The following is a 288,358-nucleotide window of genomic DNA, read 5'->3' on the forward strand; positions in this document are numbered from 1 at the left end:
ATATCTATATATGCGTATCTCTATAAACTTTTCTTTGTGCCGATAAATTCCAAGAAGTGGGACTCTAGTTTAAAAGGTGTATTTTACTCCCAGATTGCTTTCCTAAAATGTTGGCATAATGTATGTTCCCATCAATGACCTTTTGGGAAGTTACATGTCACAATGGCCTCTTTTCAGTGCTGCTCTTGGCAGACTTCACAGTACACCGTATAGTCGGCCCTCAAGGGTGGATTCTAGGATCGCTCAGTTACCAAAATATGGGGATGCTTAAGTCCCTTATATAAAGTGGTGTAGTACTGTCAGCCCTTCGTGACCGTGGGTTCTGCATCCTCCATCGGATCCGGGGTTGGTTGACTCTGTGGATGTGGAACCGCAGATACAGAAGGCCGACTGCATTTTGCTATTATTATTATTACTTTTGATGTGGACCATTTTAAAAGTCTTTATTGAATTTGTTACAATATTGCTTCTGTTCTATGTTTTGGTTTTTTGGCCGAGAGGCATGTGGGATCTTAGCTCTCAGATCGGGGATAGAACCCGCGCCCCCTGCATTGGAAGGTGAAGTCTTAACCACTGGACCACCAGGGAAGTCCCTGTATTTGCCATTATCGACGCACCTTCTCTCCTGGCAGGACTTTCAGCCAGTTTTCCACTCACCTGTTTTTGTCTCTTTCCCTAGCCTCTCTTCTTCTGTTTGTTCCTAGATTCTTGTATACCACATGGTTCTGCCATGGCTCACTTTTCTAGTCACACTAAATGTTTCGTTCTCTCCTTAGGCAGGTTTATGGTTTCAACTATCATCTCTACCCTCAGCCTGCCAATGAGGTGACCCCAAGGTGACTTCACCTGAATTGAAAAAAGGATTTCCTTTCCTGAAGATGCCTTACTATCGTCGTCCAGAAAATTGTGCTAATAACTATTCAATCACTATTTAATATTCTACAGTATGTCCCCTGGATTGTGTGGTGTAGAAGCTCCACAATCATCACTGATGACTGTGTTTTCCATTCCTCTCCTGAGTCCAAACTTCTATGTCAAAATGGTCTCCTGGAGGGTGTGGAGAAAAGGGAACCCTCCTACACTGTTGGTGGGAATGTAAATTGGTGCAGCCACTATGGAGAACAGTATGGAGGTTCCTTATAAAACTAAAAATAGAGCTACTATATGATCCTGCAATGCCATTCCTGGGCATATATCCAGAGAAAACCGTAATTCGAAAACATACACACACCCCAATGTTCACTGCAGTACTATTTACAATAGCCAAGACATGGAAGCAACCTAAATGTCCATTGACAGATGAATGGATAAAGAAGATGTGGCACATATATACAATGGAATATTACTCAGCCGTCAAAAAGAACAAAATAATGCCATTTGCAGCAACATGGATGGACCTAGTAATTGTCATACTGAGTGAAGTAAGTCAGAGAAAGACATATCATATGACATTGCTTATATGTGGAATCTAAAGAAAGGGTACAAATGAACTTATCTACGAAACAGAAATAGAGTCACAGATATAGAAAACAAACTTACGGTTACCAAGGGGAAAGGGGGGGAGGGATAAATTGGGAGATTGGGATTGACATATATACACTCCTATATATAAACTAGATAACTAATAAGGACCTACTGTATAGCACAGGGAACTCTACTCAATACTCTGCAATGGCCTATATGGGAAAAGAATCTAAAAAAGAGTGGATATATGTATAACTGATTCACTTTGCTGTACAGCAGAAACTAACACAACATTGTAAATCAACTATACTCCAATAGAAATTAAAAAAACAAAAAACAAACAATCAAACAAAACGGTCTCCTGGATAGCAGCAGCTTGGTGTTTTACAGACCCCGCCAATACAAAAGACCCATTGTTGAACTTATCATCTGTCCCTCTTGGAATGCTCTTTATGCATTTTTTTCCTTAGTAAATGAGACTCCCATTCACTGGGGTGCATATTTTAGAAACCTGGAAATTCATCATAGACTACTTCTCTCTCTCTCTCCAAATTCACATCTGTTAGGTTACCACATCCTGCTGTTTCTATCTCATATTCCTGAAATCCACCATCTTTTTTCAATCCCCAGTGCTGCTGTCCTGACCATCTCTTTCATAGACTAAAAATAACTTCCTCACTGGTGTTCCTACTTTTTGCTTTGCCTCCATTCTCTCATTCACACTGTTGCCAGAGAAATTATTTAACATGCAAATCAGTTCTCTCCATGAGAAAAATCCTTCAACGTCCATTGTCAAGAGGTGAAAATCTAAACTTCTTAGCATGACTTAAAAAGCTCTTTATTATCCAATACCTACTTAACGGTCTTGCCTCATTTCCCGATATTCTCTGAAAGCGCCCTATGCTTCAGATATATGGATCTACTTTCAAATCCCCAACGTGCCAAGCTCTCTCTCTAATAATTCAGTGCCTTTGCACCTGCTCCCCTTCTGCCTGGAATTCCTTGCCACTCGTGTTGGCCTGACAAACTCTGACTTAAATTTCAAGACTCAGCTGTAGGTTATTTTCCCTTCTTTAAATTCTTCAGGCAGACGTAAGTGCTTCTGTACTTGAATTCCTTGTTGATATGGCACAAACACGCACTACAGCAATTTTAACGTTTTATTTATTTGTTTTATTAATTAGAGTTTCCAAGCCAGGTTGTAAGCTTCTAGAGGGGAGGGATTATATGATTAATCTCATCTTTGCATACTCAGCACTTTACACTGGGACTGGCACTGAGTATTTTTAACAGGCACTCGAATGCACGTGAAACAAATTATTAAGTAGTAAGAACAGCATCCTGGCTGAGCTTAAGCTTAAGCTATAGATTTTCACATAAGTACCTTTAAAGAAATTGCAAAAAATGTATAATACATTAAAGGAAATTTAAGAACAGAAAACTAAAGTAAATCTCATATTATTTCACCATCCTAATCCCGGTTTTAGTGTATTTACTTTCGGTCTTTTCTCAAATATGCGATATTTATATATATATTTGTTTTTGTTTATACATGTATATATATATATTTATATTTTACATAGCTGTAATTAAAATGTACATGCACTTTTATATGTTTTTAAGCTTAATGAACTGTAAGCATTTCCAACAGTGTTTCATAGTCCTCCAAATTATCATTTTTCCAGGATTGCATATCTCATTTCCCTGCTTCGGTTGATAGCCTAAAAGCGGCTTAGGTTATACCCAGTTTTCTATTATAAATAGAAACAGATCCAGGTTTTGTGGAACTTGGAATTTACACAATTTTGAGTCATGTTTTCAGAAAAAGGATACAAAATTATCTTATTTTTGCAAATAGGACCATGTGAACACATTGTTAGGGCCCCTCCCCAGGCTTTGGAAGGGGCCTGTGAAAGTCGGGGTGGGGGGAGTCCTGAAGATTAATTTTTATTGGCTTCACAGTTATCTACCTCCAACTAGAAATAATCCTGGAATAAACATTTTGAGCATGAATTTTTTCCCCCTCTTTTCCATTCTCTTCGAAGGATTCCAAGTTACTATGACACCATTCACCTTGCAGCAGTTGGGAAAGGAAATGGTTATTTATTGAGCACGTATTATATAGTGAGAAGTTTGTATATATTTTAAAATTTAATTCCTACCACAAACCCGAAGGAGGTATTATCCCCATTTTACAGATGAGGAAACTGAGGTGCAGTGCACTTAAACATCACGCTCAAAGTTACACATCTAGTAATTGGCAGGGTTTTGGAGCCTACCGGTCTTATTCCAAAGCTCATGCCTTCCCATTACATCGTGTTGTCTCCACAGCCTCACAGCTTCGAGGTAATATTCTCTAGGCTACTGCTGAAAACCTGGTTCTCAGTTACCTGTTTTGAGGAGGACAGAATACAAAACTTACAGAGTCCTGACATGTTTCTTGGAAGAAGGTAATTTAAATCAATGATGGTCAGACTTTCACAGGTGAGTTTAGGAGAAAGTGATTTGGCTCTTTCTGCCCTTCTGCTTACTGACACCTATCGCCTTGGTTCCGTGTGCATTTCTCGGAAGGAGCAGAGCGTCTGCAGTCGGAAGACCTGGGTTGGGTTCCGACCTGCTATGCTCTACCTGGGTGGCCTTGGGTAAGTCATTGAACTCTTCAGCTTCTCATTTTCCTCTCTGCACTAAGGATACTAAGTGACACAACCTGCCTTACCCCAGCGTAGCTGTGAGTGTCAAATCTGATCATGTGTGCTCAGCACTTGGTGAACTCCAATGTTACTAAGATACCAGTACCAATGCGGGAGTAGCTCCAGCTCCGCACCCATCTGACCCCAGGTAAAGGCATGTGACAGCTGGGCAGATTGCACCTAATGGCTCCTTTACGTTAACTCTTGGTGGCTTGCCCTCCTCCCTCCCCACCTCCCCCTCCACCCCGCACTGAAGCTGCCATGTGATTCCAGGGGCGTGTGGGTTGTTACTCCTGAATGCCCAGTGCACGGAGAGCAGCCAGCAGAGGCTGTACAAAATCAGAGTCTGAGATTCCGATGAATCCTTTCCTCAAGCTGAAAACGGATAGTCAAAACATGCCCAACATTCATCATTAAACGCGGTTTGTAAAATCCCGAAGACAGTTCTGACCGATTGTCCCTTTGCTCTGTCTTAGGTGCTGACGCATTTATCTTGGAATTTTATCTGCCAGTTTAGAAATCTTTAGTCCTTGTTGGACTTAATTGAGGGGGCAGTCTGTAGTTCTGGGAAACCAGGAGAAAAAATTTTAAAATTTCCGTTTTGTGTTGGCGTTTGAACACCCTTCTGGTGTTCAAACCATATCTACGTTGAAAGTCGGTGGACGCAGCATTAATTTTTATTTGCCTTAAAAAAAACCAGATGCTTAAACCAATTTCCAACCCTGGGACTAAGCTCATCACCCGCGTTGGGACCCGCGAGGCTCCCCGAGCGTGGACCTGCGGCTTCGCCGCCCCCCGCCGCCCCCCGCCGCCCCGGCCCAGGTGGCGGCCGGCAAGGCCCGGGAGCGCCACCTGGCTCGGCCGGCAGCGGCCGCACAAAGACCCGCGCAGGCGGCGGCCGGGCCGAGCCGCAGAAAGTAGTCCCGACCACGCCGTCTCCGATGTTGTTCGACGTCGCTTCACGCCCTCCGCGGGGAGGGCCGAAGGGGCCGGCCCGGGAAAGAATCCCATTGGAATGCGCCGCCGGGCGGCCTTTCCCCTCCCGCCCGCCTCTGCTCGCCCCGCAGGTCTCCCGGGGTCTCCCAGCCGAGGCCGTGCGCACGGCCCACTCTCCTTTTCTGGAGTGCCCGGGAGGCGGCGCCGAGGGAGGGGGCTCACCCGCGCGCAGGGAGACCTCGGCGGCGACTCGTGCAGGCGGCGGGAGGTATATCCCTGCGCCGCTGCGTGAGAGGAAGAGGCTGAATGAGGAGCTGCGCGGGGGAAGCGGGGCGCCGGGGGAGGAGGCGGCGGCATGGAAGCAGACGCTGGCGTCGCGCGAGCCCCGGGCGGAGCGGCGCGATAGAGAGGGCGGCAGCGGCGGCGGCGGCGCGCGCGGAGCCTTGACGGGCCCCTTTCTTTCTTCTCTCTTGGGAAAGCTGGGAAGCATGAGCGTGCAGACCTGCCGCTGCGGCGGCCGCCCCGGCTCCTCGCCTCCCCCTCTTCGGGCCGCCCCTCGCCGGTGAGAGAAGCGAACGCGAGAAGGGAAGATGGGGGCCGTCCTGAGGAGCCTCCTGGCCTGCAGTTTCTGCGTGCTCCTGAGAGGTGGGGAGAAGCGGGGGAATGGGGAAGTTGGTGGGCTTTGGGGGGGAGGGGGCCTCGTTCTGCTGTGTCGGGGGGGAGGGGAGGGAGGGAGGCGAAGCAGGGGAAGAGGAGCCGGGAGAGGCCTGGTCGTGGGGAAGGAGGGAGAGAGGGGCCCGGGAGAAGGGGCTGCGTGCTCCGCCCGGCCACGCTGCAGCCCCCGCCTCGCTTTGCCCACCTCGTCGGAGCCTCCGTCCGGCCTCCCTGACCGGGTGACACCCCGATCCCCCGGAGCCCCATTCTGTCCGAGTGACTGAGGGTCGGTGTGTCTCTTTCTGCCTGGAGTCACCGGGGACGAGGGGCTTTGTCTGGATTTTGGCTCTCGGAACGGTGGAGCCCAAGATGCTTCCACGTTGGGCTTTCACCCTCGAAGCCCCCGCCTTTTCCGTGTCGGTCCTGGGAACTTTGAGAGCTCCCTTACTATTTTTCCAGGCCTTGTTGCAACTAATAACTGGTTTCCGTTGGGGATATAATGATCGTGGGTGAGAGCACAGTTGGAAAGTGACTCCGAGGTTAAAGGTCGAGAGGTTCAGCCTTGGGAATCGCCCGGGCTTCAGGCCATAATAAAATAGAAACGTTGCCCTTGCAACTCCTGGCATTCAGGACTTGCCCCTATTTTCGGAGCATGCAAGTGCACAGTTGGCACCAAGTAGGAGAGTCATCCTTGGTGGAGAGGAGCCTGTCCTGGGACCTAAGTTATCATCTCCTGCGCTCGCCTGGAGACTGCTTGGCACTTTGGTAAATAACATAGGGTATTCTAGATAATTTGCCCCCAGAATCGCGTAAATTCGGTGGTCCTATGGGTTTTTGTTTTTGTTTTTGAATTGGCCTGCAAAGCTGTCACATACGCTGTGACTTCTATTTTGTGACAGTTCACTGAGGTTTTTCACTGGCCCGCAAGATTTCAGCAGCTCTTCTCAAACTTACCAGTGGGGAAATGGTGATGACTCTGATGCTATGGGGCATTTACCAGCAGAGGAATTTAAGTACCGATTGATGCAATGACATGTAGCTTTGGTTTTGTTAAAACTCTCGCTTGTGTTCACGGTCAGTTTTTTTTCAGGTACGGAACCTCTTGGGTCTAAGGAGATTTTTAGCTATTAATTTAACAGGCTAAACTTTTGTTAAGTGTGCAAACTTACTGAGGTTTCCAGAACACGATAGAAGCTAATAGTCTTGTGCTATAAATGAGCCAGATATGCCATTTTGGAGTGTATATTTATTTTAGATGAGAGTGATTGGCATTGTTTTGGAGGAGGAATTTTTTTTCTTTAGTTACGCTTCAGGATTATTACGTCTGCCTGTTGTATCTTTTACTTAATTACGACTCACTGTAAGCATATCCTAAACTATTTCCACGTGTAAACTCCAGAAAGCTAGTGCCCATTTCATTTTCATGGCAGAGAATTTAGTGCAGTGTTATGTACTTGAGAGGTTTAATAAGTATATGTTTACTTTGTTATAGTATACGCCCTGTCGAAAGGGGATTTTGCTATAGCTGTGCAAAACAATATTTGACATAAAATATGTATATATTTTAAGACAGGAGATTAATAGAGTTAACAAATAGGAGAGTCAGCTGATGGGTTAAAGTCTTTGAGAAGTTGAAATCCATAAACCGGCATGTTTCTGGTTGCCCAATTGTGTTTCTCGGAAGGGAAGATTATGATGTAAATGCCACTTGTTTAACACCACGTTTGAGCCTATTCATTATTGGAATTAAGAGAAGTTGTACTTGAAGTAATATTGTGAAGTATGGTATTGTGTAAGAAGACCTAAAAGAGTTAATAGTTTAAATTGCCTCGTTTCCACTAGCAAGCAAAGTTTCCAAAAGTGAAGCTTTAATTTTAAATGTAGTCTAATAATGGTATGAGGTGGTCTTTGAATTCAGTGTACTTAACTGTGAGTATATATTTGAACTAAAACTGTCCCTCAGTGTGAAAGATTTTTATTCACAATTTAGATTCTTTTCATTCCATGATAATGTCATCTTCTGTTAAAATGGCAATATTAGATAACCTTGGACTCCAGGGAGAAATGTGATTAAGTTGTTGCATTAAGATAATTTTTCTTCACAGAAGAGTTGGAACTTTTAACTTTGGGAAGATGGGATGATGGGAGAGTTTGGGAGACCTTTTGTCCTCTGGCCCTGTTAAATCAGTAGCTGAAAGGCAGGGAATAATGCTGTCGTTATCTGGGCTGCATCCCTGTCCCTATCATCAGAGGACAAGGTGTAATGGAAAGATTTGGGAATTTCAACACCAAAATCTTGGGTTTAAAGTCCGTGCTTCACTACTTAATAACTTTATGATTCTAGTCTAGTCAGTGAGTTTCTCTGGGCCCCAGTTTCTTTACTTGTAAAATGTGGGTAGTAATACCAAGCTAATTTGCAAATTTGTTGGGTATATTAAATGAAGTACTGAATATCAGGTGATTTGCAAATGTTATTTTTTGTTATAATTTTTGATTGTGGACGTATCCTCAAATGCTGGGGATTTGAGATTTAATGCGTATGAGATTCACAGATTCTTAAAGATAGAAGAGATCTTGATCCTTCTGGTCTAACCATTTCATTGGCAAGTGAGGAAACTCAGATTCAGAGAGATTATAGCATGATCAAGATCCTACAGCTAATTAATGTTAGAGCAGGGATTTATTGTCCATTCTTTCAGCATTTAACTATGGTATACCTACTATATATCAGACTCTGATGGTATATTGGTGAGCAAAATCTCCACGGGCCCTGCTCTCATGGACCTCACGACCTAGGTTGCCATCCTTACTTCCATCCAGGTGCTGGTTAGAAAAGATTATAGCACTGATTTCTTAGAGGAAATATTTTTTATAAGAATATGTTTTGGAATACCATAAGTGTATATAATCTGTAAATACTATGTCTAGCTTATTTTGGGAAGGCTTTGTTGTTTTATAAGAATTCTTTGTTACTTACCTTTTGTTGCTGTTATTTGTTTTGGTGGGGTGTTGGTAAATACTGTCAGCACAAGCCACTAGTGTTTCCCCATCTTAAATTTTTATAGGAGTGGTCCTTGGGAAATTGTTTAGTATCGGGTATAACGAAGTCTTGGGAAGATAGAATGAATTTTGGTGTGGGAATCAGGAGAATTCGGTTCTTTTTCTAAGTTTGTCATTTGCTAGCTGTGTGACCTTGGATAAGTTACCTTATCTCTGTACACCTTCGTTAGGATAATGAATCCTCCTTTTGGAGGTTCTCACTTCATATTAACACACTAAGGGCTCTGAGAGGTTCTGAGGTAGAGACCAGTTTTAACTTTGTTTAATCCACTGTTTCCCAAAGTAGACAATGAATTTTTTTGTAAATCCTTTTAACGTTGTGCTGAACCTTTGTTCCAAGCAACACACGTAGAGAGAACCTGGACCACGTAACCCTTTAAGCGTTAGGTTGAGTCATGTGAATTGATATTTGATGATAATTTCATATAGTTGAATCTGATACTTTAATCCCTTCTTACTTACTTGGCTTTAGATTTGCTCATCTGACTAGGAAATAATTTGACTGGTTATGAAACTTCAGGGTTTCAGCTCCTTGTTATCATCAGGCCTAACAGTGATTTCCCATGGTTAAGTTTTTCAGAGAATTTTTCTTTTCTTTAATTGGAGGTTTTTCCGTTTGCTGAACTGAAATGCTTTTCTGTATAGTTATATACGCTTTGACTATCAGAAAGGTTTGTCTTTTTTGAATATCAAAGAAGATTCTGTGAAGGAGTATATAAATGGAAAATATTTTATGTGAATTTATAAATTGAATATATTGGAAAAACAAGTAATACAGGTTATAGTTCTGCTTAGGCCATGGGTAAATACTCTGAGAAAATTCATTTTCATCATGGAAATTTTATTGCAAGTTGATATTCAGAGAAGATGATAAAGAGGGGCACTGTAGCAGAAAGGTATGGGCTTTGTTGACAAATCAGGTTCGTCTTCCACCACTTTATGTAGCCTTGGACAAGTTACTTAGCTTTAGTTTCTTCTACTATTTCTTCTACTATTAGACGGGTATTATACCTTCCAAGATTTCTGTGAGAACTGATGAAGTGTTTGCAAAGGGATAGCACAGTGCACAGTCTGTGGACTTTGAGTAAATGGTCACTATTGTCAAGATGGCTAATTTAAAAGAAATGTTAATGCACAGGAAAGACGAGTAAAACATATATATTCTGGGCACTGTTTTAGACAGTAGTTTTAAACCAGTGGTTTTTGAACTTGATTCTTTTGCAACTGGAACAAACTCCGTGAAATACTTTTACTTTTGATATTTTCTATTTTGTTTTATATAAACAAGATGGCCACTATCTACTAAATTTATTTTACCTTCTAAAGGATTGCAACTTGAACACTTGTAGGTGATTATTATAAATAAGCTAGAGAATAAATAGTTCGATTGATTATAATACTTATTTAAAAGTTGCCCATACTTATGGGCAAAATAATTTTATCAAAATATTGTCTAATTGAGAATTTTATTGTATTTGTTTATAATAATTAAAATCAGTTGATGGACTTCTCCCTGTAGGATGGGTAAATGCTATACTGAGTTCCTGCATTGTATATTTCAGTCTTTGTATGAGAGTCTTTTACATATCTTCTGTAAAAGGACCTCCTCTTAATGAATAGAACTCTGCTCCATGTGAATAACTTTTAAATTTAGTCAGATACATGGACTAGGCAACCTAAAGCATAGGATATTTGCCCTTGAGATTATTCATTTAAAATATAATTCATCATAAATACAAGGAAAACTGTTATTTGATATTAATAGCACATGCTTTTGTTTCTCAAGCTGTTTGTGTTATTTGTGGCAGTGACTGTCCTCACAAAAAAGTCATGCAGATGTGAGACTGGAAAATACTAAAATGTACCTGGGCTCAGTTTGGTGAACATTACAGGTACTTCAATGCTGTGATCCTATTAGCTATAATGTAACTTGCTAATTTTTGTTTCTGTGATACCTTGCTTGGAAGGGTCAGGAACTTGGGGATGTGAAGTGAAATCATATTTTTAGGCAAAAAAAAAAAAAAAGTGAAAATTTAAATTATTAACTGACATGAGAAAGACGCATGACTGACCTAAGGCCAGATGGCTTGTGCTCCGGACAGTAATTTCACATGCGGTGCTTTCTGTATGCATCTGATTTCATCTGGACCTTAATATGGTTTTGAAAAGGATACCAATCACTTTGGATAGGGGAAAATAAATAACATTGTAATTTTGGAGTTTGCACGTAGGTGGTTTGTCATATTACTGTAAAATTAAAATGAGTCCAGATTTAGGTAAGGAGAGACTTTATTCAAAAGGATTATTGCAAAAGGGAGAATGCTCTTCTGTAGGATCTGCAGGCATCTCAAAATAAAACACAGAAAGGCTCTTCTTTTATGGCGAAGGGTGAGCAGGGCTGGCAGGGCCGAGTGGGTGAGGGTGAGCAGATTGCATGATCCAGATAGTTTAACTGGAGTTTTTTTTATTTACTGCAGTCAGTTGATGGCTTGGAATGAGCTGTTAAGGGAGCCTGAGAGCATCTGCTTGCTTAAATTTAGGGCAAGCCATACTTTAGGGGCTTGTGGGAAAGGAGAAAAGCCCGACTAAAGTTTGGTCAAGCCAAGTCGGTGGATAAGCAAGGGTAGTTGTGAGCCCTTGGTCAATCCTGCTGTTGTTTAAAAGAAAATTTGTCAGTCTTAGGGATATGTTTTAGTCAGCTCAGGCTGCTACAACAAAAATATTATAGACTAGATGGCTTATAAACAACAGAAATTTATTTCTCACAGTTTTGGAGGCTGGTAACCCAACAGCAGGGTGCCAGTATGGTCAGATTCTGTTGAGGACCCTCTTCCAGTTTGCAGACTGCTGACCTCTCTTTGTATCCTCACAGGGCAGAGAGAAGAGAGAGGAAGCAAGCTCTCTCTGGACTTTTATAAGGGTACTGATCCTATTCATGAGGACTCTACCCTTATGACCTCATCTAATCCTAATTACCTCCCAAAGGCCCCACCTCCTAATACATTCACGTGAGGGGGAGTGTAGGGTTTCAACATATGAATTTTGGGGGACACAGACATTCAGTCCACAACAAAGTAGGCTAAAGTCATTGTGAAGTTGGTCTCATTAGATTGGTCTGATTATTTATGTAGGTGTAGGCATTTTAGGTCTGCTTCAATGGGACTTTTTATAAGGAATCTTGGATTGAACTTTCAGAAGCCTCTTGAGGCCAGGAAGCCAAGTCAAGTACTCACCATTGGGTTTCACTTGCAGTACCTATAGATTTGGATAAATTCCTAAGGTCCCCAAAATATCCTAGGGTTCCTGGGCCTGCCTGGAATTGACCTTGCTTACTTTACTTGTAAGTCTGGGAACTGTAAGCCAGGTACCAGTCTAGTTTTCCCAAGGGAACTGTAAGCATTGTTCCATAAAATCAATCACAGCTCCTTAAAAGTAACTGGTGGTATTAGATTAAGTGAACATGACTTTCAAATATGACATCCAGTCAAAGCCTTGGTTGCATTATAATGTTTCCAACCGGGAGGACAGACTTTTATTGAACCTATACAAATAACTATCTTGCCATGAAAATAAGAATACTCATTTAAATAAGAGTTTTGTTTTTGAATTATGGATGAATTAGGGAGAAAAAGATAAATGTTTTTATTTCTGTTTACAAAAGCATAGTCTGCTGAAATTGTAAATGAATTATAGATAGCTTAAGAGAAAAGAGAAACGAATTCCTTATATCCAGAAAATAGGACATTAAAGTATCAGCAGTATTTTAAAACCCATAATCATCCTTCATCAGTTTATTCAGTCCTGTGTGATTAATTCTTGTTCTGCTAGATCTTGGGTTAACAGTCTCATGAATCCATCTGCTTCACTAGTTTTTTTGGGAATCCTGACTCAGTCCACTGGTATAGTCTCAAAGTTATTTAAGTGATGCCATCAGAAGCTTGTGCCCAGGAGTTACCAGTATAGTCCTCTTTCAACAATCCTTTTTTTTGTTGAAGACAAGCACTTGGCCTGTAGCTCATTTGCAGGCACTTTCAGGGAAGCATCGAAGTAAAACAAAAAACACTCTGTAGATGACAAAAGACTTAAAATGGTGGTGATGACTTATACGGGTAGTTTTAAAAGTGAAAGATCTGATGGGAGTTTGTTATAAAAAATAATGCAGTTGGGCTTCCCTGGTGGCGCAGTGGTTAAGAATCTGCCTGCCAATGCAGGGGACACGGGTTCGAGCCCTGTACTGGGAAGATCCCACATGCCATGGGGCAACAAAGCCCGTGTGCCATGACTGCTGAGCCTGCGCTCTAGAGCCTGTGAGCCACAACCACTGAGCCTGTGAGCCACAACTACTGAAGCCCGTGCGCCTAGAGCCTGTGCTCTGCAACAAGGGAAGCCACCGTGATGAGAAGCCCACGAACCACAACGAAGAGCAGCCCCCGCTCACCGCAACTAGAGAAAGCTCGTGCACAGCAACGAAGACCCAACACAGCCAAAAATAAATAAATAAATAAAATTTAAAAATCTAAAAAAAAAAAAATAATGCATTTGATGAATAAGTTTGGTTGTTTTTATGGCATGCAAACCAAAATAAAATCAGTCCAGAAAAGTTTTAGGCAAGATATCTATAAGCATAATGATTAACCTTATTTGAAAAAAGAGTAGCTATTACATCTGATTTATGAGTATAAATGAATATAACTGTTGTACAGAAAAAGACTTAAAGATATAGCGTAATCCTGAGATATAATGTGTCATGAAGCGTATAGTTAGAGCATATCAAGAATATATCAAGATTATCAAGTAAAGATTTTTAGTTAAGTCTGGAATAAGTCCTATCTGTATAATAAAATTCCATAAGTAAGTTAAGTGAATCACTGGTGGAGAACCACTCACTGGCCTACCAATAATATACTGTATTCAAATTAGAGAAATGAAATTGTGACCAAGGTAACATTTAAAAAAATCATAAAAAAGAAAAATCAAAATTGTAATTGATGACTCTCTACTGTTGTCTAATATCAGACAAAGCACCACTGGGACTCAGGAAATGGAAACACATTGTGAACACTGAGGCTAGTGATAAATTTCTAGGAACTTCATCCAGTTTTTGAAATATCATATTAACATTTTACCCATACTGATTTAATCTAGGGAGGGTAAGCCTCTCTTCTGGACAGTGCTTCTCATGCAAATCATAGCATTGATCAAATAAACCAATTATTTTTAGTATCTCTCTTCTTACAAGGTGAAAGAATTAATCCTTTGTGAACTTCCAGGGGCCCTTGGGGAAATTTTAAAGACAGTTGTAGGTGCAAAAGACATCATTTAGTATTTTAATTTGAAAAGGCAGTATGTCAAAAGCTGTCAGGAGGTTTGAACATTCGATTAAATAGGATCATGGATCAGTGAGAAAAAATACCTGGCAACCTATTTAACCAGTGTAAAAAAAATATTTTTTTAAAAGTGAACATAGGAAAGAACTTTAGCTCTTTCAAAAGTGAGAAGACTTTTTAAAATGATAAGACATGATAAAATTAACACCAAGTGCAGGAAATTCCGAAAAGACACCGAATTTTTGGCTTCTAAGGAGATTGATTACTCAGAAAGCAAAGAAAAACCTTTTATAACCTCTTTATTAACAGCGGATCAGAACCCAAGAAGATTTTGTCATTTTAGTAGAAAACCAAATTTTAATTTTATAAGTATAATGTTTGATACTGAAGCACTTTCTGAAAATCTTACAAATAAACCTGTCAAGTCTTAGCTGGCTTTGACCATGACAAATAAAATTCTTTTTATCATCAACTTGTTATAACTTTCTCTGTCCATTCAGGTTGTGTTCTGCATGTTCCTCTTTCTCATTCTGGAGCACTTAGTCATTTTACTTTAGGACCTTTTTTTTTTTTTTTCTCCTTAAAAACACATTTTGCATATAGAGTTGTTCCTTTCTGTCATTATTTCTATTAGAGTCTCATTTACATACAAGGTTATAACTTATAATTACAGTAACTACTATTTTACAGAGAAAACTGTGAGGTGGATAGTTGTGAACTGTCTGTCATACACCAATGTTTTGTAGTAGACTGGCAGAGTTTATGAATATACATCTTACAACTTCTTATAGCCATGCACTTCTGGATAGTACAACTTCTCAATGTGACAAAAATGAATATGTTCATTGATAGACTCAAATACGTGTGGCTTCTTGGTACCATGAAAATAAGAGGCAAAAACTTGTATAAACTTGAAATGCTTATGCTTCAGTGTTCTGTCTTACTTAGAAATGACCTAGGTATTTAATGAATATCCATGGACTAACTTAGCATAAGTCTAAGGTTTTAAGTTACTAAAAGATTTTGGAAACTACAAGTTGGCTTATTACAAGATATAATTACTTTTGAAGTACAGTTTGTCAGAATAATGATTCAACTTGACTAAGTACAAATGTAGATATAATGCTCGTTTATTCTGTCAATAAACCTGTAAAAATTTAGGAAGAACATATTCAAGTAGAATAAAAACCTATTCCTGTGTTATACTTAATGCCCATAACTCAGAAGACATAGGTGTTTTTATTAAACCAACAATATTAAACTGGTTTCATATACCAAAGATTTGCCTAAATGTATGTTAACTTGGATTTTTAAAACATTTGGGTTAGTTTCTAAGAATTTTAATTTCCTTAACTTCTGGAAATCTTAGAAATACTTTTTATATGAGCACTTTTTGTTGTTATTTTAGCAGCTTTATTGAGATATTCACACACCATACAATTCACCCATGTCACGTGTACAGTTCAGTAGTTTTTAGTCTATTCACAGAGTTGTGCCACCATCACCACAATCAGTTTTTTTTTTTTTTTTTTTTTTTTTTTTTTTGCGGTATGCGGGCCTCTCACTGCTGTGACCTCTCCCTTTGCGGAGCACAGGCTCTGGACGCGCAGGCTCAGCGGCCACGGCTCACGGGCCCAGCCGCTTCGCGGCATGTGGGATCTTCCCAGACCGGGGCACGAACCCCTGTCCCCTGCATTGGCAGGTGGACTCTCAACCACTGCGCCACCAGGGAAGCCCCCAATTTGTATTTTTAACTTTAGGTCCCTGAGCCCCTCATGAATCCCTAGGGGGGAAAAGTGCTAGTGACTACAGGGAATTGAGGCGTTGGAGTAAGAAGGGAAAGGTCTGACAGGGTGGATAGAGGGGTGGAGGAGATTGGGGTATTAAAGGAGGATAGATAAAGGATTTAAGGGAAGGTTGAGGTTGGTAAAATGGAGGAAGGAAGAGAGATGGTGATGGGAAAGGAGAGGTTTTAGGGAGATCCCGTTTCCTAAGGAGGACATTGAAGTTCTAAATTGTCTTTAGTAAAATTTTGCCCTTTTTTAAGATACTGGACTGAATTAGGGCTATAATGGTGAAGTGTGTGGTCAGTGGGAGAAGACGGAGGGCGCTCAATAGAGTGACAGTTACTTGTTGGATTAGATAATTAAACAAGACATAAGAATTTTTTTTCCACATCTTTATTAGAGTATAATATCAGCTATACATATATCCCCATATTTCCTCCCTCTTGCGTCTCCCTCCCACCCTCCCTATCCCACCCCTCTAGGTGGTCAAAAGCACCCAGCTGATCTCCCTGTGCTATGCGGCTGCTTCCCACTAGCCATCTGTTTTCCATTTGGTAATATATGTAAGTCCATGCCACTCTCTCACTTTGTCCCAGCTTACCCTTCCCCCTCCCCGTGTCCTCAGGTCCATTTTCCAAGTCTACGTCTTTATTCCTGTCCTCCCCCTAGGTTCTTCATAACCATTTTTTAAAAAAATTCTATATATATGTGATAGCATATGGTATTTGTTTTTCTTTTTCTGACTTACTTCACTCTGTATGACAGACTCTAGGTCCATCCACCTCACTACAAATAACTCAATTTTGTTTCTTTTTATGACTGAGTAATATTCCATGGTATATCTGTGCCACATCTTCTTTATCCATTCATCTGTCTGTGGACACTTAGGTTGCTTCCATGTCCCAGCTATTGTAAATAGAGCTGCAGTGAACATTATGGTACATGACTCTTTTTGAATTATGGTTTTCTCAGGGTATATGCCCAGTAGTGGGATTGCTGGGTCGTATGGTAGTTCTATTTTTAGTTTTTTAAGGACCCTCCATACTGTTCTCCATAGTGGCTGTATCAATTTACATTCCCACCAACAGTGCAAGAGGGTTCCCTTTTCTCCACACTGTCTCCAGCATTTATTGTTTGTAGATTTTTTGATGATGAAGACATAAGAATTTAAAGGAGCTGGGAAGGGGTGTTCCCTTGTGAAGAGCCAAGGAAATTCCCTTGTGTAATCTCCATTATAGGAGTTAGGGATGTTAGAAGAGGCCTCACAGAAGAGCTGGGAATATTCCCCCTCAAGAGTTAGGGTGTGATTGTCTACTCAGAGAGTCAAAGAAAAAAATTCTTTGCTGGAAAATATCAAGGTAACTTCTTACCATGTTGCAACAGATAAGATGTCTGCAGCACTGGTTAAAGAGTTGAACTCAAGGAAAGATCCCTGAGTCTCTGAGCAGGAGAGGAGTTTAAATGACTCACAAAGTGTCATTATTGAGGTGGGGATGGCATGGGTCCGTAGGTGAGGTCAGTACCCATCCAAGTCATGTCACTCACTATACAGATGTCAAATACAAATAAATTCCTGCTTGGTAAGGCGAGTCTTTATTCAGAAAGACTTTTGGCAGTAAGGAGAATGACCACAAGGTATGCAGGTATCTCAGAATCAAACCCAAAAAGACTTTACTCTTATACGTAGAAATGAATAGTGCCAGCAGGATATTTGTGGGAAAGTGGGACAAGTGGGTAGAGGTTAGCAGATGACATGACCAGGGCAGTTTTAACAGGAGTTTTTTTTGTGTGTATGGTCAGCTGATACTTCAAATGAGTCCTTAAGAGAGGATGTTCTGGATTGGCTTGCTTAAGGTTAGAGCTAGCCAGAGTTCAGGGCATAGAAGCCTGACTAATCTGGTCAGGCCAAGTCAGTGTGTAAGTTGGGCATTTGTATGCATTTGGCCAGTACTTAATGTAAAATCCTTTAGGGTTTATGACAAGTATGCTTTTAGATCAGGTTCTAAAAAATTCCTTTTAAATATTAATAAATGTTTTTTATATGACCGTCATACAGTGAACTGTGTTAGGGATTCCCCAAATTATTTAAAAGGTATGGCTCCTGTTCCCAAGTGGCAGAGGTCCTAGTTGAAGAAGGAAATATACCTAAAGAAATGCTAATATCAAATAGGTGGTGAAGACTGTAAGGGTGCAAAGAAGGAAAGCTGAGGCAATTGGAAAGATTCTTGGAATAGATAAGGTTTGAATCTGGCCTTGAAGGATTTGCTTGCTGTATAAGGTTAGAGAAATATGGAGCGTGCAGGAAAATGAATACACTGTGGTGATGGAGTATGATGTGCTCATAGTTGATGTGTTAAAAACTAGTTTGTATGATGCAGAGACTATAAAAGGTAAGTTAGAGTCATAGGTAGAAAGCACCTGGTGGAGGCCTGAGGTATTGAGGCTTTTTAATTTTAGGCACAGGAAATCAGAAACCTTTTTGAGTTGGATAAAGTAAAAGTATTAGAAGTAGAAAAGGGAAGGGAGAGTGTTGAGATCATTTACTATTGAGGTAGTTTAGGCCTGAGGTTATGAAGGTCTAGAGTAGGATAGTGGTTCTAAAAAATGGAAAAGAAGAGGCAGATTTAAGGACATGCTAAAGGAGAATCAACAAGACAGTGAGTGATTGGCAGACGGCGGGAAAAAGGTGGGTGTCAAGGATGGCTCCATGGTACACCAGTAGGGTTAGGAAAATTGTGGTACCATTGACTCTTGAGGGTTTTCTTTGGGGGAAAGGTGATGAATTTAATTTTATGGCAGGAAGAGACGGCCAACTTAGATAATTTTCTCATCTACACTCTGTGTTGTTCCCTAAGTAAGAGAGTGTAGAAGAGAAGATTATCCAAGTTCACCTGGTTAACCAGCAACTTTATTCAGGTAATTTTCAAGTCATCATCTCCAGCCTAAGCTTCAGTTCTACACATATAACTTCTTGTTGGCCGTCTCACTATCCTGTTTCTTGACTCTCCAATGGCTCCTGCCAGGTCTCTGCTCTCAAAAAGCTTTGTTTTAATAAAGCTAACCTTGCTGCCACCAAGAGAATAATTATATTAATCACAAAACCTTACAGTATTGGTATGCACTTCATATAACCACCCATTAGTTATTAACTGCTTTAGTCTAACTTCCCACCTATCACACAACTGAAACTGCTTTCTCCAAGTCTTCATAACCAAATCCAACTGGCCTTTTCTCAGTCCTTATTCTCTGCAGCATTCAAAAATGTTGACCATATCGCCACCTGTGTAGAATGTTCTGCATACTATACTGTTATTCCTCTGATCACGCTTCATCTGCCTTTTAGTTTCAGGTCTTCCCTCCCACTTAGCAAACATAGGTATAGACTAAGAAAGGAGGCAGGGCAACTTGTCATTTGAGACTGAGGACAAAATAGAGGAGGATGGGTGGGATATAAAGAGATTTTTGAGAAGTTTAAAGTAAGATGTTGGGGATGTATGACATTTACCTTGCTTCCTGCTTCACTGAGATTACTTTGTGAGATGATCTGGGATGAAGGATTCAAAGCATGGAATTTGTCTTCAGGAAAGCAGAAAAAGTTCAGAAAGGCACTAGGGAAAGATTGGTAGGAAGTTAATAAAGGAAAATAAGGATTTCTAAGCACCTGTGAAGGTTCACTAAAGCGATATGATGGTGGTTATTTGGGTTATCTGGGTATTAGGAAGTCTGAAGGTAAGTGCTTTGGAGTGGAAGATACTGAGTGCATGGCACATACGCTACAACTAGGGGCAAGTGTGTGTGGATCCAGTGTATTTCTTTAGTAGATTAACACAGTATTACAAATCAAATTATACCTTTCAGATGTCCCATTTAATATATCGCTAAGTAGATATTGGTGACAATATTGTAGAAAGTATTGAAGTATCAGAAAGTTGGTTGGACAGGATGAAATCTGGGATTTCTTTTTAATAGTGTGTATAGGTTTATGTATAGTCCTTTAGAAATCCTCAATTATAACCACCACTGCTAACTTAAATTAACTTGTTCACATCCCCCCCCCCCCTTTTTTTGTACTCTTAAGGCTTGTGAGGCCTTAAATGACCAGAAAGGTTCTTTGGTAGACCACATATTTAGTAGAAATGTTAATGTTTGACTTGAAAGCCATAAAAGACATTTAGCTGGTACTTAATGCCATATACAGATTTGGTATAGTTTTCCAAGGAAAGTGCCATAAAGAAAGGTGCCCAGTAAGTGTCAGATTATCATCACTCTTGGATTTTAAATTGTAAATTCTCTGGGGCTATTTCTTAGCCTTGTGCAGCACTTAACATTGTACCCTTAACTAATATTGACCTTTCTTCTGATTTTTATAATTGGCGCATAATATGAGGGGCTCAGTATAAGACAGTGCAGTGAACACTATGTGGACTGATAAATCAGTGTGATGTATGAAGGCCTGAAATGAGCTAAAAGTGAATCTGTGAGGGAAATTTACTAATTTGCCAGTAGCAGCTGTAGGTACGCAGAATAAGCAGAAAGGGCTCTTAGTCACTTTTTTAAAAAGCTGTCCGCCCATCTGTTTTTGACTAAGAAAGTTGGACTTAAGCTTAGTTAGAAGAGTTCATGTTGTGCTTACTGATGAAAATAGTGGACTTCATAACTCCATTTGGTAGACACAACCCATAAACTGGCTTAAACATCACTTTTTTCTTTACTGTTTTTGAGCACCTTAATTTTTTTTAAAATTACTTTCTTAAGGAGGGAGTGGTTAGTTTTCAGTGGCACTTGGTCTTGGCTTTGGATGACTGTCTTAGACCTTTAGTAAGTAATTGTGAGAGAAGATCATGTAGATTATTGCATCGTAACTCTGGTCTTATTTTTGCTGCCTCGTCTGTGTTCTTCATCTCAGCCTCTACATCTGTGCTATCCATATGACAGCTTGTCTACTTAAATTTAAATGAATTAAGATTAAATAAAATTAAAGATTTATTTTCTTAGTCATACTAGCCATCTTTTAAGTGCTCCATAGCCACATGTGGCCAGTGGCTGTTGTACTGCTGGAGAGAACACTTCTATCATCATAGAAGTTTCTGTTGGATGGTGGTGCTCTAGATCTTTAATTACTGTTGATACCAGGAAAGTAGATGTCAGAAGCTTGGAATAAATGCTTTAAAAAAACCAAAACGCATATTTTGGATTAAAAAAAAAAAAGCATTTATACTACTTCAGTCCTAACAGCTTCAGCTTTCTCAGAGTTAAATCTCTCTTTCGGATAGGCTTTATATTTAGTTTTGGTATTAGGTCTTATTCAAAGATCATTCTAATAGTAATATAAAACAGAATAAAAATAGTTGTATTAAGACCTGTATCTGCCAGACTGTTTTATTAAGGTATAATTGATAATTCAAGAAATTACACATATGTAAAGTTTAAAATTTAATAAGTTTTGACATATCTATGCACTTCTGGAACCATCATCACAGTCAGTATGATATAGCCATCACCTACAAAAGTTTCCTCATGCCCCTTTATCATCCCTCCTTCTTTTCTTTTCCACCGTCTCTCCCCACCTCCAGACAACCACCGATCTGCTTTTTGTTACAATAGATTAATCTGAATTTTCTAAAACTTTATATAAATGGAGTATGCAATATATACAGTCTTTTTCTGACTTATTTTATTCTACCTAATTATTTTGAGATTCACCCAAATTACATAAACAAATAGTTCATTACTTTTTTTTTTTTTTTGGCACGCCGTGTGGCACGCAGGATTTTAGTTTCCTGACTGGGGATCGAATCCGTGCCCCCTGTAGTGGAAGCGCGGAGTCTAAACAACTGCACTGCCAGGGAATTCCCAATAGTTCATTACTTTTTTTTTTTTTTTTTTTTTAATTTGGCTGCATTGGGTCTTCGTTGCTGCGTGCGCGCTTTCTCTAGTTGGGGCGAGCAGGGGCTACTCTTCGTTGTGGTGCGCAGGCTTCTCATTGCGGTGGCTTCTCTTGTTGTGGAGCACTAGCTCTAGGCACGTAGGCTTCAGTAGTTGTGGCATGCGGGCTCAGTAGTTGTGGCTTGTGGGCTCTAGAGCACAGGCTCAGTGGTTGTGGTGCACAGGCTTAGTTGCTCCGCGGCATGTGGGATTTCCCCGGATCAGGGCTCAAAGCTGTGTCCCCTGCATTGGCAGGCAGATTCTTAACCACTGCACCACCAGGGAAGTCCCCATTACTTTTTTTTTTAATTTATTATTTTTTTATACAGATTTTTATTAGTTATGCATTTTACACACATCAGTGTATACATGTCAATCCCAGTCTCCCAGTTAATCACACCACCACCACCACCTCCTGCTGCTTTCCCCCTTTAGTGTTCATATGTTTGTTCTCTACATCTATGTTTCAGTTTCTGTCCTGCAAACCGGTTCATCTGTACCATTTTTCTAGGTTCCACATATATGCATTAATATATGGTATTTGTTTTTCTCTTTCTGACTTACTTCACTCTGTATGACAGTCTCTAGATCCATCCACATCTCTACAAATGACCCGATTTCATTCCTTTTTATGGTTGAGTAATATTCCGTCGTATATATGTACCACATCTTCTTTATCCATTCGTCTGTCGATGGGCATTTAGGTTGTTTCCAGGACATGACTATTGTAAATAGTGCTGCAGTGAACATTGGGGTGCATGTGTCTTTTTGAATTATGGTTTTCTCTGGATATATGCCCAGTAGCAGGATTGCTGGGTCATATGGTAATTCTATTTTTAGTTTTTTAAGGAATCTCCATACTATTCTCCAGAGTGGCTGTATCAATTCACATTCCCACCAACAGTGCAAGAGGGTTCCCTTTTCTCCACACCCTCTCCAGCATTTGTTGTTTGTAGATTTTCTGATGATGCCCATTCTAACTGGTGTGAGGTGATACCTCATTGTAGTTTTGAGTTGCATTTCTCTAATAATTAGTGATGTTGAGCACCTTTTTGTGTGCCTCTTGGCCATCTGTATGTCTTCTTTGGAGAAATGTCTATTTAGGTCTTCTGCCCATTTTTGGATTGGGTTGTTTGTTTCCTAATATTGAGCTGCATGAGCTGTTTATATATTTTGGAGATTAATCCTTTGTCTGTTGATTCGTTTGCAAATATTTTCTCCCATTCTGAGGGTTTTTTTTTTTTTGTCTTTTTTATGGTTTCCTTTGCTGTGCAAAGCTTTTAAGTTTAATTAGGTCCCATTTGTTTATTTTTGTTTTTATTTCCATTACTCTAGAAGGTGGATCAAAAAAGATCTTGCTGTGATTTATGTCAAAGAGTGTTCTTCCTGTGTTTTCCTCTAAGAGTTTTATAGTGTCTGGACTTACATTTAGGTCTCTAATCCATTTTGAGTTTATTTTTGTGTATGGTGTTAGGGAATGTTCTAATTTCATATTTTTACATGCAGCTGTCCAGTTTTCCCAGCACCATTTATTGAAGAGGATGTTTTTTCTCCATTGTATATGCTTGCCTCCTTTGTCATAGATCAGTTGACCATAGGTGTGTGGGTTTATCTCTGGGCTTTCTATCTTGTTCCATTGATCTGTGTTTCTGTTTTTGTGCCAGTACCATATTGTCTTGATTACTGTAGCTTTGTAGTATAGTCTGAAGTCCGGGAGTCTGATTCCTCCAGCTCTTTTTTTTCCCTCAAGACCGCTTTGGCTATTCCGCTTTTGTGTCTCCATACATATTTTAAGATTTTATTTTTATAGTTCCATAATAAATGCCATTGGTAATTTGATAGGGATTGCATTGAATCTGTAGATTGCTTTGGGTAGTATAGTCATTACAGTATTGATTCTTCCAATCCAAGAACATGGTGTATCTCTCCATCTGTTGGTGTCAACTTTAATTTCTTTCATCAGTGTCTTATAGTTTTCTGCATACAGGTCTTTTGTGTCCCTAGGTAGGTTTATTCCTAGGTATTTTATTCTTTTTGTTGCAGTGGTAAATGGGAGTGTTTCCTAAATTTCTCTTTCAGATTTTTCATCATTAGTGTATAGGAATGCCATAGATTTCTGTGCATTAATTTTGTATCCTGCAACTTTACCAAATTGATTGATTAGCTCTAGTAGTTTTCTGGTGGCATCTTTAGGATTCTCTGTGTATAGTATCATGTCATCTGCAAACAGTGACAGTTTTACTTCTTCTTTTCCAATTTGTATTCCTTTTATTTCTTTTTCTTCTCTGATTGCCAAGGCTAGGACTTCCAAAACTATGTTGAATAATAGTGGTGAGAGTGGATATCCTTGTCTTGTTCCTGATCTTAGAGGAAACGTTTTAAGATTTTCGCTATTGAGAATGATGTTTGCTGTGGGTTTGTCGTGTATGGCCTTTATTATGTTGAGGTAGGTTCCCTCTATGCCCACTTTCTGGAGAGTTTTTATCATAAATGGGTGTTGAATTTTGTCAAAAGCTTTTTCTGCATCTATTGAGATGATCATATGGTTTTTATTTTTCAGTTTGTTAATATGGTGTATCACATTGATTGATTTGCGTATATTGAAGAATCCTTGCATCCCTGGGATAAATCCCACTTGATCATGGTGTATGATCCTTTTAATGTGCTGTTGGATTCTGTTTGCTAGTATTTTGTTGAGGATTTTTGCATCCATATTCATCAGTGATATTGGTCTGTAATTTTCTTTTTTTTGTAGTATCTTTGTCTGGTTTTGGTATCAGGGTGATGGTGGCCTCATAGAATGAGTTCAGGAGTGTTCCTTTCTCTGCAATTTTGTGGAAGAGTTTGAGAAGGATGGGTGTTAGCTCTTCTCTAAATGTTTGATAGAATTCACCTGTGAAACCATCTGGTCCTGGACTTTTGTTTGTTGGAAGATTTTTAATCACAGTTTCAATTTCATTACTTGTGTTGGTCTGTTCATGTTTTCTATTTCTTCCTGGTTCAGTCTTGGTCCCCATTACTTTTTATTGTATGGATATATCACTGTTTGTTCATCTATTAGTCTGTTGATGACATTTAGGTTGGTTCCAGTTTGGGTTATTACAGAAAAGCTGCTGTGAGCATCATGCACAGGTCTTTGTATTGACGTATACTTTTATTTCTCTGAAGTAAATATCTAGTCTTTTAAGAAACTTCCAAACTGCTTTCCAAAGATGCTGCACCATTTCACAGGCCCCCAGGAGGGTATGAGTGGTCCACTGGCTCCATATGCTTGCCGGTTCTTGGAATGACCAGGCTTTTAAAAGTTTTATCTGACAGACGATTTAACAAGAAAAGACTGTCCTGGGACAATTAATTTCCCCTCTTGCAACTCTTTTGTATTTAAAATGGTGCAAAAATAATGCTTTGTGAAAAGATTTTGCCAGTTTTCTATACATTGATTTACTCTTTATTTTTGATAGTATTTGCTAACTAACACTGATTTGAAACTCAATTTATAGGAACCAAGACATTTCCTTTGTTTTGACTTACATATTTTTCTTTTTTTGTTCTAGCGGCCCCTTTGTTGCTTTATGCAAACAGACGGGACTTGCGATTGGTTGATGCTGCAAATGGCAAAGAGAATGCTACGATTGTAGTTGGAGGCTTGGAGGATGCAGCTGCGGTGGACTTTGTGTTTGGTCATGGCTTGATATACTGGAGTGATGTCAGCGAAGAAGCCATTAAACGAACAGAGTTCAACAAAACTGAGAGTGTACAGAATGTTGTTGTTTCTGGATTATTGTCCCCTGATGGGCTGGCATGTGATTGGCTTGGAGAAAAATTGTACTGGACAGATTCTGAAACTAATCGTATTGAAGTTTCTAATTTAGATGGATCTTTACGAAAAGTTTTATTTTGGCAAGAGTTGGATCAACCTAGAGCTATTGCCTTAGATCCTTCAAGTGGGTAAGTTTTGCATCATGTACAAAGGTTATTGTATCTCCTTCTCCTGGCTGTTTTCTCTCCATTAGCATAGACACCCCTTACCTCCAAGAGAAAAGAAACATCAGACTCCAGTTTTAGATTCTTTGGGCTTCTTTGTCAAGTAGATTTGAATGTGGGAAGTTAGGTCATGTTCTGAAAGTAAGGTGTGTCTGTAAACAGTTTTGTGTTTCTAGTATCACTTATGGGATACCCATGTTTATAGTTTTTGGTTTTTCTTCATTTATTTTTTATAATTATGAGAGGATAATCAGAAGGCGGAGAAGAAGGAATGATAAATGAGTAGTATTTGATAGCTCAAGATTAAATAAAAAATCTTCTGAATCTTGTACCTTTTATTATATACACAATTGTTTTGTAATGCCTAGTGTTTTTTATATTAAACTGATATTTTAAATATGTCAGTGTTGAATGAAAAATAAAAATTAGGTTGTTAAATAACTCACTTTTAGTTAGCTAGACATGTATTTGCCATAAGAGTTTATTTTCTTCCTAAATATTTGTGTTTCTATTATATATATATTTTTAGTGCAGATATTCTCTACAGAACCACTGATTTTTCAGAAAGCTGTCTCTAATTTGGGCAACACAATGCATAGGGATACCATGGTATCCTATTACTTTTTTTTTTTTTGGCTGCCCGGGGTGTGGCATGTGGAACTTCCCCAACCAGGGATCAAACCCGCGCCCCCTGCAGTGCAAACGCGGAGTCTTAACCACTGGACCACCAGGGAAGTGCACAAGTTTATTTTCTAATAGAAGAGAAACTTAAAGTTATGGGCAGATCTTACTATAAAATGTGAGCTGTGTCCTCAGGTGCTTCTCTTGTTAACTGTGTTTCAGTCCTGCCGTATACAATTCCTTGCTATTTATCTGTTGAATACATTATCATGCCAGAGTCTGTCATGGCTAGGTATAATTAAACATGAACCTGAAATGAGTTACTAGTAATTGTTTAAAATCTAAAGATAAATAACCTGTGAATAACTCTTTTAGTACTTCATTTTCTTTGACTTTCAAGTATATTGGAATGCTTTAAAACGCATTTATAGAAGGCAGTGGATTAATATTATGTAATAAATTAAAATTTGGGAAAAATGAAAGAAAGGTTTATATGTGCTCCTTTCTCTTGATATCAGGCCCTTTTTGGTGACAAAAGTTAAAGAAGGTACAATGTTATAGGAAAATGAAAAGCCTTTTCTGACTATAAAAGATAACATGGGCAATGGTGAGTGAAATTTTAGGGTGAGAGGTTCTAGAAAACACATATTATGTATACTTTATATAATATATAAAAAATATATTTTTAGAGGGACATTAAGAGGTATCTGCTAAAGTCAGATGGTCTTTTAATAGAGCATCAGAAAATATTGTACTGACTCTAGTGGTAGGAAAAAGGTTTGTGTGTCCCAAGGAGGTCACAGGTGTTGAATGTGCGGTGAACTGTATTGATTGAAGAATTTGCTTCTTGAGAACTTGCAAGGTATTTTTGAGAAATGGAATCTGTTTTGCCAGCCAAGTTCGTTAAGTCTCAGGGAGTGTTGAAATGTTTCTGAGGTTACTGCTTCACAGAACACACAGGGTTTTGGTGCTTTCAGTGGTTATTAGGGAGTAATATGTTGATGAAAAGATAAATAGTTCTTTTTTTTTTTTCCCCATTTTTGACAGATTCAATCTTATAACTCTAAGGGTGATGATGGAAATTTCCCCAAATATCTGTTAAATGGTTAGTATGTTCACAGCTCTGCTTTTTGTGTTCTTCTTGGGGAGAGGGAGAATATCTTTAAGGATTTACTATTTTATTTAAGGAGAGAAAACTTAGGAGAGAGAACTTCTCCTTTTTCAAAGCATGTTTATTTGCATTATGTAGTATGTATGTGGAGAGGGAAAGAGTGTTAAAGGAATTACAAGGGCCACAGAACTCTTAAGGAGGATGGGTGGATAAAATAGCTAGATTATCACAATTCTGGAGTAGCATCTTATTTCTATAAGGGATAATGATTATGTGATAGTACATGGTCAAGGGAGATGAATTTATAGGCAACTATTGACTATTCAGGAGCTGATAATTTAATAAGTAAATGAGTCATTCTCATTTTGTCCCCTAAAACTGAGTTTTACTTCTGGGTGGCAGGTCTGATAAGTGTCTTAGGAAGTAAGTTTGCCATGTGATTAAGAAGTATTTACATTAGCGTTTCCGTGGCTTGAATATTTACTAATATTTAAAGTTTGAATTTGCCAAAGACTCAGCTGGTAAAGGATACTGGAAGAATCAATAATAATGTGCTTTGAAGGTAGAAAGTACTGTTATTTAAGCTTCTAAGGGATGTTCAGTGAAGAATATGTATATTTTTCCTGAGGCCTAAATGGGGGTGTGGTCAAACACTCAAAGAAATGTCTTTCATTATTTTTGATGTCTGTAGTTAGTGTTGAGTGTGTTTGTGTGTGTAAATTCACTTTCCCCCCCTTTAACAGTTCTTCTAAAATTTCTTTTACTTTTTTGAAAGTTATTTTGTGGCAGATGGCTAATTTTTAAATTGTGCAACTGGAAGCAAATAGAATGCAGACAAATGGCATCATTTGGTAATTAGCATGATGAAGCGTGTTTAAAATTATATTTTAAACTCATGCATTTAAAAATATATTTTATCAAACAGTTTTTCGGTATTGATCTTAGGTTTTATGTTAATGCTTTTAGTTTTAATGCAGTAGTAATTTTGGATTGAGTATATCACTTATCAAACAGAAGAGATGATTTTCAGATTTATTTTTTAGGGGAAAAATGAAGTTTGCTTTCCAGAGAGAGTACATGAAAACAGAGCTGAGGAAAAAGGTGGCTTTATCAGAGTTCCGGGATCCTGGGTTATGAGGTTCAGAAGAGCTGACTGAGCTCTCTCACAGCAGCTTATGTAAAAGGAAAGCTATTGAATGACTGGTATTGTTTGAACCCTGGGAACTGGTGCAGAAATCTGTGTGCTTTTGGATGTATGGAGTTCTTTGTGCAGTCAGTCCATTTAGCCTAGACTGAAGGAAGATTTTTATTTCCCTCCCTAAATTTGGCCTCTGTTAGTCTGAGATTTTTTTTCTTTTGAGTGACTGGCAGTGTAGAATTCTGAATAAGGAGCAGGAAAACGTGTGTATGGAAATTGTTCCAGAAGTGAACAATCATAGTTATAGAAAGCAGTATCCTTCCTTTATAGTGAGAGGTGGTTCCTATGTGGCTGCTGCTAATGGTGGAGCTCCTTAATATGATCCACAGTGACTGTACTAATCTTAGTGATGCTGAGGACCTGCTGTTTCAGGTACAAATAAAGCAGTTCTAAGGGTTTTTTGTTTGTTACGGATCTGTTCATAATCCACATCATTTTGGATATTTTAAAAAGTTAAATTTTAGTGATTCAGTCTGAAGTGAATTCATACTGAATAGCTTTGAATGATACATATTTTAAAAAGTACATTTTTATCATTGTTAAGAATAATATTAACAACACTAAAAGTTCTGCTTTAAAAATGCTTGCAGAACTAGTTCAGTGGAAAAGGAATGATTTATAATTTCCTCATCAATTATGTACGTATAATTGTCATAACTTGAGTGTGTTTAAAAGTATTTTCTATACTGGTATATCCCAGGTGACTAAAATAGTTCCTGCCACATAGTAAGTATTCAGTAAATATTTCTGAGTGGCTGGACTTTATATTTTCTTTTGTAATTCTATTAATTATCCTTGTTAGGGACATTTGTTTTCTAAGCAAATGTAAATTTTAGTATGGTCCTGTGAATTCTAAATGACTATGGCTTTGATTGCAATTGTTAACTTAAAACATAATTAAGATTTTTAGTCTTTTCATTTGAAGTTTTCAAGATCATATTTTATAAAAATACACTCACTGGAGCATGTTTCATGTCACATCTTGCTCTGTTATTTACCAAGCAAGTTACTTCATTTTCTTGGACCTCAATTTCCTCATCTCTAGAATGATGAGTTCCTTTCAATTTTGACATTATTTAAGTTTTAAAAGTCAGACAGTTAAAGAAAGTACTCTAATTTTTAATTTATTTTTATTTTCGGCTGTGTTGCTGTGCGCAGGCTTCTAGTTGTGGCGAGCGGGGACTACTCTTTGCTCTGGTGTGCAGCCTTCTCATTGCGGTGGCTTCTCTTGTTGCGGAGCATGGGCTCTAGGCGCGCGGGCTTCAGTAGTTGTGGCACGCAGACTCAGTAGTTGTGGCGCAGTGGCTTAGTTGCTCCGTGGCATGTGGGACCTTCCCAGACCAGGGTTCAAACCTGTGTCCCCTGCATTGGCAGGCAGATTCTCAACCACTGTGCCACCAGGGAAGCCCTAAGAAAGTACTCTAATTTTAAAAATCGTATTTTACAATTACATATTCAAGTCTAATTTAGGTATGTTACACTTAGAATTGTGTTTCTGCAGAACAGATTCTTCTTAAAATTTTGTTTCTACTGCCCTTATTGCATATGTCATCACACTTTTTTAGGGTTGTTTCAGCTCTAGTTTAAACCTCTTTTCTAGTTCCACTTGATGTAAACTGAAAAATATTTAAAAATGTCGAAGGATTCTTTTTGTATGAAGAATGGAAAATGTGGCCCATTACTTTTAGGCAGACTACATATATTCAGATACGTATAGGTGTTTTTGAGATTACCTAAAAATTGAGAGAGTGTGTAAGAAAAGCCACTAATCCAGGAAATCTGGTTAATAGGTTTAGCTTTACTAGCCTCTGGGATAGGAATCAAGGCCCTTGGAAGTGAAAACTTTTTTTTTTAAGAATAAATAAATGTGATGAATTGGGTGATTGGGATTGACATGTATACACTGATGTGTATAAAACTGATGACCAATAAGAACCTGCTGTATAAAAAAATAAAATTCAACAATTAAAAAAAAGAATAAATAAATATGTGTGTATATTTATATGTATTCTTAAATGTTAGTGTTGGTCTTTCCTCTTACAAACATCTTAACCCTCATCCAGTTTTTAATTCTTTATATCTAGTGATATACATCACATCTCAAATTGAGTTTTGATTATGTGGTCTGATATTTTTATGTTCTGTATCTCCAAGGCCCACTTTTATTGAAGGAATATTGAAAGGGAGTATTTGCAGTATGACCTAGCCCAGTCTCTTAATAGCTTTCTTTGCTAAAAGCAATCCTTGCTTGCAGCATTGACCTTTTAATTTATCCTTAACAAGGAGAACAATGAACAATGAAATTTTATGAGAGTAAAGAATAGGATACCTTTAACTGAGTTCTTTGCATTTTGGAGATCTTACATACCCTTGCTGTATTCCAGTATGATTGGCTCTTTAGAAATTATAGCAAATTAGTTTGATTGCTCCTGGTATTTCTGTCATTGAACCTTTAAGATTTTGGAAGGAGGAGTCTGTGATAGCTAATTTGTGAAGTAGGAATAAAATGATTGTCTTGAGTAATTTTTTTTTTTGCAGCATTTGATATTGATACCATATTCCTTTTAGAAATTTTCTCAAGACTTTCTCATTTTTATACTGTTGGTTTTCCTACCACTTGGACCACCCTTTTCCTTTCTTTATTAACTCTTTAAGTTTAAAAGGCATCATTTTCTATATTCTTTTCCTAAGATCATATCCATTTCCATAGTTTTTGCACAGAAGCAGATAGCCAGTTATCCATAAAGTTCCATATCCTGAAGCACTGGTTCTGAGTATGAAATATCTTTCTCTGAACTCTCAATAACTTACATTTTTAAACGTGTCCTGGTCAATTGGGGAAGCCTATTTCCTGCCCATTAAATCCTGGGACTGGTAGGGAATTTTAAGGATCTTCTAGCTAAATGCCTTCACTTTTTGGCTGAAGAAACTTAGGCCTTTGGCTAAAATAAGAGAACGTCAGATTCTTGTTTGAGATTTTCCAGTTCCACGTTCGGTGCTTTTTTCATCACGAAAGGTATCTTGCTGAAGCCATGTTTTTTTGCACATTTAATTACTTTAAAAATGCAACATGGTAGCTTTATTTAAAGGAGGATTTCTATAAATTCTCTGTTTTTAGATTTACTCACTGTACTAATTTCTTATTTTACTATATTTTTTTGCATCCCACTTAATCCATTTGTGTTCAGCTTCCTTCTGTTTGCAGTATGTTCTTTAATATTCCTTTCAGCAGAGGTCTGTTGATGGTAAACTCTTGATCTTTGTCGAAAATGTATTTATTTTGTCCTCATTCTTGGAATGATAATTATTTGATTATAGAATTCTTTGTGATAGTTATTTGCACTCAGTCCTTCGAGGGTATTATGACTTTAATTGTTGCTGTGAGAAGTCTGCTGTTTCTAATTATTGTTGCTTGGCAAGTAATTTATTATTATTCTTTCTGGTTGCTTAAAAGCAGCCCTTAAACATCCCTTAATTAAAAAAAATATTTATTTTATTTATTTGCCTTATTTATTTTTTTTGGCTGTGTCGGGTCTTAGCTGTGGCGCATGGGATCTTTGTTGAGGCAAGCCAGATCCTTTTCGTTACAGCACGCAGTCTGCTTGGACTTCTTTCTAGTTGCGGCACGTGGGTTTTCTCTCTCAAGTTGTGGCACGTGGGCTCCAGGGCATGTGGGCTGTGTAGTTGTGGCGCACAGGCTTAGTTGCCCCGCAGCGTGTGGGATATTAGTTCCCTGACCAGGGATTGAACCCATGTCCCCTTTATTGGAAGGTGGATTCCTTACCGCTGGACCACCAGGGGAGTCCCTAAGCATCCCTTAATTTTTTTGTTTTAATTTATTTGTTTTTGGCTGCGTTGGGTCTTCGCTGCTACACGTGGGCCTTCTTTCATTGAGGTGAGCGGGCTCATTGCGGTGGCTCCTCCTGTTGGGGAGCACGGACTCCAGGCAGGCGGGCCTCAGCACTCGTGGCTCACGGGCTCTAGAGCGCAGGCCCAGCAGTCGTGGTGCATGGGCCCAGCCGCTCCGCGGCATGCGGGATCCTCCCGGACCAGGGCCCGAACCCATGTCCCCTGCATTGGCAGGCGGATTCCCAACCACTGCACCACCAGGAAAGCCCAATTTTAAAAAAATTAATTAATTAATTTTTAATTTATTTTATGTTTGGCTGCATTGGGTCTTCGTTGCTGTGCGTGGGCTTTCTCTAGTTGCGGCGAGTGGGGGCTACTCTTTGTTGTGGTGCGCGGGCTTCTCATTGCGGTGGCTTCCCTTGTTGCAGAGCACGGGCTCTAGGCGCACAGGCTTCAGTAGCTGTAGCATGCGCGCTCAGTAGTTGTGGCTCATGGGCTCTAGAGTGCAAGCTCAGTAGTTGTGGTGCACGGGCTTAGTTGCTCCACAGCATGTGGGATCTTCCCGGACCAGGTCTCAAACCCGTGTCCGTCCCCTGCATTGGCAGGCGGATTCTTAACCACTGTGCCACCAAGGAAGCCCCATCCCTTAATTTTTGATATTTTGCAGCTTTGTTCACTTTGTGTCTAGATGTGGCTATGTTTTTATTTATCCTGCTTAGAACTCTTGTTTCTAGAATGTAATCATTATTATTTATTAATTCTAGAGAATTATTATCCATTATTTTCTTACTTACCCTTCATTCTCTTTAGTTGCCTCTGGATCTCCTGTTTGATGTATGTGGACCATGTAATTTTCTGCTTCTTGCCTCTTAATCTTGCTTTCATATCTTCTGTCTATCTCTCGAGGCCACTTTCTGGTTAGTTTTTGCACATGCCTTCCAGATAATTAATTCTTTCTTCAGCTGTGCCTAATTTTACAGTTTGAGTCAGTTGATTTTTTAATATCAGCAATTGTATTTTGCTTTTTTCTAGAAGGTCTTTGTGCCCCTCATTTAAAAGACTTACTATGAGAAAATGTCAGCCTACGTGAAAGTAGAGAAAATAGTGTTATCAGTAATATTAGACTTATAAAAAAGTTACAAAAATAGTGTATAGTTCTTGTATAACCTTTACCTAGCTTCCCCTAATATTATATTTTATGTAATCATAGAATAGTTATACCTTAGATCAGGAAATTAATGTTGATACAATACTGTAGACCATATTTGAATTTCTCCAGTTTTCCCCCTAGAGTCCTTTTTGTGGACTAGGATCCCATGTCGCCTTTAGTTGTTATTTCCTTAGTTTTTTCTAATCTGGACATTTAACCAGTCTTTGTCTTTGTAACCGTGACCTTTTGAAAGATTACTGGCCATTTTGTAGAATGTCCCTCATTTAGGATTTGTTTGATGTTTTCTTGTGATTGGTTATACATTTTTGGCATGGCAGAGGTCATGTTGTGCTCTTTTCTGGGCTTCATATCAGCAGGTGCATGATGTAGATACTGGTGATGTAACATTTGATCACTTGCTTATGGTGTTGTCTGCTAGGTTTATTTATTTATTTATTTATTGTATTTACTTTTTCCCCCCTTGTAATAAATATTTGAAGCTATGCAGTTATCCTGTTTATCATACTTTTCAGCATTTTTTGTTGGTTTTTGCCTGCAACAATTATTACTGTGGTGTTTGCCAAATGGTGATATTTCTAGTCCCATTGTTACATGGGACTAGTCCCATTGTTACACTGTTACATGCATTATCAGTTAGAATTCCATCTTAAGGAAGAGCTTTCCTGTCTTTACTATTTATTCATTTATCCAATTATTTATACTAGTATGGACTTGGGCATTTATTTATTCTGTAGGTTATAATCCATTAGTGTCATTTATTTCTTGCTTAGTGTTGTCCCAGATTTTGCCATTGGGAGTTCCTTCAAGTTTGCTCCTGTGTCCTTTTGACAGGCCCTCATTATTTTTTAAACCCTTTTTTTTTTTTTACTATCTGCATAGCACAAGATGTTCCAGATTCAACTTGTCCTTCTTCTGCTTCACCCTTAGAATCAACCGTTTCTCCAAGGGGCTCTGTTCTCCTTTGATTGGAAAATGGTACTGAGAAATTACAATCTGGAAGCTCGGTGTGTTCATACTGGATTTTCATTGCTTTTAAGTCCTCTCAGTGGACAGAGTTAAATACATGTATGTATATACGTACACCTAGTTCTGTGTGTTTCTATCTGTATCTATATATTTAAAAAAAGGGTTCGTGTTGATATCTCCAATTCCAATCCACTGCTTACAGAATTGTGTTATAGTCTTCTTCCCCCACACCATTTGTTTGGTAGGTTATTTTTCCAGTCTTTGATAGTGAGAAACCTGGTTCTCATTATCCACAATGTATTTTCTTATTTGCTCAATCCTAGTATACAAGAATTTCAGAATTGCTAACCTCTACTCTTGTGAGAAACAAATTTATCTAGAATATACTACTATGAAAATACTGTCAGTAGAGTCAAAATACTGTTTTCCAAATTTATTTAGGTACTTTCTTTTCTTTCCCACCCAGTGCAGTGTGGCATTTGTAATATATTTATTACTGTTTGTGTTCCATTTTGAATCCCCTCCGCAATATCCTGGTTGATTTTAATTATCAATTTATTTTGGGGTTATGTGAAATAATTACCATGTTTCTAAGAGTTAGAAATAACACAAAAAGCTTTACTCAGAGTAGTGTCCGTCCTCCCTGTCCTTCTACCATAGTCCCATTTTCACTTTCTTTCCAATTTGTTCCCATTTGTCCTCTAGGATATCTTATTATCATTTATTTCTTGTTTTATCTTCTTGGAATTCTTTTTTGCACAAATGAGCTGATACATATACATTTTCTTATTATATTCCCTTTTGTTCTTACATGAAAGAAATACTAAAGACTTTTTTTGCACTTTCTTTTTTAACTTAATAATATATCCTGAATATCACTTCATATCATTTCATAGAGCTCTTCCTCATTCTTTTTTTTTGATACTGTCTAGTATTCCATTGTGCAAATATAGCATAGCTTATTCAGCTACTCTCCTGTGTTCAGAAATTTAGGCTGTTTTGTTAGCTGAGGTGTTCTAAAGCAAATCACACAGTGACATCTCACTTTATGTTGCATCTCTGAAAAATAGACATTTTTCTCCATAACCGCAGTACCATTGTCTTCCACACACCCCAAATGCACAAGTCTTTAATATTATAGTTTACTTATTCCATATTCTGATATCTTTCCTAGCCTCAGAAATGCTGTTTTATAGTTGACGTGTTTGAATTAGGATTTAAAACAAGGTTCATAAGTTGCATTTGATTATGTCTCTTTAAGTTTCTCTAGAACAGTCCCCCCCATCTTTTTATTCCTCTCAGTCTCTTGACTTATTGAAATGATTCTACAGTCGTCTTGTAGAATGTTCCAGATTTTGTTTGGTTTGTTTTTTTTTTGCGGTACGCAGGCCTTTCACTGTCGCGGCCTTTCCCGTTGTGGAGCACAGGCTCTGGACGCGCAGGCCCAGTGGCCATGGCTCACGGGCCCAGCCGCTCCGCAGCACGTGGGATCCTCCTGGACCAGGGCACGAACCCGCGTCCCCTGTATTGGCAGGCAGACTCTCAACCACTGTGCCACCAGGGAAGCCCATAGATTTTGGGTTTTTTAAGAGTTATTTGGATGTTTGACTTATTTTTATTCCTTTACTTTTCTTTCTATCTATTTATTTTTGTCTGAGTTGGGTCTTTGTTGCTGTGCGTGGGCTTTCTCTAGTTGCGGCGAGCAGGGGCTACTTTTCGTTGCAGTGCACGGGCTTCTCATTGCAGTGGCTTCTCATGTTGCGGAGCATGGGCTCTAGGTGTGCGGGCTCAGTTGTTGTGGCGCATGGGCTTAGTTGCTCCACGGCATGTGGAGTCTTCCCGGACCAGGGCTTGAACCCGTGTTCCCTGTGTTGGTAGGCAGAATCTTAAGCACTGCGCCACCAGGAAAGCCCTCCTTTACATTTCTTGTAAAATTAAAATTTATGATAGGAGGCATTGTTTGCAAAGAATTCAGTGTTTTGGCATAAATGCTTCATGGGTAGTATTGAGTACTTTGTATTCATCACATCAGAACTGTTTTGTCCTACTTATAGTGATGCTAATATTCAATAGATTCAGATGATGAAAGTTAATATTCGTATTATAATATTGAGCTTTTCCTCTTATATCCTTCATGCAATCTGTGAGATGATCCTTTTGTACCATGCCAATATCCAGTTCCTCATCTGTTGATTGTTTTAACATCCACTGAGTATCAGTTCTTGTATTGTTGTGCTAGGGATGTCTGTTACTGTTTTATGATGTCTCGTCCCATGTATTTTAGTTTATTTTTTATGTGTTTTAATCATTTAAATTACTTATAAATGTCTATCAGATTGTTCACTTGTCTGAAGTTCTTAGAAATCCACTTCTGTTCTTTGCTATATTTGCTGATTCTTAAGGTGAACTGTTTCCTTAGGTGTTTTATAGTTTTGAATTGTGAGTTCATAGGGGTTGTCTATGAGAATTCTGAGTGGCTTCTTGGCGGGGCGGCGGGGGTGCGCATATTACTCCAGAGAGGTTTGTTTTTGCCAAGCACCCTAGAGGTGTTTCCAGGGACCGCTTTATTTTTAAACTGAAGTATAGCTTACATGTACTAAAATGAACAGATTTTCAGTGCAGTTTTGACATGTGTGTATACCTATGTTATCACCGTGTTCAAGCAGAGAACATTTTTTCTATTTAATTTTTGGAATTTGGAGTTCCTGTACAATCTAGATAGAATAAATTCAAACTCTAAACCTATGTGAGGGCATCTTGTGATTACAAAGTCTTTGGTGATTTTTCCCACATTTTCAGAGCCTAGGCCAAGACAGAAAATTTCTTTGCCTCCTTCTACCAATGGCAGATTTTTTTACTTCCTTGTTCCCCAAGGGTCTGTGCTTTGTGCAAAAATCTTCTCAGTGCTTCTTGTGTGTCAAGGCCTTGTCTTTTTCCCTGCTTTGCCACTGAAACAGAAGTTCCTCAGTTTCTGAGATGAGAATAACCTGCAGGGTGGCTGTAGCATCAAGCGTGTACTGCTTTTTATTTCCCTATTAATTTTTGGCTCTGTAAGAGATTTCCCCTACTTTCATACCTTAGTTGTACATTTAAAGGAGTGTTTGTGTATTTTTATTTTGTGTATATATGTGTATCAGTCCGTTTGGGCTGCTATTACAATACGCTGCAGACTGAGTAGTTTATAACGATAGAAATTTTATTGCTTGTCAGCAGCGGTCCCCAACCTTTTTGGCACCAGGGACCGGTTTCTTGGAAGACAGTTTTTCCACAGGGGGTGGGGGGATGGCTCAGGCGGTAATGCGGGTGATGGGGAGCAGCAGATGCAGCTTCGCTCACTCCCCCGCCGCTCGCCTCCTGCTGTGTGGCCGGGTTCCTAACAGGCTGTGGACCGGTAGCGGTCTGTGGCCCAGGGGTTGGGGACCCCTGGTGTACAGTTCCGGAGGCTGGGAGGTCCAAGATCAAGGCACCAGCTTGGTCCACTTCTGGTGGGGGCCCTCTTCCTGGTTCATGCCCCTTCTTTCTGTGTCCTTATGTGGTGGAAGGGCCTAGGGGTCTTTCTGGAGCCTCTTGTATAAGGCACGAATTCCATTCATGACAGCTCTGCCCTTATGCCTAAGCACCTCCCAGAGGCTTTACATTCTAATACTATCATTTTTGAGGATTTCAGTACAGGAATTTTGAGGACCATAGCAATGTATAAATCAAGTAAAAAGATTTACCAGTGGTTCTAGGTGTTCTAGGTGTTTTGTAAAAGGAGGGTTTTCTGGTTATGCTGTTTTCAAATTACTAGAAATAGAAATTCTAACTTTTATGTTTTTAAATATTACCTTTTCTTATTGTGGATATATGTGCATGATAGTTGAGCATTATTCATACTTACTAATATGTGTACTATTGACTTCTTTTAATTATAGGTAGGATTATATAAGTAACTTCAAGGATCATGAAGTGGTTTATGACCTGGTATAGATCTGGTTCAGTTAGATTTTATGACTCAATTCTAAATGTTGTCTTAATTAGTCACCTTTGAATGTAATTACATCTTGTAAAGGGTGAAAATGTATCCTTTTTGTTTAGTTTTATTGAAACTGAACATTTCTGAGTATTTTTGTTAGGGGAAGCTGGATTCAAATTAAGTATACATACTAGATTAGGAGTCTGTAAATATTTTGGAAAATATATTATTTTTTCCTTACCTAATCATAGAAATTATATGCTTGGGATTGTAATAAATTTGTGTAAAATGGCTGATATCTAGTCTGATTGACAGTTGATATATTTTTACTTTATTGGCATAAGAAATTTTGATGTCTTGAAAACTCACTGTTTGCTTATTTTAATTACTTCCTAATTAAAATGAAGCCTATCATCTACCCTTTACTCCATTTAAAAATTATTTTCCAGAAAGCATTGCAAATGGATATCATGCCAGATACAGCAATAAAATTACATTTGTGTGGAAACCAGTGAATAGCATATAGCAGCCTGGCACTGGTTTTCATAATTTTTGATGAATAGCAGATGTGCACACTCTGGCAAAGCGGAGCTGTAACCACATGTATTTAATTCTTCAGTATCAAGTAGATATGTTTATATTCTCTTAATTCAAAGCCCAGATAGAACCCAGAGCCAAAATAAATTAGAGGCCAAACAGACTACATAATTGAAGAGTTAGCAATAATTGTTGCTGAAGAGAGATTTCTCTTATGTGAGCCTGTAACTTGGCTTTTGAGAAGCCATAGGAGGTATTTATCAAACACTCTTGCATTTCCTAAAGGATACTTTAGGTATCCTTTTGGCTTTTAAATATGCTGATAAAAAGTGTTTGTAGAATATATTACACAACTAGTTGAATTTAGCAACTTTATTGTTAAGTGCTTTTAGGTAACCATAGGTTACTAAGCTAGGTTAACTGCCCAAACAAAAACAAAACAACTAAGCCAAACCAAACTGACTCCTTAATATGTGTACCCCAGTTATTTTTTATTTTTGGAAAGAGTCCAGAATAAAATGATGTAGTCAAGGAGTTCACCTCATAGTCTTAATTTTTAGGCAGCTGGGTTAAGGGGGGAGGTTTTCAGGCCTTAGTGTCAAATACTCTTTTCTTCATTTTAATAATAGAAAATGTTTATGTGATATCCTAGCAGATAATCTGGAGAATTTTTTTTCCCTCTTTTTTCTCTGCATTCTGAAGTCTCTATTCTGTTGGTAGTCTTGATGTTCTCCATCCTACTAGTTGATCTTTAAATAAAACGTTTACATCTTTCTCTTATTGGCTGGTGCCTACCCCCCCCCCCTTTAAGGAGTAACCGTCTTAAAAGGAGTAGCCCCTAAATATTGTTGTTTATTAAATCTAACACCTTAGTTTGTCATTCAAGCTTTTAGCAGGTGCCCTTTTCATATTCTCTTATGCAACTTAACAGTGAGAGCCAGAGTCTGTATGTATGCTATATATTTTAGGGCTGGAAATGACCTTCCCTCACCTCCCCAATGCAGATATAACTCTTGATGACTTATTGACATTCATTGCCCCGTGATGCTTCTTGTTGGCAGCTCTACCCCAGCTGTGTAAAGTTTCTGGAAATTTTGAAGTCATAGAATCATCTTGAAAAATGACAAACTTCTAAAGGATTCAGTTTTGCTTTAAATTATGTACTATAATAGATTAATGGGAAAAATGATAAAGTTAAAAAAGTTAACTGTGAATTTTAAAATCTCTTTTGTAAACTTTACTTAGAATTTTTCTCTTTCTGATACATAGACTGAACCTTAACTTTCTTCCAGTACCTAGAGTAGTAGAGTCTCTTGTATTTATAGAGATATTGTGTATTTGTGCCATGTCTGGATTACATATGAGGGCAGAGCATGCTAGTCTTGTCTTGCACTGCACTTTTACTAAGGGATGTAAATTGATATTCATTTGACAGTGTTAAAATGTTGTAATTCAACTTTGTCCCCTCACCTGACCCAAATAAAGCTCTTAGGTAATCAAACTCAAAATACAGAGTAAATCCTCTGTATCTACTTTGGATATGGAGGATACTTTGATTTTGGAGGACAAATACCAGTGGATGTTCTTTTTCTCCTCTGTCCATGGTTTTTCTCCTCCCCTCATGTTGAATGATGATTTTGGGTTTGCAGAAGTGGAATTCCCAGTGATGAGATCAGCTGCCATAGTTGTCCAACATCACACACATATCTGTACAAGGGTCCTGAGTGGGGTTCAGTAGCTTCCATTCCGTTTGAATCAGCTTCAGTGCTTCATCCCCGAGTGCTATGAATGCTTCTCTCCTGGCTCTCTAGGGCCCATTGCCATTTTTTTCCGCACTCTCTAGAAGAGGACAAAGTCTCATAAAGCAGGTTCTGAGCCTGAAACATAGGAAAGACTATAGTGTGACCGTTGTGGAGAAGACCCAAGCAGAGAGCCTCATTCTGCTGAACGGTCATTGCATTGACTGGAGACATTTTAGGAATAACATTTACTGTAATCTCTTTCAGTCTCTCTTACTCCTTCCTTTGGGCATGTAACTTAGCTGCCTTTGGGGAGCCCATGTGCCACAACTGCTGAAGCCTGCGTGCCCTAGAGCCCGTGCTCCTCAACAAGAGAAGCCACTGCAGTGAGAAGCCCACGCACTGCAACGAAGAGTAACCTCCGCTCACCACAGCTAGAGAAAGCCAGCATGCAGCAATGAAGACCCAGCGCAGCCAAAAATAAATAAAATTTTTAAAAAGAATAAGAAAAAGTTTTTTGTTTGACATTCGTTCATTCCTTCTCTAATACTTTTTTTTTTTTTAATGTAGATCTGAGTTTCTTACCCGTATCATTTTCCTTCTCTCTGAACAACTTCGTTTCTTGCAGAGCAGGTCTATAGGCAATAAATCCCCTCAATTTTTGTTTTTCTGAGAAAGTCTTTATTTCCCCTTCACTTTTGAAGGATAATTTTGCAGGTTACAGAATTCTACATTGGCAGGTTTTTCCCTTTCAACTCTTCTAAGTATTTCACTTTTCCTGCTTGCTGTTCTCTGATCTGCTTAGATTTGTGGTTTGGTACCTGAAACTAATTTGGGAAAATTCTAAGTTATTAGAATATTCTTCAAATTAGAATATGCTTCAAATAGTTCTTTCTCTTTTTCTTTGCCTTCTGGGATTCCCGTTATGCATATGATATACCTTTTGTAGTTGTCCCACAGTTCTTTGATATTGTGCTCTTCCCCGCCCCCCCCCCATCTTTTTTCTCTTTGCTGTTTAGTTTGGAAATTTCTGTGGACATTTTATAAATGCAGAGATTCTTTCCTCAGCTGTGTCCAGTCTCCTAATGAGTCCATTAAAGGCATTCATTTCTGTTATAGTGTTTTTGATCTCCAGCACTTCTTTTTGTTTCCTTCTTAGAATCTTTCTGGTTATATTATCCATCTATTCTTGCATGTTGCCTGTTTTTTCCATTTGAGTCCTTAGCATATTAATCATGGTTGTTTTAAGTTCCTGATCTCATAATTCCAACATTCTGGCCATATCTGAGTCTGGTTCTGATGCTTGCTCTGTCTCTTCAAACTTTTTTTCCTTTTAGTAAGCCTTGTATTTTTTTGTTGAAAGCTGAACATTATGTAGTGGGCAAAAGGGACTGCAGTAAATAGGCCTTTAGTAATGTGCTGGAAGAGGGGATATGTTCTGTAGTTCTATGAGTAGGTCTCAGTCTTTTAGTGAGTCTTCTAGTTCCTGGGCTGGGAGCTTCACAAAGGTGCCTTTTTTTCCATCCCCTTAGGTGGGGCAGGATAGCTAGAGGGGACTGGAGTTGGGTATTTCCCTCCCTCAGGTCTGATAAAAGCCCAATAGGTTAGGGTAAAATAGTTTCTCTTGAGGGCAGGGCAGGCCTTGTTAAGAAGAATAGAATACTCTGATTCTATTCAGAGTATTCTATTAGTTCAAACTATTCTATAGTTAAAAAATTATTACTTTTTCCTTCCCATTGCTGGAAGCATGAGGGGATTTTTCTTTGATCTTCACAGTGAGGACCTGGTAGAGTTACTGGAGGAAAAATTCAGGCAAGTGTGAGGGCCACCTCATGACTGGTTCTCTCTGGAGTTTTTAACTTTCAGATTTATCTACACTAAGTCTCTAGCAATTCATCAGTTACAGTTTAGATTTTACTACCCTGCTACTGGTTCCCACATAGTTTTCTGCTCTGGTAAATTATGATTCTCTGTATCTGCCTGTCTGTCTCTCCAATTTTTGGATCAGCAATTTGCTCTGTGACCCAACTCTGATGGATCTAAGAAGAATTGTTGATATTTTTCAGTTCAGGTTTCTGCTTGTTAGGATGGAGTGATGGTTTCTAAGCTTCTTACATGCTGGACTAGAAACTGGAAATCAGGGCTTTTGCTTTTTTTGCATTAAAAATCTAAATACATGAAGCTTAAGTAATGCAATATTTATTAGAAGAATCTTACATAATATAATCTGGAATCTTAATTTCGATAGATGAGTTCCAGACATATTCAGGTTTTGCTTTGGATTGGGGCAGGCATCCAGGGAATAGAACCTGTATGCTCTTATATCTTATTTATATCCTTAGTCTAGTTCCCTAAGCCATTGGTATTGGGTCTAACAATACTTTTATTTATTACCATAAACTGTTTATCTACAGTAAACAGATACTGTTTAGACTGACTTTGTTTAAGAATCCTTACAGTGAGACTGAACTAAGTAAGTGAATCCACATCATCTCAGTTTATATATAAGAAGATGGAAGTGGAAATGAAAGCAGTAAAATGAATTCATAACTGTCTTTTAAAATTTTCACTAATTTTATTAATGATAGAGGTTTAAGTGAAACTCTCAGAACTTGGTTGTAAAATAAGATATGAAATCTGTTTTCTTATAACTCTGTAACATTTTCCTTTGAAGCCTAACCATGAGCAAACAACTGTTAGCAATCTGAAAGTAAATTTTCTCAAATGTCACCTCAGAGATTGAAAATAGTGTTATGTGCATGGAGATAAGCCTACAAACATGTAGACTGTGTACTCTGTTTAGTAGAATTAAAGAGGACTTTGGAAATGTGTATGTTTGCCTGAAGAATGAGTAGTAAAATTGTTTGTAAGCTGTTACATGTATATAGAAGATGAGAAGCATCATAAAAGAGCACACTGTAAATTTGTCAAAGCCCATAGAACTCTGCAAGCAGAAAGTGAACCTTAATGTGTGCAAATTAAAAAAACAAACATGTAGTTGGTTAGAGGATCCCAGGATGAAATGCAGACTGAGCCAAACAAATCTAACTCTATTAGAAATGTATGAAAAAAATCTCACTGAATATAGTGGGGGAGAAAAGGTACTTACTGTCCTAAATAACTTTGGAAATGCATGGAACCTGTAAGACTAAAGGCAAAAGGAACTGCACATAAGTAGTGTACTCAAGTTGATAATGTTGCTTCCCATAGAGGAATGGTTAACAATTCTGATTCTGTACTAGAGTTCAACAAGTAAGATAGGTGGTAGGTGGTGGGAACCAGGTTTCTTACTGTTGGAGTGAGAGGTTACAGACAAGCAAGGGAAGGAGGCTACAGTGATCCATGTGGTAGTGCATTAGAATTGGAGATATTAGTATAAGCTCATATTTAACTTACTATCGATACAAGTATACATCTTAAATGAGTTTAGTTCATTAACCTCAAAGCAATCAAAAATAGAAATTTCAGCCTTGGAATTAATCGTATTTTTAAATTAAAAATTTTTTTTATAATTTATTTTTATTTATTTATTTATTTTGGGCTGTGTTGGGTCGTCGTTGCTGTGCGTGGGCTTTCTTTAGTTGCAGCGAGCAGGGGCTACTCTTCATCGCTGTGCGGTGGCTTCTCTTGTTGCAGAGCACGGGCTCTAGGTGCGCAGGCTTTAGTAGTTGTGGCTCGTGGGCTCTAGGCACGTAGGCTCAGTAGTTGCGGCACACGGGCTTAGTTGCTCTGTGGCATATGGAATCTTCCTGGACCAGGGCTCGAACCCGTGCCCCCTGCATTGGCAGGCTGATTCTTAACCACTGCACCACCAGGGACGTCCCTTAATAGTTTTTTATAATGAAGGTGGGAATAGTTGAAAAGTATATTATAGTTAACATTTTAAGCATTTGCCTTAAGAAGTACTGCAGGATTTGTCAGATCTTACAGAATGGGACAGAGTCCTAAATCCAGACCTAAGTATTGCCAGTCATATTGTTGAATGCCTTCTGTTAGGGAGATTTGTATTGATACAAATACAAATCCCTTGATCATAGAATCATAATTGTATTTTGCAGTATTTGTAATTTTATTTAAATTATTGTTCAGTATACGTGGTATGCTCCTTCCTTCTCTCTCTCTCTCATTCCCAGGGGGAAACACAGCAACGGTGTTTGACTGGAGGTAATACTTGTACCTAATTTTCATTTAAGCAGTTTGTGAAAAGACTTTGTAGAATGGCCATTTCCAAGTCGTTCTGGGAGGCTGAGATAAATGGCTATAACATGCATATAAAGATTTGGGAAAATTCAGATTGTTTTTTCTTTTGATGAAAGGAAGGATTTGAATGAAACAATTGGGGAAATATGTCTTTAAAACCTTGGAGTGTCTTTATAATTTTTATGCTTAGCTAATGGCATGAATACTTACTACTTTTCTGGGGAGAATGATTTTAAAGTATTTTATCTTGGTGTTGGACTGTGTCAGCTATAATTTCGGGTTCAGAAAATAGAGTCACAATATGATTGAGATTTAATTGATGGTTTTTCCAAATTGACCTAGGAGCATTTTGCCAAATGCTTTATAGATTTATCCTAGAAATACTGCTTGGTGTTTTCTAGAGTTGTGTATGCTACGATTACTCTGTATTTAGTGTGTATTTTCTGATGTTACAAAGACATTTATAAGGAAAGATAATACTTGAGTTTTATTCTCTTATTACAACGTGGATTCTGATTTAGTAGTTGTAGTGTGGAGCCTGAGATTTCTCTGAGGCTGTTGGTTCATGGACCACATTTGCAAGGTGTTAGAGCAAGGGGTGGGCAAATGTTTTCTGCAAAGGCCCAGTTAGTAAACATTTTAGTCTTTGTTGGCCACATATGGTCTCTGTTGCATCTTTCTCTTTTCTTTCTTTTTTTTTTTTTTTTTTTTTTTTTTACAACCCTTTAAAAACGTAAAAACCATTCTTAGCTCATGGGCCCATACAAAAGCAAGGCATGATCAGATTTGAACCCCTGGCCATAGTTTGCCTATTCCTGTTTTAGAGAAAGGGCATATGTGTTTAGTTTGATAGAAACAAAAATTCTAGAATTGGTGTTTGTCATGACTTTTCAGCATTTCAGATGATCATGTGATTTTTCTTTGCCCTGTTAATGAGGTGAATTATTGCTGATGGTTCAGAAGTTTTTTGTTGTGGTTTACAAAAGTTTGTTTTTCTTATTTTAATAGGGGTATAATTTTACATACATTAAAATTCGTCCTTTTTATTGTATGGTATTATGAATTTTGACAAATGAATATAGTTGTGTACTGTTAAAGGTGAACAAAGCTGGACCCTAGTTAAAATGTAAGGACAGATTTTAATCAGTAATATATTACTGCAATGCGGAAAAGACTCCAGCGTGAATGGAGCTCGGCTTTCCTTTGTACAGCAGTGACCTGGCGTTTTAAAGGGAGAATGAAGGAATTGAGAAGGGGTGAGAGGGGGTTCAGTGGAGTCAGGGAAGTGATAAATAACAGGAGGCTGGAAGGGGAGCTTTTTGTTATTGGTCCATGTGAAACTATCTGGATTGGTTAATTGCTGCTTATCCAAAGCTCTTACCATCCCACACGTCCTGCCAGACAGAAGCCCTATGTTCAGGTGTTGGCTGGAACACCCAGTAAATTCTTTTGGCAGCTTTGAGGTTTTTTTTGGCAGGTATTTTAAGAGGGACTGGAGTTATCCTAGGGATGCAGCTGTGAAACTATGTGTTTTGTTCAAGTCTTTATAGGCCATGGTTGAGGCATAGTTGAGGAGGGGACTCAGGGGCATGGCTGGAGTTTAGTTAGAGAGTCTCTGTCAGTATCACCACCACAATCAAGATATAGAACTGTTCTATCATCACCTCCCCTTCACCCCCAATTTCCTTGTGCTCTGTTGTACTTACCTTCTTGCCTAACCCTTGGCTCCTGACAATTATTACTGATTTGTTCTCTGTTCCTGTTGTCTTTTCCAGAATGTCATATAAATGGAATCATACATTACATAGCTTTTTGAGACTGGCTTCTTTGGCTCAGCGTAATACATTTGAGATTCATCTGTGTTGTTGTGTGTATCAGTAGTTTTTGTTGTTGTTGTAGCTGAGTGGTATCCCATTGTATTGATGTATTACAGTTTGTCCATTAATCAGTTGTTTCCACTTCTGGCCATTACAAATAAAGCTACTGTAAACATTCGTGGACAGGTTTTTTTGTGAACATAAGTTTTCATTTCTCTTCCTACTCTTGGGCAATACCCAGAAGATAGCTTGTTGGGTTCTGTGGTAACTATAATTAACTTTATACGAAACTGAAAATTTCCTGAAGTGGTTACATAGTATTTTATTCCCACTAGCAGTGTATGAGAGTTCCAGTTGTTCTGCATCATCACTGGCATTTGATAATGTCAGTTTCTGTCAGGTCATTCTTATACGTATGTTGTGATCTCATTGTGGTTTTAATTTGTATTTCTCTAATGGCTGATGATGGTGAGCATCTTTATATACATTTAATGTATTTGTGTATCTTCTTGGGTGAAATATCTGTCAGATGTTTTGCCAAGTTTTATATTGTTTTTCTTAATTATTGTTGAGTTTTGAAAGTTGTTGACATACAGTCTGGATACAAGTCCTTTATCAGGTATGTGTTTGATAAATCTTTTCTCCTAGGCTGTGGCTTGTCTTTTTACGCTCTTAACAGCGTCTTTCAAAGAGCAGACATTTTATGTTTTGATTATCAGTTTTTTTCTTTTAGGGATTGTACTTTGGGCTTTTAGTATCAAATCTTGGAAATCTTTGCCTAATCTAGGGTCACAACGATTTTTCTCCTGTGTTTCCTTCTAGAAATTTTAGGTTTTACATTTAACTCTTTGACCCATTTTGAGTTAATTTTTTTAAAACATTTTTATTGGAGTATAACTGCTTTACAATGGTGTGTTAGTTTCTGCTTATAACAAAGTGAATCAGTTATACATATACCTATATCCCCATACCTCTTCCCTCTTGCGTCTCTTTCCCTCCCACCCCCGCATCCCACCCTTCTAGCTGATCACAGAGCACTGAGCTGATCTCCCTGTGCTTTGCAACTGCTTCCCACTAGCTAGCTATTTTACATTTGGTAGTATATATATGTCCATATATACACTACCACTCTCTCACTTTGTCCCAGCTTACCCTTCCCCTCCCTGTGTCCTCAAGTCTATTCTCTAGTAGGTCTGCGTCTTTATTCCCGTCTTGCTCCTAGGTTCTTCATGACCTTCCCCCCCATCCCCCCAGGTTCCATATATATTGTGTTAGCATACAGTATTTGTTTTTCTCTTTCTGACTTACTTCACTCTGTATGACAGACTCTAGGTCCATCCACCTCACTACAAATAACTTACATTTCGTTTCTTTTTATGGCTAAGTAATATTCCATTGTATATATGTGCCACATCTTCTTTATCCATTCATCTGTCGATGGACAGTTAGGTTGCTTCCATGTCCTGGCTGTTGTAAGTAGAGTGGCAATGAACATTGTGGTATATTACTCTTTTTGAATTATGGTTTTCTCAGGGTATATGCCCAGTAGTGGGATTTCAGGGTCATATGGTAGTTCTATTTTTAGTTTCTTAAGGAACCTCCATACTGTTCTCCATAGTGTCTGTATCAATTTACATTCCCAGCACCAGTGTCTGAGGGTTTCCTTTTCTCCACACCCTCTCCAGCATTTATTGTTTGTAGATTTTTTGATGATGGCCATTCTGACTGGTGTGACATGATATCGGATTGCAGTTTTGATTTAAATTTCTCTACTGATTAAAGATGTTGAGCATTCTTTCATGTGTTTGTTGACAGTCTGTATATCTTCTTTGGAGAAATGTCTGTTTAGGTCTTCTGCCCATTTTTGGATTGGGTTGTTTGTTTTTTGATATTGAGCTGCATGACCTGCTTGTAAATTTTGGAGATTAATCCTTTGTCAGTTGCTTCATTTGTAAATATTTTCTCCCATTCTGAGGGTTGTCTTTTTGTCTTGTTTATGGTTTCCTTTGCTGTGCAAAAGCTTTGAAGTTTCATTAGGTCCCATTTGTTTATTTTTATTTCCATTTTTCTAGGAGGTGGGTCAAAAAGGATCTTGCTGTGATTTTTGTCATAGAGTGTTCTGCCAATGTTTTCCTCTAAGAGTGTGATAGTGTCTGGACTTACATTTAGATCTTTAATCCATTTTGAGTGTATTTTGTGTATGGTGTTAGGGAGTGTTCTAATTTCATTCTTTTATGTGTAGCTGTCCCGTTTTCCCAGCACCACTTATTGAAGCGGCTGTCTTTTCTCCACTGTATATTCTTGCCTCCTTTATCAAGATAAGGTGACCATATGTGCGTGGGTTTATCTCTGGGCTTTCTATCCTGTGCTATTGATGTATCTTTCTGTTTTTGTGCCAGTACCATATTGTCTTGATTACTGTAGCTTTGTAGTATAGTCTGAAGTCAGGGAGTCTAATTCCTCCAGCTCCATTTTTCTTTTTCAAGATTGCTTTGGCTATTTGGGGTCTTTTGTGTTTCCATACAAATTGTGAACTTTTTTGTTCTAGTTCTGTGAAAAATGCCAGTGGTAGTTTGATGGGGATTGCATTGAATCTGTAGATTGCTTTAGGTAGTATAGTCATCTTCACAATGTTGATTCTTCCAATCCAAGAACATGGTATATCTCTCCATCTATTTGTGTCATCTTTAATTTCTTTCATCAGTGTCTTATAATTTTCTACATACACGTCTCTTGTCTCCTTAGGTAGGTTTGTTCCTAGGTATTTTATTCTTTTTGTAGCAGTGATAAATGGGAGTGTTTTCTTAATTTCACGTTCAGATTTTTCATTATTAGTGTATAGGAATGCCAGAGATTTCTGTGCATTAATTTTGTATCCTGCTACTTTACCAAATTCATTGATTAGCACTAGTAATTTTCTGGTAGCATCTTTAGGATTCTCTGTGTGTAGTATCATGCCATCTGCAAACAGTGACAGCTTTACTTCTTTTCTGATTTGGATTCCTTTTATTTCTTTTTCTTCTCTGATTGCTGTGGCTAAAACTTCCAAAACTGTTGAATAAGTGGTGAGAGTGGGCAACCTTGTCTTGTTCCTGATCTTAGTGGAAATGATTTCAGTTTTTCCCCATTGAGGAAGATGTTGGCTGTGGGTTCGTCATATATGGCCTTTATGATGCTGAGGTAAGTTCCTTCTATGCCTACTTTCTGGAGGGTTTTTATCATAAATGGGTGTTGAATTTTGTCGAAAGCTTTCTCTGCATCTATTGAGATGATCATATGGTTTTTCTCCTTCAGTTTGTTAATATGGTGTATCACATTGGTTGATTTGCATATACTGAAGAATTCTTGTATTCCTGGGAAAAACCTCATTTGATCATGGTGTATGAACCTTTCAGTGAGCTTTGGATTCTGTTTGCTAGGATTTTGTTGAGGATTTTTGCATGTATGCTCATCAGTGTTATTGGCCTGTAGTTTTCTTTATTTGTGACATCTTCGTCTGGTTTTGGTATCAGGGTGATGGTGGCCTCATAGAATGAGTTTGGGAGTGTTCCTACCTCTGCCATATTTTGGAAGAGTTTGAGAAGGATAGGTATTAGCTCTTCTCTAAGATAGAATTCGCCTGTGAAGCCATCTGGTCCTGGGCTTTTGTTTGTTGGAAGATTTTTAATCACAGTTTCAATTTCAGTGCTTGTGTTTGGTCTGTTCATATTTGCTATTTCTTCCTGGTTCAGTCTCGGAAGGTTGTGCGTTTCTAAGAATTTGTCCATTTCCTCTAGGCTGTCCATTTTATTGGCATAGAGTTGCTTGTAGTAATCTCTCATGATCCTTTGTATTTCTGCAGTGTCAGTTGTTACTTCTCCTTTATCATTTATAATTCTATTGATTTGAGTCTTCTCCCTTTTTTTCTTGATGAGTCTGGCTAATGGTTTATCAATTTGGTTTATCTTCTCAGAGAAGCAGCTTTTAGTTTTACTGATTTTTGCTATCATTTCCTTTATTTCTTTTTCATTTATTTCTGATCTGATCTTTATGATTTCTTTCCTTCTGCTAACATTGTGGGTTTTTTTGTTCTTTCTCTAATTGCTTTAGGTGTAAGGTTAGGTTGTTTGAGATGTTCCTTGTTTCTTAAGGTAGGATTGTATTGCTCTGAACATCCCCCTTAGAACTGCTTTCACTGCATCCCATAGGTTTTGGGTTGTCGTGTTTTCATTGTCATTTGTTTCTGGGTATATTTTGATTTCCTCTTTGATTTCTTCAGTGAACTCTTGATTATTGAGTAGTGCATTGTTTATCCTACGTGTGTTTGTATTTTTTACAGATTTTTTCCTGTATTGATATCTAGTCTCATAGTGTTGTGGTCAGAAAAGATACTTGATATGATTTCAATTTTCTTACATTTACCAAGGCTTGACTTGTGACCGAAAATATGGTCTGTCCTGGACAGTGTTCCATGAGCACTTGAGAATAAAGTGTATTCTGTTGTTTTTGGATGGAATGTCCTATAAATATCGATTTTCATCTTGTTTAATGTATCATTTAAAGTTTGTGTTTTCTTATTTTCATCTTGGATGATCTGTCCACGGGTGAAAGTGGGGTGTTAAAGTCCCCTACTGTGATTGTGTTACTGTCAATTTCCCCTTTTATGGCTGTTAGTGTTTGCCTTCTATATTGAGGTGTTCTAATGTTGGGTGCATAAATATTTACAATTGTTATATTTTCTTGATCACTTGATCATTATGTAGTGTCCTTCTTTGTCTCTTGTAATAGTCTTTGTTTTAAAGTCTGTTTTGTTTGATATGAGAATTGCTACTCCAGCTTTCTTTTGATTTCCATTTGCGTGGAATATCCTTTTCCATCCCCTCACTTTCAGTCTGTGTGTGTCCCTAGGTCTGAAGTGGGTCTCTTGTAGACAGCATATATATGGGTCTTGTTTCTGTGTCCATTCTGCCAGTCTGTGTCTTTTGGTTGGAGCATTTAATCCATTTACATTTAAGGTAATTATCGATATGTATGTTCCTATTACCATTTTCTTAATTGTTTTGGGTTTATTATTGTAGGTCTTTTCCTTCTCTTGTGTTTCATGCCTAGAGAAGTTCCTTTAGCATTTGTTGTAAAGCTGGTTTGGTGGTGCTGAATTCTCTCAGATTTTGCTTGTCTGTAAAGCTTTTAATTTCTCTGTCAAATCTGAATGAGATCCTTGCTGTGTAGAGTAATCTTGGTTGTAGGTTTTTCCTTTTCATCACTTTAAGTATGTCCTGCCACTCCCTTCTGTCTTGCAGAGTTTCTGCCGAAGGATCACCTGTTAACCTTATGGGGATTCCCTTGTGTGTTATTTGTTGTTTTTCCCTTGCTGCTTTTAATATTTTTTCTTTGTATTTAATTTCTGATAGTTTGCTTAGTATGTGTCTTGGCGTGTTTCTCCTTCGACTTATCCTGTATGGGACTCTGTGCTTCCTGGACTTGATTAACTAATTCCTTTCCCATATTAGGGAAGTTTTCAACTATAATCTCTTCAAATATTTTCTCAGTCCCTTTCTTTTTCTCTTCTTCTTCTTGCACCCCTATAATTCAAATGTTGGTGCATTTAATATTGTCCCAGAGGTGTCTTGAGACTGTCCTCTATTCTTTTTATTCTTTTTTCTTTATTCTGTTCTGCAGTAGTTATTTCCAGTATTTTATCTTCCAGGTCATCTTATCCATTCTTCTGCCTCAGTTATTCTGCTGTTGATCCCTTCTAGAGAATTTTAAATTTCATTTATTGTGTTGTTCATGATTGATTGTTTGCCTTTTAGTTCTTCTAGGTCTTTGTTAAACGTTTCTTGTATTTTCTCCATTCTGTTTCCAAGATTTTGGATCATCTTTACTATCAGTACTCTGAATTCTTTTTCAGGTAGACTGCCTATTTTCTCTTCATGTGTTTGGTCTGGTGGGCTTTTACCTTGCTCCTTCATCTGCTGTGTGTTTCTTTGTCTTCTCATTTTTCTTATGTTACTGTGTTTGGGGTCTCCTTTTCACAGGCTGCAGGTTTGTAGTTTCCGTTGTTTTTGGTGTCTGCCCCCAGTGGCTAAGGTTGGTTCAGTGGGTTGTGTAGGCTTCCTTGTAGAGGGGACTAGTGCCTGTGTTCTGGTGGATGAGGCTGGATCTTGTCTTTTGGTGGGCAGGTCCACATCTGGTGGTGTGTTTTGGGGTGTCTGTGATCTTTTCATGATTTTAGGCAGCCTCTCTGCTAATGGGTGGGGTTGTGTTCCTGTCTTGCTAGTTGTTTGGCATAGGGTTTCCTGCACTGTAGGTTGCTGATCGGTGAGTGGAGCTGGGTGCTGGTGTTGAGATGGAGATCTCTGGGAGATTTTCGCTGTTTGATATTACGTGGAGCTGGGAGGTCTCTGGTGGACCAGTGTCCTGAACTTTGCTCTCCCATCTCAGAGGCACAGCCCTGATGCCTGGCTGGAGAACCAAGAGCCTGTCATCCACATGGCTCAGAATGAAAGGGAGGAAAAAAGAAAGAAAAAGATAAAGTAAAAATAGTTATTACAATAAAAACCAAAAAATATTAAAAAAAATTTTTTTAACTGATTAAAAAGAGAGAACAACTAAACCAAAAAAGAAATCCACCAATGATGAGCACTGAAAACTATACTAAAAAACAAACAAACAATAAAACGGACAGACAGAACCCTAGGACAAATGGTAAAAGCAAAAGCTATACAGACAAAAATCACACACAGAAGCATACATGTACATACACACAAAAAGAGAAAAAGGGAATAAAATATATATCGTTGCTCCCAAAGTCCACCTCCTCAATTTGGGATGTTTCGTTGTCTATTCAGGTATTCCATAGATGCAGGTACATCAAGTTGACTGTGGAGATTTAATCCTCTGCTCCTGAGGCTGGTGGGAGAAATTTTCCTTTCTCTTCTTTGTTCCGCACAGCTCCTGGGATTCACGTTTGGATTTGGCCCCGCCTCTGCGTGTAGGTCACCTGAGGGCGTCTGTTCTTCGCTGAGACAGGATGGGGTTAAAGGAGCCGCTGATTCGGGGGCTCTGGCTCACTCAGGCCGGTGGGAGGGAGGCGTACGGAATGCGGGGCGAGTGTGCGGCGGCAGAGGCCGGCGTGACGTTGCAGCAGCCTGAGGCGTGCCGTGCGTTCTCCTGGGGAAGTTGTCCTTGGATCCCGGGACCCTGGCAGTGGTAGGCTGCACAGGCTCCCTGGAGGGGAGGTGTGGATAGTGACCTGTCCTTGCACACAGGCTTCTTGGTGGCGGCAGCAGGAGCCTTAGCATCTCATGCCCGTCTCTGGGGTCCGCGCTGATAGCCGCGGCTCACGCCCGTCTCTGGAGCTCCTTTAAGCAGCGCTCTTAATCCCCTCTCCTCGCACACCAGGAAGTAAAGAGGCAAGAAAAAGTCTCTTGCCTTTTCGGCAGGTCCAGACTTTTTCCTGGACTCCCTCCCTGCTTGCTGTGGCGCTCTAGTCCCCTTCAGGCTGTGTTTACGCAGCCAACCCCAGTCTTCTTCCTGGAATTCTATGGAAGCCCGAGTCTCAGCTCCCAGCCCTCGCCCGCCCCGGCGGGTGAGCAGACAAGCCTCTCAGGCTGGTGAGTGCCGGTCGGCCCTGATCCTCCATGCGGGAACCTCTCCGCTTTGCCCTCCGCACCCCTGTTGCTGCGCTCTCCTCCGTGGCTCCAAAGCTTCCTCCCTCCGCCACCCGAGGTCTCCGCCCGTGAAGGGGCTTACTAGTGTGTGGAAACCTTTCCGCCTTTACAGCTCCCTCCCACTGGTGCAGGTCCCGTCCCTATTCTTTTGTCTCTGTTTTTCCTTTTTTCTTTTGCCCTGCCCAGGTAGGTGGGGAGTTTCTTGCCTTTTGGGAGTTACGAGGTTTTCTGCCAGCATTCAGTAGGTGTTCTGTAGGAGCTGTTCCACGTGTAGATGTATGTCTCATGTATTTGTGGAGAGGATGGTGAACTCCACGTCTTACTCTTCCGCCATCTTGAAGCTCCTCCTCAATCTTCAGTTAATTTTTGTATGTGATGTGATTGAAGTACATCTTTTGGCATGTGAATATTCAATTGTTCCAGCATCATTTGTTGAACAGACTGCCCTCCATTGACTTGTGTTTGTATCTATTGAAAACCAAATATGTGGGTCTATTTCTGGACTCTGTTCATTTGATCTTTGTGTCCATTGTTTTGTCAATAACATGCTCTCTTGATTACTGTAGTAAAGATAGTAAGTCTTGAAAGCAATTAGTTATGAGTTCTCCAAGGTTGTTTTCCATTTTCAGAATTGTTTTGGCAGCTCTAGTCTTTGATTTTTCAAATGAATATTAATGTCAGCTTGTCAGATTCTAATTAAATCTTGCTGGGATTAAATCAAGCATGTTTGTTCTGTTGAAATCTTCAAATTCCTAGCTGATTTTTGAGTCTCTTTGATTTATCTATTGCTGAGAGAAGTGTGTTAAAAATCTTGACAGTTTCTTTCTATAGATATGCCCATTTTGCTTTTTAAAAATGTGCTTTGAGACTGTTTTGCAGTGTACATAGGTAGAGAATTATCTTCCTGATGTACCTCATACTGTTATTTAGGGACTGAATTTATTACTAATGCACTTTGACTTAAAAGTCTATTTTGTTTGTTATTACTAACTACATGCACTTTCTTTCAGTTAGTTTTTGCCTGATAGTTTTCTGTTTTTAAATTTTCTGTATGTTTGTTTTCTAGGTATTTCTTTTTTAAGTAGCTTGTGGTTTGGTTTTTAAGCCCCCCATTACAGTTTGTCTTCTACTGAAGCTTTTAGTCCATTTGTGCTTATTGTAATTACTCATATATTTCAGTTCATTTCTGACATCTTATTTTGAGCTTTCTGTTTGTCCTTCCCATTTCTGTTTTTCTGTTCTTTCTTGGCTTTTTTCATGTTGATCATATTTTGTCCTTCAGTTTTTCCCCTCTACTAGTGTGTAAATTGTACACATTCTGTTCTTTTTGAAGATACCCTAGGAATTTTTTAACATGTATACTTATGAAATTCTTAGTACACTTGACCTCTGTTTATTACTTTCCTGGCTTATATAAATATCATTATCATGAACTTAAGTTCTACTTTGTTGTTTGTAACTCACTAGAAAAATTTAAAATTTAGATTTATCATGCTATCTTGCATATTAGACCTTCCAGGTGAGATAATTTTTTGGAATCTTTAGAATTTACATTAGTGAAGGTGTGTTGGTAGCTGACTCTCTCAGGCTTTGTCTGATAAGCCTTCATTCTAGGTCAACAGATTTTATCATGTTCATGGTATCATTCTACTGTCCATTGGCATTCTTTGTTGAAATAATTATTCTTATTATCATTCCTGAGCACAGTTTCAGTATAATATGTGTAGATTTTTGTTTTTTATTATGCTACTTGGGATTTGTTGGGTTTCTGGATTCTGTGGGCTGATGTCTTTCATCAGTTGTGGAAAATTCTCTTCAAATATTGCATTTGCCCCATTGTTTTCTTTTAGAACTCTAAGTAGAAATCTGTTTTCCTCAGTATAAGTTCAGTATAATTTGTATAGATTTTTGTTTCTTATTATGCTACTTGGGATTTGTTGGGTTTCTGGATTCTGTGGGCTGATGTCTTTCATCAGTTGTAGAAAATTCTCTTCAAATATTGCATTTGCCCCATTGTTTTCTTTTAGAATTCTAAGTAGAAATCTGTTTTCCTCACTCTTCCATGTTTTTTTATGATAACCTGTCTTTCATGAATCCATTTTTTCCCTTTGTATTTAGCACTAAAGAGATTATCCAGAATTATCTTCATGTTCATTAATTATCTCTTCATACAGTCAGGTATTCCTACCATTTCCTTCTTTCTCTCTTTCTGTGTGTTTGTGTGTGTGTGTGTGTGTGTGTGTGTGTTCGTGTTCCTTTTAGCTAACCCACTGAGAATGTTCAAGTTGGGGTTTCTGGTACTGTGTATAATCCCTCATCTGTGGGTGCTACCTTGTGTAGATTACAGAGACTGTCTCTCTTTCAGTGCTAGATTACTTCTCTGGATTTTTCCTTTCTTTTTGCTGTGCTCAAAATGTTTCCTTAATTTTTTATGGTCGCAGACATGTACTTAAAAAATTATTTTAGGAGTTTATCATTTTTAGGTGTTTTATAATAGAAAACCTTCTCTGGACTTACAGTCTTGCTGTATTGCCAGAGACAGACTTTGTAAGTGTTCCTGCCCACCCCCACCCCAGTATTTAATTTGCTATTTCTTTCTTCTATGATTCTTATATTCCATTCTTTCCAGTACTAAGGAGAGTTAAGTATGTCCAGCTTGCTTTCCTCTCTTCTTTTTTTCTTTATGGTTTAGTTTGCTGTGCATTTTAAACCACTCACATACTTATATTTCATACCTACAAGAAGATAAAAAGAATAACGTAATGAACACTGTGCCTACTATATAAGCTAAGCAGTAGAACATTACCAGTGTGGTTTGCTCCCTGTACTGGTTGCCTCCTCTCTTGTACCATGCTTCATATTTAATTCTTCAGTTGTTTTGGGGGATGTGAAGTAGGGTGAGACTCTAAGTAGCTCCCCCAATGAAGAGTTTTTAAAATATATACTAGAGGGCTTCTCTGGTGGCGCAGTGGTTGAGAGTCGACCTGCCGATGCAGGGGACACGGGTTTGTGCCCCGGTCCGGGAAGATCCCACATGCCGCAGAGCAGCTGGGCCTGTGAGCCACGGCCACTGGGCCTGTGTATCTGGAGCCTGTGCTCCGCAACGGGAGAGGCCCGTGTACCGCAAAAAAAAAAATAAATAAATAAAATAAAATATATACTAGAGTTTTAATTTGATGAAATTTGAGAGTTGGGTTAGAGATTAATTCCTTGTCTAGTGCCATTTTCCCTTATTTCAATTTAAGAAAAAAGTTTATTCTGTAGCTTTCAGGTGATTTTGTCCTTTTTTTCTTTCACCTGCTTTCCACCTGTGGTAGATTAATGAATTGCCTACTCAAACATACTGTTCACTTTTTTAAGTAGTATTTGTTTAGAGTTTATTAACAAATTAATTTTTCACCCATCACTTTAAATTCTTTTGCAACTAAATCCTTGTGAAACAGGCCTACTTAAAATAATAATCCTTTTACTTAGCTCCTTTTCTAACTGGAGAATACATTTAAAGTAGATGTTTATGGTGCCTTTTTTTTTTTTTTTTTTTTTTGCGGTTCGTGGGCCTCTCACTGTTGTGGTCTCTCCCATTGCGGAGCACAGGCTCCGGACGCACAGGCACAGCGGCCATGGCTCCCAGGCACAGCCGCTCCACGGCATGTGGGATCCTTCCGGACTTGGGCACAAACCCATGTCCCCTGCAACGGCAGGCGGACGTGGGAAGCCCTATGGTGCCTTTTTATTTTTAAGTTTTAAATAACTATTTCTGTTTTGGTTTTGGTGGTTATTTTGACGTTTATTCTTTTGACCTGTTTGACCTCAAGGTGAAATTGGAGATAACTTTTAGTGCTAGGTAGTACCCAGGTAACTCTAAATTTAGCACCAGTATCAGAAGACTGTTCATCCCCTAGATGCTATTTCACTCTGACTCTTGGTGTCTTGGGCAGAAACTGAGTTGCTAATTTTGTCAAAGAATCTTAATGATGCCCCCACACATACATAAAAAAAGGGTTGGCTTTGGGGCATGTCTGCCTACTGTGGGTATCTGAGTAAGATTACCAACTTTTTTCTGCTGATTTATATGGATTTGAAAAAGACAGTAATGAGTGATGGCTTTTATTTTCAGGAGTGTTTAAACTCTTAGAAGTGTACCAGTTTTCCCAGGGGAAAGTTCAGAGTTACCAATTGTTTTTTTTTTTTTTTTTTTTTTTTTGCGGTACGCGGGCCTCCCGCTGTTGTGGCCTCTCCCGCTGCGGAGCAACAGGCTCCCGACGCGCAGGCTCAGCGGCCATGGCTCACGGGCGCAGCCGCTCCGCGGCATGTGGGATCTTCCAGAACCGGGGCACGAACCCGTGTCCCCTGCATCGGCAGGCGGACTCTCAACCACTGCGCCACCAGGGAAGCCCACCAATTGTTTTTTGAGTAATGCAGTTTCGTTTAAGGCATGACAGCTTTTTCTTATTTATTTATTTTTTAAAATCTTTATTTTATATTGGAGCCTAGTTGGTTAACAATGTTGTGTTAGTTTCAGGTATACAGCAGTGATTCAGTTATTTGTGTACATGTATCTGTTCTTTTTCAAATTCTTTTCCCATTTAGGTTATTAAAGAATGTTGAACAGAGTTCTCTGTGCTGTACAGTAGGTCTTGTTGGTTATCTATTTTAAACATAGCAGTGTGTACATGTCAGTCCCAAACTCCCAATCTATCCCTCCCTGCTGGTAACTGTCCTCTAAGTCTGTGAGTCCGTTTGTTTTGTAAATAAGTTCATTTGTATCATTTTTTATTTTTAGATTTCACATGTAAGCAATATCATAAGGTACTTGTTTTTCTGTATGTGACTTACTTCACTTAGTATGATAATCTCCAGGTCCACCCATGTTGCTGCAAATGACATTATTTCATTTTTAATGGCCGAGTAATATTCCATTGTATATATGTACCAAATCTTTATCCATTTATCTGTTGATAGACATTTAGGTTGCTTCCATGTCTTGGCTATTGTAAACAGTGCTACAGTGAACACTGGGGTGCATGCATCCTTTTGAACCATGTTTTCCTCTGGATATATGCCTAGGAATGGGATTGCTGGATCATATGGTATCTCTATTTTTAGATTTTTAAGGAACCTCCATAATGTTCTCCACAGTGGCTATATCAGTTTACATCCCACCAACAGTGTAGGAGAGTTTCTTTTTCTTCACACCCTTTCTAGCAATGATTGTTTGTAGATTTTTTGATGATGGCCATTCTGACTGGTGTGAGGTGATATCTCATTGTAGTTTTTTTTTTTTTTTTTGTGGTACGCGGGCCTCTCACTGCTGTGGCCTCTCCCGTTGCGGAGCACAGGCTCCAGATGCGCAGGCTCAGTGGCCATGGCTCATGGGCCTAGCCACTCCGTGGCATGTGGGATCATCCCAGACCGGGGCCCGAACCCGTGTTCCCTGCATCAGCAGGCAGACTCTCAACCACTGTGCCACCAGGGAAGCCCTCATTGTAGTTTTGATTTGCATTTCTCTAATAATTACCAGTGTTGAGCATCTTTTCATGTGCCTCTCGGCCATCTGTATGTCTTCTTTAGAGAAGTGTTTGTTTAGGTCTTCTGCCCATTTTTTTTGATTGAGTTTTTTTCTTTTTTCTTTTTTTTTGATATAGAGCTGCATGAGCTGTTTATAAATTTGGGAGACTAATCCATGGTCAGTTGCACTGTTTGCAAATATTTTCTCCTATTCTGTGGGTTGTATTTTTTGTTTTGTCTGTGGTTTCCTTTGCTGTGCAGAAGCTTTTGAATTTAATTAGGTCCATTTGTTATTTTTGTTTTTATTTCCATTACTCTAGGAGGTGGATCAAAAAAGATCTTGCTGTGATTTATGTCTGAGTGTTCTGCCTATGTTTTCCTCTAAGAGTTTTATAGTGTCCAGTCTTACATTTAGGTCTTTAATCCATTTTGAGTTTATTTTCGTGTATGGTGTTAAATAATGTTCTAATCTTTTTTTTTTTTACATGCAGCTGTCTGGTTTTCCCAGCACCATTTGTTGAAAAGACTGTCTTTCTTCAGTAGTATCATCTTGCCTCCTTTGTCATAGATTAATTGACCATAGGTGCGAGGGTTTATTTCTGGGCTTTCTATCCTGTTCCATTGATCTATATTTCTGTTTTTGTGCCAGTACCATACTGTTTTGATGACTGTAGCTGTGTAGTACAGTATGAAGCCAGCAAGCCTGATTCCTCCAGGTCTGTTTTTGTTTCTCAGGATTATTTTGGCTATTTGGAGTCTTTTGTGTCTCCATACAAATTTCAAGATTTTTTTGTTTTAGTTCTGTGAAAAATGCCATTGGTAATTTGATAGGGATTGCATTGGATCTGTAGATTGCCTTGGGTAGTATACTCATTTTCACAATGTTGATTTTTCCAGTCCAAGAACATGGTATATCTTTACATCTGTCTGTATCATCTTCAATTTCTTTCATTAGCGTCTTAAGAATTTTCAGAGTACGCATATTTTGTCTCCTTAGGTAGGTTTATTCCTAAGTATTTTATTCTTTTCGATATGATGGTAAATGGGATCGTTTCTTTAATTTCTGATCTTTCGTTGTTAGTGTACAGGAATAAGATTTCTGTGTATTGATTTTGTATCCTGCAACTTTACTAAATTCATTGATGAGCTCTGGTAGTTTTCTGGTAGCATCTTTAGGATTTTCTGTGTATAGTAAGTATCATGTCATCTGCAAACAGTGACAGTTTTACTTCTTTTCCAATTTGAATTCCTTTTATTTCTTTTTTTTTTTTTTCTGATTGCCATGGCTAGGACTTCCAAAAGTATGTTGAATAAAAGTGGCAAGAGTGGATGACAGCTTTTTAGATATTGATCTCTTACTGGACTGAACCTGCATGAAGGAAAAAGTTAAAAATCCTTAATTATTTAGAAAAAACATTAGTTTTGTGATCTTTTCAGATTTATTTAGCATAGCTAAGGGTAGATGCAAGTCAACCAGTGTCAAAATAACACAATCACGATGACTATACTATTTATATTACACATTTTGATGAAAATTTCTTGCTAGCCTAACATAATCCATCTTTTACCATTTTGGCAGCATCTTCTAAACTGAAGACGAAAGTTTTTTAAGGATATTTATTCTAATATTCTATATGTTTATATCTTATAAGTAAAATGAAACCCCGTTGTGTGTAATATATTGAATGAATTAACAAATTAAAACCTCCAATGAAGAGTTGCCACCATATGTATATAAAGAATTGTTTGTCAAAAGCTTGAAAAGTTTTAGAAGAAATTTGAAAATTCATTTTATCCTCACAGATGTTTGTATATTTATTCTTAGTAGAATTTTAAACAGTAATTGTGAACTTTGAAAATACCATTTCTTAAATTATAAAACTTTTGAAAGAAATACGGAAGTGTTGTGTGTGGGAAGGAATTCATTTGGCCCTTTGTTTCCTTTTGTGGTCTTCCACAGCTTAAGGCCTGAGTACCAACTGAGGCTAATTATTAGCTAATATTTAGGGTCAGCTGGTTAATGATTTAAACACATTAACAACACCTGTACAGGAACAGCGTGCTATGGATAAACAGGTGCTTGAGAAAGTCAGACTCCTCTTCACTCTTTCTAAACCCTGAGTGCACTAACATTCCTTTGGGAGCTTTTAGACAATATTGATGCCTGGGCCCCAATCCAGACCAATTTAATCAGAATCTCTGATGGAGGAACCCAAGTTACTGATATTTTTAATGAGTTTTTCAGGTCATTCTCAAATGCTGCCAGGGTTAAAAAAATGTATGCCTCAGGTGTTTCGTGCTGTTGCTGCTGCTGCTGTTGTTGATGGTGGTGGTATTAATGTTGTTTTTATTAGTGTGTTTGTGTGGGGAAGCGTGTGCATAATCTAAGAAACATTGCACTTAAGGTAACTTGTATTAGTCCGTTTGGGCTTCTGTAACAGTATACCATAACTGGTGGCTTATAAACAACAGAAATTTATTTCTCACAGTTCTGAAGGTTATGATGTCCAAGATCAAGGCACTGGCAGGTTTGGTGTCAGGGGTGGGCCTCCTTTCTAGTCGGCTGTTTTTTCACTGTAACTGCACATGGTAGAGGGGGCAAGGGAGCTTTCTTGGGCCTTTTAAATAAGGGCATTGATTCCATTCACGAGGGCTCCAACCTCATGACCTAATCACCCCAGAGGCCATACCTCCTAATACCATCACCTTGGGAGTTAGGATTTCAACATATGATCTCGGGGGGCAGGGGAACATTCAGGCCATACCATAACTGAATTATGCACACGGTTCTGGTTTCTGAATATTCGAGAACTGGTTATCTCATGGTCATTATGTATTGGTGATTATTGGATTTTGAAGTTGTAAATGTGTAGATAAAGCAGACAGTTCAGTTGAATTTTCTTTTACGCCTCATTGTTTCATTGTTTATGGTGACGTAAGTGTCATATTTTGATGTTAAGTTGGCTTTTCCATCTGTCACAAATTGTTCCCTTTATATCAGTTTTCATCAAGATACTGTTTTAGGTAAGTGTACAAGTGGACGGTTCAGGATGTGATTTGCCTGACAGTTTTCTGCCAGTCATTCTCATGAATGTTGACATTGGCCCTTAATGAGAGGAGTCACAGTAGATTGAGGGAAGAGTTGTGAGATTTTTGAAACATGCCATTTCTAAGATAGCGGAGGTGGGGGGAGGTCTAAGATATGAGGCTTTGTTGGGACAAGAGTTGAAGTGACTTTGTCTAAACTTTTAAGTGATTGCATTTGGATTTAAAAATGTGTGTTAGGGGTTCCCTGGTGGCGCAGTGGTTGAGAGTCCGCCTGCCGATGCAGGGGACATGGGTTCGTGCCCCTGTTCGGGAAGATCCCACATGCCGCGGAGCGGCTGGGCCCGTGAGCCGTGGACGCTGAGCCTGCGCGTCCGGAGCCTGTGCTCTGCAACAGGATAGGCCACAACAGTGAGAGGCCCACGTACCGCAAAAAAAAAAAAAAAAAAAAAAAAAAAAAAAAAGTGTGTTAGTGTTCATAGTTTTAAGGAATAGAAACCCTTCTACTTTAAACAGAAAAAATATTTTTAAAGAGGATGTTGGCTTACTTATAGAATTTCATAAATGGTAGAATTGCCAAGCTTGGAATCTACATCCAGGGACTCTGCTGCAAATCATAGCACAGACCTGGTCCGGTGAAGGCACCACTGTTAGGTGGCATGCTTACCACTGTTTGTACTCTCTCACTGACATGAGGCAATAGGTAATCCGTAAACTGCTGCCAGTGCTCCCTTGTAAAACTGGATTAAAGAAGGATGAATGAACTTAAACTGGATTTAACTAGCCTTTGCTGTTACCCCCGCCTCACCAGAATGGATTGCTGTGGTCCTTGCTGCTGCAGCTGTTGCTTCCTCCTCTCCTGCCTCTACCTCCTCCTTTCCTTGGTGTGTCTGACTGGTAAAACCCAGATCTTATGCTCTTGTCGCAATTGCAAGGAAGGTTTGGAAAGAAAGTAGCTGGTGTTTTCAGTTTCTTTAGTTTCAGGTAGTGGTTCTGTCTCATAAGGTGGAGGATTCTTCAACCATAGTAAGGTAGTCTAGATGCTGGATAGCCCCCTAAAAATGCCAGCTATCCATGACAGAACATTTTGTAAGTGAATGGTCATAGGATTAGTCCATATTTTTGCCGTACTTTGAATACTGTATTTATTTTCCTTTCTCATGTTGAAAGAATGAATGGAGTGTGATGATAGATATAAAAGAAGATAGTTAATAGAAATATAAATTTTATAACTGGAATGGGCCTTAAGAATTATCTAAGCCAATCTAAAGAAGAAAATACTGATTATAAGAGTAGTGCCATTCGCTGAGAAATCATCTTTACTCCTGTTAGTGAAACCAGTTTCTACCCCCATTAGTCCTCATAAAGAAGCTGCTGTATAAAGTAGAGAACAACACCCTTGTAGTTACATCAGTGACACATTTACTTGGTCTTTGTGCTGCAGTGTCAGGGCACAGTACAGTTCAGTAGAAGCAGGTAAGGTGAGCTAGAGATGCGAACTGAGTACTCAAGGGCAAGGGCAAGGTTCTCCTCAAAAACTAATTTTGGGATTCCTGTAATACATCAGACATGTCATTGAAGTCCTCATAGGGCACGACTGAAATAATTTTACCTTTATTCTCTTCACCAGGCCATTAAAAAAAAAAGTCAGTGAAGCTCTATGTGTAGTTTTTAGGTTTGAGCAATGGGATATTCTAGTATATCCTCTGAGGTGACGTAATAGCAAAATGTGCATAGAAGAGAGACTAATTATATATTTATTAGGTATAAGCCAGTTTTAAATTTAGGGAAATAATGTTGTATAATAAAGCTTTATAGGTATTGCTATGGGAATCTGTACAGTGGAGAGAGTTATCAGTTTTACTCGGGAGGCTATTTCAGGTTGGTGCTTTCTAGCTGAGCAGTTGTTGGCCAGAGGAACAAGGTATGGAAATGGGTAATAGCTTTTAGTCAGTAGGAACGCTGTGTGCCAAACTCTGTCCTGCCATTCATTGCACATTCAAGGAATAACAAATAGCTTGTAACTGGAGCATAGTATAGGAATAAGGGTATACATTAAAATAAAATTCTACCTGTATTTTTCAAGGATGTGGTCTCTGTAATAAGACCCACATACAAGATGGTCCAAGAGCAGGTGAATGCAGACCATTATTAAACTTTGGAGTACTGACGATAAATATGCTTGCCATTATATTAGATGGTTTTAGGATAGGGGATACAACTATGAATAAAACAAGGGCCTGGAATCTGGAGGCGTGGGAAACGTGTAAACAGTCCTGGTTATCATATGTGTTTGAGATGTACAGAGCACTGGAGGAGCACAGAGGAGAGTGTGCTTGAGGGAGTCATGAAATGCTTTCACCAAGGTGTGGTGACATTTCAACTGTCCTGAAGAATCAGGGTGTGTATGAGTGTCTAGAAGGAGGAGGGTGGCATTCCAGACAGTTAATATATCATTTTTATTATACTTAAAGGAGCTCAAAATGCATCACCATGTTTTCTTCAGAAAGAGGAATGTGGATAACAGCAATTTGGCAAAATTGCTATAGTTAACATTTTCTTTGGTAAGAGTAGGGAATTAAATTGATTTAACGTGCTGTTTATTTCAGGCTTATAAGCTGTACCTTCCAGTAGTGTTATATCAATGTTATTTCTGAATGAAATATATTCTTAGTATTGTGTCCACTAACTCTTAAATTTGTCAGCTAGACTGGGTGCCTAAGGATCATTTTCTCCAGGGTAATCAGTTTATACATGCACATGCAGAATTCCATTATGATGCATATTGTCAGAGCAAGGTTGTATTTAATAGAACCCATGGTCTTTCCTGTTCCTCAATAATAGAACCTTTTCTTTTGATTTGGTTACTGTATATTCTCTGTAAAAACAAATCATCCAAAACAAATGCTTTCATTATCTTCCAGTAATCACCACATATAGTTAAAATATGATACTAACACAAATAATCAAGGAGAGGGAAAACATGGGAAGTATAGCAGATTTCTTCACAGATTTTTTTTTTCTCTTTGTATTGGGTTGGCCAGAAAGTTCGTTCGGGTTTTTCCGTAGGACGTTATGATAGTTCTGTCAGGAAATAGATATTATTGAATTCTCCAACCTTTTCTTCACTTAAAAGCCTAATCTACTAATCAAGGTAAAACATAACTGGTTCAGGGATGAGGAAGGCGAAGGGTGTATGAATTCTGCATGACCCTTTTCTTTTCACTTTCATTAAGTCAGAATTATTTTCACTGGCTTTAGTCCCAGTGATTTTAGAAACTTTCTCAAAACAAATTTTATGGCAAGAAAATGTTTTTGAGGACCCATGGCTCTTTATAGTTAGATTTTACCTTAACATCTGTCACATCATGTTCTTAGAATGTGGCATGACTCTTGCTTACACTTTGGGGTTGGCTTGGTTTCATATGCAACTCTTAATTGTAGTTTCTTTTGCCTTATTACTATAGTCCAACTGCATTGACTGGTAACATCCTTTTTATTTTATTTTCTGTCCAACTCTTCCTTAATTTTTACACTATTTTTTTTTGTTACTCTTTTGGCTGGTTCTTTGGATATAGAAGGAAGAACAGTGATGTCAGTGTGCTCATTTCATCTTTATCTGAACTCACCGTGTTGCCCCCTAAACTCTGTCTCTAGTCCGTATTTTGTTGAATGACACCAATATGGACTTACTCACATTTGCCAAATCTTGGGAGCCATCCTAGTCTGGCCTTTATCTTTCTTCTCCCTCGTTGATCCATCCCTCAACTTTTATCTTCATCAGTTCTCATTTGGAATATCTGAGAAGTTTTGTTCCTTACTTCTCTTTCTCTAATTTCTTCCGCCTCTAGTCAGTCCCTCAGTATTATCAACAGTGATTTGTAAAAGGATAATAAGCACTTTACTTTTCTGCTTAATAGTCTTAAGTAACTTCTCATCCCTTATAGGCTATGCAGTCCAAGCTTCTTAGCACAGCAAAATAGATCCCATCTGTGGGACTTCTTTTGTTGCCTTGTGTCCTCCACAATACACAGTATCCTGCAGCTCTGCTGATCTTGCTATTTCTCAGATATGTCATGACTTCTTGTGTCCTTTGCATAGCTGTGTCTTCCTCCTGGAACACTGTTTCCCATTTTGGCAACTGCCTAAATAAAAGTATTACTTCCTCTGGTGAGCTTTTGTTGAGAACTCTTACATTCACTGGCTCGATTGGGTATCAATTCCCAGTACTCTTATAGCAGCCTGTTCATACCTCTCTTGATAATAGTTAATCATTCCTTGCCTGGATTGCAAGTTTCATAAGGACAGTAGTTTTGCCTTGCTTATTTTTGTATTACCATGTCAAGCATGATGCTAAGCTCCTAATAGGTGGTCAGTACATTAAAAAAATTAAATAGTGTCTTGGTAACTTATAAAATATTTGTGTTTTTCTGTTGCCTGTTCCTCTTTCCCTTTCTGTATTAAGTATGTAATGAGTTTTTAGCTTAAAGTTTAATTAAATAACAAATGCAAATGTTCAGTATTTATAGATGAAATTTATTACTTTAAAAATATTTGAACAAATGAAAATACCAGCAAGCTTCAATTAAAAATTCTAAATTTTTATCAGATTCTCACCTGACAGATTTCTCAGTTTCATTTGTTGTAGTTGAAGCCTTTACCTGAGTGTGATCTGTGAAGTAACATGACATGATATATTTCTCAGGGTTGAGTACTGGAAGAGTTATTTATTAGCTTTGAGCAGTGGCATGCATATAATTTTATTTATTACTAAAATTCTTGTTGAGCTGACTAATTCATTTGTGACAACTTTTTATTACACCGTAAACTAGACACTGAGTTCTTGTAAGTTTAGTGCTTCTTTAGACAAGCTTAGTGGCAATTGTGAGACCTATGTAAGTTCTATTATACAGGAAGGACAACGGCACTTATTTGTTGTATCCCTTTGATAGTGTGCAAATGCTTATGGTCAGCCCATATGAGTTCTTCATAAGTTGTCTACAAACTGTGATAAGTATTAGAGCACAGCAAAACAAGCTATAGGAGCACATAGGAGGGAGTAACTCTACTTTGTCTAGGCAAGCTAGGAAAGGCTTCTACAGAAAAGAAGCTACCTTTGCATTAACTTTAAAAAATATTCTCTTGGGGGCTTCCCTGGTGGCGCAGTGGTTGAGAGTATGCCTGCTGATGCAGGGGACCCCGCATGCTGCGGAGTGGCTGGGCCTGTGCGTCCGGAGCCTGTGCTCCGCAACGGGAGAGGCCGCGGTGGTGAGAGGCCCGCGTAATGCAAAAAAAAAAAAAAAAAAAAGTCTCTTGATTCTTATTTGTGTTATAAGCAACTTTCTTGAGATATAATTTATATGCAAAAATGTATATTTTAGCATTTATAGCTTGATGAGTTTGATAAATGTGTGTATCAACCATTACCTCCCAAAAAAACCCATTTTATCACATCACTCCAGAAAGCTGCCTTAGTCCCTTTCAAGTCAGCTCCTACTTTTACCACGGTAACTACTGATCTGACTTCTGTCACTATAGATTAGTTTTGCTGAATCTAAAACTTCATATAATGGAGTCATTCTATAGGTACTCTTTTGAGTCTGGGTTCTTTTGTTTACCATTATTTTAAAAAATACATCCTTGTTGAATATGTGAGTAGTTAGTTTTTTTACATTGTTGAGTAGTATTCCATTTTATGAATATACCAGAGTTTGTTAATCATCCTATTGACGGGCATTTGATTTATTTCCAGTTTTTGTTTGTTATGAATAAAGCTTCCGCGAACTTACATGTACAGATCGTTGTGTGGGTATGTTTTTATTTCTCTTGAGTAAATACCTAGAACTAGAATTGCTGGCTCATAGGGTTAAGTGTACATTTAATTTTGTAAGAAGCTGCCAAACTATTTTCCAAAGTGATTATACTAGCAGTGTATGAGAGTTCCAGTTGCTGTATCCTCACCAACACTGGGTATTGTTGGTCTTTTTAATGTTAGCCATTCTAGTGGGTATGAAGTGATATCTTATTACTGATTTAATTTTCATTTCCCTGATGATTGATGAGATTGAGCATCTTTTTATGTGCCAATTGGCCATTTATGTATCTTTTGTGAAGTATTAAATGATGCCTTCTACCCATTAAAAAAATTAAAGTAAAATTTGCACACAGTAAATTTACACTTTTTTGGGTGGCAGTTCTGAATTTAGACAAATGCTTACATTTGGGTAATCACTACCATAATTAAAATATAGAACAATTCCACGACCCCCCAAAATATATTCTTGGCTTTTTGTTATCAACCTTTCCCTCCACCTGCAGCTCTAGGTAACCACTGATGTGTTTTCAGACTGTGTACAGTTTTGTTTTTTCCAGAACGTGACATCAATGGAATCATGTCGTGTAGTGTTTGAATCCAGCTTCTTTCTCTTACCGTAAAGCATTTGAAGTTTATATGTGTTTATTGTATATGTCAGTGGTTCTTTTTTTCCTAAAAATATAAACATTTATTAAATTATAACACAGATAGAGAAAATGTGCAAATCATATATATAAAGCAAATTAAGTTTATAAATGTGAATACACCATTATGAACAGCATATAGATAAGAGTACAATACCAGCATTCTAGAAGTCCCCTCATGCTCTACTCCTTCCCCCAGAAGTAACCATTATTCTGACTTCCAACAGCTAAAATAGTTTCCCTTTTTTTTTTTTTGCACTTTTATTTTTATTACAGTGGTTCTTTTTATTACTCCTGAGAGTATTCCGTTGTTTGAATGTACCATAGTTTATCCATTCCCCATTTGAAGAATATTCAGTAGTTTTTGGTGACTATGAATACATCTGCTATAGACATTTTCATACAGGTTTTTGTGTGAATACATATTTAATTTCTCTTGAGTAAATACCCAAGAGTGGGGTTACTAGATCTTGTGGGAATGTTTAACGTCAGAAACTGCCAAACGGTTCTCCAAAGTAGACGCGCCATTTTGCATTAACACTAGCAGTGTACAAGAGTTTCAGTTGCGTTGCATCTTTGCTAGTACTTTGTATTGTCCATTTTTTAAAGTTTAGCCATCTTACTAGATCTGTAGTGATATCTCACTATAGTTTTAATTTTCATTTCCGTGATGAATAATTATGTTGACTCTCTTTTTGTATGCTTATTTGCCTTTGTATGTGTTTTGTTGATGTGTCTGTTCAGACCTTTTGCCCAGTTTTTAATTGGGTTGTCTTTTATTGAGTTTTAGGAGTTCTCCATACATTATAGATACAAGTCCTTTGTCAGATATGTACTACAACAGATTGAACGCGGAAAGCTCAGATTTTGTTATTGGCAACACATTGAAGTGACAAGGTCATTTCACGTATTTCCAAGAAAGTATCTGCCTGATACCTAAGTTTTATTAACCATAGTTTGTCGTTCATTTTTTTTTTTTTTAAAGTAAAAATGGTGTTCCATGAAAAAAGCAGCTAGCTCAGTTGGCCAAGTGCTTTTTCTCAAGACAACCATTCTACATTCATATGCAGCAAAAGTACTTTCTCTGTAGATCCTATTTTGTCACACAGAATATTAAATGTGTAATCAAAGGTCAAGCTCTAATGAAATTAATCATCTTCTGCCTTACCAATGTCAGTGTTCATTGAGACTGACTTTTCTTTTGTATGTGGTGAAGAATAAATACAGTGACTGTTAGTACAGTTGGTTGCCACTCCCTGCAGTCTTACCCACCAATTGCTTTTGGACTATCAGTGCAAATATCAGCACAGGTAGGTAGTTCAGGGTAATCTGTGCAATTCAAAAAACTTATTCAACACTTTGAATATTTCAGCACCACTTACATTTATTGTTGTAAACATTCACATAGAAGATCTTTGATGATGAGTTGGTACTGACACGTGATGAACAAACAAAACGGCCATATCCTTAAATTTAGTCATATATAAGGCAAAAGCACAGTTTCTTAGATGACATTAACTTCCATCTTCATGTCTGCAGCTAAATTTTAATTTTGTGTTACTGTAGCTTTGGAAATTGGCGGCACTATGATTTCTTTTATTGGCTTTTCCTCTGGGAGGAATTCAGTAATGTTAACTGGAGAAAGCTTTATGAGTCTCTGTTTTTGTGAGTTTCTCCAGCTGGAAAGCTGTAATAAACATTGTTTGGCTTTTAATGAGGTCATGTTTACATTTAAACTATGCAATTCATTTTTCTTTAATCTCTGAATGATTGTCTCAATGCCTCAGCTTAACTGGAGCCATAATACTATTCACAAAAAGATGGCATGTATAAGCCAATGGAAAGATTGCTTTTGTAATACTTTTTCATTTAGTTTTGCTCAGGGCCTTGGAGTAGATTTCATCCCTTCTTAGAGTCAGAGAACTCTCTCTGATAGATCAGTATCATCTTTTTTAACATCTTTAAATGTAGGCAGTATAGCTGTGAGTTGAAGTGAGTTTTCTCATCTCGCCTTTTTCAGCCAGTGGTCCATTCTTAAATACAAGACAAATATAAGTAAATTTTCTTTTATTTTAAAATAGAATACTAGTAAATTTCAAAATAAAAACAGTTTAAAATAAAAACTTAAAGTTAAGGAATATTGTAAAACAAAGCAGTGTATTTGCTCCTTGATGTGTTTTTGCTTTGGGCACAGTAAAATTTCAAGACTTCAGAAGTAACAAGTTTTTAGATGATAATGAGGTACAGATTATAGCAGGTATAATCAAAGGTAGCTAGTAAGAGTGCAAAAGTGCTGGGAACTGAGTTAATCTCGGAACATGTATATAGTTATTTCCAAAACCTACCTTAGAAGCTTATGGAAAATATAATAGGTATACATTCCATGAGCCATCAGGGTGAAGTCATCACCACACCTTATATGTATCCATGAAAAACCTCCAGGATGAAAGTGAAAAAGGCTAAATAAATACATAAAACTTAGCAATATTATGAAAACAGTTTTGACCCTGTAGACCTCCTGAAAGGATTCCGAAGATCTCCAGGGATCTTTTTTTTTTTTTTTTAAATAACTTTATTTATTTATTTATAGTGGCGTTGGGTCTTCGTTGCTGCGCGCGGGCTTTCTCTAGTTGTGGCGAGCGGGGGCTACTCTTCGTTGCGGTGTGCGGGCTTCTCATTGCGGTGGCTTCTCTTGTTGCGGAGCATGGGCTCTAGACGCGTGGGCTTCAGTAGTTGTGGCATGCAGGCTCAGTAGTTGTGGTGCATGGGCTTAGTTGCTCCACGGCATGTGGGATCTTCCTGGACTAGGGCTCGAACCCGTGTCCCCTGCATTGGCAGGCAGATTCTTAACCACTGAGCCACCAGAGAAGTCTGTCCAGGGATCTTTGGATCACACTTTGAGAACCACTGCCCTAGGGTGTGGTCTGGATTCAGCCCTTTGAGGTGTCTCAGCTGAAGGTCCAGGGTGGTGTTGATGTTCTTTACTCTGTCTTGGCAGAACATGTAAGACCACCTGCATTGCTTGACTTCTGGCATTTTAGTTCTGTTCTCAACCTGATAATCCTTGAGGATCCTGTGCGTGCACAGCCTGGTTCTTGGTCCAAGGACTCATGGGGATCCCCCATGAGTCCCCCCCACCCACACCAATGTAACTTTCTCCTCTTTGGGGCCCTGCAGATTCCAGTCTTTTCTTTTCCCCAAATTCTCTCTGCCTCCTTAAGCTTGTTGAGACCACTGTTCCTAATTTCAGTTTCAGCTTTCCACACTTTGGTTGGGGAGTTGTCGCTAGGTTGAGTCAGGGTGATTTTTGGAGCTCACCTGGTGAGTTTCCTTTGTCTCATGGTTTGTGGTCTCGTGCTGCCTTATTTTCAGTTCCTAGAACAGCTGCCTCATATATTTTGCTTAATTTTATGATAATTTATAGCTATCTCAGTAGAAGTTAATGTGTAATAGCTGCAGTTTTGTGAGTTAATTATTGATGGTGGTTATCAGCTTTTTAAATTAGGGTGGAGTAAAATAGTATGTGCGAAAACATAGGGACAAAAAACTCAGGGTGTCTTTTGGGAAGAGCATGTAGTCGCTGTGTTTAGAGTAGGGTCAACAAAGGCAGGCCTGCATTAGCTCATTCCCCTGGGTTCTTCGTAGAAGTCATTGACTAAAAATCACTGAGTTTCCCCCCACAGCTCTGACTAGGCTTCACAGCCTTTATGAACAGAGTACCATACCAAGTCACTCATGGTTGGCTGTTAGGGGAAGGAAACAATTTGTCAACTTGGGGCTCTAACTATAGGATTCAAGGTAGGGAACACGAAGTGATGAAACTAGGAATTTAGGCTAGGCCTAAAGAATGGCTGTAACTTGCCTCAATTTTGCTTCCCTTTTCCCTTCCTAATGCTACTATTTCCATATATATAACACCTTTATATGTTACAAGCCCAATAAAACAAGTTTATAATTACTTTTTTGTGCAGTTGTCTTTTTAATCCATTAAGAGAAGAAAAGGGAAAAATATATTTGTACTGTCTTTTATAATTACCTACATAATTATCTGTATGAGTACTGTTTGCTTCTTCATGTGGATTTGAGTTAACATCTAGGTCACTTCTTTTTTGCCTGAAGAATATCTTTGGTGTCTCTTGTAAGGCAGATCTACATGCCACAAATTCTCTCACTTTGTTTATCTGGGAATGTCTTTATTTCACCTTCATTTTGGAAAGATAATTTTGCTGTATGTAGGATTCTTGGTTGACATTTTAATTTCTTTTAGTGTGTCATCCTACTGCTTTCTGCCATCCATTGTTCTGATAAGAAATCAGCTCTTAGTTATATTGTGGTTTCTTTGCAAGTGATGAGTTGATTTTCTTAGTGCTCTCGATTCCTTTGTCTTTCAACAGTTTAACTGATGTGTATAGTTGTATATCTCTGTGTTTATCATACTTGGAGTTTATTAAACCTCATGGATGTACGGGCTAGTATTTTAAAAATCAAATTAGGGAAGTTTTTGGTCATGATTTATTTGAAATATTGGAACCAAAGTACAATGATCATATTTAGGAAATTAACATTAGTACATTTCTATTATAGAATTTGACATGCTGTCAAATTTTGCCAGGTTTCCCAATAATGTCTTTGTAGCATATTCCCCAACTGATCAGTACAGGATCATACACTTTATATAGTTACTGTGTCTCTCTTTGTTTATTTATTTTTCTTTATTTTCTTTTTGGCTGCTTTGGGTCTTAGTTGCAGCACGCGGGATCTTTTTGTGGAGGCATGCGGGATCTTTTTCGTTACTGTGTGGTCTGCTGGAGCTTCTCTCTAGTTGCGGCTTGTGGGTTTTCTCTTCTCTAGTGGTACGTGGACTTTGTAGTTTGTGGCACGTGGGCTTAGTTGCCCCGCGGCATGTGGGATCTTAGTTCCCCAACCAGGGATCGAACCTGCGTCACCTGCATTGGAAGGTGGATTCTTTACCACGGGACCACCAGGGAAGTCCCTTACTGTGTCTCTTTATTTTCCTCCTACCTAGCTTAGTTCATCTGCCTTTCTTTGACTTTTATGACATTGATATTTTCAAAGGCAGTTGTTTTGTACAATGTTTAATTTGGTACTCTCTCTTTCCTTAATAATTTTATTCAGGTTATGCATTTTGGGACAGAAATAATATGTAAGAGAATATACATAAAACAGATGGTATGGGGGCTTCCCTGGTGGCGCAGTGGTTAAGAATCCGCCTGCCAATGCAGGAGACATGGGTTCAAGCCCTGGTCCGGGAAGATCCCACATTCTGCACAGCAGCTAAGCCCGTGCGCCACAACTACTGAGCCTGCACTCTAGAGCCCGCGAGCCACAACTCCTGAGCCCGTGTGCCACAACTACTGAAGCCCGTGCACCTAGAGCCTGCGCTCCCAACAAGAGAACCCACCACAATGAGAAGCCCACGCACCACAACAGAGTAGCCCCTGCTCACCACAACCAGAGAAAAGCCCACGTGCAGCAATGAAGACCCAACACAGCCAAAAATAAAATAAAATAAATAAATTTATATATAAAAAAAGATGGAATGTTCTTCCCAGCATATCACATATATGATGCCAGTGTTGACGATGTTAATTTAGATGATGTGGATAAGGTGGTGTCCACCAAGTTTATTTTCTCTAAAGTTACCATTTTCCCCTTTGTCATTAATAAGTAATTTGTGAGGAGATACATTGAGACAGTGTAAGGTATCCTTTTTGCCAAAGAAACTTTGATCAGATGGTTTTTGTGTCCTGATGATGCTTGTCTTGAATCAGTTATTACCATCATGGTGGCAAAAAGATAGATGCTTAAAATTTCGATAACGGTTTCTAGGAGTTTCAGTTTTAGTGTTCCTGAGAGAGCTTTCTTTATCCAACAGTGATAATTATAAGATACTTGGTGGTTAACCTGCTTATGTCATGGGTTTATTTTTCATGATTTTTAGGTTCATGTACTGGACAGACTGGGGAGAAGTACCAAAGATAGAACGTGCTGGAATGGATGGTTCAAGTCGCTTCATTATAATAAACACTGAAATTTACTGGCCAAATGGACTGACTTTGGATTATGAGGAACGGAAGCTTTATTGGGCAGACGCAAAACTTAATTTCATCCACAGATCGAATCTGGATGGAACAAATCGGTAAGATTGCCTTATAAATTTATTTTTAAACTTTAAGTCAGCCCTATGATATCTTGATGTAGTAATCAAATTATAAAGCTTAATTTTATTAAGAAGTTAGCATATTTTTGGCTTAACTGTCAAAGGGGAAGAAGAATAGATTTTTAGTTTGCTTTTTAAAAAGGTAATGACATTTCTCATCTATCTTGGTGGCACTTAGAATTTATGGGTTGTATTTACTCCTTCTTTACTCTGAGCTAATTTAGTTCTGCAGTGGTTCTCAACCAGGGATAGTGCTTCCATTCTCTTCCAGAGTGTTTGGAAATGTGTGGAGAATTTTGGTTAACACTGGGATTGGGAGTACTACTAGCATTTTAGTTCCTGGGGGGCCAGGGATGCTAAACATCCTGTAATGTGCTGGGCACCTAATGTGACAAAGAGTCATCCTGTTCAGACTTACCCACCTCCCAGGTGCTGTTTGTGGAAGCTCATTTGATAAATCTGTAGACCAGGACAGGGTTGGCCAACTTTTTCTGCAAAGGGCCAGATCGTAAATATTTTAGGCTTTGTGGGCCATATCTCTGTTGCAGCTATTTACCTCTGCTGTTGTGGTGTGAAAGAAGCTATATATAATAGCTAAGGGAATGGGCATGATTGTGTTCCAGTAAAACTTTTTTTTTTTTTTTTTGCGGTACGCGGGCCTCTCACTGCTGTGGCCTCTCCCACCACGGAGCACAGGCTCCAGATGGGACGCGCAGGTGCAGCGGCCATGGCCCACGGGCCCAGCCGCTCCGCGGCACGTGGGATCCTCCCGGACCGGGGCACGAACCCACGTCCGCTGCACCGGCAGGCGGACTCCCAACCACCGCGCCACCAGGGAAGCCCTAGTAAAACTTTTTTTGAGCCATTGGACTCTAGTTTGCTGACCCCTAGACTAGGAGAAAACCTACTGCATGTATGCTATACCCCAGTATTCACAGAAGACAAAGTTATAGTACATAAACATGGAATTTCTATTCAGATCATGTTCAGATTAAAAAAAAAATTTTTTTTATTGAAGTATAGTTGATTTACAATGTTGTGTATGTTCAGATTTTTAAAAAATATTTATTTATTTAGGCTGCGTTGGCTCTTTGTTGCTGTGTGTGGTCTTTCTCTAGTTGTGGTGAGCAGGCTTATCATTATGGTGGCTTCTCTTGTTGCAGAGCATGGGCTCTAGGCACATGGGCTTCAGTAGTCGTGGCATGTGGGCTCAGTAGTTGTGGCACACAGGCTTAGTTGCTCCATGGCATGTGGGATCTTCCTGGACCAGGGCTCAAATCCGTGTCCCTAGCATTGGCAGGCAATTCTTAACCACTGTGCCACCAGGGAAGTCCTGTTCAGATTTTTAAAAATACTTTATATATTCTTGTGTTTGGAAGATTATTTAGGTTTCTAGTGGTCTCATTCTAAGACCTTAGTAGAAGGAGGGAGCCTTAGGTGGTTGAAGGAATTTTTAAAAGTGTACACAGTTGTAACTTATCTGAATTGTGAGTCAGGAATCATTTATAAGTGTTGAAAACCAGGAAAGATTTAAAGAATATATTAAAGTGAACTTTTTCAAATCATGGAGTGAGAGAATTTTTTGCCTTGTTGCAAAAAAGAATGAAATGACTCACAACAGGATGGTTTAAAAATAATTAGAAATAAGTGTCAAAAAAAGTGATAAGTATATGATGAATATAACAACATAATTGCTATGTTTGAACTTCAAATTTGTCTTTGAGAGGGATACTAGGAAGTGAATATGGCCACTCTGTAGGTTTTTGACTCTCAGAATACCCCGCAAAAAACCAGTGGAACAAGATAGCAAATCTGAATACTTACCGTAAAGTTAACCTCAGGCATCCAGAAATGAAAGCAGGTAAGGGCAGACCACTAACAACCACAAGACCTCCATAGTATTACTGTCTGTGCAAGAGTAAGCTGAGAGAGTGAGTAAAGTATTTCACTGAACTTAAAAGCAGGGGACCTTCAAAATAGCCCCAGCTATTTACTAGACAGTGTAGTGGGCTATATTAAGAGCAGTAGCTGAAATGAGAGTGGGGGGTTGCCCACTCCAATATGAGAGGCAAGTGCAGTGTGTCCGTGGTAAAGACAGAAGAGGATAGAGCAGTCTGGCTCCAGAGAATTCTCAAAACAGACCTGCTGGAGCTCTCTATCAGGACAGGGTACTACAGAGTAGAGACAAAGTTGAATAGAATAGCATCAAAATTCAGCACAGTAGGGAAAATTAAGGAATGAAAGGAGAAGGAAAGAGAAGGTTCAGATAAGGATGGGCAGAGGAAGAGCTGGGATATCTCAGAAAGGGAGCTCCCATAGTTTTTAACATGTGAAAACAGAAGAGTGAATTCTGTAAAGTTAGAAAAACTACGCTGAACACCACTATGTTCTAAAAGTTTAGGAAAACTAATTTCACATAAATAGAAACATAAAAGTATCAAGGCATAAAATCCCATTTAAGGTTACTATGAAGAATATCTTATATTTATAACAGTATTTTAAGCTAATAACAGCTAAACTTTAAATGCGTACTTAGGGACTTCCCTTGCAGTCCAGTGGTTAAGACTCCACGCTTCCACTGCAGGGGGCTCGGGTTCAATCCCTGGTTGGGGAACTAAGATCCTTCATGCTGCATGGTGCGGCTAAAAAGAAAAACCAGAAAACAAACAAACAAAAAAAAAACAAACCGTGTACTTAAACTCTACATTTTTTCTCTGCACATTTAGTGTTTGTGATGTCACAATGCATATCTTTATACCTTGTGTATCCATTAACACATTATTATAGTTAGTTTTTACTACTTTCGCTTTTAAGTGATTTGCTCACCACCATTGCAGCATTAGAATATTCTGAATTAACCCTATATTTATCTTTACCAGTGAGATTTATACTTTCATATGTTTTCCTGTTACTAATTAGCACTCTTGTTTCATGTTGAAGAAGTACCTTTACCATTTCTTTTAAGGCCGATACAGTGGTGATGAACTCCTTCAGCTTTTGCTTGTATGGAAAACTCTTTATCTCTCTTTTCATTCTGAAGGACAGCTTTGCTGGGTACAGTATTCTTGGTTGGCAGTTTTTTCTTTCAGCACTTTGACTGTATCATGTCACTCCCTTCCAGCCTGCAAGGTTTCTGCTGAAAAACCTACTGATAGTCTCATGGGGGTTCCCTTGTGTGAGACAGCTTGTTTTTTTCTCTTGCTACTTTCAAGATTCTCTCCTTGTCTTTAACTTCTGACATTTTACTTATAAGTGTCCTGGTGTGGGTCCTTTGGATTCATCTTTTTTGGAAGTTTCTGGGCTTCCTGGATCTGGATGTCTGTTTATTTCCCCAGGTTGGGGAAGTTTTCAGCCATTATTTTGGGATAAGCTTTCTTCCCCTTTCTCTCTATCGTCTCCTTAGGGGACCACGGTCATGCAAATAGTAGTCCACGTGATGGTGTCCCATAAGTCCCTTAAGCTATTTTCACTTTCTTTTATTGTTTTTTCTTTTTGCTTCTCTGACTGGATGAATTCTACTGCCCTGTCTTTGAGTCTGCTGACCCTTTCTTCCCCTTGATCTAGTGTACTCTTGTACCCCTCTGTTGAATTCTTTATTTCAGTTACTGCATTCTTCGGCTCTCTGATTTCTGTTTGGCACTTTGTTCTCTTTTAATTTTTGTTGTTGTTGTTGAAATTCTCACTTTGTTCATGCATTGTTCTCCTGACGTCAGTGAGCATATTTATGATGGTTGTTTTGAACTCTTAATCACGGAAATTATGTATCTTTGTTTCATTATGAAGTCTGTTTCTGTAGGGGTTTTTTTGGTTTGTTTGTTTGAAACATATTCCCTTGTTTCTTCATTTTCCTTGACTCTCTGTGTTGGTTTCTGTGCATTAGATAAAACAGCCACCTCTCCCAGTCCTGACAGAGGAGTCTTGTGTAGGATATGAACCTTAGCATTCAGCTTGGCCTGAGCTCTTTGTTGTCTCTCAAACCTTTGTGATTGTCCAAGCTGGCTTCTTTGTTCTTCTTGCTCCCAGTAGTTGAGTGTGTGCGAGGATTTGTCAAGTGTTCTATAGAGGAGGATTGCAGTTGGTACCTAAGTGAAGGCTGTTTGGAAGTCAGACCCCCAGGCAGCAGGGAATATACATGTAGTTTGAGCCCTTCTATGGAGAATCTTGGAGATAGGCTTTTTTTTGCCTGCTCCTTCTGCTCTGGACCCAGCTTATAGCTGTGAAAGAGGTTCCTCCTGTACCCATTAAAAACTGCTTCATTGTTTGCCACAGTCCTGTGGGATTTGTCAGTGCAAGCCCTGTTGACTTTCAAAGCCAGGTGAGCCAGGGGCCCATTCTTTGAGTGGCATCCATGAAATCTGGGGTACCAGATGTGTGTACAAGCTGATTCTGTGTGGAAATACTGGAGATTTGGAGTGGGCTAGTGGGAGAAGGCAGAGGTGGTATCTGCTGGCTTCCCTGGTCTCCTAGGAGGATTGCAGTTAGCCCCTGGATGTCTGCCAAGTTAGGAGCCTGAGCATTAGACAGCAGCTTTTAAAGTATGAAAATAGACCTCTTTTAGGGAAGGACTGGGAGATGAGCAATTCTGACTGCTCCCTCTGTGCTGAGCTCTGCTGGGCTCGACGTCTTATGTAAGCCTAATGGGAATCGAAAACAAAAACTTGTCATAGATATACAAAAGATTAATAGAAAAATCATCAAATCACAAAGAGAGGAAGAGAAGAAGGGAACAATTGAAATACAAAACAGCCAGACAGCAACAGAATGGCAATAGGAAGCCTGTACCTATCAATAATTACTTTATATGGAAATGGACTATATTCTGCAATGAAAACATGTAGAGTAGTTGAATGGATAAAACACAAGACTCACTGTATGTTGCCTGCAAGAGACTCACTTCAGCCATAAGGAAACACACACTTTGAAAGTAAAGGGATGGAAAAATGTATTCCATATGAATGGAAACTGAAAGAAAGCAAGGAAGCTATACTTATATGAAACAAAATAGATTCTAAGCTGCAGACTGTAACAAGAGACAAAAAAGGTCATTATATAATGATAATGGAGTCAGTCCAAGAAGATATAATTTTGTTAATACACCCAACATAGGAGCACCTCCATATATGATGCAAATATTAACAGGCCTGGAGAGAGTAATAGACAGCAATACAACAATAGTAGGGACTTCAGTACCTCACTTTCAGTAGTGGATAGATCACCCAGGCAAAAATCAATAAGCAAATATTGGACTTAAAGTACATATTAGACTAGGTGGACTTAAGAGATGTTTAGAAACATTCCATCTAACAGCACCAGAATACACATTCTTCTAGAGCACACGTGGAACACTGTGGAGAATAGATTATATGTTAGGCCACAAAACAAGTCTTAATAAATTTAAGAAGGTTGAAATCATAACAGGTATCTTTTCTGACCACAGTGGTATGAAACTAGAAATCAGTTACAAGAAGAAAACTGGAAAAGTATCACCTCATACCTGTTAGAGTGGCTTTTTTCAAAAAGACAAGAAATAACAAGTGTTGGTGAGGATGCGGAGAAAAGGGAACCCTTGTGCACTGTTTTTTTTTTTTTTTTTTTTTTTTTTTTTATGCGTTACGCGGGCCTCTCACTGTTGTGGCCTCTCCCGTTGCGGAGGACAGGCTCCGGACGCGCAGGCTCAGCGGCCATTGGTCACAGGCCCAGCCGCTCCGCGGCATGTGGGATCTTCCCAGACCGGGGCACGAACCCGTGTCCCCTGCATCGGCAGGCGGACTCTCAACCACTGCGCCACCAGGGAAGCCCCCTTGTGCACTGTTGATGGGAATGTAAATTGGTGCAGCCACTGGGGAAAACAGTGTAGAAGTTCCTCAAAGAAAGAAAAATAGAACTACCATATGATCCAGCCATTCCACTTCTGGGTATATGAAGAAAACAAAAACACTTAACTTGAAAAGATACATACACTTCTATGTTCATTGCAACATTTTTTACAATCACCAAGATAAGGAAACAACCCAAGTGTCCATTGATGGTTGGATGGATAAAGAAGATGTAGTATATATGTACAATGGAATATTATTCAGCCATAAAAAAGAATGAAGTATTGCTATTTGTGACAACATGAATGTATCTTGATGGCATCATGCTAAGTGAAATAAGTCAGACAGAGAAAGAAACACCATATGATCTCACTTACATGTTGAATCTAAACAACAAACGAACCAAAAACCAAGCTCATAGATACAGAGAACAGATTGGTGGTTGCCATAGGCAGGGCAGGGTATGGGGGTTAGTGAAATGGTTGAAGGGAGTCAAAAAATACAAACTTCCAGTTATAAAATAAGTAAGTTCTGGGGATGTAATGCACAGCATTGTGACTATAGTTAATAATACTGTTTTACATATTTGAAAGTTACTAAAAGAGTAAATCTCGGGCTTCCCTGGTGGCGCAGTGGTTGGGAGTCCGCCTGCGGATGCAGGGGACACGGGTTCGTGCCCCGGTCTGGGAAGATCCCACGTGCTGCAGAGCAGCTGGGCCCGTGAGCCATGGCCGCTGAGCCTGCGCATCTGGAGCCTGTGCTCCGCAAAGGGAGAGGCCACACAGTGAGAGGCCTACGTACTGCAAGAAAAAAAACAAACAACTTCCCAAAATCAAAAGTTGAGAACCAGAAGGCTTCACTGGTGAATTCTACCAGACATTTGATAAAGAATTAGTACCAGTCCTTCTCAAAGTCTCCCGAAAAATAGAAGAGGAGGGAACTCTTACAAACTCATTTTAAGTGGCTAGCATTACCTTGATATCAAAACCAAACAAGAAGCCTACAAGAAAAGAAAATTACAGGCAATATTCCTAATGAGTATAGACGCAAAGATCCTCGACAAAATACCAGCAAACTGAATTCAGCAGCACATTAAAAGGATCGTATACCATGATCAAGTGGAGTTTATTCCAGGGATACAAGGATGGTTCAATATATGCAAATCAATCAATGTGATTCAGCACATTAACAAAATGAAGGATAAAAGAGATGTGATGATCATGTGATCATCTCAATAGGTGCAGAAAAAGCATGTGACAAAATTCAGCATCCGTTCATGATTAACTCTCAGCGAAGTAGGTATAGAGGGAACATACCTCAACACAGTGAAAGCTATATATGACAGACCCACAGCTAATATCATTCAAAAGAGGAAAGCTGAAAGTTTTTCCTCTAAGGTCAAAACAAGACAAGGATGTCCACTCTTGCCACTTTTATTCAGCATAGTACTGGAGGTCCTAGCCAGAGCAGTTAGGCAAGGAAAAGAAGAAAAGGCATCTATAAAAAGGAAGAAGTAAAGCTATATTTGCAGATGATCTGATGTTATATATAGAAAATTCTAGAAACCACCACAAAACTGTTAGAACTAAAAACAAATTCAGTAACATTGCAGGATACAAAATCAGTATACAAAAATCAGCTATGTTCCTGTTTGCTAATAATAAACTATCAGCAAAATTAAGAATATCTTATTTACTATATCATCAAAAAGAATAAAATACCTAATATTAAATTTAACCAAGGAGGTAAAAGACCTGTACACTGAAAACTATGACACTGATGAAAGAAATTGAAGAAGACATAAATAAATTGAAAGATATTTTATGCTCACAGATTATAAAAATTAATTTGTTAAAACGTCTGTACTACCCAAAGCCATCTACAGATGCAGTGCAATCCAAGTTCCAGTGACATTTTTCACAGAAGTAGAACAAACAATTCTAAAATTTGTGTTGAATTACAGAAGACCACAAATAGCCAACGGAATCTTGAGAAAGAATAAAGCTGGAGGCATCACACTTTCTAACTTTCTAACTTCAAACTGTATTACAAAGATGTAGTAATCAAAACGGTATGGTATTGGCATAAAAACAGACACAGAGACCAGTGGAACAGAATAGAGAGCCCAGAAACAAACCCATGCATAATTGGTCAGTCAATTTATGACAGAGGAACCAGAATATCCAGTGGGGAAAGGATAGTGTTTTCAATAAACGGTTTGGGAAAACTGGATATCCACATGCAAAAGGATGAAACTAGATCCCTATCTTTTTTTTTTTGCATTACACGGGCTTCTCACTGTTGTGGCCTCTCCCATTGCGGAGCACAGGGTCTGGATGCGCAGGCTCAGCGGCCGTGGCTCACGGGCCTAGCCGCTCCACGGCATGTGGGATCTTCCCGGACCGGGGCACGAACCCGTGTCCCCTGCATCGGCAGGCAGACTCTCAACCACTGCGCCACCAGGGAAACCCTAGATCCCTATCTTATACCACACACAAAATCAACTCAAGGTGGCTTAAAGACTCCAGTATGAGACCTGAAACTATAAAACTTAGAAAAGAACAGAGTGTAAGCTCCTTGACATTGGTCTTGGTTATGATTTTTTTTGTGTGTTTGACACCACAAGCAAACAGTATGGAGGCTCCTTAAAAAATAAAACATATTAATTCCATATGATCCAGTAATCCCACTTCTGGGTATTTATCCAGAGGAAATGAGAACAGGATCCTGAGGAGATATCTGCACTTCCATGTTCATAGTAGCATTATTCACAGTATCCAATACATGAAACAATCTAAGTGTCTGTTAGCGGATGAATGGATAAAGAAGATGTGGTATATACACATTCAGTAGAATATTGTTCAACCATGAGAAGGAAGGACATCCTGCTGTTTGTGGTAACATGCATGGACCTTGAGGCCATAATGCTCATTGAAATGACCCAGATAGAGGAAGACAAATATTGCATGGTATCACATATGTGTGGAATCTTTAAAAAAAAAAGTCAAACTCATAGAAACAAAGAGAAGAAAAGTGGCTGTCAGGAGATTGGAGGAAATAGGAAGGGGTTGATGGAAGGGTGTGAACTTTCAGCTATAAGATGAATAAGGTCTGAGGATTTAGTATAGAGTTGACTTTTTTTTTATTGCGGTATGCAGGTGCTCACTGCTGTGGCCTCTCCTGTTGCGGAGCACAGGCTCCGGACGCGCAGGCTCAGTGGCCATGGCTCACGGGCCCAGCCGCTCCGTGGCATGTGGGATCTTCCCAGACTGGGGCACAAACCCGAGTCCCCTGCATCGGCAGGCGGACTCTCAACCACTGTGCCACCAGGGAAGCCCTACAGTTGACTCTTGAACAACATGAGTTTGAACTATGTGGGTCCATTTATGTTCAGGTTTTTAAAAATAAATATGTACTACAGTACTATATGATTTGTGCTTGGTTGAACCTGCGGATGTGGAACTTCAGATATGGGAGTTGCAGCTGTAAAGTTATACACAGATGCAGGGGTTTGCTTTAATCCCTGTGTTATTCAGGGGTCAGCTGTATAATATTGTGACAGTCGTTGATAACACTGTACTGTGTAATAGAAATTTGTTAAGAGAGTAGAACTAAAATGTTCTAACCAAAAAACCCCCCCAAAACACGAAACCCTAAAAAGTAAAACAACCCCCCCCCAAATGTGTGAGATGTGATAAATAACTAGATGAGGGGAGGGGTATTCTTTCACAATTTATATATGTATCATATCATTACTATGTACACTTTATGTATCTTTCAAATTTGTTTGTTAATTATACCTGGAAAAAGCTGAACAACAAAAAAAGTGAGGAACAGAATAATGTCCTTACATAAAAATCTCCCCAGAAAGATATGATCATAGAACACATTAAACCTCCGTTTTAAAATGCACTATCACTAATTGAGACACCAGTATCACATGTCAAAGACCAACATAAATTAAAATTAGAAAGTTCAGAGATGAGATGCCAGAACTGAGGAAAGAATTATAAATAAAAGAAAAAAATCATTTCAGAAAAGTTAGCTAAACTAGAATGGACACAAGAGTGAGTAAACAGAAAAGATCTTTAAACAGAAGTTGAAAAGGGGGAAAAGTTTAAGGACTAAAAAGAAATGTAAAAAATGAACAGGATTTGAGAGAAAGTAACAAATATTAACGATAGGCAAAGAAGAAAAATCACATAGATAAAAAAGACTCTTAGGAAGATAACTTATGTAAAGGAATAGGACAAATATGAGGAACTATAATTAAGGAAAAGGTTTTTAAAAGAAGATTTGAAATAACAGATAGAGAACCGTATGTACCTGGTAATATAAGCTAAAGCTTATACAAGATATAAGTAAAATCACTCTATAGAAAAAGGAAAATATTCCTTTAAGAATAAAATAAATGACTTTTTAAAAGGAAAAGAAAATTAGATTCACATTAGGCTTTCTCACAGCAACACTCCCTGTCAGGATTAAATGGAATAGTATTTTTAAGATATTGAAAGTAAGAAGGTGTGAGCCAGTGATTTCTTCCCCCAGCAAAAGTGATTTTCCTTATACAAAGCCATAGACAAGTTTTATCAACATGCAAGAAATCAAGAAATACTGTTTCCCTGAGTCATTCTGAAAATGGACTAGTGGCTGAGCTTTAGATAATCAAAATGATGAGCGATATAACAAAATAAGGCTTGGTGAAGAGCATCAAACATATAATTAACTTGTATTAAGACTGAAGGAGGATTAAGATTGAGAGTATGGTATATAAGGTCTAGATAATGTAGGTAAAGCACCACTCTAAAAAACAGAGTGAAGGGACTTCCCTGGCGGTCCAGTGGTTAAGATTCCGTGCTTCCACTGCAGGGGGCATGAATTCAATCCCTGGTCGGGGAACTAAGATTCCACATGCCTTGCAGAGCGGCCAAAAAAGAATAAATAAATAATAAAATAAAATAAAATTTTAAAAATAGAGTGAAAGAGGTATTACATGCAAAAAATAATAACTAGAATTATGACTTATAACATTATACCAGAACATATAAGATTATTAGATATTTCATGTAATGTCTGAAACATTTATATTAACATATTTCCATACAAATAACCCAAAGATAGTTTAGTATTAGTTTTTTTTAATTTTAAAATTTAATTTAATTTTTTTTTTGTACAGCAGATTCTTATTAGTCATGAATTTTATACACATCAGTGTACACATGTCAATCCCAATCGCCCAATTCATCACACCACCATCCCCACCCCCCCGCAGCTTTCCCCCCTTGGCATCCATACCTTTGTTCTCTACATCTGTGTCTCAACTTCTGCGCTGCAGACCGGCTCATCTGTACCATTTTTCTAGGTTCCACATACATGCGTTAATATATGATATTTGTTTTTCTCTTTCTGACTTCAGTCTGTATGACAGTCTCTAGATCCATCCACATCTCAACAAATGACCCAATTTCGTTCCTTTTTATGGATGAGTAATATTCCATTGTATATATGTACCACATCTTCTTTATCCATTTGTCTGTTGATGGGCATTTAGGTTGCTTCCATGACCTGGCTATTGTAAATAGTGCTGCAGTGAACATTGGGGTGCATGTGTCTTTTTGAATTATGGTTTTCTCTGGATATATGCCCAGTAGTGGGATTGCTGGATCATATGGTAATTCTGTTTTTAGTTTTTTAAGGAAACTCCATACTGTTTTCCATAGTGGCTGTATCAATTTACATTTCCACCAACAGTGCAACAGGGTTCCCTTTTCTCCACACCCTCTCCAGCATTTGTTGTTTGTAGATTTTCTGATGATGCCCATTCTAACTGGTGTGAGATGATACCTCCTTGTAGTTTTGATTTGCATTTCTCTAATAATTATAGTGATGTTGAGCAGCTTTTCATGTGCCTCTTGGCCATCTGTATCTCTTCTTTGGAGAAATGTCTGTTTAGGTCTTCTGCCCATTTTTGGATTGGGTTGTTTGTTTCTTTAATACTGAGCTGCGTGAGCTGTTTATATATTTTGGAGATTAATTCTTTGTCTGTTGATTCGTTTGCAAATACTTCCTCCCATTCTGAGGGTTGTCTTTTCGTCTTGTTTATGCTTTCCTTTGCTGTGCAAAAGTTTTTAAGTTTAATTAGGTCCCATTTGTTTATTTTTGCTTTTATTTCCATTACTCTAGGAGATGGATCAAAAAAGATCTTACTGTGATTTATGTCAAAGAGTGTTCTTCCTATGTTTTCCTCTAAGAGTTTTATAGTGTCCAGTCATACATTTAGGTCTCTAATCCATTTTGAGTTTATTTTTGTGTATGGTGTAAGGGAGCATTCTTATTTCATTCTTTTACATGTAGCTGTCCAGTTTTCCCAGCACCACTTATTGAAGAGGATGTCTTTTCTCCATTGTATATGCTTGCCTCCTTTGTCAGAGATCAGTTGCCCATAGGTGCGTGGGTTTATCTCTGGGCTTTCTATCTTGTTCCATTGATCTATGTTTCAGTTTCTTTGCCAGTACCATATTGTCTTGATTACTGTAGCTTTGTAGTATAGTCTGAAGTCAGGGAGTCTGATTCCTCCAGCTCCGTTTTCTTCCCTCAAGACTGCTTTGGCTATTCGGGGTCTTTTGTGTTTCCATACAAATTTTAAGACTTTTTTTTTAGTTCCATAAAAAAATGCCATTGATAATTTGATATGGATTGCATTGAATCTGTAGATTGCTTTGAGTAGTATAGTCATTTTCACAATATTGATTCTTCCAATCCAAGAACATGGTATATCTCACCATCTGTTGGTATCATCTTTAATTTCTTTCATCACTGTTTTATAGTTTTTTGCATACAGGGCTTTTGTCTCCCTAGGTAGGTTTATTCCTAGGTATTTTATTCTTTTTGTTGCAGTGGTAAATGGGACTGTTTCCTTAATTTCTCGTTCAGATTTTTCATCATTAGTGTATAGGAATGCAAGAGATTTCTGTGTGTTAATTTTGTATCCTGCAACTTTACCAAATTGATTGATTAGCTCTAGTAGTTTTCTGGTGGCATCTTTAGGATTCTCTGTGTATAGTATTGTCATCCGCAAACAATGACAGTTTTACTTCTTCTTTTCCAATTTGTATTCCTTTTATTTCTTTTTCTTCTCTGATTGCCGTGGCTAGGACTTCCAAAACTATGTTGAATAATAGTGGTGAAAATGGGCATCCTTGTCTTGTTCCTGATCTTATAGGAAATGCTTTCAGTTTTTCACCATTGAGAATGACGTTTGCTGTGGGTTTGTCGTATATGGCCTTTATTATGTTGAGGTAGGTTCCCTCTATGCCCACTTTCTGGAGAGTTTTTATCATAAATGGGTGTTGAATTTTGTCATAAGCTTTTCCTGCATCTATTGAGATGATCATATGGTTTTTATTCATCAGTTTGGTAACATGGTGTATCACATTGATTGATTTGCGTATATTGAAGAATCCTTGCATCCCTGGGATAAATCCCACTTGATCATGGTGTATGATCCTTTTAATGTCTTGTTGGATTCTGTTTGCTAGTATTTTGTTGAGGATTTTTGCATCTATATTCATCAGTGATATTGGTCTGTACTTTTCTTTTTTGGTAGTATCTTTGTCTGGTTTTGGTATCAGGGTGATGGTGGCCTCATAGAATGAGTTCAGGAGTGTTCCTTTCTCTGCAATTTTGTGGAAGAGTTTGAGAAGGATGGGTGTTAGCTCTTCTCTAAATGTTTGATAGAATTCACCTGTGAAGCCGTCTGGTCCTGGACTTTGGTTTGTTGGAAGATTTTAATCACAGTTTCAATTTCATTAGTTGTGATTGTTCTTTTCATATTTTCCATTTCTTCCTGGTTCAGCCTTGGAAGGTTATACCTTTCTAAGAATTTGTTCATTTCTTCCAGGTTGTCCGTTTTATTGCCATAGAGTTGCTTGTAGTAGTCTCTTAGGATGTTTGTATTTCTGCGGTGTCTGTTGTAACTTCTCCTTTTTCGTTTCTAATTTTATTGATTTGAGTCCTCTCCCTCTTTTTCTTGATGAGTCTGGCTAATGGTTTATCAATTTTGTTTATCTTCTCAAAGAACCAGCTTTATTTTTATTGATCTTTGCTATTGTTTTCTTTGTTTCTATTTCATTTATTTCTGCTCTGATCTTTATGATTTCTTTCCTTCTGCTAACTTTGGGTTTTGTTTGTTCTTCTTTCTCTAGTTCCTTTAGGTGTAAGGTTAGATTGTTTGAGATTTTTCTTGTTTCTTGAGGTAGGCTTGTATAGCTATAAACTTCCCTCTTAGAACTGCTTTTGCTGCATCCCATAGCTTTTGGATTGTCGTGTTTTTGTTGTAATTTGTCTCCAGGTATTTTTTGATTTCTGCTTTGATTTCTTCAGTGATCTCTTGGTTATTTAGTAACGTACTGTTTAGCCTTCATGTGTTTGTGTTTTTTACGTTTTTTTCCCTGTAATTCATTTCTAATCTCATAGCGTTGTGGTCAGAAAAGATGCTTGATATGATTTCAATTTTCTTAAATTTACTGAGGTTTGATTTGTGAACCAAGATGTGATCTGTCCTGGAGAATGTTCCATGTGCACTTGAGAAGAAAGTGTAATCTGCTGTTTTGGGATGGAATGTCCTATGAATATCAATTAAATATATCTGGTCTATTGTGTCATTTAAAGCTTCTGTTTCCTTATTTATTTTCATTCGGGATGATCTGTCCATTCGTGTAAGTGAGTTGTTAAAGTCCCCCACTATTATTGTGTTACTGTCCACTTCCTCTTTTAGAGCTGTTAGCACTTGCTTTCTGTATTGAGGTGCTCCTTTGTTGGGTACATACATATTTATAATCATTATATCTTCTTCCTGGATTGATCCCTTGATCATTATGTAGTGTCCTTCCTTGTCTCTTGTAGCATTCTTTATTTTAAAGTCTATTTTATCTGATATGAGCGTTGCTACTCCAGCTTTCTTTTGATTTCTATTTGCATGGAATATCTTTTTCCATCCCCTCACTTTCAGTCTGTATGGGTCCGTAGGTCTGAAGTGGGTGTCTTGTAGACAGCATATATATGAGTATTGTTTTTGTATTCATTCAGTGAGCCTGTGTCTTTTAGTTGGAGCATTTAATACATTCACATTTCAGGTAATTATCAATATGTATGTTTATGCGGCCATTTTCTTAATTGTTTTGGGTTTGTTTTTGTAGGTCCTTTTCCTCTCTTGTGTTTCCCACTTAGAGAAGTTCCTTTAGCGTTTGTTGTAGAGCTGGTTTGATTGTGTTGAATTTTCTTAGCTTTTGCTTGTTTGTAAAGCTTTTGATTTCTCCATCGAATCTGAATGAGATCCTTGCCAGGTAGAGTAATCTTGGTTGTAGGTTCTTCCCTTTCATTACTTTAAGTATATCATGCCACTCCATTCTGGCTTGTAGAGTTTCTGCTGAGAAATAAGCTGTTAACCTTATGGGAGTTCCCTTGTATGTCATTTGTCATTTTTCCCTTGCTGCTTTCAATAATTTTTCTTTGTCTTTTATTTTTGCCAATTTGACTACTGTGTGTCTCGGCATCTTTCTCCTTGGGTTTATCCTGTATGGGACTCTCTGCCCTTCCTGGACTTGGGTGGCTATTTCCTTTCCCATCCTAGGGAAGTTTTCGACTATAATCTCTTCAGATTTTTTCTGGGGTCCTTTCTCTTCTCCTTCTGGGACCCCTGTAATACGAATGTTGTTGTGTTTATTGTTGTCCCAGAGGTCTCTTAGGCTGTCTTCATTTCTTTTCATTTTTTTTCTTTATTCTGTTCTGCAGCTGTGAATTCCACCATTGTTTCTTCCAGGTCACTTTTCCATTCTTCTGCCTCAGTTATTCTCGTATTCATTTCTTATAGTGTAGTTTTCATTTCAGTTATTGTATTGTTCATCTCTGTTTGTTTGTTCTTTAATTCTTGTAGGCCTTTGTTAAACATTTCTTGCATCTTCTCAGTCTTTGCCTCCATTCTTTTTCCGAGGTCCTGGATCATCTTTACTATCATTATTCTGAATTCTTTTTCTGGAAAGTTACCTATCTCCACTTCATTTAGTTGTTTTTCTGGGGTTTTATCTTGTTCCTTCATCTGGTACATAGCCCTCTGCCTTTTAATCTTGTTTATCTTTCTGTGAGTGTGTTTTTTGTTCCACGGGCTGCAGGTTTGTAGTTCTTCTTCCTTCTGCTGTCTGCCCTCTGGTGGATGAGGCTACCCAAGAGGCTTGTGCTAGTTTTCTGATGGGAGGGTCTGGTGGTAGGTAAAGCTGACTGTTGTTCTGGTGGGCAGAGCTCAGTAAAAGTTTAATCTGCTTGACTGCTGATGAGTGGGGCTGGGTTCCCTCCCTGTTGGTTGTTTAGCCCGAGGCAACCCAACACTGGAGCCTACCTGGGCTTTTGGTGGGGCTAAAGGGCTCAGGCCAAGGAGGACTTCCCAGAACTTCTGCTGCCAGTGTCCTTGTCCCCACGGTGAGACACAGCCACCCCCCGCCTCTTCAGGAGACCCTCCAACACTAGCAGGTAGGTCTGGTTCAGTCTCCCCTGGGGTCACTTCTCCTTCCTCTGGGTCCTGAAGCACACACTACTTTGTGTGTGCCTTCCAAGAGTGGAGTCTCTGTTTCCCCCAGTCCTTTTCAAATCCCGCTAGCCTTCAAAGTCTGATTCTCTAGGAATTCCTCCTCCCGTCGCCAGACCCCCAGGTTGGGAAGCCTGACGTGGGGCTCAGAACCTTCACTCCAGTGGATGGACTTCTGTGGTATAAGTGTTCTCCAGTCTGTGGGTCACCCACCCAGCAGTTATGGGATTTGATTTTACTATGATTGCGCCCCTCTTACCATCTCATTGGGGCTTCTCCTTTGTCTTTGGATGTGGGGTATCTTTTTTGGTGAGTTCCAGTGTCTTCCTGTCGATGATTGTCCAGCAACTAGTTGTGATTCTGGTGTTCTCGCAAGAGGGAGTGAGAGCACGTCCTTCTACTCCGCCATCTTGGTTCGTAGTCCCCAGTTCATTGCTTTGAATGTTGGTAATAAAGAGAATCAAGCAATTTATCTTCCCTTTTGTATATGAATCTACCAGTAGCTAACAAAGTAGTAGATATGAGAAAGCTATTCCAGCTAATAAATGATAGAAATAATATAATTAGAATATCAGCATTTTATAACTTCCAGTGAACTGTTAGATCTAGGCATTGAACATCAATGGCTACTGACATCACAAGGAAAAGAACAGACACTGCCATCTGAAGGAAGAAAAGAGCATCCTCTTTCATTTTTCCAAAAGGGTCAGTTCATCAGGAATCTGATGAAACTTGGAATTTGCAGGAAATTTGTGGGAGAAATAAAGGACAGAGAAATATATTGAACTGTACCATGAGTATGCATCAGCAGATTCAGACATACAGGTCACACATCCCAGGTCCTTGAACAGATAAACTGCAAAGAATGGTGAGGGAACCTGTAGATTAAAACAGTCTTAGAGGGCTTCCCTGGTGGCGCAGTGGTTGAGAGTCCGCCTGCAGATGCAGGGGATACAGGTTCGTCCCCTGGTCGGGGAAGATCCCATATGCCGCGGAGCGGCTGGGCCCGTGAGCCATGGCCACTGAGCCTTTGCGTCTGGAGCCTGTGCTCCGCAACGGGAGAGGCCACAGTGGTGAGAGGCCCGCGTACCGCAAAAAAAAAAAACAACAAAAAAAAACCAGACTTAGAAAAGAAACTTACGGTTACTAAAGGCAAAGGGCGGGAGTAAGGATAAATTAGAAGTTTGGGATTAAAACATACATATTATATATATAAAATAGATAACCAACAACAACCTACTGTATAGCACAGGGAACTATACTCAATATTTTGTAATAACCTATGATAGGAAAGAATCTTAAGATATATATAAAACTGAATCACTCTGCTGTACACCTGAAACTAACACAGCATTGTAAATCAACTGTATTTATATTTCATTTTAAAAAGAGACTGAAAAGACAGTGTGAGTGGAGGGATGAATAGGCACAGAGGATTTACATTTAAATGGTGAAAATACTTTGTATGAAACTATAATGATACGTACATTACTCCAGACCCATAGAATGTACACCACCAAGAGTGATCTTTAAGGGTAAACTGTGAACTTTGGGTATGATGACTTTGCACTTGATTTCAAGGCTTCCCATAAAGCCAGAGTAGTTAAAACAATGAGGTACTAAATCTGAGCATAGATAGGTATCAGTGGAACAAAATAGGGTTCAGAAACTAGGGTATATATGGTTAGTTGACTTTAACATAAGTATCAAGGATGTAAATGTGTTCTTTTAACTGCTTGACAGACACTGAAGTAAAATAATAAACTTTAAAAACTGGGAGGAATATAAAAGCCCTTTCTGTGAAAAAATTTTAATTCCTAATTAGTAGAGTCAGCTTTTCAAGTTAAGCTTATTAAAGTTATTATTAAGGTTATTAAAGAAAGCTTTGGTTTGTCAGTGTTCTTGTTCAGCAGCAACTGGAAATGTGAAGAATGGTTGGAGGCAAGTGTAGAGAGATGGCTAGGAGCCAGATCCCGCTGGGGCTAAGATGCAGCATTTGAATTTTAACGTGAAGTTATTGAGAGTCATTGGAAATTTTCAAGTAGCAAATTGCCGCGGATGGATTTGTCTTTGAAATACCTTTGGTAGTTGTGTAGAAAATGGTTTGAAGACTAATTATTTCACCCATAAGTCTTCCAATTAATCGTCATTGTTCTCCAGTAAAGTACAGACTCTTCACTATAACTTACATGATCTAATTTATTTACCTTGTTTTAGACAAGTATTCTCACCGCTTCCTCCCTTGCCTACTATGCCCCAATCCTAACAAACCACTTGCGACTCCCTGATGGTGTCTATGATGACTCCTAGGTTTCTGCTTTTAATGGCTGGTTTGATGGTGAGGTAGAAAATTCAGGAAAGGAGGATATATTCTTTTTCATTTCTTTACTTCTTTCTTTCTTTTTCTTTCTTTTCTTTTTTTTTTTTTTTTTGCGGTACACAGGCCTCTCACTGTTGTGGCCTCTCCCTTTGCAGAGCACAGGCTCCAGACACGCAGGCTCAGCGGCCATGACTTATGGGCCCAGCTGCTCCGCGGCATGTGGGATCTTCCCGGACCAGGGTATGAACCCGTGTCCCCTGCATCGACAGGCAGACTCTCAACCACTGTGCCACCAGGGAAGCCCTTTCTTTCTTTTTTTGATGTAGAAACAGAATGAGATTGAATTCAGCTTTGGACATGTTTGCGTTTGCATTTGAGTTGCTTACGGAAAACTATGGTGATAAAGTCTGGGGAGCTTTGGATATATGAGCCTGCAGCTCAGCAGAGCGGTCTCAGAGGGAGATTTAGATTTATAGCCATTATCAAGTTAATGGTTATTAAAGCCATGGGCTATAAACATAGGGGAATTTTACATCAGTGCTAGAGACTTAGGCAAAGATAATAACCACATACCAGAAACCTTGAAGTATTTCTTCAAGACTGAAGGATGTCCCAGTCTGACTGAGCTGTTGCATGATTAGCCATCCTTGTTTGCCTGGTTCCAGGAACCCCCTCAGACCCAGGCAAATCAGCATGGTTGGTCACCTACTGAGTTTGTGAAGAATCTGCTTCCCAAAGAAGCAAATTGAAGAGATTTACCCACATAAACAATAATAACCACAACTCTAGAGAAGGAGGGCTGAAGGTGAGGGTGATGAGAGGGAGGTAGGATAAGGTGGAAGGTAGGCCTCATCTGGATTCTGTTAGCACCTCTGGGAAATATACCAGGCACTAAAGGACACGTACCTTATGACAGCCATACTTGACATGATTGAGCATCTTACGCAAACATCAGAGGTGTAGTTAAAGCTGGCTCTGAATGAGTACAGTGGTGCCAGAGAATAAGCAGGGTCCTGATATCAGCAGACTTCTTGGTGCTACCAGAAACATGCAAAAGAAACAGGAATATGCTGCTATTATTGGTAGCTTCAGATCCCACCGCCCTGTGCTCTGCACAGTATAATTTGATTTCCAAATTAAAATGAAGTTGTGATAAATCAGAAATTTATTTGCCTTCTCCCTTCTTGATCTGAAAGCTTGGACCAAGAATTTTCAGGCTGCAGCAGAAATAATCTCAACTTCCAGTAATGTACAGTCTTCCCTCTGAAAGCCTTCCCTCCCTGCTAGAAAAAAACAACAGGGCACATGAGAAGATACTACAGTTCAAATGAACGATCCATGTTAAAGAATCAGAACAATGTCTTCCTGTAATTTCCTGTAAAATGCAGGAGAAAAAATTATAGAAGTTCAAGAAGACACAGCATGTATGAAAACAGAGTAAATAGTATGAAAGAATGCATTCAAGACTGGTGAAGACAGAATGATAATAAAGAGCATGATTGTTCAATTTAAAAGTTTAAGCAAAAAAAAAAAGTTTGAGCAGCATCAACCAGATAAATGACTGAAAAAAAAATAAGTGAAATGGAAGGTAACCTTGAGAAATTCTCCCACAAATTGTAGAAGTAGGGATGAAAACAATGGAATAAAAAGATCTGAGACATGGAGGTTGATCTAGGAGTTGTTCTGTTACTGCAACAGGAAGACATTATTATTAGATGTGCAAGGAGTCAAAATATGCCATTTATATCACTCTTTCTGAAAAAGTCACTTGCTACACTTCAGAAGACTGATAGAGATGAAGTACAATGTAGAGCTCAAGAGTGAGGATATCGGATAATTAAATATTTGTGAAGAATGAAACCAGTTAAACATGGAGTTAAATCTAGTAATTACTGTTAATGTAGGATCACATATGATTTTAAAACATAAAGATAATAAAATTGAATAAAACAGTTTGTATAGCCTCCAGATCCCTAGAGGCATTTTAAAAATCATATAAATCCAGTGTAGTAGGAAAAGTCCATGAAAAAATGGAGAGGTGGAGTATAAGGAAGAATAAAAAATGGAAGTTATAAGAAAAGAGTAAGGTCAAACAGCTATGCTGTTAAATATAAATGGAAGAAATAATCTGAATGTTAAACAATATTTTTTATACACTTCCTTATTGTGAAATATTTAAGTTCTAATTCTTTTACTTGTATAAATACTGATGGAATAAAGAGGAGCCTATATGAATCTGCATCTTTTATTACATCTTTAGAATTCATTACAAGAAGTAGGATTTGTATGTCAAGGTGCAGAGTTTTAAGGCCATCTTTTTTTTTATAATGGAATGATTTTACTAATTTCCACTGTCACACACGGTATATATTCTGCATATCTAATCTACCATTTTTTTACGTTTAGTTTAGCTAAGAAAAGATAATTTCATCCTTTTTGAAATTTTTTTTTTTTTTTTTTTTTTGCGGTACGCGGGCCTCTCACTGCCGCGGCCTCTCCCGTTGCGGAGCACAGGCTCCGGAGGTGAAGGCTCAGCGACCATGACTCACAGGCCCAGCCACTCTGCGGCATGTGGGATCTTCCCAGACCGCGGCACGAACCCATGTCCCCTGCATGGGCAGGCGGACTCGCAACCACCGCGCCACCAGGGAAGCCCCTTTTTGAAATTTAAAAATATATTTTATCTGTATTTGCGTTTTTTTCTTTACTAGTGAGAGTGAATATTTTCCATAGTATTAATTATAGTGGATTCTCATGATTCATGATAGTTAATTTTATAAAGTTGTTGTGAACATGGAAATATAGTGAGCCCTGAACCATTGCTCTAAGGAGAAATACAGAATTAGTTTCCTGCTAGACTGTTGTCAAAAAATTTTCGTCAACTGATCATTACATAATTTCTAAAATATATGTTTATGTTTAAAGACACCTTATTTAATATATAATGTTGAATGTTGGCAATATGGGTTTTTAAATTATAGCACAGCCATTCAGTGCAGTGTTATATAGCCTTTAAAATTAACGTGAAAGCAATATTTAATAATATGTTGAAAATCTTTACATTGTGAAATGAAGATGGGTCATTATGATGCAGTAAATGCTGTGCATTTACAAAAATTCACTTTTGTAAAAAAAATACAGTCAGGGGCTTCCCTGGTGGCGCAGTGGTTGAGAGTCCACCTGCCGATGCAGGGGACACGGGTTCCTGCCCTGGTCCGGGAAGATCTCACATGCAGCGGAGCGGCTGGGCCCGTGAGCCATGGTTGCTGAGCCTGCGCGTCCGGAGCCTGTGCTCCGCAACGGGAGAGGCCACAATAGTGAGAGGCCCACGTACCGCAAAAAAAAAAAAAAAAGTACAGTCAGATATTGTTTAAACAAGATGAGAGGATGAGTTGGAGTCTTTCAAAATACATAAATTAACCATTTTTTCTCAGGGCATATTAACAGTTACTAAGATGCAGCAAGGACCTTGGGACCTGCTGCATATATACCCAGTGAAGAAGCTCAGTAATTATAGGTGGTAAATGCTCTTTATTCCTGGTTTGGTGCAGGCGCCTCAGTTGTTTCTTGGTTTGGCTCAGCTGTCTTCCTTCGTCCTGTTGGGGGCTACTATTTAGAACTAATGAATTTTTACCAAATTCTTAATTCTAAATTCCATTGGTTAGTTGGTTTCCTGTTATGTCTTAGTTGGTTTCATGCTGTACCTTAACTATTTATAGAAGAAACCAGGTTTTCCATTCCTTGATCATTGGAAATTGCTTGTATTTGTGTATATACATGTACATATTGTACATATGCACATAATAAAGGACTAGAAAGATATACTTTTTATTTCCACATTTTTTATAGTCAACATATGTGTATTCTTTATATTATCAGGAGAAAATAATTACTTTGGAAAAAGTAAATACCAGATTTTGCCGACATGGTTTAGGTCCCTTCATGCTTCTCCTTTGCCTCTACTCCAGATACATTATTAACTTTACTTCAGTCTGTCCTGCCTGTAATCCTCTTGAATACAGTGTAGCTCAGTCTTCCTTCACATGAGGCTCAGATGTTTAAGACACTATTCAAGTTAATTGCCTATTTTTAAATTGGGTTATTTTATTATTGAATTGTAAAAATTTTATGTATTCTAGATACAAGTTCTTCATTGGATATATAATTTAGAAATAAAGTTCAAACTATTAGTTTTTTCTTTTGTTAAAGGTGTTTTTGATGTAGTAAGAAATCTTTGCCTAACCCAAAGTCACAAAGATTGACACTTATGTTTTCTTCTAAGAGTTTTATTGTTTTAATTCCTAACATTTAGATCTATGATCCATTTTGTGTATGATGTCTTACACTTTTTTATTAATTTATTTCCAAGTATTTGGGGTTTTTTATGGTGTTGTGAATGAATTATTTAATAAATTCCAATTTTTCTGTTTTCTCAGCACCATTTATTAAAGAAACTGTCTTTTCTCCATTGGATATTCTTGGTTCCCTTGTTAAATATTAGTTAACTGTATCACTTTTTGTATTTTCATTGGTAGTCTATAGAAATCAATTTATTTCTGTATATTGATCTTGTATCCTGCAACCTTGTTGAATTAATTACATCTGTGAGGCTTTTTTCTTTTAAATTCTTTTGTATTCTCTGCATACAGAATTGTGTCATCTGGGAATAATGACAGTTTTACTTCTTCCTTTCCCATCTGGGTGCCTTTTATTCTTACTTGATAGTACTCACTAGGTCTTAGGCTGAATAGAAGACATCCTTGCCTTGTTCATGATCTTTGGGGGAAATCATTAAAATTTTTTTTTCTTTTTTTGCCATTGAGTAGGATCTTAGCTATAAGTTTTCTGTAGAGACCTTTTAATCAGGTTTAGGAAGTTCTCATCTATTCCTAGTATCTTCGGTTTTTACCATGATTGCGTATTGGATTTTGTCCAGTACTTTTTCTGCATCTGTTGAGATGATCATGGGGTTTTGTTTTTTATACACATGGTGAATTTTATTAATTGGTTTTCAGTTGTTTAACCAATCTTGCATTCTTGGAATAAATCTCACTTGGTCATGTTTTAGAATCCTTTTTATTTATTTCTTTTTTTAAAAATAATATTAAAAAATTTTATTTTTGGCTGCGTTGGGTCTTTGTTGCTGCATGTGGGCTTTCTCCAGTTGTGGCGAGCGGAGGCTACTCTTCACTGCCGTGCGCAGGCTTCTCATTGCAGTGGCTTCTCTTGTTGCGGAGCATGGGCTCTAGGTGTGTGGGCTTCAGTAGTTGTGGCATGTGGGCTCAGTAGTTGTGGCTTGCGGGCTCTAGAGCGCAGGCTCAGTAGTTGTGGCTCACAGGCTTAGTTGCTCCACAGCATGTGGGATCTTCCTGGACCGGGGCTTGAACCTGTGTCCCCTGCATTGGCAGGTGGATTCTTAACCACTGTGCCACCAGGGAAGCCGTAGAATCCTTTTTAGATGTTTCTAGATTCAGTTTGCTAATATTCTGTTGAGGATTTTTATGTGTTTATTCATGAGAAATTGGTCTGTAGTTTATTTTCCTCTGTGCTGTCTGGCTGGTTCGTATCAGTGTAATACGAGCCTCATAGAATGAGTTGGGAAGTGTTCCCTCTTCCTCTATTTTCTGGAAGAGTATGTGATATTATTTCTTCTGTAAAATTTTTTTTTTTTGTGTGGTACGCGGGCCTCTCACTGTTGGGGCCTCTCCCGTTGCGGAGCACAGGCTCTGGATGCATAGGCTCAGAGGCCATGGCTCACGGGCCTAGCTGCTATGCGGCATGTGGGATCTTCCCGGCCTGGGGCACGAACCCGTGTCCTCTGCATTGGCAGGTGGACTCTCAACCACTGTGCCACCAGGGAAGCCCTCTTCTGCAAATATTTAATAGGAGTCATTAATGAAGCTATCTGGGCCTGGGGATTTCTTTATGGAAAGATTTTAAATTATTAAGTCAAATTCTTTAATTGTTCTAGGTCTTTACATTTAATTTCTTCTTGAGTGAGTTTTGGTAATTTGTTTCTAGGAATGTTTCTATTTCATCTAAGTTTTCCATTTTGTTGGCATAAAATTGTTCATGGTATCTTATAATCCTTTTAATTTCTAAGGTCAGTAGTGATGTCCCTCTTTTATTCATAATTTTATTCACAAATTTCCCAATTTCTTTTTTTGTCAGTCTAGTGAAAGGCTTGTCAACTTTGTCGATCTTTTAATAGAACCCACATTTGGTTTTATTTATTTTTTTCTGTATTGTCTTTTTCTGTTTTATAATTCATTTGATTTCCACCCTAATATTTTAAAATTTTCTTGCTTTGGATTTAGTTAGCACACTCCCCCCCCCGCCCCCCCGCCGCCCCGTTTCTTAAGGTTGAAGCTTAGATTATAGATTTGAAGTCTGTTTTTTCCTTCTGTTTTTCTTTAATATTTATTTATTTATTTGCTGTGTCAGGTCTTAGTTGCGGCACACAGGTCTTTCATTGTGGCGTGTGGACTCTTCACTTCGTTGCGATGTGTGCAAGTGCTTCACTCTAGTTGTGGTACACGGGCTTAGTTGCCCCGCTGCATGTGGATCTTAGTTCCCTGACCAGGGGTAGAACCGGCGTCCCTGCATTGCAAGACAGATTCTTAACCACTGGACCACCAGGGAAGTCCCTATCTTCTTTTCTAATGCAGGCATATAGGGATAAATTTATAGAATTTACCCTAAGCACTGCTCTGGCTGATGACATCCCACACATTTTTATATGTTGTATTTTCATTTTCTTTTAGCTCAAAATATATTTTTTTAACTTATTGGGATTTCTTCTTTGACCCATTGCTTACTTAGAAGACATTGAGGGAGGATTTAGAAAAATTTAACTATGAGAAAATTCTCACTGTGGATTTCCTGAATTTTTCTGTTCTTGATATTCAGTGTGCTCAGAGAATACACCTTGTATGACTTCAGTCTTTAAAATTAATTGATACTTGTCCTAATGTTCGAATTTCCATATCCTTTATGATTTCCTGTCTAGTTGTCCTACCTTTTAATGAGAATAGGATTTTGAGATCTCAGACTGTTATTGTTGAATTGTCTGTTTCTTCCTTCAGTTCTGTCAGGTTTTGCTTCATTTGTTTGGGGCTCTGTTTTTATTTGTGTATGTTTATAACTGTTACATCTTCCTCATGATTTGACTTTTTGTCATTATAAAATGTGCTGCTTTATCTCTAGTAATACTTTTTTGTGTTAAAATATATTTTGTCTGATAGAACCACTGCATCTCTCTTATGGTTACTGTTTGCTGTAACCTTTCAGTTTCAACGAATTTGGATCTTTGGATATAAAAGGTGTTTCTTGTAGACAGCCTACAGTTGAGTCTTGTTTTGTTTTACCCGGTCTAACAACCTTTGCCATATATATATGGTTTCTTTTTACAAAGAAAAACTATATATTTAAGGTGTTCAACCTTTTGTCTTTTAATTGGGGTGCTTAATCTGTTTACATTTAATGTTGTTAATAATATGGTTGAGTTTGCATCTGACATTTTAATTTTATTTTTCATGTCTGTCTTTTTTTGTTCCATTGGTTCTTCTGCCTTCTTTTGTATTAAGTAGATATTTTTTAGTGTATCGTTTTAATTCCTTTTATGTTTTTAAACAGTGTTTGGAGAATAAAATATTCTTAGTGATTATTCTAGGGATTGCAATATTCCTTTTGTCAAAATCTGTATTATGGTAAAATACTAAGTTAATTCCTGTAAATTATAGAAGTTTTAGTCTAGTGTATCTCCATTTCCTCTCCCCTCCTTTGTACTATTAGTGTCATTTATATTACATTTCTATTATAACTAATGGAATGTTATAATTATCACTTTATACAGTCTTAGGTGTTTTTAAAAGGTTAAAGGAGAAAAAGAGAAAACATTATTCATAGAGTCTTTTGTATTAACCTACATATATGCCATTTCAGGTACCCTGTAATTCTTCCTGAGGGTTTGAGTTACTATTTGATGTCATTTCTTTGCTCTAAATTAGTTCTGTTCTCTTCCCTGTCCTTTGTGCTTCAAATCTTTATTTTTTAAAAATCTGTTTTTCTGTTTCTTTTTGATCTTCAGAAATTCCTCCTTAGGGATGTAATGTACAACATGATGACTGTAAGTAACACTGCTGGATGATACAGAGAAAAGTTATAGGAGAGTTAATCCTAAGAGTTCTCATCCCATGGAGAAAATTTTTTTTTTCTTTTCTTTCTATTATATCTGTATGAGATGATGGATGTTAGCTGAATTTATGTGGTAATCATTTCACAATATGTCTAACTCACACCATCATGCTGTACATTGTACTGTGATATATGTCAATTATTTCTTAATAAAACGGGAAAAAATCATGAAAAAAGAAAAATTCCTTCTTTTCACTGGCTGTTTCTGTTTCCTTATCTGTTATGTTTATTTACTCCTGTGTTTGTGTTATTTCTAGTTGATAATTCATTTCTTAAGTGACTTATTCTTATACTTCTAATTCTTTCGTTAGTTCTGTCACCTCAGTTTTGAGGTTTTAAATTGTACTTTGTGTTATTCTTTTACGGCTAGTATATGATTTTAAAGCATTTCAGGTTATTTTGCAATAGGTTGTAAACTATTTGTTTTAGGGCCATACTTTTCTCGCATATTTTAGTATCTTTAGTGATGTTATTTTCTTTATTCTTTTTTTTTTGTTTTTAATATTAACTTTTTTAATGGACTTGATCTCAATTTACTTTTAAATTTTCACCTGAAATTGTTTTCTGGAACTTGTTGAAGAAGGCAGAGTTTTTTATCATAACTTTTGTAACTTCACAGAACTCTCGAGTGTGTGTGTGTTTAAAAAATTGGCAGCTTGCTTTCTGAGATTTCCTGGCTCTGTTTCCTTCTCCCACTTTTTTCTGTACCTTAGTTTTCCATTCTCTCTCTTGTACTATCATCCTCACTTTCATTGTACTCCCAGTAATGTATGGTCAGTATGGGCCTTTGTCTGTAAGGGAGCTCTGTTGGGTCAGTTGGAGAGTTCACTGTAGGTTAAAGTGCACCAGTCCCTTCAGTACCAACCATCCACTCTTTGCATTCTCTGAGTGGACAGAACCAGTCCTCGGCAGCTGCTGTTCTCAGTTTGGTTTCCCTGTCTTTCCATTGCTGTCTATTTTGTGTGTTCTCCTGTTCCTGGATCTGCTGAATGCCCTATTTTTTCCTTCCGATTCCTCCTGCAGAAGTGCTGATGCCAATGAGATCTTATGGCTGTTGGTAGTTTTCCTTCTTGTGTCTTGGGTTTTGTGGTAGTACCTTTTCATCTAGCTTTGTTTCATCTAGATTTGTTGTAAATGTTGTCCAAGGGTTTTTTGGTTTTGCTACCTAGTTGTTCTGTTTTCATGTGGAAGACTTGTAAAGATTTTTCAAACACTGTACCACTACCACTGTTGTCATCTTTTTAGGTGTTATTAAAACCTCACTGTGATGTGGAGAAGCTCTCTTCCAAGGTTAGGTTCAGATGTCAGAATTCATGACAGTAGTGCTTTGGTGTGACTGAGTAGATTTATTACCCACACAGGTGGGGAGTTCTCAGTTGGGGGCAGAGGACAACCTTCTGGGAAGAGGTTCAGAAACAGAAAGTGAATACAAGTGTACAGGTGTTTTATAAAGGATAAGTCTGGTTGGTGCAGAATTTGAAAGAGGCACCTGCCAGGCGTGGAATCTGAAAGAGGTGGTGAGTGCACTCCTGTACTTGGCGGTACTGGTGAGAGTGAGCCCTCAGGAAATGACAGACAGAGGGAGGAGATGATGCTCAGAGGTTGCCAGCACTAAAGCAAAGCATCAGTAGGGGTCTCGGTTTCTCTCCTTTGGTCTCTGTAGAAGAGATCAATTTTTCAAGTCCTGTTTTGGTTGTGGCATACCACTGAAGGACTGGGCTTTGACCTTGCCAGCCACATTTGTTCTCAGTATCCGTGATCAACTCCTCCTTGAAGTAACTCGAGTTTCCGGGGGGGTAATCCCAACCAGAGGGAAGAAAGGTGAAGACTATGTTCACTTGTCTGCAGTTTCAGAGCAAGTCACCATTGGCTGGACAAATCGGTAAGTCACCAAAGAATATGACAAGAATGAGTGATAGCCTTCTTAGCTCTGCTTTTTGTACAGTTCTGTTAATTACATATTTCATTTAAGATATTTAATTTTATCAGGCGTTCACTGAGTGTCTAATAAGTCCACCTAATTTTGTACATATTGTCATATTGTGTTGTGTGAGATCCTGTCAATATAAATAAGCCAGAGTCTAGTATTTACTTGATTCTGATAAGCTATTGATTTTAAGAGCTTTTTATTTTGACTTACAAACCAGCACATGAAATGTTCACTTCAGGTGTAAAATATTATCCCTATGTCAGAAATACTAAAATATTGAAAACATACATCCTAAAATTGAGGAGTCATTTATGAAATGTTTATTAAGTACCAATCATAACGCTTAAATGCTTTTGCATATGTTATCATTTAGTCTTCACAGTAACTCAGTGTGGTTAGGTTATTATCTTCCAATAACAGATGAGGAAAACAAAGCTTGTGGAAATAAGTAGTGTAAGCACGGGGGACATTTGAACTCGGCTCTGTCTCATTTCTTTTCAGTATATAAATGCTTTCAGTCAATATGTAAAATGAGTAAATCTTTTAGGGAGGCGTTGTTTTTTTCCTATCTGTTTATTCTGCTGTGTTAAATTCATTAGAGTGAATTTTAACTTTTTATTTAATAATATACAAAGGACTTAGAAGACTTTTTTCTCCCCAGAGTTTTTCAAAGATCTGGTTATATAATTTGTGATTCTTTAAGATGGTTAATGAAAACCTAAGTAATTTCGTCTTTACTATTATTTTTCAGTCATGTTACTTGACTTTCTTGGCAGCCTCTCAGAACTCTATGTCTTACCATAATGAATTTTGGAAAACGTCAGTGTGAAATATGCAGGCCTATTTAAATTTGAACTTAAACTATGATATCACTCCTGTAATAGCATAATCATTTTAGTAAACTTAATAAAGCTGTTCATTTAAAAAGTGGAAGAAACCACTTCAGAAGTAGTCATTGTGACCGTTCTAATTGGGAAATGAGAGGGAAAGTAATCTGCTAGGGAAGTGAGAATTAAAAGAGAGGAGAAAGTTGTGGTGATGTAGGCTGGCCTAGGTGTGAGGTTTTAAAATAGAAAGTTTGATAAACTAGTCATGCTCACCTTGTGTACAGTCATTTAAAAATCTGGCTCAGATTTAAAACATCTTAGGCTAAGACCATTCCATGTACAATAACAGATGCTAATTCTGCTTAGATGAAAATTATCTTACTGCTCTTAAATTTAATTTAGTATACCTGTGATCTGTTAGGTGTTAGAGATCAGATAACCTCAGGGACCTAAAAATTGGATTTTCTGTCAATGTGTTATCCTTTATTTCTTTTTAGTTGCTTACATTTTCCTCTTTCTCTCCTAGCTGAGCGATTTATGAAAATATCAAAGCATTTATTTTCTTGACTGCTCTTGTGGCTCAAACACAGTTTGTTCATCATTCAAGAATTATATTATTTACTAATTACATAACTCTCCATGACATTCTGCAAAGTTCTGTGCCTTCAGTACTAATCAGGCTCTCTACCTCTCCTTCCATATAGTTAGCATTGCTTGTGAAATTTGGGGATCTGCTTTGTCTCTTGAACACATTCTGCGGTGGTTGGGCTTCCTTTTTGCTACCTGGCTTGTGGAGATTAGCCATATAGCAGAAAGCCAACTGAGGTGATCATTTGCTGGAGCGAGACTGGAGTCCTCAGAGAGAGAGCTCTACCAGAATGACTTTTCAGCCTCATGTGTATGTTTTTACTTTTCAGTTATCAAAGCCATAAGAAGTGATGGAAGAAATAGGCTCAGATTCTTTGTTCTTCCACATCAAGAAGGGAAAAACCTATTGCCGATTTAAAACTACTTCCCAGGGCCAACTCTAAACCCTGGGATTTTTCTTTTTGCCAGCCTTTCTCTTTCCAATGGCATGAATCATGTGGAAGGATGGAAGGTGTGAGTGCGGAGATGGGAGCTGACAGCAGTGCTGATACTTGGGCCTTCACTTTGTCTGCTAGCTTGTAGTGCACCCGGAGCCTGCCGCCAAGTTAGGAACCATTCTGAAGTGCTTGGTTGAGGATTTCGGGCACCATGATTTCAAATACGTTTGAATTTACTCCTTGTCTTATTTTTCATAGGTGTATTTGACCTTAACATATGTGTTATCCAGGATTTGTATGTGTTAATGTGGACTGCAAGACCATTTTAATGGGAGAGGTGGCGTTTTGATTAAAGAAGAAAATTTAGAAACGTTTGAGTTTTTCTCTTTGTGTTTAATAGGCAGGCGGTGGTTAAAGGTTCCCTTCCACATCCTTTTGCCTTGACGTTATTTGAGGACACATTGTACTGGACTGACTGGAATACACACTCCATTTTGGCTTGCAACAAGTACACTGGCGAGGGTCTGCGTGAAATCCATTCTAACATCTTTTCTCCCATGGATATACATGCCTTCAGCCAGCAGAGGCAGCCAAATGGTAAGTGATGTTGATTTTTAAATTGCAGGTTGGAATAGCTTTGTAGCACTCTGATGCCTGGCTTTAGTGAGGGGCAAGAGGAGGGAGGATATATCCAAAGGTAGTGGGAAGAAATAAACAGGGAAAATGTCAAAATATAATTCAGGGTAGACAACAGCGTAAACCATTTGTAACTTGATATCTGTCACTACAGACCACCTCAGCCCTTTGTTTGAGTCCGGGGGTATGAAGGTAAAGAAGAGAGAGATAAAATGAGAAATTGAGATAGCTCATATGTTAAGGTTGTGCACAAATGCATTTCTTATTCATATTATTTCTCTCTAATGAGTGATTTTGTTCATTGTATGTTTAAAACTGAACACTTTTCTTGAATGGAAACCTCTATTAATCTAACTGGTTAATTTAAGTACCTCAGGTTACTTAAATAAAATACTTGCTTATACCTTTTCTGTGCACATCCCCCCACCTTTTTTTCTTAGTTTTGCTTCTGTTTCTGGCCATCCTTTATAATGACTTGGGCTGTGACTGCTGACAACAATTTCTTGTAAGAGAGGACTAGAATTAGGTTTAAAAGAATATGAGAATGTTAAGTGTTTGGCACTGGTGTGTAAATAAATGTCTGGCATGTGTCTGAGTGTATTTCAGATTGCATTCCATAGCCAAAAATGCAGGGGTTTTGGATTATGCATTGCTTTGTATTAGTTCCTTCCATTTAGGGGGAGATAGTCAAATACTGAATGTGTCATATTGGAATCTGGTGATCATGAGTCCATAAAAATGTTTTAAAATGTTTTAAAATGTTTGTGTTACTCTTTTGTAGAAAAGAAAATGTTTAGTCACTTGTGTGAATTTTTTATTTCAGTGTTGGCCCTCAGAAAAGAATTTCTTTGTTCTTGTTTTTTTAATGACACTGTTGATCCTTTATGTTTTACTAGTTTGAGAATTTGCAGTTATGTGTGATTGCTTTCTTTTATCTTTCATATTTTGTTGATCTCCATCTTTTGTTGATTTTTTTCTGAGTATTATTTAAATCCATCCCTTTCTATATATAGTTTCTTCACATTTTCTAATTAATCTCTGCTTCTCAGTTTTCCCTTTTAAGTCCATTTTGTTTATCTTTTCCACGTAAATCTTTCCAAAGTATGGCTTTTCTTGTCTCTCAGTGCCTCCACCACAGACTTCCCCTCCCTGTGCTTATTCAGCTTTAGTTCCTATTAGTCAAACCTTAATCTCCCGTTACACTGTTCACCTTATTATCTCACCCAGTGTACAGCCTCCAAGCCTTCATTCATGTGGTTTTACCACACTTGAATGTCCCCCTATGTGTTCTCCTACCTTTCAAGACTTCAGTCATGTCCTGTATCTTTCCTTAGTGATTTACTTCCCATTTAACTCTATACTGACTTTACAGTCTAAATGTGCAAGATAGCAGTTTCATTGTTTTGTATTGTTTTCCAGTATTATTGTTCATTAATCTTGTCGTACTGGCCAGATTGCAAGCTCTTTAGGGCAGGGACATCCTGCTTTATTTCTTGTATATTCCTCTTTGGATACAAAATGCTAAGTAAATTCTCACTGGTTAATTCCCTTCCTTGCAGATGGTCTGGTAGTCAAGCACCTGGATGACATTTGGTAATAATTTGGTTTATCAGAGTTGCTCATGTTATGGTTGTTAACCTTTGTGTATCTAGAGTGGGGGAGGTCATCCATAATCATTGGTATTAATTACTGTGATTTATATTTGACAGCTACAAATCCATGTGGAATTGATAATGGTGGTTGTTCCCACTTGTGTTTGATGTCTCCAGTCAAGCCTTTTTATCAGTGTGCTTGCCCAACTGGGGTTAAACTCCTGGAGAATGGAAAAACGTGCAAAGATGGTAAGAAGTTGGTCTCCAAGAAGGAAGAATTTTAGATAGCAATTGGGATTCTTTATGATTTATTTTATTTCTCTGTAATAAGCTCTACAGGTTACAGTGCTTTGGGAGACTAGTCACTTAATCTCTCAGTCTTCACAATTGGTTATATACTAGGAGTGTTTTGTGTTTTATGGCAACTCTCGAATATTATAAATTACTTTAGTATTTAACTGAATTTTTAACATGCTATTTTGGAAAAAAAAATTAGGTGCCATTTCTTTTCTCTGTCAAATCTCACAGTCAGGGCTTCCCTGGTGGTGCAGTGGTTAAGAATCTGCCTGCCAGTGCAGGGGACACAGGTTTGAGCCCTGGCCTGGGAAGATCCCACATGCTGCGGAGCAACTAAGGCCGTGCGCAGCCACTACTGAGCCTGCGCTCTAGAGCCCGTGAGCCACAACTACTGAAGCCCACAAGCCACAACTACTGAAGCCCATGTGCCTAGAGCCCGTGCTCTGAAACAAGAGAAGCCATTGCAATGAGAAGCCCGCGCACTGCAACGAAGAGTAGCCCCTGCTCACTGCAACTAGAGAAAGCCCGTGCACAGCAACGAAGACCCAACACAGCCATAAATAAATTAAAAAATAAAATGAAATTTTAAAAATCTCATAGTCATTGATCACAATTGATTCTTGTGGAAATGAGTATTCTCATAAAGAATACATTTTTAACAGTAGGTAGCATTTGTAAATAAAGAACTTCAGTGCGAGGAAAAGATGTTTATTAAACTTTTAACTATAAGGACTATCATGGGATAAACATATTTTCTAAAAAATGATTGAATGATGTTTTTAATTGCCTTTTAACAACAGAGAATTGCCTTCAGAAGAAGAAAAGAATTCCTTATTGTACTGTTTAAAGCAACTCTTTCTATACTTAACCACCACACTGCCTCTTCTCCTTACTCTCAATTCCCTATAGAGAGAGGGCATATTGGAGAAGTATTCTGATTTAAGACATTTCAAGGGACTTCTGATTTGGGATAACACCAGTTCTTCTCTTTTTCTTCTTAATGAGAATGTTACTCTTCATTCTTACCCCTGTGGATCACCATCTGGTTCTCTAGCCACCAGCAAGACCTGGTAAGAAAATGGTTATATTTAGCAGTGGCTTCTTTATCTAACTCTGAAAAGTAGAAGCCTTTATTTAGGAGTGGGTTAGAGTTCCTGGCAAGGGGGTCAGGAAGTCAGAGAGATGGAATTGAGTTGGTGTACAGGATATTTGTCATGACTTGGCATTGATAAATTATCCTCCTAGTCAAAGGTGAAGCTGGCTGACTCTTGTCAGATGGTTTTCATGGCAAACAATAATTTGGTTTCAGTTTAAAACAAAAGGTTTTTGTAATGTTGCCTTTTTGTTTAAAAATGTAGCCTGACTTTAAAACAGAGGATTTATTTTAGCAGTAGTGGTCTGTTTATATCCTATAGCAGTGCAGATGTACGAGTTTAACTCCTATTTTGAATTTCAGATATACATTTGGCATGTAGTAGCCTTAAGTTAACTCTTCTGTTTTGATCACCTTGCCAAATTGACAGCTTCGCTCTCTATGACTTCTTTGTTTGCAGAGTTTAGGGCTGGCTTCTTTTGGTAGTTAGCAGAGGCAGTGAATTGGATAAAGTTACTCCTACTTGGTGCCTGCTGTGGCATTTAGGGCTGTATTCTCTCCAAGACAGAGTTCATTTATAATTAATCCATGAGTCAAAAAGCTGATGCTGAGAGCTTCTTCACTCCTCTTCTCAGTGTTTTCTACTATAATTCCAGATTAATGCTTGAAGTTTAATGTCAGTATTTTCTTTCGGACTCATTTCTTTGGTTGGGAATCTTTTTTCGCTCTTTGAGATGTCAACCTGCTTACTATGGTTTTTTGTTTTTTTGTTTTTTTTTGTTTTTTTGCGGTACACGGACCTCTCACTGTTGTGGCCTCTCCCGTTGCGGAGCACAGGCTCCGGACGTGCAGGCTCAGCGGCCATGGCTCACGGGCGCAGCCACTCCACGGCATGTGGGATCTTCCCGAACCGGGGCACGAACCCATGTCCCCTGCATCGGCAGGCAGACCCTCAACCACTGTGCCACCAGGGAAGCCCTGTTTGCTATCTTTTATTAGCTTTTATATAAAGTTAAATGTTTTTTCGCTAGTGGTTGACTTGAATATTTAAAATCAAAGCAAACAAAAAGGTTAATATTCTCATTCACAACAGTGTTTTTATTGAATACTGTTTTGGGTTAAAAGCATTTCATAAATAAATCTGATTTAAAACTCAATGAAATAAAAATTTGAAAGTTTACTTTCTAATGGTAATAATCATAATATATTAGCTAGTATTTATTGAATACTTACATGTTTGGTACATTTCTGAGTTTTACATTTATCTCCTTAAAGTCTCACAGCAACCCTATAGAAACCAGGCTTAGAGAGATTAGGTGTTTTGCCCGAGTTTGTGTAACTGCTTGAATCCAGTTCTGTCAGATGAACAACTCTAACCCTTACCCAGTGTGTCATATTTATCTGTTTCCCTCTGTCTTCTGCTGCTGTTTCCTCCTCCATAAGTTCCTTTGTCCTTAATTCTGTCAGGCATTGCCCTGTAGTTCTTTTTGTTACAACAGCTTTACCGAGATGTAGTTTACCTATAAAAATCATCCATTTCAAATGTACAATTCGGTGATTTTTAGTAAATTTACAGAGTTACAACCATCACAATACATCCAATTTTAGAACATTCTCGTTAATCACAAAAGATCCTTGTCCTAGATTCCTTTACCTTTTTAAACATCCTTCTTGAACAAAGGACCTATACTTCCTTCCTCTGATATTCAGCTACTTACCTTCTTAGTCATTACTTAGTTGCTATTCATTATGCCTTTAAATAAATGTTATTGATTCCAGGGGCTATATAATGAGTGAAGCCAGAGAGACAATCAAAACTTGATTTGGAGAATTCAGCCATTATAGAGTTTGACCTCATAGTCAAGCCACTCCTGTTTTACTGCATTACTTTCCATTTCCACCCTAAATAGACCCTAGTATCTTTTTTTTTTTTGCGGTATGCGGGCCTCTCACTGTTGTGGCCTCTCCCGTTGTGGAGCGCAGGGTCAGCAGCCATGGCTCACGGGCCCAGCTGCTCCGCGGCATGTGGAATCCTCCTGGACCAGGGCACGAACCCGTGTCCCCTGCATCGGCAGGCGGGCTCTCAACCACTGCGCCACCAGGGAAGCCCCTTAGTAGCCTTTTATACTCATTACTTTTCAATTATTGAAGAAGTTCTGCATTTTGTATTTAGAGTAACTAAATTTTGCCTGTGGGTTTCAAGTTTTTTCTTCATTTTTTTCACTTTGTTTTTCTAGGTGCCACTGAATTACTGCTTTTAGCCCGAAGGACAGATTTGAGACGAATTTCTTTGGATACACCAGATTTCACAGACATTGTTCTACAGTTGGAAGACATCCGTCATGCCATTGCCATAGATTATGATCCTGTGGAAGGCTATATCTACTGGACTGATGATGAAGTGAGGGCCATACGCCGCTCATTCATAGATGGATCTGGCAGTCAGTTTGTGGTCACTGCTCAAATCGCCCATCCTGATGGTATTGCTGTTGATTGGGTTGCCCGAAATCTTTATTGGACAGACACTGGCACTGATCGGATAGAAGTGACAAGGCTCAACGGGACCATGAGGAAGATCTTGATTTCAGAGGACTTAGAGGAACCCCGGGCTATTGTTTTAGATCCCATGGTTGGGTAAGAGGCTCTGCTGATAGAAAATTTTGCCAGGTGTTTCTGGTTTTTTACAGGTTCCTAGAAACATTGAGAAAAACAATGTGAAGTATATGCTGGTTTCCAATAAATAGCTCTTTAACGACTGTCCATTTTTAGAATATAGTGATTGGAATAAAATCTCAAGTTAAAGAATTGCTAGTTTTTTTCCTTGAATGTTTTGAATACTTTTTCCTTCTAAATTAAGTCCATGCTTGCTGACTTTGGGTGTTGGCTGTAGATTTTGCCGAGGTTGCATCATGACCATGAAAATTGTGGAAAGAAGTTGTTTTCAGAGCTCTTTCTCTTCCCCCTTAGAAAATTTAATTTCATCTCATTTTCAGTACTTCCAGAACGACTTGGTAAAGAATATATCTTACTTTTTGTATGTCCACAAGCATATAAATGATTTGATTTCCAAAACTTGGTCAGGCCATGTAGCTTTATGCCTAGTCTTTTTTTTTTTTGGCTATAACACCCTGACGATGGTCCAGGGAAACACAGCTTTCTACATCCTCACCAGTGTTGTTTGTTACTATGAGATTCATCCTGAGGGTGAACATAATGACAAATTATTACACCTCAGTGCATACCAATGCCTTCGAGCCCCTTAAATTCTCAGGAGCCTCAAGAATCACTTAGTGCTACAGGAGGAGTTAGTGATTTGGGGAAATCAGTTTGCCATCTGAATATTACTACTGGTTTAACCTTTTTGTGCCAGAGATGACAAGCCAGCAAGAAAGAGAGGACTGTTCCTGGGAAGGAGTACAAAATATTTTGAAAAACACAACTGAAAATAGAATATCATTATTGGGAGGCATTATCAGTTCTAGAAAACACTGTTTCATTCTGAAAATTTTCTACAAGCTTACACACTGCTGTTATAAATGTCTTAAACTTACTCTTCGTATGTTTGTCTTATGTTTTTTTTCCTTCTGTGGTGTTAACGGATGATCAGTGTAAAGGAGGGGTGGATCTCACCTTTAGGATATCTGAAAGTTACAGTTTATTATCTGTTTTTAGCTCATATTCTGTGTACTTCTATAGGTACATGTATTGGACTGACTGGGGAGAAATCCCGAAAATTGAGCGAGCAGCTCTGGATGGTTCTGATCGAGTAGTGTTGGTTAACACTTCTCTTGGTTGGCCAAATGGTTTAGCCTTGGATTATGATGAAGGCAAAATATACTGGGGAGATGCCAAAACAGACAAAATTGAGGTTTGTTTCTTGCTTTTTCATTTTGAAACCAGTTTTATAATCGTTTTTGAATTAATGGTAATTTGATGCAGATACTCTTGCATCTTCACTGGGGTGCCGGAGGTATTTTATTCAACCTTTAGGATTCTAGGGATTGTGTATTTTCTTCCATCTAACCATAAAATTTCTGAGTTACACTGGCATGAGAAATGGGTATTCATGTACCTCTAGTCTTAAAAGGTTATGTGAATGATTTTTCTCATTATGGGTAAAACCACTGCCTGAATTTCCTAGGGGCAGTTTGCACAAACCAAATATTACATAAGCTCTAGACTGAAAGAGCTGATAGTCGTCAGGACAACAAAGCCCATACATGCATATATACTTTCTGTTGGTGATGGTGTTGGGGCAGGTGGTGGCATATATTAACTATTAAGATGGTTACATGTGAATGGTTTTTAAATTGATTTATGAGCTGTGTGGGAGAAAAATTAATTAGCCAAAGCTTGGGGGAAATATTTTCCAAATGATAGAACTAAGGGCAATCAGAATAGAATTACGGTGGAAACAACCACCATATGTGAATATGTGACTGTTTTATCACATTGTTTTGTGAAGAGCATATATCCTTGATAATTGATTGTGAAGTCTAACTTTACAACTTTGAATTGCTAGAGGTCTTGTGAATCACATACTTAAAACAGAGTTTTGATCACAGTATTTCTTTGGAAAACACATGACTTCTCATATAAGGAATAGCTTTGAATGGCTCTTCAAAGGCACAGCACACATCTTGCAATAGATAGATAATTTGGGCTCTGGAGCAGTTACTTTAGAAAGGTGATTCTTAGGAATGTCAGGGACTCTGAGGGAATAATGAGTTAAAGGGCCTTCCTTTAAGAATGGAATCTTGGAATAGAAAAAACCCATTAGTATTCCACCAGGCTTAAATACTGAAAACCATCTTCAACTCTTGCAGCTGGTTTCCATTAATAGAAAATTATGCATGGACTTGACTATATAAATTTTCTTCCTGTTGTTAGTGTTTCACTGCCCCCACCCCCTTTAAATCCAAGTTAGGTTTGAATCTAGCAGCTGGAGTGCAGTGCTAATGAGACAAAGGTTATGAGTTCACTTTTCAGACAGGCTGTTAGCTTCACTTGGGTAGGCTTGAGTACAAATCTCACAACATTCCCATCCAGTTCACAAATGTGTATTGTTGATCAGCTGTGGACTATACATGAGTATATAGGTATACTACTCTTAGTTTAAGTCCATGTGTCCCAGAGGAATGTCTGCACATAAGGAAAGAGCACATAATTTACATCACGGAAGAACACGTGATTTATTATTTTATAGGGATTTAAAAAATTCTGTATTTGATCTTTCTTAGCTTACTATGACTGACTGATTAGATGGTAAATAAAACATTTGTTTCTTTCTAGGAATTTTTCAAGTCTTATTTTCCCTACTGCAGATCACTTTTAGCACTTTAGATATAGAAATTCATTCAAAACCACAAATAGTTCAGGAGGGATTCAGGTAAAGAAATGGGAATTTATGGAGGTTCTGAATGACAGTGTTTAAGAATAAAAATGAATACACATTATATAACAATATCTAATATTCATTTTACAGGATTTATTTTCTTAGTTTGCAGGAAGTGCAGTAGGTCTTAAAATTAGTATTAGTTCCGGCTTTTTGAGCTGTGTATATGTATGTAAGTGGTGTCATTTGCTTTCTCACTTCTTATTTCCTTCCTCCTTGACTTGTACCAGCATCCTTAAACTTACCTTTCAGATCTATTTCTCTTCTTCCAGGTTTACTGGAACACAGCTGCTATTTGTTGTTTGTCCCCCTTTTGACAGATTATTTGAGGTTAGTGATATATCTCCTTCCACCAAATTATACACACAATGACCTCCCCTCATTCTTTCCCCAGAGATTCTGATGAAGTTTCCCTAATTGATTTGTAATTTTAATTACAATTACAATGTAAAAAAAATTCTTTTTACAGACACATCTGGGAAATAAAGAGAGCAGATATTGTTATCTGTTACCCTCAAATTTACAACGATATGTAAAATTGCTGGTATATGGCAAACTAAGGAAAGAGCACAGCTCTTCATATTGCATAACTGAGGGAGAAAAACTGTTAGTTTCCCTCTCTGAGACTAGTAGTGATTATAGGAGCAACTGTAACCACCAGCTTTTTCATTTTTCTTTACTCAGTAGTAGGTCGACTAAAACTTTTGGGAAGACACAGAATTTTAAAAATGCTTCTTTTTCTAGGATTACTTGCTAGCCTCTTGTTACGTATCAGCTGATCCTAGGTGCTGATCTGACCCTAGTCTAGGTCACATGCTCCTTGCTACTCTCCTTCTCTTAAGAAAGCTTCCCTGCTTTTGTCATGCCCAAGAATGAAAGGTACTTTTTCCCGGGACTATAAGAAAATATTAAATTATGGTTGTAGTGGCCTTATTCTTTTCTGGAAGACTGAGAGTTTACTTGGGATATATGTTTCCAGTACATTTGGGAAGAAAAGATAAGTATTTGATAAATTATGTAGCAGTGTAAGGCATAGTAAACTCTTGTGTTTTGAGTGGGTCTTATGGGAAGAGCTTAAAATGTTCATTCGCTTATGCTCTCTGCTCCCTCAGTGGAGATTCCTTAGATCAGGTTCTCACTCACTTTTTTGGGTAAGTGTTGATGTAACCAGATGCTGGATATTGGGGAGCTGGGTGTGAGGATTGGGGAAACCAGAGAAAATTAATGGGGAGCTCTGGGTTTCAGACTCGACTTCTGTTGTACAGAGTTGCGAGAAAGAATAAATAGGTTTACCTGAGGTCTATAACCAATTCCGCAGAGAGGGATGGTACATAGGGAATTGCTGATGATGTCACATTTTTTAAAAAGACAGTCATCGTATTGGCTGGTGCTTTAATATAAGAATGTGTTTGTGAGGATATGTCTGATTTCCCTACTTTGCAACTGATAGTGACCACTTAACTGTAGGTGTTATTTAAAAGGTACTTCCTGGTACTTATTTACGTTTCTTCATTATGCTGAAATCATTTCCTCACCTTTTACATACAAGTTTCTAGTTTACTTGTCTGCACTGGGGTCCCCTCTACTCCCCACCCAAGTGTTACTGTAGTGTTCTGGGGCTTCCTGATAATAAATACTAAAGCATTAGCAGAAAGGATCATTTTCTTTTTTCTGGTTGGGGAACATCAAACAAGCCTTTATTTCAACTTTATAAGACCCTGCAGTAGGCAGAAGCACATTGTGTCTTAACACTATTCTCATTTTTCTCAGTCCGTTTTAACTGCCAGAAACATTGGTTGTACTGAGGGCCTGCAGTACTGCTTACCAATAGTGAAGACATATCATAGTAATTTATAAGTTTAAAACATTTTCAGTTAATGCGTTTTCAGTCACTGGTTTTATTGAAAATAATAATATTGTCATAGCTGAAATTTTCTCACAGTTTACTTTCTCATTATATACTTTTTATTCATTTTTTCCCCCTTTTCATTTCTGAGCTTATGCTGACAAATGCAGCAACACCTAGTGGTTGTAGGTGAAGAGAGAGATTTTTCTTGTTTACTTCAAGGACATGTAGAATTATTTCACATCTCTTTTATTGTAAATTTCCCTAGTTTAGAGAACAGTGTCATAGGTAGTTTTGTCAAAATCTAATTATACCTGGCACAATTTTGTTGGGAAACAGAAACAGGTTATTATGCAGGGCTGTATTTTCCTCTCGTGACAACTTCCTCTGTTTAATCAGTACTCTTATAAAGAAATTTGTTTCCCAAGTATCCAGATTTTTTTTAAAGTAATTTCTGTGGCGTCTTTAGCCCGTGTATTGTGAAACTCTGTTAAAACACACAAGGACCCATTTATGATGGTTTTTCTTACTGTTTTTTCTAAGATTAATTCCTCCTTAAGAAATTATAATAATATAATCATCTGTTGTTGAGATAAAGCTCTCCTGAGTGTATGACAAGTACCAACAAGTTCTTTCTTTTGAATCTTTGCCAGTTTATAAGTGTTCCTTAAAATTGGTTTTACTTTTAGAGGAATGTTCAGGATAACTTAAATACCTGAATCTTTGCCCATTCCTACTACTCTACCACACTATATGTATGTATATATATGAATATATATTTTTCCCCACATCTTCTTGACATATAATAACGGAAGAATGATTTTGATAAATTCCATTATTAGATTCCTCAGCCGAACAGAATACCTGGATTTGGAGACTGTATTCACTGAGGTGTAAGCATGGGCTATCATCTTGTTTCTGATAGGGGTGTATCTTATGATTATCTCTATCTTTGAACTCCTATTTAAAGGCTACCTGTTGATGTACAATTCTAACAACATTATTTAACTTGTTATCATCCATAGCAGCCAGAGTAGTGTACTGTCCAGTTGTATGCTCTGTCATCTCATTATCTCCTCTACTTTGTCTGGCTCGAAAAAACTTATTGCACGTATTTATGGTTAGAGAAACTTGCTTGATGATAGGTGTAATCATATTTTCCTGAACTGGCACAGCAAACCCTGGAGCCTCATCAAACAAGATGCAGTTGCCTCACGTTGGAGTTAGTATAATTTTATCTATGTAAATTAGGATAATCTGTTCATTTGGTACTTAGAAAGCACTTAGTGACCAAGTTTGAACTTGCACTTGGATTGTTTTTTAAATGTTCTGCTATTATACTTTTTCGCCTCATGTTTTAGTATAAAACCATTTAATATGTGGGGAGCTGTTTTTAGTTACAGTCATTATTTTAGAAGTACCTTTTTTATTCCTTTGGTTTTTGTACCCCTGAAGTAAGAGTCCTGATTTCATTGTCCTACTTTCTTGAGAAGAGAGGTCATCCTCTTTACAGTTTATAACAGTGGGTTTTTTTTTTTTTGTTGTTGTTGTTTTTGTTCTTTTTTGCGGTACGCGGGCCTCTCACTGCTGTGGCCTCTCCCGTTGCGGAGCACAGGCTCCGGACACACAGGCTCAGCGGCCATGGCTCACAGGCCCGGCCACTCCGTGGCATGTGGGATCTTCCCGGACCGGGGCACGAACCCGTGTCCCCTGCATCGGCAGGTGGACTCTCAACCACTGCGCCAGCAGGGAAGCCCTAGTGTTTAGTTTTTATGGAGGTAATCTCTAGATGTTCTGTTGAAACATTTTATAATATTGGACCCTGATCTAGTTCTTGTTTGATTTTGCCATTTAACTCGGTGACTTTAGATAATTCACATAATCTCCGGTCTTTGTATTTTGGCCAATGAGGTCATTTGAACCAGGTGATCTTTAGGTTCTTTCCAGTTATAACATTTTTTGATGTTTTTTATATTAACTGCATGTCATAGGTTAAGAACAAATAAAACACTTTGCTTGGGAGAGTTGCTAAAAGGGAATCTATATTGAAGATGACATGACTGTTTTCTTTTTTTCTTTAAATTTTTCCTTATTTACTGTGCCTTTAATTCCTATCACCTAAAGAAAACTTGCCTGTTGGGGGTTCAATATCTTTAGTAACTCAGTTTTAGTGACTTCTGGTAAGCTATTCATTTAGATTTTGCGTTGACCTGTATGCAGGCTACTCCATTATTAATATGCATGGTGGTTTAAATAAATGTTTAAAGCTGTTGTTTGAAGCTTGCCAAACATGTAAATGTTAATGGAGTTCATGTAAAACATTATTTTTCAGGAGGTTATTTCCCTGTAGCTGGGAAATTATTATACTTTTAGAGGGGTCATAGAGATTTTATTTTTACTGTTTTTAAAAGGTTTGGAAAGGGTAAAAAGTAATATAATGGCAAGGACCACAGTTTTCGGACTTCTTGGGAGGGAATTTGCAAAACATAGAGCAATGTTAACAATAACAAGTATTTTAACTTCTTGTTTCAACTTAATTTATCACCAGCTATTTAAGGATTCTGTGTAATAGTCATTGCTGAAGTTATCCATAACGAGCAAATGATTCTCCTTCAATTTTTTTTCCACTTTAAGTGTAGCTTACAATTTTAAAATGTTGAGAATGTTATAATGCAGGCCCTGTAATTTTTTTGTTGAACTCTTAATAGATTTCCTAAACTCTTCATTCATTGTACTATGATTTGTTTTTTTGGTAGATTTGATCTGAAATAATAATCTGAGGGAAGGAGTTAGAATCCCTTTTATAGTGCTAAGATTTTCAATAGATTAGTATTTTGTTATTTCATTTATAATTTTGAGCTTCTGAGATCTGCCAGGCTTGTAGAGCTTGTAAGTAGGACTGAAATTAGAGGCTTTATGCTATTAATAAATGGACCCTGTTCAGTTTTTTGTTTTTGATTGATTTTTTTTACAGTTCTATAAGTTTTAATAAGTGCATAGAGTCATGTAGCCACCACCACAATTAAGATACAGAACATTTCCATCAATCACAAAAACTGCCTTGTGCTGCCCCTTTATTTTCAACTCCCCACACCCACTCTCCGGCAACCTCTGCACCTAGATTTGCATAAATGGAATCATACAGTATGTTGCCTTATAAGTATGGCTTCTTTCACTTAGCTTTAGACATTTAAAACGTTAAATGTTCATTTATTTTTGATTTTAGATTGATTTATGACTTGGTCTTTATGTCTGGTTGAGATTTATAACACTACTATTGTGTTTTAGTTACAGTGTTATTCTTAAAATATGGGGGAAAATTCCCAAACCCTTCTCTGCCACAATAGATTTCATTAGTCTATAGATAGTAAGCAAACAGAGTTTCATGGGTTTTCAAAGTGTTGTTGTCTTTGGGAAAAAAGCCATGTTCAGACGGTTTAGACATTATCAGATGATTTCTAGATAGTGTCATATACTTACACAAACATTTGTTCTTCCTATCCCAGGTTTCTCTTCCCAGAATTCAGCAGTGTTTGTTGCTTTTTGATTAGTTAGCTTCTTTAATTTGTCAAAGGTCATAGAACTTGCTATTTATGAAGAAAACAATGGAATTCAAGTTTCCTGATTCCTAATAACAGTACTTTTTGTGTTGAGTTCTGCTGCCTCTTTTTTAGACTGTTCATTTTGAAATAATTTCAGACTTCAACAAAAAATTTGCAAGAGTAATAAAACTTTCACCCAGGTTCATTTTACATACTCATAGAATAGTGATCAACACCAGGAAGTGAACACTGATACCATTTCCATTATTCCTGTTATATTAATTGGAATTCTCCCATAAGGAAGAGGTGTCCCCTTTCCTATTTATTCAATTATTCATATATATATGTATGCACATATATATGTATATATATGAGCCCATGGATGTTCAGTTTATTCTACAGGGTATATTTCGTTATCATCATTATATCGTTGCAAAAAATGTTCCAGAATTGGCATTAGGATCACCTTCAAGGTGATTCTGTGTCCTTTTGACATGCCTCCATCTTTTTTTTTTTTAAATTGTGGTGAAAAACACATAACATAAAACCTACCATCTTAACCATTTTTAAGTGTACAGTGGTGCTAATTATATGCACATTGTTCTGCAAGATCTGTAGAACTTTTTCATCTTGCAAAGTTGAATCTCCATTCCTTTTGAACAACTGCTTCCCCACCAGCCCCTGGCAACTGCCATTTCACTTTCTGTTTCTAAGGGTTTGATTACTGTAGATACCTCTTATAAGTGGAACCATGCAGTATTATCTTCTTGTGACTGGCTTTATTTCATTTAGCATATGTCCTCAGTGTTCATCCGAGTTGTGGTCTGTGACAGGATTCCCGTCTTTTTTAAGGCTGAATAATATTCCATTGTATGTATATACCGTATTTTCTCTATCCATTCATCTGTTGATGGACATTTAAGTTGGTTCTACCTCTTGGCTGTTGTGAATACTGCTGCAGTGAACATGAGTGTGCCGATATCTCTTTGGGATCCTGTTTTCATTTCTTTTGGGTATGTACCAGAAGTAGGATTGCTGAATCAAATGGTAATTTAATTTTAATTTTGTAAGGAGCCGCTGTCATTTTTAAAATACTTTTTGGAACAACAGCATATTCCAGCTTTCTCTTATTTCCCATGCCAAGGAGCCATGGTTCTTTTTAATGAAGAATAGTATTTAAAAACCAGTATCTGGGCATAAGGCGTGCTCATGGGTACTTGAGCAATTTGTCTTAATACTAAGATGTTAGAGTTGATTTTTTTTTTTTTTCCTACTAAGACTCCAAATATATGTTAGTTGTGCTTGAAAAGAATGAGAGGAAAGGGAGCATTTTTCCCTTGTTAATATGCTAATGTGCTTCCCTTAGGGTTTATTAAAGGCTCCAGGACAGTGGGGTTCTCACAAGTATCTCATGAAGCATTTGCGTATTGACTAAGGTGGTGTTGGTTTTCATCATAGTGATACCTTCAGCTGAAAATCTGTTCTGAATTTTATAGTTTTTCTGAGTAATTCATGTTTTAGAATGCTTTGGTCACAATAGCAATTCGTAGCTCTATCGGTAAAAGAGCATAGTAACTGCAAATGTTTAATATTCTAAGCACGACTCCTTGAAAAAATATTATGAAACTACCTAGTGCAAGTTTGATACTTTTTCTTTCCATATTAAAAATCACTTGTATTTACTCAGACATAATATGTCTTGAAGTAGGTTAAAGGCTTTGAATGCAGCACTGAATTTGCCGTTACTGCTCTCTTAAACAGGTGCATGGCGTCCCTTTGCTTCCCCTACTGGATGCAAAGCATTTCTCTTTCCTTCTCACCCCAGTGAGATTCTGCATGACTGAAATGTTATTTCCATTGATATAGTTTTCAAAAATGCCATTTCTATGAAATTATACTTTATAACCTATGAAGTATATGAATCAGCCCCCAATGATACCTATTTGTCTCTCATATATATATATATATATATATATATATATATATATATATAAACTTTTAATTTACTACTTGTTTTGGATATTGGCTGGAACAGTATAAGAGGAATGGTTCATTTGCATTTCTTTTTTGGAACTTGATAGCATTTTATGATGGGTGCCTGGTTGTCCTGTTGTCATCTATTTCTTGAACATGTCCAGTCAAGTGAATTTGCATAGCAGCAACTTTGGTAGTAGACTGACTGCGTTCCAGGATTTCATGGGTAATCCTGTCTTGGTATTTAATGGGCTGATGAAACTGCTCAAAAAAACCGGATGTGATGTCTGCAGAAGGTTTGCCATTACCTCCTCTCTGTGAAGATAATGTTCTGGTTAACCCACATCTGTTTCCTGTTGTAGCCCGTATGCTCAGTGTGGTTTGCAATATTTGGAAATGCCTCAGAATGTTAAATCCATACCACAATGTGGTTGAAGCAGCTGAAACCACTGGAGACTCTGGTTCAGATTTGGAGGTAGATTTTAGAAGTGACAGAAGCCTAATTTTAGTTTAATTAAACCACTCTGAGGTAATATGGTGAAACACACCCTCAAGAAGATTTAATTAGTGTTGGCTCAGCTTTTAAAGCATAAGGGTTATCTTTTGGATTGGCCTAAAATGGTGCGTTTGTTCTGGGTTCAGAATGTACAAGCAAGCTTTTACCAGGATTTGGGTTGTTATTTTAAACATAAAGGGGCTTAAAACTGTATTTACAAACCTAGTAACCTGTCCAAAACTGTTACTCCTTGGGTATGAGAAGTGTAACAGTAATTTTCTTTGAGACAAAGCAACATGTTCTTGTTTCTCTATGTTGCTTCTGCCCAGTAGTAGAGAGAGATTGTGTGGCTGATAAAAGAGAAGCATTTAGGGCAGAAGCCAATTGTCTAAGAAGTGTCAACTCTGCAAAAGTAATGGAAGGAAACACATTTCAGAAAGTAATCAGACTCTGTATAAAGGGAAATATGTAGTTCTTTAGAAGTAAAGTCTCACAATCAGATTTTGTGTGTTTTTGATCCCTTAATTTCTTCAGAGGATTCTTATAAATTGCCTCCTACATCATATGAACAACAAAAATGATAACAGCATTTATTACTAACAACTATTATTATTTTTCAGGTGCCCGTGGACTTTTCCCTTATCTTTCCTCTCTTCATCTTTTTTTTTAATTATGGAAAATTTCAGACATGTAGTAAAGCAGAGTAAAGATACTCAGGAACTACCTGGCTTCAACCATTATCTGTCAATCTAGAATGCTCTTAAGGGGAGAGCCAAGGAGATGGCAGATAGGGATTCTCTTATTAATATAAATGTGATTTTAATACTTTTATTTTGATATAACTTAAAAGAAATGAAAGAATCATGCCTTTGTCCTTACTCTTGCAAATCTCAGCTAGTACTTTGAAATGTAAACTTACAAATGTGATAAAAGATGAAAAAAGTAGAGTTTTATTCTTTTCATGAGAAATCATTTTTTGAAGTAATTTTAACCCATATTAGAATTAAGTATAGCATAGCTGGGGAGGGAGGAAAGACGAAATGGAAGACATTTGTTTGTGGCTTTACGGAGCCTGATGAGTCTAGGGCAACCCTGAAGGTGGCAGGTTTGAGGGGGGACAGGGGTCTAATCTAAAACAGGAGTAAATTAACTTTGTTGTGGGCTGTATAGTCACCACCATGAAATTCTAATCCTGCACAGTCCACTAGGGTAGCCAGTAACCACATACGGCTACGGAGCACCTATAATGTGGCTGCTCTGAACTGAGATGCTTGAAGTGTAAAATGCATACTAAGAAGACCTAGTAAGAAAAAACATAAAGTCTCGCTAATAAATTTTTAAAGAGTGGTTACATGTTGAAATAAAATATTTTGGATATATATGAATAGATTAAATATATTATTAAAATTTCCTTTACCTGTTTTTTTAAAAAACTTTAAGAAAATCTGGCTCCTAGAAAATTTTAAATTACACACATGACTCACATTTGTAACTTGTATTTCTTTTGGCCAGCACTGTTCTAGACCCAACCCTGTTGTAAAAAGCTACTACAACAGTCAAGAATGGGAAGATAGGGAATTAAGGGAAGCAGTGTGGTTACAAACTTACATTTAAAGTATCTTAGCATATCTTAATTACATTGTTTAATGTGAAATAGATGTGCTATATCTAGCTTTAGTGTGTACTTTATTTACCCTACTACCCACCCACCCCAAAAAAAACCACAAAAAAACACTTTTAGTTTTTGCCTTTAAAGTGAGAGAACAAGGAATAGCTAGCTGGAAGGGACTACTACTCTAGTGTGCAAAGCTACAAAATCCTTAGCTGTGGCTTTTAGGGAACTATATTTGAGTTCTTGGACTCTGTGCTATTCTAAAGATCTTAAGACCTTCATTGTCATTTGTTGTTGATTTGCCAGATGTTGCTAAAAATTACCTTATCTTTTTAACATGTCCTTTGCTTGTTTTTCTTCTTCCTGAGACCCTTGCTTGCACTTAGATCAGCATTAACACTGATCCAAGCCCCAGTTTTGTCAGGGGACCAGAGTGAAGATCACCAAAGCATTCCTAACCTACAGTCCTTTATGTGCAATTCTGAAATCCAAAACTCTTGAAACCGAAAGTTATTTTTATTAATTCAGTTGGTAGAGAGTCTGGCTTGAGGGACTTCCCTGGCGGTCCAGGCAGTGGGTGCGGGTTCCATCCCTGGTGGGGGAGCCCAAGAAAACCAAAACACAAAATGGAAGCAGTATTGTAACAAATTCAATAAAGACTTTAAAAATGGTCCACATCAAAAACACTTTAAAAAAAAAGAGTCTGACTTGAAGCAGTGTAAGACTAATTGTAGTCCCTGTTTATCCCCCTTTGTGGGAATATGTATATGTCTTGCTGGAAAAATATTATCATGCTTGGCAATGACGTGCTGCCCTGGACCCAGGTAGAGGTGATACGCCATGTGCCTTGTGTTAGCCTTTCGGTATTTCAGAGAAGTCCAAATTCTAAAATGGAGCTAGCCCCAAAGACTTTCAGAAAGGGGATTTTTGGACCTCTATTATCATCCCATAGAAATTGAAAATATTTTATTAACCGTAATTCTATATTTAAGATATTTGTCTTAAGCACAATCTGGATGCAGTAATAGAGGTAAATGAGGTCTACCTGAAATACAGCTTTGTTATGTCACTTCTCCTTAAAGTGCTTTCAGAAGTTTCTTGTTTTCTATAGTTTTTCTTACCTGGAATTTCATACCTCCTATAGGGTGTTGTCTCTCTGAGTCCCTTTTGTATTCTTTCTACCTCACAGCGACTCTTTCAAAGTCAGTCAAACAAGACATTCATGACTGTGTCTTAACATGTGTTACTTCTTTTATTCTGAAAAATCATTTTCTCTTTTTCTTTGTCCAAATTCTTCTAATTCTTGAAGGTGGATTTGAACTCCTGCTCCTTCCTAAAGTTTTTCCTGATTAGCTGTACGCCAGAGAAGGGTGTATGTTTATGGTTTTAATGTAAATATAGTTTACTTCCTCAACCAGATTGTAATCCCTTAGCTAGAAGAGGCCCTGTTGTAAACTTCTTAGCATTCATCATGCTTTTCATGTGATTTGCATTTAGTAGATATGTTTATTAATGTTGTTTGATTCGGGGTGGGGAGTGGAGTTGAGGGTCTGGTAGAGCAGCAGAAAGTATATTCCAATCAAATTGTCAAACTGCTCCATTTTGTTTACTGTTGTAGTTATCGTGCATCTAAGTAGCATAAGCAAACAATAAAAATGGGGGTTGGAAATGGGAATAAGGCTGCAGCCCTGCAGTTTTCCACTAGTTGCAAGGATACAGAAAAATCTGTGCTGTTTTTATTCAGCTTAAAACTGTGTGGATGGGGCTTCCCTGGTGGCACAGTGGTTGAGAGTCCGCCTGCCGATGCAGGGGACGTGGGTTCGTGCCCCGGTCCGGGAAGATCCCACATGCTGCGGAGCGGCTAGTCTCGCGAGCCATGGCTGCTGAGCCTGCGCATCCGGAGCCTGTGCTCCACAACGGGAGAAGCCACAACAGTGAGAGGCCCGTGTACTGCAAAAAAAAAAAAACTGTGTGGTTGTTTGATCTTTTACTTCCACATATCCTTTTATATTTATGTATTAATTTTTATTTTGAAGCACTATATTTTGCTAAATTAATTAAATATAGCCATTTAAGTATAGCTGTTTACTTTTAGGGACTAAAGCATTTTACTAAAACAATAAAGGGCAAGAACCAGCATTTAACTGAGCATCTATTAATCTGATACTGTGCTATATAAGTAAACATTCTTTTCTTTAATTCCTAAGTAATTCAGTAATGTAAGTGCTCTCTCCCTATTTTACATGTGAGAAATTTCCTTAAGGGTATCTAGTGAGTGATAGAGCTTATATTTAAAATCCAAATCTGTCTAATTCTGCCAGAGTATTGTTTGCTAATCATAAGAGATTTTTAGAGAGCAGAAGAATGAAGAATAAATGCTAAATAAGAAAATGCTGAGTTGTGTAAACCAGAAGAATCTTTCGGAATTATCTTTTTGTTATTTTTCTCACTGTGGTTTTCAGTTTCATTCTTTGCCCATTATCTAAATTCATAGCTAATAAGCTATCTTTGTTTAAGTTGTTAATTTCTCAAAATGAACAAACAAGAATGTTGCAGGATACATAACTGAGAGAGGAGAGTTGGTTGATCCTGTAATATTTTTGAAGTAGAAATTTAGATTTTATTTTTAAAAAGAAGTTCAGTATTAGGTCACTAGTGTATGCTTTTAGATCAGCAAATAAATTTTAATAGGAAGGCCAATATTGGAGCATAGTAATCAGCAAAATTAGTATTCGTTTATTAAACGTAAGATAATAATTGATTTAAGATAATACTGAAATGAGGAATAAGGTAAAAGCAGACACGTTTTACTATACCATACGCTTGTAAGAACGTATTATTTTAGAGTTCTGTAATACAGAATGTTTAGCACTCTGTGTTAGATGCTCTCTGATAGGATGATGAACTCCTCCCCCTAATGGAGAAGATAGGTTTCCTGTTAAGTATATGACATTTTAGATGAAGTAGCAGTACATTTTCTGGTAGATGCAGTGGGAAATATTGCAGTAGAAACTGATGAGACTTTAGACTAGAACTTTACATATTTGTAATTTTTCTGCATAAGGTAATATTAAAGCCTTAAGACTCGATGGGCCTGTTGAAAGGTGTTTTATATACAGAGAACAACTCAGGAAATCTTGGAACATATCCAGCCAGGTTTGAAAAAGGAGAGAGGAACCAGGGAGATGAAGAGATAGAAAGCAGATTGTGCAGAAGAGCACAAGAGCAGAGAAGAACAGAAAAGTAGTCACTGATCATTTTCAGTAGTCATTTGAGCCGAGTCACGGATTGTCAGCCAGTTGTAGGGAGGTAAGGGAATGAATGGTAAGGGGTGGAGGCAGCAGCTACAGATCATTCAGAGAACATGGCAGCAAAAACAGAATCATTCAGCTTTTAAACAGTGTCTCTCTAAAGTGGTGGAAACTGTGTTAAAGGCAGAAAAGAAGGACCTTATGGAGAGGGAGAAATTGGAGATCCTGGGAAGGAAGGACATAGTATTGGGAGGAAATTCTTGCAAGGAGGGTAGAGGAAGATACCAGAGTCAAGAGAGAATCTCCATATTAGGGTGGAGGCAAAAGGACAGAGTTTTAAAATAAGCTTCTCCCACCTAAAATAATGACTATTCTAAATTATGTCTAATAAAGGAAAAATTTTTACTCTGATCAGAGTTTCCAGGCAGTAATAAAATGGGGCCAGAAATTCTTTCTTGGAGCTCTGCTTTTAGGAGGGATCAGGAAGGTATCCATTCTCTAAAAGTAGGCAGTAGTATGCATTTTCACATGGATTTAAAATTTGGGCAAGAATACCTTTCATTCATTCACATGGCTAAGCTAGGATCTGAGGATAAGAACTGTTATATAAATTTTTATTTCCATTTTTACTAAGGTTTCTTGACTGTCGTAGGTCTTAGGAAACCTGTCTCCTTTTAAAGTTTTTTTGTTTTTTTAAATAAATTTATTTATTTATTTATTTTTGGCTGCGTTGGGTCTTCGTTGCTGCGCGCGGGCTTTCTCTAGTTGTGGCGAGCGGGGGCTGTGCTGCATTGCGGTGCACGAGCTTCTCATTGCGGTGGCTTCTCTTCTTGCAGAGCACGGGCTCTAGGCACACGGGCTCAGTAGTTGTGGCTTGCGGTCTCTAGAGCGCAGGCTCAGTAGTTGTGGCGCACAGGCTTAGTTGCTCCGCGGCATGTGGGATCTTCCCGGACCAGGGCTCGAACCCATGTCCCCTGCATTGGCAGGCGGATTCTTAGCCACTGCGCCACCAGGGAAGTCCCTCCTTTTAAAAATTATTTAACAAATATTTATTGAGTTCTCTGCCAGGCTCTTTAATAGTAGCTGTGAAAGACATAAATAGATGAATTAGGTTCCTGCTATTCTAGAGATTATATCCTAGTTATATATGAAAACAGATTATCAACCCTTTTTCTCTGCTTAGTCATTTTACTCTTAAACACCAAAGTAATTTTAAGATAAACCATAGACATCATAAAATATATCCAGGAATGGTCTGTTGCAAGAAAATGTGAATGTAAAAAATCTAAACTCATGTCTCAAGCAGAAATTATTAACTCTAAAAAGTGTGTAATGTTAGGAGTTGGAGTAGTATTTAATTCTTTTTAACTATGTTTTTGACTTTTAAAAAACATTATATTTAAATATAGATTTATTCAGTTGGCTTAATAGAAGTCCTCTTGTATCTAATATGAACAGATAAACATCCAACTAATATAATCTCTCTTCCATCAGATATAAATCAAATATTTATTGATATTTGCAAGTGAAGATACAAGAATATGGCACAATTTTGCTCAATTTTTAAGTATTTTGTTTCCAAGGTTTGGATGTTTGGGGAAGGTCAGCAAGTGTTTTAAAATTTTTAGAGAGGAGAGATAAAGATATTTGCTTGTCATTCCATCTAGGCATCACAGTATTAACTTACATGGAATATAATTTATGAATAAAAAACTAATACTTGTATAAGATTATGCCTGATACTTCTTTTTAGGTGGGTGTTTGCATGTACATGTTATTAGGAACAGAATAACATTTTTGAAGGCTGATTTGCCTGGTACACAGGCCACTTTAAATGATAGAAATGTTCTCAGATGAGGACTTGGAAGTTGGTGCTTTAGAATACTTCCTCTGTCTTTTAGAACAGAAGATTAGTACATGTTTCTGCAATGTCAGAGACAGATAAGACGCCTAGGGAAATTGCTGATGTTTACAATGAAAATGTCAGAACGAATTTAATAATGTTGCTATAGCAGGGGTCCCCAACCCCGGGCCATGGACCAAGAGTGGTCCGTGGTCTGTTAGGAACCGGGTTGCACAGTAGGAGGTGAGCCGAGCGAAGCTCCATCTGTATTTACAGCTGCTCCCCATTGGTCGCATTACTGCCTGAGCTCCGCCTCCTGTCAGATCAGCGGCGGCTTTGGATTCTCACAGGAGCGCGGACCCTACTGTGAACTGCACGTGGGAGGGCTCTAGGTCGCAAATACAGATGAGCAGAGAGGTCTGACTGCACAGAGACCATAATACATCAGTTGCTTGCAGACTCATATCAAAACCCTATCAGTGAGTGGCAAGTGAAAACAAGCTCAGGGCTCCCACTGATTCTGCATTATGGCGAGCTGTATAATTATTTCATTATGTATTTCATATTATATTACAATGTAATAGTAATAGAAATAAAGAGCACAATAAATGTAATGTGCTTGAATCATGCTGAAACCATCCTCCTCCACCCAGTCCGTGGAAAAATTGTCTTCCACGAAACTGGTCCCCGGTGCCAGAAAGGTTGGGGACCGCTGTGCTGTAGGGTAGTTGGAAAGAGCTGACACATCCTAGTTACTTGAAATTTAGTTGCAGAGAGAGTATCTAGAGTGTTTTTTTTTTTTAAACAAAAACAATGAAATAAAAAATACACTAAATAGAAGGAGTTCTAAAAAAGACATCAACTCTGGTTACAAGCTGTGTAACCTTATTAGAATCTTAGTTTCCTTAGATGTCAAACAGGCAAAACTCTCAGGATAAAATAAAATATGTTATAAAACACAATACGTAATAAAATAATATGTGCAAAGGTACACTACAATTTGAAAACAGATGTACAAGCAAACTTAAGGCGATAATATTGTACTTTTAATTTTTACTCAGTCATTTAGTAGAGGAGGTGCCTACTAAATATAATGTTGCCGGAATTTTTAGAAGGCAGGGTAATAAAAGACTGGGGAAATAGAGGTAAAATATGAGCCCACATTGAGTCTTCGAAATCCTTCTCATTAAATCAACATGTTGTCACTTTGTGAAAGCATTGTAACAGGAGTAACTTAAGATGACACTTGGATTTTGATGTAGGCGTAGTTGGTTTTGTCATTTTTACGTACGTTTGAAGAATAAGTACACATCTTTTCCTCTTCCTTCTCTTTAAACTTAAACTTGAAGGTTATGAATACCGATGGGACTGGGAGACGAGTGCTAGTGGAAGACAAAATTCCCCACATATTTGGGTTTACTTTGTTGGGTGACTATGTTTACTGGACCGACTGGCAGAGGCGTAGCATCGAAAGAGTACACAAACGAAGTGCAGAGCGGGAAATCATCATAGACCAGCTCCCTGACCTCATGGGCCTGAAGGCCACAAATGTTCATCGAATCATTGGTAAGTAATTCCACAGTTCTCTTAGAGATTGAACGAGGAATGAGAAAAGATAGAGACAGTCAGCAGCTTGTAAAGTCAGCAGTGTAAATTGTTGATGTTTTGAGGGGATATACATAAATTCTTTGTGGTACAAGTACGTTTTTCTCAAAGTCTGATACCTTTTACATCATATCCCATGGTGTCTTATAGTGGCTAAGGAAGACAGTGAACAGCTTTTAGACAATTATCTTCTTTCTCAGGGACTATCATTCCATTTCCTTCCACCTCCCTACTGTCAAACCCTAAATGTAAGAACCAGAGAAATTAAATAAATGTCCCAGGGAAAATACTCCAAATCACTTTCTTCTTTTGGTTCCTGAAACCTCCAAACATATTTTCAGCATATCACCAAGTTCAGTGATATTTGGGGATGACCTAGTGCTGGGCACCATGTAGATGGTCCATGAATAATTTTGGAATCAAGAACTTTCTTTAAAGTTGTTTATCCAAAAACAAATGAGAACTTTAAGTTATCAGATTGATTGGCAGGAATAACCTTTTAAATGTTGGCTTAGTCCTCTGCCTACATAGTTTGAATTGAAGGGCTCAACTTAATACACACACACACCCCTTCATGAAAAGAATTTCTACTGTATGAATAATATAGTTTACTTAAAGTTTACTGTGGGTACAAAGGAAAGTATTTTTGTCATACCTCTGTTCCCAGTTGATCAGCACAAGAGTTTTGACCTGCTCCATTTTCAACCTGGGCCAGTTCAGCACTCCTTAGGCAACCTGGTAGTCCCCACTCCTGGGAGGTCACCATACTGATGCCAACTTAATCGGATACCCAATCAGCATAGAGCATTACCGATCAAAACTCTTGGGCTCAAGCCATCCTGCTTCTGAGTAGCTGGGACTATAGGCCTGCACAACTGTGCCTGGCCTTTTATTCCCTATTAACCCTCACAGTGCATGTCTATGAGATTACAGCTGAAACTCTAGATTTGAGAGCAAATATAATCCTTGGTCTTTGTGAAACAAATGCTTAGTCACTTTAAATGGAAAATGTGTTGATTGTATCAATGCGTGTGTCCTTCTGTGCCCTTTTATAATTTTAGGTTCCAACCCCTGCGCTGAGGAGAATGGGGGATGTAGCCATCTCTGCCTCTATAGACCTCAGGGCCTTCGCTGTGCCTGCCCCATTGGCTTTGAACTCATCAGTGACATGAAGACCTGCATTGTCCCAGAGGCTTTCCTTTTGTTTTCACGGAGAGCAGATATCAGGAGAATTTCTTTGGAAACTAACAATAATAACGTGGCCATCCCGCTCACTGGTGTCAAAGAAGCTTCTGCTTTGGATTTTGATGTGACAGACAACCGAATTTACTGGACTGACATATCACTCAAGGTTAGCAAAAGAACTGAAATATTAAAACTGGGGGCTAAAAGGGAGAGCATCTAGGATTTCTGACTCTTCGTGTTATTATCAACTTTCCTCATTACTTAATAGGCAGAGTTCTACAAAAACACTTAACTTTTTTTTTTTTTTTTTTTTTAGTAACATAGAATTCATTTTATTTATTTATTTATTTTTTTAAACATCTTTATTGGGGTATAATTGCTTTACAATGGTGTGTTAGTTTCTGCTTTACAACAAACTGAATCAGCTATACATATACATATGTTCCCATATGTCTTCCCTCTTGCGTCTCCCTCCCTCCCACTCTCCCCATCCCACCCTTCCAGGCTGTCACAAAGCACCGAGCTAATATCCCTGTGCCTTGCGGCTGCTTCCCCCCAGCTATCTACCTTCCTACGTTTGTTAGTGTGTATATGTCCATGACTCTCTCTCGCCCTGTCAAAACTCACCCTTCCCCCTCCCCATATCCTCAAGTCCGTTCTCCAGTAGGTCTGCGTCTTTATTCCTATCTTACCCCTAGGTTCTTCATGACATTTTTTTCCCTTAAATTCCATATATATGTGTTAGCATACGGTATTTGTCTTTTTCTTTCTGACTTACTTCACTCTGTATGACAGATTCTAGGTCTATCCATCTCATTACAAATAGCTCAATTTCATTTCTTTTTAAGGCTGAGTAATATTCCATTGTGTATATGTGCCACATCTTCTTTATCCATTCATCCGATGATGGGCGCTTAGGTTGTTTCCATGTCCTGGCTATTGTAAATAGAGCTGCAATGAACATTTTGGTACATGACTCTCTTTGAATTTTGGTTTTCTCAGGGTATATGCCAAGTAGTGGGATTGCTGGGTCATATGGTAATTCTATTTGTAGTTTTTTAAGGAACCTCCATACTGTTCTCCACAGTGGCTGAACCAATTCACATTCCCACCAGCAGAGCAAGAGTGTCCCCTTTTCTCCACACCCTCTCCAGCATTTATTGTTTCTAGATTTTTTGATGATGGCCATTCTGACTGGTGTGAGATGATATCTCATTGTAGTTTTGATTTGCATTTCTCTAATGATTAATGATGTTGAGCATTCTTTCATGTGTTTGTTGGCATTCTGTATATCTTCTTTGGAGAAATGTCTGTTTAGGTCTTCTGCCCATTTTTGGATGGGGTTGTTTGTTTTTTTGTTATTGACCTGCATGAGCTGCTTGTAAATTTTGGAGATTAATCCTTTGTCAGTTGCTTCATTTGCAAATGTTTTCTCCCATTCTGAGGGTTGTCTTTTGGTCTTGGTTATGGTTTCCTTTGCTGTGCAAAAGCTTTGAAGTTTCATTAGGTCCCATTTGTTTATTTTTGTTTTTATTTCCATTACTCTAGGAGGTGGGTCAGAAAGGATCTTGCTGTGATTTATGTCATAGAGTGTTCTTCCTATGTTTTCTTCTAAGAGTTTGATAGTTTCTGGCCTTACATTTAGGTCTTTAATCCATTTTGAGCTTATTTTTGTGTATGGTGTTAGGGAGTGATCTAATCTCATACTTTTACATGTACCTGTCCAGTTTTCCCAGCACCATTTATTGAAGAGGCTGTCCTTTCTCCACTGTACATTCCTGCCTCCTTTATCAAAGATAAGGTGTCCATATGTGCGTGGGTTTATCTCTGGGCTTTCTGTCCTGTTCCACTGATCTATCTTTCTGTTTTTGTGCCAGTACCATACTGTCTTGATGACTGTTGCTTTGTAATATAGTCTGAAGTCAGGGAGCCTTATTCCTCCAGCTCCTTTTTTCGTTCTAAAGATTGCTTTGGCTATTCGGGGTCTTTTGTGTTTCCATACAAATTGTGAAATTTTTTGTTCTAGTTCTGTGAAAAATGCCAGTGGTAGTTTGATAGGGATTGCATTGAATCTGTAGATTGCTTTGGGTAGTAGAGTCATTTTCACAATGTTGATTCTTCCCATCCAAGAACATGGTATATCTCTCCATCTATTTGTATCATCTTTAATTTCTTTCATCAGTGTCTTATAATTTTCTGCATACAGGTCTTTCGTATCCTTAGGTAGGTTTATTCCTAGATATTTTATTCTTTTTGTTGCAATGGTAAATGGGAGTGTTTTCTTGATTTCACTTTCAGATTTTTCATCATTAGTATATAGGAATGCCAGAGATTTCTGTGCATTAATTTTGTATCCTGCTACTTTACCAAATTCATTGATTAGCTCTAGTAGTTTTCTGGTAGCATCTTTAGGATTCTCTATGTATAGTATCATGTCATCTGCAAACAGTGACAGCTTTACTTCTTCTTTTCCGATTTGGATTCCTTTTATTTCCTTTTCTTCTCTGATTGCTGTGGCTAAAACTTCCAAAACTATGTTGAATAAGAGTGGTGAGAGTGGGCAACCTTGTCTTGTTCCTGATCTTAGTGGAAATGCTTTCAGTTTTTCACCATTGAGGATGATGTTTGCTGTGGGCTTGTCATATATGGCTTTTATTATGTTTAGGAAAGTTCCCTCTATGCCTACTTTCTGGAGGGTTTTTATCATAAATGGGTGTTGAATTTTGTCGAAAGCTTTCTCTGCATCTATTGAGATGATCATATGGTTTTTCTCCTTCAATTTGTTAATATGGTTTATCACATTGATAGATTTGCGTATATTGAAGAATCCTTGCATTCCTGGAATAAACCCCACTTGATCATGGTGTATGATCCTTTTAATGTGCTGTTGGATTCTGTTTGCTAGTATTTTGTTGAGGATTTTTGCATCTATGTTCATCAGTGATATTGGCCTGTAGTTTTCTTTCTTTGTGACATCCTTGTCTGGTTTTGGTATCAAGGTGATGGTGGCTTCGTAGAAGGAATTTGGGAGTGTTCCTCCCTCTGCTATATTTTGGAAGAGTTTGAGAAGGATAGGTGTTAGCTCTTCTCTAAACGTTTGATAGAATTCACCTGTGAAGCCATCTGGTCCTGGGCTTTTGTTTGTTGGAAGGTTTTTAATCACAGTTTCAATTTCAGTGCTTGTGATTAGTCTGTTCATATTTTCTATTTCTTCCTGATTCAGTCTTGGCAGGTTGTGCATTTCTAAGAATTTGTCCATTTCTTCCAGATTGTCCATTTTATTGGCATAGAGTTGCTTGTAGTAATCTCTCATGATTTTTTTTATTTCTGCAGTGTCAGTTGTTACTTCTCCTTTTTCATTTCTAATTCTATTGATTTGAGTCTTCTCCCTTTTTTTCTTGATGAGTCTGGCTAGTGGTTTATCTATTTTGTTTATCTTCTCAAAGAACCAGCTTTTAGTTTTATTGATCTTTGCTATTGTTTCCTTCATTTCTTTTTCATTTATTTCTGATCTGATTTTTATGATTTCTTTCCTTCTGCTAGCTTTGGGGTTTTTTTGTTCTTCTTTCTCTAATTGCTTGAGGTGCAAGGTTAGGTTGTTTATTCGAGATGTTTCCTGCTTCTTAAGGTGGGCTTGTATTGCTATAAACTTCCCCCTTAGAACTGCTTTTGCTGCATCCCATAGGTTTTGGGTCGTTGTGTCTCCATTGTCATTTGTTTCTAGGTATTTTTTTATTTCCTCTTTGATTTCTTCAGTGATCACTTCATTATTAAGTAGTGTATTGTTTAGCCTCCATGTGTTTGTATTTTTTACAGATCTTTTCCTGTAATTGATATCTAGTCTCATGGCGTTGTGGTCGGAAAAGATACTTGATACAATTTCAGTTTTCTTAAATTTACCAAGGCTTGATTTGTGACCCAAGATATGATCTATCCTGGAGAATGTTCCATGAGCACTTGAGAAAAATGTGTATTCTGTTGTTTTTGGATGGAGTGTCCTATAAATATCAATTAAGTCCATCTTGTTTAATGTATCATTTAAAGCTTGTGTTTCCTTATTTATTTTCATTTTGGATGATCTGTCCATGGGTGAAAGTGGGGTGTTAAAGTCCCCTACTATGAATGTGTTACTGTTGATCTCCCCTTTTATGGTTGTTAGTATTTGCCTTATGTATTGAGGTGCTCCTATGTTGGGTGCATAAATATTTACAATTGTTATATCTTCTTCTTGGATCGATCCCTTGATCATTATGTAGTGTCCTTCTTTGTCCCTTTTAATAGTCCTTATTTTAAAGTCTATTTTGTCTGATATGAGAATTGCTACTCCAGCTTTCTTTTGGTTTCCATTTGCATGGAATATCTTTTTCCATCCCCTTACTTTCAGTCTGTATGTGTCTCTAGTTCTGAAGTGGGTCTCTTGTAGACAGCATATATAAGGGTCTTGTTTTTGTATCCATTCAGCCAATCTGTGTCTTTTGGTGGGAGCATTTAGTCCATTTACATTTAAGGTAATTATTGATATGTATGTTCCTATTTCCATTTTATATATTGTTTTGGGTTCGCTACTATAGGTCATTTCCTTCTCTTGTGTTTCGTGTCTAGAGAAGGTCCTTTAGCATTTGTTGTAAAGCTGGTTTGGTGGTGCTGAACTCTCTCAGCTTTTGCTTGTCTGTAAAGGTTTTAATTTCTCCATCAAATGTGAATGAGATCCTTGCTGGGTAGAGTAGTCTTGGTTTCAGGCTATTCTCCTTCATCACTTTCAGTATGTCCTGCCACTCCCTTCTGGCTTGTAGGGTTTCTGCTGAGAGATCAGCTGTTAACCTTATGGGGATTCCCTTGTGTGTTATTTGTTGTTTTTCCCTTGCTGCTTTTAATATGCTTTCTTTGTATTTAATTTTTGACAGTTTGATTAATATGTGTCTTGGCGTGTTTCTCCTTGTATTTATCCTGTATGGGACCCTCTGTGCTTCCTGGACTTGATTAACTATTTCCTTTCCCATATTAGGGAAGTTTTCAACTATAATCTCTTCAAATATTTTCTCAGTCCCTTTCTTTCTTTCTTCTTCTTCTGGAACCCCTATAATTCGAATGTTGGTGCGTTTCATGTTGTCCCAGAGGTCTCTGAGACTGTCCTCAGTTCTTTTCATTCTTTTTTCTTTATTCTGCTCTGCAGTAGTTATTTCCACTACTTTATCTTCCAGGTCACTTATCCGTTCTTCTGCCTCAGTTATTCTGCTATTGATGCTATCTAGAGTGATTTTAATTTCATTTATTGCATTGTTCATCGTTGCTTGTTTCATCTTTAGTTCTTGTAGGTCCTTGTTAACTGTTTTTTGCATTTTGTCCATTCTACTTCCAAGATTTCGGATCATCCTTACTATCATTATTCTGAATTCTTTTTCAGGTAGATTGCCTATTTCCTCTTCATTTGTTAGGTCTGGTGGGTTTTTATCTTGCTCCTTCATCTGCTGTGTGTTTTTCTGTCTTCTCATTTTGCTTATCTTACTGTGTTTGGGGTCTCCTTTTTGCAGGCTGCAGGTTCGTAGTTCCCGTTGTTTTTGATGTCTGTCTCCAGTGGCTAAGGTTGTTTCAGTGGGTTGTGTAGGCTTCCTGGTGGAGGGGACTAGTGCCTGTGTTGTGCTGGATGAGGCTGGATCTTGTCTCTCTAGTGGGCAGGTTCACGTCTGGTGGTGTGTTTTGGGGTGTCTGTGGCCTTATTATGATTTTAGGCAGCCTCTCTGCTAATGGGTGGGGTTGTGTTCCTGTTTTGCTAGTTGTTTGGCATAGGTTGTCCAGCACTGTGGCTTGCTGGTCGTTGAGTAAAGCTGGGTGCTGGTGTTAAGATGGAGGTCTCTGGGAGATTTCCACCGTTTAATATTATGTGGAGCTGGGAGGTCTCTTGTTGACCAGTGTCCTGAAGTTGGCTCTCCTACCTCAGAGGCAGAGCCCTGACTCCTGGCTGGAGCACCAAGAGCCTTTCATCCACACAGCTCAGAATAAAAGGGAGAAAAAGTAGGGAGAATTAGTAGAAGTATGAGTAAAGAAAGAGGGAAAGGAGGAAAGGAAGGAAGGAAGAAAGAAGCAAAGAAGGAAAGAAAGGAGGGAGGGAGGGAGGGAGGGAGGAAGGAAGGAGGGAAAGAAGGAAAAAAAGACAGAAAGAAAGATGATACAGTAAAAATAAAATAAAGTATAATATAGTTATTGAATTAAAAAATATTTAGAAAAAAAAAAAGGGACGGATAGAACCTTAGGACAAATGTTGGAAGCAAAGCTATACAGAGAGAATCTTACACAGAAGTATACACATACACCTTCACAAAAAGAGGTAAAGGGGGAAAAATCATAAATCCTGCTCCCTGAGACCACCTCCTCAATTTGGGGTGATTCGTTGTCTAAAGGAGGGAGGGAAGGAAGGAAAGAAAGAAAGAACGAAGGTAAAGTATAATAAAGTTATTACAATTAAACTTAATTATTAAGAAAAAGAATTTTTAAAAAAAAGTCATGGACGGATAGAGCCCTAGGACAAATGGTGGAAGCTAGAGTATACAGACTAGATGTCACACAGAAGCATACACGTACACATTCACAAAAAGAGGAAAAGGGAAAAAAATCATAGACCTCGCTCCTAAATTCCACCTCTTCAATTTGGGATCATTCCTTGTCTATTCAGGTATTCCACAGATGCAGGGTATATCAAGTTGATTGTGGAGCTTTAATCCGCTGCTTCTGTGGCTGCTGGGAGAGATTTCCCTTTCTCTTCTTTGTTCTCACAGCTCACAGGAGCTCAGCTTTGGATTTGGCCCCGCCTCTGCGTGTAGGTCGCTGGAGGGCGTCTGTTTTTTCGCTCAGACAGGACGGGGTTAAAGGAGCCGCTGATTCGGGGCCTCCGGCTCACTCAGGCCGGGGGTTGGGGGATGGGGGAAGGAGGGGCACTGCGTGCGGGGCCGGCCTGCGGCGGCAGAGGCGGCGTGACGTTGCGGCAGAGGCCGGCGTGACGTTGCACCAGCCTGAGGCCCGCCGTGCGCTGTCCCGGGGAAGTTGTCCCTGGATCCCGGGAACCTGGCAGTGGCGGGCTGCACAGGCTCCGCGGAAGAGGGGTGTGGAGAGTGACCTGTGCTCGCACACAGGCCCCTTGGTGGCGGCAGCAGCAGCCTTAGCGTCTCCCGCCCGTCTCTGGGGTCCGCGGTTTTAGCCGCGGCTCGCGCCCGTCTCGGGGGCTCGCGCCCTCAGCCGCGGCTCGCGCCCGTCTCTGGGGTTCGCGCTTTTAGCCGCGGCTCGCGCCCGTCTCTGGAGTTCCTTTAAGCAGCGCTCTTAAACCCCTCTCCTCGCGCACCAGGAAACAAAGAGGGAAGAAAAAGTCTCTTGCCTCTTCGGCCGGTGCAGGCTTTTCCCCGAACTCCCTCCCGGCTAGTCGTGGTGCACTAACCCCTTCAGGCTATGTTCAAGCCGCCAACCCCAGTCCTCTCCCTGAGCTCCGTCCAAAACCAAAACCCGAGCCTCAGCTCGCAGCCCCGCCCGCCCCCGGTGGGTGAGCAGACAAGCCTCTCGGGTTGGTGAGTGCCGGTCGGCACCGATCGTCTGTGCAGGAATCTCCCCGCTTTGCCCTCCGCACCCGTCGCTGTGCACTACTCCGTGGTCCCGAAGCTCCCCCCTCTGCCTCCCGCAGTCTCCGCCCGCGGAGGGGCTTCCTAGTGTGTGGAAACTTTTCCTCCTTCACAGCTCCCTCCCACTGGTGCAGGTGCCGTCCTTATTCTTTTGTCTCTGTTTTTTCTTTTGCCCTACCCAGTTACGTGGGGAGTTTCTTGCCTTTTGGGAGGTCTGAGGTCTTCTGCCAGCCTTCAGTAGGAGTTCTGTAGGAGTTGTTCCACGTGTGGATGTATTTCTGGTGTATCCGTGGGGAGGAAGGCGATCTCCGCGTCTTACTCTTCCGCCATCTTCAAGGTCCCCCCACTTAACTTTTTAAAGGAAGTCGAGGGAAAGGCCCATTCAGTATTTTTTATTAAGTATGTTTTAGTGCAAGATACTTTGCTTGAGTGTTCTAAATCTGCAAGACATAATCTTCCTCTACTTTGTTCTGTTTGAATTTAATGAGTGACATTTTCTTCAGTTAGAGAGTAAGCAATTGTATGCTTCATATAAATGGCTTGTAGAGACTTGACTCTAAATTTATTAAAAAAAATTTTGGGGCGCCTGACTGAGGTAGAAAATGGCAATTATGAGTTATAGCATACCTTTTTTTTCCCCCCAGAATAAATATTGAAAAGCACATTGAGTCAATAAGGAGGAGCTCTTAACCGGAAAATCTGGAGAATAAGCTTTCCTTCTTCCAGATTGTTTTAGATAACTTGTGTAAAATTTTGTCTCATGTGCAAAAACCATGGAATGTTAGACCCAGAGTTGGATTCTAATGGTGTTCAGTAAAATCTGTTAAATGAGTGAATAAATGCTTTATTTTGGCTTTTATTGTGTGGGCTTGTAAGTTTCCTCATCTTGAAAATAGCGATAATGTCTATCTTGCAGGGCTGTTGTAAGGATTAAATCAGAAAATATATGTACACAAAGTACTTAGGATAGTACTTGCCACAAAGTAACAGCTATTATTAATAGCTTGAATTATGATGGTTTTAATTTTTAGGGGATTCAAAGCTACAGTGGTAATGGTATGATAATAGTCACATGCACTTCTATAAGGTATCAATATAAGGTTGTTGAGATCTTCAGTTGACACGGTGACATGGCCTACTCTCAAGTACCCTCAGGAAGCTGACTACCAGTTAAAAGTCTACAACATTCTGGTCACGTCTTTTTCACTTGATTACTAATAAATTTTACAAGAATAGTCATTCCACTGTTCTACTAGAATAAATTTCTGGTCCTTAAAAATTTCAAAACTTTCTCCCTGAATTGGCAATAAAACTTGAGGTCACAGTTGCATTTATTAGAGATTGACATCATTTTTTTTCTTTGCTCATAAAATATGTGAATTGTATTGAGAAACTATGCCTCTGGCTCTTCTGGATCCTCCCACCCAACGAAAACCAAACCATACATTCCTTCTGGATGGTGTTTTGTACTTAAGCCCTGTGACTTTTTTGTTAATCTTATTTTTGCAGACCATCAGCAGAGCCTTTATGAATGGCAGTGCACTGGAACATGTGGTAGAATTTGGCTTAGATTATCCAGAAGGCATGGCAGTAGACTGGCTTGGGAAGAACTTGTACTGGGCAGACACAGGAACAAATCGAATTGAGGTATCAAAGTTGGACGGGCAGCACCGACAAGTTTTGGTGTGGAAAGACCTAGATAGTCCCAGAGCTCTTGCATTGGACCCCGCTGAAGGGTAAACAGCTTTTTGTACGCATTCTTTGCAACTGCATTGTTCATGGCCAAGTTATGGATTATATTCTTGATGTCTTAAATAATGCTTATTAGGAATTTGACAAGTCAACCATAGACAGGCTTTATCTTAAAACCATTAGTTGAGATTTCACTGATTTAGAATTAATAATTATTAGCTAAATTTGACTTTTGTCATCATTAACATTGGGTGAAAAAGATTAGTGAGGGCTTCCCTGGTGGCGCAGTGGTTGGGAGTCCGCCTGCCGATGCAGGGGCGCGGGTTTGTGCCCCGGTCCAGGAAGATCCCACATGCCGCGGAGCGGCTGGGCCCGTGAGCCATGGCTGCTGAGGCTGTGCGTCCGGAGCCTGTGCTCCACAACAGGAGAGGCCACAACAGTGAGAGGCCCACGTACCGCAAAAAAAAAAAAAAACAAAAGTGAAATGGATTAATAATTAAATATTAATGATCATACTCATATACTAAGTAGACAGCCTTTTTAAAGGTGTCATCAAGTCTGTATTTGCTTGCACTCTCTCCCAAGTTACACCAGATTCCAAACCTATGAAAGTAAACCCACTGAAATAATATGTGCTAGGAAATAACTGCATTTTACAAGCTCCATTCTAGAATGTTTGTTAATTCAAAAATGGACAATTAGTTTGATTATTATTATAAACTTGGGCAAACTTTGATATTAAACAGTGAACTTTCTGATAAACTATTTTTTTTTACAACGTGATGTGTTTTTCAACGGTAGATGATCCTTCTTACATGATTTAGCAAGTTTTAAAAAGCCGGCATCTAAGAAATCTGAAATGTGAAGAATAACTCCATTTTAAAAAGCAGAAGTTAACAGTGTGAACATACAAACATATTTACTATAGCCGTAATGAAAAATAGTTTCCCTGAATCAGTCAGTTCCATGGTTAGCTTGTTAGCCATGTGGTTAAGAAGGTCATACTGAAAGCACCCCCTCTGTGCTGACATGTTGTGATTGGGTTATGGTGATTTTTATTCTAAACATTAGTTACCAGACAGATATTTAGTAGTTGGGACGAAGTACTCTAGTTTATGTGGCTGCTGGCAACTGTGAAATTTCTCCCACAGTTGTTTTCTCTTGGGCTCTCGGGGTGTGCACGTGCCTGTCAGCTGACAAGTACAAATGCAAACAAAGACCGAGACAACTTCAGTTTTCGGAAAACCATGTTCATACATTGCTACCAAATCAACCATCAGCTAACAGGCTGATGAGTGAATATCTCCCATGGGTATTTGATGAGACCTGGCATGTGGAGAACATTCCTACTCCCAGTATTCAGAGTGTCTTGAAACTAGCACTACTCGTTCAGCTGAAAGGGCATTTGGCTAAGGATTAGCTTCTAGTTCTAGCGCTGCCATATGACTGGCTTGAAGACATTAGACGAATCAGTCACACTTTTAGTGCCTTGGCCTCCTCATATGTAAAAAACCTATACTGTTGAGCTGCTCTAAGGTTAAGGTGAAGAACTCAAAAGAGTACAACAAAAGCAAAAGAGTGTTCTAAAATTTCACAGGGGTTGTAGTAATAGTGTTCACTGACCAGCTGACACATTAAGGGGTGGTTCGTTGCTCTTACACGTCGCAGTGTGTTACCTTGGACCATGTGACCAAATACATTTTCAAACTTTGCTTTTAAATTTCAGTTAAAGGTTATTAATTTTTACCCTTGATGTACTGCTGCAACTTAGTTTGGGGGAGAGTTGATGACACAAATTGAAAAGAAGTTTAAAAATTCGAATTACTTGTATTCAGAAATGCATATATTTTGTTCTGAAGTGAATCAGGTTCTGAGACCAGAGCTTTAATTCTTTGCTAACTTCTTGAATATTAGTTTTATAAATGGAATGCTGCAATAAGGAAATCATTGGTTTGTTTCCAGTTCCTAGGTTTTGGATGGAACAAATTCATTGGAAAGACTAAGGAAAGCTGACTCACTTCCTTTTTAGGATATGAGAAAAAATATTTAGTTGAGGCTGCCAGTATTCTTGAAAAAAATTATAGCTATGATTTTGCTTTACCAATTTCCTTGACTTAATGTATATTTTCTTTAAATTCATTTAGTTACTGTGCATGAATATGATCCTTTCTCCCAAATAGTCAAAAATGTAATGTTAAGTATCCACTGTTTTGAATTTAGATTTATGTATTGGACTGAATGGGGTGGAAAGCCTAAGATAGACAGAGCTGCCATGGATGGAAGTGAACGTACTACATTAGTTCCAAATGTGGGGCGAGCAAATGGCCTAACTATTGATTATGCTAAAAGGAGGCTTTATTGGACAGACCTGGACACCAACTTAATAGAATCTTCAAATATGCTTGGTAAGCTGTACTCCTTTTTGTTCAGACAGATAGTATATAATCCTTTCTGTGCAGAAGTCAATGGCTGCTGTTTACCATAGGTTAGATACTATTAATAAAACTTCATATGAATGTCTAGGTTCTTCCTCTGTCTCACACTGTATCCTATTTATTAATAGTGGCCCAGGTACTTGGATTCATATCTCTTTAATATGTGGAAATTTCATTACTATTGGGCTTATAATGGAATTTATAACACCCTGGGTATTCCTGAAGTGACTTTTTGTACCGGTAAAATACAATATATGCATTTTCATCCTTTTTTGGAAGGAAAAATAGTTGAACTATAGACCTTTATGGGGGGAAAATAAGACCACAATCAAAATAGACCATTTACAGGAGTTTAAAAAAACTCAGTGATTTGTAGCAAGAATATTAGTTTGAGGCATGGGGTCAGACTGCAGGTGGGTTGATTTCAGAGGACCAGTCTGGTTTAAGAATTGCTTTTAAAGGAATCCTTCTGTTTTAAATTGCTTACAAAAGTAATGTTTTATATGTTAACATTTTATTTTATTTTTGCCAATAAGACTCTTACATTCTCACATATTTCATCTCTCTGCTTCTCCCCTTTCTATTGCCTTTCTGAAAACAGGACTCAACCGTGAGGTTATAGCAGATGACTTGCCTCATCCTTTTGGCTTAACTCAGTACCAAGATTACATCTACTGGACGGACTGGAGCCGACGCAGCATCGAGCGTGCCAACAAAACCAGTGGCCAAAACCGCACCATCATTCAGGGCCATTTGGATTATGTGATGGACATCCTCGTGTTTCACTCCTCTCGGCAGGCAGGGTGGAATGAGTGTGCTTCCAGCAATGGGCACTGCTCCCACCTCTGCTTGGCAGTGCCAGTTGGAGGTTTTGTTTGTGGATGCCCTGCCCACTACTCTCTTAATGCTGACAACAGGACTTGTAGTGGTAAGCTGCATTTCCCCCCCACCAAAGCAATCTATAATTAGCGGAGAAAGCAGGATTTTGAAAACACTGTAGTTCATGTTCTTTCTAGAGTAAAAAGTTGTAGAGGTCCAGAGTTGATCATTTGTTTAATAAAAGGGAAGGACTAAATGTGGAAAAATGCAAGTTTTTGTTACTTTTATTTGTTTGGTGCTAACTAGTTGATGTTATGGAAAAATTGATACTATAGAAAAAGTAAGTGTTTTATCCTTGGGGATTAAATATGTATTGAAAAATGTGCATAGCTTCTTTGAGAGACAGCAGACAGCACATATGTGTGCTATACATACTTATTCATGATAAAGGAAGGGAAGAACAGTACAAACAGTACAACAAAAAGAATCTACAAAATACAATCTCCTTGTCCTTTGAAGTTCATAGAATAGGCTAAAGATGAAGAATTTAAGTGTGTAAGAGGCCAGGCAGAAAATGCTATAAGTAAACTTAGCTCAGTATGAAACAGTAAATAGATGGGGAAGGAAAACTAGAGAGCACATGCTCTGAACATAGTGAGTGGTCGCCACTTACTTCTAGCTGATGTTACCAGCTCTTCTCAGATTCACATGCACACAGAGACACGCACATACAGTGCTAAGAACACCAAAACACAGTGTGCCACAAAAGATCGTTGGCTTGGGGAGTCCTGATTTATGATTCAGGTGTGCGTGAACGCCCATGGCTTGGTGGATAGACAAGAACAAATTGGTAGATATGATAAATAGATCAGAAAAAGTAGATTCGTGGGAGAGAAGTAGGGTATGGTTCACTAAGTTAGAAGGTAACAGAATTGCTGTAGGATATTGGATATAGTGAACTATTGAAATTACCTTATTCTGTGCCTGAAAGTATAGGAGGTCACATAGGAAAGGATCTAGTCTGTTCTGACACAAGACTTCAGTTCTGAAAAAGAAAGAACATCAGTTTATAGTTTAATGATTTGGCATCTCTGTCACATGTAAGTTTTGTGTTTTACCAAAACAAGTCACGTACACTTTTTAAGCCTTATTTTTTCTCATTTGTACAATGGGAATAATAATAGTAATTAACTTGTAGGGTTGCTATGAAAATTGAATAAGATATAATAACATGATTTGATTGCTGTGGAGAATGGATTTGAGGAGGAAAATTAAGTGGTTGCAGGGCAGTCAGACTCTTGTGATAATGCAGGTCGACTTAGACGGGGCTGGTGGCCGTCGTGATGGAGAGACGTTCATGGGTTCAAGGTATATTTTGAAACTAGAATGAACAGAACTTGTTAATGAGTTGTATATGAGGAAGAATAAGAGGGAGGAAGCAAGGATGACTCGTAGATTTTTGGTGTGAGCAGTTAAGTAGATAGTAAATGGGGAGGATTCGTTTTCAAAAAGAATTAAAAAATAATTTTAGGTTTGTATTGATTTTCCTATGGGAAATAGAACTATTAAATAGGTAATTGTAGGGACTTCCCTGGTGGTGCAGTGGTTAAGAATCCGCCTGCCAATGCAGGGGACATGGGTTCGAGCCCTGGTCCGGGAAGATCCCACATGCCGTGGAGCAACTAAGCCCGTGAGCCACAACTACTGAGCCTGTGCTCTAGAGCCCGCGTGCCTAAAGCCCGTGCTCTGCAACAAGATAGGCCACCGCAATGAGAAGCCTGCGCACTGCAACGAACAGTAGCCCTCACTCACTGCAACTAGAGAAAGCCCATGTGCAGCAACGGAGACCCATCGCAGCCTTAGATAGATAGATAGATAGATAGATAGACAGATAGACAGATAGATAGATCAACAGAGACCCAACGCAGCCAGAGATACATAGATCAGTCGATCAACAGAGACCCAATGCAGCCATAGTTAGATCGATAGATAGGAAGATAGGAAGGAAGGAAGGGAGGGAGGGAGGGAGGGAGGAAGAAAGGAAAGAAAAGAAAGGAAAGGAAAGGAAGGAAGGAAGGAAAAGAAAGAAAGAAAGAAAGAAAGAAATTGTATAGAAGAATCCATAGCTCAGGGAGATGTTAGAGGTATTAATTTTAGAAATGCCAGCATGTATTTAAAATAGGTACTTAGGGAGAAGGTATAGACCTGGGGTCAGCAAACTTTTTCTTTAAAGAGCCAGAGAGTAAATATTTAGGCTTTGTGAATCCTATAGTCTCTCTCACATCTATACAGCTCTGAACATTTCAGTGTGATAGCAGCCATAGATGTTACATTTTTAAAATGTGGCTCAATTCTGATAAACTTTATTATAAAAACAGGCAGCAGGCCAGATTTACCTTGTGGGCCATAGTTTGCAAACTCTAGTGTGGCGAAAAGAAGGGGTCTGGTAACCTCAGGAACTCTGGTTGAGGAGAGAAAGCTCGCAGTGGACACACAAAAGCAGCAGCGAGAAGGGCCAGAGGAGAACCAGGAGAAGATAGTGACACAGAAGACAAGAGAGAAGATTGTTTGAAAATAGAACTGTGTTAATGCTGTTGACAGGTTGAGTAAGGTGAGGCCTAAAATAGTATCCATTGGATATTTGGATGAGGTGGTTATTAGTAACCCTGAAAAAAGTAATTTCAGGGAGGTAATGGTGAAAGATGGGAATAGATCAACAAGTGAATGGAGAAAAGGAAGGGCTGGTAGTGTATGTGTTATGTAGACATCTTTTTTAAGAAGTTTAACTTTGGAAGGAGAAAATGGGAGTAATAAGTGATGGAGACAGAAGAATAGGGAAAGACCTTTTGAGGTCATTATTGTTTGGGCTGATTTTACCAGTGTGTGCTAGTCGGTGAGTGAAGGTTTTGAGAAATCAGTGCTGAGTGTCTCTAATGTCTGTCTTTGGCTCTTTCTGAGATGATTGGCAGTGTTTCAAGAGGCTTCCTGTTGCGTGTTCTTTTTATAATGAGTACTATTTAATATTTGTGCACAGATGTATTAGATTCCAAAGCAGATTACAAGAGAAGTTTAACACAAAGTACTTGCCCTCAAAAAGTTTTCTAACATTGTGTAATTTACTTCTAGACCTGTGTTTCAAAAGCTAAATCAGATCATGTTGTTACTCTGCTCAAAACCTCCCATTTCACACAGAGTGAAAACCTAGTTCTTATAATGGCCTACAAGTTCCTGCATGATCTGTACCCCACATTTTGCACACCCCCCCGCTTTGCTTCTTTAACCTCAGCTTTTACCATTCTCTCTCTTGCTCTCTCCATGGCAGCCACACCAGCCTCATTGCTGTTTTCAAATATGCCAGTTACTCCTACTTCAGGACTGTTATACTGCTTATTTCCTCTACTTGGAATGTTCTTCCTGCAGATACTTGCATGGATATACTTCACCTCCAAGTCATTGCTTAATTGTGACCTCCACAGTGAGACCTGATCTGCCCAATTTAAAATTGCAAGTCATCCTTCCACCCTATCTAACATTGCCAGTGCCCCTTACCTGCCATTTTTCTTTTTCCTGTGACACTTAATCACTCTCTGATATACTGTATAATTTATGCACTCTATTATTTATATATTATAGCCTCTTTATTATGCTTATTACTTGTTATCTGTTTACTGGGATATAAGCTCCATGAAGCAGCATTTTTTTTCCTGTTTTTCCACTGATGTATCTTAGGTGCCTAAAACAGTGTTCGGTAAATAGTAGTCATTCAAGAAATCATTGTTAAATAGAAGAATGAAGAAGCAGGACAGGATTTGGAAAAACATGTGCTCTTCCATTCAGCAGCAGCTTTGTGACCTGGGAAAAATTACTTAACCTTTCTGAGCCTTTCTTTAGAAATTACTTAACCGTTCTGAGTTTGCTCACCTATAAAATGGAGTAATTTGGGGGATTGGATGACATCTGGTATGATGTGTGACATCTTGGAGTTCCTAAATAAATGCTTGTTTCTTTTCTTTCCCAGTTTTCTGAAATAATTTTATTTCCTTACTTTCAAAATCATGGCTACAGGGCTGTCCTTAGTTATCATCATCTCATGCTTGTTTCTTCATTTGTTTACTCATTTATTCTTTCAATGAATATTTACTGAACACCTGATCCACACTGGGCATCATTTGAGCCAGTGAAGAATGTAGCACTGAATAAAATAGACATTAATCCCTGCCCTCATGGAGCTTACATTTGAATGGGACAGATAATGAACTAAATAAGTAAACTCTGTCATGAGTTAGATGGAGATGAGTGTTATGGAGAAAATTAAGAGCAAGAAAGGGTGGGTAAGAGGATCACAGTGTTAAATAGGGTCATGAGAGAAGTCCTGACTGTAAAAGTGACACTATGTCCGGAACTGAAGGAGGTGAGGAAATGAGCTGTGCTGTATATCTGGGAGAAGACCTGTCAAGCAAAAGGGAATAGCAAATGCAGAGGCCCTAGGGGGAAGCGTGTCCGGCATATTAGAGGAACACCTAGGAGGCCAGTGTCTCTGGAACACAGTGAATAGAAATTAAGTCAGAGAGGAAACAGGAGGCCAAATTGTGTAATCCCTTGTTCAGTACTGAAGTGGTTGGCCTCTATGGAACCTTTGTGCAAATTGGGAAAAGACGTTTCCTCTGGGCAGATGCAGCTGCATAGGTGCTTGACTTGGCTAATGAAGTGTGGACTGGACTTCAGTCCCTACTTGGTGCCTTTGGCACAATGCACAAATGGCACAGTCAGACATGGTGGGCTTGGCCTTGTCATTTATGCTGTTCTTACACCAGAGTAATACCTTTCTTTAAGCTTTGGGTGAACACTTGTGTCTTCAAAGGAGAGCTGAAGAGCTTCCTCCTACATCATCCTCCAACTTTTGCGTGTGGCTGGCTGTCTTCGTTGTGGGAATGCAAAACAGAGACAACCTCATAGGACAGTTTTGAAAGCATTCTGCAGGAGATGAGGGAGTGGTGGTTAGAGGTTACATAAATTAGGATGGATTTAGGCTTACAAAATTGCATATTCTTTGTCACTTTTGTAAATAAGTCAAAACATCAGCTTCCTCTTAGAAATATTGAGCCAGTTGTAATTATTAATGTCATCCATAGACTTTGAAACAAGCATTTATTTGGAGCCATATTTGGCTTTGTCTTAATCTACATTTCTAGAACACCTAATCGTGGAATCTTATTAAAGGTTAAAACTTGACTCAAAAAAAAAAAAGTACCCAGTGAAACATACTTGGAGCCAAATATATCTTTGATTATTTCCCAGGCAGGAAAAGTTGACACCTAAAACTGGGGGGTCTTTCTTCTAAGTTTCATTGTGTGTCTTAGTATAAGCGGTGCTTATTTTGTTGGAAATTTAGAATTCAGAACTTTTTTTTTCTATTGTCTTGATTTACAAGAATGTAGTACTGCCAAAAAAATAATTCTTAAAAAAAAAAAAAAAGATGGGTAACTTGTTAACTACTCTGTTGTGACCTGTATTCTTACTGCTTAAGGCATGGCTTCTACTAAAACTGCTGAAAGTTGTTAAATCAATATGTTATGGACTCCAGGTAATGGAGAGTTCCAGTGGGATCATTGGAATACTTTCTAAATCTTCCAAGCTAGGTGTGGACTTTTAGCCAGTGAGGAACTCAAAGCCGAATTTCAGTGTTGTGAATACCAAGTTTCTTTGTGAGAACCAGTGAATTTCTTTGGGATTTAAGCCAATATACATTTGGGTGTAAATGTAAAGTCAACCAGGGAACCACAAATAATGGAGCTGTGAAGAATGGGGTTTAAGGGGCAATGAAGCAGGGAGTTCTGTCTTGGCCATTTATGTTTATATCCCTGAGAAGGACAAAATTCTCCTGGATTTAGGTGGTGACTGAGCAACGTGTAATTACAGAACTTTTACATATATTTTAAATGAAGATTTAAAAAATGCTATTAGACTTTGAAGTTTTTGGTAGCACTGCCAGATGCTATCCTTTTCTAGATTAGAGATGCAGAGGCCTAGTCCCTGGGAAAGGGAAATATTGTCTCTGTTGCATTTTCCCATTTCATAAATTTAGGGCATCAACTTAAGTGTGTTTTTTATTTTTTTTACTGGCTCCCTCTCCTTGCAACCCACTGTGCAAAATATTGAGCCTATATCTGCAACCAGTGAGGGTTGGTTTGAATCCTACTAATACCAAGTTTATTACTGCTACCACTGATAATAATAAACAGTAGTTATTTTTACTTGACATTTACATAATGCCTTACAATTTTTTGTTGAGGTATAATTGCCATAATGCCTTACAGTTTTTAAAGTATTTACACATATGTTGTAAAATTTTTATAGCAACTCAATGAGCAGGACAACATAGCTATGACCTTATTTTAGAGTTGAGTAGATTTTGACCCAGAGAGGTTTAGGGCCTTAGTTAAGGTCAAGTGACTAAACAGTGTGAGAAGTGAGACTAAAACCAATCTTGAAGTTTCTTCTTTGACCTATGGAGACCCAGGCTTCCTTCCACCTACAGGAATTGGTTATGGAGGAGTTAGGATTATTTACTTGGCAGACAGGAGAATTTTGTCTATCTCTATTAAATGCTTCATTAAAATCAAGTGTCCTATGATACCGCTGTGGACAAGACAGAGAAAAAGTGGCTAGTTGGCTGTTATCATGGGGTAAATTCATAACTGGTTTGGTAACCAGAGTGCCGATCAGTGTTACCTCTAAGAGAGTTTCTGGAGGCATTCCAAAGGGTTTTATCTCAACCTTACCTTTTCAACATACATGTCTGTTTTGTATGAGATACAGACAACAGGCTGATCAAATCTTTGAGTGATACAAGACTTAGGGTAACTGTGTTTCCTATTTGCTTTTTTCTTTCTTTAAGCTCCAACTACTTTCCTGCTCTTCAGTCAAAAGAGCGCCATCAACCGCATGGTGATTGATGAACAGCAGAGCCCTGACATCATCCTTCCTATCCACAGCCTTCGGAATGTCCGGGCCATTGACTATGACCCACTGGACAAGCAACTCTATTGGATTGACTCACGACAAAACATGATCCGAAAAGCACAAGAAGATGGCAGCCAGGTAATTCAGGGCTGCATTCAAAATCCAGTTCTTCTGCCTAGTAATTGGACCAGCCAACCATCCTGTTTTACTTAAGTCTTGACTCCGCTTGTGTGTGTGTGTGTGTGTGTGTGTGTGTGTGTGTGTGTGTGTGTAAAACTGAAATTCTGAACCTAGCAGCTTTTTTCCCTCCTAATGATATTTGAGTAAACAATTGTTTGATAATTCTATTAGAATGAAGATTGTGTTGTATTAAAATAACTTATGCTCATATATTAGTATGACTGTCAGTGCCACCTGTATCATTTATATAGTTTTTTTTTTAAATTCCATTTACATGGAGTGTTGGAAACTTTGAAATCAAATACACACATGGTTCTGATCTCAGCTTTGTCACTCACTAGGATTCTTATGAACTTTTTAGCTGAAAGGAATGTAAAAGCACATAGCCCATTACCACATACTGGGCACTCAGTAAATAATAGTTCTATTACTAGTTAACTATTATTTAAAAGGTTCAGAGGATGGGAAACATAAAACACAGTCTCAGTAAAATTACATCTAGGATATGTTATCATTAGTCTAATCTTTTTTTGTTTTTGTTTTGGTAACTATTATTTGGTGACTGTGGGATAGGAATGAAAATATTATCAACATGTCTTATCTGTGCTTACATTCTAGTCATGATTTACATACCACTGTCCATAATTCTTTGCTTTCTTTCTGTGTCCAAGCAGTATTAGACCAGGATTACTATAAATAATTATTTGTCATTTTCCTTTTAACAGTAATGTTAAGTTGCATTTTTAATGCATTAAAATTTAGGGAGATTAGATTACTTATTTTTCATGTCTTATCTGACAAGAGCAAGGAGATAGTGTATTTAGGGCTGCCGAGGATCATTTAGGGATATAGTTGTAGCGGTATACTACAGGTGCACTTTACACGGTGTAGGCCAGGACCAATAGGCTGATAACTAGTTGATAGAAATTATAGCTGTTGTTATACAGCTGAAGACATAGCAAATAAATGAGAGCCTTATTAAGGAGTGTTACCTCAGAGATGCCGAGTAAATAAAATATAGTTTATTCAGATAAAACAGATGAACAGAGCCTGTCTTTTTGTTTGGCTTTGTTTAAAAAAAAATTGGGGGGGGGGGTAGATTTGAGGATTAGAGAAGGACATGACTGATAGACGTGGTTTGTAGCCCTGACTAATTGCTATTGTCTCTAGAGCAGAGTTTCTCAACTTCCACACTGTTGACGTTTTTGGCTGGATAATTCTCTGTGTGGAGGTCTGATGTGTACGTCATAGGATATTTAGCAGCATCCCTGGCCTCTCCCCACTAGAAGCCAGTTACAATCTCATAGGCGTGACAATTAAAAATGGCTCCAGGGCTTCCCTGGTGGCGCAGTGGTTGAGGGTCCGCCTGACGATGCAGGGGGCGTGGTTCTTGCCCCGGTCCGGGGAGGATCCCGCATGCCGCAGAGCGGTTGGGCCCGTGAGCCATGGCTGCTGAGCCTGCGCGTCTGGAGCCTGTGCTCCGCAACAGGAGAGGCCACAACAGTGAGAGGCCCGCGTACCGCAAAAAAAAAAAAAAAAGTCTCCAGACATTGGCCAGTACCCCTGGTGGAGGCGTTTGCAAATGCAGAATCGCCCCTGGTTGAGCACCACTGCTTTAGAGTTATTTCTAGAGTGTGGTTCTAGCCGCAGTTGTCTCTGGTTTACAGGGACAGCTGCCACCTTCTCACTCATTTCTGATCAGTGCAATATCAGCTTCTTAGAGCAACCATATGGCCTCAGCTCGCCCTACTGCTTTATGTTGTAATAACCAAAGGGAACTAAGAAATGTCGCTTGAGACTTGAGAGTTCCTTCTCAGGTGTGTGACCACAGAAGTATAAGTATTGTGAGTGGTCTCCTCGGAGCTATCTGGCTTGGAATCCAATTTTCTGTGTGTGTTTCTTTTTTCTCCCTTAGGGCTTTACAGTGGTTGTGAGCTCAGTTCCGAATCAGAACCTAGAAATACAGCCCTATGACCTCAGCATTGATATTTATAGCCGCTATATCTATTGGACTTGCGAGGCCACCAATGTCATTAATGTAACAAGATTAGATGGGAGATCGATTGGAGTGGTGTTAAAAGGCGAGCAAGACAGACCTCGAGCCATTGTGGTAAACCCAGAAAAAGGGTATGTTACTAAGGTGGCATCTGAAACCCTCATCAGCCTTCCTTTTCAGCCCATGTATATTCTTGCTTTCTCTGATTTTACTGTCTAGAATTTCCTTCCTTAGTCACTACTGCTTTAATTCTAATTTCTACCCATACCTCCAGGACTGTTTGAACTGTAACATCCTCCGTGAAGTTTCCCTTGATCTGCCCCACCCCCAGCCAGATGTGACATTCTCCTCTCTCAAATACCCACCGCTCTATGTCTGTACCTCTCTAGTTATACTTAGTCCTTACCAATTTACCTTATACTTAATTGTTTTTCAGTCTTATGTTTTCTACTAGATTTTAGGTTCTTTTATGATAAGAACTAATATGCCTTTCCTTTAATATAGAGCTTTGCATTTAATAAATTATACTTACTTGAATCTGAATGAATGATAAGGAATTCAGCAGGGAAAGTAGCTTACTTCAAAGGAGTTACAGGAAAGAGATGAACTATAGAAGTTAAATATAAGAAAAGATTCATATATGACTTATTTTCAGTTATGAAATAGACTAATAGAGAAGAAAGTTAAAATTTTGTGTCCAGATCTCTCTGATTACTGCTATTTTCTTTTATTTATTGTATTGTATTATTCCAAAAGCATAAGGCTGCCTGTATCTAACACTTTGTTTTATTAATTCCTTAAAGTTAACTCCCTAAGAACTTCTGTGTACCCTTTGTTACTATTATTGAAATTCATATATCCCATGACCTTCAAAAAATATGTTTTAAAACATTTAAAATAAGATTTAAAAATATTATTTTACTTCCTTTTGTCTTAATCAACAGCAGTATTCTCATTTTGTGTGATTTCTTACTTTGGTAAACTTACAGTTTCCTCCTTTCTCTTCAGGTATATGTATTTTACCAATCTTCAGGAAAGATCTCCCAAAATTGAACGAGCTGCTTTAGATGGAACAGAACGGGAGGTCCTCTTTTTCAGTGGCTTAAGTAAACCAATTGCTTTAGCTCTTGATAGCAGATTGGGCAAACTCTTTTGGGCTGATTCAGATCTCCGGCGAATTGAAAGCAGTGATCTCTCAGGTACCCAAGAAATGTGTTTCCTTATTTTGATTTGAGTTATTGAGATGATTCACCAATAGCATTTGTATTTTCCTTCTATTGTATTATTTTTGTACACATTTCTTTACAGTTTTATTCACTAAGAATAGTCAGCATCACGTTGGTTGGGAAGCACTTTTCCTTTAACCATCAACATGATTACTCCATTTTTATATAATAACTTGCGAATTTTCTTGATTTGGGCTCCATAAATAATATGTTTCTAATGCATCTCTTCTCCTTTTCGAATTCTTCTGCTCTACTTTGTCTTATCTCTGGCCTGAATTCTAGCCTATGATTAGTCTCCTGCCTGCTGATTTTTCTCACCCTGAAAGTTTACACACTGTTCCTAAATTAATTTTCTGAAGCATGGTTTCTAATCATGTCACTAACTATACTAAAAAAAACCCTTCCGGGTACTCTTAGAACATGAAGAAAAGAAGTCTGGTTGCATGCTTAAGTTGGTATTTTCCTTTCACAAACTCATCCTCAAACTCAAATGATCTTAAGATTCCTGGTGTGTTTTAATGAAATTAAATAATTTGTTTGTCTTCAAATATACTTTTTACTTTCTCATTTCTCTGTGGTCCTCTCTTTACAATCATGTTTATTCCCCTACCCCCAATTTCTGAAGTCCAAATACTCTGTGTGGTCTCACTAGCGATCAGGAAAATGAATTAAAATAATACACTATTTATATCTATCAGAGTCATAAAATATGGTGTTGATTATTCCCAACATTGGCCAGAATGGTAGAAAATGGCACGCTCTCATACACTTTTGTAGAAGTGGAAATTGGTAGAACCTTTTTGGAGGGCCATTTGCTGGTAAATTTCTCTTTCATATAGCTGTCTTACAGAAACACTGATCCTGTTGTACAATGGTGTTTGCTGAGCATTATTTGTAATAGTCTATCACAGAGAAATACATTCTAGTATATCAGGGGTATGAAATATTACAATCATTCAGTAATTATTACAGTCATTCAGTAGATATGTGTGTACTGACATAGAAGGATGATTTTTAAAATTAAGTTGTATAGCAATGTTTATTAAGATTTAGTTTTATTTAAAATTTAAAACTATATTTTACACGCACACACATATAAATACACATACACACACAAACTATATACTATATATACTGGCAAATTGCCTCCAAAAATGTATGTACCACACACACACACACACACATACACACAGACAATATGTATACTATTAACAAAAATATAGGTATTTTTGTATATTCCTTGAGAAATATGCAAACACATAAACCTTGAGAAAGGTATGTAAGGTTAGCATACTAATATGTTAAGAGTACTTATTTCTGTATCATTTAAGTTTTATATTTTTGCATATATGTGTAACTTGTTTAAAATTTTAAGAAATTCTGTCTTTTCAGGTTCAAATGCCTCCCTTCCATTATGCCTTCTTTGATTACAAACAGTCATGCACTCACTTTGCGTGTGTATGCACCCACCTTGCATAGTATGTTCTTTCCCTTACCTGATCACCTGTACCTCTTATATCCTCTCTCGTGTGTATGATAGTTATTTATTATATCAGTGTTATAACTTTTTCTAGTATTTAAGGTGGGTTTTCCCCCTTCTTTCCTTTTCTCTTTTTCTCTTCGTTTATGATGTTTATTTTTTGTTATAAAAGCGGCACATGTTTATTAAAGACAGTTTAGCAAATAAAAAAAGAAAATCCAAAACACTATAATTATTTATGTTTAAAACATCTTTATTGGAGTATAATTGCTTTACATTGGTGTCTTAGTTTCTCCTTTATAACAAAGTGCATCAGCTATACATATACATATATCCCCATATCTCCTCCCTCTTGTGTCTCACTCTCACCCTCCCTATCCCACCCCTCTAGGTGGTCACAAAGCACCGAGCTGATCTCCCTGTGCTATGCAGCTGCTTCCCACTAGCTACCTATTTTACATTTGGTAGTATGTATTAGTCCATGCCACTCTCTCACTTCGTCCCAGTTTACCCTTCCCCCTCCCCATGTCCTCAGGTCCATTCTCTACATCTGTGTCATTATTCCTGTCCTACCCCTAGGTTCTTCATAACTTTTTTTTTTTTTAGATTCCATATATATGTGTTACCATACAATATTTGTTTTTCTCTTTCTAACTTACTTCACTCTGTATGACAGACTTTAGGTCCATCCACCTCGCTACAAATAACTCAATTTCGTTTCTTCTTATGGCTGAGTAATATTCCATTGTATATATGTGCCACATCTTCTTTATCCATTCATCTGTCAGTGGACACTTAGGTTGATTCCATGTCCTGGCTATTGTAAATAGAGCTGCAATGAACATTGTGGTACGTGTCTCTTTTTGATTTATAGTTTTCTCAGGGTATATGCCCAGTAGTGGGATTGCTGGGTCATATGGTAGTTCTATTTTTAGCTTCTTAAGGACCCTCCATACTGTTCTCCATAGTGGCTGTATCAATTTACATTCCCACCGACAGTGCAAGAGGGTTCCCTTTTCTCCACACCCTCTCCAGCATTTATTGTTTGTAGATTTTTTTGATGATGGCCATTCTGACTGGTGTGAGGTGATACCTCATTGTAGTTTTGATTTGCATTTCTCTAATGATTAGTGATGTTGAGCATTCTTTCATGTGTTTGTTGGCTGTCTGTATATCTTCTTTAGAGAAATGTCTGTTTAGGTCTTCTGCCCAGTTTTGGATTGGGCTGTTTGTTGTTTTAATATTGAGCTGCATGAGCTGCTTGTAAACAAAAGACTATCGTTATTAATGCTTCTTTTTTTGTCTATTCATATTTTATTGTTTGTTTTTCCACCCTTAATTATGAAATGGTTCCAGCATACAGAAAGTATAGAATTTCTGCCATCCATCTTTGTCAAATCTTAGTGTTTCAACAAATAACACACATAAGGGAATCCCCATAAGGTTAACAGCTGATCTTTCAGCAGAAACTCTGCAAGCCAGAAGGGAGTGGCAGGACATACTTAAAGTGATGAAGGAGAAAAATCTACAACCAAGATTACTCTACCCAGCAAGGATCTCATTCAGATTTGACAGAGAAATTAAAAGCTTTACAGACAAGCAAAAGCTAAGAGAATTCAGCACCATCAAACCAGCTTTACAACAAATGCTAAAGGAACTTCTCTAGGCATGAAACACAAGAGAAGGAAAAGACCTACAATAATAAACCCAAAACAATTAAGAAAATGGTAAGAGGAACATACATATCGATAATTACCTTAAATGCAAATGGATTAAATGCTCCAACCAGAAAACACAGACTGGCGGAATGGATACAAAAACAAGACCCGTATATATGCTGTCTACAAGAGACCCACTTGAGACCGAGGGACACATACAGACTGAAAGTGAGGGGATGGAAAAAGATATTCCATGCAAATGGAAATCAGAAGAAAGCTGGAGTAGCAATTCTCATATCAGACAAAATAGACTTTAAAATAAAGACTATTACAAGAGACAAAGAAGGACACTACATAATGATCAAGGGATCAATCCAAAAGGAAGATATAACAATTGTAAATATTTATGCACCCAACATAGGAGCACCTCAGTACATAAGAACAAATACTAACAGCCATAAAAGGGGAACTCGACAATAACACAATCATAGTAGGGGACTTTAACACCCCACTTTCACCAATGGACAGGTCATCCAAAATGAAAATAAATAAGGAAACACAAGCTTTAAATGATACATTAAAGAAGATAGACTTAATTGATATTTATAGGACATTCTATCCAAAAACAACAGAATACACATTCTTCTCAAGCGCTCATGGAACATTCTCCAGGATAGATCATATCTTGGGTCACAGATCAAGACTTGGTAAATTTAAGAAAATTGAAATCGTATCAAGTATCTTTTCCAACCACAACACTATGAGGCTAGATATCAATTACAGGAAAAAATCTGTAAGAAATACAAACACCTGGAAGCTAAACAACACGCTACTTAATAACCAAGAGATCACTGAAGAAATCAAAGAGGAAATCAAAATATACCTAGAAACAAATGACAATGAAAACACAATGACCCAAAACCTATAGGATGCAGCAAAAGCAGTCCTAAGAGGGAAGTTTATGGCAATACAATCCTACCTTAAGAAACAAGAGGGCTTCCCTGGTGGTGCAGTGGTTGAGAGTCAGCCTGCTGATGCAGGGGACACGGGTTCGAGCCCTGGTCTGGGAAGATCCCACATGCCACAGAGCAACTAAGCCTGTGAGCCACAACTACTGAGCCTGCGTGTCTGGAGCCTGTGCCCCGCTACGGGAGAGGCCGTGACAGAGGCCCGCGCACCGTGATGAAGAGTGGCCCCCGCTTGCCGCAACTGGAGAAAGCCCTTGCACAGAAACGAAGACCCAACACAGCCAAAAGTAAATAAATAAATTTAAAAAAAAGAAGAAGAAACATCTCAAATAAACAACCTCACCTTACACCTAAAGCAATTAGAGAAAGAAAAAAACCCAAAGTTGGCAGAAGGAAAGAAATCATAAAAATCAGATCAGAAATGAAGGAAACGATAGCAAAAATCAGTAAAACTAAAAGCTGGTTCTTTGAGAAGATAAACAAAATTGATAAACCATTAGCCAGACTTACCAAGAAAAAAAGGGAGAAGACTCAATAGAATTAGAAATGAAAAAGGAGAAGTAACAACTGACACTGCAGAAATACAAAGGATCATGAGAGATTACTACAAGCAACTCTATGCCAATAAAGTGGACAACCTGGAAGAAATGGATAAATTCTTAGAAATGAACAACCTTCTGAGCCTGAACCTGGAAGAAATAGCAAATATGAACAGACTAATCACAAGCACTGAAATTGAAACTGTGATTCAAAATCTTCCAACAAACAAAAGCCCAGGACCAGATGGCTTCACAGGCAAATTCTATCAAACATTAGAGAAGAGCTAACACCTATCCTTCTCAAACTCTTCTAAAATATAGCACAGGGAGGAACACTTAGAAACTCATTCTATGAGGCCACCATCACCCTGCTACCAAAACCAGACAAAGATGTCACAAAGAAAGAAATCTACAGGCCAATATCACTGATGAACATAGATGTAAAAATCCTCAACAAAATACTAGCAAACAGAATCCAACAGCACATTAAAAGGATCATGCACTATGATCAAGTGGGTTTATCCCAGGAATGCAAGGATTCTTCAATATACACACATCAATCAACGTGATACACCATATTAACAAATTGAAGGGGAAAAACCATATGATCATCTCGATAGATGCAGAGAAAGCTTTCGACAAAATTCAACACCCATTTATGATAAAAACCCTGTAGAAAGTAGGCATAGGGGGAACTTTCCTCAACGTAATAAAGGCGATATATGACAAACCCACAGCCAACATCATCCTCAATGGTGAAAAACTGAAAGCATTTCCACTAAGATCAGGAACAAGACAAGGTTGCCCACTCTAACCAGTATTTTTCAACATAGTTTTGGAAGTTTTAGCCACAGCAATCAGAGAAGAAAAAGAAATAAAAGGAACCCAAATTGGAAAAGAAGAAGTAAAGCTGTCACTGTTTGCAGATGACATGATACCAAACATAGAGAATCCTAAAGATGCTACCAGAAAGCTACTAGAGCTAATCAATGAATTTGGTAAAGTAGCAGGATACAAAATTAATACACGGGAATCTCTTGCATTCCTATACACTAATGATGAAAAATCTGAAAGAGAAATTAAGGAAACACTCCCATTTACCATTGCAACAAATAGAATAAAATACCTAGGAATAAACCTACCTAAGGAGAGAAAAAAACCTGTATGCAGAAAATTATAAGACATGATGAAAGGAATTAAAGATGATACAAATAGATGGAGAGATATACCATGTTCTTGGAGTGGAAGAATCAACATTGTGAAAATGAGTCTACTACCCAAAGCAATCTACAGATTCAATGCAATCCCTATCAAACTACCAGTGGCATTTTTCACAGAAGTAGAACAAAAAATGTCACAATTTGTATGGGAACACAAAAGACCCCGAATAGCCAAAGCAATCTTGAGAAAGAAAATCGGAGCTGGAGGAGTCAGGCTCCCTGACTTCAGACTATATTACATAGCTACAGTAATCAAGACAGTATGGTACTGGCACAGAAACAGAAATATAGATCAGTGGAACAGGATAGAAAGCCCAGAGGTAAACCCACACACATATTGTCACCTTATGTTTGATAAAGGAGGCAGGAATACACAGTGGAGAAAAGACAGTCTCTTCAATAAGTGCTGCTGGGAAAACTGGACAGCTACATGTAAAAGAATGAAATTAGAACACTCCCTAACACCATACACAAAAATAAACTCAAACTGGATTAAAGACCTATATGTATACCAGACACCATCAAACTCTTAGAGGAAAACACAGGCAGAACACTCTATGACATAAATCACAGCAAGATCTGTTTTGACCCACCTCCTAGGGAAATGGAAATAAAAACAAAAATAAACAAATGGGACCTAATGAAAGTTCACAGCTTTTGCACAGCAAAGGAAACCATAAACAAGACAAAAAGACAACCCTCAGCATGGGAGAAAATATGTGCAAGCGAAGCAGCTGACAAATGATTAATGTCCAAAACATACAAACGCCTCATGCAGCTCAATATCACAAAAGAACAAACAACCTAGTCCAAAAATGGGCAGAAGACCTAAATAGACATTTCTCCAAAGAAGATATACAGATTGCCAACAAACACATGAAAGAATGCTCAACATCATTAATCATTAGAGAAATGAAAATCAAAATGAGATACCATCTCACACCAATCAGAATGGCGATCATCAAAAAATCTACAAACAATAAATGCTGGAGAGGGTGTGGAGAAAAGGGAACCCCCTTGCACTGTTGATGGGAATGTAAATTGATACAGACACTATGGAGAACAGTATGGAGGTTCCTTTAGAAACTAAAAATAGAACTACCATACGACCCTGCAATCCCACTACTGGGCATATACCCTGAGAAAACCATAATTCAAAAAGAGTCATGTACCACAGCGTTCATTGCAGGTCTGTTTACAATAGCCAGGCCATGGAAGCAACCTAAGTGTGCATCGACAGATGAATGGATAAAGAAGATGTGGCACATATATACAATGGAATATTACTCAACCATAAAAGGAAACGAAACTGAGTTATTTGTAGTGAGGTGGATGGACCTAGAGACGGTCATAGAGAGTGAAGTAAGTCAGAAATAGAAAAACAAATACCGTATGCTAACACATATATATGGAATCTAAAAAAAAAAAAAAAGGTCAGAAGAACCTGGGGCAAGATGGGAATAAAGATGCTGACCTACTAGAGAATGGACTTGAGCATACAGGGAGGGGGAAGGGTAAGCTGGGACAAAGTGAGAGAGTGACATGGACGTATATACACTACCAAACGTAAAATAGATAGCTAGTGGGAAGCAGCCGCATAGCACAGGGAGATCAGCTCAGTGCTTTGTGACCACCTAGAGGGGTGGGATAGGGAGGGTGGGACGGAGGGAGATGCAATAGGGAGGAGATATGGGGACATATGTATATGTATAACTGATTCACTTTGTTATAAAGCAGAAACTAACACACCATTGTAAAGCAATTATACTCCAATAAAGGTTTTAATAAAAAAATCTTAGTGTTTGGCCATATTTTCTTTTGAACCTTCCTTCTTCTCTCTCGTGAAAAAAAAAAAAAGAAAAGGCATTAGGGAGAATTTGAAGCCCTTGTGTATCCCTCCCCAATTCTGTTTTCCTTCCTCTTTCCTCAGAGGTAACTTTTGATGTGTTTCTTTGCCATGCATTTTTTGCTTTCTCTCGCTCGCTCTCGCTCTCTCTGTGTATTTTTTACCATGTACACTCACACATTTAAACGTTTTTTCACTTTTTAAAATTAGTATAAGTAGTCTCATGTATTCTTTTGTCGCTTGCTTTTTTCGGATATATCATGGTTTTGAGATGATCCCTGTTGATCCACAAATCTATGTCAGTTATTTTCGGTGCTAAATATTATTTCATTGTATGATCATTCTACAATTTCTCTATTCTGCTATCTAAACTGCTATTTCCAATTTTTTGCCATTAATAGCAGTGCTGCAGTGTGTATTCTTATGTACATATTTGAATATTTCTCTGTGGCCTAACCTTAGTAGTGGGATTGCTGTGTAATGTGGTATGTATATATTCAACTTGAATATATCTATTCAGATTGCTCTCCAAAGTGATTATATCAGTTTAGAATACCCACCAGAAGTATATGAGTTTCTTCTCCAGTACTTGGTACTTTTAGACTTCTGAGTTTTTACCAATCCAATAGTTTTAAAGGTATATCTCATTATTAATAAAGTATGCATTTCTCTATTTGAATTTGAGGTTAATTTATTGGTCATTTATATTTCATCTGAATTGCAATTTGTAGTTTTTGCCCATTTTTCTATTACTGATTTCTAGAAATTCTTTATTCAGGATGTTAATCCATTATCAAGTTACATACATATTGGCGGAGAATCGTTATGTTTAAGGAATTCAGTCTTTTCATTCATGACTGTGGGGTATCCTTCCATTTATAAGTCTTCTTTAATAGTTTTTGGTATGCCTTCATACTTTCCTCTATAGAGAAAGATATGTATTACATAAATCTTACAGTTTGTGATTTACCTTTTCACTCTCCCAGTGGTGTCTTTAGATGAAAAAGAAGTTATTTTTATTGTAGTAAAGTTTATTAATTTTTCCCTTTATGATTAGTGCCTTTTATGTTATATTTAAGAAATCTTTGACTTCTGCATAGTCACAAAGATACTTTCTTGTGTTTTTTCCTAAAATGTTTTTGTTTAACTTTTCTTATTTTAGATCTCTAATCCATTTGGAATTTATTTTTGTTTATGGTGTGAGACAGGGGTTAAGTTTTATTTTATTTTCCACATTACTATTTGATTCAACACTGTTTCTTTTGAGAAGACCATCCTTTCCCTGCTGTTCTCTCCTGTCACCTTTGTTATAAATGAAGTGATTATATTAGTGTAACTTTGTGTCTGGACTCTAATCGTCCCTTGGTCACTTTGTCTTACATAGTATTATATTGTTTTAATTAATAAAACTTTATAACAAATTTATCTGGCAGTGTACATCTTTAGTATTTCTTCTTAGTATTTCTTCAAGATTACCGTGGCTAGTGTTGACACTTTGCATTTCCATATACATTTTAGGATCAGCCTCTTCCACCAAAAAGCAAAAACCTACTAGAACTCTTTCTGGTTTGCTTTGAATTTATAGATCAATTTAGGGAGAATTGTTATCTTTATAATATTAGTCTAGATTCTAAACCATGAACATGGTATATCCCTCATTTATTTAGAACTTTAATTTCCCTCAGTGTTTTGTAGTTTTCTGTGTAGAGGTCTTGCCTGTGTTTCATTGGAATTATTCCTTGGTATTTAATGCTTTTGAATGCTGGTAATAAAGAGTAGACTAAATATTTAATATTTCATTTTCTGGTTGTGGCTGGAATATAGAAATACAGTTTTTCCCTTCTTCCCCAGTCTGGTACATTGTGCTTGTTCCCAGGGACCTTGCTAAATTAGAATTTTCTATGTTACAGAATCATTTGTCTACAGATGAGGAGAGTTTTATTTTTTCTTTTCCAGTCCTTTTTCTTTGTTGCCTTATTACACTGACTGGGACCCCCCAGTACAATATTGAATAAGATAATAGAATCCTTAGATTTTTTTTGTTTCATTTTGTTTTTGTTTTTCATGATTTGGGGGAAGCATTCAGTACTTCTTGATTAGGTTTTATGTTTGCTAAGGTTTTTCTGTAGATAACTTTTAAAAAGCCGATTAAGGAAATTCTCTTCTGTTCTTAGTTTGCTAGAATAAATCAAACTTGATATGATACATTATCCCTTTTATATATTGCCGGATTTGATTTGCTAATGTTTTGTTTAAGATGTTTACATCTGTGTTCATTAGAAAGATTACCCCATACTTTTCCTTTCTTATAATGTACTTGTTGGCATTAAATTTATAATGTAACCTTGCCATCAAGGTTACATTGGCCTCATAAAAAGAAATGTTTCCTTTTTTTACGTTTTCTGAAAAAGATTAGTATAATGTTGGTAGGTTTTTTCCCCCCTTCCTTATATGTTCACAGATAATCATATACTTTTTTCATGGGATATCTTTCTACTTAGTATTTTTAGCCTCCTACAGAGCTTTTATACTGGACTGCGTTTAGTATATGCTTAGATTGTTGAATAAATATGTCTTTTCATTGCTGATTCCAGAGTTTTATAAATGCCATGAGAGTCAATCAGTAGATCTGGGATCCTCCAGCAACACTGTTGACCGCGTATTTTCCCCAGTTGTCCAGTTGAGGCCATCCTTCCACTACCACCAACTAATCTTTTTTTAATCACTCTTAGTGTTACAGTTTAAATTTAATTTTAATTTTCATCAAAGTAATACATGTAGATATAGAAATCAGATGGTTCTAATTGGCCTACAAAAACCAAGTCTACTGCTCTACTCCTTCCTCCTCTCAGTTCCTACTCTCAGAGGCATCTCTGATAGTTTAAAATAACTTGTTTAAAACTGCTGCTTCATGATTTTTCATTTTTAGATACCACAATTTGACTTCTTTTAATGGAAGATAATGATTTTGCTGTCTTAAACCATATGTCCCTAACATACCTATATGAACTCTCCTCCCATCCTCCCAGCTTAGTTATATCATAATTTTTAAGTTCATAAGTGTTTGTTATTTATGGCTATGAAAATACTCCTATGAGCTACATTTCCTTCTGTAGCTTCATTTCTCTCTGAAATTAATCTTATCTAATGTAAATATTGTTTCAGCATATGCAGATGCATCAAGCAATCCATCTTCTTTTCTTTTTAACTGAAGACGTACCTCCTGAATTTCTTTGTCATCTTGCTCCTGTCTGGATTTGCTTGCTTTCTAGGCCAACTTTCTTTCACCGTCATCCTGGGAATGTACTTGCCAGTCTCCTTGGTGCTGAACCTGCTGTTTCCCAGATTCCGTTTTTCGTTAATTCCTTTTTCGTGATAGATCACATCCTCTATTAGCTTATTGAAAGGAGATTCATAGGAGGCTAAAATTCTTGATCTGTTGTCTGTCTGTTCTCCAACTTGTAAATTTTATATCGCTTTTCTACTCTTCTGTCCCATTTGTGCTTATGGGTTTATGCCTTCATTTTTTACCATCGTTTTAGTAGATTTTTAGGAGGGAGCTTAAGTAGACTTGTGTTTATAACCCACCATGAATCTGAATGTTCACTTAGGCGGTGCCTTCTCATCCGTAATACCTCCCCACTTTTCTCCATTTATTAAAACTTAGCTTTATGTTTGCCTCTTTCCTGGAACTTTCCATGATATTTCCAAAGTATTAAGCTAATGTCTTTCTTTGATCAAACACTTAAGGACCAGGGAAAAGTTCTATAGATATTTGAAGGATGATTAGGAGGAAGAGAGAAGGAATTAATGTATTTTATTATTTTTGAATGAAGGAGAAGCTGTGGGGGTGGGCAGGGGACACAGATTTCAGCACACTATGTGAAAGAACTTTCTCCTAGTTCGGCAGTAGAACAGGCTGCCTCTTCAGACTCTGGATGGCTCTGTGTCTGGGGTGTTGTAGAAATCTTATTTTGAGGTGAAGCTTGAACCCGGTAACCTTTGAGTCCTTTTTCCTGTGTTCTGAGTGGCCCGGTGGGTGAGGGTGGTGGTCTTCACAGACGCCTTGGGTGTGCTCGGCAGGTGGGGTAAGCCGAGAACACAGAGCTCTCGGCCCACCACCACTGCTTCATCCAGAGAAGTACTGTTTTTGTGTGTTATACATGTTAGAGAGTTTCATAAGACTTAATTTGAAAGATGGACTGTGCTTTGCTTGTGTGTGTGTGTGTGTGTGTGTGTGTGTGTGTGTGTGTACGGTACGCGGGCCTCTCACCGCTGTGGCCTCTCCCGTGGCGGAGCAGAGGCTCCGGACGCGCAGGCTCAGTGGCCATGGCTCACGGGCCCAGCCGCTCCGCGGCACGCGGGATCCTCCCGGAACGGGTCACAAACCCGTGTCCCCTGCACCAGCAGGCGGACTGTCAACCACTGCGCCACCAGGGAAGCCCTGGACTGTGCTTTAAAAAATTTTTGAAAGCGACTCAAGTGCTTCTCTACATTTCTATGAACTTAGTATCTACTATGTACTGGACGCTTATTTGCTCTTGATCGCACTTGGATGTCTAGTCTGTTACCTGTTTTCTGGTATGTATATATCTTTTCTTAGAATGATTTTTAAGTTTTCTGTTAGAGAGCTTATCATATTTTCCTTTTCAGTACTTTAAAAATCTAACTGGTTTTCAGTAAATAGCTGTTGAATGTATGACTTGACCCACATGCATCATTTCTGTTGAATGTTCTCCTTTCCAAGGTGCCAACCGGATAGTATTAGAAGACTCCAACATTCTGCAGCCTGTGGGACTGACTGTGTTTGAAAACTGGCTGTATTGGATTGATAAGCAGCAGCAGATGATTGAAAAAATTGACATGACAGGTCGAGAGGGTAGAACCAAAGTCCAGGCTCGGATTGCCCAGCTTAGTGACATTCATGCAGTAAAGGGGCTGAATCTTCAGGAATATAGTAAGTGTTGGTGGTGTACTGCTAATCGCAAGACTCATGTTGTAAGAAATGGTAGTTTAACCAAGATGTTGTTTTGTGTCTTCTTATTTCTTTATCTTTAAGATTTTCATACACTTTTAGTTTTGCCTTTTTTTAAAAAAAACTCTTCATGTTTTTAAAGCCTATATTCACCTGGGAGCTTTTTCATATGAAATACCTTTTCCTCATGAAACAGGAGTGGGGGAAAGGAATGGTATTGCTCATTTTCAAAAATTTCCCCAGGTATAGCAAGGACTCTGCTTGCCGTGTTTTTTCTCTCTCCTTCAGCCCTTTTAAGAATATTGGTATACAGCATATATTTCTTTTGTTCCATGTACATCCCCACGGTTTCAACAAAAGCAAAAGTTACATTTATATAATGATGACTGTAGTTATCATGGAAATAAACCTATTCTTAAGCAAAAGCAAAACAAACTAAAAATTAGTGTGTAAACTTAGAGAAGACTGTGTTTAATAAGAGCTTGTTTTTTCCCCACTTGGGTGAGTTTTTCAATTCTAGCTTAGAAAAGTGGCCATAAATTATTTTTTTATCTTACTGAAAACTTTTGAAAATGACTAGTCATCTTGGCCTAGTTAACGTGTGTTTATGTAATACTGTTAACTCTTGTTAATATGTGTCTGTCATCAAATGTGCCTTCCTAGCAGTCACTACTGTAGGTCTTATACAGTATATCAGAAATGCAGATGTTAAATGGAGGACTGAGAGAAGTATTGAAACCCCTTAACTTGTTGGCCCAATGCTTCAGAAATCAATTGGAGTATGAAAGGAGGGAAGAGGAGTGAGAGCACCGTAGCTTGATCAAGTCTTCATTGTGTTGTCACTGCTCATGGACTTAGAAGTTAAGTTAGGAGGTATCTGAGATTTAGAAAGTTAGAATTGTTGTCATTCTATGTTATAACATATAATTCATGCTGAATATTTAACAGAAATAAGGTAGAGATGATGTAATGGCTAAGTTATTTATTCAGTTGATATGAACATTTTATTGCAGAAGAATCTCAACGAAGGTTTTCAGAATTTCAGGGGGAATATCTTTAAAATTCAACATTTAAATATGGTTTTATATTTAGAAAAACTTTTTTTTTCAAATTTCTTATAACATTAAAGAAAATTGGATTGCTGTTTATGAAAAGTGTCATGAATTAAAAGGTTGAGAAAGTGCTCTATAGGTTGTACATCCTAATACAAGGACTGGGGTGTCTGCTTTGTGTGATACTACACATATGTGTAGTATCACACATCTCATTTGTACAGAGTTGTCTCCCTCAATCTCATCCACACACACTGAAGCAGGACTGATGTGTTACTGAGAAAAGAGTCATAATAAATGGGTGGCTACTGGGATGACAGCTGTCAAGTTGCTTTTGACACGAACTAAGTAGAAAAGTCAAAACAATGATTTCATTAAATATAACTTATGAGACAGACTTTGAAATGTGCCTGACAGTGTATTTATTTAATTTAACCCAAATATGAGGAAATTAAACATTTGTAACATTGCAAGTTCTTTTGCAGTTGACCAAGCAAATAATTTTGATTGTCTCTGGGTGGTTAGATTCATGTGAACTTGTTTTTTCTTCTAACAAGTCTAATTTTCAGCAGGTTCCTCATTGGAGTATACTTTTTGAGTGAAATCATCTTATCTCTCAGAAAGGTAGAATTTCGGAGTTAAAAATCTTTAGAAGAGTTTTTATATTTTAAGGAGAATAATATCCAAGTTTCAGCATTCTCCCTAGCATTTTTTTTAGTTTGAATAATCAGTTTTTCTTATTCACAAAAATTAACATGAGCTGTACTGTGACCTTACTTTAAATACTGTAAAATATTTTATGTATAAGTATGTAAAGACAGTGGTTAGATATAAGTATTTTGTGTTTTAAATTGTTGTCCTCCTTATCTTGTAGACTGTGTAGGGATGGGGTGAGAAATTATACTGTGTGGAAATAAAATTCAAAGGGATTTTACACTTGGTTTTGTTGGTAACTCAAAAATAATTGATTTTGGCTGGGCTCTTCTTCCTTCTTCCTCCCTCCCTTCCTTTTCTTTTTCCGTTCTTTCTTTTTCTTTCCTTTCTTTTTTCTCTTCTCTGCTCTTCTGTGCTCTTCTTCTCTTCTCTTCTCTCTTCTCTTTGCAGGACAGCACCCTTGTACTCAGGATAATGGTGGCTGTTCACATATTTGTCTTGTAAAGGGAGATGGTACTACAAGGTGCTCCTGCCCCATGCACTTGGTTCTGCTTCAAGATGAGCTACTATGTGGAGGTAAATATGTTATTATTTTTTTCTGAAAGTCTAAATGCCAGTCATGTTCCAAAACTTAGTCTAGCATTCTTTGATTTGGCAGTGAAATTGCTTTCTCCTAACTTGATTGCTCCCTTATATTTCATTTTCTGCACTATACTAGGCTTTTGGATTCTTCTAAGAGTGAATTCATCATGACAAGTGATAGGTGTAACCTAACCCTGGGACTAAGGCAAAAGGGGAAACTCATAACTGTGAATGAATCTACTTCCTAATAAAAAAGTAGCTTTTCCCACCCCAAAGGGTAACAAGGTGAAATTCTACCTCCTGTAGTTTCCATCCACTGAATCCTAGATTCTATCAGTTTATATGTCATTGATGGGAGTGTATCCAGTGAAAAGAATACTCTTTTGTTCAGTTCTATCAGCAGCAGTTCCCTGTTGTTTCTCTTACTTACGGAGCCAAAAAAAAAAAAAAAATTTTTTTTTAAAAGGTATCACTGAGTAGTAATAATGTTGTAGTGAAATTGGTTCAGTCACTCATGGGACCATAACAGATTGGTATATTCCTTTGTTAAAGGAAAGTATGGTAGCTTCAAATGCCATTATAATATTTTTTCCCTTAATTCAGAAATTCTCCTCTCGGGGATAATGCTAAGTTAATTCAACTGAAGGAAAAAGTCTATTCTCTACAGTGACAGAAATTTAAAAACAATTTCTAATGATAGGAAAGTTAGTAAAATAACTGAATTTATATAGCTATTAAACATTATGAGCATAAGCTGATGTAAAAATGTAGCCAAAATTTGGTGCAAATGGAAAAAAGATATTAAAATTGTGTTTTCTACTGTGATGAGAATTACGTAAGAAACGTATTTCTGTGAACAAAATTGAAAGGGCTTACACTCAAAATATAAAAATTATTGATAAGATGGTACACTTAAAATATAAAAATTGATAAGATGGTATTATAAGACTATTTTATTCTTCTAACTTTCCTTTAAGTTTTTTTAAAAAAATAAATAACATGTATTGAGTAGCAGCTATGAGGCACTCTGGACTGCAGAAGATTTGCAGATCTTTGACACAGAGCATACAGTTTAGTCGGGGAGATCAGATATGTGCATAGTAAAAGTTAAGCTCTGGTACTTGAAGTATCTCTCCCCAAAATAGCAGGCATTATACAACAATGTGAATATATTTAATGCCACTGAATTGTATATTTTAAAATGGCTAAAGTGGTAAACTTGTTACGTATATTTTACCACAATTAAAAAAAAAAAAAAGCAACTGTTTCCATGTCAGGGTGCAAGATTATTGCTCTAATAAGGCAAATTCTAGAAAAATATGTCTTTATGTAATGATAACGTAGGTAAAACTGAATCAAAGATACCACCTTTCATTTAGAAAATGTCCTGTAAAAGACCAGTGTTTTTTCCCTTCACATTTAGTGATTGTTTTTAATGTATATGTGAAATGCACAGTTTTATTAAATGCATTGTTTTTAACAAATGTGTACAGTGGTGTTACCAACACCCAAATCTAGACATACGGTGTTTTCATTAAGAAAAGTTCCCTGTGTCCTAGCAGCCAGTTCTCTTCCAGAAGTAACCATTTTTTTAATTCTCATCCTCATAGTTTAGCTTTGCCCGTTCTTGAACTTTATATAAGGAATCATGACGTACGTACTATATATCTGGATTCTCTTGCTTAATATAATATTTTTGAGATTCATCCTTATAGTGGAGTGCATCAGTCATTTTTATCTTTTTGTTGCTACGTAGTATGTTTCATTGTATAAATAAGCCACAGTTTTTTTATTCTTGTGTTGAGGGACATTTTAATTGTTTTCAGTTTTTGTTATTAAGAGTGAAACTGCAGTGAATGTTTTTATACAAGATTTTTCTTGTGACTTAACATTGATTTTACAATGGAGGTAAATGAAATACAGAATCTTAATTCCTCTGCTTGACCTTCAAGATGTGTTTTCATTTCAGCCTATTTTACCAACCCATCTCATTTGTATTTGTATTTCTGCCCAATCTGCTCACTTTATTTTTGTGTGGCTGTTTGGAGTTCGACATCACTGGCATGTTCTGTTTTGTTTTGCTTCTGTGGATTTTCTTGTGGTATTTCAGAGATGTACTTTTCCGGCCTGCACATCGTCAGTCTCTCGTTTCCAAGGTGCGGCTGATGAGTCTTCCTCACTAGCTGTTACTGTTGTCCCTTCTTCTGAATTGTAGCACTTGTTAGCAGCATGCAGCTCAGAGTTACGTAATCATTTGTTTTTTATTCATTAGTGTGTTCCTAGCCCCAACCAAATTAAAAGCTCTTTAAGGACATGGACCATATTTTATCTGTTTTTATTCTCCATATGATCTGTTACAGTGCTCTATACATAATAGGATCAAATTTCCTCTAAAAAGTCCCTCAAATTTTCCATGTAAGATGTTCACTTGTAATCTCTATTCTCTATTTAATATTCTCTATTTTAAAGATAAAAGGTTTTCTGATCCATAGTCATATAATAAAGTTCTGTTCTCTAGAGAATTTACTAACAGACAAGTTTTTAAAAGGAGTCAGTGGGCCTGTGATACAGTAGTAAAGGCAATGGGCTAAAAGTAAGGAGACTGCCCTTCTAGTCCTCTTTTTTTTTTTTTAATCACTCTTGTTCATAGGACGCTCTTTGACCTTGGTGGTCACTTAGCCTCTCTGAACCTCAGTTTCTTCATTTGCAAAACAAAGAAATTCGGATTGAATGACAGTTCTCAAACTGGTCTCAGCATATTTTTACATTTTAAAGAACTGCTGAGGAGAGCTTTTGTTTGCATAGGTTATATTTATTTGTATTTACCGTAGTAGGATTTGAAACCAAGAACTTTAAAAAATAACAACAAACCTTTACATGTTCTCAAATTAAAACTGTTAAGAAAATTAACTGTATTTTCTAAAGCAAAATAATTTTAGTGAGAAATATGGCATTATTTTTACTTTTTTGTAAATCTCTAATGTTGGGCTAGATTCTGATGTCTACTTCTGCATTCAGTCTGTTGTAGTACGTAGTTTTGTTGAAGTACATGAAGAAATTTGGCCTCATACAGATAAGAGGAAAATGGAGGACTATAATATAGCCTTTTCAAATAATTATGTCCATTTATGTTGAATTCTACACCAAATCTTGACAAGTGGTCATTTTCTATAGGTTGAGTTGTAATGTGGAATTTGAAACCATATCAGCTCACTTTTCATAGTCTCGTGTTGAAATCTGTTAGTTTATCTTGAGCTCAGAATGGATATTTTACCCGTGCACTATTTTGTAACCTTACACCTTGGTCATTTGGAAATATTAGAATTCTACTCAGAAATTCCCAGATCTTCAGATTTTGATGAGTTTCATTATACAGTATCGAAAAAAATAACGTTACCACCAATCTCATCATAAAAATATTTAAGTACTAGGAGTCTGTCAAGTTTAGTTTTGGATATAGGTCTTCCAAAATTATAATTTCTGATTGAAAGTCCCAGTGTTGTAATTTGCCACAGAAGTACAGTGTTACTATGATTTGCTCTTGTTTTCCTTGAAATAATTGACTCACTGGTTCATGTTTTTTAAAACTTCCTGCCAAATACCCAAGTACAAACATTGATAGTTTATCTGTCAGTTGTTCTTTCACATCAGAAGGGTGTCGCATTTTAGGTTGCGTTTAAAGCTCAGAATGCTTTCCCGTAAGAAACCATCATGCTGAGGTATGCAACACGAGCTTTATACATGCTTCCCATTTTGTCAGACAGTATTGCGGAGACATGTACTCAAAGAATTGATTTTAATGTAACTAATATTTTTACTGATTCATCAAGAACATTCTTAAATGAAACTGGCTTCCCCATCGCCCCCCACCCCGTATGTATGTGACTATGTAGAATGCAGTGACTACTAGTACAGTTTGGTGCCATTGCCTTGAATCTGCTAAGGTGCCAAGAGTTTTACCCACCATTCCTTTTGTGGCACCAATGCAAGTGACATGTTAATATTATTATAAAATAGTTTCTGTCAATTCCCTGAAAGAGGTCGCAGGTTAGGAACCCCCAGGGGTTTGTGGACCATTATTTGAGACCCTCAGGGCTAGAAAAGTTACGAATTCTAAGGTAACTTTAAAATATTTGGAGGTCGATGATTCCCAGGTTATGTGTGAGATTATAACGGATTGCAAATACAGTAATCCTACTTGAATTAGAGTATATGAGAAAACTTCTGCCTTATAGTTTTGCAAGTTAGTGAATCTAAATGAAGTACTGTAAAGATTATATTTCTCTGATGCAGTGAGACACTTTACAAGTTTTATCTATTATAAAGTGTTTTGTACATGCTAATTATTAAATGGGCTTCACTCAGGTGTAAATGTTTGTACCTCTGTGTGACTGTGATTATGTTTTTGTCACTCTCCTCCCCCTTGTTCATTTGAAGAACCCCCAACATGTTCTCCTCAGCAGTTTACTTGTTTCACGGGAGAAATTGACTGTATCCCTGTGGCTTGGCGGTGCGATGGGTTTACTGAATGTGAAGATCACAGTGATGAGCTCAATTGTCCTGTGTGCTCAGAGTCCCAGTTCCAGTGTGCCAGTGGGCAGTGTATTGATGGTGCCCTGAGATGCAATGGAGATGCCAACTGCCAGGATAAGTCAGATGAGAAGAACTGTGAAGGTATCCGAAATTCCTAGGCCTGGTTATGGAGTCCTTTTTCAATTAAGTTGTTTGAAATTCAGAGTATTGCTTTGGCTCATTCAGTGGTAGATTTGGGGTTTTTCAAGTGTATTTGAGTTTATTATTTCTAAACATAGTAGCATGTTCTAAATTGTTTTAATTCACTTAACATGCGTAAGGTTTATACACGTTAATAAGCTTTGCAAGTTGAGAAATGAGGCCAAAACATTAGACCTTCAGTATGTAAAACTAGTCCTTATTTCCAATGAGCTCTCAGTTAGTGGATTTATTTATTACAACGTAAAATAATTTCATCTTTTATCTGCTAACCTTTAACACAGTAAAAAACAACCACAACAAAAGCAAGAAAAACAAATTCTCTGGAAATTTTTAGTGTCCAGAAATGCATGTAGAATTCTTTAATTCTTGACAGAATTATTAGTGAAAGATGAAATTTAGCATAAAGGACAAAATAGGAAATTTTGTGCTGGATTCCTTTGTCTTCTCTTTTCTCTCAACCAGTTGAAATTCCTAGAGAATAATTTGTAAGTTTTCTCTAAAAGTCTAATTTGTTTCTCATTTGCGCCCAGAAAGCACTTTTTTTTTTTTTTTTTTGCGGTACGCGGGCCTCTCACTGTCGTGGCCTCTCCCGTGGCGGAGCACAGGCTCCGGACGCGCAGGCCCAGCGGCCGTGGCTCACGGGCCCAGCCACTCCGCGGCACGCGGGATCTTCCCGGACCGGGGCACAAACCTCGTGTCCCCTGCATCGGCAGGCGGGCTCTCAACCACTGCGCCACCAGGGAAGCCCCAGAAAGTACTTTTTGACTTTTGCCAGAGTTTACCTTTCCATGGTAGCAAAAATAAGAAAACTGTTTGCATTTTTTCCCTCAGTGCTTTGTTTAATTGATCAGTTCCGCTGCACCAACGGTCAGTGCATTGGAAAACACAAGAAATGTGATCATAATTCAGATTGCAGCGACAAATCAGATGAACTGGATTGTTGTAAGTATGACTAAAACCTTGTTTATTACGCTTAAGGGAGAAGTTTTAAAGTACTTTTCCTTTTCTTTGTGTGAGGTTCACTTACAACCAATATTTCCTTATTAAGAAACAAGTTATTAAGTTAGTTATTTGTACCAGGGATTTCTTACATTTTATATTTAATAATTTCTTAAAGACAATAGTTTTCTTATGTACAAAAATCTTCACAGAAACATTTAGTAAAGCATCAGAAAAGAATATTGTTTTGCCAAAACTAAGGAAATTCTCAGTTTAGTTATGTAGAAATCAATCAGTGGTCTAAACTTAAGAGTTTCTGAACATTGGTCCATGTTTAAAATCTCCCATTTTTTTTCTGGGTAATTTTCTACCAGTGACTTTAAGAGCTTCCTTAAAATGCAGCCTGAGGATACTTGAGCCACCTTACACCCCTAGGTCTAGAGACCTTAGGCTAAATAACCTGTGTTTCTTCAGGGTTCATAACTGTTGACTAATGTCCTAACATAAAATATATCCCAAATTGACAAACACTTCTGAGTGGAATTCAACACAAGCCAGGTCTACCTACCCTGTTTGTGGAGTTTAGACAGAACTCATTTTAAAGCTCTTTAATCTTAACAAAGACTTTAAGCTGGTATTTTTACAAAATTCAAATGGGAGACTCACTAAAATTTTTGGAAACTATTCATTTATTCAGCAAACATGTGCTGAATACCTACTGTGTGCTGAGGATGCATGGTACCTGTACCAGGGTTCTCAAAGTCCTCTGTGGTTGGAGGTAGTAGTAAGAAGAGGGATTTTAAAGCCAGGCAGAGATGGGTTTGAATTCTAACCTCACCGCTTACCAGCAATTATTTGCTCTTGTTAGGCCTCAGTTTCTCCATCTTTAAAATGAAGATAATATTTAGCATGGCTGTTGTGAGAAAATTAAATGATTTAATGTATGTAAAACATACAGCTTGGATCATAGTAGGTACTTGATAAAGGAGTGTGATAAATGATATTAAATGTGCTGTAATAGAGATCTATACAAGGATTAGCACAAAGAAGAGAGTAGTCAGATCTTTAGGAATGAAGATGGGTTTCAGGGAAAACGTCTTAGAAAAATGGTGCATAAGGTTGGTGGGTGTTGGTCAGTGAATAGCGTTACTTATGTGGATAAGTGGAGAGATTGCATTTCAGGCAGAGGGACTGTCCTGTCCTGCTCAAAACCAGAGTGAAACAAGCACCTTTGAGAAGTTACATGTAAATTGGACTGCCAAAATACAGTCTCCTGTCTTGAGGGGTGTCAGCTGCAGATAGCATATGTAAAGGTGAGACCGCGAAGGATTTTGCTTTTCCTCTAAAGAGTCTAGACAGTATTCCAGAATAATGGAGAGCCATTGAAAAACTTAAGTGAAGGACTGGCATGGCTACATAATTGAGAAAGCTGTAAAGCAGATGCATTGGAGGTGATAAGATTATGGCAGGGAAATTTTTTAGATTGGTTTTAGATTTGAAAATTTTTTGACCACATCAAGAGGAATACAAAGATGTGAGTACACACAAATGAAAGCGTCATACAACAGTATTTACCTATATTGTGTGGAATGCATTCTGAAGTTTTCTGTTTCAGAATGCTGGTTTCAACCCACTAAGTTGTTTTTACCATCTAATGACTTGCAGCCTATAATTTTAAAATGCTTTGGAGGCTATTGTAGTTCCAGCAGAAGACGGTGGAGGTCTAAATCAAGGGGAGCAGTGGTGGTGGAAAGGAGGGAGGGGATAGATTTCAGAGTTATTCCAGAAATAGAATAAAAAGGGTTTGGTAACCACTTAGAGTTGATAAGTCTAGGTTGACTCCCAGGTTACCTCATTGAGTGACTGGAGTCATAAACCAGAATATATGTCAGAGACTAAGAACCCAAGTATCATTTTGTATCTTGACTGTGGATGTCATGTTTAGCTGATGTAGATTTTTAATTAGTTTATTTTTGTTTTAAATTTAATTTAAATTCCTTTAATTTGCTACAGGTGCCATCATTTATTTATGATCTACCTTACCCCTGGAGTCTAGGAAACATTGACAAATGATGGTGACTATGAGTTCAGTTTGGATTATGTTGCATTCAAGTTGACCATTGGGTATCCTATTGTAGCTATTCAGAAAGTTAACTGTATGGGTCTGTAGCTCAAGAGAGAGAGATGGGCTTTTTAGTTTATTAGTGTTAATTACAGCTGAGGCAGTAGATGAAATCTCCTAGGGAGAGTAAGCAGCGGAGGAAAATAGCAGGTGGTAGACAGAACTCTGGGGAAGCACCTGCACTTGAGGCAGACAGAAGAGAATGAAGCCAACAAGAGGAAACAGAACAAATAATCAGATGGTAAAACTGAGAGAGCGGTATCTTGGAAGGATCAGGCATTTTTGAGAAGAAAACAGGAGTCAGCAATATCGAATGTGTAGAAATGTCAGTGAGAAGAAGAGTTTATTGACTATGGCAAATAGGAGAACTTTGACCTTTGCAGACTAGTTTCATTGTGGTAGTGAGGACAGAAGTCTAATTTCAGTGAGTTAAGATGTGACCCAGAGACTAAGAATTGGAGATGATGAGTATAAACTGTTCTTTCTTGAAGGTTGGCGTTAGAAAGGAATGCCAGTGCACTGAAAAAGAATGAGAAAGATGGGCTGTTGCTCACAAGGACTAAGGAGTCTGCCTCAGAGTCCATAGGTGATAATATGGGACTGGCAGCCCCTGCATATTATGTAACTTAGTGATGTTGTTTTCTCTCATTTCTTGGATTTAATCATAGGGTGAGTTAGCTATGTGGATGGGTGCTTTCGAGGCAAGATGAAGCAGAAGGAAGGTGTTCAAAGGATCTGCAATCGTGAAATATAGTCTGACTATTCAGAATGGAAGCATTTTCCTTCTGAATAGAAGAGTAATGCTGTGAATCTGATGAGCCCTTTTGCTGTTTCCCTCTACCTCTAATATTGATGCCCTCTGCTTCTCAGATCAGGGATTCCATGAATAGAGATGCCATGGGCATCTCATGCTCTGGCTTTTCTTTCTGAGTCCTCGGGTACTCATGTATCAGAGACCTTATATTCCTTGCCCTCAGGCAACTAGACTCCCCCGTAAGGCAGCAGTGTATTGGGCCTGAGGGCTAATGTTTTTCTGTAGCTTCTGCTTTCTCATCACCAGGCCTAAATGTCACTTTTCAGACCTAAAATCAAGCTCAGAGCTGATTTTGGCTTCTTTACCATTCCAGGTAAAACATTTGATGACTTTTCCGGGTCCATCCCTTCTGACCCTAAAATTTTCTCTGAAATTCCAAAGTAACCTCACTGATTTTTATGATATACAGAATGAACTAGGATAGATTTTATCTATATATGTGGTTTTAAGCTTCTTAATGGTGTTTAAATCTATAATTAACATTTTTGTTTTCGATTTACAATTATACTTCCCAATGTATTGTTCTATGTCTGTTTTCACTTAAGGATAATTTGTTTTGATTCCTAACAATGACATTTATGTATATATCCATGGGGCATGATGTATATGTATTCATAAAAGAGAAAAGTGTTTATGAGTTGTATTCATAAAAAAGTGTTTATGAGTTGTCTTCATTAGCCTCACATTCTCCTTGCAAGCCTCTTTTTAATTACTATTTTGAACCTACAGTTGTTTTTCCATTATATAATTGTACTGCATTCCCATTTTAGATCCAACTGAGGAGCCAGCACCACAGGCCACCAATACAGTTGGTTCAGTTATTGGAGTAATTGTTACCATTTTTGTGTCTGGAACCATATACTTTATTTGCCAGAGGATGTTGTGTCCACGTATGAAGGGCGATGGGGAAACCATGACTAATGACTATGTAGTTCATGGACCAGCTTCTGTGCCCCTTGGTTATGTGCCACACCCAAGCTCTTTGTCAGGATCCCTTCCAGGTGAGCTGAGACTGATCCATTGAGAATCAAGTCTTGGGTCCTGGCAAGATTGCCACGTTTCCGTTATGGAAACAGAATACTGCCTGTAGTCTATGTCAACGTAGACCGCTTTGGGTTTAAACAATTATAAGAACAAATGTTCTCTTTTACTTTTAGCACCTTCTCTTTACACAGAAGTCCTTAGGTATGGTTTGGTAGAAATTGCCAAAGGATATAAGCAAATATATGTACATACAAGCATTTGTATATAATACATTTACTGCGTTTCTGGATGTGCTCTACTGAAAATGAATCAGCTGGTCATTTGGTGAAAAGAGTCATAAGCCACAATTCTTTAGGTTCACTACCAAGAGACCTCAGTACTACTGAGCCCAGGAATTAAAGGAGGCCAAAAAATGGATGAAGATTCCTTTTCAGCAAACAGAGATTTAGAAATACCTGAGTGATAGCAGGGAGGTATATATCATCTTATGTTTTCTCCTAACTTAGGTGATGACAGTGGGAGTAGGTTTTGTTCAAACATAGCCAAGTTGCCAGATGTTCTATACTTGAGAGAGACCATATTGCTCTAGGGACATACAGCTTTCTTTTCTTTTCTTTTTTTTTTAAATAAATTTATTTATTTATTTTTGGCTTCATTGGGTCTTTGTTGCTGTGAGTGAGCTTTCTCTAGTTGTGGCGAGCGGGGGCCACTCTTCGTTCCTGTGCGCAGGCTTCTCATTGCGGTGGCCTCTCCCGCTGTGGAGCACGGGCTCTAGGCGCGCGGGCTTCAGTAGTTGTGCCTCGCGGACTCCAGAGCACAGGCTCAGTAGCTGTGACGCACAGGCCTATCTGCTCCGCGGCATGTGGGATCCTCCCGGACCAGGCCTCGAACCCGTGTCCTCTGCATTGGCAGGCGGATTCTCAACCACTGCACCACCAGGGAATCCCCAGCTTTCTTTTCAATGTATTTTGGTACCCTCAGTGAAAGGAAGCCTTTCTTGTGATGAATATGGAGAAAGAGATACCAGGCCAAGAGCCCTGTGAAAATAAGAACTTATTCTGGATGTTAACTCTAAGGAAACATGTGATTTTTAAAACTGTTAATGATTCCTTGTTTCATACCTAACTTTGTTAGTGGAATTTGGGAATTCACTTTGAAAAAACGGAATTTCTTCTTTAGCATTGTAGTTGGGATTCCAACAACATTTGCATCCAGTAGAGAAAGCAATAATCTTCCATACAGTGAATTTATGCCCTTAAAAATGGGTTTAGTTTTCTTTTGAGCAGATCTGTTACTTAGTCTGCCCTGCTTTGCAGCCTGCACTCTCCACAGTTCTTTCTTTCTCAGATCCTCTAAGAGGTTGAAAACCTCTCAGTTTGAAGAGCTCTGCTTCCATTCTGGGGAAGAGGAAGGGCTGGGAGCTATTCTTGGCCTTGTTCTAGGCCAGCTCTCAGTGGAAGTGTCCACTTCTAGAGAACATTTGTTTCTCTTTTCCATTAAGTGTTTTCAATTATTTTTGGGAAAAGAGGGCATAAATTGTTTTAAAGCCAAACTATTTGACTATTGGTATCTGTAATTCTAGTACTGAATAAAATTATTTCATGCATTTTTATAGATCTTACTCAACTTCAGTATTATCCTCCTTCATTTTAGGAATGTCTCGAGGTAAATCAATGATAAGCTCCCTCAGTATCATGGGGGGAAGCAGTGGACCCCCTTACGACCGAGCTCATGTCACAGGAGCGTCGTCAAGTAGTTCTTCAAGCACCAAAGGCACTTACTTCCCTGCAGTAAGCAGTCTGTTTTCCTTTGTTCACTTTGAATGCTAAGATAAACAGGATCTTAGATTTTTAACTTATTTAAATGTGGGTACTCAGTGATGGTAATATAAAAAGTTTTTTAGTATAGAATTTAGGTATATAAGGCTCAAAGGATTTACCACCACGTGAGCACTTAGAAATCTTTCTTTAAGTTTACTGTGTAACAACCAGCATATTTGAAAACACTGACATTAATTTCATATACTGGGTAAAAGGAGAACTATTGAATAGTACCTCCTGAGAGGCTAAGGACCTTCATTCCATGACCTCCCAAGAGAAGAAGCATACCTGGTATTTCTCCTAAGTCAGTAATTTTTCTCTAAACATTTATAATTTTAACAACTCAGAACCCAGTTGTACTGCACTTAAACCAGTGACTTGTAGATTACAGATTTCCTTCTCATCACCTTGTGCTGTTCAGCCATAATGAAATTGTGTCTTGGGGGGTGGAGAGCCACAGTCCTGAAGTGCTATTTTAGGTTAATTCTTTGAAACAGGATTGTGCTACTAGTGTAATGGAAAGTAATATGAACAGAGATGAAGGAAAAGAAGTTGAAAAAAGGCTAATAGTCTCTTATCTGGAATAGACTATTCTTATTTCAATAATTTGATTATTTTTCCTTTTAGATTTTGAACCCTCCGCCATCCCCGGCCACAGAGCGATCACATTACACTATGGAATTTGGTTATTCTTCAAACAGTCCTTCCACTCATAGGTCCTACAGGTAATACACATCCTCCTCCAGCATAAATCGAAGTATTTATTAGAAGCAAGTATTCTAGTTGTGAGTTTGCTGTAGCCCTGAATGAATAGATGATGGTCACCAAGAGAGAACAGGCATCTTATCTTGGCAATGCTGATATTGCCCCTACCACAAATCCTTTTCTTTCAGGGCATTATACGTTTTTAAAATTGAAGTATAGATGATGTACAGTACTATATAAGTTACAGGTGTACAGTATAGTGATTCACAATTTTTAGGTGTTATACTCCATTTATAGTTATTATAAAATATTGGCTATTCCCTGTATTGTACAGTATATCCTTGTAGCTTATTTTATACCTAAAATATTATACCTCTTATTCCCCTGCCCCTAAATTGCCCCTCCCCACTTCTGTCTCCCCAGTAGTAACCACTAGTTTGTTCTCTGTATCTGTGGGCCTGCTTCTTTTTTGTTATATTCACTAGTTTGTTGTATTTTTTAAATTCCACATATAATTGATATCGTACAGTATCTGTCTTTCTCTGTCTGACTTATTTCACTTAACTCAATACCCTCCAAGTCCATCCATGTTACTGCAAATGGCAAAATGTCTTTCTTTTTTATGGCTGAATAGTATTCCATTTTGTGTGTGTGTGTGTGTGTGTGTGTGTGTGTGTGTGTGTGTGTGTGTGTGTGTGTGTTTACCACATCTTCTTTATCCATTCATGTGTTGATGGACACTTAGGTTGCTTCCATATCTTGGCAATTGTAATAATGCTGCTAGGAACATTGGGGTGCACATATCTTTTCAAATTAGTGTTTCCATTTTTTCAGATACATACCCAGGAGTGGAATTGCTGGGTCATATGATAGTTCTATTTTAGTTTTTGAGAAACCTCCATACTGTTTTCCGCAGTGGCTGCATCAATTTGCATTCCCACTAACAGTGTACAAGGGTTCCCTTTTCTCTACATCCTGCCAACATTTGTTATTTGTGTTCTTTCTGATGATAGCCCTTCTGACAGGTGTGAAGTGATACCTCACTGTGGTTTTGATTTCCATTTTGCTGATGATAGCAGTTTCAAGCATCTTTTCATGTGCCTGTTGGCCATCTGCATTTCCTCTTTGGAAAAATGTCTGTTCGGGTCTTCAGGGCACTATACAATTTTTAAAGAGAGTCAAAAATGCTGTCTTTTAGAGTATTAAGGTGGAGCCCCCAGGCTTTGGCAGTATTCTAAGGAAGTTACCCCCCAAAGTGACTTGATTGCAAAAAGGTTACTGCTGAGGTTAGGTTTGATTGATAGTCTTCAGTGGAATATTGGGATAAAACTAAGGTTGGGAGCGTTACGAGAACTCTAAAACAGCAGGAGTATTAAGGGAACAGAATTTGAGAAGAGTTGAGAGAAGCTTAAGTTCACCTCTTGCTTACATATGTTATTACAATCTGGAATGAAAAGTTTCTCATATAGTTGCATGGAATAAATCATGACTCACTAAAATAACTGAAATGTATTTGTAAGCCAGAAATGGGAGGATTATGCCTTTGTGCTGATTCGTGAGGCTGTAGAGCATAGAGATGAGCAAGTTAGGTCCTCGTGTGTCATCTTTCGTCTTATTCGAGAGGCCAGCAGAAAGTCAAAAACTTATACTGTCTCTTCACTTAGTGCCCAGTGTTTATTGGCATCCCTCAAGTGCCTATTATCTTCGAGATGAGGTGTTTTCTAGCATTCCAGTCAGATTGCCCTGATATATAACTTTATAGATGTGTAGAAAGCAAGTGGAAATTGTTTATAGTATCTCATTCACAATTCTCATGCAGTTTATGGATAAGATAGGCTTGGCTCTGAACTGATTGTTTTTATGTTTTATTGTAAATGTTGCTTTCCCTACCACAGGTTTGTTCTAAAAAGCCAAATAGAAAGGCAGAAACCTGAAAATTGAAAAAACAAAAGGAAAGACCTAAAATTTTACTTTTAAAAAATTAATTTCCTTAAGTTGAATAAAACACTGTTTGGTTCAAGTAAACGTAATTGTTTCTTTTTTATGGCTGAATAGTATTCCATTTTGTGTGTGTGTGTGTGTGTGTGTGTGTGTGTGTGTGTGTGTGTTTACCACATCTTCTTTATCCATTCATGTGTTGATGGACACTTAGGTTGCTTCCATATCTTGGCAACTGTAATAATGCTGCTAGGAACATTGGGGTGCACATATCTTTTCTTCTATTTCTTCAGAGTGAAACTTTTGATCATTTGTTGAAATTTTTGTCTAACTTAAAGTTTGTGGAACTGAAAAGAATTTTGTTAATTCTATTTCCTTTCGTTCTCTACTCTTTTTTTTTTTTTTCTCCCATGAAAATGGAATTTGGGCCTTTTAAATGTAGAGCCAAGAAATTTCTCCAAGGCTCGCCACCTGATTGGACAGAAAGATAAGACGTAAAAAATACTGTGACATCATGTCAGTACTGGTAGTAAAAATGCTTGAGAACCTGCTTGGCAGGTCATGTAACTTGTGGCCTTTTGCAGCCATTTCTTTTCATACCACTGAGGGCTTGCCTCACATGGCTTTTATCCTGAGGTGTTACCTGGCACTCTGTATCGCTAGGTATTTTATAAATCGTTCCTTCAGTTTTACACTTGCTCTTGCCCTACTCTTGCAGTCATTTTGTCTGATGGGAAAGCATATAAATAAATCTTGATTGAGATAAATATGAAATAAGATCAGCTTTACTATACTTACACTATGAATGGTATAAGAAGTCATAGATAGAAGTAGAAATGATAGAAAAGCCAGCAATTTGTCAGCTCTTATTTTCACTAGTACATTTCTCTCTTTCCAGCGCCTTTTTCTTTAGTTAGCCATGCTACAAACTTGATTTAACAGCTATAGATTACTTGAAAAGGTAGCTTAAAAGGTGTAAAAAGTAAATTAGGACTCTGAAATACATGTTAGAAAATTCACTGGTCCCGTATGGATACCTAGAATTTATCATTTTGATGTTCAGTTAGAGCCACTCTTATGACAGTATGCTTGTCTACATACAGGGAATCAACACTCCTTCCCCCAAACCACAGCAATTTCCCTTTGCTGATAGTAATAATAATGGGATAGATAAGCTCCTTAGGCTGTCTACCAAAATTCAGCCTGGCTTGTACAGTATTTGAGTTGTAAAGAGAGAGTGAAGTCTTCAGATATCATTAAATTATTCATCAGGTAAATCATAGATCGTTTAAGGAGTATTGAGAGAATGCTAACATGTTTGAGTAATGTAAGATAATAAAGACCCATTCTTCTCACAGATCATGGAGAGGCAGAAATTGGTGAGGTCCACTCTATAGACTAAATCCAAAATGTATAACTGATTTTCCAAAGATGACCATTAAATACAACTTTGAATAGTTCTTTTTTATTCTATGATACAGGGTAACTTAAAGATACAAGTGCACACCCAGAGGCTAGAATGGGTTCACCTCTGCATTCCCATTCTATCCACTTTTAATTGCCTCTAATCACATTTTATCTACAAATATGAAACACATGCTATCTTCCTCCTCCAATCTGCCATGGAAAACTGCCTCTTGGTTGGTGCAGCTTTAAATTGTAGTAGCTTATCATCTTGCAGGTGAGGTTTGCGTTTAATACCTCTGTATTCTGATAGAGAAAACCACCTCTCCAGAAGCCTGACTCAGCCTCTCCTGATTTTCTCCCTATGCCAGCTACAGGCCGCACAGTTACCGGCACTTTGCACCGCCCACCACACCCTGCAGCACAGATGTTTGTGACAGTGACTACGCTCCCAGCCGGAGAATAATGACCTCAGTGGCCACAGCCAAGGGCTACACTAGTGACTTGAACTATGACTCAGAGCCTGTGCCTCCGCCTCCCACACCCCGAAGCCAGTACTTGTCGGCAGAAGAGAACTATGAAAGCTGCCCACCTTCTCCATACACAGAGAGGAGCTACTCTCATCACCTCTACCCACCGCCGCCCTCTCCCTGTACAGACTCCTCCTGAGGAGGGGCCCTCCTCCTCTGACTGCCTCCCACACGAAAGTGTAAACACGAAATCAGTTGAGATCTGGAGGGGGGGAGGGAGCTCTTCGAGAAGGGTGAGGCAGACCATGTACAGATAAAAATTATAAATGGGTTAGGGCATACTGGAGATATTTGTACAGAAGGAAAAGATATTTATATATTTTCTTAAAACAGCACATTTGCTGCTTGTGCCATAAAAATTTGTATAAAAAATAAATTTGTACTAAAAGTTTTATTTTTGCAAACTAAATACACAAAGCATGCCTTAAACCCAGTGAAGTGACTGAGTATAAAGGAAACAGGAATAATAAAGGCATCACTGACCAGGAATGTCTGGGCTTTATTGATACCAAAAAAAAAAAAAAAAAGAAAGAAAAGAAAAAAAATTAAAGTCCATCTCAGAGCAGCAAACTATAGATACTTGGAAGTAGCCAAATGGCCTTCATGTTAACTAACATTTGAAGGCCAGCAGATTTAAGAAATGAAAGGAAAAAATAAAAAGAATTAATACTAACTTTGGAGAAAGGGCTTTGTTTTCTCTAGGAATCCAACAATTTTATCGAGGAAAATAGATATTTATAAAAATCCATTTGGGGTGCTGCTGTTGTGGGAGAGATCAGCTGTCTGGTAAGATGCTATGGGGCCGTTTGTTGTGCAAGTCTTCTGTCCCTACCTTAAAACTCACCCCTCTGTCATATATTAATTTTTTTCCCTGGGTGTTTTCACCTTGCTTCCTCCCCTAGCAGTATTGTAGGGTATTTTGCCAAAATACCATAATTTATTCACAGTTTTTTATCTGAGGATTGATAAAATGGAATTTTCTAATTAAGGTTTCATTTTAATATTTCTACTAGCTCCATACCCCAGTCAGCTTAGCTCTTCATTTGGACTGCTGTGTTCGCATAATGATCAAAGGTTAGACGTGTTCTTGCTCCTCTTTACTTCCAAGATTGTTTTAATGCTCATTAAAATGTCTTTGTACAACACATATAGAAAATGTTTAAGAGTTACAAATTTAACCATTAAGTTTTTGTTGTAAATTAATCATATATCCTTGCAGTACTTTCAGCATATAATATCACAATATAAAATCATTTTTATATGTATCTTTCCTAGTAAACCATTTAAATATGTTCCGGTTAGAGACAATCTATTTAAAAAGAGAATTTTTTTTGTTATCGTTGGGTTTTCCCTTTATTAACTGTTGGTGACGTTTTCGTGTTCTTTAGGCCAATTTTTCTCAGAATGATCTCTACATACATACCTCTTCTAACGTGTGACATGAGTTTAATATCTTTCTGTTACCTAATGTGAATGTTAGATTGTTTTCAAATTATCCATGAATTATTCTTATAATCACCTCATATATTTTTTATGTGTCTTCTCTCTTACTCCATGATGGATTAAGACGATTTAACAAATTTAACAATATGGATTACATGAGAAGGCAAACTATTAACTTCTCAGCTGTCAGAACTTGGGTGGAGGGGAATATTGGAAGGCTCTTACGTAATCTGCCTGACCTGTGTGGTACTGGGGCTGCTCCATCTTCAGCTATCAGGGCTGACCTGTGGAATGATTCTAGCACTGCTCTGCCACCTTGCCAGAAGTTGGTTTCCTGCTTTTTACATGTTTCCAGAATTTCTCTGCTAAAGTTGAATGTGTTTTTAAACTAAATGTATTTTTACCTTAACAGATGTTGGTCAGTTGTTATCGAATGATTTTTTTTTTTTTAATTCTGTTTTGTTGAGGCCTCTCTGGATTTCAGGACTGAAGAGAAAACAGTGGAAGAAGGGATTCAGAATTTTGCTAGAGGTGAACTAACTGTTTAAGCAATTTAAAAATATACCTAAGTAATCTTTTTAAAGAGAAACACAGTTTCAGAGTAATGCTTAGATTATTGGGATACCTTATATGAATCAGGTGCACTTGATTTTGCATATAAATAAATGGTAATCCATTAGTATCTTGCATTTCAGTCAGACGAGTGTTAACTCTTCCTGTTGATGGAACAGAGTGCTCAAGTTCTAACAAAATGGACATTGAAGTTGCGTTCTGTGACACACAAGGGCGCTTGATGCTCAAATGAAGATGGAAAGGTTAGCAATAACTGGGTATCACTTAGAATTTGAGAATTCTATATGTTTACATTTTTTAATGTGCATCTTTATCTGGTGGGCTTCCCATGTGGAAACTTGCACTATAATGAACTAAGAAGAATATTGCCTTGTTATATCTCAGTTCAAGTGCTTGTACTGCGATGGCAATGGCCTCTTCTTGCAAAATACTGATTTGTGTGCCAATTTGTTTGAAATTATTTGAAGGCAGTTCAGCTTAATCTCAGAATCCTCTTTCTTGGTATTTGAGATGGATGCTCAACATTTTGGGGAGTACCTTTCAAACGAGAGGATTGTCAAAATTCAGGAAAGACTAACCCTCAGATTATATGGACAGTTAAGCTTAAAAGTAGACTATCTTGATTATTAAACACAAGATCTTTAATTGGAAAATAAAAAATTAATATATGAGAGCACAAATCAGGGGAAAAAGGGAAAAAGTGTTTTGAATTTGGAGTATTGCTAGATTCATTATCCATGCTGGGGGGCAATGAATAAAATTTCATTATATTCCTTAAATGCAAAAGTATTCATTGTGATTGTATGACGTGAAGTACGCCCACTTACTGATGTCATTAAAATTATCTGACAGTTGAACTTCAGCATAGCATGCTTTCTGTGCCCTGTGGTATAAGGTATTCTTCACTGAAGTGGTCTTTTATAATTCTGAACTTGTATAATCTTGAACTTGGCTTCTGCAGAGCCCTGGTTTTCTGAACAGTGGCCCAAAGGATTTTGTTGCTTATATCAGATAATGGCATATTCACAATGTAAAAAACAGTTAAGGCATAGAATTTTCTCAATACTAATTTTTCTTTCAGGAAATTTTGTTATGCCTCTGACACTTGCTATAACTCTTCTAACTAGCATATCATGAGATATTATATGTTTAGCAGAAATTATCATTATTTTAATTTTAATATAAAAATACTTTGTGATATGCCACCAAGAGCTTATCTGACCCTTCAATAAGTTTGAGAACAACTATTCTAAAGGGTTGATATGTATTTAGAAATGAGTCTTTACAGTACATTTTCATCTAATATAGGCCAGTAATTGGGGGTGGGGGCTTTTGAGCAGTAAAATTTTAAGATGATTGAAGATTATATGTTTTCATCATTTAAAAATACTCCAAAGTCAATCATTTGTATACAACCAATTCATTTGATATTAAGACATTGTTAAGGTATAAAAATCGCCACCATCCTTATTAGGTAGCAGTTAGTTTGGAGAGAAAATTTTTTTGTTTTGCTGTAAAAGCTCATTAATGAAGAATACTTCATGTAGGGTTAGTAACAGTGACTTAATCTGTTAATGAACTGTGTATATTTATGTGACCTGATAGCAGTAATCATAGTACAGAGACTGTTTACTTTTGGTACAAAAGAAAGGCTTGCCTTAAGCAAGCAAACCTGGCTCTGTGAGAGGTCTGCTGCTATTGTTTCTCTGTCAAGTCCTGTGCCTCGACTAGATTCTTAAAAGTGTAGTTTTTGTTTTTTGTTTTTGCGGTACGCGAGCCTCTCACTGTTGTGGACTCTCCAGTTGCGGAGCACAGGCTCCAGACGCGCAGGCTCACCGGCCATGGCTCATGGGCCTAGCTGCTCCGCGGCACGTGGGATCCTCCCGGACTGGGGCACGAACCCGCATCGGCAGGTGGACTCTCAACCCCTGCGCCACCAGGGAAGCCCAAAAGTGTAGTTTTTAAAATTGCTTTCTCTCTTGCAGGGGGAAGCTTGCCACTTCATTGATTTGCATGCCATAAAAGCAGCATGTTGATTATTGCCATTACACATCTAACAAGATTCAGAAACAAAAATCTTGGCCTTTTCACGCCCCCCAAGTATGTCAAACTTTTAATAAGTGCAGTACTTCATTCTGAATAATGACATGAATAGTATGTCTGGAGTGTGGGTATGAGTATGTGATTATCAGATGGCTGACAAATGTTTGAGCATCAGTAAATGAGACTGTACACTGAGTGTAGACATGGACTGAGTCTTAAAGAAGTTCATAATCAAGCACTGTTTAAAACATGTGCCCAGAATTCTTAAACTCAAGAAATTTAATGTTATTTGGTACCCCTTTCCTTATCCCAAACCTAAAATGAACCAAGAGAAATAACAGATGATTTTACAAAGTACTAGTAGCATATGGTTGGTTTCTGACTTCTGGGATTGCATCATTTCACAATAGGCTCAAAATTTAGCTTTTGAAATTCTCAAACTTTTAAAGGACTTTGGACCCTAAAGCATAGCATTTTACTGTTAAAATTTTAAAAGATTTTTTAAATTGTGAACCGTATACTCAGGATATTTGTTTGATTGGATTCTGCCCTTTGTTAAACTAAGCCTATACCTGAGCGGAGAGGGAGGTAGATTCTTTGGTTAATCTAGATGATTTAGAATGAAATTACTGACTTCACCCTTCTTCAGTCAAGGTAAACTTTACCCTTCTTCAGTCAAGGTTTTTTGTTTTTGGTGTTTTTTTTTCATAAGGCATTCTTAAACCATTCTTAAGTTATTGCTGAAAAAAATCATCATGACTTTACAGGCAGAATTATAAACTAAATGATATCTTGTACTCTGAAGTGGAATATAGCCCTAACAAAAACTAACTTTTAGATTTCCCATTACTTAGGGTTTGCCCAGTAGTTAACACCAAAGAATTATACAATGTGCTTTTGCTTAACTGTCCATTCATTTTTTAAAAGAAAGTTTTTTTAATTATTAAAAAAAATTTTAATCAAATATAAGGGCAGGGATATAGATAAATATATATATAGACAGAGAGATCTCTATGTATATGTCTCTCTAAATATCAATGCCTAAATATGAATATTAAAAAGAAAAAGCAAAGAAAGTCTGATTAAACCTAACATTATATGAAATTAAGTATCTGGGCTTCGTTGAGGACATTTTATTATAATAAGAGTAAAGAGGATACTGAGATGCTTAAGCTGGACTAGCCTTATTTGCAAGTGAAGGATCTGGTGCTGCTTTCAGATGTTTTATCCTCTGTGTTTTTAAATTTTTTCTTAAGCTTTAATCTTCGTCATTGTCTTAAAGTCAGCTGGTGTTTCTTGTTCATGGACTTTGGTACGATGGTGCTTTGCAAGGATGTATTTATATTTTAATGACCAACATTTGGTCAGCCCTTGTCCACTATTCACTTCCCCCTTTTTGTAAAATAAGTGCTTTAATTTTAAACTGTATAAAAATACCTTGTATAAATCCCCTTTTTGATTATTACAATAAGTTGAGTTGTAACAAATGAAATGTTGATTTTTATAATAAAACAGTGGAAAATGCAAGTGTTATTTCTTCAGCAAGAAATTGAAACAGTTGATTGTGCTTTGCTATGATATATGAATGTTGTGTTTCAGACACAACAAAACCCACCTTTATTGTTTGCATTTCAAATAAAATACAACTTTGGAAGAGAGGTTTGAGAACGGCTGTTGCTTAGTGCAATGCTGACAATACCTGTGATTGGGAACAGAATAAGGAAAAGTTGGGTCTCCTTACCCACTGCACAGCAAAGCCAATGTACTGATACCGGGTTGTGGTGAAGGAAAGTATAGCATTTATTTGCAGGGTGCCAAGCAAGAAGAATGGGCAGTTCGTGCTCAAAAGACCCAAACTCCCTGATAGCTTTCAGGAGAGAGTTTTTTTAAAGGCAGCATTTGGGGTAAGAGCTGCAAGGTGCATGACTTTCTTCTGATTGGTTGGTGGTAAGGTAACAGAGTGGTGTTTCAGGAATCTTTATCATTAACCTTGTGGTTCTAGCCAGTCTGGGTTCTACATGCTTGTGGTTAGCATGCAGTCACCATTCTCTACTTGGGTTGGGGGGCTGGGAATCTTAGCTTCTACAGAACAGCTCAAAGATATGCATCAGGTTGTTAGATATATCCCTTGAGAAGGAACTAGGATTCTGTTTTACCACTGAACTATTATCATTGCTTTTCTTGCTTAACTGCTTTTCCTTTGTTTCTGAATTCCCTCTCTTCCCTAATTAGTAGGAACTCTGGGAAGGCTTAGGAGACTAAAGCCTTTCTCTACAAACAAGAAACAGGAGACAGTAGGGCTTTTGTGCTCAGGAGGGCCCCACAGGGTCCTGCTCAGTTTCACAATTTGTGCTTCTGATTGCTCTTTTGTTGTTGTTGTTGTTGTTGTTTTTGCGGTACGCGGGCCTCTCACTGTTGTGGCCTCTCCCGCTGCGGAGCACAGGCTCTGGATGCACAGGCTCAGCGGCCATGGCTCACGGGCCCAGCCGCTTCGCAGCATGTGGGATCTTCCCGGACCGGGGCACGAACCCGTGTCCCCTGCATCGGCAGGCGGACTCTCAACCACTGCACCACCAGGGAAGCCCTGCTCTTGTTTTTATAAACTGGAAGGAGTCCTGATGTGGCCTCTGAGCCACCCGCTTCTCCTCCTCTAAATTATCTTTAAAAATGAACTTGCTTTTCCTGGTGCAGAGCCCAATATGATATGATGATATTGAAGGGTAGCAGAATACACCACTGCAAAATATGCGGCTTTGGCATCTTGATTATTTTGATCTGTAGGTACTTAAAAACCAGCATATGCAGAGAAAAGCTGTCTCTGAATTCCCCTTATCTGCCTAAAGACAGATCATCTGAAAGCAACACAATTGTCATGAATCATAAATCCCTTCCCCAAAACTTTTATCAACCAGGGAAGATTGACGTCATGGGAGAGGAGACTAGAAGTGGACACGTTGGCCAAACAAACTTTGTCACAAACTATCATCTCTCCTATGTATTTCTTAAAGGCCTATTCATCTTTCCTAATAATCCCTTAAGAGGGCTACGTCCTCTTTCCCCTTTCCCTGTTAAAATGGTATTTAAGCCTGAATTCTAAACCACCTTAAGGAGTTACTCATTTTTCTCTGGGTATCTCCTATGTGTACCTAAGGTATACATGTTAATAAACTTCTGGTCTTTTTTTTTCCCCCCTTATAAATCTGTCTTTTATTTTAAGAGTCTCATCCAGGAACTCAGAAGGGTGGATGGAAAAACCATTGAGAACGCAAAACTACTGGATCCCTGCTTTAGTCTGAGTTTACTGTTTGATAGGAAGAGAGGAAGCTGCTTTTTTATTAGGCAGTAGTTGAGTTCAAACATCAGGTGGTTAAATGGAAACCAAGTGTTTTTTTTTTTTTCCTTAATCAGTATATTTTAAAATTGAAGTATGGTTGATTTACAGGGTTGTGTTAATTTCTGCTGTACAGCAAAGTGATTATATTCTTTTTTTTTAGTATTCTTTTCCATTATGGTTTATCATAGGATATTGAATATAGTTCTGTGTGCTATACAGTAGGACCTTGTTGTTTTTTCTGTTTGTTTTCATTTTATTTATTTTTTATTTTTGGCTGTGTTGGGTCTTCGTTGCTGTGCACAGGCTTTCTCTAGTTTCGGCGAGCGGGGGCTACTCTTTGTTGGCAGTGCGCGGGCTTCTCATTACGGTGGCTTCTCTTGCTGAGGAGCATGGACTCTAGGCACATGGACTTCAGTAGTTGTGGCTCGCTGGCTCTAGAGCGCAGGCCCAGTAGTTGTGGCACGTGGGCTCAGTAGTTGTGGCTCGCAGGCTCAGTAGTTGTGTGCACGGGCTTAGTTGCTCCGCGGCACGTGGGATCTTCCTGGACTAAGGATCAAACCTATGTCCCCTGCATTGGCAGGCAGATTCTTAACCACTGTGCCACCAGGGAAGCCCAGGACCATGTTGCTTATCCATTCTGTATATAAAAGCCTACATCTGCTCACCCCAACCTCCCACTTGATCCTTCCCCCAACCCCCTCCCCCCGACAACCACCAGTCTGTTCTCTATGTCCATGATTCTGTTTCATAGATAGGTTCATTTGCGTCATATTTTAGATTCCATATATAAGTGATATCATATGGCATTTGTCTTTCTCTCTCTGACTTACATTACTTAGTATAATAATCTTTAGTTGCATCCATGTTGCTGCAAATGACATTATTTTGTTCTTTTTTATGGCTGAGTAGTATTCCACTGTATATATGTACCACATCTTCTTTATCCATTCATCTGTCGATGGACATTTAGGTTGTTTCCATGTCTTGGCTATTGTGAATAGTGCCACTATGAACATAGAGGTGCATGTATCTTTTTGAATTATAGTTTTGTCTGGATATATGCCCAGGAATGAGATTGCTGGATCATATGGTAATTCTGCTTTTAGTGGAAACCTAGTTTTAATGTAAAAGTCTTTCCTTAGTAGATGCTTTTGAAAAAATGAGCTTACCTTGGCTTCTTTGCTGACCCCTTGCATTTTCTCTGGAGGGGAAACAAAAATCATGTAAGTTGTGCTGTTGCCAGTTGAGTCAAAGAAAGGAAAGGCAGAACTATGGTTGGTTTGCCTGATTTTAAAGGTGTGCTGTAGAATAAGGAAAACAGTGAAAAGACTACTTCAAAAAGACACATACAGCCCAGTGTTCATAGCAGCATTATTTACAGTAGCCAAGATATGGAAGCAGCATAAATTTCCAACAAGTGAATGGATAAAGAAGATGTAGTGTGTATACACACACAGACAGACACACACAAGGGAATATTACTCAGCCATAAAAAACAGTGAAATTTGCAACAATATGGATGGGCCTGGAGGGAAGGTATTATGCTTAGATAGTGACAAATAATGTATGCTATAACTTATTTGTGGGAATCTAAAATATGAAACAAATGAATATAACCAAAAGGAGAAACAGACTTAACAGATATAGAGAACAAACTAGTGGTTACCAGTAGGGAGAGGGAAAGGGGGAGGGGCAAGGTAGGGGGAGGGGATTAAGGGATACAAATCACTATGTATAAAACAAATAAGCTGCAAGGATATATTGTATAGCACAGGGAATATAGCCAATATTCTAAAATAACTTTAAATGGGTTATAATTTTAAAAATATTTCATCACTGTGTTGTACACCTGAAACTAATATAATATTGTAAATCAACTATACTTCCATTAAAAAATGAATAGGGAATACAGTGAGTTGTTTTGGGTTCTTCTTTCCCCAGATAGGTTTTCAGCTAAGGTTTTGCAATCTTTTTTTTTTTTTTTTTGCGGTACGTGGGCCTCTCACTCTTACGGCCCCTCCCACCACGGAGCACAGGCTCCAGACGCACCGGCCCAGCGGCCACAGCTCACGGGCCCAGCCGGTCCGCAGCACATGGGATCCTCCCGGACCGGGACATGAACCCTTGTCCTCTGCATCGGCAGGCGGACTCTCATCCACTGCGCCACCAGGGAAGCCCACGATCTTTTTAATTTTAATTCTTTGCCTTGTATGTGATTGCATTATTTCTGTAAATTTAAATCAAAGGATGAATTAGTATTCTCAGTGTTCAGGACACACTACCCCAAAATATGGCACCTTGGCATGTTGAATATTTTAAGCTGAAGGAATTTGAGAAATGGGATGTTCAGGAAGGACTCTGTGACCTTCCTGTGAAGCAGGTATAAACCATCATGTGAAAGGTGCCCTCCCTTTACCCGGAAGAAAGACACACTGAGGAATCTGAACAGGCGTTGCTGAGTTCTCCCAGTTTACTACGCTTAGCTCATACTCTGCCCTATCATATCTTTCCATGACTTTCCACTCTTCATCAAACCCAGTGAAAGAACAGGTTTAACCATCTTTTGGATCTTCATTTCCTTATGAGGGCTCCCATGTCACGTAAAACAAACACATTTGTATGCTTTTCTATTCTTAATCTCTTTTGTTACAGCAGTCCCAGTAGAGAACTTAGAAGATATCTTTCCTCCCCTATACTGGTTTCAGACCTCTGGATCTATTCATTTGTACCATCGTGCAGTCTGCACAATCCATCTTCCACCCCAGAAAATTTTCTGCCTGAGATTTGCATTTGTAAATTCAGATTTAATTACCATATAAAGCCAGTCTTCCCCAATAAAGAGGCTAAAAATAAAGGATAACATTTGTTAACATTTAACCAGCATTTACTGTGCACCAGGTGCTGTGGGAAGTATCCCATTTTTTTACACAAAATAATCACTGATTAATGACCAACATTGACGGGAAGTGCCCAATTGAAGTATGAAAATTCTAGTGTAAAATTTTGATCAGAGACAGTTGGCAGTGGATGCAGGGAAAGGACACTGAATTGAGATTTAGACTGTAATCTCTGTTCCATTTTAATCAATTGCCAAGACATGTCTGAAGTCATTTATTCTCTGTATTTGTTGGTATTCGTCTCTAATAGTTTTCTGAACCTTGACTCTTCAATGAGCCAGTTCTACCACCTGTTCCAGAGAGCTACTTGTACATAAAGCATTCTAGGCAATGAATAGTATTACAGGGAGGCCAAACAGCTATGTAGCATCCTGTTCTGTGTAGATCCCTGTTTAATGCCTCCTTCCTCCTGGCCCCTTCTCTGGTCTTGCTTTGCATTCCAAAGGAATTTATAGCTCTCAAAAGAGAGACAACACAAGGCCTATCGTACCGTAAAAGCTGTATGGCAGACAAAAGTGATTATCTTTTGATAATCAAAGGGAGCTTTTTGATTTGATTATTCTACCAAAAGCTTCCGCTCTACGATTACCTAATTGTATGGTCCTCAAGATGCTTGCATTTTGTCCAGTAATTATAAAACCAAGTTCCCCTGCCGAGTTCGATTAACCTCTCTATCTGAAACGTTATTCCCTTTCTTGTCTTGCCCCTGTTCTCCTCAGGATTGAGGAGTGTCAAAGAAAAGGCGGGATTGAAACTGAGCAGAGCCCTGCAGGGCCTTCCCAGGTACCAAAGCCCCTCCGTGTTCTCTGTTTCTTGTTTGTAGCAAAAAGCTTTAGTCTCCTAGGTCTTCCCTGAGTTCCAAAAAGTGGGCACAAGTAGTTAACTAGGGAAGTGAGGGCATACAGAAACAAAGGTAAAGCAAACAAGAAAAGTAATGATAGTTTAAACGGTAGTTCAGTGATAAAAGACAGTCCTATTTCTTCCTCAAAGGATACACATAACAATCTGATACATATCTTTGAGTTGTTCAGCAAAACTAAGATACCCTTCCCTGCCTGGAGGATGGTGACAACATGCAGACCACAAGTATGTAGACCTCAGAAGATTGGAATCAGAAGGTTGATGATTAAGATTTCTGAAACACCACTCTTACCTCACCATCAACTAATTAGAAGAAATCATGCACCTTGCATCTTTCATCCCAAATGTTGCCTTTAGTAACCCTTCCCTGAAAGCCATCAGGGTGTTTAGATCTTTTGAGCATGAACTGCCTGTTCTCCTTGCTCGATACCCTTCAAATAAATGCTGTATTTTCCTTCACCACAACCCCGTGTCAGTAGATTGGCTTTACCAGCAGATCCTAGTTGGATTTGGTGACCACAAAGGGACTCATCATCCCATGTGGGTGTCTCACCTGTGGCACATCAAAACCTGGCTTGTGGCGGCTCTCATTCTGTCCAGCAGCTGCCTAAGCACATTTGTCTCAAGGACAGCCCTGAGGCTTGCCACTGACTCTGTGTCATTGACGCACAGCGCTTTTGATATTTGTGGTAAAGGAAACAAGGTATTTGAAGGTTGAGGTACCTGGTAAGTAGAGGAGTCTTGTGTGTGATGATACCAGGGTATTCTCACTATTGTGTTACCTTGACTGGAAGTTTCCATTTGGGTTTGGGACTTGGTCATTTGACTCCAGTGTCTGAGCAGAGCACTGCTTTAATTGGATTTTCCCTTTTGGACTGAGGAGTCTCTCTGGCCATTTAGCACCACCTGGGGCTGTACCTGGGAATCTCCCGTTTGGACCAGGACTCGTACGCCACCATCTGGGACAGTAAGAGGAGGCTTCTCATTCTCCAGTTAGGGAAGTGTGACCTTAAGGGACCCCATTGCATTGATTTGTTTCTTTTGGCACACAGCCTGGGGAATGTCTGACAGTACCAGCCATGGATAATTTATGATGGGTGACCAGAACTCTATTATATCTTGTAGATCCTTAGGGTCTGTTTTGCAAAACTGGGAGATCTTCAGTTATGCATCCATGAAAGAAAAAAGTGTTTCATTTTAATACTGCTTGACCTCATTGCTTCTTAGGATCTGGAGAACAATGGGCCCTAATGGCTCTCTAATTTATAACATTATCTTTCAAGTAGAACTGTTTTGTAAAAGGAAAGGAAAATGGTGTGAAATTCCTTATGCAAAGCCTTTTTATACTGTTGTATCAAAGTAAGCCTTTTGGAATTGGTTTGGCTTTGAGCCTTTTGGAACTCGTTTGGCTTATATTTTGAGGGGGTGTGTGTGAGTGTATATTTGTGTTAAAGAAGGTGCAATGTTTCGACTGGTAGACATGAGAAACAAAAGTTCATTTCCTAAAAATAGCCCTTTAGGATGCATCCTACAAAATTAGACCACCCTCAGTTCGGGTGGCCATGGTGTTCTTTAGACTCCAGAGGAAAATGATGAGGATGGAGCTCTTTTGACATTCTAAATTTTTTTTTTTTTCATATCCTGTGAGAGGAAGCAGTCTTTCTAGGAGGAACTTGCATTTCTCCCACTGTGCCTTTGAGATATAAATGTTCTAATTGGGCTCTCAAACTTTTATCTGACCATCTCCAATTCCTGAGACTAAAGAAAAAGAAAAGGAAAAAGAGGGATTTTTAACTCAAGCAGGAAACAATGAGGTCTGTGTTTATATGGATGTGTGTATGTCTGTGTACATTATAGAGATGATATGTTTTTACCTCTGGATGATATTACCAAAATTAATTTGTAAATGACCTCTATTTAATTGGCTTAAAGGAAAATAAGCACTTACATAAATTTTCAGACTTAGAAACTAACCTGATGAATTTTAGGTTCACATGATCTGGGAAATATTTAGTATTAATTTTTGGTATTAAAGTTTATTGGTTTAATATAGGCATGTCTTTTGAGTCATCAGCATTAAGTAGAATACTTTTACTATACCTAGGTTTACTGAGAGTCAATAAGATTTTGTTATTCCTGTTACAAAATTTGTCAGGAAAGAAAATAACTTGATATGATGAAACTTTTTAAGTAAACTAAATGTAAATGAGGTAGTAGTTTTTTTGGATCAACTCTTTGGGAATAATTATGTTTTGTGAATGTCTACTTAAAAATCATCTCTCCAGGTGTTGGTAACTTAAAACTCTTTATAGAGTTTTGCTAAATTAAGTTAAATGATGGAAATTTATGGAATATCTAGGTCATTTCAAATAAGATAAAATACTGGAACGTTAATTGTTAAACAAGTCTAAGTTTACCTACTTTTGTCTTCTTGTGAGAGAAAAACTAAAGATGTTTGGGTTTATTAGACACATGTCTTGTACCACAATGAGGAAAGAAATTATAATGTGAGGAGATGTATATTTCTAGAGGTTATAGAATATATTCATAAGTTGGCCAGTCAGGAAATTCTGGTATGTTCACAATTGCTTACTTCTTGGTTTTCACTAGAGATTAAGGTTTTTGATGGTTAAAATTTGTAATATATATGTATATAAAGGTACTAAAATAATAAGGAAAACATTTCAGTATGCAAGGAAAGTAGGAGGTGTGTTTTCAGTAAAAGAACGTATGAGAAATTGAAATGCATTTTTTAAGGGAAAAGAAAGTAATTTTGTCCTAAAGCTGATTATTTCCCAATGGGAAAGAAAATAAGGGGTAAACTAATATTGATATAGAAAGTTATAGATTTATGAAAATAAAAAAGAATCTTTAAAAGGAATTCTATGTGTGGTCAGGACTAAGATTAGAATGAATTTAACTGAGTAAAGTTTAAGATTGAAGGTGAAGCGGTGTAAAACTTGAATTGGGTTTTCTCTTTCTGTTAAGAGAAAAAAGTTTTATTGGAATATTGATCAGCTTTTGATAATAGATTGTAAAGTTTCTTAACTTTTTAAGTAATTTATACTTTCTGTATTTGCTCTTAAAATCTCCTATTGTCACTTTGGTTAAGTAAATAAGTATTGTTTCACAGTGACCTATGATCCTGTTTAACCAGGTGTTTTGAAACTTTTTTATATTTTTGACAAACTTTTCTAATATCAAATTTTAATTAAAGTACTTTTGATCTCCAGCTAATTTTGGAATGCTTCAGAGAAACCCTAAGGCATCTCAGAGAGCAATATTAAAATAATTAGGATTATTTGGTATGTTAAATTATTTGGGAAACATTGTCAAGTGATTGGTAATAAATTTTCTTAGTTTATAGTGTATGGGTAAATGCCCTTAATATAAAAGTTTTAGAAGTTATACGAAATTTTTAAAAATCTGGTATGCTCTGGTATAATGTTGTCAGTCATAATTCTAGTTGTTATCTTAAAATGTTGTCTGTCACAGCAGTAACCGAATTTCTTTGTCCATTGCAATGTAATCATGTGTTTAACTGTGCCTTTTCAAGTCTTTTGTCATTTATAGACAATTATCGTTGTACTCTGATGCTTTTACCAAAAAAAATGCTTCATCTTCAAGAAGATTCATAGAGAGGACTTTTTGACAAGTACAGGTTTTTGATAATGTTCAGGTCATACTGCTGAACTGGGTAAGAAATTAAAGAATTCTAATGGAAAATGTGATGGCTTCATAACACTGTTAACACAAGGATTAGTTACATAGGACTGAATGATCTGGTGAACGTGGTTTTAATTTTTATGGGTTTTGTCTGAAATATTACTGGCTTTTAATCTGTGTTTTCCAGATATAAGGCAACCTTTCCCCTCAAACTAATTATGGCTTGTAATAACTTGGTAAATTATACCTTTGTAAGTAGGATTGAAACATTTATCATTTTTCTTTTCTTTTCTACCTGATTTTGTCTTTTCTCTCTACCTGAATCCTTCAGAAATTGGAAACTTGTAGTTACCAAGCAGCCTTATCAGATGAATAAGGAAGGCCACCTCCTGACTGATGCAGGAATCCCAAGATATTTTGAGAACTTCAAGAAGAGAGGGATTCACCCAAATCTATAGATATCATAGGTGGAATCTGGCGAGCCCTTGGCACAGGTTTTCTGGCCTTGAGAGACCTTTTAAAGTTCCAGCACAACAACCAATTTAAAAAAAACAATGTGATCAATTATAGCTATGTAAGTAATCAGACCAAGTTTATATAGAAACCAGACTTATTTTGCAGACACATTTTTTTTTTTAGTGAGAAAAAGATTATGTTTCTGTAGATATTAAATTCTGGTTTTGTTCATTGAGGTCTGTATTCACTGTCTAAGACTCACCTCCCAGATAGTTTCTTGTTGTTATGTTACATAATTGTAAAGTTTGACTGAATTATTTAAAGGACACTTTGTTTCTGAAGCTTATCACAACATTCTATCTTTGGATGAAGATCAGATGCCCCATGACCTGCAACAAGGAGATTATAAATACTGAAAAAGGCATCATTTAAAGGACTGTCTCCTAGATAAAAGTACCTGGTACCATTCATTACCAGGTACTCATAACTAGCTCATGCACAGCAAAACTAAAGAGAATGTCTCTTGAATTCATGTTTTTCCCATTTAAGAAGGGCCTCTGCATTGGACTCATCTATAGAAAGGACTGCTGACCCCCAAACCCAGACCCACACCAGGATGAGAAGAAGACAATGGCAATGGTAGGCAGCTGACCCAACAATCTGGACCAGGCCTGTGAGACCAATTCTACTAATTTAATCGAACTGTTTACCAGGTGTGTGTCTCTCTATCAACATTGAAAGTTATTGTTTTACTTCTAACCATACTGTTGCCCTCAATGTTTAGAATGGTAAGAAAATTATCTAGTGAAGTTGTCACAGAGTATAACTACTCAAGACTTGTTTCACTGCAAGTCTGCTAAAAGCACGTGTACAATGTTTGTGTTATAATTCATTATAATTGAAAAAAAAGTATAGCCTATAGAATGTTTTTCCATGTTTTGCTATTTCACTATGTTTGATTAATTTTCCCCCAACATGGGTAACTAGGCGTGTGTGTGTGTGTGTGTGTGTGTGTGTGTGTGTGTGTGTGTATATTTATAGAGGAGGCCTAGCCCTGAGGGCCTGAGGGACATTATGAACCCAGGGCAGGCAGCAACCACCCTGGCACTGAGGGACAAATATTTTGATATATCAAAAGATTTGCAAACAAAAGGGGAAATGATGGAAGAAATCTTCACATATTGAGGTGTGGGAAAGTCATTCTGGCATATACATGATTCAACTTGAACTTTATGCTGACCAGAGTGGCCTGTTTTATGGCCTGTCGAGCATGCATTGTACATCTGCTTTGGCCATTGAGAAGGGGAATTCATTTGAAAGTCAAAATGGTGTGGTTGTGGTTCAGGCATCCAAGGTAGAGCTGGTGGCCCTTTTGGATGTGATTGCAGACAGGTTCCTGTATTGATGAGAACTTGAGTTTTCTGAACTGTGTCAGACTGGGGATGCCACTAACCATTCTCAAAACAGTGTCTGCTGGAAGCTTCCACTTGCACCACCTTATGGTCTCAAAAGTTCTCCTCTGACAATAAATTTTTCTTACTTTGGGAATAGTAACAAATGAGACAGCTCAAGCTGTAGCCTCCCAGCAGAAAGCACTAGATTCTTTAGCCAGAATAGTACTGGACAATAAAATTGCTTTAGATTGGATCTTAGCAGAAAAAGGCGATGTGTAAATGCCAATCAGAAGTTAAAACTTACTTAGATAAAACTAGGCAACTGGCTACTTGGCTGTAAGTCTCCCCAAAAGTGCCAGGTCCAGACTGGTTTTTGGAGTTATTCTCCTGAATTCTTCAGGGAATGCAATCTGTTTTCCAAGGTTTATTAAAATTTGAATTGTTACTCCTCCTCCTACTTCTAATTGTGTCTTGCACCAAAATGGTGGACCAAGTGACTAAGACGTTAATCATGCAAGATTTAAATCCAAAACCTGGGACTTGGGAATATTTCCAATTTGCTGTCCATTCCCCACATTGAGGCAGGACCAAACCCTGTTTCATCAGGAAGTAGCCAGAGGAGTCATCACACCATTCTCTCAAAGCCTTGGGGAAAGTTAGAACAAGATTGGGGATTAAAACCAAGTTCCCCTAAAACCGAGTTCCCCTGCTGAGTTTATGATCAACCTCTCTATCCAAAACTTTATCCCCGTTCTCGTCCTGCCCCTGTTCTCCTCAGGATTAAGGAGTATCAAAGAAAAGGCGGGGTTGAAACCAAGCAGGACCCTGCGGGGCCTTCCCAGGTATTTACAAAAACTCCTCTGTGTCCCCTATTTCTTATTTGTAGAAAAAGGCTGTGGTCACCTAGGGCTTCCCTGAGTTCCAAAGAGCAGACTCGATTAGTTAACTAATTAAGGAAGTGAAGGAATGCAGAAACAAAGGAAAAGCAGTCAAACAGGAAAGTAATAATAGCGTAAACAGTAGTTCAGTGATAAAACTATGTCTTTCAAGGGAATTTGTCTTTTTTTTTTTTTGGAATTTGTCTTTTTTAATTGTTTTCAATTTATCGGCATAAAGTGCATCCCTTATCCTTTTAATGTCTGTTTTCACTTCTGACATTGATATTTGTATCCTATCTTGGTCAAAGTGAAGATTTCAAAAAATCAGCTCTTGTTCTAATTTATTTTTCTCTATTGTATGTCCATTTTCTATTTTACTGTTTTTTACTCATTATTTCCTTCCTTTTACCTACTTGGGTGAAGCTTGCTAGCTGCTTAAGATGGAAACCTAAATCACTGATTTTAGACCTTTCTTTTCTGTTACAAGTATTTAAAGCTATATATTTCCCTCTAAGCATGCATTAACTGCACCCCACAAATTTTGATACATTCATTATCATTCACTTCAAAACATTTTCCAGTTTTGCTTGTGATTTCTTCTTTGAACCACGGATTACATAAAAGTGTGTTTAATTTATAAATATTTGGGGATTTTCCAGATTTTTTTTTTTTAGATTTAATTCCATAGTGGTCATAGATACTCTGTATGATTTTAAGCCTTCTAAATTTATTGAAACATAGTCAGTAGGCCAGATTATCTATAATATTGAATGTTTTATGGATGCTTAAGTAGTAGTCTTCAGTTGTTGGATGCAGTTTTCTATAAAGGTCAATTAGGTCAGTTTGGTTTATATTGTTGTTCAAGTCTTTTATGTCTTTACTGATTTTCTATTTCAGTTACCAAGAGAAGAGTGTTGAAATCTACAACTATAATTGTTTTGTCAGTTTTTACTTTATTATGAGTTCTGTATAATTTAGGATTATTATATCTTCTTAATCTTAATTTAAAAATTAAAAATAATTTTATTATTACATAATGTCTCTCTTTGTCCTTATATTCCTTGATCTGAAGTCTACATTGACTGATATTAACATACCCATTCCAGCTTTCGTATTAGTTTTGCATATATTTTTCTGTTCTTTTACTTTTAACTTCTCTTTCATGTTTAGACAGAAAACAGTACAGTTGGGTCTTCATTTTTATTGATTCTATTTTTGCCTTTGATTTGGAGTGTTTAGCTATTTCCATAAATGTAATCATTGCTGTGATTCGGTTCATCTACCGTCTTCCTATTTTCTTTTTGTTGCAACTGTTCTTTATTCTCTTCTCTTGAGTACCTTTTAGTATTCCATTTTATTTCCACTATTGACTTGTTAGCTTTGCTCATATATAGTCATTGCTGTATGATTTACAGTATGCCTCTTTACCTTAAGTCTAGCTTGAAATTATACACCACTTTGCATATAAGAACCTTACAACAGTCTATTTCCTTCTCCCCTTCCAGTCCTTTGTGTTTTTATTACCACGTATTTTGCTTCTGAATGTTATGTCATGATACATCGAGGTTTTTTTGTCTTGTTTCTTTGTTTGTTTGCTTTAAACAGTTACCTTCTTAAAAAATTTAAAGATGAGAAAAATATTTTAACTTACCCACATACTTATTGTTTTTTGGTGCTCTTTATTCCTTTGTATATGTCTGAGTTTCTGTTTGGTGTAATTTTCCTGCAAGGTGAAGAATTTCCTTTGGTATATCTTATACTGTTTGTCTGCTCATAACAAATCCTACTTTTGATTGAAAATGTTTTCATTTTGCCTTCATTTAAAAAAATTATAACAGCTTTATTGAGGTATAATTGGCATACAATAAACTGCATGTATTTAAAGTATACAGTGACAAGGTAATGAATAGTTACATCACCCCCAAACACTCACATCTCTTTGTAATTCCTTTTTCCATCCCTCCCTGTTTCCAAACAACCAGTGATCTGCTTTCTGTCACAATAGATTAGTTTGCATTTTGTAGAATTTTTTATGAATAAGCCTATATACACTATGTGGTGGGCTCCCCACCCCCTGGCTTTGGTCTAACGTCTTTCACTTAGAGATTCATCCGTGTTACAGGATATACCAATAGTTCATTATGTTTTTAATTGAATAGTATTCCATTGTATGGATACACCACAATTTGTTTATCCATTCATCTGTTGATGAACATTTGGGTTGTTTTCTCTTTAGACCTTTCACAAATAGTTACTTCATTTGGTACAAGTTTTGGACCAAATTCATTTGCTTTGAGTAAATTCCTAAGACTGAAGTGGTTGGGTCATCTCATAGATGTTTGTTTAGCTTTTTTTTTTTTTTTTTTTTTGCGGTACGCGGGCCTCTCACCGCTGTGGCCTCTCCCGTTGCAGAGCACAGGCTCCGGACGCGCAGGCTCGGTGGCCATGGCTCACGGGCCCAGCCGCTCCGCGGCATGCGGGATCCTCCCGGACCGGGGCACGAACCCGCGTCCCCTGCATCGGCAGGCGGACTCTCAACCACTGCGCCACCAGGGAAGCCCTGTTTAGCTTTTTAAGGGACTGCCAACATGTTTTCCATTTTGGCAATGTAAAATTTTACATTCTGTTTTTCTTGAGTGAACTTCGGTAGTTTCTGTCTTTCAAGAAAGTTGTCCATTTCATGTAAGTTGTCAGATTCTTGGCATAAAGTTTTGTATCATATTCTTATTTTCATTTTAGTATTTGTAGAACCTATAATGATGTCACCTCTCTTGTTCCTGATATTGGTAATTTGTGCCTCTTCTCCTGATCAGTCAGATTAGAGGTTTTATTGTACTGCTCAACAAACCACTTTTTGGTTTCATAGATTTTCCACTATTTTTCTGTATTCTGTTTGATTCTCCTCCCCACTTATGCCTACTCTGAATTTGCTTTTTGTAATTTAAGGTACAGGCTGAAGTCATCAGTTAATGACCATTCCTTTGAATGTAGGTGTTTAGTGCTATAAATTTCCCCCTAAGTAGTACATTAGTGGCTCTCATAAATTCTGGTATGTTGTGCTTTTATTTTCTTAAGTTTAGATTTCTTCTTTGACCCATGGGTGATTCAGACATCACTTATTTAGTATCCAAACATTTGAGGGGTTTTCTAGATATCTTTCTGTTACTGATTTATAATTTAATTTCATTGTGATCAGCAAACATATTTTGTATGATCTGAATCCTTTTAAATGTATTAAGATTTGTTTTATGACCCAGAACATAGTTTTACTTTGTAAACGTTACATGTGCAGCTGCAAAGAATGTGCTTTCTACCATTGCTGGGTGTGATGGCTGTGATGTCAGTTAAATTTTATCTATTTATTTATTTATCTATTTATTATTTATCTATCTATCTATTTATTTATTTATGGCTGTGTTGGGTCTTCATTGCTGTGCTCAGGCTTTCTCTAGTTGCAGCTATCAGGGGCTACTCTTAGTTGTGGTGCGAGGGCTTCTCATTGCAATGGCTTCTTTTGTTGAGGAGCACGGGCTCTAGGCTAATGGGCTTCAGTAGTTGTGGCTCACAGGCTGTAGAGCTCAGGCTCAGTAGTTGTGGCGCATGGGCTTAGTTGCTCCGTGGCATGTGGGATCTTCCCGGACCGGGGCTCGAACCTGTGTCCCTTTCGTTGGCAGGCGGACTCTCAGCCACTGTGCCAACAGGGAAGCCCTGTGATGTCAATTAGATCAAGTGGGTTGGTAGTGTTGAAGTCTACCGTATCCTTACTTATTTTCTGTTTACTTGTTCTATTAACTATTGAGAGAGATTGAAATCCCCAGCTATAATTGTGAATTTGTCTATAGCTCCTTGGAATTCTATCAGTTTTTGCTTTGTGTATTTTGAAGTTGTTTAATACTGTGATTTGCTTTGTGTATATGAAGCTGTGATATTGTGATTTATAATAATAAATATATATTTGATCTTTGTCCCTGTTCCTGGTACAGAGCTTCTAAAATCTTTGGAATTTTCTTAGTGGTGAGAGCTATAAAGGTATCTTTTTGTTAATAATATGGTTAACTTTGGAAAGCCCCTAGGTAACCTTGGATGGGGGCTGGTTTTCAGGGGAACCATCTATCTGCTTAGAGGGGTGGGACTGAAAGTTCCAACCCTTGACCTCCAGGAAGAGGAGCGGGGCTGGAGGTTGAATCAGTTGCTAATGACCAGTGATTCAATCAATCGTGACTGTAATGAAGCCTCCATAAAAACCCAAAACGACAGGGTTGAGAGAGCTTCTGGTTGATGAACATATGAAAGTGCTGGGAGAGTGGTGCTCCTGGAGAGGGCATGGAAGCTCTGCAGCCGTACCTAGCCCTGTGCATCTTTTCATCTGGCTTATATGCTGAGTTATATCCTTTTATATAATAAACTAGTAATCTAGTAAGTAGAATGTTTCTCAGAGCTCTGTGAGCTGTTCTCCCAAATTAATTGAACCCAAGGAGGGGGTCATAGAAACTTCTGATTATAGCCTGTTGGTCAGAAGCCCAGGTGACAGTCTGGACTTGCGATTGCATCTGAAGTGTGTGTTGTTGGGGAGCCAGTCTCTTGGAGCTGAGCCCTTAACCTGTGGGATCTGACATGGGTAGATAGTGTCAGAATTGAATTGAGTTGTAGGATACCCAGCTGGTGTTGGAGAATTCTTGGTAATGTGGGGCAAAAACACACACACTAGAAGATGTATAAACATTACAATTGTTAGGTCCTCTTGATGAATTGACCCCTTTATTATTATTAAATTGCATTAATACTAATTAACACTAATATTAACATTCTTTGCTCTGAAATCTACTTTGACTGATATTAATATAGTCATTCCATCTTTCTTTTGATTAGGGTTATCGCGGTATTTCTTTTACCTTCTTTTACTTTTAACATAATCGTCTTTGTATGTAAAGCTGTTTTATGTAGGCTGCATATAGCTAGGTCTGGATTTTTTTTTCTAATCTAGTAATCTCTGCCTTTTAATTGGGATGTTTAGACCATTTTCATTTATTGTGATTATTTTTTTTTTTTTATTGTGATTATTGATATGGTTTGGTTTAATATTCCAGCACCTGCTATTTGTTTTCTTTTTGTCTTATTTGTCCTTCGTTCCCTTTTTCCTCCTTTTCTGCTTTATTTTTGGATTATTTTTTATGATTACATATTATCACCTTTGTCAGCTTATTAGCTGTGAGTCTTGTGTAAGTGTATATGTGTGTATATGTTTTAGTGATTTTTTTTTAGTTGTATAGTATGTATTTTTAAATTACCACAGTCTACTTTCAAGTGAAATTATACACTTCACATATAGTATGGTATCTTACAATTATACTTCCATCTCTCTCTTCCCAGCCCTGTACTTATTGTCACACATTTTATTTATCTACATATTATAAACCCTACAATTATTTTTCCTTTGAATGGTCCATTATCTTTAAAAGAGATTCAAGTAAGAATAAGAGTATTTTATTGTACTTATCATTTCCAGTGCTCACTCTTTTCTGTAGATATAAATGTCTATTTGATATAATTTTCCTTCTGCCTAAAGGACTTTAACATTTTTTATAGTTCAGTTCTGCTAGTGAGGAATTCTTTTTTTTTTTGTACTTCTCAAAAAAATCTTCATTTCACCTTCCTTTTTAAAATCATCTTTTTGTTGAGTATAGAATTCTGTGCTGACAGGTTTTTTTTCTTTTCATACTTTAAAGTTAATACTCTTCTTCTGTCTTGTATTGTTTCCCAAGAAAAGTTTGCTGTCATTTTTATTTTTCTGTATGTAATGTGCCTTTTTCTCTGGCTACTTTTAAGATTTTTTTTCATCATCACTGCTTTTGAGCAATTTATGATGTGCCTTAGTTTTCTACGTGTTTTTGTGTTTGGCATTCATTGAGTTTCTTGGTTCTGTAGATTTATAGTTTTCATCAAATTTGGAAATTTTTCACTCCAATTACACATATATTAGGCTGGTAGAAGTCATTTCCCAAGTCACTGTTGCTCTGTTGTTTTTTCCCCCAGTCTTATTTCTCTGTGTTTTATTTTGAATCTGTTGGTATGTCTTCAGGTTTACTTACCTATTCTTCTACAATGTCTAGTCTGCTGTTAATCCGATCCAGTATACTTTTCATCTCAGAGTTATAGATTTCTTCTCTAGGAGTTTGATTTGAGTCATAATTTCTATGTGAGGTTCTGTGTACTTCACACGTTCAGTCCTTCCTCTGGCTCATTGAACATATGGAATACAATAAAGATGGTTTCAGTGTCCTTGTAGAATAAGTATATCAGCTGTATCATCTCTGTTTTGTTTTGTTTTTTTAATTTTCTCATGATGGGTCTAATTTTCCTGCTTCTTTACACGCCTTGTAATTTTTTTTTATTGGATGCTGACTGTGAATGTTACCTGTTGGGTGTTGGGTAGTCTTGCGATCCTTTAAAGATTCTTGAGCTTTGTTCTGGAACACAGCTAAATTACTTGATAACAGCTTAGTCCTTTTGGTACTTGCTGTTTGCTTTTGTTGGAGAGAACCAGAAGTATGTTTAGTCTAGGGCTAATTTTTTCCCACTACGGAGGCAGAATTCTTCTGTGTATTCCGCCTATTGCCATGTGGATTTTGAGGTTTCTCCATGCTGCTTAGTGGAAATAGGCACTGCTCCCAGCCCTGTGTGAGCCTGGAAGAGTATATGCCACTTAATGTTTTCAGGCGTTTCTTTCCCAAGCCTTGGGTAACTTCTTGATAGGCACACGTTGATGAGCATTTGTCTGAAAACTTGAGGGGAGCTGTCTGCAGATCTCTGGAGCTTGATGTGCCATCTTCTCTCCATTTGCCCTACAAACTTCAGCTGCCTTGGCCTTCCTGGACTCCCAGGCTGTATCTCCTCTCTTCAGGGAGAGTGCTGAGCCCTGTGTGGGCTCCCTTCCTTGAAACGTGACCTGGGAACTCTGCCTGCAGTAATCTACGGCAATCATTGGGCTCACTTTTTTTCTCATCTCTCAGGGACCAAGTCCTTCATTACCTGATGCACAGTTGATAACTGGTTTTTTATATATATATATTTCATCTGTTTTTCAGTTGTTTTTAGCAGGAGCTTAAATTCAGTTACTAGTACTTCATCTTGGCTAGAAGCCGCAGGTGATATTGGAACACTTGGAGAGCTTGTTAAAACTACACATACCTTGGGCCATGCTCCAACCTTACTGATTTACAGGTTGTAGCAGTGAGGCTAGGGTGTGATTCTGCAGATGTGCACTAAAAATATGCCAGGCATTAGGTATACAGAGTTAAATTAGACATAAGAGTTGTTTACAAAATAATTTATAATCCGGTGCAGAAGACTCATTGTTATGATACGATGTATTAGGTATAATGTCTCTATACAGGGTGATATGGAACATCCTTATGAGGAAAGGCATCCAAATATAGTCTCATGGTGGCCCAGGGAGGGTTAGCAAATGCTTCCTGGAGAAAATGAAGGAATGGATTTGCAAGAATGGGCTAGAATTAGTTGGATTAAGGAAAACGGGGGAAAGAGGACCGACAGATAAGAATAGTCCAAGTGGGGAAAATGTTATGAGGCTCAGAGGTACAAGGTTACATAATACATTTGGGGAACTGCAAATAGTTTGGAATGGAGAGAGGTGGTTTCTAGTGTCTCCATCTGTAAAAGGAAACTCCTTTAGCCCTGAAATTTGTGAGTTTCAGTGCAGGGGGAAGAAGGTAAAAGAGAATAACGCATTTTAACCCAGAGTAGGGTAGTGAAGCATGTGATAATAGATGCTCCAGTTTTCCCTTGAAGCTGAAAATATGTCTGATAAACTCATTCATTCATTTGTTCATCAAAGGTCTGTTAAACTCCTCCTTTACATCAGGCTACGTGCTGGGTGCTAGGGAGCCAGAAATTCGTAAGACTCTAATTGGGTAGTATTTTTAAAAATTGTTTTGTGTCTTTAACACCCACTCTGGAACATACTTTACTTACTAAAAAGCCTCATTCTGAACAGTATCAATTTCAGAAAAACTATCAGTGACTGCTTTGAAAGCAAAGGAAGTTTTCAGTTTAGCACATAATAGTGGACATAAGTGAATACAGCGCTAAATACCAAGCACTGTTCTAAGCGCTTGATATAAATTAACTTATATGATCCTCACAGAAATCGTATACTCTTACTTACTGTTTATTTTAACCATAAACATACTCTTTTGACAGTTATCTTTCCGCATATTTATTTTACCAACCACTAATCACTACCGCAAAAAATAACAAAGGCCTAGAAACCTCGAGAAGTAGAGGTGGGGTCACTGAGATAGTTGAGGGTGATAGGAATAGTCGTTTTCTTCCAAATGGAAGTTTTTCAAACTGCCAAAGAATTCTGCAAGAGAAGTGAGTCAAAAAGCAGACACGGGGCTTCCCTGGTGGCACAGTGGTTGAGAGTCCGCCTGCCGATGCAGGGGACACGGGTTCATGCCCCGGTCTGGGAGGATCCCACATGCCTCGGAGCAGCTGGGCCCCTGAGCCATGGCCGCTGAGCCTGCGCTCCGCAACGGGAGAGGCCACAACAGTGAGAGGCCCACCTACCGCAAAAAAAAAAAAAAAAAGCAGATACGGCAGTCTCTCCCCAGGCTAGTGGATACAGCAGTAAACTCAGGAGTCTCTGAGCTCTGTCTACCAACATGAACAGCCACATGGGCCTAAAGGTAGGCTTGAAACAATGTCATTATCAGGCCATCTCAAGTGAAGTTTGAAAAATAAATAGTACTGGAAACCAAAGAGTAAGCAAATGCACCGTTTATCATTTCACCTTCATGAGGTCAACAAACATCTGTCACACACTTTCACTAAAGTGGCCGGCAGAGGCAGGGTGATGGCTTCTGTTCTAAGCATTTGAATGGAAAATTAGCAGTTGTCTTTCGAGACTTCCTTACACACTCAATGGAGACCTGAAAACATGGATGCCGAGGGCCATGCTACTAGATTCTATGAGCGGGAGATTTCAAGGCCTCTCCTGATGCCTCTTGATTTGCAGGAATAATGGTTTTGCAGATTTTGATGGTCCATCTGCCTTGTCCATTTTTGTTTTCTCCCATAGTCTGTGCTAAGACTGTACACAAGACCAGAGTTCGACCATGAGTATTCCAGATTACAGATCCTCTGATGTTTCAGTCTACTTCTTCATGTGATATCCCAAGTACATTTTCCTAGAGCGGGGGAAAAAGAGAAATAGATTCTTAAAATTCCAAGTTTGATTCACTGTTGAAGTGAAAACATTTGCCTGTTAACTCTGCTTTCTTATCCCAGGCATGACCCAAGGCCTGGAGACCATGTTAAGGTTGGGGGAGGGTTTAGAAAGGTGACTGGCATCCTTGGTATGCCTGAAAGGAAAACTTTATCAGCTAAGGACTTACGTTACACACCCAGGGCTAACTGGCTAGATGGGAAAAGTCTGATTCTATGGTTAAATTCGAAAGAGTAGATTCTGAAAGGTTGATGACTATGGAGGTTGCAAACCTCTTCTTTCAAGGTGCTGTAGAAGGGGTGACGTTGCCAGGACCACAGGGTAACGATGTGAATGGTGCTTCAAGTGAAGCAAAAAGGCCAAGGAATAAATTAAAATCAAATGGTGGCTTGTTTGGCATGCTTTGTGGATAGAATCGCTATTCATTCATTTGATCGACTCATTATTCTACAAGTATTGGCTGAACATCTATGACTTATGTAAAAGTAATGGAAACTATGAGAGAGAAAAAGGGGCATGAAATACATAATTCTGCCCTCACAGATTTGCAGTTCCATTGGGAAGATAAGATGCACTTCTATGAAATGTGGACGACTAAGATAATTAGGAACCCTGAGCTCCTGGAAAACGTGTGCCTAGCAATAGTTTTTCTTCTTCCGCACCACACTACAAGGACACTCCAGAGATCGACTAACATCCCTGGGGCAATGGAAGGCTTGCCACCCAGATTCATCTCTTTCCTGTTCAGGGAGACTGAGCCACCCGCCTCCACACTTTCATAGTTCATATCAACTCGTAAATATTCTTTCAGCAGCATCCTTTACTTTTTGCAACTCTGTCTCTGCAACTTTGGAAAAAATTAGTCCTTTCCCTCTTATTCTCTTTCTTCCCTCTCCTAATTTCTAGCTACGTGCTCCAAATTAAACCTAACTGTGGCCAAGACTTAAGATTTATGATGACCTGGAAAAGTGAACTAATACATTTTGAATTGAAAATACAAGTGCTAAAGAACTAGTGCCACAAAATTCTAAAGGCTTTGAAAATTCCCTTTATTATTTCTACCCCCAAAAAATCCACCTGTTTTCTCTGATTGGAACTGTTTTTCTCTCTAGCACTAGCAACCAAAGTAAGAACTAATAAAACTTTTTATATTCTTTTTTCTTTCCTCTTTTTATTTGCTTACTAGAATTAGAACCACTGTTGTTTTTTTGTTTTTTTTGTTTTTTTTGTTTTTTTTTTGCGGTGCGCGGGCCTCTCACTGTTGTGGCCTCTCCCGCTGCGGAGTGCACGCTCCGGACGCGCAGGCTCAGCGGCCATGGCTCACGGGCCCAGCCGCTCCGCGGCATGTGGGATCCTCCCGGACCGGGGCACAAACCCATGTCCCCTGCATTGGCAGGCAGACTCTCAACCACTGCGCCACCAGGGAAGCCCAGAACCACTGTTTTTCATAACAGATTTTTTTGAAACATACCTAAAACTCACCTCTTAAAGTGTATAATTCAGTGGCTTTTAGTATATTCACGAAGTTGTGCAGCCATCACTTCTGATTTTAGAACATCTTCATCACCACAAAAAGAACCTCTGTTCCGTCAGCAGTCACACCCCGTTCTCTCTCCCCAAAGCCCTAGGAAACCACTGTCTCTATGAATTTGTCTATTCTGGACATTTCATATAAATGGAATCATACAATATATGGCCCTTCTGTCTGACTTCTTTGTGCATGATGTTTTCAAGGTTCATCCACCTTTCCATACTTCATTCCTTTTTATGGCTAAATATTATTTTACTGTATGGATATTCCACATTTGGTTTTTCCATTCATTATTCATCATGGATAAACTTCTTCATTGTTTCCAGTTTGGGGCCATTATGACTAATGATGCTGCTATGAACATTCACGTACAAGTTTTTATGTGAACACTTGTTTTCAGTTTTCTTGGGTATAGACCTTTTGGGGAGCTGCCAAATTGTTTTCCAAAGGGGCTTGACCATTTTAGAGTGCAACCAGCGATGTATAAGGATTCAAATTTCTCCACATCCTCACTGACACTTGTCTTTTTTATTTTAGCCATGCTAGCGGGTATCTCATTGTGGTTTTGACTTGCGTTTCCCTAATGTAGAAATGAAGATGGCAAGCAAGGATCTTTTCATGTGCTTATTGGCCATTTGTATATCTTCTTTGAAGAAATGTCTATTCAAATCGATTTTGCCCATTTAAAAAAATTGCGGGGTTTTTTGTCTTTTATTGTTGACTTGTAAGAATTTATTACATATTCTGAATACAAGTCCCTTATCAGATATATAATTTGCAAATATTTTTTCCCATTCTCTGGGTTTTCTCTTTACCTTCTTGATGGTATCCTTTGAAGCAGAAATATTTTTAATTTTGATGCAGTCCAGTTTATTTTTTCTTTTGTCGCTTCTGCTTTTGGTGTACAAATGCCGTTTTTCATAGAACACTTTTGACGTTTCAGCTACATTAATTAACTAAATAGACTTTTGAGAATGGGCCTGTAAGCCCAATTGATACTTATAATCTCGCTGGAAAAATATATTAACTAGACCAACAATGATGGTAATTTCCTATATATAATCATAATGCAAACGTGAAGTGTTGTAAAAGGTCTGAGGCTGGTAAGAGTCTTGAGCCGGAGTAGTCCGTAAGGGCTCTGGGGCAGAAGAGGGACTTGAGGGGGTCCTGGAAGGAAGAGCAGTTAAAGCTGAAGTGATGTTGAGGATTCTGTCCTCTCCTTAGCGTGAGTTAAGGCAGCTTGAATTTAGAAAGAGCCTTGTTCAGATTAGCCATTTAAGGGCTATCATATCTGGTGCAAAAGTGGAAAATAGGAAAGAACAGAAGTCTGGGTTGCTTAATGGGTAGCCACTGGAGACCATGGCGGGCACTTCAGCCCCTTAGGCATGATCAGCTGTACTTTCCGTCTGGCAGCCAAGACACTAAGCCTGTTTGGAGGCCCCAGGGCCATGTCCAGAGCAGACTCAAACCTCCTGGCCCCTGGACCACTCTAGTGGAAAGAGGACTAATGATAATGTATGTCCTCCTAAGAAGGGCTTGAACAGACAAAAATGCCCAAGGCCTACAGTAAGTCCCCTACACACGAACCTTCAAGTTGCGAACTTTCAAAGATGCAAACGTGCATCTGGTTCCAGCAAGGAACCAGAACCTGTGCCATCAATGTTGGGCATGAGTGAAAGTGCAGCTTGCCCTCCGTCTCCTATTGCTGAGGATCCTTCAGCTCCACCTCCTCTCCCTCCTCCAGTCAGTAACTCTTCTTGCCTGGTCACTCGACGCCAGCCCCTGGATGCCAGCTGTTACACTGTGTTACTGTACTTTTCAAGGTACTGGACTGTAAGATTCAAAATGCTTTCTTGATTTTTTGTGTCATGTATTATTTGTGTGAAAAGTATTATAAACCTATTACAGTACCGTACTATATAGCCGATTGTGTTAGCTGGGTACCTAGGCTAACTTTGTTGGACTTACAAACACACTCTCAGAACAGAACTCGTTCGTACGTAGGGCACTTAACTGTATTGAGATTTAGAGCTCTGGATGGGGTAAAGCGTTTTGAAAAGGTTACTGTTATGAGGCCATTTGAACATGGCAGTTTTAAGGAAATCTCAAGGGAAAAGGATGGGAGAGGGGTTGAGGTGAGGAATCAGGGTAGAGAGGTCTGTTTTGCCTGATAGCAGGTAATTAGAAATAGATGAAAATTTAACTGCTTCAGTTATCAAAATGTCCCTGTCAAAATGGCTGGGTCCAAGCAACAATGGCAAAATGTCATAAGTCCTGAACCTCTGTGTGAGAATTACACCCACACCCCGTCAGCATCTGAGAGAATAAGGAACCATCTGCCTGTCCTTTTCTCACTGCTAGACTTCCGCTGCCTGCAAAATTTGTGAAAACAGAAATTATGTCTATCTAAACATTTTATATCAACATCTCTTCATTTCCTGTTATATCCGACCAGTCCCTCTCCCCCCACACACATACCCCACATACCCTTTGGGAGCTCAGTAAATATTTATTGATAAGATAATCACTAAAAAAATATGTTCCCATCAATGGGGTAAATCTCTTGCCACTCAAGTGTCCGAAACCCATGAGAACCGCTTCAAAGATGTGTTCCCTTCACTTACAAAAACAAACCCAAAAAACCCCTTTCCATCCCATCTCCTCTGAGTTCTGGGAAGATTTATTTTTAAATAGGATGCACTTACCCAGCCACCGTGCTGCTGGACCCAGGGCGAGAAGTTCTCCTTCAGGTACTTGGTTCCAAAGCCCAGCACCCTGTTCATGGGATGGCTGTCGATGCCTGTGAGCTTGGCCGTGACGTCTATTGCAAGAGCAGCCTTAAAGCCCTGAGCTTTGACCTCTGATTCTCCCCTGGTGTCCACACCGCTTAGGAACTGGTCTGTGATGGTCTTGAAAACAGAGTAGGACAGCCCGCCCTGGAAGCTGTTCATCAAAGCCTTGTCTCTCTTCAACTGTGTGCAAGAGGAGAAGCAGTCAGTACAGCAGCCTGGCCCGGGCAGGCAAACTCTCCCACTCGACACTGGGCAACTGAAACACCCAATGGAAAACCCTCAATTCTGGTCTCAATCGTGGTACCATGTCCTGCAGGACCGGATTGGGCATGGACCTTCTCTGTGAATTTCTTTCATGGGGACAAATACAAACTGAACAGCCCATTCATTCGACATTTAACAGATGTTTCCTGAGTGCTGAGTACCCAACAGGTGGTACTGTGGACCATTAAGACTCAGCCCCTCACTCAAAGGGCTCACAGTCTACGGATGGTTGTGACCCAGTGCAAAGTGCTTTGTTAGAGATTGTGTAATGGGCAGAATCTGAAGCCTGGAAATCACTGTCTTCGGGCTCCACCCCTCCTGCTACACCTCTTACTAGCTGTGCAACCTTGGAGAACTTAACCTCTCGGTTTCAGTTTTGTCATCTCTATACTGGGATGACAGTACCTGTACTATAGCGTAATTGAGTAAAACATGTTGTGCTCAACATGGCGGAAAGTGCTCTCAAAGTGTTAGCATTTGTCCAGGATGCTTCAAGATGCGAGATGCTTTTTTTTGGCCATGCCGCAAGGCATGTGGGATCTTGGTTCCCCGACCAGGGATCGAACCCGTGCCCCCTGCAGTGGAAATGTAGAGTCCTAACCACTGGACCACCAGGGAAGTCCCTGCCTCTGCTTGTGAAAAATCAGGGCTTGTGTCATAAAGCATACATCATCCTCATCTAAGGCCTTCCTTGCAATGTCTGTAAAGTGATGGTTGTCATGTGAAAACAAATTTCTCAATGATCAGGGGCTATATGTTTATTTGAAAATCAACTAGTTCTGTCCTTGAGGAATGATAAGCTGAGCAGGTTTTCAACCAAGATGGTTTCTAAAAGGGGTATTCTGGGGATGAGTCAGATACGACATAAAGATTTTTAGTGGAGCCGTGTCCTTTATCTGAGCCCAGCCCACCTCCTCCCAACTTCCAGGAGACACAGGGGCCTATTTGAATTATAAATCTGAAGCAGGGACATCCTCAACACCAAGAATGGACTCCTCTTAGTCATGACCCAGCGGAAGAAGGTAGACTCGAAACCTCCAGCGGGCGGCTGGAATCCAGGACCATGCCAGCACAGTAAAAGAATGAAACGCCAGAAAGAAACCCCTTCCACAGGTACCCACTCTGCCCCCCTGCCCCTTGGGGTTGCACCTGGCTTTCTGGCATCTCAGGGAGGTGTGGGAGGAGCCTGTCCCTGGCCTCCCTGACCTACTGCCAAGTCCCTGCCCCAGGGGGAGGCCGGGAAGGAGACGGCCGTGAGAGCCACAGCAACTTTGAGCTGTAAGGAATCCTTGAGCACACCTGTCAGATCCTTCCTAGTTCAAGTACTGAACTGTGGGCTGGTTAGTGGCATCTACTTGGAATTCTTCTAGAGACAGGAAGATCATTTCTTCACAAGGCAGCCCTTGGCTTCGATGGACAGCATTGAGTGCTAGAAAGTTCATTCTTAAAGTGGGGAGAAATCAATTGCCCTGTAACTCCTATCAATGTTAGTTCTGGAGAAACACAGGGGTGTCCTTAAAACCATGTGCCCTCTTCTGTTTTCTGCATCCTGTGCACCCCTGTCCACCCCGTACTGTGGCCCAGAAGCTCCCATACCCCCTTCTCTTTTCTTTGTTCCTCAGTGTTTCCTCAGTGTTTCTCATTCTGCACCATCTCACCTGCCCTTCCCCGTCCTGGTCACCATCCTCTGGGCACACCTGTGACAAAGGCATCGAGGAGCCACAGAGCATGCTGAGACTGGGCTGGCTGGCTAGCCAGTGAGTGCTGTTTCCCCCTCCTGCAGAGTCCCCACAGACCTGACTCCTCCCCGTGGATCCTGGCCAAACGAAGGAATGGGTCCACAGGCCAGCCCCTGATGCACAGATGCTGGAGACCATGCAGCCGTCAGTGGGCGGCAGACACGGACAAGATCCCTTGAGAAGCCCTGACTACAGGGGGGCCTGCTCACTACCTCTTTACCTGAAGGTAACTCCTACACGTTCCTGATGGGAAGGACTGGTCTCAACTTCTAAATGGCAGGAAACTAAAAGTTCTCTGAGTTAACACTAACCTGCCCCCTGGCCGAATTGCTGAGAGAGAACAGTCCGGCCTTTCTAGGGGGAGATTTCAGACAAGACTCCAGACTTGGAGCAGCTGTGGGACACAGATTTCCAGGCTGCAGGGCAAATGCAAGAGTCTAAACTTCCCTGAGGATCAGTTACATGGGGAACTAGATTCATAATTCTATTTAGCAAATTTTAATTTATTGGTGTCTTTTTCCTGCAAAAACAAAGTTACTTTTTTCATTTCCAAAAATTCCAAGGAGGCTCCAGAAGGTTTACTTATGTTTTCCAAAGTGATTCATTTTTGAGATGCTGCCAGCATGAAGAGTTTTGAGTCCAAGGGAAATAAAATTTAGGACTAAGTGGAAACCAGAACTTTGAAAAGGAGTAAAAGCAGCAGCACAGTTCCATTCTTGGGTACCAGCGCGCGGACACAGAAAGAAAACTCGTTAGTTCAAGAAGCTCCCTACCTCTCTTTCCAACTGATCCCCCGAATATTTCAGCAGCTCAACGATTCTGGCTATTATCTGGTCTTTTCCGTCTGCCAGGGGGAAATTCCAGTTATTTCTTTTAAGAAAAAACAATCTTAAATGTTTCCAGGGACAATGCTTGTAGCCTGGTTAGGGATTGAGGAAGACATGCCCTTCATAATTCTCAGCAGAGTAAATCTTACCTTGCCTCTTCTGATCAGGCCCAAACCATTCCAGACACCCTTTCCCACCGTCCCCTCCTTTCCTCTCTTTCTTCCCCCAGCACTCCCACAGTTCTCACCGTGAAACTCATCACTTTATTTACTGTAAAAATGTTGTTGAAGATACATGAGCTTATCTCTAAAGATATTTAGGAGCAGTTTCTCTCGGTCTTTGGGTTTGTCCTGAGCATATGGTGCTTTTCCCATATAGACACCATAAATCCCTACTGGATCATCTTACCCCTTTGTGTTAGCTGCTAGGAACTGTAGGGCCAAACTGTGGCCTCCTAAGGGGCGAGGGGGCGGGGTATAGTCTTCCTGCATTTGGGGAATTAAACTCATTCCTAAACCCACCTATTTTCCTACTGTTTTCTTTTTACAGTATCTTTCAAATTTATCTTACTAAAATGTGTACTTTGTGTGCTGTGTCTTTACAACAAGGTAGAGTATAAGTAAATAAAATGAAGAAGGTCTCCCACCCCAAAGGCTAACATGGCAGACAGAGAGAGAGGTGGCTCCAGTTGGTGTGTGTGTTGGAACAGGGAAGGTGGAGTCTGATTCTTCTTGTCTCAAAATGTGCTAACATGCAACATTAGGAAAACAGTCGTTGCTATAGAGCGGAATCCAAACAGAGACGGCCCTTTTTCCTTATGGCGCAGTCTCTGATGTCATGGAGTCCTCATGTTTGTCCCAGAGGGAGAGGGGAGGAGAGGCCAGGAAATACATCCCACAAGGTCGAGTGAAGGGCAAGGTGGTAGGAAGTCTGAGACCCAAGTCACCTGGGAAAAGAAGGACTGCATGCTTCCACCACCCACGTGTAGTTTTAAAATCTGATGCTGCCGCCTCTCTCCAGGAAAGTTGCTAGAACAGCAGCCTGAATTTCTCATGCGCGCAAAGGATGAGAGCCTGAGCTTTTGCTTGGTTTAGGGGTATTGCTTTACGAGGCCCAGGCACACATGAGAGAGCTTTAAAGTTGGAACACTGTTTTTTGCTGTCAGAAGGGTCCTTTCCCAGCGCCTCACTCTCTGAGCCCCTTCGGTAGTTTGTGGTCCCAACAGCACAGCACTTTGCTTCTGAGCTTGGGAGACACCACCACCTTTGCAGATAAATCTTCTGCCTTCTGTTTTGGCGTACTGCAAACTCAGGGGCCAGCTAGGACCCTCATCATCCACTGGAGTTTGGGAAAGAGAACCACGGGCAGGATAGTCATTAATGAGGGAATGGCCAGACTGAACTTCTCTTCCCGTGGCACTTGGTCCTGCTTCCCTCAACTCTAGAATTCCTGCAAGTCGGATGTGATCCACAGTCCTACCTATTGGTACAGTTTGGTGACAACTGACCCAGTCTGATCACTACTTCTCAGTTCTGCTTCACGTTTTGCCCCAGACCTGGTACCTGACAACCCCCTGCTTTTTCACAGGAGCCCAAGGCAATATCATAAATCCCCGGGCGACGCTCCAACTACACCCTGTGCACTTGCTCGAGTACACTGGTCCTTGGCCGTGGCTAACATGATGAAATCTAACATGCATTTCCCCCTGTGGACAAGGTTGAGCGCACGCTTTGTGCTTCCTCCTGCCCCTCAGTAGGAGACTTTTCTTTGGACTTAGCAGTGAGTTTGGCCTGTTGCTTCCAGCTGCCGGCACACTCGCCTTGGCTTGGGCTGGTCTCTCAAGCTAAAGAAGGTCGGTGCCTGCAGCATGTTGCTGTCGTGCCCTGAGGCCAGCTTAGCAGAGATTCCTAAGTTGCAGAGCCCTGAGCTGTATACGTACATAAATGCTGTAGACCTCTGCCTGGCAGACAGGCAGCCCACTGCAAACACTCAGAAGAGATTTACCTGTCTTCCCACCTGCAGCTGTAGGCTGGAAGCCCTGGTGCTGGAGACCCTGTGCCACAATCGTTCTGGACTTGAAGCTTCCTCCCTGGCTCTGGAGCTCTGGCACCGGCCAGGAATAAACGATTTCAGCAACTCGGTTGGCAATGGAAACAACTTTGGGGTCCACGGCTGAAACAAGACAAAATGGTGCTGACAGGCCCTTCCCAGAACTTCGTCTAGCTGATTGGTATGCATAGTTGCCCGAAATGAAAACACCAGCCTGGAGCGAAAGGAAGCGGCTGGGAGTGTGCGTGGAGGGGAGTCCATTCTTCAGAAATCACTGGCAGTTGCCTGGCAGAGGCTGGGACGGAGGAGGAGTTCACAGAGGAGTGATTGCCACCTCGAAACAATTGCCCCTCTGCACCCTCTTTCTGAAACCTTGCAAAATTAGGGTCCCCTTGCCCCTTTGCAAGGGAGGAAACACAAAAGGGAGTGCTTAGTTCTTTGCTTGAGGGAATACTCATTATGCTTTTATTTTTATTCTTTTTTTTTTGGACATCCTTTATATCTTGGAGAGCTGGCCCCTATGCGCATAGGAGGGCATTCAGCAGTGTGACAAGCCTTTGGGGGTTGTCACCGAGGAAAGAGAAATATCCCTGCTCTCAGGCCATATTCGTGACTCATTATCAAGTGAACACTGAACTCCCCTTGCTTGCATGGTCACTTGTCTTCTCTCTCCTCCACGTCTAGTGGGAAACATGCGAAAAATGCTGATAGGTAAACAAGGATGCATAAAGTCTAACCCACGACCTTCAAGAGTTTATAATCCAGGAAAAGCCTTATGTCATGAATTTGCACACGCAACTAGAGGGTAAAGCATTTGGGGACATGAAGGTTTAAATGGCACTGGCCCCCTGAATGTCATAGCCTGTGAAGGACAAGTCGACTTTGCCCCTGGTAGGGGATGGGGTCGGATTGGGAGGGCAGGCAGTACTGCTGAGTTATTTGGGAGTAAAATTGACATTGTTAATCCATCACTAAGTTCTTCTAGCTTTTAGAAGCTTGTACAAGTTCTGCCTTTGATACGGAGCGGTCGTATCATGCAATGTTTAAGAACAACAGTATTTAATTCATAAGACTTGACGAAAGTAACAGAGTGGGGTTTTGGCCAGAAGGTTGGTGTGCCCAGGGGAACACCCGGACCTTGTCAATCAGGATAGATAAGAGAGGCAAGGCCTGGGTCCGGGGAGGGATTGTGTCACATGCAAGGCAGGGTTTGACCTCCTAAGGAGCTGCCAAAGTGGTTCCTGAACCTCTCTCTCTGGATTCGCCCATCACGTGGAGCTCTGGTGCTTTCCCTTCACCCCCCAGGGCATTCACTGAAAGGCCATGGGAACTGACACTTTGTCCACAATGCCTTCCTTTAAAAAAAAGGCATAATGGCTTCCTTAAAAAGCCACATTTTTCATGGTGCTCCCTCCATAGGGTTCAAAAACAGATCAGGAGTGGGTTAGAGAGAGAAAAATTGGAGAGGTCAAGGAGAAGGATCAACGCTTTTCCTTCCCATTTTAATAACCCAACCACAAGTACTTTCCACTTTTAAATCACCTTACTGCAGTCCAACCGGCTTGCTCGTGAATGCTGGCCACCCCCGGAAGGAGGTGGCAAGAGGCTGGATCCCAAAACCGGTGGGAGCCTTCCCTTGTGTCCGCAGGAGACGGGAGAGGAAAGCTTCCACGTGCTTTCCTCTCTGCAACCTTGTGCGGCCTGCAGGGTGATTAACACGCTCTCTTCCACGGAAGTCACACTGCGCCCACCTTGCCCTCAAAGGAGGCAGATGAGGGCCCCCAAGGTTGTCGCTCCCCAGCCCCCAGCCCCCGCCACGTGGCAGGGCAATCACAAGGCCCCCAGCAGACTTGGAGGTTCCCAAGCTGACTAACCTGTGTATGTGTATCTGTCTCTGCGGACTGGAGGGATGCAGGTGAAATACGTGCAGGAAAAACTATAAGCAACCTCATTTTGACTCAGATGAATTAGCTCTCGTTAAGATTCCCATTCTAGTGCCTTAATTTAAAAAACTGGGGAAAAAAATTCCCTTCTCATCAGAGTTGGTGCCATCTGATAGGCAAGGGAACATCGGATGGGTGTGGAGAGAGAACAGAAAGGCTGCCCATCCTTTTGAGTTTATTCTGGGGGCTCATTGTGGGATTAAGGAGAGCAGGAGAGTGGGATGGGGAAAGGCATTTGGCTTGAGGCATTTGTGTTAGAAGAGGCAGGGCGTTTGTGAGAGAATTCCATATGGTCGAGACTGCTATTTCCTACCCAGTATCCACTTTCTTATTCTTCCTTAGTAACAGATCCCTGAGATGCCAGGGGAAGCTGACAGCACTACATTTCCCAGCCTCGTCTGCAGTAAGGAGTAGCCACTGAGATGTAAGAAGTTGGGTACAGTTTTAAGAAAGCTCTCTGAAAGGGAGCTGAATTATCTAGGAAGGAGATACCCTTTTGTCCTTCCCTTGCTTCCTCTTTCTTCCTGCTTGGAATGCAGACACGATGGCTGGAATCCCAACAGCCACCTTGGGTTTTAAGGCGACTTTGAGGTTGGAAGCAACTAGCTGAGGGATGGCCAGAATAGGAATCCTTAAAGATTGTGGAACTGGTAGGTCAAGCCTGGGCTGCCAAACTGTGGTTTTCTTCTATGGGAGAGAAAAATAATCTCTGTGTTATTGAAGTTGTAGCGAGTCATAGCTGTGGAGAAAAAAAGATTCACACAAAAACCCGGGTTGGTGTTCCTAAAATTGGTATCGACATTCATTTTTCTACATTCCAAGGTCTCTTACTATGAGACTTTGGTCTTGGGACATAACCTCATCGTTCTCACTCCAACCTGGTGTCTGAGTCCTGGAAATGGTAGCACAGGCTAAAATTGCAACCTTCAGTTAAAAGAACCCAGGGGACGCCAGCTGCTGAGCTCTGATTTACATGTGGCAGAATAGAAATAGAACGTGAGTCCCTCTGGGGTCACACCCAACATAAAACCAACTAACTACCCACATAATTAACTAAACAAGAAAGCAAGGAGAGAGGAAGGTGAGAAGGGAGGAACAACTGTGCTTAAATCCTTAAAGCTAAGCCTCTTTAGGAGGTAACCATTTCTACTTTTGTAGGGATATCTATATATCTACACAGAGATATGGAAATTTTAGAAAATAAAAAAGGTGAAATGACACTTCAGTAATATTGAAATACAGAACGTCATTTTTCTCAGGAAAGCCAGAAGGTTAAAGTCTGTAAAATCTTCCGTTTCCTGGCAAACTCCAAAGAACAGGACAAGCAGAAAAGCCTATTGAGGTGCCTCCAAACTGTTGTGTTTGCTCCAGAGCTCAGATACCACCCGCAGTAGAAGAAGCCTGCTGTACCCCTGGGGGAAGGAGGAATTCCCCCAGGTAATCCCAACCCTAACTTCCCCTCTCCTAAGATTCTATAAGTCTGATAGGAAATGGAAGTTTCCTTGATCACAGTGAATGATCTAAAGCTGTCGTTGTGCGGGGTGATTCTCCAAGTAAGCCGGCCATCACAATGTTTAAAAATTGAGACATTACTGCCACCTGTTGACTAATTATTGACAAGTTACATGGGCCAATCAGCCCAGCAGGAGAGGGGTTTCTTTTAAAATCTGGGCATTGGGCACAAGGTATTGTTGGAGGGGAAGAAGATGGTTATGCCAGGGTTTGTGGATGAAGGGCGATTCTGATAAAGCCTTTCATGAAAATGTTTTGTTCAATACAACGTGTTTTGTACCACTGAAGGAAGATTTTGTCAAAATTCTTCTTGGTTGTTTTTTGAGTGGCTTGTACTTTGAAAAGTATTTTTGTGTACAGCTATCGGATCTTTCCATCCACCTTCAGAGGCCATTGTACAGATGGAAACACAGAGGCCCAGAGACGGGAGTTGACTTCCCTCAGGAGGAAGAGCAGCCTGAACGCGGCTGAGGCTATTTCTCTTGTATTGGTCTGTGGCACTGAGGATTAGGGATTTGGGCAGCAAGTTTATAGACGGTGGAGCCAGAAAACCAGTCCCGTCACCCTTCACGGCTATCCTCTTCCTTTCTTTTCAGTCTTGAGAAAAGCAGGGAAATTAGAATTGAGTATTAATAGGTTGGGAAGCTGAGGTTCAAAGAGTGCCTTGCCTAAGGCCCCATTACCAGCTGGGAGGAGGTGAACCCCCAGGCGCACAAAAAAGGGAAACACATGGCTGCGGGAGAGAAAGAATCCCCGAAAGCCTACCTTCACGCTCTAAGCGCTGTCCCACATTGGAGAGGGACCTCGGCCACTGCTGACCGTGAGGACCACTCTGAGGTCCCACCGGACTTTGCAGCTCAAAGATCTCCGGAGGTGAGCTCTGAGAGTCCTCCTCCTTCTCTGCTACTCCAAAGAGTGTTCTCCAAGACGACTTTTTCTTGGCAATGTTTATGGCCTTCTCCGTGGATTGGGAATTTCTGCAAGTCCACGGTCCCTGTGTCCATGCTTTGTTTGCCGGCCAACTCTCTGGTCCTCTCTGGGACAAACTTCTTGTTCTCGGGAGCTTTCGTGAGAAGACAGCAGAGGTGTTCTTGAAGACGTGGTGTTTGACGTAGAACTCCAGGATTTTGAATTCCATGCTGTCTGGGTCATCATCATCCAGGGGGATCTCCTCCAGGTCGCAGGCGCTACTGGTGCACATGGCAGGGCTGTAACGACAAAGTCCACACACGTCCGTCTACCTGGGAGCCACCTACTCTTTGTAGGTCGGGAGAGATGGGGTGAAACTCAATAAGCATTGAATCTCAATAAGAGAGTACCTATTCTCTTTGTGCTGGGGGGCAGGGGGTCATCAGAGTTGGAAAAGCCAAGGTTTGTTCTGAAAGTTCAGTCTTACAGAGATGAGACTTGTACATAGATAATTCCAGACAAAGAGGGCGAGCTAGGAGCTCGAACAGAGATGCAGGAGCCAGCGCAGGAGGTGGGGAGGAAAGACAGCTGTGAACGGGGGGCGAGTGCAGGCTCCTTGAAGGAAAGAAAGCGTTTGGATGGGTGGCTGGCTACTGGGCCTTAGAACAGGCTGGGCAGAGGGCAGGCTCTGGGTGAATTTAAGATGTGTTTGAAGAGTAGAAAGAGATCTGGTGGCGCATAAGCCTGTGCTTTGTGGAGAGCTGGGGCTATAGGGATGTGGAGGGACCACAGGGAAGTGGCAGTCAGGGCCAGGCGATCAGGGCCTTGGAAGGTCAGGCTGAAAGCTTTGCATTTTCTCATGTCGGTAGATCAGTACATTTCAGAAGGGGCCCTAGACTGTGGAGGGCAGTTAAAAGTCTTCTTGGGGGCTTCCCTGGTGGCGCAGTGGTTGAGAGTCCGCCTGCCGATGCAGGGGACACGGGTTCGTGCCCCGGTCCAGGAAGATCCCACATGCCGTGGAGCGGCTGGGCCCGTGAGCCATGGCCGCTGAGCCTGCGCGTCCAGAGCCTGTGCTCCACAGCGGGAGAGGCCACAACAGTGAGAGGCCTGCGTACCGCAAAAGAAAAAAAAAAAAAAAGTCTTCTTGGGAGAGGGTAGCTGGGTAAGGGGAGAGGCCAGCTCAGGGGAGGGAACTGTCTGGGGTCCCTGGCCCTCCCTGGCCTCTCTCCATTCTTCCTTTACTCACTGATTTCGCTTGGGAAGGTTTGCTTCTATTCCTTGCCATATTTAGCATTCCATGTAAGATTTTATCTGAAGAAAAAAATCCTTTTTTTTTTTTTTTTTTTTTTACAAGTTTGAAGCACACTGATGGAAGCAATGGAGAGCTTTTCAAAGTCTGGAGCGGGAGAGTGATGTGACCACAGACATGTTTTAGAAAGATCAGTACCAGCACTAAAATGACGGGGATGGAAGTTTCATCTTTATTTCCATATGAATAACCAGATAGATGTAATTAACTGATTGTGTTCAATTTAAGCTCTCATGAAATAATTCCTTAAATGGTTGTCTGCTAGGAAATCATTTCTTTCTGATCTACTTTGCTTTCTTTGGTTGTATCTTAAGGACTATGATTTCCTTTTTGTCCCAGATGCCAGAGAGCCCAGATCTACCAGCCGTCATCGGATTAAAATTTCACAGACAGTGCGTGTGCTGGAAACCAGCTTGGGCTTCTCAGTCTAACAGTCCTGAGTTCAAATCCTGGCCATACCACCGACTAGCTGTGTGACCTGGGGCAAGTTACTTCACCTCTCTGAACCTGAGCTTCCTTCAGGTAAGTTGAAAATAATAATAGTCATCTTGCAGGGGTATTGTGAGGGTACAATGTAATGCATGAGAAACCCCAACACAGAACCTGGCTCAAAAACGGTAGCTTTTTTTTTTTTTTTTTTTAGTACAACTGTCACCCCAGGCCCTCTGACTGGGTCCTTAATGTGGCTCTTAATCATGGACACTTCCCTTAATGGTCCAACTTTAAGAGTGTTTTTTGGCATGTGAGCTGGTGTGATAATAAATAGCTGTAGTGATATTAATGGGATCAGCTGGCATGTCTCTCCTTTTCTTTCCACTGTCCCCTCTCACACCATGACCAACTGATAAAGAATTGGGGGCTTCCCTGGTGGCGCAGTGGTTGAGAATCTGCCTGCCAATGCAGGGGACACGGGTTAGAGCCCTGGTCTGGGAAGATCCCACATGCCGCGGAGCAACTAAGCCCGTGCGCCACAACTACTGAGCTTGCGCGTCTGGAGCCTGTGCTCCGCAACAAGAGAGGCCTCGATAGTGAGAGGCCCGCGCACCGCGATGAGGAGTGGCCCCTGCTCGCCACACTAGAAAAAGCCCACGCACAGAAACGAAGACCCAGCACAGCCAAAAATAAATAATTAAATTTTTTAAAAAAAGGCAAAATTCAAAAAAAATAAAAGAATTGGGACAGTGAACGCAGATGGGGTTTGAGGCATTGTGACGTGGTTCAGATCAATTTGACTGTGTGCTGGAGGCCGATGGTCCAGGGTTGGCTCAGTTTACAACTTGCAAAGTGCTTGGGCAAGTCTCGCAATTCTTTTGGTCCTCTGATTTCACAGCAAATGTTCTCTACCTTTCCCCTCTGACTCTCTTACTATTGGAAGGAGGTGTGAGGGCTGAGACATCTCCCCTGCAGGCCTGCCGATGAGGCGTCCTGTTTCTATCGTTGTTTCCTATCTTTTTTTGGAAGAGCCTCACACTGGATGATAGGAAGCTGCTCATCCAGGAAGCGCTCTGTGGCCAAGCCTCGAGAAAGCAGTTCTGTTGGAAGTGATGCCAGGCGGGAGATGCAGGGGTTGTGCCAGAACATCAGGTACAGACGGAGGGGGCAGAAGTGATCTGCCAGGGTGGCCAAGGGCAGGGCTGCAAAACCTGAGACACCTACTGCACACACAGATATAGCTGCACGACTCCAAAGCCCCCCAGGCCTGCCTCGGGCGACTAAGCGTGAGCAGTGCTTGAGGGGCGTCACTGCCACTGGGTCCTCCTCCCTCCCTTTCGTCACACGCCTGTCCTATTCTGGGGCTTGGACTGTCTTCCTTCCCTCACCTACTCCCGATTTCACGCGCCCATTGTGCACTGCAGGGAACTTTCTGCTGTCTGGAATCACTTCAGCATCTCCGCCCTCACCTCGCTCTGCCTGCGCCCCCCTCCTCGTCCCATTCTCACAGGTCAACCATTCTTCCCCTCTTGGTGCCCAGTTTCAGTCACACCCATGAGGATCCTTCCCACAATGGAATGTAAGTGCCGGGAGGACAGGCATGTTGATGTGCTATTTTTTCTCTGCTGGGTGCCCAGCTCCTACAGTAATGCCTGGGGCAGAACGGCACTTGGCGATGAACTGTGGACTTTTTCCTATTCTGAGACACTGGCTTCCAATCCTGGCTCTGCCGTTAGCAGTTATGTGACATACTCTCCAGGCTTTAGTTTCCTCATGTTTAAAATGGGGACGAAGGGACTTCCCTGGCAGTCCAGTGGTTAAGATTTCGCCTTCCAATGCAGGGGGTACAGGTTCGATCCCTGGTCAGGGAGCTAAGATCCCACATGACTCGTGGCCAAAAAAACCAAAACATAGAAACAACAGAAGCAATATTGTAGCAAATTCAATAAAGACTTTGAAAATGGTCCACGTCAAAAAAAATCTTTAAAAAATAAATAATAAAATGGGGATGAGAGTAGTACGTTTCCTTCTGTTACAAAGATTAAATGAGTTAATATTTGTAAAGCATTCAGAATAGCATTTAAGTGTTTGAACAAGTATTTGATTTTAAAAAATATTTATGAAACCCACTTACGGCCGGCCACACTGTTCTAGAGAAGTTGCAAGGGGTTTTCGGGTGGCGTTAACGGGGAGAGCGTAGCATGTGGGGTGAAAAGGCGGTTGAAGAGCTGCTTTTCATACTTATTGGCAAGGGGGCTGAGGCAAGTCATGTGGCCTCCAACGAGGTGTAGTTTTTCCATTTACAAGATGCGATTCATATCGTCTAACTTGAGACGGATAACCTGGTTCAAATCCTGGGTCATCGGCTTACTAGCTGTGTGACAGGCTACATACCTTAATTTATTTCTGCCTTCATTTTTTTCATCTGTAAAATGGGGTAAAACAAAACAAAACAAAACAACAACCCTGGCAGGAGATCAGCCAAGATGGTGGAGTACAAAGACCCTGAGGTCACTTCCTCTCATGGGCACACCAAAATCACAACTATTTGCCAAACAACCCTCGATAAAAAAGACCAGAACCTACCAGAAAAGATCTTCAACAACTAAAGATAGAAAGAAGGAACCACAGCAAAACGAGCTGGAGGGGCAAAGTTGTGATAGAGTCAAGTGCCATAGCCCTGGGTGGGTGGCCCACAAATGAGAGAATAATTACAGCTGCAGAGGCACTCCAAAGGAGTGAGAGGTCTGGGGCCTTCCCTCCTGGGGGCCCTGTGCTGAGAAGATGAGTCCCCAGAGCATTTGGCTTTGAAGGCCAGAGGGGCTTACTTTTGGGAGAGCCAGACGGCTAGGGCAAACAGAGACTTTGCTCTTAAAGGACACGCACAAAACCTCACACGCTCTGGACCCAGAGCAGAAGCTGTCATTGGAAAGGAGCCTGGGTCAGACGTACCTACTGACTTTGGAGAGTCTCCTGGAGAGGCAGGAGGCGTCTGCCGCTCACCCTGGGGACATGGACACTGGTGGCAGCTGTTCTTAGAGTTCCTTCTACTATCTGGATGTTGGTGCTGGCCCGCCCCATTCTGGAATCCTCCCTCTAGCTTATTAGCCTCGGGGATTAGCCTCGCAGCGGCCCAGCACCCTGTAGGCGCCAGGGCTGGGACACCTCAGGCAGAGCAACTAAGTGGGCATACACACAGTGCCATCCATCAGCAGACAGGCTGCCTTAAGACCCCCTGAGTCCACAGCTGCCCCTGGACACAGCCCTGCCCACCAGAGGGCCCGGGACCCCGCCCCATACACCAGTGCGCAGACACTAGACCCAGGACCCTCAGGGCTTTCCAGCCAGAGACCCCACAACCCCCTGGGCCCTGACCCTACCCTCCAGCGAGCCTGCTCTAACCTCAGGACCAGCCTCACCCGCCAGTGGGCAGACACCACCCACAACACAACCACAGCCTTGCAGCCTGTGGACACAGCCCACACACTAGGAGGCCAGCACCAGCCCTGGAACTAGCTGGGCCCTGGCCCTACCCACTAACAGGCCAATGCAAGCTTTGGGATACCCCGGACCCTGCAGCTAACTGTGTCAGGAACTGGGCCCATCCACCAGGTCTAGGACCCCTGGGTCCTACAACCAGACCCCAGGACTTGACTCTGCCTACCAGTAGGCCGGCACTAGCCCCAGGACATTGTTTCACCCATCAATGGGAAGGCAATAGCCCCAGGGTCTCCTGGACCCTGACTCCATCCTCCAGTAATTCAGCCTTAGCCCTGCCCCCTTCCCACCCTGGGGTTCTGCAGTCAGCCACCTTGTGACCTGGCCCCGCCAACCAGCAGCTGGCAGCCTCCGCACAAGGTAGGGCCTGGCATCCAACTGGACCAGGGGCCAACCAAGCCTACAAGACCACCCACAGTAGTCATCCCACACAACAGAAGGGCCCATGCAACCCACACAGGGGGCACCCCTGGAGCATATAGCTCTAGTGATGAAAAGGGAGTGCACTGATGGGATGTGGAGGACATCTCCTTCACGAGGCCACTTCTCCAAGATCAGGAAATGTAACCAACCTACCAGATACAGAGAAATAAAAACAGCAAGTTAGGCAAACTGAGGCAACAGAGGAACATTTTCCAAACAAAGGAATGATAAAGTCCCAGAAGAACCAAGTGACGTGGAGATAGGCAATCTATCCAAGAAAGAGTTCCGGGTAGTGATCATAAAGATAATTAAAGAACTCGGGAGAAGAATGGATGGAGAGCGAGAAGTTAGAAGTTTTTGACAAAGAGAAAATATAAAGACCCAAACAGAGACGAAGAATACAATAACTGAAATGAAAAATACACTAGAAGGAACCAGCAGTAGACTAGATGATACAGAGGAATGGATCAGCAAGCTGGAAGACAGAGTAGTGGAAATCACCGATGCTGAACAGAAGAAAAGAAAATGAAAAGAAATGAGGACAGTTTAAGAGACCTCTGGGATAGCGTCAAGCACACAAGTATTTTCATTATAGGGGTCCCAGATGGAGAAGAGAGAGAGAAAGCAGCTGAGAAAGTATTTGAAGGTATAATAGCTGAAAACTTCCCTACTCTGGGAAAGGAAACAGACATCCTAGTCCAGGAAGTGCAGAGAGTCCCATACAGAATTAACAGCTCATTTCAACTCAATATCAAAAAACCAAACAACCCAATTAAAAAGTGGACAGAAGACCTGAATAGACATTTTTCCAAAGAAGAAATACAGATGGCCAACAGGCACAGGAAAAGATGCTCAACATCGTTATCATCAGAGAAATGCAAATCAAAACCACAATGAGATACGACCTCTTACCTGTCAGAGTGGCTATCTTCAAAAAGTCTACAAATAACGTAAGTTGGCGAGGATGTCAAGAAAAGGGAACTCTCATACACTGTTGGTGTGAATGTAAATTGGTGCAGCCACTGTGGAAAACAGTATGGAGGTTTCTCAAAAAACTAAAAATAGATCTACCATATGACCCAGCAATTGCCTTGCTGGGTATATATCTGAAAAAACCAAAAACACTAATTCAAAAAGATACATGCACCACAATGTTCATAGCAGCATTATTTACAGCTGCCAACATATGGAAGCAAACTAAGTGTCCATCAACAGATGAATGGATAAATGTATGTGTACTACATAAATGTATGTGTACTACACATACCACACACACACACACACAGACACACACAATGGAATACTACTCAGTCATAAAAAAGGATGAAATTTGGCCATTTGCAACAGCTTGGAGGATATTATACTAAGTGAAATAAGTCAGACAGAGAAAGACAAATAGTGTATGATACCACTTATATGTGGAATCTTAAAAATGCAACAAACTGATGAATATAACAAAAAAGGAACAGACTCACAAATATAGAGAAGAAACTAGTGGCTACCAGTGGGGAGGGGAAAAGGGGAAGGGGCAAGATTGGGGTAGGGGATTAAGAGGTACAAACTATTAGGTATAAAATAAATAAGCCACAAGGATATATTGTACAGTACAAGGAATATAGCCATTATTTTATAATAACTATAACTGGAGTATAACCTTTAAAAATTGTGAATAACTAGGTTATACATCTGAAGCTTATGTAATATTATACATCAACTAAACCTCAATAAAAAATTTTTTTAAAACCCATAAAAAAACCCTCCCCCCATCACATAGGTATGTGGGCAAAAAAAAAATTAGCACGTGTAAATCACTTAAAGTAGTGCATGGTAGATGTTAAATGCTCAATAAATATTAGCGTCTTTATTCATTAAAATAGGGGACTTCTGGGCTTCCCTGGTGGCGCAGTGGTTGAGAGTCTGCCTGCCGATGCAGGGGACACGGGTTCATGCCCCGGTCCGGGAAGATCCCACATGCCGCGGAGCGGCTAGTCCCGTGAGCCATGGGCGCTGAGCCTGCGCATCTGGAGCCTGTGCTCCGCAACGGGAGAGGCCACAACAGTGAGAGGCCCGCGTACTGCAAAAAAAAAAAAAAAAAAAAAAATAGGGGACTTAATCTGGTATTCCAGTGGTTAATACTCCACGCCTCCACTGCAGGGGGCGCGGATCGATCCCTGGCTGGGGAACTAAGATCTCGCATGCCATCCTGCGGCACAGCCAAAAAAAACCCAACTATTTTAATAGGTTGCCTTTCTTGTAAGGTTTAATATGTTTATAAAAGAAAATTCATCAAAAGCAGCAATTAAGAAAACGAATGACATGCAAATATTTGGTTTAGCACAAAATTCACACTTGTTTCCTGTAGTTTACTATAGTCATATATATATGACTATAGTAAACATATGTCAAATATATATGACTATAGGAAACTATATATTTATATATATAGATAGAGAGAGAGAGAGAGAGATAAAGAGTATGTGTGTATGGGTATGTGTGCATAAAGTCTACATACTTGTAAGATATGAAGCCTGGGACTTGGCTGGCTTTCCCAGCACCTCATATAATGCCTGACACCTGATAAGCTCTCGGGAAATATTTGATGAATGAAAGAAACATGATATAGAGCTGCCAGATGAAATATGGGAGAGCTAGTCAATTTGAATGTCAGGTAAGTAACAAATAATTTTTTAGTATAAGTGTGTCCCAAGTATTGTATGGGACATGCTTACACAAAAACACAGTATCTGTTATCTGAAATTCATACCGAACAGGGCCAGGGCCTCTTGTAATTTTATGCATACCTGGCAACTCGGTGAATAAAAGGTACCACTTAGAAAAACTGAGACCTCGGGTTCTTGGAGGCGAGGAAAGTGGACCGAGGGTGGAGCCTGAGCGACCTGAGTCACACGAGAGAAAGAGCGGGACACGCGGTCGGGACTCGGGCGCCGCCCACGCGGCGCGGAAGTGGCCGAGCCCAGGCCGAGAGCAGCGCCGGAAGGGCGTTTAGGCGGGTTTTAATTCCGAGCATCCTTTGCAGTTGGGCAGCTCAGGGCGCCCCGTAGGCAGGAGGTACCTGCGGGTCCTCCAGGAGCCGTTGCATTGGTAGCGGGGGAGCCCTCTCCCAGCCACAGGACTACGCTCCGAAGAAACCGTGTCGGTTAAAGCCAACCCAACCAACCAAACCTTTTTAATGCAGTGTGAAGACTTTAAAATTGTGTGTATAGGTGTGTGTGTGGGGGGGCGCTGCTCTTGGAGAGAGAGGAAGGGTCCGACTTCTCTAAGAAACGAGTTTGCTGGGCTTCCTTAGTGGCGCAGTGGTTGAGAGTCCGCTCTGCCGATGCGGGGGACGCGGGTTCGTGCCCCGGTCCTGGAGGATCCCACGTGCCGCGGAGCGGCTGGGCCCGTGAGCCATGGCCGCTGAGCCTGCGCGTCCGGAGCCTGTGCTCCGCAACGGGAGAGGCCGCAACAGTGAGAGGCCCGCGTACCGCAAAAAAAAAGAGAAAACAGAAAAAAAAGAAACGAGTTTGCTCATTGCTGATTCAGGAGCAACATTCGAAAAGGGGGGAAAGCAGAGGTCAAGATGGAGCACACAGTACTTCCACTTCGTGAAAGAAGAGATTTTTGCCGTCTCCCAGGCTAGAAAGGAGCTGAGGGCCCAACCAGGAGGTAAGGCCAAGGGCGAGAGAGAAGCAGAGGACAGGGCAGTACTCAGGCAGCCCCCGGGACCGAGGGGACCTTGACCAGCCCCGGCGAGCGCTTGCAGCTGCGTCCAAGGATGAGTTCAGACACTTTCAAGGCACTTGACAAGCGTAGGGTGTTTTTCCTACTCATCCTCACCGGGAATGACGGGAGAGCTGTTAAATTGATAACGACGTCTTATTTTAAAGCAGCAGTGAGTTACTTTATTACCACTGCAGCCCTTCTGCTCTCAGCTGTTCGGGTTCAAAGTAGAAGCAGCCCAACTTCTGAGTTAATGGAAACGTACAGGTAAGTTTTATGCTTATGTTGATGGAAATGAAGCCCTGGGTGAGGCCCCAGAATGTAGGTTCAGAGCCTGGAGTGGAAAATTAGCTCCAGAATCAGCCCTGTGAGGCTCATTGTAATTCAGTGACTCAGTGCACACAGCCCTACCCTTTGGATCCAGTATTTACATACCCTCTTGCATATCTACAGCAATCTCTCACAGACCTACTCCCCGAAAGCAAGGTTTCACAGTGTCTTTTTTGGCCTCTCTGCCCTCTCGAAGCGTTTCTTCCCCCCAACCCCCTAAATGGCCAAAGCCCTCGGAGTCCCTGGTGGCTAGTCTCCTGGGAGCACCGCGGAGCAGCGCTGCTTGGCCTGCAGAACAGCGTCTGACCTCCAAGATCACAGGACACACTTGAGGGATTTTTCTAGTTCTGGATTCATCGGTGGAGGTTAGATTTTCCTTCCCTTCCTGTGTCAGGTCACGGAGCAAACAGCCCTCGTGCATGCACAGAGGCTGTGGCCACCAGGGCCCCAGGAAGCTGGACGGAACTCTGCCCTGGACGGAACTCTGCTCCGGCCTGTCCCGGGGGGGCGGGGGGAGGGGCGTGGAGGACCCGTTAGCAACAGGCTCTGCCAGAGAGCTGACTTCCATCACTCTGGACACACAGACAAGGCCCGAGTGTAAGACATGGGTGAGGACACTCATCCCAGAGGGATGTTCCCAGGCCAGATTTTGAGCTGAGTTTTGTCTGGTTGCCTTGGGCCTCTCCTTCTGCACCCTCTGCCCCCTTACGCCCTTCAGAGGCGGTCCACCCCTTCCCCTTCCTTCCCTGAACTTCACCTTATGGTGTCTTCATCCCTCCTCCCCTGTGGTTTTTAATCCTAAGGGTGAAAATGAGGAATGAGGTAAAACGTGTTAAATTCCTACAATAGAAGCTAAACAGAGAGAGCCTCAGGTCTTATTAATTAAACACAAAGACTCAGGCTCTGATGATTATAGAACAGAGCATGCAGGGAACTGAGGAGGGAGCCTCCTGAGGGGGGGCGGGTATTCCCCATTTCACCTGAGCCCTGTACTCAAGGAAGTCTCTAGGGGGTCTGCCGGGACTAGAGCTTGTGCCCAAGTGCCCACAGGTACTCAGGGCTCAAAGCCAGGGACTCTTGTCCTCAGCCCATTTCTGCTCTGGGGGAGGTAGCTGGCATTTCAATGGGTTTCTGTCACACTATCACATACCTTGCTACACACTCAATGAGACAGACCTGCATAATGTTAACAATGATTTGGCCAGTTATGTATTCTTAACCCTCCCAAACCTTCTGGAGCAAAGGAGAAATGAAAGGGAAACCTAAATACTTCTCCCTTTTCTGGAAACCCCTAATAAAGCAGATGCTAGCTTTCAGTTTTAGATTGTTAGTTTTGCTTCCTGAGACTTACATGATCAGAACTTTTAAATAAATGCCGTAAACGTTAGGTTTACGAACCCCCGTTAGATTGCCTCATTAGCAAGACCAGGACTGAAGTCCCCTGTGTCCTGCTGGGAAGGCTGAACGTGAAGACTGGTGTCTCCCAGTATTACCTGGTCTCCAAGCTGTCAGCAGTTTCTCCTGCTTCGGGTCAGGCGGCAGGAAGGATATTTCTATACCTGAGTCTCTCTCCACGAAACTTAAGAGGAAACTTTGGCCAAGTCTTCTTGACTTCTCATTTTGGAAGGCTCTTGTGATGTAAGACTCCACCCGGGTGTAGCCTCTTCAGGTTGGGACTAAGGCTGGAAGGAGGCTTAGGGAAGGGAGGCACTTCCTTGTTAAGCCCTGCCCCCAGCTTTTCAACTGAAGGAGGGGCTGACCTTTGCCCGAGTAATTTGACTCTCAGAGGAGTTCTGCATCCTTTACAGGGGACTCTCACTGCCCTTTGGGACAGACACAGTTATGAGGGTGTTTTCCTGATAGTACTTTACTTTCTTTCCCTTTCATCGGTTTAGCGAATGTTTACTGATCACCTCTGTGGCAGGCGTGGCACACGTGTTTAATCTTCACATCAAGGGGCAGGTGTTATGATTCCCATTTTCCATACAAGGAAACTGAGGCTCAGAGAGGTAGGGTATTGGTGCGGAAGTGGTCCCCCCATCAGTGAGCTGAGATCCAAATCTTAGTCTTTCTGGCTTCACACTATATCAGTGTTACCTCTCCCATGAGATTCAAAGATTGTATTCAGATGGAACCACGGGAAAAGCTTTCAAAACGGAATGTAACCCCAGCCATAGTAAAAGCCACAAAAACTCATTTAAAGACCATATGTCACAATTTTAGGGATAGAATTCCCTATGTATAGGAAAGAAGAAACATGATTTTGCGGTCTATCCAGATTCTTAACTGAAACAGACACTTATGCTCATAAAACCATGAGCGCTGGCTAGTCAAAATGTGAAGATGAAGGAAGTGTGCGTGGTGAAAGGGGAATTAAGGCTAATTTCATAAAAGTGGGGGAAGAACTGGCCATTTAAATACTAGGTAAACAGATCCATGAGAGACACATAATGGCAGTTATGGGAACGTTAGTTCGTTGGTGACGCGAAGTGAATTTTAACCAGCAAACTCATATTTATTGCTCATAACGAATACCAGTCTAGTCAACTTGAGGGATATTAAAGAAATATTAAGACTGTTTCGTCTTCAAAAAAAAACTTAGTCTTTTTTCGGAAGAAGAGATACATTCATTTGAAACAATTTTAAGAACCAACAAATACATATAATCACAGCTAAATCGCATAGTTTGGACTACAGTTGTTACTGGAGTTCAGAGCTACATAACTTAATGACACTGGGGGCAGAAACCCTTTAGAATCTCGCGAGGTCTTCGCAGGTAAGTATATAAACACAAGAAAGGGGCAGTCGGCGCAAGTAGTCAGGCTCACTGAAGACAGAGAATGTCCTTTAATCATCCAGCTTTGCATCTCCCACACTCAACAAGCTGGCACATAACAGAGACAGGACTCAATACATGTTATATATTAAAAGACAAAACAAAACCCACTTTTCTCCTGATCCTAAAAATACACATTGTGGGAACTCCCTGGCGGTCCAGTGGTTGGGACTCTGCGTTTTCACTGTCAAGGGCATGGGTTCAGTCCCTGGTCGGGGAACTAAGATCCCACAAACCACGTGGTGCAGCCAAAAAATAAATAAAAATTAAAAAAAAATACACATTGTGCTTTAGAAAATTTGCACAACATAAAATAGCATACATAAAATAAAGGCCATCATGATCCAGTCATCCAGTGATAAATACTGTTAAACATCTGGTGTATTTCCTTCCTTCCATGACAATAATACCTTGCTACCCTTCAGGTGTCTGCCCGGCCCCCTGCCCTTTTTCTTCACGCTGTTCCCAATCATGCATCTCCCAGGATGCACCCCTGTAGTCAGGTGGACCAAACGACCTCTGCCCCTTGTTAAAAAGGAAACAACAGGCCCCGGATGGAGTCACTTGTGGTCCCATGGCAGCAGACCAAGACTTGATGCCTATGCTAATTACAGTTTCAACCTTCCCCAGGAATGTGATTCCAGCTAACCTGGGATTTCCTGGTCAGGCCTGGGAAATCTGTGGACAGACCCTTCCATTCCCTTCAGGAGGGTGGCCTTGCCTAAAACAATGCATCTTTGCTACTAATTTCCTTTTTTTTCTGCTCCCTCACTGCCTTTAAAACCCTTTCCTTTTCTGCAGCTCAACAAAGTTCCTCTTCACTTGCTAGATGGGATGCTGTCCGATTCATTCAATAAAGCCAATTAGATCTTTAAGATTTACTCAGTTGAGTTTTTGTTATTTAACAGGTTTGGTGGCAGCAGAGGGACTGAAGGAGACTTCTGATGGCTTCGGGGACAATGAAGAACACAGGTGATGTACCCATGAGCCCCTTTTTGAATTCACTGTCTTTCGTGCCCTTTCCAAGGGCTGTGGGTAATAAGTTCGCTCTTGGTTCTGAACTTTCTTTGCATCGAGTTCCCGATCTATTTGGCTTACAGGGCAGGTCAGCTTATGCTGGTAGATGGTTCTGCTAACTGAGCTAAGCCCTTAGCCTTTCAGACAATTCTCAGGTTTTAAACAGAAAAAACCCAGCCCTAGGGCTTCCCTGGTGGCGCAGTGGTTGAGAGTCCGCCTGCCGATGCAGGGGATGCGGGTTCGTGCCCCGGTCCGGGAGGATCCCACATGCCGCGGAGCGGCTGGGCCCGTGAGCCATGGCCGCTGAGCCTGCGCGACCGGAGCCTGTGCTCCACAGCGGGAGAGGCCACAACAGTGAGAGGCCCGCGTACCGCAAACAAACAAAACCAAAAACAAAACCCCAGCCGTTAATTCTGTTCATATTAGAGCCCCCAGGCCACAGCCTGCACTCATTGAGTCCCCACCGTTGGTCCAATCCTTGCCCCAGGCCAAGGTTCCACAGAAATTGTTGGGATGCACAGGCCTTCTCTTAGCCAGGTCACGGTAGCATCTCTTGGTCACTGCTGGTGTGTCAACGTGCACCTTTGTCTCGTTTCATGTAAATAAAGGCTATTGCTAGCGGGGATCTCAGAGGCCAAAAAGCTGCAAAAATTGGTGGCTGCAGGTTAAGCATATAAAGTCTGTTAGCGTGATCGACAGCTAAATCAAAGACAAGTTGACCACGGAACAGGTTAGAGCAACAGTAGGTAACCCGCCAACCTCGAGAAAACTTCCGTGCAACAAGGTGCACTGCAAAACACGCACAATCCCCAACCCAGCGGCGCATCCCTTTAGGTTTAAAAAACCCAAAGGCTCAGTGCAGGGGATTCTTAAATTCTAGAGAGTCAAGCACGCCACCTTCTGGCACATCTGCTTATTTTATGTTGAAAAACTATGGTCCCTGAAGCTATCTACAAAAATGGCAAAATCTTACTAAAAACAACCTAGGATTACAATGGCCGGTCTGGGGAATGTTCCAGTTAGTCATGGTCCTTCATTTAAGGAGTGTGCTTGAAGCTATTGTTTTCTGAATTAAACAGAACAGGATACTTGCTTTAATTGGTCTGCAGAGCTCCCCAAAGGCTTCAAGATTCCAAAATAGCTTCATTAGAAAACTTAAGACTGATGCATGCCTCCCACTTCTCCCCTCTGTCCTTCCTTAATGTGAAAACTCATCTTTTCCTGCTGAACGCTTTGAAAGGACTTTGGACCAACATCATAAAGGTCCTTCAATCTATGGCCTTACAGCTACAATAGCTCCAAGGCCAGAGACGTAAAATAATACCTGGTTTCCCCACACTGCACCTTCTTAGGGGTCTACCATCAAAACATGGCCCAAGGATTAATGTTTCCTTTGTAATCAACTGGGGCACTGGAAAAAAGATTGTCCTCAAAGATCCTATGCAAATTCCTAAATATCCACTCAAATGCCCCCAAGGGAGGGCCCCCATATGGCCACTCCCAGGACTGATGCAGCTCTGAGGGACCCTCAGGTAAACTGCTACCCTTAAATAGCCAAGAGGAAATTAAAATGAAAATTAATGGAAAATCTTACCAAATTCTGGTAGATACCAGGGCTGTATTTTCTACTTTAAATCCCAGTCTCAGAAATCTCTTAGAATGAAAAAAAGGTTTCCATAGAGAGGGTATCTAATAAAGTTCAGGAAGAATTTCTATCTCAACCAGTACAAATGGCTCTGGGACCTTTTACTGAAAAGCATTCTTTTTTGCTATGTGACCCAGCCCCAGTGAATATATTAGGCAGAGATCTCCTTTCTAAATTCAAAGAGCTAAATATGCTTTGCTCACCTTAGAATTTCCTGATCAACCCGAACCTGATCTCTGACGTTTTTTACAATCTGTCTTTGGTATAGAAGAAGAATTCCAACAAAGATCCCCTAATGTAACCGAGGTGCCTGAAAATCAGTAGGCTACTTCTAATACTGACACCGGGAAAATAAAAAATGCAGAGCCTATAAAAATTCAGATAGATGTGACTAAACCTCTTCGTAAATGGCCTCAATATCCATTAAAGCCTGAAGCCGTACAAGGCCTCACATCAGTAATAAAAGACCTCATTGCCCAGGAATTAGTCCTTCCCTGTACCCTGTAACGCACTGGCCTCGCCAGTCCGGAAACCTGATGGGAGGGCGTGGTGATTTATCAAAGACTTAAGAGCTAGTAACAAGACAGTCATTCCCTGTTTCCCAGTTGTTCCAAACCCTTTGGACACAAGCTCTGCCAGATTTAAGATGGTTCAGCGCTATAGACTTCTGTTCAGCCTTTGTCAGCATCCTTGGAGACCCTGCAGTCAATATTTATTCACCTTTACTTGGAATAATCAACAATATACCTGGACAGTCATGCCCCAAAGGTTCACTGTGGCCCCTTCTTATGTCTCCCAAGTACTCCCTCAAGGTCTAAGCACCCTCCAGTTCCCCCCGGGAAATTGACCCTTTTACGATATGTGGGTGACCTCTTGCCGCGCTCAGTTACCAAAGAGGCACCCGTAAAAGAGTCCCTTTATTTGCTGCAACACTTAGCTGAAAAAGGACATAAAGTCTCTAAACAGAATTCCAGTTATTTTTGGACACTGTTCATGACATAGGTCAGAACCTAAGCGCTGAAGACATCCAGGTATCTCCAGAAAGAATTAAGTTAATTGAAGAATTTCCTAGGCCTACAACTAAGAAAGAGCTTCGTGGATTTCTGAGCCTAGCTGGTTATGCAGACTTTGGGTTCCTGATTTTTCTCTATTTGCGTCTCTAATTTATGAACTTACTAAAATTTCAGTTCCTGAGCCCATTTCCTGGGAAGATAAACTTGAACAGACCTGCATAAGACTAAAAATAGCACCACAAGAGCCACCTGCCCTAGGGCTACCTAATGATTCAAAAACTTTCACCTTATTTGTACATGAAAAAGATAAACAAGCCCTGGGAATGCTCACACAAGAACAGAGCAATAAACACAGGCCTGTTGCCTATTACAGCAGGCAAATGGCTTCAGTTGCTTATACGTATCCCAGCTGCAGGAAGGCTATGGCCACAGCGGCCAAGATAGTAGAACCTCAGCAGATGTAACCCTAGGAAATAACATCTACAAGCTCCACACGCTGTCTGAAGTCTTCTTAACTCTGAATTAGCATTTCTCTGCAAGCAGAGAGCTTTCTGCTTTCACCACCTAATCTATATCTTAAACATTGCAGTGTTTCTATGTGTGTGATATATGTTTTATTTATTTAAAATTTTATTTTATTGAAGTGTGGTTGATTTACAGTGTTGTGTTAATTTCTGCTGTACAGCAAAGTGATTCACTTACACACATATAGACATTCTTTTCCACTGTGGTTTATCACAGAATATTGAATATAGTTCCCTGTGCTCTACAGTAGGCCCTTGTTGGTTATCCATCCTAGATAGAATAGTTTGCATCTGCTAACCCCAGACTCCCAGTCCTTCCCTCCCTCTCCCCTCTCCCCCTTGGCAACCAACCACATGCCTGTTCTTTATGTCCGTGAGCCTATTTTGTAGATAAGTTCATTTGTGTCGTATTTAGATTCCACACATAAGTGATATCATATGGTATTTGTCTTTCTCTTTCTGCACTTAGTGTGATCATCTCTAGTTGCATCCATGTTGCTCAGATTGCAACATTCTCAATCCTGCCACATCACGACCCCTGCCCGACGCAGGTGAGCCACACGACTGTGAGGCATTACTGTCCCATTTTGTGGCACTGCGTCCCCATGTATGAGACGCTCCTTTGACTAATCCCGATCTGATTTTGTTTGCTGGTGGGTCATCTTGTAAAAGTGAAAAAGGGAATTTCCAAGCTGGTCATGCTGTTCCTACTCATTATCAGCTACCTGAAAGGGGAAACCTCCCACAACAAAAGAATGAGGCTGGTTTACATGAAACACTTGAGGAAAGGAGCACCATTTGGTAGGAAGCGTACCTGTGAAGGGGTTCAGAGTATGCTACTCCCAAACATGCAACTTGGGCATAGGGATATTTTGAGCTGAAGGCAATTAAGAAGAAGCATAGGAGCTTCCCTGGTGGCGTAGTGGTTGGGAGTCCGCCTGCCGATGCAGGGGACACGGGTTCGTGCCCCGGTCCGGGAAGATCCCACATGCCGCGGAGCGGCTGGGCCCGTGAGCCGTGGCCGCTGGGCCTGCGCGTCCGGAGCCTGTGCTCCGCAGCGGGAGAGGCCACGACAGTGAGAGGCCCGCGTACCGCAAAAAAAAAAAAATGAAGAAGCAACATAAGAAAAACTCTGCCTTCTGCTTCTTTACCAAAAAGGAAGGAGGATTCTTAATCACTGGAGACAACTCTATAGAGTCCGCTTAGCCTAGAGCTGCCACTAGAGGAATCTATACAACAAACCTTACTAAAACAATCCAGGTCTTCCATCACTTGCCCTCGTATATTTACCTTCCCACAGTTTGTCACCCCAAAAGCCTAAAGCTCTTTTCCTTTATCTTGTCACTTCTCTACAAATTTATTGTGCCTCCCTCAGCCTTATTGAGGTAAATTGACAAAATTGTAATATACTTAAAGTGTACATGATAATTTGATATAGGTATGCATTATGAAAGGGTTTCCACCATTGAGTTAAAGAACACATTTATCACCTCACTTATTTATTTTATACTTATACTATTTAAATAATTTGTAATATTTATTTATATTTATAATATTTGTTTATTTACTTATGGGTGAGAACACTCAAGTCTTACCCTCTCAGCAAATTTTGATTATACAACACAGTATCATCATCTGTAGTTATCATGTTATACATTGGAGCCTCAGAACTTATTCATCTTATAATTGAAAGTTTGTACCCTTTTACTAGCCTTTCCCTGCTTCTCCCACCTCTGACATTATAATCTCTGTTTCTGTGAGTTTGACTTAAAAAATGTTTTTTAGATTCCATATATAAGTGATACCATGCAGGGCTTCCTTGCTGGTGCAGTGGTTAAGAATCCACCTGCCAATGCAGGGGACACAGGTTTGAGCCCTAGTCCGGGAATATCCCACATGCCGTGGAGCAACTAAGCCAGCGCGCCACAACTACTGAGCCTGCGCTCTACAGCCTGCGAGCCACAATTACTGAGCCAGCGTGCCACAACTACTGAAGCCCGCACGCCTAGAGCCCATGCTCCCAACGAGAGGCCACCGCAATGAAGCCCATGCACCACAACTAGAGAAAAGCCCGCATGCAGCAATGAAGGCCCAGTGCAGCCAAAAATAAATAAAATAAATTTATTTTTTAAAAAAGTGATACCATGCAGTATAAAAAGTGATACCATGCAGTATTTGTCTTTGTCTGGCTTATTTCAGTTAATATAATGCCCTTTAGTTTCATCCATGTTGTTGCAAATGGCAAGATTTTCTCTTTTTTTTTTCATTTTTGAGTCTGAAAATATTCTATTCTCTCCCTTTCTCTCTCTCTCTCTATATGTATCTATATCTATTCCTATCTATCTATGTATTTATCTAATAAAGGTTTTCTTTTTTGGATGACGTTAATTCTTTTTCTGGCCTAATCACTCTGACGAGGACTTTGAGTATTATGTTGCATCAAAGTGGTAAGAGTGGGCATCCTTGTCTTGCTCTTGATCGTTTAGCTTTTTACTGTTGAGTATGTTAACTGTGGGCTTGTCATATATGGCTTTGGATAATACATGTTTTTTCATACCCAATTTGTTGAGAGTTTTTATCATAAAAGGATGCTGAATTTGTTGAATGCTTCAGACGCATTTATTGAGATGATCATACAGTTTCTACTCTTCGTTTTGTTAATATGGTATATAACATTTATTGACTTGTGTATGTTGAACCATCTTGTATTCCAGGGCTAAATCTCATGTGATCATCGTATGATCCTTTTAATATACTGTTTAATTCAGTTTTCTAGTATTTTCTTGAGCACTTTACATCTATGTTCATCAGGAATATTGGCCTATAATTTTCTTTTCTTGTAGGTTCTTTATCTGGCTTTGATATCAGGGTAGTGCTAGCCTTGTAAAATGATTTTGGAAATGTTCCTTCCTCTTCATTTTTGGGGAAGAATTTGAGAAGTGTTGGTATTAATTTTTCTTTAAATGTTTGGTAGAATTTACCAGTAAAGCCATCCAGTCCTGGACTTGTGTTTGTTGGGAGGTTTTCTAGTACTGATTCAATCTCTGTACTAGTAATTATGCTATTCAGATTTTCTATTTCTTCATGATTCAGCGTTGGTAGGTTGTATGTTTCTAGGAATATATCTGTTTCTTCTAGGTTATCTAATCTGTTGGTGTATAATTGTTCATAGTAGTTTCTTATGATTCTTAGTATTTCTGCATTTTCAGTTGTAATGCCTCCTCTTTCATTTCTGTTTTCATTTATTTGAGTCTTCTCTATTTTTTTTCCTTAGTTAGTCTAGTTAAAGGTTTGTCAGTTTTGTTTTTATCTTTTCAAAAAACCAGCTCTTAGTTCCTGTGATCCTTTCTATTGTCTTCTGGACTCTGTTTCGTTTCTTTCTGCTCGAACTTTGTTATTCCTTCCTTCTACTAACTTTGGGCTTAGTTTGTTCCTTTTCTAGTTCCTTGAGGTGTACAGTTAGGTTGTTTATTTGAAGTCTTTCTTATTTCTTAATATAGGCATTTATCACTATAATATTCCTTCCAAGCACTGCTTTTGCTGCATTTCTTAAGTTTTGGTATGTTGTGTTTCCACACAAGTTTTTATTTTTTTATTGAAGTATAATTTATTTACAATGTTGTGTTAATTTTTTCTATACAGCCGAGTGATTCAGTTATACATATTTATACATTCTTTTTTTGTATTCTTTTCCATTATGGTTTATCATGGGATACTGAATATAGTTCCCTGTGTGCTATACAGTAGGACCTGTTGTTTATCCATTCTATATAAAAGCTTACATCTGCTAACCCCAACCTCCCACTCCATCCCTCCCCCAACCCCCTCCCCCTCGGCAACCACCAGTCTGTTCTCTATGTCCGTGATTCTGTTTCTATTTCCTAGATAGGTTCATTTGTGTCATATTTTAGATTCCACATATAAGTGATATCATATGGTATTTATCTTTCTCTTTCTGACTTACCTCACTTACTAAATCTCAAGTTGTATCCATGTTGCTGCAAATGGTATTATTTCATTCTTTTTATGGCTGAGTAGTATTCCACTGTATATATGTACCTCATCTCCTTTATCAATTCATCTGTCAGTGGACATTTAGGTTATTTCCATGTCTTGGCTATTGTGAATAGTGCTGCTATGAACATAGGGGTGCATATATAATTTTTGAATTATAGTTTTGCCTGGGTATATGCCCAGGAGTGAGTGGGATTGCTGGGTCATATGGTAATTCTACTTTTAGTTTTCTGAGGAACCTTTGTACTGTTTTCCACAGTGGCTGCACCAACTTACATTCCCCCGAACAGTGTAGGCGGGTTCCCTTTTCTCCACACCCTCTCCAGCATGTGTTATTTGTAGACTTTTTAATAATGGCCATTCTGACTGGTGTGAGGTGGTACCTCATTGTAGTTTTGATTTGCATTTCTCTGATGATTAGCGATGTTGAGCATCTTTTCATGTGCCTGTTGGCCATCTGTAACCACACAAGACATTTTTTGATTTCCCTTTTGATTTCTTCTTTGACTCACTGGTTGTTCAGGAGCCATGTTGCTTAATCTCCACGTATTTGTGAATTTTCCAGTTTTCTTCTTGTAATTGATTTCCAGTTTCATGTAGTTGTGGTTGGAAAAAGATGCTGGATATGATTTCAGTCTTCTTAAGTTTATTAAGACTTGTTTTGTGACCTAATATAGGATCTATCCTGGAGGATGTTCCATGTGCTCTTGAGAAGAATGTATATTTTGCTGCTTTTGGTTGGAATGTTATATATACGTCTGTTAAAGTTCACCTGATCTAATACAAAGTCCAAAGTTTTCTTACTGATCTTCTTTCAGGATAATCTAGTCATTGTTGAAAGTGGGGTATTGAAGTCCTCTACCGTTACTGTATTGCTGTTTATTTCTTCCTTCAGATCTGTTAATATTTACTTTATGTATTAGGCCCTCTGATATTGGGTTCATAAATATTCACAATTGCTATATCCTCTTGATGCATTGACCCCTTATCATTATATAATGACCTTTTTATCTCTAGCTACACTTTTTGGCTTAAAGTCTACTTTGTCTTATATAGGTATAGTTACCCCTGCTTTCTTTTGGTTTCTATTTGCTTGGAATATCTTTTTCTATTCGCTTGGAATATCTTTTTCTATTCCTTTACTTGAAATCTGTGTGTGCCCTTAAAGCTAAAGTGAGTCTTGTAGGCAGAATATAGTTAGGTCTTGTTTATTTAATCCATTCAGCCACTCTGTGTTTTTTGATTGAAGAGTTTAGTCCACTTAAAGAATTATTGATAGGTATGGACTTATTATTACCATTTTGTTCATTGTTTTCTGTTTTGTAGTTCTTTGTTCATTTATTTCTCGCTTTGTCTCTTCCATTGTAATTTGATGGTTTCCTGTAGTGGGATGCTCTGATTCCTTTCTCTTTATCTTTTGTGTATCTACTATAGGTTTTTGATTTGTGGTTACCATGAGATTTTATAAAACATCTTATAGTTATAACAGTCTGTATTAATCTGGTAACAACTTTTGATTTTCTGAGCCTACTTTTACGGCTGTTTGACCTTGATATGGGGAAAAACCTGAATGTTTGGAAATGGGCAAAAGGGATTACTGGATATCCTTTCAGTGAAATCCTGGAACCCTTGGGATTACTTGATTTTATAGAAATGTGCACCTTTGTCAGCTTTTGATTGGGCTCTTTTACAAATCTAGAAACTGGATTATAAGAAACGGATAGTAATGCAAATAATTCCTTTCATAAAAATGCAAATTGTCTCTTGTGAATGCAACTGTTTATTGTCCTGTGGGTATGGACTAGTTTTTCCAGTTTTGCCTGTATTTGTAAAATGATTTCAGCATTTTTTATCTGCCTATAAGTGTGCAGTAGTTTGAGTTCTCCTTTGAGCAGTTGTAATATTATACTGGTTCTACTGTTAATTAATGAGTTAGATAAAATGTTTGACACATGTTCCTTTTTATTATCTGACGGTTAGCAAAGATTCTCTCCTTGATCAAACTCTAGCTGTGCTCCTCTGAGCCCTTTCGTGACTAGGCTCAACCTTGTCCTTTAAAGACTTGAGCAAAACACTGACAGCCCACAGCTACCTCCCTAGGCTGACCCAACCCAACGCCCGGCCCCCACACATACACCTTGAAGTGCCTGCCTGAAAAAACTCAAGACTGCCAACATAATTTACTGTTTGTTCCAGCCAACACCTGAATATAGGGTCCCTGTTCCCAGTCTCTGTAGGAGGAGAGAAACCCAACAAACCCAGATGGTTTCAGGCAGACCAACCTCCCCTTCCTGCTTTTTGTAATTTATCCCTCCCCTGACTCAACTGAGTGCCCAGTCACTCCTTCCTTGTTCCCTCATTCTCCCTGCAAAGTGCACAAATCCAAATTCAGTTCATGCTTTTCTTTATTGCAGTAGTATATTACTGATCTCGTGTGACGCGGAGCGGCTGGGCGCATGAGCTGTGGCCGCTGGGCCTGCGGTTCCGGAGCCTGTGCTCCACAGTGGGAGGGGCCACAGCAGTGAGAGGCCCGCGTACCACAAAAAAAAAAAAAATCTGTCCTTACTACTTTAACTAGCTTTGTTTATCTTTGACAGAGTCATGACTTTACCTTTAAAGAAATTATCTCCCAACACTGATTAAATTACCTAAAATCTCTGGACTTCATGTTCCCTTCAGGCTCTTTGATTGTCTGCTTAATTGAGACACAGGTGGGTAGAGATCTCAAGGTTCTGTTAGTGGTTGTGTTTTCTTGTTTTTTTTTTTAAATTTAATTTTTAAAATTTATTTATTTTTGGCTTTGTGGGGTCTTCGTTGCTCTGTGTGGGCTTTCTCTAGTTGTGTGGGCTTCTCACTGTGGGGGCTTCACTTGTTAAGGAGTGCGGGCTCTAGGCGTGCAGGCTTCAGTAGTTGTGGCTCGTGGGCTCTAGAGCGCAGGCTCAGTAGTTGTGGCACACGGGCTTAGTTGCTCCTTGGCATGTGGGATCTTCCCGGACCAGGGCCCGAACCCATGTCCCCTGCATTGGCAGGCAGATTCTTAACCACTGCCCCACCAGGGAAGTCCCAGTGGTTGTGTTTTAATCAATGACTTAGTTATTAACACACTTGCAGATAATATAGGTATAATATAGCACAGCAGGTAAAGGCTTAGGCTCCAAAGGCAGTTTGGAGTTGAATACTGATTCTGCCTCATACTAAATGAAGGGTAGGAGAGAGTGATCTGAAGAAGGAAACAATAAAAGCACTTGATTTTGAGGCTAAAAGGAAGTTCTTGGGCTTAAAAGTACATGTACAAAAGATGTCCCGAGGAGGTGTAAAAGAAAAACTTATTTTGTCACTTGTTAAAACGCTAAGGCACTATTGTGATCAGGACTATTGTGATAGGCATAGGGACTACTTCAGTGGGGCTTCGCAGTAGGGGAGAGAGACTTGGCTTAGCTGTGAATACAATAAGGAAAAGTGGGAATTCATAGCCAAGGAGCAGGGGAGGGGAGGGGATGGAAAATTACTAAGGAAGCTTTAGGGGTAAGCGGGGATCCTGCAAAACTGGCCTGATAGGATTCTTGCTGAAGGCAAGCCAGGTGACCAGATATTACCTGAGGAATTATTGGGGATGAAGAATTTGATCAGACATCAGGGTGGGAACGAACTTCGCAGGATTCTTGCTAAAACTGGGCTCTTGGATAATATGACCTAGCTGGGCTCAGAGGGGCCTGACTAAAGTTTGGTCAAGGAGAGCCTTTGTCAAGGACTGTGACAAAAAGCAAATACACAGAAATAGAGTAGGTCTGGAGTAAATGTCAGACTGAGCTGAGGTTCTTGAAAATGTAAATGGCAAAAGAAGGGATTTTTCAGATTCAGTTACAACAACAGGAGGCAGAAAGAAAACAGAGCCACGCTGATTCAATTTGAGTCCTCTCTTCTGTACCGAGGAAGAGAGTCTCAGCTGACAGTGACAGTGGGAAGTTGGAGCTTTAGATAAAGAGACAGCAGACGTGTGTTGAGCAGCTTTAAGTAAATCTCAGGTTCTGGGTAGGGAGACCCAGAACCACCATTGTAACAGAGGAGAACAGGTCTGACTCCATATGGGATCCATTCCTTTAGTTCGAACCCTTGTGCCCTGTTGCCCGTGCTGAGTCATGCTGGCTCTGCACCCTTGTGAAAGAATGTTGCCTGGGGCCTGAAATATACATAATAGCCCAGTTCTCAAGGCTCTGACCTTTAAAGATATACACTTTTCCATTCATATAGAGGTAAAAAGTTGCAGAACAGAGAAGAACGTTTGTCTTGTTGGAGGCTTATAGGAACCTTGAGAGCAGACCTCTAAGGACAGCTGCAAGTACAAAGGATTCCAGGGAGTCAGAACGCAGCCTGCACGGCTGGGGTCCGTTCTGCCCTTGTGTCTTTACTGAAGAAGGGCAGGGGGGGCCAGGGTGCAAGAGTTCAGATCCCAGCTCTGCCATTAAGACTAGCTCTCTGAACTTGGGTAAGTTGTCTGACCTCTCTGTGCCTCTGCTTTCTCACCTGTAAAATAGGAATAACAAAGTTTGTACCTATCGCTTAGGGCTGTTATGAGGATTCAGCGGGATGTCAATGTAGATACGTAAAGTGATTCTAAAAACGTCTGGCTCATAAATCGCCAAAGAAGTGTTGGTGGTGGTGGTGGTGGTGGTGATGGCAGCGGTGGTGGCATCATCACCATTCTGAGAAGGGCATTGTCAGTTTCCCAAAATGACGTGAGCAGAATGGTGCTGGGTGCTGTGTCAGTGCACTGGGCAGAATATTGAATGAATTCCCCTCCTCCTGTCCCCCCACCCCTCCCCCAGACACAAGTTCCACTCCCTTGATACAGGAGGGGCTGCAGGACACATCTGGACTCTTGCCTCAACTGCAGTGCTCAAACTCATACCCTTTTGGGTCTCTACTACTGGACTTTAGAGATCAGTGCGTTCAGTGCCCTCATTTTAAATATGCTCAAGGTCAAATAGGAAGTTAAGAACCAGGCCCCTCAAGTCCATATCCTATGCTCTGTCCACTCACCACCTGCCTCCTTCCCCACCTCTGCTGTCGAAGTCTTTCAGACTCTAACTCAAATCCCACCTCTTCTTAGAAGCCTTTCCAGATCCCCCCAAATTGAATTAGTCTCCTCTCTCCCCTTAGCTACACCACAGCAAGTTTTGAGCATTGATTATAGTACTTATCAGTCTTCTTGTATTAGAGTCCATTGTCCCTGCCTCTGTCTTCACCCTGTTTGCCTGAAGAACAAGGAGATGTTTATTCACTTTAGGATCCCACTTAGCACACGGGGTGCTTTGCATATATTAGGCCATCCTGAAATGATCTTTGACTTGGTTATTAAGGTTGTGTAATGTATAGCCTTGGAGCTACAGTTCTTCTATTTGTTCTGGCCGTTCCATTTCATTTTCATTTTCTTTCATTTTTTTCCCTTTTGGCTGCATGTGGCTTGCAGGATCTTAGTTCCCCAACCAGTGATCAAACCTGGGCCCCTGGCAGTGGAAGCACAGAGTCCTAACAACTGGACTGCCAGGGAATTCCCTGCATTTCATTTTCAAATGATGGGTGTAGCTATTCTTTTTCTGTTTGGATCCTAAATATATTCCTATAAGTTTCTGGTTAAAGCCTTTCTTTTTTCACAGTCTCGCCACCAGCAAGTATATACCTACCCCTCTGGCATCGCTCTCAAGACCCTGTTTTCTGTTTTTGAGGCTCCTTTCCAAGACATCCCCACAGCCTCTGTATATCCAGGTATAGATTGTGACCTCCCATTATCCGACCCCATCCCCAGGGTCTGCCTAGTTTTCTTCACAACACAGTTTTGCTTCTCACCCTTGGCCCTGAGCATCTCTGCCGTCTGGTCCCATTCCTAAGGATCGTGCTCAGAGAGATCAGGTCAGCAGACTGTCTACCCTTCATCAGCCTGACAAATGTACAGTCTCTAAAGCATCTTCCTTCACAGCATTCAATTCTAGACGACACCAAACTTAAGAGTGGTTTCTATTTCAAGAGTTCATTTGTAAGGGACTTATTTAGAACTCACATTTTTCTCTTACAGTAACGTTCTTCGTGGTGGTTAGTTTTGCCAGGCCAGTCCAGGAGAGCCCATTTAACTTATAGGATTAAACTGAACCACTGGCACCATGGAATCCTTAGGAGTGATAATTGTGGTGTAGAGTACCATCACAGTACACAACAGTGTTTCTATGGGAAAATATTCTCAGAGTTCCAACTTGGAATGCTTGGTTTCCTTTAACTGTCTGCAGTTAGACTGAGTGTGCCTCCCACCTGCATTTAAAAAAAAAAAAACACAGCACAGTATAATTTATTGAGGGATTACTATGGACCAGGAGTGTAAACTCATTACGTGAGTTCAATTGTCTCATCCTCACATGGACACTGCGATGGAGCAGTGTAGGTACTGCTGTTATCCACCCTTTACAAATGAGAACATGGAGACCAAAAGAACTGATCTCAGTGACTTTGGACAGAGATCTAATAAAATAAAGTCTGGTGAGTGCCGGGAAAGAAACTTCAATCTAGAAGATTGAAGGGGTGAGAAGAGAATCAGAGATGGGGCAGCAGTGGAATAAAGATTAGGTCAGGTCTGGGGAAGGTGACTAAGGAGCAGTAGGACAGCCTAGAGGCAGCTTGGCTCAGTGTAGGAAATTGCTAGACATCATATATTTCTTCCCTTGTGACTGGTATTCGGCAAAGGAACACTTAGATCCTGTTGTATGATCCTTGAAACAGTGGAGAATAACCACAGCCTGACTCTGAGAAGGAAGAGTAGCAGTAGGTGTTTTTAATCCTTGAGGTGATCAAGGATGGTGAGGTCGAGTCCGTCACAGCCCCGGCCTTTCACTGCTCCCTGTGTCCATGCCTGTAACTCGGCAGCACCCTCCCATGAGTAGTAGAATGATCTGCTCTGTCCCTGGAGTCTGGACTCAGTCGTGGGACTTGCTTCAGTCATGATGCAAAAGCCATGACTGAAGCCCAGGCTTCATCGAGGTGTATCCATTAGAGCTTGCTTTCTTGTGTACCTCTGCAGTAGCCAGGAGAACTTGTCCAGGCCTGCCTTCTAAGGATGAGCGCTACATGGATCAGAGCCAAGTTCCCCAGTTGACTCAGAGGGACCCAGCCTAGGTCATTTGAACCCCATGCACATGAGTGAGGCCAGCCAAGATCAACAGAGCCACCTGGCCTATGTCAGCTGAACTTATTTGTGAAAAATAAGGTGGTGTGGTTTTTTTTTGGTGTGTCATGAGTTCTTAAAAATTAAACTTTTTATTTTGAGGTAATTGTAGATTCACATACACTTGTAAGAAATAATAAAAAAAGATCTCGTACACCATTTATCCAGTTTTCCTCTATGGTAACATCATGCAAAACTGTGGTACAGTATCATTACCAGGATATTAACATTGATACAATCAATTAATATGATCATGTGATTTTTCTTCTGTAGCCTGTTAATATGATTGATTAAGTTGATTGATTTTGAATACTAAAACAGCCTTGCATCCCTGGAATAAACCCTACTTGGTCATGGTGTATAATTCTTTTTGTGTATTGCTGAATTCTATTTGCTGATACTTTGTTAAGGATTTTTGTATCTGTACTCAAGAGGGATATTGTCCTGTAGTTTTGTGCCTTTGTCTGGTTTGGTATAAATCAAATGAATTGGGAAGTGTTCCCTCCTCTTTGTTCTAGAAGAGATTGTGTAGAATTGGTATTATTAATTCTTTAAACATTTGGTAGATTGTCTAGTGAAAACATTTGGGCCTGGAGATTTCTTCTTTGGGAGTTTTAAAATTATGAATTTAATTTTCTTAATAGTCATAAAGCTATTCAAATGACCTATTTCATATTGGGTGAATTGCAGTTGTTTGTTTGTTTACAGGATTTGTTCCATTTCATCAGTGTTTTCAAATTTATGGGTGTAGAGTTGCTTGTAGAATTCCTTCATTTTTCTTGATGTCTGCAGGATCTGTGGTGATATCCTCTGTCTCATTCATTGGTAATTTGTGTCTTCTCCCTCTTTTTCTTTGTTAGCTTTGCTAGAGGTTTGTCAATTTTGGTTTGACATTTTGGTTTTGTTTTCTGTTTGTCTCCTGCTTTTTGTTTCTCTGTTTACTTTTTCCTGCCTTCCTTTGGGTTAAACATTTTTACAATTGGATTTACCTATAGTGTTTTTTTTGCAGTATGCGGGCCTCTCACTGTTGTGGCCTCTCCTGTTGCGGAGCACAGGCTCCGGATGCACAGGCTCAGCGGCCGTGGCTCATGGGCCCAGCCGCTCCGCAGCATGTGGGATCTTCCCAGACCGGGGCACGAACCCGTGTCCCCTGCATTGGCAGGTGGACTCTCAACCACTGCGCCACCAGGGGAGCCCCTCTATAGTGTTTTTAAATGTATCTCTTTGTATAGCTTTTTTAGTGGTTGCTCTAGGTATTACATTATATATATGTAACTTATCATAGTCAACTGGTATCATTATTTTATCAGTTTTTGTGAAGCATAGAAATCTTTCCCTCCTTTACATCTCTTTATCTTCCCTATTTATAATATAATTGTTTTAAATGTTTCCTCAAGCACATCGAGAACTACATCAGATAGTGTTAAGTGTTATAAATAAATTTTGCTTCAATCATCAAACATAATTTTGAAAACTCAAAAAGAGAAGGAAAGTCTATTGTATTTGCCCATATTTTTGCTTACTGTGTACGCTCTCCCTAGCTTCATGGTATTCCAAGTTTCTTTCTCTTATCATTTCCTTACCATTTGGAGAACTTCCTTTAGCCATTCTTTTAGGCTAACAAATTCTCTTAGTTTTCTGGTAACAGATTCTTTTAGTTTTTCTTCATCTGAGAATATCTTGATTTCCCCTTACTTTTGGAAGTATTTTTTTCCGGGTATAAGATTCTGGGTTGACAGCACTTTTCTTCCATCACTTGAAAGATACTTTGCCACTTCCTTTCAGCATCCATGGTTTCTGATGAGAAATCTACTCCATTCTAATTGTTTTGTCCCTGTTTCTCTCTGACCGATTTCAAGATTTTCTTTGTCTTCAGTTTTTGGAAATTTAACTGTGCTATATCTTGGTGTGAATTTCTTTGGATTTATTCTGTTTGAGTTTCACTCAGTTTTTTGAAAGCTAGCTTTATGTCTTTTGGCAAATTTGGAAAGTTTTCAACCATTATTTCTGTGATAATACTATTTTAGCTCTGCCTTCTTTCTTCTCTCCTTCTGGGACTCCAATGACGTGAATATTAGGTCTTTTATTATCGTCCCACGGGTCCTTGACATTTTGTGTAGCCTCCACAGACACCATGGTGGACGTGGTCTCATAACCTTTGGGCAACGGTGAAATTCCTGACTCTTCACTAGGCCTCCTCTGATATGAGCAGGGAAGGGAGAGGCTCCTCTTATTGCCAGGTGCAGGAGGAAGTCCCAGCTCCTCACATGGTCTGTATCAGGGATTTATTCAGTCTAAAGAGGTCAGTGTGGTTTCCAAACACCAGGCAGAGAGTTGGAGAGACTGAGCAGCCACAGCCCTGAAGCACTGCTGTTCAGTGGGTCCTGCACAGCCCAGTGAGACCTCACTCATTGCTGTACCGTAAACCCAGCTGGTGCTGAGCTCTGGCCCCCCCTTGGCCACCCAGGTTTATTGTCCTTTGGTTTATACTCACGATTCAGGTATCATTCCTGGGACCACTGGACCTCTGGGTCTTATGGGCCTTATTGAAGGATCTATAGGATGTTTCCATTTTGTGTTATTATTTAAAATACTCCAAGATAAACATCCTTGAATGACTATAATTGAACACTTGGTCAACCGTCTCTGTAAAACAGATCCCCAGAATTAGATTTGTTGGATCAAAAGGTATGCTTCACAAGCCATTCTTAGGAGGTAAGCCCTAGGTGCATTACTATTCTCCATATAGTTCACCTAAGCTCTTTTTTCCTCCGTGTATCTTAGCTTCTGAAAATGCATTTTCTTTGTTTAATTATCTTGAAGTTGTTCATAAAATTTCACAGTTTGGAAATCGCATTTTTAATAGGTGTTTGGCTATTTCTGTGATGTACAAGCCTCGCTCACTTTATCCTGACCCTCCAGATCTTGTAATATTGGAAGATCTGAGTTTGCTTCTCAAAACCCACTCTACCTTTGACTTATAAAACAGAAACACAATCTGGATTTGTTTCCTCTTCTTCCTTTTTTTTAGACTAATTTTTTTATTTTTTAAAAATTTATTTTATTATATTTTATTTTTGGCTGTGTTGGGTCATTGCTGAGCGCGGGCTGTCTCTAGTTGCGGCAAGTGGGGGCTGCTCTTCATTGCAGTACGTGGGCTTCTCGTTGTGGTGGCTTCTCTTGTTGCAGAGCACGGGCTCTAGGCACACGTGCTTCAGTAGTTGCAGCACATGGGCTCAGTAGTTGTGGCTTGTGGGCTCTAGAGCACAGGCTCAGTAGTTGTGGCGCACGGGCTTAGTTGCTCCGTGGCATATGGGTTCTTCCTGGACCAGGGCTCGAACCCGTGAATTGGCAGGCGGATTCTTAACCACTGTGCCACCAGGGAAGTCCCTACTCTTCTTCCTCTTTAACAAATTATTTACTTTGGAGAATCCAGAGAGATTACTAACCAAATGTAGTTTTCAGAATAGTGTTGGTCAAACTTTTTCAGTCTCGTATAAACCTATAAACATGAATGAGGCATAATAAATAGTTATATCGTTTTTAAAAAATGTGCTATGAAATTGGAGAAATTAAAAATATATAGATATATTCAGACTTTCAGTTAAGCATGGCACATTAAACACGTGCATATATCTGAGCTCTACCTTCCCTCCCCTTACCCCATCCAAAATTACAATGAAGGAATAAATGCATAAGGACAAAGAGAATTGGAGGGGAGATAAGAGTAGGGAAGAGATGTAATCACATCTGAGAGATGAAAAGTGTTTTGACGGATGGTAGCTGACTTCGAGCCGAGGTGGCTAAAACCCAAGTGCCTGTGGAAAGGAAGACTGATGAACAGCACATTTGTTCACCAGAACCCCTGAAAACTTCAGGAATTGGAGACACGATGACAGTGGAGGGGGCAATGGTTAGTCATGGGGCTGAGGAGAGGGAGATGGTTTTAAAGTTTCTCTAAGGACCTCTTATACCTCTGACCCACACCAGTATGGGATAACCTCTCCCTAATCGGTGTAGAACACAGAGTTCCTTTTCAGGAGAAACTGACCAGAGTCTCTGGCTCTGGGACATGCTAGCTGGTGTGCACCCATCAGCCTCCCTGCTCTTACTATGGCACCAGGCTTATTATTACTCAGACCCAGTTCCCCAACTCCATCAAACTGGAGAAGACCTGAGTGAAGTCCTATGGAAAAATTCTATTGCCTCAGGGGAAATACTCATACATAATGACAATTAAGAGGGGGTGTGTCCCCCTAATGACAGAGTGGCTCAACACCTGATCGCTCTGCAGGCTGCCAGGTGACAATTTTGACTAATTACACAGGCTCTCCAAACAACTTCTTTGTGTCTGATTTTGGAGCATAAATCAATAGCCAAGGACCATCAGACTCTTGGGAGATGCCACCAAAATAAAAGACAGAGATCAAAGTGTGTGTGGGTGGAAACTATCAGTTTAAAGAGAAAGAAAATATCGTAAGGCAGAGGAAAAGCATTTAAAGAAAAAGTGTAAGTATCTTTAGAGAGATGAGACGATATTGCAGCCATGAAATGAGGATGGATGCCGTCAAAACAAAATAAAGGAATGTCAGAAAACAAGAAAGAGCTTCTGGAAACTAAAATGATTAGAGTAGAAATAAAAAATTTAACAGAGTATGGAAGATGAAATTGAGGAATTCTTGTATAAAGTAGTAAAAAAGAAAAGACTGGAAAATGGGATACCAGGTTGGTACATTTCTCCTTTACAGCTCCCCTTTCTTTTTTTCTACTCTCACTGTTGGGGGTGGGATACTAAACTTCCCTTTCTAGACTGCCCTATAATTAGATTTGGCTTTTGACACATTTCTGCTCAGTGAGTCAAAAGTTGAAGTCTGCAGGGGATGGATTTCTGGAAAGCCTTTAGTTCCTTGCTACAGATGCAACACTTTCTGCTTCTTTCCGCTTCCTCCTTATTCCTTATAAATATGGATGTGATGGCTGGAGCTGCAGCAGTTATCTTGTGGCCGTGGGTGAGAGGCCAAGAGAGTTCCAGAGATCTTTGCTGCTCTGACATTCTTGAGCCTCTGAAATAATACCAATCCAGCTACCTCTTGACTTCTTGTGTGGGGAAAACCCAAACAAACGCAATTTAAGTTACCGTTTAATTGGATATTCTTCTATTCCTAGCTGAACCATATTCCCTAATACAAAGAGAAAAGTTAAAAAACTAGAGTATCTATTCAAGTGGTCCAATATTCAACTGTTAGGAATTTCAGAAAGAGAAAACAGAGATAACGGTACAAAAAATTATCAAAGGAATAATAGAAGAAAATATTCCAGAACCGAGCTTTCATATCTTGAAATAACACATGAACCCAAGTAACTAAAAATCAGCAGGATGTAGAATGGAAGTACTTCACAGTTTGTTTTCAGATAAATGGACTGGAGGTCAGGAAACTGGCTTTACTACAATAAACAATTGTATAGTAGAAAGAATTAACGTTGTGTAGATATTCAAGAGGTTTGTCAATAAATGCTAAACCAGAAATGTTCCATTTTAAGAAGATGGGAACTTGTGGAAACACAGTAATACCTATAAGGTATCCATTCAACAAAGTGGTTTAAGTTGGGGCTGTTGGTTCGTACTTCAGAATTGCCATGTTTTATTTTAAAAGTTGGCTATTTCAAAAGGTTGTGTGTTCTGAAATCATACATACCTGGTTCTGATTCCAGTTGTATGGTACAGGCAGTTTGACTTCTCTGTGCTTATTTCCTCATCTGCAGGGCGACTTTAGAGGTTATTTTGGGGACCAATGGGCATTCTGTATTGAAAAATGGCACAGAGCTGGTATTGCTTAAATGTCAACTCCTTGTAATGATGTTTCTTAAATCAGGATGCTACCTGTACACGCAACAGCCTTCCCTTCTTCCCTTGTGTTATAGTTCATAAGAACTCAAGTTACCTTCAAGATTATCCAGTGTTGGTTCCCAAATTGGGCTTCCCCAGCCTTTAGGGCCTGGGAAAGTTATAACTAAGGTCTGTGAGTTAGTTTCAGTATTCTAAAAGCCTAAAAGAAATCATACATGTACCAGGGATCAGGATAAGGAGGGATCTAGTGTCTTCACTTCTGTCTGAGACGTAAAGTTATTACGGTAACTCTGGTTGCTTTATAATGATCAGAAGCTCCTGTCGACATTTATACATCTGATATTAAAGATAGAAAAGTTACTAGTTACTTTTTTTTTACATCTTTATTGCAGTATAATTGCTTTACAATGGTGTGTTAGTTTCTGCTTTATAACAAAGTGAATCAGTCATACATATGCATATGTTCCCATATCTCTTCCCTCTTGCGTCTCCCTCCCTCCCACTACTAGTTACTTTTTTAGAGATGCATTTTGGAAGGCAACACCTTTTAAAATCATGGGGAAATAGTGAGGAGGGTAACAGGTCTGGGACACTAAGTTTCCAAATAGAGTAAGTACCCTGTGCAAAGTCACACAGTGGATTAGCGGCAGCGCCAAGACTAGGACTGATTTCTCCTGATGCCTATTTGTCTGCAAGTTCCAATACCTACAGTAGCTCTGCAGACCATCTTTCCCTCCCAGCCCCAAATAGTGCTTCAGGTCCAAACACCATACTATATGTGGTGCCGGATGTTAACTAGACTTATTGTGATCATTTTGCTGTGTATACGTTATGTTGTACACCTGAAACTAGTATAATGTTATATGTAAATTATACCTCAATTAAAAAAAAAAAACATATATTGCTTCAGAAACTTGAAATCCGGATAGTGTAGTGTCAAGGGTACTTCAGCTTTCCTTTTTGCTGGGACCCCAGGAATCATGATGAGGGAGAAAGTATCCCTGAAAACCTGTCATGATTTATAGGTACAGCCAGAACTTTCTTGCTTGCCTTGTCAATCAGTTAATTTGTACCTTAGAAGACTTAAAATACTTGAGAGAGAAAACTCTGTTGCTTGTTTATGTTGTTTTGTGTCTGTGAAAAGACAGGAGATTTTCAGCCAAGGTTGAAATTCCCACGGGAAAGTAGGCCGGGCATGAGATCTGAATGTATACCTGGTCTGGAAGCTGTAGCCTTTGATAGAAACAACAGAACCGGGAAGAAAACTGTTTTGATAAGTAGTGGTCACCAGGTGGCGCCACACACTCGCTGTCAAACCTAACAATTTTTTTTCCCCCCAATCTGGGGAATTTGATTTACCCAAGCAGGAAAAAAGAAAGTACAGGTAGTTCCAGTACTTCAGCTTGGGACAGAGGAGCTGAAAGGAGATGGTAAAAACCCCAAAGCACTTGCCCTCTTTAACTGTGTGGCAGAGAATCCACTAGTGTTCTTTGAATTCACTGAGTAAATGAGAAGCTGGCTCACTTCTCAAGGCTCCAGCAGCAGGAAAGCCTGGGGTTGTTCTGCAAGGTGTACTCCTTTACGTCTGACTGTCTGACCTTAAGGGGAAAGGCAATTTCCATTTCTGTACGGAAAACTCATTTCCTTTGCTGCTTCCTTTATTTTATTTTCCTCCCAGGAATTGTGAATTCTCAGCCGGGTTAGGGGTTGGGAGGCGGGCAAAGACGAAGCAGAGAAGCAGCCGTGTCCTTTCTTCCCTCCCACCCCTCCGCCTCATAAGACCTTCCAGCACCTTAACTTACCGCTTTCCTCCAAAGGAAAAATGCATATGGTAAATCCGTGGCCATCGACATCATGGGTTTTCCTGCCAGTCCTGATTTACAATATCTTGAAAGTTTGCTTACACGGGGCCACTTTGTATTAAAAGGAGAAAATAAGGAAAACCCCATGCCTCCCTACCCTAAAGCCTTTTCCTGGTACCGCAGAAAACAACTGGCTATCCGCCCTCCGGCCTCTACGACTCCAGGCCTCTGTGATGGCGCACAGGTCAGCTCCCAGCATCCCTGCTGACGAAGCAGAGACTCCACCAGGTTCTGGGGGCAGAGCCACACCTAGGTGCCGCCTGGCTGCAGCTTTGGAAGAATCAGTGTTCCAGAGCAGTGGTTCTCGCACTTAGCACACATCAGAATCACCTGGGGGGCTTATGAAGCCAGATTGCTGGGCCCCCCCTTTCTGGTTTAGTCAGTCTCAGGGGCAGTCGGAAACGTGGCATTTTTACCGGCCTCCCTGGGGAGGCTGATGCTGGTCTGGGGACCACACTTCGAGAACCTCTTTTTCAGAGCAGAGAGCTGGTGGGGGGAAGGGAGTAGCAGGAGGAAGCCCGTGGCTGGGGTTTGGCTGGTCTTCCTTCGCGGGGGCCGGGGGGAGGGTGTGTGCCAGGGCTGGGCGGTGGGGGGCACCAGGAGGGCCTGACCTCCAGGGATGCTGCACATCTTTCCGTCTTCTTTCTAGACTAGTGATTCTGAAACTTGGCGGCACGTTGAATCACGTTGGGAGCTTTGAAAAAATCCCCATGACGGGCTCCCAGCCCGAGATCTTGATTTAATTGGTTTGGAAAGTGGTTAGGCCACTGGAGGGTTATACGCTCCCCAGGTGTTTCTGATGAGCAGCCCAGGTTGGAAACCTATTGTTCTAGGCTCTCCTCTCATTGTGTTCTAATCCCCAGCGAGTGGAAGTACTGATCACCCATCCTAGAACACTTCTAGCTCTCTCTCACATCTCCCTCCCTCTGCCCATCTTCAGGCTGGAACACTCTTGCAAGTCACTGACTACTGAACTCCTGTGTTTCCCTCAAAGCCCAGTTCAAATATTCCTTCCATAGTGGAAACTTCCTGGCTTCCCCTGACAGTGAATTGATCCTTTCTCTGTCTCTTAAAGTACTTTGCACGCACTTGAATTTTAACCTTTATTTCACCGTATTGTAATTATTTGCTTTCATATCTTCCCTCCCCACTTGTGGGTGTACCCCTCAGGGGGCTTAATAAAACTGTGATGGAGTGAATCCCATAGTTGGAGGTAAGGTTTAAAATGCAAAAGATCTGGATAAGGAAGTTTATTAATTTTGATTCTGTTCAGCTGAGTGCCTTCTGTGGGTCAGACTCTGGTGGGTGCCTGGGAAGCAAAGCTGAGTGAGGTATGACCCTGCCCTTGGGGACTTTCTCTTGAAGCCAGGCTCTCTGAGGCTAGCTGTGCTCTCATTACATTCAGCTTGGTACCTGCTTTCCTGGAGCACAGCTCGAACCCTGGGCCTCCCTTTCACACCATCCATGGCGCTCACCTTCCCCAGGATAAGGTGAGTTTCTCGGCATGTCTTTCATGAACTTGCCCTTGTCTACCTCTCCAGACATGCAATTTGCTGACCATTAAAGCTTGGGTTGTAGTTCCCTGCAACACAATCAAGCTTCCGCGTTTCAGTTCTCACCCTTGTTTGCCTGGCTAACAGCCAAGGTCTGTGGGTCTTACCCGACCCCAGGCTGGGGGCTGTCTCTTTGTACTCTCTTAGCATCTTATGCATCCCTCTATCACTGTGTTGAAATTATGCTAACTTGTTTTTTATGAACCTGGCACACAGTAGGAACTTTTTAAGTATTGAATTGAATTAGATGCTTACACAGTGGTTCTCAAAGTTTATTTTACCCATGCACCCTTCTCATTCCTTCTCAGGAATAGGTGGACATCTTCTCCTGGGGGGAATCAGGATACTGAGGGGGATGAGACCTTTCCTTGCCACCCACATTCTAACATGTGTCCTGCTCTCAAGCTGAGTCGTTGAATTACTATAGGCCAGGCAGTGTGCTAGGCGCTTTCTAACTCATGGACACAATGATCTTCACAACAGTCTGGCCTGGTAGTTATTATTATCTCCATTTTATGGATGAGAAAACTGAGGTTAAGTGATTTGGCCACAGCCACACAGCTGTTAAGTGGCAGAGGGTTACAAGGACCAGAGCCACACTACCGTTCGATTGGTTTCTATGCATCTATCCCCCCTGAGAGCTGGGTATTTCTTGAAGGCAGGGACACGGTCTTAGTAATCTTTGTCCCCCAGCTCCTGCCACATAACATCCTGGTGTCGGAAAGTCCTCAGTAAATGCGTGAACTGTGCTGACTCACGCTTGGCCACATCTCTTTGCTAATTACCTACAGGCACTGAGATGACACATTTAGTTGAGATGTTGTTGTGTCTCCATTTCTAGAGCCTTCATGAGTTAAATAACCCACCGTTTGTCCACACGTGAGCCGCGTTTTAATTGCTCTTTTGCCTATTAAACACCGTGTCAAATTCTGATTTTACAGCTACACGCTTCCTATGTCATGTGTTTGCTTATCATTTTTCTCCCTAGATCTGCTGCCTTTGTTCTCTTCTGCCATCTTTTCACACAGTCTTTTCAGTGGACAGAGCCTTTTCCTTTTCTCTCCAGCAGGGCGCTCTCATCCCACTAGCTGTTCGTTCGAGCAGGTAGGTTTAGACCCTTGTCTCCTGCTTTCTGTACCCCTCCAACGAGGGCCCTGCAGACCAGCTCAGCTTCCCCTCCCACGGGGGTAGATCCCAAGCCAAGTTCATGGCACTGTCCCATAAGGCCATGAAAATGGCACCCAATCAGCCAGCTCTGTGCCCCATCTGTGCGAGTGGTTCATGGCTGTGTGTGTCCAGAAGAATCAGTGTGAGAAGCGGCACGGCCACTTAGAGCCTGCTTCTTCTTCTTTTAGAGTTTTCACATCCCCCAGGCCTGCTTCTCTACTTCCTTTATTGTTACCCTCCTCCCTCCATCTCAAAGCCCGCTGTGGAAACCTTATATTTGTTATGAGGGCAGCTTGATGCCGAGTTCCACTTTCATGCTTCCATTTTATTTTCACAACAGATCTGTAAATTAGGTTCAGTCTAATTCTACCGTGTTGCCATTTGTTGTTGGTTGTATCCATCTATTTTTTTGTTCCTTTCCCCCTCTCTCCTGTCTTCTTTTGGATGAATGAAGTATTTGTTGGTATTCTGTTTTATCGCCTCTATTGGCTTTTCAGTTATGACTGTTTTGTTGACTTTGTTCGTTTGTCATGGTCTGACTTGGATTCATGAGACCACGTGAAATACAAGAACCTTCCAACAGTGTGCTTCCATTTGTCCCTCTCCTGTCCTCTGTGATATCGTTATTATACCTTTTACTTCCACATATAAACCCAGAAACACATTGTCATTATTTTTGCTTTAAACAGTCAATGTATTTTAAATAAATCAAAAAAGGAGAAAAAAAAGCATTTTATATCTACCCTGTGTGTTTGCCATTTTCAGCACTCTTTTTTTTGTAGATTGTGTTTTTTGTAGATTGTGTATTGTAGACGTGCATTTCTACCTGGTATCATTTCTCTTTGGCCCAAAGGATTCCCTGTAACATTTTTTTTTTTAATGTTTGTTTTTTTGTTCTTTTTTTGTTTTGGCCTCGCTTGCATGGCTTGTGGTATCTTAGTTCCCCGACCAGGGATTGAGACAGGCCACAGCAGTGAAAGCACCAAGTCTTAACCACTGGACCACCAGAGAATTTTCTCCCTTTAACTTTTTTTTTTTTTTTTTTTTTTGGCGGTATGCGGGCCTCTCACTGTTGTGCCCTCTCCCGTTGCGGAGCACAGGCTCCGGACGCGCAGGCTCAGCGGCCATGGCTCACGGGCCCAGCCGCCCCGCGGCATGTGGGATCCTCCCGGACCAGGGCACGAACCCGTGTCCCCTGCATCGGCAGGCGGACTCTCAACCACTGTGCCACCAGGGAAGCCCCATCCCTTTAACATTTTTTATTGTGCAGTTCTGCTGGTGTTAAATTCTTTTAGTTTTTGTTTATCTGAACATGTCTTTATTTTGCCTTCATTTTTGGAAGATATTTTCACTGGATATAGAATTCCAGATTAACAGTTTTTACCTTCTCAGAGCTTTAAGATATCCTCCCACTGTCTTCTGGCTTGCATTGATGCTGATGAGACGTTGGTAATAATTCTTATTATTGTTCCCCTGTAGTAAGGTGTTTTTTTTTTTTTCTGTACCCAGGATGCTTTTAAGATTTTCCCTTTATCTTTGCTTTCCAGCAATTTGACTATGACATGCTTAGATGTGGTTTTCTTAGTTTGTCTCACTGAAGAGATTCTTGGATCTGTGGATTGGTGTTTTTCATCACATTTGGAAGTCATTCCTTTTGTGAAATATTTATTCTGCCCCAATTCCTCATGTCTTCTTTGCTTTCCTTCTGAGACTTCATGTGTGTGTATACGTATGTGTGTGTGTGTGTATATATGTATATATACACACACGTATATATAAACTGATGAATATTGTCCAACATATAACTGAAGCTCTGTTCTTTTTTCAGTTCTTTTTTCTCTGTGTGCTTCAAACTGGATACGTCCCATTATTCTGTCTTCAAGTTTACTGATCTTTTCTTTTGTCGTATCCAATCTGCTGTTAAGCCCATCCTGTGAGTTGTTGCAGTTATTGTATATTTTTGAATTTTGTAGTTCCCATTCGGTGCTTTTGCATAGTTTCTATTCTCTGATAAGATTATCCATCTATTCATTCCTTATGTCTATTTTTTCCCTTGAAATTCTTGAACATATTTCTCCTATTCATTTTAAAGTCCTTGTCTGCTAATTCCATCTGTATCACCTCCAGGACTCCTCCTACTGACTGCTTTCTTTCCTCTTCGTGACGCGTCATAATTTTCTATTTTCTTATCATCCTTTCAAGAGTATTGACTTTATTGTGGTGGCAGCTGGTTCACCGGTGGGTCAGCCTGATACTGCTGAGCGTCAGCCTTTGGCTTTGTTATGGTGGGTCCGGTGCAGCCCCTCTCCGGGGCCAGGAGGCCCGACTCCTAGTGGCCTTTCCTGGATCTCAGTTAAATGTCCGAAGTGTGCTATTCATCAGACTCTCTCCCTTATGGCCACTGAGAACATCAGTGTCTCCCCCACCATGGGATCTCTGGAGTCTCTGTTCAGGACCGATTCTCTCCTAGGCCCTGGCATTTCACCCTGCACATGTACAGCTTTGTTTGCAGTGAAAGACTCAGGATTTCTTCTCTGTGCAGCTCCCTCCTCTAGTACCATCCTTGCTAATTTCAGCCCCTTTGTAGCCCTAACACTTGGTCTCCTTTTCCTCCTGCCTTGGTTTGGGTTCTACTTCCCTGTGCTGTGGTTTGGAAAGCCCCCAGGCAGAAGGCCAGAGTAAATGTGGATTTTACCTCTTCTGTTTTTCTTCTCTCAAGGTTCCCATCCCTCCACCATCTGTAGTTTTGCACCTGAAAACAGTTGTTTCCTATATTTTGTCCAGTTTTATTGTTGTTTGTGGTGGGAGGGTGAGCCCCATATCCTTACTCTGTCATGGTAGCACCAGAAGTTACTCTGTAGTTAGACATAATTAGTCTCTTTTAGAGTCAAGCAACCAGAGGCTTAGAGTCCATAGGTGACCTTGCTTAAGGTCACACCAGAGCGAGCTGGGTAAGGGCTGGGACTCAGGTCAGAGCCCATGCTTGCCTGGTTCTAGAGCAGGGCTCTCCACATCACTTCCCCTTTTCGTAGCACTTTTTCTTTTCCGTCTTTCTCCTCTTTAAAGAGACTATACAGCAGTCTCTTGTCTACCTTTACATCTTCAGTTCTGTCATTTCACTCTGTCTTTTCATTTTCATGGCTTTCAACTTTGCTCCACCATATCTAGCAAATTCTATATCTTAAATATCCCAATATCTAGTCATGGTTCTTATTTATTCTTGTAGTTTCTCTGTATCAAGCAGTATATAGACATCTGTTTATAAATTTTGACTGAACCAAAGGAGAAATGAGTTTCTTTTCATTCATCTTTTCACCCTCTCCCCACGTGCCATTGAAAACAGGTGCTCAAGGAGGTCCAGGTGAGGAGCCCAAGTCCTCAGGAGTCAGAGGGAGAAGCCCGAGTCTGAGGGAGGCCGCAGAGCCTGGCTGCCTCTCCAGGCAGTGCTTGAACATGGTTCTTGTTGGATATGCGTTGTTGGCTGGCATACTGGAATAAGCCCACTGCCTTTTCTTTCTGTACCTTTCTTCTCCTGGAAACAGTTTCATAAAGATCCCCTTATTTTCCATTTCAATCATGCCACTAAAATCTGTTCAATTCACTGTCTTCATTTTACCATTACTCTTTTTTCCCTTACCTTTCTAGCACACTCTAGAATTTTGTATGCAGTTTCTTTACTTTTTGCTGTATCTTTCTCTGTTTTTCCTCATTTCCTTCTTGGTACAGACTCCTCTAGAAACCTCTCTGTGGTACTTTAAATGTCATCATTTCGATCTCAGTTGCTTCATCCTGGCCTCTCTGTTTATTGCTTCTACTTGAGGGAGTCTGGTTTTCTCTTTAAAACCCTTGGTTTCATGGCCATTGTCCTTGAGCACTTCCTCGTATCATATCATTTTTTAACACACCCACCACTGCCAGCCTGGGAAGATCAGAGGCCTGCCCTCTCCTTGATCGCTCCTTGTTTGTTTTTAATCTCTTCTTGTTCCATCAGGAATTTACCGCCTTCTTTATGCCTCTGCCAGACTTCTAGTTTTTGAGAAGCAGAGTTTGGCTATTACCTTCACAAAATAAAAATGGGAGCGTTAGTCACGTCACATGTCACCACCTCTGTTCTTTCTTGTTCATAAATAATGTCAACCCACCTGGCTCAGTTTCTGTTTTGGTAGTCATGTGGCCAACTGTGGGAGAGTGTGTTTAAACAAACATCTTTCAATTCTATGCACTTAACAACCTGGGTTATTTGGTTTGCTGGGGCACTTTTCTTAGCTCTCTCGTTTCATTCTTTTCTCAAGAATTCGGTAGAAATCTTCCTTTCCTCCCCTCCGCCACCACACTCTTCTTGTGGTGTTTAGAAACGAGTGGTGTTTTATGTATGGCTTTTCTTTTTCAGATTTCTTTGTGAGGGGGGGGTTATGAGGATTTCTTTTGGGGGAGATATGCATATCCATGAAGCAAACTGAATGCTTCTTTAATTAAAAAGCATCATTATGGATTATCAGATCCAGATCCTACAAATCTTTGGAAAGTTCCCATTATAAACTATAAATAAAAATCTCACTCTCTTGAACTCTCTGGTAAGGGAACTCACGGATCCGGTTCTTCTCCGTATTCCTGGAGAATACATCTGCTCCAGACAGGTAATATCCAGACTTCTTCCTGCACAAATTGATGCCCAGTTTATCTTTCCCCAGAGCCTGTCAAGTGGTAACTCTTGCCTTCTTTTTAGTGGTAATTTTATACTTTTACATTGAATTATTTACTGTCCTCTTTTGGTGAAAATTTAATTAGCCTTCAAAGCCTCCTCCTAAATTTCTTTTCCTTTGTCTCCTTTTTTTCTGCCCATTCCTCCAGGACTTGGAATCCATCCACAGTGAGCTGGCCAGGCTTCTCTGTCGCTTTCAATAGCTATTTCTCCTCCTCTATTTCCTCATTCATGCACTTCACAGAACTTTCCCCCTGGAGCTAGGCTTATCCACTTAGGCACCTTTTCTCATTAGAAGCTGTCTTTTCCTAGATGTCTTCTCAGGGCGCCAGTCACCACACCCTGACTTCTTTCTTGGTTTTCCTTTACCCCTTTTTCTCCATCACCAGCTGAAATCAGTCCTCTTCATTTCCCCCCTTTTCTTCTGGAAGCTCTACTAACCCCCTTCCCTTCCCTCCTAGTCCCAGGTAGCTTCCTTGAATCCATTTGAGCAGGTGTTCCCAGCTCACCTTTCATTTTGCACCTTTGAACCCAGCCCAGATCCTCCAGCCTCCATGTTTTTATGACCTGCTCTTGGATAGTCTGCCTAGCAGTTCTTCAACAAAGGCCACACATTAGGTAGCGATAGCACCTTGAGAGTACACCTTCACATTGCACTCAAATGATTTCTTGAGCTTCCTCTTTTGCGGGTCTTTATCCTATACAAAAAGCCTAGGAAAATATCTCACGCTTTTCTGATAGCAGCTCAATTTCATACTTCCCCGGTCTAAGCCCTATAATGGTCAACCATTATTAGCTCTACAAGATGGTTAATAACTCACCAAGTCTCGTTAACTGAGTCATAATGTATTTGTGAACAAGATCTTTAGATGGGACCTGCCCAGTGGAAGCACCAGAAAGTTCCTACAGTACCCTGACCCCTTTTTACTGAAAATGTCTCTAAAATAAATCAGAGTTTTCTGGTGATCTGAACTTACTTCACACTTCTTACCATTCATTTTTAGGAAGGTCTGCAAATCTGTACTTTGGGTTCATCCAAAACGAATTGAAAATCAGTTTCTCTACCACATGTCTCAAACCACAGGAGACTTTAGAAAGCACAACCTGACTGCTGTTGCCAGAGTCTCGGCAGCCTTGGTGAACCTCTTATTATGTCCAGTTCCCTGTGTTATGCGGATGAAAGCTGAGACTTTGGCATATGGGTATATGCCCCCATTTCTGATTCAGAATTTAAGTTTGGGGGCCTCATCTTTTCAGTCTCCAGACCCATGGGATTGGGACTTATTGTTTACATTTACGGTTGGTTTTACGGTCAGCAGAACTGGTGACTGTCTAATTGGTGTAGTGAGAAGCTCCCACGTTTCAGACCCACTGGGTTCTCTGTATGATTGCATCAGCCCATGTTGGCTATGGCCCGCCCCTCTGAGCATTGTTGGCTGGGTTGTTAGGCTCTGGTTTTACCACACTGCTGTGAAAAGGCAAATATTCCTGAAACTGCATATGAGATCATTTCTTAGGGAGTACCCCGGTTATGCCATTGCCTTTGGAGTCCGATGAACACGGATTCTCATTCTGGCTCTCCTGCTTAGTAGCTGAATGATCCATAAAGTCTTTGAAGCTCTGTGCCCTCATCTGTAAGAAATGAGTGTAACAATAAGTACTGCCTTAGATTGTTCTCATAACTCATTGAGGGCTTTGGGAGGCTATTGTTAGGACCGAGTGCTGTGTAAATGGTAGTAATTGAAGCTCCTCTCTGTTTCTTCCTCTTGCCTTAACTGACTTGGTCGGGGGTGGGGGTGGGGGGGGGATGAATGGCATCCAGGACATTCCATAGACAATGCTAAAGAATGATGATAGCAATAAAGGACTCAGGGCAGGTGGGAAAATTCTACCCTGTGGTAGACGGGGCAGCACAGGGCAGAAGGGTGAGAAGTAAAGGAAATGTATATGTCAAATGGGAGGGGTACCTGTTTCTTGACCCTTTTGTGGAGCTATGCATGTCAGCCCTTGTTTTATGGCAGGAGGTAGGGAGGGGATATAATTTAAAGCTTTTTGATGGAAGTGTTTTCTTTTGGAAGGGCAAGGCCAGTGTTAAGACAATGAAGGGTGTTAGGAGTAGACGTGGAATTGTGGACAAGAGGTAGGAAGACCCACTGAAGGTGGCTGCACCCACACACCAGCTTTGCTTGGGACGGACCTAGTTTTCCCGAGTTGATGTTGAGTGTATTCACATGAGTCACCCAGCCTGGGGATGGAATCAGTCTGAATGCAGTTTGATGGACGTGAGCCAAAGGGACATGAATGTTAACCATGGGCTGTGTCATACCCGGAGGATAAGCTGTGGGGCTCTGATGTGAGGCCCTAGTTGTAGCCCCTCGCTCTCAGGGGTCTGCTTGGAGGAATGAGCTTGACTCTGGTTGGGGTACCTCCTACCCACATAACCTTGGCTATGTTTCCCAACCCCCTTCTGCACCTCAGTTTTCCAATATTACCTAATATTACTACTTCTGTCACTTATTACAACATTATGTCTAATGTTACTACTTATGTTTTTTTTGTGTGTGATGATTAAGTGAAAGGTATTTGGTCATTTTTAAAGTTCCACATAAACCTTATTTTTCTATAAAATTTGTATGGAACTTGTACTGTTTTAAAGTCCAACCATAGGTATGTAACAGATAAGGAAGCTAGTCGAGAGAGGTTAAATGGGGCTTGAAGGCGATTAGCAGCAGGAAGGAAGGGAACCCGGGGCTCCTGTCTCCCAGGCAAGGAGCAGGGGGTGCTCGGAGGAATGTGTGAGCGTCTCTGGACTGATGAGTAGGTTCTGAAAGCGAGGGGCAGGGAAGCTGGCAGGGAGGTATTCTTTGTGCATGTCAGACGCTGGGTGAGGAGAGGGGAGCACAGAATAGAATCTTTCATAAGTGAGTTACTCTTTGGTCCTAATCCCAGAATTCCCATTAAACTGAAACTGCCCAAGGGAAGGGGCCTCCATTTATCCACAAATCCTCGGATACTCTTTTAACAAGTGAGTTTGTGTGGACTGTAGGGAAATCTAAGGAGCTGGAGGAGGTCAGGTTTTCCTCCGTCAACCCAGAAGAAGTGTATTGGGTGGGACTTGTAGGCAGGGAGGCGGGGGGCAGGATGGGGGGTTGCAGCAGTTGGGGCATGGGGGCATGCAGAATGATTCCATCTGTCGTGGAACCTGGGCCTGGCCAGGGAGACAGGGGACAGATGCTGCGATGTCAGCCACCATCTCTTCTTAGTACCTTCTAAAGGCAGGGTGCCTGTCTTCCCTGAAGGGATCTAGGGTGGCTACTTCCTCACATCCTTTAGTAAGACCTTCCCTGGAAAGTGATGGACTGAGACAGAGACATACTCAGGAAACAGGAAGAGGAGGTGGCTACGTCCCTCCCCATTTTCTGTATGTGTGTGTGTGGACCACACAGAGGTTGGTGCCTCTGCGGCTTCTAGCGTTTTCCCCAGCTCCCTCACTCCCTCCTGCCTGTGGGTGTTTGGGGGCCTGTACTTAGCCGGCCCCTCCTGCCCCCACCAGAGTCCCTCCACCGTGACGTGCTTTAGGCTCAGAAAGCCTGGGCTTCACCACGGATTCCCAGTTCCTTTTGATACCTGGGCAGACTGTTCTGATTCTTGCTCTTCGCTTGGATTCCGACGGGCCGGGGCAGTGGTGGACTGGAGCTGGTTCATTCCAGCGTGCAGGGGCTGAACGTTTATCTTCAGAACTTTTGTGAGCCAGTGAACATCACACTGGCAATTTTGAAATTGGCCAAGATGGGAGTGTTTACACCATGGGAATTGGCAACTGTTGTAAATCAGGGCCTTTTTTTCCCTGGATAGCTGGTTGTTAAACTTTTACCGGCACACTGCTAGCTAAGGGGAATGCAGGATTCAGTGGAGTTCTTTGGAGGGGCTTCTATTCAAGTTTGTAGAGGCCCCTAGAGCTTCCTGAGAAGATCTAGTGACCTAGTTACCTAATTCAAGGTCTCCACCCACTTTCAGTGTTGGATGCCCTGGGAGAGAGTAGCAGAGGGAGCCAATGCTGAGCGCTGCTCTGGGCTGGGTAGTGCCCAGGCCCTGGGCCATTGTTACCTGGCATGACTAGAGGGAACTGCTTCAGCAGAATGGCCACATTCCTTAATGTGATGGCAGGGACAGGCCCAGGGCTGCATACCAGGACTCCCGCCTTTCCCTTCCTAATCTTTAGATGGTAATTGCACAAGACCCAGGTGGCAAACTGTTGCTAATTTCCTATCTGAGGCATCTGGTGTTTGGCAGGTCCCGAGGCATCTGACTCTGTGACTCTGAGCAACCTTGACCTTCTTTGTATGACCCTGGAGGTATTGTACATGGGCTCTGCTTTTTCTCCCCCAAGAAAACATTCTCTCTTGATCCTCCATCTCCAACTCCTCAGGAAAACAAATCACAACACAACAAAAACTAAGAAACCAACCAAACAACGTCAACAAAAACCAACCCAAATCCCCCTTTAAAAGAGGAAACCCCAAATGTCATTCTCACCAACCACCCCCGGGGAAGCCAACTTTCTGTCTTCCAGAAAATGAAAGAAACATACTCTTCAGAAAGCACTCCACACATGAATCACGTAGCCTCCCATGGCTTCATCTGCACGAAAGTAGACGCTTCATCTGCTTCCATTTCGAGTTTTCCTGCCCAGCAGTCATTATCCTTTGGTGACATAGAACCTGTGGCTCCAACGGTTGCTGGTGAGGGCGGCAGGCAGCGCCAGCTGGTAGGGTGCCAGGTGTCCCGGCACTGAAACGTCCCAGGACAGGGAGAGGCTGAGAGCCGGGCTGGGATGTGGGACGGAGGATGGCTGGCAGGGAACACGCTCTCAGAGATGACCGCGTTGAGTTCCCGTGTTTGCGCTTTCCGTTAGGGTCCAGGGAGGGGGATTGACCTGCCCCAAGTTATCCCGTGAAGGAGTATAGAAACGGGACAGAGATGGAGCCTGTCATGTCCAGAAGTTCTCACCAGATGTGACAGCAAGCAGGGTGGGGCCAGGCTGCCACCGTTGCAGGAGAGGCACTTGGTGTTCGAGGGAAGAGAGGCAGATGAAGCATCGTTCTGCAGGGACAGAGCACAACAGGAGAGTCACATATGTGGACTCTCGTCTTACGCTGCTCTGCAGTCGTGTCTCAGGAGGGGCTTGGACGAGGGCAGGGATTGCCGAACTGTGGCTCAAAGGCTAACTCCAGCTCACTGCTTGTTTTTGTGAACTAAGAATGGCTTTTACGTTTTTAAATAATTGAAAAAAAAATTTTTAAAGACAGACAGTTTCATGACATGTGAAAATTATCTGAAATTCAAAATTCGGTGTCCCTAAATAAACACAGAGCACAGCCGTGTCCATTCCTTTACCTATTGTCTGTGGCTGCTTTGGTGTTTCATGGCGGAGTGAGCAGTTGTGGCAGAGCCGCATGTGGCCCGCGGGGTCCAGAGTGTCTACTCTCTGGCCTTTCATAGAAGTGTTTGCTAGTCCCTGGACCGGATGACTCTGGAAGGTCCTTGTGGCTCTCACATTCTAGGCACGGCAATGCCTTTGCCTACGGGGTCTTCCCACCTCCCCCTCAGCATCAGTTCTCCATGCAAATTCTCCGTCTGGTCCTTCGCCTTGCTGTCTGGGTGGATTCAGCCACAGGGAAGTGTATTCAAGGAGGGTGTGGCTCGAAACCCTGGGCTCTCAGGAAAGGTACCTCAGCAGACGGCAGGGAAAGTGGGAGGAAGGTGACACAGGACATGGAACAGAAAACCCTTTGTGTTAGCTGTCTTTTAAAAAAAATTAAGTATAGTTGATTTACGATGATGTGTTCGTTTCCAGTATATGGAAAAGTGATTCAGTTACACATATATACATTCTTTTTCATATTCTTTTCCATTATGGCTTATGACAGGATATTGAATATAGTTCCCTGTGTTATACAGGAGGTCCTCATCGTTTATCTGTTTTATAGGGTAGTTTGTGTCTGCTAATCCCAAGCTCCGAATTCATCCCTCTCCTACCCCCTTTCCCCTTTGGTAACCATAGGTTTGTTTTCTATGTCTGTGAGTCAGTTTCTATTTTGTAGATAATTTCATTTGCATCATATTTTTTTTAACATAATTCATCCGTCATCTTGTTTATTTATTTATTTTTGGCTGTGTTGGGTCTTCATTTCTGTGCGAGGCTTTCTCTAGTTGCGGCAAGTGGGGGCCACTCTTCATCGCGGTATGCGGGCCTCACTATCGCGGCCTCTCTTGTTGCAGAGCACAGCCTCCAGACGCGCAGGCTCAGTAATTGTGGCTCACGGGCCTAGTTGCTCCGCGGCATGTGGGATCCTCCCAGACCAGGGCTCGAACCCGTGTCCCCTGCATTGGCAGGCAGATTCTCAACCACTGCGCCACCAGGGAAGCCCCATTTATATCATATTTTAATATTTTATTTATTTATTTATTTGGCTGAGCCAGGTCTTAGTTGTGGCACAAGGGATCTTCGTTCTCGCGTGCAGGATCTTTAGTTGTGGCATGCGGGCTCTTAGTTGCGGTGTGTGGGACCTAGTTCCCCAGCCAGGGATTGCACCCTGGTCCCCTGCATTGGAGCTCAGAGTCTTAACCACTGGACCACCAGAGAAGTCCCTTGGATCATATTTTAGATTCCACATGTAAGTGATATCATATAATATTTTGTCTTTCTCTTTCTGACTTACTTCACTTAGTATGATCATCTCTAGGTCCATCCATGTTGCTGCAAATGGCAGTATTTCATTCTTTTTTATGGCTGACTAATACTCCATTGTATATATGTACCACATCTTCTTTATCCATTCCTCTGTCAGTGGACACTCAGGTTGCTTCCGTGTCTTGGCTATTGTAAACACTGCTGCTATGAACGTTGGGGTGCATGTATCTTTTTGAATTAGAGCAGAAAACCTTTTCTTAGTCGTCGTGATTACATTTTGATCAACCAGGAGTTGAGCCAGCACATGGTTGTAGTCACCTTTGAGTCTCTAAAAGCTCAGGCTCGTGGCAGATTTTCTTGTGGGTTTGGGACAAGGACCAGCCTCTGGGAAGGGTCTTAGTAGACTTTCAGCGGGGGAAAGGCCATGTTCTCCCGGGTCCCCTCTTCTGCTCTTGGCCTTCATGTGTTAGACCAGATTCAGGAGTTTAGGCCCACAGCCTGGAACAGAGTGCTGGAGTAGGTGCTGGCCCTGTGGGGAGAGGGGTCCTGTCACCGAACTCCTCCCAGCCCCGGTGCTCAGGTCTCTGACTTGGACCCCAGCCTTGCCCCTTGGTTCCCACTGTCCTGTGACTATGATCTGTGCCTGGTGCCTGTTTACTCCAGGACAAGCCTCTCCACCTGGGGCCGTTCCTTTAACCACAGAAGCCAAGCAACTGTGAAAATGATTCCAGCTATAACTTGTGGGCACATGGTTGCTGCTCAGTATTCACTCTCGAAGGAAGATAAACCCCCCAGATAGCTTTTGAGGACCGACAGCATATAAGATACAGGGATGGAGGGATGGTGCGAGTGTGTGCTGTGGGCACAGGGCACTGTCTCTGCCCCCCAAGGAGCAGCCAGTCCAGGACACATGGATTTTAGAACTATTTGGACCAGCTTTCTACCCATCCAGGAATCTCCTCTCCACCTCCCCTGACAGGTGACATTGAGTCCCAGTACTTCCCTCCTGTCTTTGGTGACTGCCGCCATCTTCCCCTCATGCCTCACCCGGCCCGGCACGCATGCCCGGGTTTCTCCAGGCTGAGCATCCAATTTTCAGGATTTCTATACCCTCCACACTCAGCTTGCCCTTTTGGGGACCTCCTCCAAGAGGCATCTCGGTGAAATAGAAGGAACACAAGCTCTGCCAGTGGTTTGAATCCTGGGCCTTTAGCTGTGTGACTGGGGAGAAATTACCTAAGCTCGCTGAGTCTCTGTTTCCTTGGATGTAAAGGAAATGTAATAATTACTTTGTAGCATAATTGTGATGATTAAATGACACGAATGTGTACTATACCTGGCACAAAGTTAGCCTCCCAAATATTATTTATATGTCAGCCCGCCACATGGGCTTTCCTTTCTGCTTTTCTTTGATGGCGCTTCCAGAACTTATCACCGTATTGCAGACGTGGCTTGAACAATGAAGAGTGCGGTGGGGCCCTTTCATCCTTATTTAGGACCGCCATCTTCTACTGCAGCCTAACGTGACCTTGCCCTGTGCTGCTGCCGTCTGGGACAGTCAGACTCCTGGGAGAGCAATACTAGGTTGGGAGTCAAGACCTCTGGGCTCTTCTCCAGCTCTCGCCTTCGTTTTCCCAGCAAGTGTTCACTCCCGCCGCGTACCATGCACGGGGGTCAGGGTGAGCAAAACAGACAGCGGCCCGCCGGCGAGGGGGCAGGGGATGAACAGACAGGCAAATGGATAACACAGTGCCAGGGAGGGACACAAACAGATAAAACATAAAACGAAAATAAAGCTGGCTGAGGGACTGAAGGAGTTCAGACACTAACTAGCTGTGTACAACTTACCAAGTCTCTACTTTTGAGCAAAGGGACCGATTCAGATCAGTTGTTCCCAACAGTGCTTGGCAGAGCTCAGAATCTTGGGAAGATGCCTCAGGGGCCTTGATAAGGTGGGGGTGAGAGGTGACTGCCCACTTGTCTGCTCCTCCTCAGAGAGGTACCTTTGAAACATTTCTTTCCTTGGCCTCTGTGTGACATTCTAACTGATGACAACGTCCTATTATTTAAAAAAAACACCTTGAGAGCCTCCATATCGGATCGTCGCTGGGTTCTCTTCTAGCTCAAAGCCTGTGAGAATCGCTGGAAGTTTTTCATCTGAGCCGCTGCTGAAGCAGATCCCCGTCACCGACTGGTGCATAGGGTCACTACCAAGGTAGCGTTTACACTTATTCGTGTGAATTTTTATCTTCTTAGTTTTGGTCTATTGATCTAGTAAGCCGAGATAATTTTGCAACATTAATTCTAACATCCTACATATTAGTGGTACCTCCCAGCGTTGGTTTCTCTGCTAATCTGTTTCAAATCCTTTTATATCTTCATCCAGGATGTTTATAAAAACGTTGGTTAGGACGGGGCTCAGGGTAGAGTGAGATCTTTGGGTCTCTAATAGAGACTACCAAGTTGATCTAACCATGATCAGGAGCCTTTGAATTTTATATGTTCAAATGGCTATACATCCACCTAAGTATAATAAGAGCACCCAGACAATATTTTCCCTTCTTACCTCTGACCATCTCATCTATAGTTATTATTATTTTAAATTTTTATTTATTTTATTTTTGGCTGCGTTGGGTCTTCGTTGTTGCACGTGGGCTTTTCTCTGGTTGCGGTGAGCAGGGGCTACTCTTCGCTGTGGTGCACGGGCTTCTCATCGCGGTGGCTTCTCTTGTGGGGAGCATGGGCTCTAGGTGTGCGGGCTTCAGTAGTTGTGGCATGTGGGCTCAGTAGTTGTGGCGCATGGGCTTAGTTGCTCTGTGGTGTGTGGCATCTTCCCAGACCAGGGCTCGAACCGGTGTCTCCTGCATTGGCAGGCGGATTCTTAACCACTGTGCTACCAGGGAAGCCCGCTTCTATACTTATTTAATGGCTACTATCTATCAAGGTCTGGGGTCGACCCTGGGGAAACAAGATAAATAAGACACCAGGGGTTCATAGCTAATAGACAAGATGGAAATATAAACTGGTAATTGCAGCAACATGATGAGGGTTCAAGGGCGATATGAACAAACCAGGGTGCTGGGAGGAAGGGCTCAGCTTTGCTTGGAAACATCAGGGAGATTTTCTGAAGAGACGGCATCACAGGTGATCTTATTTTAAAAAGTGCCCATTAGAAATGTTGTCCAAAGTCATATGAAGTCCATATAAGTGACATCGATGGCATCCTTCTGATCTAGGTACTCAATAAATGTTCCTTGAATTTAATTTAAAAAAAAGGGGAGGCAGCATCGAATAGGTCAGGGAGCAGATGAAGTTGAGGTTGTGGGGACGGAGTGGGTAGCTGAGGGATGTGGGAAGCTGAACTTGGGCAGCAGCAGCGGGAGTAGAGAGGCGAGAAAATAGGTGGGAGGAAAATCAGGGCTTGTTGAAAACACGGAGAGTGGGACTGAGATAGAGCGAGGAGACAGCACTCTTAAGTTCTATGTCCTGAGCACCTGGGAGTGAGGGTGCTGCTACCCAAGGTTACGAGAAGGAAGATAGGTTTGAGTTTTCCAGACTTGCAAGCACTTTGGTGGAATATATTTTGCCTCACCATCTTTTCCCTTCCAATTCTGACTTTGATTTCAGATTTCCACTGATAACTGCTGAATTAGGAGAGGGTGTCTTCTAGGATGTGCTGGGTGGGAGTAGTGGGGGAGCAGTGCCCATGTCATTTTCCCCAAGGAACTCCTACGCTGTGGCGCCCCTCTTCCATTTGACCTGGCTGGATCCCTTTCTAAATGTTCAGCTTCAGCTCGGAAGCAGAAGGTCTATTTGCCTGTCACACACTTGTCTCTTGGGGGCCAACTCATTCCGGTTCGCCAGGGACTTTCCTAGTCCTGATAACGAAGGTCCTCCTCCTCTGGATCCCTTTAGTCCCCGGATGGACGTGGAGTGCCCGGAGTGCTTGGTGTGTGCACAGAACATTCTAGGTGGCATGGGGTAGGAAATGCATTTGCTGGAACAAAGTGTAACTCTTCAGTCTTTTCTGCCCAGACCGAGAGGGGTGCCTGTGGCCTGGAGGGCAGCAGGGCGGAGCCCAGGGCAGCTTTGTGTGTTGTCCCCACGGAGGTCACCCCAGGGCGGAAAGTGCCCAGCAGAGTAGAGTGGCTTCGAGCAAAGCTGTGGGTTGTCCAGCCACGTCTTTGTGGGGCTGAGCCGGGCCTCCCCCGCTTTACTTTCCGGGCACTTAATTCACCGAATGGAGAAGCTGATGGAGAAATCCAAGAAGATACAACAAAGGATCAAGCTGGGCTCTCCATCCCCGAGACCACAGCTGCTCATACGCAGAAGTATCCTGGGAGCACTGCTCTTCCCTGGGTTGCTGGGACGCCTCCTGGTCACCGCATGCTGTAGGAAGCTGGGGAAGCAGATAGCCGGAGCCACCGTCCTCCACAGAAACAGCGGGTGAAAAAAGCCAAACAACCGCGGAGCTCCTGAGAGAGAGGTGGGCGCTGCGGCACGTGGAGGATTTCTACTTCTGTCTTCTCCCACTTTCCCTGAACGCTCGCTCACTCCCTGGGCAGGGATGTAGGATGGGGAAATCATGCCTTGCTTCACTTCCTGTATGTAGCACAAGGAAGTCTTTGGCAAATCTAATCTGAAACGTATTGCTCAGGCCAAATCCAGCGGCCCCCTCCTGTCCCCCCCTTGTACCACCCCCGCCCCCCGCAAAGGTTAAATAGTTCCCACAGGGTACAAGAAAGGGTTATTGAAAACAGCACGTTTTGTTTTTTTTTTTTCCTTAACTTAAGCACTTCTGGTAAATCTCTGATCCAGCATCTAGTGGTTAACCACTGATCCAGGAAATGACATTTAACGTTTTTATCACTCAGCCAGAAATGGAAGAACAAGGCGAGTCTGTATTTAGGGAAGATGGATGGCTGCCCACCACCTTCGTCTTAAAGGCGCACGGTCTCCTTTCCTGATTGCCTCGGTTGTCGGAGGCTCACGTCCCCCCCTGGGTCTGCTTGCTCCCCTGCCGACCGACCGTGAACAGGAATGGCGGGAGAACGTTCAGGGTCTCGCTGCTCAGAATGGGAACCCAACTGTCGTCAAGTGTGGAAAGGATTCTGGACAGCCCTTGGTTCCCCTTTTTCAGGAGCCATTGCGTGTGGGGACAGGCAGGCAGGAAATGAGTGTGGATGCCCGCGGTCCCAGGCGCTCTGGGCCACAGCATCAGCGGGGGCGGTGGGGGGGGGGGGCGCGGCTGAGCCTGGGGCCACCTGGGCGGGGTGAGACTTTGAACGGAGCCCCGCCTGTTGCTAAGTGGAGGATGGTCCTCAGAGGGTCATTGACCTCCGCAGGATCAGCGAAGCAAGAGCGTTCCACCCCACAAGCCACAGGGAGACATTGCGTTTGGTTTCACTTGCAGTTTCCCTAAGTCACTGGGTTCTTCTCCACTTTTATTGGTGGCGTTGCCCTTTTGATACGAGGGGTTTTCAGTGCAGCTGCGAAGTGGATTCCTTGTGAAAACAGAAATAACAGCAACAACGACAGTAATAAACGCTGACACTGTTGAGTGGTAAATCGTCCAGATTCATGACCTTTACTTACTCCAGGTCTAGAGCTGGTCAGGGCCATAGCCAGGCAGGATTTGAACCCAGGTGTGTCGCTGCCAAAGCCATCCTGCCCTAGGATGGCTAGTCGTCTAGTTGTAAGCACGGCCCTGGGGCCACCTGCTTGTACAGCCTCTGCCGTACCGTTGAGCAGGGAATCAGGTGCCCCAGGATCCTAACTGTGGCCCCCCGCCGTGCAGTAGGGTGGAGGAGACCAGTCAGTGTGGTGTTGGCCAGGATACCTGTCTTCCTGTGTTCATTAGGGCCCCAGGGTCTCTGATAAAACCTCCAGGTGCCTCCCTTCTCTCAGGAGGAAGCAACAGCATCGTGTTTTTATGAAGAGTCGCTCAGGTGCAGAGCCCTCTCCCTCCTACGGCTCTCTGCCGCCTTCCGCCTAGATTCCTGCCCTGCAACTGTGTCTCCATCACCACCAGGAGGCCAGACAGCACACTGGATGGCCCTGCTTTGGGAGACAGGAGGGTCGGGCTCTGTGCCCCCGCCATGGAACTGAGGGCTCTTGGCAAGTCACCTGCTGATTTCTGCCCTGCATTGTTCTAGAGGGGATGGCGGTGAGGGCCGCTCAGCCTCGGAGCTTCAGTTCACCCGTCTGTGTACTTGCTCTGAAGAGGTGATGAAATCTAAAGAGCCCTGAAAAGTAAATCTGTCCCTCCAAATGCGCACTTCCCTCCGTGCAGGGAAGTAAGTCGCCTTTTGACCTCAAAGCCTTCCTCATGGGACAGACTTGCATATGAGTGTTACACCCCCAGGAGCCATAGCCGCAACTCCAGCTGTGTGATTTTGTACCGGAACAAGCCGAAGAGACTGCTTTCCACCCAGGCTCACTTGAGGGTGAGACTCCCTCCGATCTTCCCCAGGGGAAGGTTCTCCTCCAAGACCCTTCTCTTCTTCTTCTCCATGCCCTCTCAGCAGAGCTCTCACCCTGCAGACCAAAGTGGAGTGATCAGAGATTCGTTTAGATGACAAATACTGAGAGCTGTCTTCTCTGCTGGACGCTGGCGAGCAGAGACGGATCTGTCCTGTGCTCTGAGCTCATGGGATTGCAGTCTTCTCGGTGGTACTTAGCTACTAATGTCTGCCCTGGTGGGTGCTACCCACTAGAATTATTGGGGGGAAACTTATGAAACACCTATGTCCAGACCCACCTTAAGAGCTTCTTGTTTAATTGGCATTCGTGATTTTTTTTTTATAAGGTCCCTAGGTGATTTTAACATGCAGTCCGAGCAGAGAGCCACTGATGTAGACGGAGATACACATAAGCTAAAGAAACCTGGATAACACAGAGCATTATACGCTCTGATTTTGGCAAATACAAGTAACTATGGGAGCACACAGATAGGGCAACTTAAGCAGCCCAGAAAGAGTTGGGGGGATTTTGTGAAGTGGGAAACATCACAGCTGAGATGTCAAGAGTAGGCATTAACCAGGTGAAATCAGGACTGAGTGGCAGTGTGGTTAAGAGGAAAGCAAGAAGCGTTTTTTGAGTCTGGGAGCGAAAAAGAGCAAAAAAGGCACTCAGGTGGGATTCAAGTAGTTCAGTGTGGCTGCAAAAGCCAGGTGCGAGACCCGGTCCTGGAGCTGGAGGTTGGACCAGAGGGCAGCTCACCAAGGGTATGGAAGGCAATATTGGGAAGTTTGGACTTTATCCTGAGGGTCAGAGGAGCTCCCGAAGACTAATAATCAAAGAGGGGGCTGTGATCGGTTTTGCAGTCTGAGAAACAGGTGGGAAGGGAACTAGATGGATGGCGGGAGGACGTTTGAACATGCTTCAGTGCCAGTTTCCTGAACTCTGTTAGAGGTTGGGGGCATAGTGAGGGGGTGGGTGGATTTGAGGGATGTAAGAGCATAGAATCAATTTGACGTGGGGGGAAAATGAGAGACAAGTCAAGGATGACGTCCTGGTGTTTGCCATGGGCCATGGGCTGTAAAGTCGTGCTGTGCTCTGGGCCAGCCGTGCAGGAGGCTCTCCACCGAGTGAGTAGGGTTGCCTCCATGCCACCCAGGACTGGGTGGGCCTCTGCTGGCAGCCTGGGCTCCGGATTCTACTCAAGTCTTCCACAGGTGGCTCAGAGCTCCTGGGAGCATCAGGGGAGGGCGCGTATCTCAGTGAAATCAGTCGGGCATTTATTGTCTACTTTGCAGCTTGCCAGCCTGTTCCTCTGCCCCCCACCTCCCTCCCTGCCCACACACACTCGGGGTGCTCATTTCCCCAGCTAGCCCAACCCCAGATACTGGCCGAATCCCTAAGACAAACAATAATAAGTAATTCCCATTTTCTGTGACCTATTACCTAATCTCCATTTTATAACTCTAAGTAGAACCTTCCAGCCCCCATCTACCCATGTAAGAAATCTTTTAATGGCATGCACACCTAAAAATATCTTTTACATTCCTGTTGACAAGTTCGTGTCCCTGTAGGCGCCCTACAGGCTCTTTATCTTTCCTGCCCCAGGGACTTGCCCCCTCTAAAGACGCCTACTCATTTCTTATCCCACACAGGTGTCTCCACCCACTACGACTCATTGATGCCAACTTCAGATATCACCGCCCTCTCTTCCCTGCTTTGTGGGCTGTCTTAGTTCAGGCTGCTATAACAGATTATACCATAGACTAGGTGACTTAAACAATGAACATTTATTTCTCACAGTTCTGGAGGCTGGAAGCCCAAGATCAGTGTGCCGCTTGATCAGGTTCTGGTGAGAGCCTGATTCGGGGTTCCAGATTGTAGCCATCCCTCTGTGTTCTCAAAGGGCAGAAAGAGGGAGAGAGGGCTCTCTGAGGTCCCTTCTATAAGTGCACTAACCTCATTCATGAGGGTCCCCCCTCATGACCTAACTATCTCCCAAAGACTCCACTTACTAATACTGTCACATTGGGGGTTAGGATTTCAACCTAAGAATTTCAAGGGGACGCAAACATTCAGTCCACTGCATGGGCCATTCCTGCATGACTCGTAGGTTATATCCTTTCTCCTGTTACCACTCCTTTCGATTCTTTGTCTTCTGATCTCCCTCCCTGTACCTCTGCCATCTACTTTTCTTGCCTTTTGGGGGGTCTCTTTTCTGCCTTACCTGTCGTATAGTTATTCCACAAATATATCCAGAAATTGTTCTGTGAAGATGTCAAAGTCACCTGCGACTTTAATCTTGATTATTAGGGTTGTTTAGTGTAAAGTATGACACTGTAAGGGAAAATGCGTTGTAAGTGGTAAATCATCAAATAAGTGTTAGATAATGTTAGTAACGGGCTTCAGAGGTCTCTTTTTGTTTAAAGGATTAGGTGTAAATTACACCTAGAGACAGAGGTTGCAAAATGATGAGATTACATCCTTAAACTCTCCTGGAAATCCAGCGTCTGCTGAGCTGGTTGTTCAGAATTCAGATTCTAAACTGAGATGAAATACTGGCAGGTTTATAGAAAGGTTGGTTTGCCTCCCTTGCTCTTGTTGTTGTCCAGAAAAGTTTGTCCTGCAGGCCACGTGCCTCTTTTTTTCCTTTACTCTTGTCCCCCCTACTTAGAATTTTTCAGTCCCAACACACATACATTGAGTCATTGTATTCATTCGTTCACTTATGCATTCACCTTACATTTATTGAGTCCTAACGATGTGACGGACAATATACCAGAAGTTCTAGAGATCAGATGGTGGGCAAAAATAGATAAGATTCATGCCCTCGTGAACTTACATCTTCAGGTCAAGTGTGGGTGAAACACAGTAAGATGGTCAAATAACTGTAAAATACAGCTGTGCTGAGTGCTGTGATGGGCAAGTCCACAGCACCATGAGGCCTTGTAATGGGGGGATTCGACCTAGGCTGGGGGTGGGTGGCAGGAAGACTTCCCCGAGGAAGCGATGCTTCTGCTCAGATCTGAAGGATGAGGCAGGGTTGACTAGATGAGGCAGGGGGTGGGGAATGAGGGGATTTCAGGTAGAGGCAAAGGTGTGGGGTTTGAAGGCTGGAGGTGGCCAGATTTTGTGGGCTTTGTAGGTGTGTTAGGGATTCTGTTTTTAATCTTAAGGAGTAGATGTCCTTGGAAATATTTTAATCAAAATAGTATTAGATTTGAATAAATGTAAAAAAAATCATGGGCCCATCTCCTTCCTCTCTCCTCAGGAGATCTTGGTTTATGGAAAACATCAGATTCATGAGCCAGTAGGAAGCAGTGCGTTCATTACCCTGATAGAACTATATACAGACTGCTAGGGAAGCGTAAGGAAGAGAGAGATGTTTCTGGGTGAGGGGTGGTCAGGAAAAGCATCAAAAAAGGAAATATTTAGGTTGGGTGTTGAAAAATAGTAGGAATTTTCCAGGTAATCAGAAGTGTGAGAAGCGGTGAAGAAATAAGGAGAAGCAGCTCATTCTGAGAAAAGAAATCGCAAATCCAAACGCACAGGCACGAGAGAGCTTAGCAGGTTTGCATGAAGACCAGTCATTTCATGTGGATGGAGACCAATGTTCTCTGGTAGTCCCCAGGTATACTTAGCAGTAGCCCGACTCGCGTTCCTTCTGGGCGTGTGGTAGCTTTGCACTTCCACCAGGCCCAGATGGGTGCTGCACCCGGTGGGTGTGTGTCACACCTGAGTAACCTCAAGCTTAGGAAGCCCCAGTCTTTTATAGTGGACCGTAAGCCAACCTGCCCAAAATTTGTCCTGGAGGTAGATAATATCTTTACTGGAAAGCAAACAGACTTTCCCTCCATTCTGGAGAGAGTCACTCTCTCTATTTTCCAAAGCTGCTCACTATACAAACATTCTTGGAAAGGTACTCTGGGGCAAAATTTGTGAGTGCCTCTGTTTGCAAGAAGTACAGAAATGTCAAAGACCCATGGAGAGCTGTCTCCAGCAATATCTTTGGGTAAGTGGAGAAAATGGGTGATGGATGGCATTTGGAGCCTGATTAGGGAGGATTTTGTAGGCCATGTCAGGGAGACTGGACTTCATCTAGTAGGCAGTGGGGAGCCATCGATAGTTATAAGATGTGCTACAGAGGATAGAGGACAGATTGGAGAAGGAGAAAAATAGAGCTAGGAGAAAGGTTAGGGTTAAATATGTAGGTTTGGGAATTTTAACATCTGAACAGAGCTGAAACCACTGCATTTGATCTCTAGTTGGATAGATTCTGTAACCTTCAAAGCTCAGATCAAAGGGCATCTTGTTTTCATAATTTTAAAAAATTATTTTTCGAAAGAGAAGCATTTTGTCAAAGAAGTCTTAATTCAGACTTCCAATGGAGAAATCAGATGGAAGGAGATATAGTTGGGTTGAAGCAACAGTGGGAGCCCCGGATCCCTGCCCCTCAGCCCCTCACTGTCCCAGTAGACACACAGAGCTCTTGGAAGCCACAAACCTCACTTTGAATCCACTTCTCTCTTCCCAGCTGGCCCAGGCAGCATTAATTGTTCCTTCCTGTCTGTTCTCTCAACATTTTGATCTTACCACCAGAGCAGCATTCATCACCTTGAGGCATGTTTGCAGAAAGCATCCTTAATCTTCATCTCTGTATGTCCCAGGGCCCAGATGGTACCTGACCCACTGGAAGGCTCGCAAGCAGTGTTTGCTGACTTGAATTGAATTGATGTGAAACACACGTCAATGAAATAACTATAAAATTACGTTTTTGGGGTAAAGCTTCGTATTTTTATTTTAATGAAATAGACAATTCCTGAGATGAAACCATAGGCAAACAAGAATCAAGGAAATAATGAAATTAAAGGATAACTCTATTGTAGTTAAACAGCCTTAGTTTTAATTTGTTTTGGTTTGTCTAATGTATCAACAAATGTTTGTTCAAGACACAAAGAGTTTTTTCTTA

The 288,358-nt window shown here is 40.1% G+C and overlaps 2 protein-coding genes across 6 annotated transcripts; one reads left to right on the plus strand and one right to left on the minus strand.

Moving 5' to 3' along the window:
- The first annotated feature begins 25,405 nt into the window (after positions 1 to 25,405).
- On the plus strand, positions 25,406 to 187,302 carry LRP6 (LDL receptor related protein 6). Of its 5 annotated transcripts, none has more exons than XM_065887395.1 (22): positions 25,406 to 25,791; positions 75,618 to 75,815; positions 106,930 to 107,126; positions 108,875 to 109,006; positions 112,385 to 112,781; positions 113,844 to 114,015; positions 131,456 to 131,672; positions 132,773 to 133,062; positions 142,010 to 142,236; positions 144,413 to 144,597; positions 145,229 to 145,555; positions 152,345 to 152,547; positions 154,505 to 154,716; positions 155,594 to 155,784; positions 168,270 to 168,479; positions 170,654 to 170,779; positions 175,223 to 175,459; positions 176,351 to 176,461; positions 180,165 to 180,395; positions 182,032 to 182,168; positions 182,826 to 182,923; positions 186,617 to 187,302. In XM_065887395.1, the coding sequence occupies exons 2-22, from the start codon at positions 75,622 to 75,624 to the stop codon at positions 186,912 to 186,914; spliced, it is 4,392 nt and encodes a 1,463-aa protein (XP_065743467.1). In that variant the 5' UTR covers positions 25,406 to 25,791; positions 75,618 to 75,621; the 3' UTR covers positions 186,915 to 187,302. The 5 variants fall into 5 exon arrangements, with proteins under 5 accessions (XP_065743467.1, XP_065743468.1, XP_065743469.1 ...); XM_065887396.1 differs by having other exon boundaries at positions 186,623 to 186,914; XM_065887397.1 differs by having other exon boundaries at positions 175,358 to 175,459; positions 186,617 to 186,914.
- Positions 187,303 to 213,111: 25,809 nt separating this feature from the next.
- Positions 213,112 to 238,548, minus strand: BCL2L14 (BCL2 like 14). The gene is made up of 6 exons (XM_065887804.1): positions 238,339 to 238,548; positions 226,990 to 227,432; positions 222,725 to 222,892; positions 220,667 to 220,737; positions 217,804 to 218,070; positions 213,112 to 213,529 (listed from the first exon to the last, which is right to left on the minus strand). The coding sequence occupies exons 2-6, from the start codon at positions 227,423 to 227,425 to the stop codon at positions 213,491 to 213,493; spliced, it is 981 nt and encodes a 326-aa protein (XP_065743876.1). The 5' UTR covers positions 227,426 to 227,432; positions 238,339 to 238,548; the 3' UTR covers positions 213,112 to 213,490.
- Positions 238,549 to 288,358: the final 49,810 nt, after the last annotated feature.

The sequence above is a fragment of the Phocoena phocoena genome, chromosome 11 (genome assembly GCF_963924675.1).
Source record: "Phocoena phocoena chromosome 11, mPhoPho1.1, whole genome shotgun sequence".
NCBI classification, from domain to species: Eukaryota; Metazoa; Chordata; class Mammalia; order Artiodactyla; family Phocoenidae; genus Phocoena; species Phocoena phocoena.

Coding starts and splice junctions, on each gene's coding strand:
- BCL2L14 (XM_065887804.1), bottom strand. CDS start 227,425: ATGTGCACCAGTAGCGCCTGCGACCTGGAGGAGATCCCCCTGGATGAT. Junction 222,893..226,989: donor ACAGCGCTTAGAGCGTGAAG/GTAGGCTTTCGG, acceptor GTCTTGTTTCAG/CCGTGGACCCCAAAGTTGTT. Junction 218,071..220,666: donor GGGATCAGTTGGAAAGAGAG/GTAGGGAGCTTC, acceptor TCTTGCACACAG/TTGAAGAGAGACAAGGCTTT.
- LRP6 (XM_065887395.1), top strand. CDS start 75,622: ATGTACTGGACAGACTGGGGAGAAGTACCAAAGATAGAACGTGCTGGA. Junction 112,782..113,843: donor GTTTTAGATCCCATGGTTGG/GTAAGAGGCTCT, acceptor GTACTTCTATAG/GTACATGTATTGGACTGACT. Junction 154,717..155,593: donor GTGGTAAACCCAGAAAAAGG/GTATGTTACTAA, acceptor CTTTCTCTTCAG/GTATATGTATTTTACCAATC.